Here is a 233466-nt window from a genome sequence, read left to right on the forward strand (position 1 = left end):
TCACTTAAAAGAAAATACATGGTTAAACCACTGATAACCAAATAAAGCTAAATTATCAAATGCTAGTTAAACCTTGTTGATTCAGACTTGAATGTGTAGGAGAATTTAATCAGGACACATCCAAACACATATACCATATACCAGACACATATACCATTATCTAGTAAACATTCTATAAAACACCTTTTTATATAGTCAATTTATATGTATTTTCAGCAAAATCTTCTTAGTGAGAAATTTCTCCCCCCTCTGCTGTGTTTAGATAAGCGGCTGGTCCTTGCCTGTCTGAATTTACGACGGTGGGGGAAGGAGTTCTTTCTGCACCCCACAGAATTTGAGCCTGCAATGTTGAAAATGGAATCCCAAGCTTAGAACATTTCTCTTAATTTCATTAATCTTATTTCTAAGTGATTGCAGAAATAACTAGGCACAAACCCCTAAATTGGTACAACATTTGGTGAATTAACAATTTCCAAGGCATTAATTAAGTTTTGACACTCTCTTAAGTCCGCAGTCCCGTCCTAGTGATGGTGTTGCAAATGTTCCAAATGTTTACATTAACTCCGAGGTTTATGACTTGGAGGAATGTAAACAGAATTTTACCCTAAACTCGCATTTAGGGCTCTCGAGCGAGGCTGAGTGAAGAAATAGTCAGTAAATGTCATTTTGAAATTTAAGGTTGTTTGAAAAAGATTACTCCAAGGTTTTTTTAGAGTGTTCTTCTGGGGTGATTGTAAAGTTAGAACATTCCTTTTAGACCATAAGATGGGGGTAGTGTGTGTGTGTGTCCAAGCCATGAAGAAATCCTCTGGTTAATCCACTACAATGTAATCCATGACCACTAGTTAAGGTATTTAGGTTATATTCGCCTCAATCACCTGTTAAAATTGTGCAGACAAGCACATTTCATACAGCTTTCAGTGTATTTAATATACTATTAATTTAGGCGTTGATGCACATTGGTATATTAATTAACATACAGGATAACAAACACCTTTCGTCTCCATTAAACTTAACTATTTTTCAGAAAACCCTGAAAGCAGAATTATGCCAAAGAATTTGCTTAGGTTGTACAATTTTTAATAAAGGGATTATTGTGCTGGATATTTTACTAAATACAGAAGATTGTATAATCTGTGTAGCTGCATATAAACAGAGATTACTGGTCTTTATAAAGTAAATCCACAGCTAAGCAGTGAATTTACATATAACTTACATATACATATAACTTACCACCACATGCTTTTGCAGGTTTGATGTGGAAGTTTTGAAAGATGACAGTTCTGTCCTGTGGGGCAGCCACTTGCCTCGTTATTCCACACGCGAGCAATTTTTTTTATTTTTTTTATTCAGACAATTGTTTTTTTTCCCAGCATTTTATTTTTACTCAGTAACGGCGAGTTTTCCAATGTAGCAAAGTAAATTACTTGTGTCAAAATGTTCTTGAAAAAAGTAAAAGTAAAATTACCTATTTTAAAAATGTACTTTAAAAATGTACTTAAAAATTTACAAATTACTCATAAAATCTACTTAATTACAGTAACGTGAGTAAATGTAATTTGTTGCTTTCCACCTCTGGGCATAATCATAGTTTAATATCTAACAACCCAGAAAACAACTGCATGTTTCTTAGATACAGGGGTTGGACAATGAAACTGAAACACCTGTCATTTTAGTGTGGGAGGTTTCATGGCTAAATTGGAGCAGCCTGGTGGTCAATCTTCATTAATTGTACATTGAAGCAGTAAGAGCAGAGTGTGAAGGTTCAATTAGCAGGGTAAGAGCACAGTTTTGCTTAAAATATTGCAATGCACACAACATTATGGGTGAAATACCAGAGTTCAAAAGAGGACAAATTGTTGGTGCACGTCTTGCTGGCCCATCTGTGACCAAGACAGCAAGTCTTTGTGATGTATCAAGAGCCATGGTATCCAGGGTAATGTCAGCATGCCACCAAGAAGGACAAACCACATCCAACAGGATTAACTGTGGAAGCTGTAAGAGGAAGCTGTCTGAAAGGGATGTTCGGGTGCTAACCCGGATTGTATCCAAAAAACAAAGCTGCCCAAATCACGGCAGAATTCAATGTGCACCTCAACTCTCCTGTTTCCACCAGAACTGTCCGTCGAGACAATAAATTATTGTGGTCTAAAACCAGGTGTTTCAGTTTCATTGTCCAACCCCTGTATGTAGCACAATTCAAAAGGGAAATTAACAGGCTTTCCAATGGTGTAAGATTTATTGCCAAGAAGCATTTATACAACTAAGAAATAATCTACCAAACACAAATTTCCATACTTTTTGTGCTATGTTTATATGGATAAGATTAGGGTAATAATTAAAAAATAGGGATTTGTGAAACTTGTAATGGGAACATAATGTAAACTTTCTGGTTTGGCAAATAAATCAAACTAAACTGTTCTGAACTGAAGCCAGTCAAGAACAGGCATGAGTACCAGATCAGATCAGGTTATGTAACTGCCAGTTCCATTATAAAGGAACATACATAAACTACGAAAACAGGTACCAATGCATAAACCTCTATGTGTCTGCCCTTGCTCTGGTGTCAATCCCTTCTTGCAGAGGACCTTCCATTCTGTAATACACTGGCTCGTCATATGTGGAAGAAGCAGCATGCCTTTTGAAACATCTGTGGAACATGTACGTCAATCCAGCCAGTAGAAACATGACTGCAACTGCCCCAGCCACCGACACAGCACCGTATGGCACATACAGGGTTTCAGCTTCACCTGCAGCAAAATCAAAGAAAATAGCCTTAAGATTACTGTAGAACACTAAAGTACACTTGTGTTACGTTAATGTATTCAAGTCTGAGGATTCATCCAGAAAAGAAAATTACTGTTAAGACATGCACTTTGTTTTTGTTTTGTTTGTGCTCAAAGGTTGTTCCAAAGTGAACAATCCTTCATATACAGCTGAGAAATGCAGCCAACATTCAGCATGATTTGAAGGATGCAACACGTTTATTCATGGCTGCCCTTGGTTACCTAAAACTCACTATGCTTATCCAACATGAGGGGAAAAAATTAATAAAAACAGTGTAAAATTATGAGAATCGAAAGCGGAGAACTGTTTTAAATGTTTTGCAATAATTAAAAAAATATTTCTATTTCTGAAAATGAACACAATCAAAAGTTTCACATCCCAGGAAAGGAACACCATTGCAGTAAATATTAATAGACTGATTAGCAATAGGCGTTTATTATCTATGTGTTCTCCCTAAGTCTCTGCCCTATTCTTCAGTGCTTCCACCTATGTCATTTGTTACTCTGCCCCCCTCGTTACCTTCCCCAGGTGTTTCCTGTTTCTGTGTTCCAGGTGTCTGTTCTTCTACATTTTACACGTCTGTTTGATTGCTCCTTATTTGTTTCCTGTCATAGTTTATTCCATGTTCTCTTGTTAATATTTTTCTGTTTATTTATCCTGTTTTGTGTTTAGTTTTTGGTTTCTTGTTTATTAAAATAACTTGCGTCTACATCCACTCTCTGCCTCCTTCCTGCTGCAACCCTGACACAGAGGCCACTTTTTAATTCCTTAATTATATATATATATTTTTATTATTTTACTTAGCAGCATATTGTGTAGAAATATTATAAAACGTTATAAAAACCCAAAACTTACACGACTTAACATATATAAGAACATATATAATCACTTCTTATGAACAAATAAAAAATATTTTGTTAAATGTAGTAATAGTATTTTCTCTTCGAAGAGCTGGAATTTAAACACCCATAATTAATAGAGTAAGAAGTATGGCTGCTTTCTGTGATTGGCTGTGCAGTATTAAGCTGAGCTGGTTGGCTCATTAGTAGTCAACATTATTTTAAAAGGTTTCAGCTGATCTATTGCAACAATTACTGCTGTTTTTCTCTTCTCCTCCTTTCAGGTATAAAAGGAGCAGCAGAAAAGAAGGAGAAGTAAAGGAGGAATATGAATGAACTAAGCCAATCACAATACTTAATTTCAGTTCACCCTAATCCTACCCAGCCAATCACAGCTGCTGCAAGTGGCCATCCTGTTAATTGTGTTAATTGTGGATGATTAAACTCCTGCTTATTGCAGAGAAAATACTACGTGTGCCAAAATTTCATGAAATAAAAAAGCCTTGTGTGTAATAATAATAATAATTATCTTTTTAATTTGTTAATTATATATGTTCTACTGTCATGGAAGTGTTGGGATTTTATGAAGCTGTATTATTTCTACACAATGTATCACAAAAAAAGAATTTATAAATAATTACTTATGAAAAAAAGGTCTGTTAGTGTGCTCTCTGAGCTGCCAACAGTGTGCTTTTGAAGGGATACAAGACTAAGGATACATTCAAATCTTTAAAAAAAGCTTTTTGGTAAGATACTCTGGTGTATCATCTATTGAAAGATAATTGGAGGGGAATTTTAACCCTCCTGTTATGTTATGGGTCAAATTGACCTGTTTTAAAGTTTAAAGATCTATTAAAAAAGGGTATTTTTTTATTTAGAAATTTCTTCTTTGCCTTAATTAGTAAACATAATAAACATACAATATGAAAATGGTTCATCTTACATATTTGCAACCACCCCCTGCAAATCAAAATCAAAAACAAAAATGCAATGTTACATTTTAATGCTATGTAAAGCTATAGTGTTTTATATGTTGTTTTAGTAGTAATAAAGTAGTGAAATAAAGTAATAAAATAGTGAAACATAAAAAAAAGTTTAAACGTACTTTTTCATGAAAAAAGGAGTGATTGTCCTTATTGAACAATTACCTGTTAGAGGTAAGGAACACTATTGCACTAAATATTAATAGACTGATTAGCAATGGAGTTAGTAATGAAATATTCACACTGCTTGTTAGGATTTTTTTTTGGTCTCAGGCATCTTTTAGATAATTAAACATTAAACACCACAGCTGTTCCTGACAAATTAACATAACAGGAGGGTTGAGTAGCTTCTTTCGTTGTGCCATAATCATGTGACTATAGCCACTTGATACTTGAGGGTGCCGTTTTATGCTTTGCCATTTTGTTTCATGCCCTGAAGAAGGCCAAGATGGCCGCAACACGTTGGTCTCAATGTTTTTAAATTTACTTGCCATGACACATTAAAGGCTTTTTAATCATTCTCCCCCAGCATAGTGCCTTTGACTTAAACTTTTTTCATGCTTCAATTTTTGTCCGTCTTCAAAAGAGCACCTGTTGGAAAGATTCACAATTCTAATACTCCTAGTAGCTGAAGAGTAACTGTTTATTTTACCTTGGGTGTATCAACAAATATCTTTCAATTATGATTACTTATCTTAGTATCTATAATTACATAATCATTGTGTGAAACCTTGTATTTTATATGCATTAACCAATACTCACATTGTATTTGATCATTTTTATTACTCACAGTGTATTTTATACGCATTTATATAGAAGATTAACCAATAACCACAATATATATTCTTCACACATATAGTAAAACATTGTTTGATCAGGCATGTGGGCATGTGACTAACACATCTATTATATGACAAATTAACCCACATGATACATAAGGCATTTACTAACACATAGGATCTATTGTATGACGGACTAACCACGCGTTACTAACACATTAACATATAACATATGAAATCTATTCTGTGACTTGCGTAGCTCATGCTTGAAGCATTTCGTTCACTGCATGTCTCTGACTAACGGCCGTCAATCATCAGGTAGTGCACTCTGTACGAACTGAATTGATACAAAGGAAACTTCGGGACGAACAGTGCGGCCTTTCTCTCTCTGTGCGTGCAAAGTTCTTCACCTACCAAAGCGGGAGGAGGACGCGCGCACATAGGGAGGACGGCGCTGTCTAATTACTGAAACAATATCACACTGTCTGACTGGACCCAGTCAATTCTTAAAACAATACCACACTGTCCGGCTGGATACAGTCAAGACCAAACACTAGTGGTCCGGTCAGACCTGTGAAACTTGAGTACTAACACGTGAGATTACGCATGCTAACATGAGATGATTTTAGCAACGCCTCATCAGCAGGTTTCACGTCATTTGGGGTATAAACATGGAGTCAGATCAGAGGGGGGTCAGAACTTATACTGGGACGGCTGTTAGACGGTCTTTCATGTGTGGGTTCTCCTGAATATTCAGCACTTTGTAATAAATACTTGGTTTGCTTTCAACTTCACTCCACCTGTCTGCGACTCTCTATCAAACGAACACGTAGGGGAGTTGTACCCCGGATGAGGGGTGGGTGTGGACCCATCTTTCATTTTCTTTTCTACAACATAGCGCTTCAGCCTATCTTTTTCTTTGTGCTTGTTAATGATCTTGGGAGAAGGAAGAGCAATAACTATAGTAATGAGGGACGTGGGGGCTCCAATACCAGTGTTGGGAAACACTGCCCAAAGTTAGAGGGTGGGTACCACCTGATGTATTATGATTATTGACAAAGAAAGGGTTAAGTAGTTTGCTTCTTGTTAATTTATAGTGTCGCTAGCTGTATTGTGACTCTGAGAAGATGAGTGTGATTGTGTTTCTTTTTTTGTTTTTTGTTTGTTAATAAAGCTCTTATCTTCTCTTTCTGATTTTGTCCAGTGGCAGGTTTCATGATTAATAAGGTCTCTGACTGAAGTATGAAGCTATGTGGTGTGAGGTGAGGTGGTTGGGTGAAGGTGAAGCGCTCTGCTTTAAAAGGCACTTCAAAAGCCAAAAAGCCAAAAGCACTTCACTTACACAAGGGGTAAGTGTAATAAGATTTGCGTGGACTTCCTACTAAAATGTTTCGTATGCTCAGACCTGAAAATTTCCGTACGCACAAAAAAAAATCTGGATTTATCAAACAGTGCGTAGGCAGAATTCCAAGTACTTTCTCTTAGTACATCACAATCAACTTGAAATCAAGCGCAAGTGCACGAAAACATCACACCTGCCATGACTCCTCCCTTAATTACGCAGACTATAATGTTATAATAATGATGATGATGATTATTATTATTATTATTATTATTAATATTATTATTAATATTATATACGTGTAGCGTATAATTACCCATTTTCAAATTGTATTATTCTAAGATGGATAATAAACGCTTTCATTTAAATGCTTTAAATGAGTTGCTTACCAAGAAGCCACACGTCACGCACATTTTCTTATCCTCTTATGCTCTTACACTTATAAGCCAGTCATCATAATGGGCCAAAAAACATAATGGTCAAGTAAAATGCGCTCTCAATGAATTAGGCCATTAGCAATATTTTCCAATAATGCCAACGCTGCATCTCCAACAACTCCAGCGCAAACCTTTATTCATGTTTATATAATCTAGGCTAAGTGGAAACATGTTGAATGATTATTTCTGTGAGCCAATGAAATTATCTGATTAATTTACTTTATTTTACCCAATAATGCTTAACTACTATGTGTTCATAAAGGATGTCTTAATAGTTGTAATTTCAATGCATCGCCTCTAAGTGTCGCCAAATGACAAAAACACAATACATACGCACAAAAAAGCCGTACGCCTGAAACAAAAGTGCCGTGGGGGCGTCAAGTCAAATTTAGTACATCTGACCGTGAGCGTGAAATATGGCGTACGCAATGTATTTGTGCGTACACACCTTTAGTACATGAGGCCCCAGATCTCTGTGACTCGGCAGTAGAAACAATTTAGCGACAACCTGAAAACAACTTAATTAAAACTGGTGAAATGCTAAATCAAACGATACGCATACTTTAGAACGTGGAACCATAAAGCGTACTATGAGGTCAAAATGCATGCCTGTTACACAGAATGCGAACATGTTGGCAGGTCTGCATTGCCATCTACATTTACTCCTCATTGTTATTACCTGTATGTACTGTTTCTGTTGGTGGAGCTGTGGGTAGAACGGTGGGTAGGACTGTAGGAGGAAAATGAAGATGTTTAGTCAGGTATAAACCAAAAACCTCAAAAAATTTTGTTAGCTGAAATGTGTAAAACACTGCACCAATTTGAAATGTACCTTTTTCTGTTTTACAAATGAACTCAGTGTCAGTGTCACAATCTGTTTTTCTCCATTTAGACTCCATGATTGTGACGCATGGAGTGTTCCTGTGCCTGAACCATTCATATTCACTAGACATCCAGTTGGTGTAATCCATCACACTTTTGTCCAGCCACAGCCAGTGCCCTATGCAATTCAAACACAAAACCTTTATTTTTTTAAACACTTTGAAATACCCCTCATGTTATTTATGTTTATTATATATATACAGTGGTATTACATGTATGTAGCTGTTTGTTTACCATATTTTTTGCACTATAAGGCGCACTGGATTATAAGATTAAAACTGTTTATTTGTCTACAGTAAGCTTAGATTTCCAGATTTCCACTAAGGCTAGGCAGACAGAGCTACACTGAGGAACCCTGAGTGTCCCAATAACCCAGGGTGACATCAGCTAGCGGTTTGTCACACATAGCTCATTTAAACATAGTAAACGGGAAGGCTGGGGAGTCTTGATATACTCACCTCTGAACAGCGAAAGAGTTAACTTGTGCTTAGCGGGTAATGCTAATGCTACTCCAGCAGTGGTAGCCGGGGGTTAGCAGCAAGCTACAGTCTGACATACTGGCCTCTGAACGGTGAAAGAGCTAACTGGTGCTTAGAGCGGTTAGCTGGTAATGTTATTGCTGCTTCAGCAGTGCTAGCCGGGATTAGCAATAGGCTACAGTCTGATATACTTGCTTCTGAACGGCGAAAGAGCTAACTAGCACTCAGCACAGTTAGTGGCTAATGCTAATGCTGCTCCAGTAGTGCTAGCTGGAGAACTAAACTGAAACTCTGTACAAACTGTAAAACGCTGCACTTCAACAGAGTGTTTTTTCTGCTCCTTACAACCTGACTGGTAAAATTCATACATAAGGTGCAATAAAAAAAGGCACACTGTGGATTTTTGGGATTTTTGGGATTGTAAGTGCAGCTTATAGTGCGACAAATACAATACTTGCAACTACACTAATAACACACAAAGACTTTAGTGCAGGCTGAGAACAAAGTAAACATGAATTTAATATCTTCCTTTTGCAGCGGCCATCCTATTAAAATTTTACCTGTTGCACAGAAGTTTTGAAAAAAAAAAAAAACACTAAGGTGGAATTTGTCCCTAAAACATATTTGTCTGTGTATTCAATGACCTCTTTGTCATGCCACAGAATCTTGATAGGATTCCAAAGTTTGGGACTCTTGAGGACTCTTAACATTGTCACTGCAAAACCTTTTTTTGTCGATTAACTGTTCTTTGGGTCATCATTTCCCTGCATCACCCGATGTTTTTTCAGCTTGAGGACATGAACTACTGCCATGACATTCTCCTGGAAATGTTTGGCTGTCCAATTTTTACTACTTGTTCCCTCAAGGATTTTAAAGAAGTCTCAAACCATGATACTCCCTCCACCATGCTTCACAGATGGTAACGCTTTGAATTGCTGGTGTTGGTGTGCAATTTTGTTTTTCCTCCATTCAAGAGGTGGACTGATGTATACCCAGGTCTTTAGAAATATCTTGAAGCTTTTAAGATCTCTATCATGTCTACAACTATGAACATCATGTCTTCTAAGGTATACTGAAAGATTTTTTTGGCATCAAAGCATGGTTAATACTAACCAATTTTATTTAATAGGCAAGTCACTCATAACTCACTCATTCAAACTGAAACAACTTTTGGCTCTTGAAGAATTAGTTAACACACATCTATTTATATTTCCACTGTGTTATTAGTTTGTGTCTCTGTAAAGATGCTGTCAGTAAATTACTGTGCAATGAAGTTAGGCTACTGGTGTTCAGTGGTGTTCAAGGGAAAAATCACCTGCATGGGTCTTGAAAAGGCCGATCCAGTAACTGTTGTACCTGTCACCAAACAACCTGATGCACCTTTCTATGAACGTTGACTCCATGGTGTCCAAAATGCTAACAAGATTAGCTCCTGCAGTTAAAAAGAAAATTTGACTGTAATCAACACTGTTAATCACACATTTATATACATCAAAATATAATGTACATCGGCAGTGGGAAAGAATTGCTTCGGGCTGCATGTCATCATACATTTATGTTTAATGGTTTGGGCCCCTAAAAATGACTTAATATGCCAAAAGCCATCAAACAAACATCACCTATCAAATTATAAGTGATGTGTAAGGACATTCTTTAACCATCTACCAGTTTCTGACACTGCCTGGGAGAACGCAATTTTCCTTTTCTCCATGCAGAATTCTTTCAGGTGTGTGATGTTTTCTGTTAAGTGTTTGTATGGATGGTCTCAATGTTCTCAAGCACCCTCTGATACAATAAAGAATTCATGGTGGATCTATGATGGAGAGCTTCCCAGTCACGTCTGAAGCAAATCTATAGATGCTGTATGTATAAATGCTGTATCAACCTGTGATGATATTTTAGGATAGTCAGATACTTTTTCACACCTCTTTTAGTTTGCTCTCTGCCTGAACATGCTAGAATAGACTGATCTGGTCATGATGGAAGTTGTTTTTTACGTGTAAATGATTTAGAGAAAATTAAATGGCTGATTCAAATTGTTTTGAGATTCTTTTAAACCCCTTCCCAGACTCAACTGCATCAACATCTCCCGATCCACTTAACTTCAACACTTCAGCAATCCAGAGCTAAACTAAACTAAACTAATATCTGAGGTTTAAATAAGACTGCTTTAAAACCCTCTTCAATACTTTTGCTAACCTTTTCCTTACAAGAAAATTTCTGATTTTTTTTTTGTTTAATTTGTTTACATAAAATGCCTCAATCCGGGGGCTGTGGGTGGTGAAGCGGGCTAAGCACTGTCGCTATGATCAGGAGATCGCCGGTTCGAATCCTGTTTATTTAGCTTGCCATCGGCTAACGGAGCCCTGAGGGAGCACAATGGGCTTTGCTCTCTCCGGGTGGGTAGATGGGGCTCTCCCCCCACATCATTCCAAAGGGTTGATACCAATCGTCTCAAGGCGTTTGTGAGCTGATGTATCAGAACCAAGTTGCTGTGCTTTCCTCAGAGCGCGCTGTGATGCTGCTCGGTAATGCTGCATCAGCAGCTCTAAAAGAGGTAGTGGCTGACTTCATATGTATCGGAGGAGGCATGTGCTAGTCTACACTCTCCTGGTGTGTTGGGGCATCACTAGTAAAAATATATATATATAAACAACAAATAAAAAATACTTTTATTTTTAAACTGCAAAGGGGGACAGGACGACTGCACCGTACTGAAGGGAGGATGGACAGGGTCATGTTTCAGGAGATTTTGGCCATCAACCTCTTTCTTCATTAAGAGCATTGAAGTTCATGGCGTAAGACGTGGCTCCACAAGAACTAGCCAGTCTCCAGATCTGAACCCAATAGAAAGTATTTGGAAGGAGCTGAAACGGTTTGAATGCAAACAAAGGTTTCTGTAGCAAATATTAATTTCTGTTTTTTTTCTATTGTATCAAATGCTTTTTTCATGAAATAAAATGCATATTAATTATTTAAAAATCGGCAGTGTATCAAAGATTTCCGTTACTGCATTTGTTGTTTGTTTGTTGTATTTGTTGTCTGTGTAAAAGGAAAATCTGCGTGTTTCAAAATAACATCATTTAAAGTAGGCCTGTAAAACAGCTGCATACATCTGGATATTTCACTCCAACCAAAATAACATATTAATTATACATACATCAATGAACAACAATATAATATATTTAAACATATGATTAATGATGATAAAATTATGCCTAGTACAAGAGGCCAGTTGTTCATATTGAAAATATTGATTAACAATGTTTAAAAATGAGTAAATCAACCAATTAAGTAGGCGAAGAGCTCTGTTTTTAACAGGAACTATATGAGGTTTAAACATTTTTAAGTCACTGTTGGGATAAAGTGCTAATGGGGTCGGAGTCTAAGTGTATAATGTTTTGATTATCATTTAAAGGGTTTTTTTTATTAACTGGTTATTAATTGGATAAAAAAGGAAAAAAAATATGTTATAAGTATAATTTATATATTATAAATATTATCATTGTAACACACAACCTAACTTTATTAAAAATGTATGTTTAAATGAATAATTAACCCAAGATTTACATTCATTTTATTATTATCATTATTTAATAACACAACAGTGTATCTAATGTTAATATACACTTGCATGTGACTCCCAAACACTCAATTTATTATCAACAAATAATAGTTTTTTTTTTTACTCTTAATGTAACTGCCGCTGAACATTTAAAGAGGAACAGAAAATTTGCTAAAATCAAGAGAGATAAATAGATAAATTCACAAAATATAGACACATCTTGTTTAACTACTCTAGCAGGTTAAAGAAAAAAAATTAACAAACTTGCAGTGAACTTGGCTCCAGCATGCTTCCTCGTCAGGAGCTCATGCATTGAGCTGTGTTGGGCTGTCGGGCCTTGCGAGATCAGCTGTTCACATTTTGCAGCTAATGCATGAATGTAAAGTGCTCCCATACTTTTGACAACTTGGGTCTGCTAATGCTAACCAGGGTTTCCTTGAGTTTTGTTGAGTGGGGTGTGCGGCAGCCAACTATTTTAATAATTAAGTGTAATCAATTAAAAAAATATATATATTTTTTAAATAAATATATATACTTTAGAATAAGACAGGCAAAATAAGTGATTTAATTAATTCACTCACCTCTGGTTGTACAGATGCGAGAAGCAGCGCTCCATGACTCTTTTCTCTTCACAATTGCATAGCAATGCCCTTTATAAGGCAGCCATGTCATCTTTGGTTCATCTTCAGTGTCCTCGGGGCACACCCCTGAGTACTGAGCGGGTAGAGTTGGAGCAATTTCTGTGAAGAAGAGAAAACTGTTAAAAAGCATACAGCATTTAATAGCCAACCTTTCTCTGGACTACAAAAAATATTTGAAGCTGTTATTGGCATAATGTTGATGTAGAAACCTTTTAACTTGAAAACAAATGGATATGTATGCTTTGGTTATTTATTCTAAATATATATCGAAAAAGCAGTAAGAATGAATGAGAGTTATACTGCATAAAGCACCTTTGTAATACCCAGGGGAGCTTTACAATATCTGGGCATAAATACATACCTACATACGTACACTATGGCAATTTAGAGTAAGCGTTTCATGTGATAAAATGTGTAAAATGACTTATAAATGCAGGAACCCAAGTTCAGGGTTAAAGAGAAACAAAGGACAAACTAAAATAACAAAAAAGGCAATCTGAAGGGAAGAATGAGAGGAATAGAGTGTCACGTCCTGACCCTTTTATCTCCTCCATGTGCTCTGCTGTGTGTTCTTACTGTGTGTTTTCGCCCTTGTCTAGTGCCTTCACCTGTGTTTCATCTGTAGCTCTGCCCCCTTGTCACCTTTCCCCGGGTGTTCCCTGTTTCCTTTGTCAGTTCTTGTGTGTTTTACATCTGTAAGGTTGTAGGTCTTTCTTTATTTAGTGTCTGAGTGTATTCTATGTTTATTCTAGTTTCCTTGTCTGTTTAGTTTTACTGTTTTGTGTTTATTTTGGTTTATATCTGTTAATAAATGATCTTGCATTTGCGCCCCCTCTCCATGTCCTCTCCTTGTTGCTGCAAATCCTGACACAGAGGAACAATTTATGTAGGACAAGAAACTTAAATATCACTTTACAGGGAATTTGAACCCCCAAACTCTGGGTTAAAAGAGCAGCAAAGACTTAGAAATCACGAGAGCAAATGTATGTAATTTCACAGACAAGAAAGAGAAAACTTAGGCTAGTGAGGAGAACCAGTCAGCTCAAAATCACAGAGCAAAGTAAAATCTTAGACAGGATAGAGCTTCCCAAAACAAAGTAAAAGGTGGGTAGAGGGGACAAAGGAGGCATAAATGCCAACAATAACTACAGGCAAGTAGAAACTCAAAATATGTAGGAAAGAATTCCTTTTTACTTTCTATTATCTTTTTTTTTTCTTTAGAGTGTGGTGGTTCTACATCTCCATCTGGTGGCCTAGCAGGTTGGCCAGCAACAGCCTGGGCAAAATTTAAATACATTTTTTTTTTTTTTTTAAACAGATAAATGTGCTGGAACACAGAATCTTCTCACTATATTTACTTTCTTGCTCCCGCACCAGACAACTCTGGCCAATTAGAGGAAACGATGCGCTCACGTGGTTTATTGGTGCACATTTTGGTGCGTTTAGGTTTATACCTGTGTGAAACCAAACCAAACAGAGGGAGAAACGCTCCAAGTAAAATAACTCATCAACTGATCCGGACCATAGAAAACACCCTTTTATACTTAGAAAATTAAGTTCTAATTCAGAAATCCTTACAATCAAGCTAAGATGTTTACAATAAAGTAAAAAAGTGTCCTCTATGCAATTTATCATGAATTCTTTATTCCAGCACCCTCTGTTGGCTTTATCTCCCCTCAAACATACAAGTATATACTAGCATTTTAATTTACACCACTAATATAAATATAATAGCATATTACATTTCTTACATTAAATTTTTAATTTACATTTAAATATCATTTTCTAAATTTGCATCTTAGGAAGAACAAGTGTGATTAATTGCAGTTAATCACAGAAAATTAAAGGTATTCTGAAGAATTCTGAAGGTATTAGTATATAGTAGTTCTTGCCAAAGTAATCCCTTGCACATGTGGTTCTATCAGCTATTGTTGAATGATGGTTCTTGATGCAACGGTGTCTTATGACGACCTTACACCTGACGATTTCACAGACAAAATTTGCTTAAGTCGAACTGCAATCGAGTTGCGGTGGCATCACCTCCATCATTCAATGTAAGGTGGTTAGGACTGAAAGTTTTAGTCTGTCTGTTTTTTCAACCTGGCGTTTCGAAAAAATCCACTGTGTTTAATATTATCGTAAGTCTTGAGACTCGGCTCTTGCAAATGAACAATGTCAACAAATGATAGGAGAGCCACGGGAGGTAGCAAGGCAAGAATATTTTAACTGACTGTTTACAGTCGATTTGAAAAAGAACTCATTTTGCAGTTTATTAATTAAGCAATAATACACTTGAGGGTGTGCTATAACGTGCAATGTTGGCACTGCTGTGCTGCGGTCGTAGACACGGGGTTGCAGGCAGAGTTCTGATCAGCACAGCAGGGTCAATATTACATCTTATAGCACAAACCTCGAGTGTATTATTGCGATTATACCACAATTCCATTATCGCAGTTTATTGAAAGAGCTTGAATTGAAAAGGAGGATGAAAAATACGATCTGTTTGGTTATAAACACTCTACAAGTTAAAATAGTTGCGTTGCTGCTTTGCTCGTAGCTGCACTGTTGTAAGCACTGCATTGTTGCTAAGTTAGCGTGGTAGCCTCTACTTTTGGCCATTTCAGTCAAAATTGTGAAAATATAAGCTTAAAACATGAAATATCTACATATCTAAAACAACATCTAATATAAACATAAATAAAAAGTCAAAACAAATGTGAGAGAGTGTTTATTTATGCTGTCACATTCAATTCAATTTGATTTGGGGCTTTAAATCTATGGTTCTTGAGTGGATCTTGTTGTGTGTGAGTATAGCCACTAAAGCAAGTACTCACCTTCTGACTTTTTACACATGCTGTAGTAGGTCTTATTGCAGAGGGTAGTTTTCCATGCTCCATATACATCCACATAAACACAGGGATGCTGCCCTGGTTCATATCTGTCCCACTTCTCCATATTCAAGTGGAATTTATCAATCCACAGGAAGTACCCATCTGTCTGTTCAAAAAACATACGTTAACATTTTTTTTTTTACTTTTATATTCTATATTTTTGTTTGGTATGCTTTATGACAGTAACACCATCCTCTGTCCTACCTCCATACTGTTAAGACCAATCCATATGGGTTGTCTGAATTCATGTGTCTGCAGCTCAATGTAGGACTGGGTGAAGGCGTCCCGAATGCTGGCCAGGTTTGCCCCCACAGACTGACAGTGACTCTGAGCTTCTTCCCAGGTCATGTTGGTTTTGACGAGCATGTATGAAGAATTTCCAAGCTTGATAAAAGTTCTGGGCACGTCTGTGGGACTTGGAGTGAATGAACGATCTGAATACAGAGTTAAAGCATGAAAAGGATACGCAAAAGGCATTTTAACAGTATCAGACAAAACACCTTAAATTCAGTGGTTTTTCATTATTGTAACAGTTTCCTGCTTGATATATTTATTCTTGGGTCATTCAAACTATGAAAAAAAAAAACATATGGAAGCATTTAGTAAACAAAAAAGTGTTAAACAAACCAGAATATTTTTTATACAGTGTTTTAGATTCTTCAAAGTAGCACCTCTTCTTTAGATGCCAGCTTTTAACATCTTGGCTGGATTTTATCAGTCAGCTTTATGAGGTAGAGACAACTGGAATTCAGGCTTTCAGTTAACAGCTGTGCTGAACCTCTGAAGAGCTAATTACTTAAATTTCTTGCCTCTTAACCCTTAGAACCCTACGGGCGAATTTTACATCCAAAATCGCACCTTGTGTTCTCAGCCTAATTACTCAGGAATCCCTTGACACATAAACACAAACCTCTAAAAATATCCCAGTGCAGTAAAGTATCTGCAAGAAATCCATTGAGAAAACAAATAAAAAATAAGATATCCTTTAAAGTTCCTTGTTTTATTCTTCCGATATAATTCTATTTATTTGCTCAAAACACATAATCAGATGTATTTACATTCACTCTCAGGTCTCTGAGTAAGTCACATGACGTCATCATCACCACTGATTCCTCAAAGTGTTGAAAAAAAAACTTTCACCACAACAAAAAAATACATGCAATTTGCTTTTTCCCCAACCAATATTATTTACTTCTAGTGCTTCAAACTAATTTATATGATGATTCAAACCAAAATAACCAAATAATACAAGTAAATTTCTTTGGATTTCTTTTTGCGTCCAAAGAAAAAGTGTGAAACTACCTATACTCAAACTAAAGCTAGGTATGGTGTGCGCACTACTTTATATAGTTTTTATTTTACTTGCACATTTTTTTCTAAGTAGTTATTTTGCTACTTAGATTTTTTTTTTATTAAGACTAAAAAGTTTACATTTTTGTATATAGTTTTCCTTGTGTGTCCTAAATAAAAGTGTTTTTCTCATCATTTTGTGGAATAACTCTTTATTATAATATTTGTTGCTATTATAATCAGCTGAAAATACATATCTGGTATAGTAAATCAGTTCAAGTCAAGTCAAGTCAAGAGGCTTTTATTGTCATTACATCTGAGTACAGGTACACAGTGTAATGAAATTACGTTCCTCCGGAACCATGGTGCAACATAGAACAACAAGCAATAGACAACATAAAGTGCAGGAGTGACGACAGTGCAACATAAAATTATAAAATTATAACACTAAATAACAATAACTACAATAAATACAAAGGATGAGACAATTTAAAGACAGTGACAGGACAGTGCAGTACTGATATGGTATAATAAAGTGTATAGTGAGTATAAGGCGCAGAGATATGTGACATACTGTGACATATATAACATGTATAATCACAGCAGTTACTGAGGTAGGGTTTATAGTTTTTAAGAGTGGCAGCAAATATTGCTGAAGGGAATAAAGTCATGTCAGCCTCTGTGTGCTGACTGGGTGTGTGTGTGTGGGTGAAGTTCAGTTCTTTGTGTGTGTAAAGGGGGGGGTGTACAGTTTATTTTTTGTGTGAGTGTTTTGGGTGAGTGGTGAGTGGGGTGGGGTTCAGTTCTGTCTCTGTGCGTTGAGAAGTCTGACTGCCTGGTGGATGAAGCTGTTGCAGAGTCTAGTAGTGGAGGCTCGGATGCTCCTGTATCTTCTGCCGGACGGCATCAGAGCGAAGAGTCCGTGTGTGGGATGGGTGGGTTCATTCACAATGCTGGTGGCTTTGCTGATGCAGCGTGTGGTGTAGATCTCGGTGATTGAGGGAAGAGGGACTCTGATGATCTTCTCAGCTGTCCGCACTATCCGCTGTAGGGTCTTGCAGTCTGAGGTGTTGCAGTTCCCAAACCAGATGGTGATGCAGGTGCTCAGGATGCTTTCTACAGTCCCTCTGTAGAACATGGTGAGGATGGGAGGTGGGAGATGTGCTTTCCTCAGTCTCCGCAGGAAGTAGAGGCACTGCTGGGCTTTCTTGGTTATGGAGCTGGTGTTGAGGGACCAGGTGAGGTTCTCTGCAATGTGAACACCGAGGAACTTGGTGTTTTCCACAATTTCCACAGCAGAGCCGTTGATGTTCAGCGGGTGGTGGACACCTGGAGCTCTCCTGAAGTCAATAACCATCTCCTTGGTTTTATCCACGTTTAGAGATAGGTTGTTGGTTCTGCACCAGTCTGTCAGCCACTGCACCTCCTCTCTGTATGCTGACTCGTCGTTCTTGCTGATGAGGCCAACTACAGTTGTGTCATCAGCGAACTTGATGATGTGATTTGAGCTGTACTTTGCAGTACAGTCATGAGTCAGCAGAGTGAACAGCAGTGGGCTGAGCACACAGCCCTGGGGGGCGCGGGAAGGTTAGTATACACACAATCGAGCAGGTTAGCTCCACGGGTTGGAAAATCCACATGTTGGTGAAAGCTGGGCAGCAGAGCCTTCAGATTACTGTGATTGAAATCACCAGCAACAATAAACAGTCCGTCGGGGTGTGAGTTCTGTAGTTTGGAGATAACAGTGTACAGTTCTTGCAGAGCGTTAGCATTAGCACTGGGTGCTACGTACACTGCTATTATGTACACACTGCTAAGCTCTCTGGGAAGATAGAATGGCCTGGCTCTGACTACAGCAAACTCCACAAGCGGCGAGCAGTAGCTGGAGATCAGCGCAGCGTTGTTACACCATGCTGTGTTGATGTAAACACACACTCCACCTCCACGAACCTTGCCCGAGAGACCGGCGTCGCGGTCCGCGAGGTAGCATAGCATGCCGCTCACCTCAATGGCGGAGTCCGTTAACCACGTCTCCGTGAAAAAAAACACACAGCAGTCTCTGAACTCGCGCTGGGTTGTCTGCTGGACCCGGAGATAGTCGATCTTGTTCGGCAGGGAGCAAACGTTGGAAAGAAGGAGAGATGGAACCGCTGGCCGGCTGGAGTTAGCCATTAGCTTAGCGCGGACTCCGGCTCTCTTACCGCGCTTCCGGCTCCTCGCGCACCGCTTGTGGAGAGACCTCTTCCGGCAAGCAGGCTCAGGCCTAGCGCGCGTAGCTCCGCTCGTAGTCTGTAAGTTCAGTTTTTTGTTGATTTTGCAGGTCTAGCAGGGTCTGTCGGTCGTAGGTTGTTCCCATAGCGAACTTTTGCATGATTGCGAGTTCAGATCGGATTATTTACACAAAAAACAAACAAAAGCACCGTGTTTTGCTTCCGGAGTAGCCGCTGCGACTGCTCGCGTCGCCGACAGGAAATCAAATCAATTATTATTTGGAATATTGGCCATATTGGTCCTGATTAAACTACTGAAATGCATAGGCTGCTCTGAGTGTCAGGTTTTTACTAATCTACATGTATCCTAGAGGTGTGATTATTAAGAAAAATAAATCCGCCTGATGCTCTCCATGTATTTTGTTTAAATAATAAAGCATGTAATGAACATGAATCATCAATATTCTCACGCTTTTAACTAATTTACACTCTAGTCTAAACATTTTTGAAAAGATATCTTAGGTGTGAATATATTTAAAGTCTAAACATTCAAAAATAAATAAAAAAAAAACAACAATTTTGACCAAAACTTGGCCAGTTCCAGTAAAATATAACAATTCTGCTTCCTTTTACATTTTAAATGATTATATTTTTGAGCAGCCGTATGACTTCACGAGTAAAAGAGCTCAGAGCATGTGACTGTCTGATATAATAACTGTGTTATAAGACCTGAAAGAGGAACTGACTAAAACACACCAAAACAGCCTAGGGTTCAAATGGTGGATGTGTTTGAGAGCATCAGTTGTGTTGTGAAGAGGTAGAGTTGGTATACAGTGGATAGTCCTATTTGAGTAACATTTAAAAACTACTCAACTAAAGCCCTATCTGGACGGGATACGTTTCTCAGGGGGGTCCTGGGGTAATTTTTTCTTTTATGGGGGTCCTCTGTGATTTTATGCCCATCTGGAAAGACCATGTAAGTGTTTTCCTCATTTGTCCTCTAAGAAAATTACAGGTTAAATTACCTACTGTGTTTCGCTTAACTCCAGTAATTTTAGTTCTGTTTTTCATCACCTCGCGTTTACTAAAATAGCCCAATAAAATTTGTCCACTTAAGCCACATAAACACAACAGTGGAAAGAGTGGAAAAGGAGGAGCTACTGAACGCAATGTCATGTGACTGAGAAAGCCTAAAAACTCACTGGTCCTCCTGTTTTTCAATTGCAGTCCTGATGCAAGAGTTTTATCACTGAGTAGAAATGTAAAATATTTTTCACAGACGCCCCCCTAAGAAACTAATCACACCCGAATAGGGCTTAAAGGACCACTATGTAAAAAATTTTCAGTAGTAAATTATAAAATGATCAGGATGTATCATCAGATATTAAGGAAACATGTTGAGTAAAAGTACTGGCAGCTCTTGTCAGCATGGCTTCAGCAGTAGGTTCCTATTTTAAGTGTGTAGTCCGTCCCGGGTTTTGTGTTTGTTTTGTCCTCTGACTGCTCCTGCTGCTAGTTTCCCAACACTAACTCCGCCCACCGAGGTTGCCAGCACTACAGCAGCGCAGCACAGCAAAGGAGCTAGCAGGGCTGGTTCAGTTAAACCTCAGCTGCTACACAGCTTAAAAAGCCTCAGCATGTCTCAAAAAAGCTCAGTGACCAAAGAAAGAATATAACAAGAGTGAATACTGGCAGTGAGTTTGAACTGTGGTGACTTAGAGCTCAAAAAGACTCCAATACTGACCCAGAGCTGCTACTTTTCTCCTGAACAGGTAAGCTAACTGGCTAGCTACCGCGGAGCTCGCGCGCGAGCTTTAGCTCTCCCTCGTGTAACATACAGTCAATATAACTCTAGATATGGGTTTTAGAAGAGTTTAGAATTGCTGTATTTCTCTTCTCCTCTCGCTCGTACGCTCCGCCTCTCCTACTAGCCTTAACATTCATTCAGCCTGCTGAATTTTGCAACCCAAATAAGTTTCGTGACTGGGGAGGGGTGGCGGGGCAGACTACTCTCTGTGGTGTTTTGAAATTGGACTGCTGTAGCCATTTCACACACTCGCTCTCAGGTCCTACATAATGCACCTTTAAGTCAAGAAAAAAGAATCCTCAAGTGCAGTCACAAAGACCATTAAAAATGTCATCAGGACCACCCCAGCAAAGGAAGACCAACAGTCTCAGAACCTCAGGCAAGAGCCTACTTTACAGCCTACTTTAATAGCCTGCTTTACAGACTATTTTGGTTTGTTTAACACTTGTAACTTTACTACATGATTCCTTATCCGTTTCTTCATAATCTGAATGATTTTAGTATTCATTAACATTGTAGGGAAAAAATGAACGAGAAGGTGTTTCCAAACTTTTAAATGTTACAGTAAATGAATTTGAAAAAGCTGACATTTTAAATAAAAAAATACCAATTGTTTACACTTACCAACAACACGACTGCAAATGTAACCACTGGTTTCGTTGCAACTTTTTGTCAACCATTTTCCTAGCTGAGCTCTTGCAGCCCCTCCCAGTACTCCACAGTATTGACCCTAAAAGAAAGAAAAACAATCTTCTCATAGCTATGATAACATAAAAATCATGAATATGCTCAAAAGGGAAACCATCTTTTTTTTGTTTAGGGAAAAAAAAAATATTAATGCATAAAAAAATGTTACCTTAAAGCCATACCTAAGCGTCCACATATCGTATTGCCTCTGTAATATTATAAAATAAAAGGACAATATAACAAATTAGTAGCCATAATAATACAAATATCACATAATAATATAGTATAATAGTATAATATTGTGTGAATGTAGTGCAGACTGGTTATAAAGGGTGTGTACGTCAATTGGTAACACTTTACTAATACTTAACAAATTATTACTTAACACTAGTTAAGGCAATATTAAGCATTACAACATTTTTTAAACTAATGTCTCAATTCGTAATTAATTAAACAGATTAACAACATAAAAATTTAGTAATGTTTTAGTAATGTGTGGATTGATAATTATTTGAGACATTACTTAACTTGAAGAATTTCCCCTTGGGGATCAATATCTATCTATCTATCTATCTATCTATCTATCTATCTATCTATCTATCTATCTATCTATCTATCTATCTATCTATCTATCTATCTATCTATCTATCTATCTATCTATCTATCTATCTATCTATCTATCTATCTATCTATCTATCTATCTATCTATCTATCTAACCATTTAATATTTTTTTTATTATTGTCATAAGTGCTGTTGTATGTGACCCATCAATTTGTTGAAGCACATGTTCTGTATAAATATATAGACGTGACAAACTGGACCTGTTTGTCAAACTGGACCAAACACTGTTGTCTCTCAATTGGAAATAAAATGTGGAATGACCATAATAGAGCCAAAAATGTGCCAGATGAAAAAAAAAAATACATCACAGTCTTAACTGATTTAATCGATGCCACTAAAGTTTACATATAAAAATAACCCACTAGCAAAGGGCCTTTTAATAACTACATCAATGACAAAATGTGAGTTTAGATGAACCCATTTATAGTTTAAAGTTGTAAAACCACATCTGTAATAATCATTGTATTTTTCATCTAACCCCTCTGTATTCTTTTTCCGTTTCTTCTTGTGCCCAGTCGCTGAACAAAACAGAACTTCCATCTGTCCATTTAAGTCTGTTTTGTACGAAAGAATTCAAGCCGTTCCATAAATCTGGGATGTTTGGGTCATCCATCTTGGAGGTTAAGAAAGCTGTAAAAAAAGAGAGTGTAGTGTAATGCTGGAATCTACTTCTTTTCTAAAGACGCATAAAAACTTATTTCTGGAATATATTAAATTATTAGCAACAGTCAGACTATTGTTATAAATTCCATCTTTTTTTACAAGCAATTTCCGAGCAACATTAATGACAACATAACTTATTCCCAAAATAAAAGCCACCTTAGTCTCTTAAATTTCAAATTAGTTTTCAGTAGTTCTTTCTTGATCCAGCAGTTAACATACATTTACTACATTACATACATAATGACCTATGAGCTTTGTAAATGTCTAGAATTAATTGGGACATATTATGCAAAACTCCCTTTTTGCACGCTTTTGTATTTCCACTGGGCTCTCGACTGCCCAGTTAAACATCCATTTATCTGTTTCTATCACAGTTAAACTAGAACTAGCTTGTTCATGTTTTGCTATTTAACACAAGCTAACACTAGTGTTAAATGCTCAGTATAAACATAGTGAGTGGCCAGCAACAGCTTAAAATTGCATAAAATTGACAGAGCCCTTAAATGGCTCATTCTGAAGGGCACTGAAACCAGCAAGAATAGAGTTGAGAGTGATTTTATGAACATGTTTTGTGTAGCCTATTCTTCATTAACTTATGTAAAAAGGTATTATATGCTCCCTTTAAATGCTAGATATAACTGGTCATGATATAACATTTCTGCTTTCCTTATTATTCTCTTTTATTCTCTTTTTATCACACTGCAAACTGTAACAGATCATGAGTGGATAATGCTTCTTTCCCTCCCTCTGTGCTCTGTTCTTATACCGCATTCCAAGCAATTAGAAATACATTTCCGTCAAAATACTACAACATTATTCTCCCGTAATATTGCAGCTTTAATCTTATAATATTATGACTTAAATCTCATAAATTAGGACTTTATTCTCAAAGTGAACTGTTTTTATTTTTTTTTTAATCTCATGACTTTGTTCTCGAAGTGAACTGTTTTAATTTTTTTAAGAGTGGCCCAAATAAAAACATTTTACTTTTAAAATAAAGCTATAATATTGCGAGACTATAGTCATAGTATTACAAAATTAAAACAGTCACAGTATTTTGAGGGAAATGTAGTTCTAACTGCTTAGACTGTAGTTTAAGAACGGAGCATGGATGAAAGAAAAGGAGCATTTTCCACACATGACCTGTTACAGGGCTGCTGTGATTACCACCAGTTATCTATTGTAACAGTTAGATAATACCAGTGATGGTATAGTTACTTTGAAAAGTTTTTTTAATAAAAATAAAAGACAATTTCTCTTGAATTAACTTAACATAAATATTTTTATAAAAAATAAATTAGGGTCTTTCTTGATTTCTCTTAACATAAATACTTGTTTTTATAAAAAAATATAAAAATAAGGAAAGTCTTTCTTGACCTGACATATTTAACACTGTAAAACTGAATATTGAACCTGTTGTTCTCTGCAGGGCAGCAAGGAGTGGTTTTATAAAACAAAACCGTGTATATGGTCTAGGCCAGGGATCACATATATGCGGACTGCGATCCGGGTCCGGACCCAAACCAATAAACTACTGAGAAGGATTTAATTTTGACAGTGTTCATTTAAAGCACCGGAACTTTTCTTGTCTTTACGCTATACACGCTATGCGGCACAATAAACTCACAGACCAATCACGTGTGGTGTAAAATCTTCAATCCTCGGCCAATCAGATCTGTGCAGACCGCTGCCCTGGCTAGTGAATTGGGACGCGGCCGGGAAAAAAAGCCTTTATAAGGAGATAGGGAGCCCGAGAACTGGCGGAAAAGCGATAATGGGCGTAAACTATAGCACGCCGAGCGCGAGAGAGAGACAGGGGAGTGCGGTGAGTAAACCAATGGTTGTACCTCATTAACAGAAGCGAGGCGCTTGTGATTGTGAGGGGGGCGGAGGTGGGATGGGGAAACGAGTGCGGTGGCTGTGTGTGTGTGAGTGTGTGAGGTGGAGAGAGAGAGTAATGCACAGTGACTTGGATAAGTAACTTTAATCTGATTTCTGGATTGGAAATAGAAACGCGTTAGATTCCTCGTTGCTGAAAAAAAGGGTCAGGGTACTAAGTAACACATTAGTGACATCACCGGATAATACAGTGTCCAGATTTTGCTGTGGTGGCATTGTTACCAGTAGCCTGAAGGCTTTACCATCACTGAATTCATCTCACCTTGCTGGAGTCTTTTATTAATGGATGCTAGATTTCCTCCAATACTTTTGCAGTATGATCTGGCTTCAGTCCAGGTTTTCAGATCCAGTCCTATCTTGTAACACTGTGAGAAAACAAAAAGACGTTACATATGTACACAGGTATCTGACAAACCAAAGAGTAGAACTTAAAGAGATGTAACAGTACATATATTCTGTACAATTTACCATGGTAAGGGGGGCAGGGGCAGCTGCAACTAAAGATCAGTTATGCAGAATGCCAGTTTTCCCTCCCTAATACCAAAGCTCTTTTACTCTTTTTGGGAGATTTTGGCTCAAGCTTTGTTTAACTATAGCCTATATTAACCCTCCTACTATCCTCACATTTATTATTACCCCTTATTCTCTGAATCAATATTATCCCAGCAATTTAAAACAAAATGTTATTATTTTATTACATTTAAATGAACTTGTTAGCAAAGCTTATTTGCCAGTTCTGTATTTGATAAATTATCAGCAATTCTCACATTATTATAATGTTATATTAGTATTCTGTAAGTTATATTATAAGTATTGTGTTGTTAGATCAGGCCTAAAGTAAAGGGACATTTAGATAAAGATTATACAACTGAATGTTATAGTGACCTTAACATTATTATCACCCACATGTCTGTAAAAAAATATATGTCTTATGTTTTATGCATATAAAACAACCTTAATAAAACAATCATTGAAATTAAAATAATTTTAAATTTTAAAATGTATCATCTTCATCAAATTAAGAAAAGAAAATAAATATGAATCACAAAACAAATGTCAACCATTTTATTAAGATTTTGAACATTGACCCCAAAGATAGTAGGAGGGTTAAACTAATTATAACTCAACAGTAAACATAAGAGCTGCTTCTTAGGCTAATTAAAAAAATATGTAAAAAATGTAATAAAAGTTTACATTTCACAGCTTAATGCAGTAATAACTATCTCAGGGAGGAAAATATAACTTGAACATGGAGCATTTTGTTTCACATGTTTCACAACTCTCTGATAGGAAACCCAGGGCCCTATTTTACAGCTTGCACAAGGCATGCTGTAAGGTTTATTGCTATCTTACACCCTCCAAAAAGTCTATTTTCACACCTTTTGCCTGCGCCATTTAAATACCGTCAGAGCTTACGAATATATCTACGGTGACAGGTGTGGTGAACTGGAAATGAGGTGTGTTCAGGTAAATTTCTGCTCTATTGCTATCTTGCCATTGGAAAACACAGGTGAGCCATTTACTGAAAAGGCCAGTTTCCTCTGCTGAATTGCGTGGAAACGCTGCACCATTAAAAATAATCTGCCAACTCTGTTTTATAGGGGTTTTCAAACCAGCACTATTTGTTCCGGTTAAAACTGCAATGCAGTTCCCCATGCTACATTCACTACTCACAGCCGCACGTTTATTACGTGTACATCTGAACTGCACCTCCAAATGCTGTGTTTAAAAAAAACACAGAAGCAAATTATCAACATTCTGCGTAAAGCAGCTTCACACTGCACAGATATACACGCTGGAACACAGCCGTATATTTACTTTCTTTCTCACAAGCCAGACAGTTCTGACCAATCAGAGTCCACAGCTAGTTTGCGAGGTTTATTGGTAAACATTTTGGTGTGTTTAGATTTGTGCCTGTGTGAAACCAAACCAACCAGAGGGAAAAAAACGCTCCAAGTAAACCAACTCATCAACTGATCCGGAACATAGAAACCAACTACAGGTAAGAAAACGCCCCTAAAGGGAATGGCAAGTGACACACTGATTGGTTCATTTCACTTTATGGTTAATTTCCCTTTACACACTTATGATTCATTAAAAGAATTAGTACACGCCTTTTGCGTGTTTTGAGCTGCACAAGGTATACTTATCCCATCGTTATGATAGCAAAGACACATTGAAATGCTCTAAATCAAGGTGTGCTGATTGCAGTTGACATCTCTAAAAGAGGGCACACTATCATTTTTGTACTTTTTGTATCGTGATGAGAACCAAACAGTTACTTTTGGGTCCCATTACATCCCCAGTAGAACATAATGATACATAAAACTGTCCATTCCATTTACTGCAACTCACAGAAATGTAGTATTTTTTAAGTTTTAAAGAATGTACTATAAGTGATCAAGTGCTTAAAGTAAAACCTCTTTCACCTTTTCCTGAAATTGCATCCAGTCAGGAGCACAGCCTCCTGTGGGGGGATCAGTGGGGACAGCAGTGGCATTAGACGGGATAGATCCACTGCGCTCACAGACAAGCCCTTCAGGATCACCACAGTTCTGAGTTTGCCAAAGCCCTGAAAAAAGAAACAGTAAACTGTGATTTTTCAATTAATCAGATATTTCATTAATCAGTTTGATTTTTCACAGATTATATTGGTAGAAGTTAGTCAGGAAGGGGGAGAACTACGGCTCTGCTAATATTATCCAAAGATCGCTAGTTCAAATCCTGTGTCATGCTGCTTACCATCAGCAGCCGGAGTCAGAGCGAGCACAATTGGTCTTGCTCTTTCTGGTGGGCAGATGTTGCTCTCTCTTTCCACATCACTGCTAGTGTGATGTCGGTCAGCACAGACTTCTGCTAGCTGATGTATTGAAATCTAAAGCATGCTGGCAACCCAGTTATGCTACATCAGTGTCAGTTGGAAAAGAGGCGGAGTCTGTCTTGACCTGTGCCAGAAGAGGCAAATGATAGCCCTCATCCTCCTAGTGTTGGGGCATTAGTAGTGATAGTTTACATGTAGAAATGAAACCCCAAGTGTCACATGTTAGCGTGGGTCTGTCCTGTGTTTTTCCTCTTTTGGTTCAATGTGCTTCTGCCCTCTGTTTTCCTGTCTTGTGTTCCCAGCCATGTGCTTATTTTGAGCAAATGCCATTGTTTTGTTGTTGCTCTGTCTCCACCCTAACCCTTAGACAAGACACTTTGTGTCTTGTTTGTAACCCTGCCCCCTCATTATTCTGGCCCAGGTGTTTCTCACTCTCCATGTGTATTTAAGCCCCTCTGTTTCAGTGTTCCTCGCGGAGTCTTTTGTGTGCTACCTTGCTGTGGTTTTTGTCAGGTTGGTTTTTGAGTCTAGTATTACTGTTTTCTTAGTTTTGATTATTCTTTGATCTCATCTTTGTTGTGTTTGCTTTCTGTTTTATTTGCTAGAGTTTACTGTTTAATATTTATTAAAGTTAATATCCGCACTAACGTCCATCCTCTCCACGTCCCTGCGTGACACCAATACAGTGGCTCATTTTGTGTTGTGTTTAAACCCCGCCCACTAGATGGCAGTGTTAAGATCCCATTGTTATTATTGCACACAGGGTAATCTTTTATTTTATTTAGAATTCATAAACATGATAGTTTTTTTTTTGTATTTAAACAACTGCAGTATATTAAATTGTCAGGTTTTTGCCAATACATATACAGCTGAGGACTTTATTTTCTAAATAAGTTTCTCTGATTTTGCTATTTATAGGTATATGTTTGACTAAAATGAACCTTGTTGTTTTATTCTATAAAATACAGATTCCCTAATTCCAAATAAATTAGAGCATTTATTTGCAGAAAATGAGAAATGGCTAAATTAACAAAAATAGATGCAGACCTTACAGACATCAAACAATGCAAAGAAAACAAGTTCATATTCATAAAGCTTTTGAGTTCAAAAATCAATATTTGGTGGAATAACGCTGTTTTTTAATTACAATTTTCATGCATCTTGGCATGTTCTCCTCCACCAGTCTTACATACTGCTTTTGGATAACTTTATGCCTTTACTCCTGGTGCAAAATTTCAAGCAGTTCAGCTTGGTTTGATGGCTTCTGATCATCCATCTTCATCTTGTTTCTATTCCAGAGTTTTTTTATTTGATAAAATCTAAGAAACTTTATGAAATTAATTATTATATAAAAACAGTGATATTACAATTAGATATTCAGTATAGCGAGGGGAGTTTCCATGTAAGACACAATTATAACAGAACATATGCTTTTAAAAAAGTGTGACCTCATAATCGTCTATAATCTAAGGCAAAATTACAAGTAGTAAATAGAAATTGTAAATAATATAATAATATAATTTCCAACTCCAATAAATGTCATATATACATACAATATTCTATAAATACATTCTTTGGCAGTTTCAATTGTTTAAGTTTATCCTCCGTAGTGATTACATACCTTGAAATCTGGTCATTTTTACACAGTGTTCATCACTGTTCAAAAAGGCTGGCTGGTTTTGTAGCCAAGCTTGGTATACCACTGGTGTTCCATCCAACCACCTTTAACAAAAAAAACAACAAAAAAAAAAACAATTACACAACTTAACTTCTTTCTGTAAACATTTGAACAGTGTGCTTCAAAATCTGGAGATTTTAATTATGTTTTAAACTTACGAAACAGACTTGTCCAGATCAACATGCATACCAATATAAAACGCATTCTTTCTTTCTTTAACCTGTTAACACACAAGCGATAGTCTGTTCCATTTGATCACAGTATAAACTGCAGTCTTTTTTACTGTAATGACTGAAAACATTTTACCAGCAACCTTACCAGATGCCACAGAAACACCCTCTCCTCGTCATCATTAATGACCACAAGATCACCATGTATGCCCTTACAGATCCTCCGTCCTTCTTCCATTGAGAAAGATTTCTCAGAGAAATAGTACTGATTGTCCTTGAATATGATCCAGTCATCTTCTGTTTTATTATAAGCTGAGAAAGCAAATAAAGTCATTTATTTACACAAAACAGGAACAATTTTGGGATCTGTGGATTGCTCATTAGTTTGGTGACTTACATTTACGTGTGATGTCTACCTCCTTTGGTATCTCACCTAGAGGAAATAAAAGCCAGACTGAAGGTTGGTCTAGTGTGATTAATTTCAAGTGCTAACCTCAAACCAGGTTCCATACAACAATTCCAAAATGGCATTTTATAGATTTTCAACACAATTATTATACAGCACTGGAAAAAATAGGAGACCACTTAAAAATGATGAGTTTCTTTAATTTAACCAAATTAAAAACCTCTGGAATATAATCAAGAGGAAGATGGATGATCACAAGCCATCAAACCAAACTGAACTGCTTGATTTTTTTCACCAGGAGTGGCATTAACTTGTCCAAAAGCAGTGTGTAAGACTGGTGGAGGAGAACTGAAAGCTCCGCGTAGGTTCTAGCGGGAAACTCGAAATCACGCCACTTTTCTCAGCCAATCACCAACTCCCACCTGTCCTTAAAAGACCTCCCTCATACCTGTTCTCCCCTGCTTGCAGACGCTGACATACGTTTTCGGGCGCCGGTCGTTGCCGCGTGGCTTCATGGTGTTTCTGCCATTTGTCATTACCTTGCTCTCAGTTTGCCGTTTTCGCCCGTCTGCGTGGCTGCTCGTTCGTAGTTGGCTAGATTTCCTGCTCGTAGGATCCATGTTGGTTTGTATTGCTCTCTGTTCTGTCGCCGGCGTTTCGGTTGGATCCTCGCTGTGTTTGCTGTTGGCGGTCTGGGTTCCTGTTTTGCTGGATCACGTGACCGTGTCGCGCTTGCCTTCGAGGCTTGCTGCTCTGATGCTTTGTCTCGGCTCGCAGCCGTGTGCTGAATCGTGCTGGTTGTTTCGGCTCAGTGTCGATTCTGTGGCGTTCTGGTCTAGTGCTGAGGCTTTTCTCGGCGGTGTTCGGATAGTTTCTTGGTGTTTCTGCGTTTTCCACGGCTCTGTCCGGTGCCTGTGGCTGAGTTTGTACGATTCGCTCGAGAAGTCTGGGCTGGATGGCTGTTTTTTAAACCCGCTCCTGCTGGCACCCGATAGTTTTAGCCCCGCGCCCGCCCTCCTTTTTTTACGTTTCTGCCGCTCCGCACGCCTGCTTGTGTTGCTTACGTTTAGTGCTCGAAATTAACTTGGGTTTTTTATTGAACCGGCAATGTGGCGCTGATAGCCTGCTCCCTTCCTACTGTCCACACACACACGCCCACGCCTCAGCGGAGCTGACCCTTCAGGCACTGCTTGCAAGGTGTTTCGTTCATGCAGCACCACAACCTAATTTGATCGATGATTAATAACCTTAGTGTACTTGGTTAATCCTCGTTCGTTGTGATCTCATTCTCGCGACGCTCCTATGGTTCGTTTATCGGTCTTGGGCTTTGCTGTTGCTGAATGTTATTGATGTGTCGTTCGCACTCGATCCGGCTCAGGAGCCGACTCTTCGAAGTCACCAATTGGACCCGGCTCTATTATGGGTGCCGTTTTCTCCATTTTATGTACCTTCGTATTTTACACTAGAAGCACTGTATTTGATATTTGTATTGTGGCGCTTTTTTGTTATGGAGCTGCTTTAATACTTTTTCGTATTGGGTGATTGTATTGACTGTTTCATTTGTTAAGTTATTTTGTCGAAGTGGCGCTATTTTGTAAATTTCATAATTGGTTGTAATACGTTTTTTATTATAAAGCATTGTTATGCAGCTGTTTTGCTCGTCGCAAGTGCCTATTGCGCTGCTTCTTATCTCGGACCGTACCCGTTCAATTGCTTTTCTGTACTCGCTTCCGCGCTGCTTATTGTCTCGGGCCGTGCCCGCTCTAATGCTTTAATGACTCGCTGTCCGCGTTGTTTACCTCGGGCCGTGCCCGCTCTAATGCTTTGCTGTACTCGCAGCCCGCGTTGTTTCTTATCTCGGGCCGTGCCCGCTCTAATGGTTTACTGTACTCGCAGTCCGTGTTTATTATCTCGGGCCGTGCCCGCTCTAATGGTTTACTGTACTCACAGTCCGCGTTGTTTATTATCTCGGGCCGTGCCCGCTCTAATGGTTTACTGTACTCGCAGTCCGCGTGGTTTATTATCTCGGGCCGTGCCCGCTCTAATGCTTTGCTGGCTCGCAGTTCGCGTTGTTTATTGTCTCGGGCCGTGCTCGCTCTAATGCTTTACTGTACTCGCTGTCCGCGTTGTTGTCTCAGGCCGTGCCCGCTCCGCTGCTTGATTGGACTCGTGTCCGATGCTGCTTGTATAAGAAACACTCGGATGTACAGTACTGCACAGGTTCTCGATTACGTGATTCGTGGACTGCACTGACTTCTTACCTGGTCTAATTCTGGTGATTTGCTGCCTTTTATTGGGTTAATTTTGTGTTGCCTGTGCTATGTTTTGTTTCGTGATTGGCATGTACCTTTCTTGCAGAATTTCTTCTTTTACGATGCCGTGTTTTAACGTATTAATCAACGCCGTGGGCAGCGGTTGCTATTGCCTTAGAACTTTTTTAGTGGCCGAAGTTTTGCGCATTTACCGATCACGGGTTGCTTCGACGTACTGCTGTGCAAATTACGTACCTCAATGTTAAGTATCCGATCCGGTTTGTCGTTGCTTTATGTCTTATGGTTTGTGCTGATGTTACTTTCCCTGGTCCTTTGGTTTTGGGGGTGTTCTCCAAGGACAGTCTGTCCTTGGTTCTGCATTTGGTGCTTCCCGACATTTGTTTTGACATTAATTTCGCTTCCTGTTATATTTGCTTTGTTCGCATCATGACTTACAAGGTGTCTAATAACAATCATCAGTAAAATGTTATAGCAGTCAATGATAATGGAAAGTCTTTTAATTCTCGGGCCGTGCCCGCCCTAATACCCACTGGACTCGTAGTCCGCGCTGCTGCGATCGCGGGCCGTGCCCGCTCTATTAACCCTGGACTCGTAGTCCGCGCTGCTGCGATCGCGGGCCGTGCCCGCTCTATTAACCCTGGACTCGTAGTCCGCGCTGCTGCGATCGCGGGCCGTGCCCGCTCTATTAACCCTGGACTCGTAGTCCGCGCTGCTGCGATCGCGGGCCGTGCCCGCTCTATTAACCCTGGACTCGTAGTCCGCGCTGCTGCGATCGCGGGCCGTGCCCGCTCTATTAACCTGGACTCGTAGTCCGCGCTGCTGCGATCGCGGGCCGTGCCCGCTCTATTAACCTGGACTCGTAGTCCGCGCTGCTGCGATCGCGGGCCGTGCCCGCTCTAATAACCACTGGACTCGTAGTCCGCGCTGCTGCGATCGCGGGCCGTGCCCGCTCTAATAACCACTGGACTCGTAGTCCGCGCTGCTGCAGTCGCGAGCCGTGCTCGCTCTTATACCCTCACCCATCTTGTTCGGGATACCTGATGTCTGAGTAAGTAATTTACGTACATATATATCTATTTATTTATATATCTATTTAATATATCTATAAACAACTGGAGGCGGTTGTAAGATTTTATACAGACGTCAAATGAATATACTGTTATAACGTACTGCCACGACAGCTCGCGCTCGCTCAAATATCCTACTCCTTATGCTCCTAGATATCAACACAGGCCGTGCCCGTTCCTATGCTCATTAGACTCCTAATCTGAGTTTTTTCTGCACAGCGGGCCGTGCCCGCCCTTATAGCCTTTGGACTCGTAGTCCGCGTTTTGCTGCACAGCGGGCCGTGCCCGCTCTTATTCCCTTTGGACTCGTAGTCCGCGTTTTGCTACGACGGCGTCCAAAAGTTGTGCCCCTCAAAGGCTTAATGTATTGTTAGTCCGCAGTGTTTTCTCATGCTGATCACGTCAACGTTACGCTTATCATACGCTTCTAAAATAGCCTCAAGCAGTGTATACAAGTACTTTGTATACAACGAACCTAATAAATGTATGCTATCAAAACATGAGCGCAACTACTGTAATGCACACGTACTCAGCAAATAACACTTTAATCTTGAACACCTTATTCAAGCTTGTTTATAACTGTTTTCCTTCCAGAATACGTGAACCAGGTAAAGGATCCTCCTGTGGGTAATTATATCTTTTATATTTTTGGGGATAGGCTCCGCCCCCGCCGTACAAGTACGGCAGGATCTGCGAGGTTCCAGACGCTGCGGACCTGGGCTTCGACGGGGCTTTCGCCAAAGACTCTATATACACTATTCACTATTACTAATTGTCATACGTGTTTATTGGGATTAAATCTTTCTTGCTGCACTTTGTTTCTAGAGTTTTCCTGTTAGAACATGTCAAGATGCATGAAAACTGTGATTAAAAACCAGATATGGATTTCTGATCTCTTAAAACTTTGAGTATGAATGTGATTTATTTGCATTACTTGAGGTATGAAAGCTCTGCATCTTTTTTGCTATTTCGGCCATTTCTCATTTTCTGCAAATACATGCTCTAATTTACAATATTTTTATTTGGAATTTGGGAGAAATGTTGTTCATAGTTTATAGAACAAAACAAAAATGTTCATTTTACTGAAACATATATCTATAAATAGCAAAATCAAAGAAACTGATTCAGAAACTGAAGTGGGCTCTTAATTTTTTTTCCACAGTTTTTGTTACAGAACACTAGTGAACAACTTATGTAGACCCAAAGCATGTAGGGGGAAAGATCTAACATTTGAAAGGTGCTGTGGTCAGATGAGGCCAAAGTTGAACCTTTTGGTTTAAATGCAAATTGCATTGAAACTGGGAAGGAGATGCGCAAGACAATTACCATAAACATCAAGCCAGAGCTACAGTAGAATTGTTTAGATCAAAGAATATTAATGTGTTAGAATGGCCCAATCAAAGTCCTGACCTAAATACTACAGAGCTTCTGTGACATGACCATTACTGTTCAGAGATGCTCTCCATACAACCTGACTGAGCTTGAGCCATTTTGCAAAGAAGAATGAGCAAAAATCTCAATCTTGCCTCTCAAAGTTGGTAGAGACATACCCCAAAAGACATGCAGCTGTAATTGCAGCTTAAAAATGTTGCTTCACTTCACAATTTTGTGCTATTTTGTGTTGGTTTATCACTCAAATGAACCCTGGCAAGCTTTTTAACACAAAGATATTTGCATATTTAGCTTATTTTACCTTTTTGAATCTCACAAAACCAGTCCATCCTTTCATCACAACTTATGTCATTCCATTCTTCAGGCATACTCATCCAAGACTTATCTTGGAGCTTCACACAATTTTCAACATTATTTAAATTGTTTGGTTCTCCATTGCTCCAGTTTTCATAGGAGGACTGAAAAAATGGGGGAAACACAGAATGAAATAGAGATGAATTTAGTCCCTGCATTTCTCAGATTAGCCTCTTTCCTCCACTTTATATGTGACCGCTAAAGAGGGTTTAAACCATACTCACAGAGGAACCATCACTCCATTCGTAACCAGCAGAGGGGTCCTGGATGCTGTAGCCAATCCACGCTGGGGTTAACCTGTGAATATAAAATGAAAGTAAATTCCTTTATCATGGCCTGCCAAAAATGAAAAATGTGTCCACACCTGTTTAAATGTCTGTTTTATTTTTCTGGATTAAGTCTAGTTTGGAGAGTTTTTTATTAAAAATAGCCTACATCTGGTCTTAATCCCTGGATGAGAAACTGACCCTTAAAGTTAAAATGACTCCCAACGTGAAGTTAAAGTACCGATCCGCATCCATAAAACTAAGGGCCCTATCGTACACCCCGCGGAAGGCGTGTAGCGTGGCGCGTTGCCATCGTACACCCCGTCAACAGTCCCTTTTTACGCCTTGCGCAGGCGTCCTTAAAATAGCAATGATTAGCATTTTTGGCGTGTTTGTATCTTGGCGACGAAAAAAACAGATTGCGCGATTGATCCTGTGAAAGGACGTCGAAATTCACCTGTCAGTGGCGCAGCCAAAACTGAATCGCGATCTGATCACCCTGCACCTTGCGCTCAAAAAAACCCCCACACAATCACTTCTTTACCACAGTAAAAAAAAAAAAAAAACTTACCCAGAGCCTTCAGCAATTAACTATAAAAATAAAATATACTTAACAATCTGCTATTTATTTCTGTAAGTTAAAAGGATTTATATTTCTGTTCGGTACACAGACTTAATATATCAGATATATGTATACTTATTAATATAATTTCAACAGATGCTTATTCTCACTCAAATGCTGGAGTTTTTGAAATGGAAAATTAAAAGGGAAAAGCACTTTGACTGAACATAAATTTATTTAATTTCACTTTGCTATTATTTAACTGAAATTCACTTTTATATCTGAAAACATAAAGCGCATTGTCATCCTGGCGTCTGAGGCTGCCCGTCAATTATATAAAACTTAAAACATTTGAAATACACAGAAATATAAAGCTATATGTTGGCATTCGTTTCTTTTTACCAGGGCAAATGTATTAAATTATTAAATATATTAATTTAGCTAGATAAAATCTTGTCCAGCGCTCTGAAATGTCAGGCACGCAAAGCAAAGCTTGCAGCTCGCATGGCATTGCGCGCAGAATAACCTGTCTTCTAAAAAAAAAGCGTTGTAATAAATAAGGAAAATGCAATGAACTCACTATTAAAGCCACATATTTACTGATAAGTAATTAAGAGAAATCAGGCAAAATGTGCCGCGTCTCTCTCTCTCTCTCTCTCTCTCTCTCTCTCTCTCTCTCTCTCTCTCTCTCTCACTCTCTCTCTCTCTCTCTCTCTCTCTCTCTCTCTTTCTCTCTTTCGCAGCGCGGAGCTGAATTCAGCGCGAAGTAATATAAAACTCAGTTCAGTTAAATAAAAATAAGTAAGGACCTGTAAGTTAATCAAATATGATCAAATATAAAGGATAGGTTGAGGTTTTAATGAGCTGTTTCAATTAATTGAAACAGAAACTAACTGAAACTGAAACTTTTATTATTCTGCACACTATCAGAAAGCCCGTGATTGTTTTAAATTCGTTTTTTTAATGAGTTTATATTTTATATTATTCATTTTAATTATTTTTAATATTTAATTAACCAAATTATTAAATATATATATATATATATATATATATATATATATATATATATATATATATATATATAAACACAAACACACACACACACATATATATATATATATATATATATATATATATATATATATATATATATATATATATATATTATTTTTTTTTCCCTATGATTCCAATGTTCTGAGTTTATTTGTATAAATTGGATAATCTCTTATCATTCTTATCATTTTACTTTAATTTCACTGCTATTATTATTTTCTGCATAAGATATTTTTTTTTACTTTTTATGTCAATTTTTATGATCTTTTTAAAATGTCCTATTTTTCCTTTTTTACATATATATTATATTCGTCTATAGTAAATGTCAGTTTTTATTTCTATTTTTTTTATATATTTTTAATCCCTTTTAAACTGTAAATGAGGGTCCCCGCCAGTGTAAATAATCGATTGCTTGATTAATATTTAGTGTTGCAAACCCAGTTTTTACATAAACAATACACAGAATAAAGAGTAAAATAAATGTACTCTTCTCTAAACTGCTGGTGTATCTTCACAGCCTGATGCGCAGTTTCCTATGCTCTCTTAAAATAGGAACGAACAGAAGTCAGCGCGCACCTGTCACTTAAAGGTAATCACTACAGACACACTGATTGGTTTATTTCACATTACGCCCAAAACACACCCATGAATAATTAAGGGAGTTGGAGCTGTGCAAGGCGTTTTTTTCGCGCCCTTACCATACCAAGACAGAGGACACGCCCCTAAATCCAACTGCGCAAAGCGCAATTAACTAGTGCGCTATAGATCGTTAAAATAGGGCCCTAAATGGTATAAAACCAGCTTAGGTCTCTGATACGATGGAGAAATACATGCTTATTAGACTTGTCAGATCTGGAACAATAGAGGCAGATCTGTGAACAATATCTAGATCCAGACCTAAACATGGTGAGGCAGTTTTCAGTCATTATGCTGCAGTCAGCTGGAATAAACTTCCAGAATCTGTGAGATGTTCTGCTCAGACCGAAAACACTTCTAAGAACAAGCTGAAAACATATTTAAACATATTAACTATTTATACTTTTATTACTGGACTGTTTATTTTTCTTTGTTTTAAATGTTTAATCATTTTAATTTAAGTCTCACACTCCATGTGCATTATTGATTTTTATTTTATCTTTCTTTTGTTCTTAGTTTTCATTACTTTTTATTCATTATTTTTTTCTTGTAACTTTCTCTCTGTTAAGCACATTGATTTGCTTTTGTGTATAAAAGGTGCTATACAAATGAACTTTTTAAATTATTTTTAGCCAAAGGTTTGTAAGGATTGCAGCAAGACCCTCAGTTTGAATTTATCCTGCTTTAAAAAAAAACATTTTTCTTTCTTTTCTTTTTTTACAGATGGTGAGATATTTCACTCTAGAATTTGCTGTTTTTTATTTTTAATTATTTCTCGCATTGCCCCTTGCTAAGCATGATCAAGCCACCAAAGCACAGGAGAAACTGAAATTTCCCTAAACCTGTGGAGCAATTTTCATATAAAATAATATATAATCATTTTGCCCTTTGTTCATGGCAGTTATGAAGTCTTCATTCCAGTCACACTCCAGGGAATTATTATTCTAATAATTTTATGAGTAAAAAAAAAAGAAGATGAGAATTTGATTTATGTTTGTAAATCTGTCAAGGGTCTAGCAGCTAAAAACAGTCAGGGTGAAGCAGGAAGAAACATATAGTTTGTAATGTCAAGACTAAAATACAGTAATATTTATAAATCTTCAACAACACAATCAGGAACGCTGATATATTATGTAAGATATTTTTGGTATTGTATGTGTATTTTTTGTGCATTTTATAAATAATATATATTGTTGTATTTGTGAGGAGCACCAGTACAGGATCACTGCTTTAAATAAAAGACTGTTGTAGTCTAATCTCAGTCAACACTTACATTCTAGTGTATGCTTGCAGGTCGGAGGCACTGTGGATACTTAGCAGATCCCCTCCAAGTTCCCGACAAAAATCCAGAGCCTCAGACCATGACTTTTTCTGGTCCTCGTTTACCTTGAACAACTTCAAAAAATAGAATTAAACAAAAGCCAGTAATGAAGGATGAATCTCACTTAGATAGTCCATTGCAAAAAAAGATGTATTTGTTAAAGCACTTTTGGTAAAAGTAAGCTTTTGTGCCTGCACTCTTCTGATGTGTTTTCATATTTACTTACTAAAACCACAGACCCACATCTGCACAATATCTGCCTCTTATTACTGATCAGGTGGCACTATCTTACACCCTGCACAAGGTGTGTTGTGATGCTCATTGCTATCTTACAACCTGTCAACAGTCTTTTTTCAAACCTTCCACCTGCATTGTACATTTCTGGCATATCGCTATTTTTTCAACAGAAAACACAGGTGAGCCACTGACTAAATACAACCTAGACCAACGTCAACAGTCAGATGTTCATTGCTGTCTTGGTAGTGAGCTATTAACAATTGTTGCTTGTTGGACACACAGCAGTGCACAAACTCATAGCGTGTGCCTGTTGGCATCTATGCAAACATTTACATCAACAATGAACAGAATACAAATAAAAAAAAACATTGTTCTGCATAAACACAAAACATGTCATTGTCATATTACTTTTATTAGTGTTTGCTAATTCATTAGGGAAATTAAATGACCTGCTTGCGCACTGTCACAGCAGGTCAGTTTTCTGTGCTGAGAAGCATTGGATACATCTAGTTGGTCAGAGTGCACCTGGCTCTAAAGCGAATGGCAAGTGACATGCTGATTGGTTTATTTTACATTACACCCAAAACACACCCATAGTTAATTAAGATAATTAGTACATGGCATTTGCTTGTTTCAAGACATGTATCCTTTTCCCATCGTTATGATAGCAAAGACTCACTGACACACCCTAAATCAAACTGTGTGGCCCCCAAATGTATCATCACTGTTATTATTTATTATTTTTCTCTTCATACCTTGAAACAAAGATTCCTATTTGTAACTGGATACCAGTTGCTGCTGCAGGTGGGAGCAGGAGTGGTTGGGGGCTCTGGAGTCGTCAGCACTCCCTCAGCCTTTTGCTTGCAGATGTATTTTTCTGCATTTGTGCAGTTCAGCACATCCCATAATCCAGCAGTAATTCCTGTGGTCATGGCAACACATCCCTGTTTTCCTCCTGAAGGTACAGGATATATTAGCACTGATAAAAACTGCCAGTATGATTAGATTTAGCATTTAGCATTTTTGACATCCCTAATCTGCATAATTGATGCTGTGCTAATGTGCTAGTGGGTAAAAGTCAGAATGTCAGGTGTGGTGAAAGAGAGCAAGAAGAGGATGAGGAGAGCGGACGCAAATGCGAGAACATTTATTAACAAAAATAAACAAAGACAAAAATGAACAAACACAGAACTGAAATAAAAGTGAAAACAAAATTGAAAACAAGAAACACAGAGTACATGGGAACACAGACGCAACCTAAACAGACGCACAAGAACTGACAACGAGAACGGAAATACACAGAATATAAATACACACAGACAAGGACAGGAAACAGGAAACACCTGGGGCTAGGGGGCGGAGCTACAAAATGAACACAGGTGACAACAGTAATGGTAAAGTCACGGACAAAGACTGGGGTGGAGCTACAAATGAACACAGACATAGCATGAGAAACAGGTAAACAAAAACAGAAACACAGGCACAGATGAGAAACACAGAGAAACAGGGCAATGACATGACACAGAAATAACAATAATTTAAAATGTTTGATGCAATTTTTGTTATCACCCACTTCTCTAACAAACAACACTAGCAGGTTAGTCTTCTTGTCAGAAGTGTCAAGTAATGAAGTACAAATAATTTTTTACCTTACTTATCTATATTTTACTGGAAATACTTCTATTTTATTTAAGCTTGTTTAATTCCGGTGTTGTGCTGAATTTAGCACCCCCCTCGCTTGGCCTTAACTTTACTTAGAAACATGCGCTAAAAATGGAATTACCCAAGATGCTGTTCTAGGTCACCCAGAGGTTTTCATGGCAGAGGATATTGATTAGTGAAATGAGATATATTCAAGTTTATTTGATCAAAATAAGAATTATCTCAGCGAATTATCTCAGCTTTTGGTTAAAGCGACACAGCACACACTCCCAAGAGGGGGTGCTTTTCCTGGCGGGGGTGCTGAATTTGGCACAACAACACACAACACCTCCTTCTTATCGTTAAAAAAAAAGGACAAAGAAAAACCCTATCTCCTTCCAGATAGCAGACGTGTGTAGTCTAGTATGAAGAGATTGGGATATATGCAGCTTAAACAGGTAATCTAGTGCATCCCAAATTTATCAACATTAACATTTTAATATAACATTATAGTCATTATGGCTTTTAGATAAATGTGTTTTGGGGAGGGGGGTGGTGCACTATAGGCTCCTGTAGCGCGGCCAAAGTTTTGTCATTAATGTTCCTGTAATTCTGCTGGTTTTCAGCCCAAAACTTCTTCTTTGTGAAATATTTAATAAAATAAAATTTTCTGAGATCACCTGATATGCACGATTCTACACAATGCACAATGCATTTCACTTCAAACCACTCTGACCTACATTCATTAAATCCTATACTACTACTATGGTCATTACCTGGCATTCCAACATTGAAATGTGTAAATGGAACCTTTGTGGAGTTAGTCCACTCAAAAGTGTGTTCATCCTTCATGTTGGACAGTCCGATCCAGAAGTGCGTCTCTGGTCGTGCTCCAGTTAGACTCACCAAGAATGCATTTTCAATCCTAAGAGGAACAGAAATAGAATTATAGAGCAATAATACATGAAGTGCCAATATTACACGTTTTTGCACGAACCTCAAGTGTATTATTGCGATTATACCACAGCGGCATTATCGCTGTTAATTGAACGATTTTTTGAGTTAAAGAGGACAAGAAAATATAATCTGTTTGGTTAAAATAGTTCCATTGCTGCTCTGTTTGTAGCTGCGTGGTTTGGTTTGTAAGTGCTGCATCGTTGTTAGGTTACCTGTATGTGGCGGAGTAATACATGGAAAGTTTTGGTTACAGTACATTATCGGCTGATAATGGCACTCATAGAATACCTCTCAGCCAATCACATTGCTGTGTTGCAACTAACTGTGGTTTACTCACAGTTATAGATTAGACAATTTAAATAAACTGAAATAATGACCTGTTTGGCCATATACATGTGCTTTCATATACATGATCTCATACTGAAGGACTAAAACTTGGACTTAACTTAGTCTGTGTAGTAGTCAGTGTACAGCTTGTACAAGAGTATAGCTTTACTGTCTTCTGAAAATAACTCAACGCACAGCCATTAATTTATAAGTTTCCAAAACAAGTGAGTACACCAATTGTGCCCAATTTTGCCCAAATGTGCTTTTTTTACAGTTACTTGACTAAAGGTGTGAATGTGGAGAAAGGCTGTTTAAATATTTGTGCTTTGAGTACAATTCTCTCAAACTGGCCACTGGATATTTAGCATGGCACCTCTTGGCAAAGAACTCTCAGAAAATGTGAGAAGCTTTTCTGCTTTGCAAAGATGACTAAAACACTAAAACTGAGCTACAGCTCAGTAATCAAGGTCATAGATCATACAGCTGTTTTCCAGAAAAGTTTCCTCTCAGAACAGACCTCGCCATGGATGCATAAAAAGTGCTACATAAGTTCTATGGGCACTGGGGACCTGGGGTTCATTGAGGGAAACATAAATTCACTCCATGATGTCAGTCAGTCAGGAGTAAAAGTGTATTCCAGTAGCAACCTGTAAAGCTCTAGTGGCCACCAGACAGTGCTTAATTTTAATAATGACCACTTTATGAGGTGCCAGCTTTTTTAACATTAAAGGCTGTGTGTTGAGTTATTTTCAGAGGAAAGTAAATCTATACTTCTATACAAGCTGAACACTGACTACTATAAGTTATATCCATGTTTCATTTCAATAGTATTCAAAAGTATTCCTGGAAATATATGCAATATTTGCAGGAATGTGAGGTAACTCATGGACTCAACGTCTTTGGTCAACCCTGGGGAGGCTTGTTCTGAGTGAAACCTGTCCTGGAAAATCACTGTATGACCTTGAACATTGTGCTCCAGCTCAATTTCAGGGTTTTAGTAATCTCTTTATACCTTAGGCTATCTTTGTTGAGCACAACAAATCTATTTCGCACATTTTTAGAGAGTTCTTTGCTACGAGGTGCCATGTGGAATTTTCAGTTTGAGAGAACTGTACTTGAACTTGAGAGAACTGTACCCAAAGTACCAAATTTCACATTTTAGGTCACAATTGAGCACAATATGAACATGTTCACTGTGAGGTATACCCACTTGTGTTGCCAGCTATTTTCAACATAAATGGTGTGCTGTGTGTTGAGTTATTTTCAGAAGAGTGTAAATCTATACCACAATAGAAGCTGTACACAGAGTACTCTAAATGACTCTAAATTTTAAATTCTATACGAAATTATATAATAGAGTATTTGCAGAAATGTTAGGGTTTTACTCACTTTTGAGAGACACTGTACATATAGGAATTTGCTAGGACCACTGAGTATTGCTGAGACAATGATATCAAACACTGATACAATAAAATTAATTTTGACCTGTTTGTAATGTCGGCCAAATAAGATCCAGTTGTCTCACACATTTTCTTGGCCTCCCCAAAAGTCTTTGTATTCGATCCCAGAAGATAGCAGTAGGAGCCATACCTGACCCAACCCTTAAAAAAATAAAAGGCACTGTAATGAAATCCTGCCTTTCAATTTGAGTTAACCTCCTAGGACCTGGTGTCTACATGTGTGGACATCACATTTTAGGTTGTCTAGACCACAACACTAAATTTTGCTCTACAAGGGCCTGGTGTCCTCTTATGAGGCCATTATGCTGTCACCTAGTGGTGGCAGAAGAGTTTAACACATTACAGTTTTGATTTTGTTCAGAAATGTAAATAGACTGTAAAGACAGTAAATGCTTGTTTTTTATTTTGTTATGCCATATTGCTCAAAGGAACACAAATGTTGTTTCTACTACTTTTGTTTTGCACTCAGGTAAATTTTTTTTGCTGTGTTCAGGCACAAAATAAATGTTTTGCACATCATTACTAATTGTGACTTCATTGTGTTCTATCAAAATATAACAAAATATAAAAGTCCTCATATGTGGACATAATTTTTCTCAGAAACTACATAATGTAAAAAGATGACTCTTTGTTTTTTAACACTAATTAGGAGCCAATTAGCACAAATAGTGAAGAGAAATTAAAAAATGCATGCCATGCAGGAGTTCGGGTCTTAGTTAAATCGAATTGTTTCTGATACTCAGTAAAGGCTGTGATGCAAAAAAGGACATCAGATGAAAACTTACAGGTTTGCAGCCTGGATTTGTAACAACAGTGTCATTAGCGAATGGTTTTTGGTGGGTTTTCTTCTTGCAGATGTATCCATACTGTTTTTGACAGGTTTGGTCGGCCCACTTTCCTTCCTAGTAAAAAAAATGACTTTATAATATGCATTAAGACCTTTACTATATCTATCTGATAATTGATTTTTTAATAACATCCATAAACAAGAGTATCAGCAGCTAAGAAACACAGAAAACTGACTGGACTGTGGAACACCATTGAACACCATTCTGTTACGTAAGTTTCCAGGCCCCCACACTGGCGAGTGTCACACTGAGTGATTGAAGAGAGCAAGAGTCATCCTTTCTACACAGAGAGGGCCAGACAGCTGAGGCATCATTAAGCATCAATATTGTGATGTCTAATATACCACCCCAATCCCAAAAAGTTGGGATGCTAAATGTAAACAAATGTAAATGAAACAGAATTTAATGATTTTTGAATCGTATAGACCCATATATAGACATTTTACCATTTCTTGAAAACCTGAAATCATTTAGAACTTAACAGCACCTAAAAGATTGGGACAGGGCCATGTCTATCACTGCATAGCATCCAGAGTACGGGACTAATTATTTACCTCTCCTCTCATTGAAACGCAATCCTCCTTAAAGGCTGCATTACTGCTCGGCTCGTTAACGTCCCACAGTGCAAACACAACACTGGAGCGGTCACTCCACTCAAACAGCATCGAAGTCTTGAGATCATTTAAACCCATCCACAGCTCATCTGTCTTTGCTTCCGTGGGTGAAGACAAAAAGAATAGGAGAAAAACAAACGAGATACAGTATTTGTTAATACTTATCCCCAGATTTCTATAATCAACAGTTACATCTTACAATGTCTGAGCTCTTGTCCTCCTTATTACTATTAGTAACTAAATGAAAAACAATGCTTGAATATATAATGGGGTGGAGTGCTACAGACAGGCAGCCCTCCGGCCTAAAGAGTTGTTAAACCCAGTTGCAGAACAGTAGATCTTAAAGCAGGTAGACCCCAGAAAAAGAGTTGGGTCTCTTTATAATTATTATTATAAATAATAATAATAATAATAATAATAATAATAATAATATAGTAATACAGGGGTTGAACAATGAAACTGAAACACCTGTCATTTTAGTGTGGGAGGTTTCATGGTTAAATTGGAGCAGCCTGGTGGCCAATCTTCATTAATTGCACATTGCACCAGTAAGAGCAGTATGTGAAGGTTCAATTATCAGGGTAAGAGCACAGTTTTGATCAAAATATTGCAATGCACACAACATTATGGGTGACATACCAAAGTTCAAAAGAGGACAGATTGTTGGTGCACGTCTTGCTGGCGCATCTGTGACCAAGACAGCAAGTCTTTGTGATGTATCAAGAGCCACGGTATCCAGGGTAATGTCAGCATACCACCAGGAAGGACAAACCACATCCAACAGGATTAACTGAGGACACAAGAGGAAGCTGTCTGAAAGGGATGTTCGGGTGCTAACCCGGATTGTATCCAAAAAACATAAAACCACGGCTGCCCAAATCACGGCAGAATTCAATGTGCACCTCAGCTCTCCTGTTTCCACCAGAACTGTCTGTCGAGACAATACATTATTGTGGTCTAAAACCAGGTGTTTCAGTTTCATTGTCCAACCCCTGTATATAGATAATTCTTATTATTGAACCCCAATCCACAGTGGGGATCAAACCCAGGCTGTCAGGGTTGCGGCCCAACGCTCTACCGCTCCACCAGCTATCAGATTGGGACACGGCCGCCCTAACCACCCTTAAAAGGAGCCGCCAAGAATGAAAAGAGAAACTAAAACGGACGGAGAAATAAAAACGGACAAAAAAACGAAAATCACGCCTAGCGTGAGCGAGGGAAAGATCTATATTATGCAAGCTATGTATGACTTCTATTTAAATTGAAATAATATAATATATTTACATAAATATGTGGCCAATAAATTATATATGTTTTATTTTTGACACATATGTCTGACCCATAATAATATCTTTAGTTACAAATATAAAAGAATTACCTCAATACATTATGGGCTAGAACACCACTCACTGCTGTATAGTATTTTGAATAAACTTTTATATATCAATTTAAAAAAAAAATTATATATATATATATATATATATATATATATATATATATAAAAGTTGATCAAAAAGGTACTGGGCACATTCCTCAGAGAGTCTGGTCCATGTTAACATGATAGCATCGAGCAGTTGCTGCAGATTTGTCCTATGCACATCCATGATGTGAATCTCCCGTTCCACCACATCCCAATGGTGCTCCATTGGATTGAGAGCTGGAGACTGTGGAGGACATTCCAGTACAGTACAGAACTCAATATCGTGTTCAAGGAACCAGTCTAAGATGATTCACACTTTATGACATGACACATTATCCTGCTGAAAGTAGCATCAGAAGATGGTACACTGTGGTCATAAAGGGATGGACATGGTCAGCAGCAACAATACTCAGGTTGGCTGTGGCATTCACACAATGCTTAATGGGTACTAATGAGCTCAAAGTGTGGCAGAAAAATATCCCCCACACCATTTCAGCACCTCCACTACCAGCCTGAACCGGTAATACAAGGCAGAATGGATCCAAACTTTCATGTTGTTGATGCCAAATTCTGACCCTACCATCTAAATGAATGTCGCAGCAGAAACTGAGACTCATCAGACCAGGTAATGTTTTTCCAATCTTCTATTGTCCAATTTTGGTGAGCCTACCCATTAGGTGTGGAGCTACTTTGAGCCTGGATAACATTGTTAAAAGCGATTTATCTGCAGGGGCAAAATATGCCCTGGTAAAACCCATTCTAGCCTGTTTTGACAAACTGCACAAAATTGTTGAACAAAGGTTATTACTCTTTATCATGTTTTACTACACCCAAAGTCAATTTCACACTAGGGTCAAACCTGATTTTCATCCCACTGATTGAAAAAAACACCTGACCTTTATTTCACCTTCAAACTAACTATAATCCTAGAGGTTCACATACATTTGCCACTTAAAAATATGTAGTATTTGATAACTTCACTCAATAAATAAATGAGGAAGTATAATATTTTGGTCTCATTTGTTTAACTGGGTTCTCTTAATCTACCTTTATCACTGACATCTAAAGATGTTTTGGCCGTATTTATGCAGAAATATAGAAAATTCTAAAGTGATCACAAACCTTTAAGCACCACTGTAGTTTATGTTGCACAATGTGGCATGTCAGTACAAGTATGGGCAAAGTTTACTGTTGAGTAATCACACTGGAACTCACTGTATCCCAGTTGTGAGATGGTGAAGCTTTGTTCTTCTACATTAAGGATGCTCAGCAGATCTCCACCTTCACGCCGACAGGCATCTCTCGCCTCCAGCCATGTTCTCTTTGTGCGACTGAGTAAGTAGCAGTGTCCTGAGTAAGGGATCCACGGACTGTAGCAAGAACCTGTGTGCACAACTGAACAGCAGTGGACACCAAACATCATTTAAAATCACAGTTAAAGCATTTACGGCTTGTCAGGCGCAAGGAAAAAGTTAAAAAAGATAAACTGATTACCTGGTGGAACAGTGGGAGTAATGAGGCCTCTTTGGCAGATATATCCATGCTTCTCAGAGCAAACAGCAGTGGACCATTCAGAGCCATAAAGTTGACTTAGCACTCCACAGCTGTGGTCTGGTAAAGAAGACGGTTGTCCTTTTCCCAGAAAAACACACACCCGATCAAAGTGTAAATAAATTAATTTATAAAAAATATTATATTAAATTATTTTATTGCGTACTGCAGATATAAAACTCACCACTCATCCATTTCAGATAACGTAAAGGTTGTTCATTGACCCACCGCCATCCTCCTGATGATTCTAAACTGTTCAGCCCTGTCCACAAGACTGGACCTGTTGTCTTAATCAGCCCTAATTAAATACAAAAAAATAACTAAATTTGAAACAATTATGATTTGTCTTGGTTTATGGTTAAAGGTCCAGATTTTGCACAGTTATAAGGTGTATTTACCATCAGAGTTGAGAAGGATTCCGGTACACATTACCTGTTAAACTTCTAGGGCCCTATCGTACACCCTGCGCAAGACGTGTAGCGTGGCGCGTTGCCATCGTACACCCCGCCAACAGTCTATTTTTACACCTTTCGCACGCTTTTCCTTAAAATAGCGTTGGACTTTTGGAATATATTAACGCCGATGGGCGTGGTGGTCTGGAAATGACGTGTGTTCAGGTAAATTTCTGGCATATTTCTAGCTTGGCGGTGGAAAAAAGCATTGCGCGACTGATCCGGTGAAACCACGTCTGAATTCAACAGTCAGTGGTGCAGCCAAGATCACAATCACCACAAGCACTGCACTCCACATTCACTATACCATCACTTCTTTACCACCTTTACCTTTAGCAAAAAACACCTCCCCCAGAGCCTTCAGCACTCAACTGTAAAAATGAAATATATTTAAAAATGTGCACAGTAACTAAGTTATTATTGGTTGTATTTATTTCTGACATTTATAAGGATTTATATTTATGTTCAGTACACAGACTTAATAACTGTAACTTAATATAGCAGAAACAGGCATGATAATTTTAACAGATGTTTGGGATGTGATGGAGAAGGTGGTCACACTCTACCATTATCAATGCTGCAAGATCTTGGTGAACATTTTATGCAACACTGGATTAAAATAAATCTTGTGACATTGCAGAAGCTTATCAAAACAATGCCAGAATGAATGTGTGATGCAATCAAAGATAAAGGTGGTCCAATCAAATATTAGAGTGTGTGACCTTTTTTTTGGCCAGGTGGTGTATAATGGTGCATGAGGGCCCAATGTACCTGATATAAAGGTCTGCTGATGAGGCTCTGTGATGCTCACTAGGTCTCCCCCCTGCTGCTGGCAGCTCTTCCTGGCCTGATACCAGGTCAGTGCAGAATCTTCATTCACCTGATAATAAACATTTGTCAGAGGGTTCCTCTTCCAGAACTCATTCACTGAAAAAAAAAAAAATGAAAATAACCAGTGATTGATCACTAGTAGATCCAGATACAGTAAGTACTGTTTGTTAGACACTATCCGTTAAATAAATTAAAGGCAGTGTGTGTCAAATATTAATTATATAATAATATAATAATACAGAATAAATTACGTACCTCTTGGAGATGGGCAATAACCCCAGAGCTGGTTCGGATCAAATTCACTTTCAACTGCACACCACGGAAGACTGGTGAAATTAGTTGTGCAGTCTGAGTACCATTTATTATTGAAGAGGAATGGAAAGTTGCAGGGGCGTCCAAGGGCATTTCCTTTAATAGTGTAGATTGCTGTAATAGCAGAGAGAAAATATTATAGATATTAGCCATGCACTATTAAAGGGTTCTTTAGTAAAGGAATTTGCTGTATATAGAGATGAGATGCAATGAAAAGACCATTTTTTCAAAATAGAAACATTTATCTGAAGGCTAAACACTTTAAGTGTTTTTTTTTGAACACTTAACATAAAACAAATCCCAGGAGAACAATACTTTTGCCTCGGTAGTGCTCTAACCATAAAGTTACCTCAAGTGTGCGACTCTTATCATAAATTTACCTCAGTAGTGCTACTCCAATCATACATTTACCTCAGCAGCACAATTCTAGTCATACATTTACCTTAGTAGTGCTTTTCCAAAATGAAATTTACCTCAGCAGTGCCACTCTAACCATAAATGTACCTCAGCAGTGCCACTCTAATCACGAATTTACCTCAGCAGTGCCGCTCTAATTATGAATTTACCTCAGCAGTGCCACTCTAATCATGAATTTATCACCGCAGTACCACGCTAATCATGAATTTACCTCAGCAGTGCCACTCTAATCATGAATTTATCTTAGCAGTGGCACTCTAACCATGAATTTATCACAGCAATACCACGCTAATCATGAATTTACATCAGTAGTGCGACACTACTCATGCATTTACCTTAGCAGTGCCACACTAATCATAAATTTACCTCAGCAGTGCCACACTAATCATTAATTTATCTCAGCAGTGCCACTCTAATCATGACACAACTAGTAAAGGAACATTGAATCAATGTTGATTCAGTGATAATTCCTGATGGTAATTCAAGGTTGAATAAATGCAATTTTGCTATCTGGGGAATTTACCTCAGCAGCCCAATTCTAATAATACATTTACCTTAGTAATGCTATTCTAATCAGAAATTTACCTCAGCTGTGCTACTCTAGTCAGAAATGTACATCAGCAGCTCAATGTTAGTCATACATTTTCCTTAGTAAGGCTGTTCTAACAAGAAATTTACCCTAGCAATTCTACTGTAATTATTAATTTACCAAAGCAGTTCAAGTTTAGTCATAAACTGACCTTAGTAGTCCTACTTTAATCAGTAATTTACCCCAGCAGTGCAACTCTAATTATTAATTGACATAAACTGTCCACTTTTAGTCATACATTGACCTCAGTAGTGCTATTCTAATCAGACATTTACCTAAGCATTGATATTTAAGTTACATGTAAGATGGTAAATGTGCACAGAGAATGGCAGCCAGCCTTTAAGTAACTGCTGCTAAAAATAAATAATAATATATACTATATGATGATATATTCTAAATTATACATTGTTCAAAATAAACATATTCTGATTAACAAAATTGTTTGCCATATTTGACATGTATAACCATACCTGAATTTCATATACAAGTATATCTTGTAACATTAAAGTGGGAATTTACAATTGTCATGAGTCAAAATCCCTTTTTGCTAAGTGTGCACTTTCATTTCTCACACTGAGCTGAATCAATTCCCAGTTTCCAAAGTGTTGAACTGCTTGGCTGATTTATTGGCAGGGTTCAAAAACACGAGCAGGCAGAGAAAAAAGAGAAGAGTGAGCAGGGTATGGAAAAGCAAAAAACAGGGCAAGCAAAGCAATCAATTGTCTAGGGCCCCAAGCTGGCCTGAGGCCCCCTGACAATGACTGATTATAAATTGAACGCAATATCAAAAAGGGTGTGCGCCCCTTTAAATTATTTGATGGTCAGTGCAGGAAAGTACAACACTGTTATCATAATCCCCCTTAAGGCAGCCCCTCCCACTAGTTGCTGACAGTAGCCAGCCAGCCAGGTTAGTGATTCCTGCAGCCAGCAAAATATGAAACTTTAGCAATCAGGAAGAGTAGTTATCCATCAAGATGCCAGAAAAGAAAGAATAGAAAGGAATAGGATGAAATAAAAGCAAAAGAGCAGTAAGTGATCATTTACATTGGACAAATTAGGCCTGTGTGTCTTGTAAAAATTGAGCAATTTAGCAGCAGATAGGCAAGCAACACAATATATGAGTAATGTTTCTGTTAGAATGCTAGTAATGAACTACAACAGTTGTAATATGTTATATTAGCAGGATAAAGAAAACGCACTGTTCAATATATTTAATGACATTGCAAATGTCTTGGGGCCCCCAAATATCTTGAAACGACCCTGCCTGTATCTGTGACTGGTCTGACAAAGTTATTAGTATGGAATGAATTTTGTGCCAAAAGTTTTATGTAAAAAATAAAATCTGCAATCAAAATGTTAATGTTCAAAATGTTCAAAATGCAATCAAAATGTTAGGTTCCAGCGCACAACAGCGGCAGCAGATACTTTTTCCAGTTAAATTTTATACAAGCGTTATGTTTAAAGTTATATTTATTATTTAAGCAAGTGTTTCACTCCATTAAAAAGCTCAGATTAGCGAGGTGAGCTAAATATTCATGCACAAAGTATGATAGTTACCTAGTTAGTGTGGAGTTAGCTAGTTACCTAGTCACTGAGCTAGTAAGTTAGCTTCTCAGTGAGTTAGTGTGTTAATTAATTACCTAGTCAGTGAGCTAGTGTGTTAATTAGTTACCTAGTCAGTAAACTAGTGAGTTAGCCATTCAGTGAACTAGTGAGTTAGCTAGTCAGTGAGCTAGTGCGTTAATTATTTACCTAGTCAGTGAACTAGTGAGTTAGCTAGTCAGTGAGCTAGTGCGTTAATTAGTTACCTAGTCAGTGAACTAGTGAGTTAGCTAGTCAGTTAGCTAGTGCGTTAATTAGTTACCTAGTCAGTGAACTAGTAAGTTAGCTAGTCAGTGAGCTAGTGTGTTAATTAGTTACCTAGTCAGTGAACTAGTGAGTTAGCTAGTCAGTGAGCTAGTGCGTTAATTAGTTACCTAGTCAGCGAGCTAGTAAGTTAGCTAGTTAGTGAGCTAGTGCATTAATTAGTTACCTAGTCAGTGAGCTATTAAGTTAGCTAATTAGTGAGCTCTTGTGTTAATTAGTTACCTAGACAGTGAGCTAGTAAGTTAGCTAGTTAGTGAGCTAGTGTGTTAATTAATTACCTAGTCAGTAAACTAGTGAGTTAGCCATTCAGTGAACTAGTGAGTTACCTAGTCAGTGAACTAGTAAGTTAGCTAGTTAGTGAGCTAGTGTGTTAATTAGTTACCTAGTCAGTGAGTTAGTGAGTTTGCCATTCAGTGAACTAGTAAGTTAGCTAGTTATTGAGCTAGTGAGTTAGTTAGTTAATTTATCTATTCAGTGAACTAGTGAGTTACCTAGTTAGTAAGCTAGTGCATTAGTTAGTTACCTAGTCAGTGAACTAGTGCGTTACCTAGTCAGTAAGCTAGTGAGTTAGCTAGTTACCTACTTTGCACATGAATAATTAGCACACCTTGTTAACGTGAGCTTTTCAATGGAGTGAAACAATTGCTTAAATAATAAATATAACATTAAACATAATGTTTGTGTAAAATTTAACTGGAAAAAGTATCTGCTGCCGCTGTTGTGCGCTGGAACCTGTTCTCGCTCCGTGTTTGGAAGAACGCTTGAAACTTGCGGGGTGGGCGTGGTCAGTTTCAGACGAGGGTTCAGGGAACCTGTCAGTCCAAAACCAGCTGACCAATGGAGATTCAAGGAGAACGCCTTCTTCTAAGCCCCGCCCACCCATGAAAACTGTGCCAAAACTCAGAAACAAAAAACTGAAGCAGACGCAAACCAGAGATTCCAGAGCCAAAATTCTTTAACAGAAAAATCCAAAAAAAACCACAGTAATTTCACAAAAAAATAAAAGTAATGATTGACAAAATGCAAACTAAATAATTTAAAAATAACTAAAAAGGATAATATAGTAACCAAGTATATTTAATATATATATATATTTGCTATAGATTTCTTCTTTTGATTTTGCAACATTTTTCCTTTTGATTTTTTTTATGCAGATTTATTTTTTTTATTTAAAATGTTTGGCACAAAATTTACTACATATATTAGCCCAATCATTTTAGGCCATCACTTCACCACATGATACTTAAATTAGCATAAATGAAAAAAAAAAATGCAATTCAATTTGTCACTTTTTCACAGTGTCTTCAGCTGTATAGCTGTCAAACTGCAGCTACAAAAATGTCCTCCTATAGGAAATGAATGCAGAGTGACACTCTAGACCTGTACATTTAACCAAAAAAGAGAGAAAATGCATTCCAGGGAAAACATCTAGACAAGGCAGGTTTGTTTTCCGTAGGCTCCAACAGAGGCGATTTTTAAAAACCCTATTTATTTCTGTCATTAATAACCTCAGCTTGAATTTCTCAGACCTTGATGGAGAAAGTGTGAACTACTGTGCATTCAAGCCCCTTTGGTAACACTTTACTTGGATGGTCCATTGTAGATGTTTTACAGATGCTCAACTGACATCCAACTAACATTCAACCGAATGTCTATTAAATTCAACTTAACCCTAATTTGAATGTAAAAAAAAATCACAATAGAACCTAAACCCACACCTAATCCTAAGCATAACCACCACCATTACTCCACCCTAAAGCTTAAACCCTAAGCCTAACCTCAACCATTACTCAACCCTAAAACCTTACCCTACACCTAATCCTACACCTTAGCCTAACCTCAGCCATTACTCAACCCTAACCCCACACCTAATCGTAAACCATACCTGTCAAGTTTTAGATTTAAAAATAATGGATATTTTCCTCTGTCCGCTTAAAGCCGTCCCACCAGCCCAACGAAGGTTCAGTATCCCTTACATTTTAAGATCTAAAATCTAAAATAACCACATGTGAACCACTTACACACTACAATTAGATTATCAGAATCTGAAATGTTGTGGACATTCCTACATATGTCATTCTTTTAATACAGCCAAATTAAAAATCCTTTTCTAGATATTAAAAAAAGTTAAGATTTCATGTCTTTTTTGCCATAAATGCACTCTTTTATATTATATATTTTTTTATTTATTTAATAGATTTAAAATTGAACAAAAGGTGCACAAATTCTGCAAAATGAATGTAGGTGACCTAAAAATAGTATTATGAGCTTTTACTAAAAGGACATGGACCACATATATTCCATCAGTAAAAATTAGTCCTAAGTTGCCTGCACAATTAATCATTTTTAATTAATACTTCTTTCTTTTGATCACTCAACCCCTGATCAGTTAATTTCGGTCCTCTTCACATTTCTAGTTAAACTGAGTCACAAGCTGTAATATTATTTTATTTTAAAAGGTTTAATCTGAAGAAAAATCGCTGAATATCCAGATATGTTTTAACATCAGCAGCTCCGACTAGCTGCCTGAACTCACAGCGACTAGGGGCTTCACCACACTGACTCTCCTTTGCAAGCTGATTGGCTGTTTCTCATGAAAGGCGGGACTTTCTCCTTGAACCGGCTCCACGATTGGTTAAGAGACACAGCGCGGTCAGTGCCCTGTCTCCTCAATAATATATATTTTTTAATCTTAATATAATACGGGAAATTTACGGGAAAATACTAATACGGGAGGACTGCGGGAAAGAGGAGTAAAATACGGTAGTTTCCCGGCCAAAACGGGAGATTTGACAGGTATGTCGTAAACCCAAGCCTAACCTCAACCCTTTTCCAACTCTAAAACCTAACAATACACCTAACTGAAAGCCAAACCTCAACCATTACGCAACCCTAAAACCTAACCCTACACCTAACCCTCAGCATAATTTCAACCCTAAAACCTAACCCTACACTTAACCTTCAGCATAATCTCAACCCTAAAACCTAATCCAACACCTAACCCTCAGCATAATCTCAACCCTAAAACCTAATCCTACACCTAACCCTCAGCATAATCTCAACCCTAAAACCTAATCCTACACTTAACCTTCAGCATAATCTCAACCCTAAAACCTAATCCTACGCCTAACCCTCAGCATAATCTCAAACCTAAAACCTAATCCTACACTTAACCTTCAGCATAATCTCAACCCTAAAACCTAATCCTACACCTAACCCTCAGCATAACCTCAACCCTAAAACCTAATCCTACGCCTAACCCTCAGCATAATCTCAACTCTAAAACCTAATCCTACGCCTAACCCTCAGCATAATCTCAACCCTAAAACCTAATCCTAAGAATAACCTCAACCATTACTTAACCCTAAAACCTAATCCTAAGAATAACCTCAACCATTACTTAACCCTAAAATCCAACCCTATTCCAAACCTTTATCTAAAACTTCTTACCTTCAGGTTACAAATGGACAGATAATCATTTACTTTCACCTTAAAGTTCAGTAGAATCGAATAGACATGCAGTTGTTAGTTGAAAATCAGTTGAGCATTTATGAGGCATCTATGATGGACCATCCCAATAAAGTGGTACCTGCCATTATTACATCAAGACAATTACCTTCATACGGCTGAGAACAAACGGTGCCCATTTTTGGAAGATTTTTCCATCTCCCCTCGGTTCCTGGAGATCTTGTCATTGTAAATATAAAAGTATCTGGTCTAAGAGACAAGTAAATATTCTCATTCTTCAGGCCGAACCTAAAGAAGCCTTTGCACTCCCACTTCTGAAGGTCATTGTTGGCCTCACAGGTATACCACTTCAGATCACTGCCCTCACTCTTGCTCTCAGCACCGAGGCATTTATTTAGGCCAACGTTAAAGATGCGGTTCTCTGTAGTCCAGCGGAACTGTAGTCTCGGGCTCTCGCCACACGGAATCAGCCTTCGTGGGTTGTCTCCCAGACATCTGGACCGATATGGATTGTAGATCATAAAGGACATTTCACCTGTGCAAAGAAAGTTAGCCTGTATTATCAGTAGTATGGGATTTTCACGCCTGATAACCATCTTAGAGAATGTCCCGGTATAATGATATTTCCCAATTACTCTTATTACTAAACTACTGAACTTTACTTTTATTCATGCTTTTTTAATGTACATTTAATTAGAACATTCCTAAAAATGGCTTAAAATGTTACTCATATGACCTATGTCCAAATAAACAGATACAGTACATTGTGTCCACACAATGTGTCTCTCCTGTCTGTCTCTGTGTTTTTCCTGCCCTCCTGTTTGTTTATATTCCTTTCCTAAGCACATGGCCCTCCCTGTGTTCTCCTTGTCTCCCCCATGTCTTCAATGCTTCCACCTGTGGTCATTTATAGCCTCATCCCCTAATTACTAGCCCCCTGGTGTTTCCTGTTTCCTCCATGTGTATTTAAGCCCCTGTTTTTTCAGTGTTAGTTGTTGTTCTTGTAGGTTTTCACGTTGGTTAGGTTGCTTTTCTTTGTCTCAGGTTATTTCTTGTTTTGTTAGTTAGTCCTGTTTGTTTGTTCATTCTGTTTTTGTGTTAATAGCGTCCTCTCCTGACAAAAAGCTATGAGCGCTACAGAGTATGACTTGCTGCTTCACTGAACAGCAAAGCAAATGATGATAGAGTACACATAGGCCTACTCCTTGTCTTTATATCTCTGTAAAATGTGCTTTTTTGTAACACTGTCAGGACTTTACTATACAGTTTATACCTGCTGCAGCAATTCAAATACTCAGACAAAATATAATATTTGTAGTTCGTTTTTGTGTTGTTAAATTAAACGACTAAATTCAATTAAATGACTAAGCAAACAACAGATCACTGTTGCCTTTTCAATTGATGTGTTGTAATTGCTTATCAATGATTTTTGACATAATCAATAATAATTAATAATCGAATTTATAAATTATTTTTAAACCCTTAAAATAGTTTAATTTTTTTAAGTGGTACCGTGAAGTGGAACAAAAATGATATATGGTTTTTAAAAAAAAGTGTGAAGTGCAAAAGTATTCAGCCTCATTTACTCTAAAACCCCTAAATCCATTGTTAAAAGATCCATATGAATTGCTGTGCATGTTTCACATTGTATAAATGAAGTAATTGTAATTAGGTAATATTGTATGCAGAAATTAAATGAAGGTTGCAAAAGAAAGGATTTCTTCAGCAAAAATAAATTAAGTAAAGTTTACTAAAAGAATGAGATGAAGTTACTTAAATTTACATGAAATTTTTAAGTAAATTTTACGCATCATTTTTTTCAGTGCTGAACACACCATCCTCACTGTAAAACATGGTGGTGGCAGCATCATGCTATAGATTTTTTTTTTTTTAGCAAGGACAGAGAAGCTGGTCAGAGTTGACCAGAAGTGGCTCATGGGCTGCCACTCTCTAAGGACACAGGTAAGTAATAGGTTGACTTGCATAAGTGAATGTTAAAAGTGTAAAGTGTCTTTGAATGTCTTTTTGGAGCTGACTGGAAAGTGAAGCACACCATATCACAATGACCCATTTGAACTCAAGAATAAATGGGTGGCTTGTTATTTAAACTGTTATTTGTTGGCTCAGCTGTACTAGGAGCAAGAGAAACAACTCAGTTGGGGCATGGGGTTCTCCCAAACCAGAGTTGACAACCAATGTTGTAAATTGTCGATGTCCAATGAAAAACAAGTATCTCCAAAACAGCAACATTGCAGGAGAAAGAAAAACCTTATAAACTTTCAGTGGAAGTCAATGTAAAAAGAGTTTATTTCAGACCATTTTTAATTATTTCTATTAGTCCATTAATCAAGAAATTTTGGCACAGTGTAACAGGGAAAGTTTGTCTTTTCAAATTATGCAATAAACTCATTTCATTGGACAGTGATGTAATAATCTTAAGAAAAGGGTAACATACCTTTTTTTTGAGCAATGCATTGTAAAATCGTCAAAAGAAGCACAAATATAACCAGCATGTTCTTCATTTCCACGTTCCGTAACTTCCTCCACCCATTCAGGAGAGAATCCCTGAGTTGAGCTCTAACACTGCATCTGGCTTAATTTGAGAATTCCTGGGAAAGAGTTCTATTGAGCTGTGTTTAACAAAAGTGTAGTTATTTATCTAACCCTACGTTGGTAAGTTTGGTAAAAAAAAAGCAGCATTAGATTAGAGAAAAGTCCTCAGTATTGTAGCTCAAACAGCGACCCACAGCATCGGCAGCTAGTGTATTCTGAGCTGTGGCCCTGACTGGGTGTAGCAGCGTATGCTGGATTTTCAACTGGCTACTTCCTTCCTTATCAAAGCAATCACAATGTACTTCAGCTGTGTGTGTGTGTGTGTGTGTAAAGGTTGTAGAAAAAATCATAATTTAATTTAGCATGACCCCTTAATTGCAACTGAATTCAAATTGCATTTGAAGTGAGGTTGCAAAAAGGAAGCAGAATCACAATTAAAATTTGAATTGTAAGTAGTAGAACTAGAATTCAAATTAAAAAAAAAAAAATCATAATACATAGTTAGGTGTATTTAATACCAAAGCTTTAGCATATTTTACACATTATTACAACATGAATATCATACAGGTGATAAGGAGCTGAAATGAGCTTTTATTAGCTTTTATTTTATTTCATTTTTCCACCCCACCTTAAATGCTCCACCTTAAATGAGAAAGTTAGCTAGCTAGCTACTGAGACAAACTTCTTGTGATTTTCATGCTTGTTATAAAGAAAATGACAATAACACATCGAAAATACACATTAAACTACGGTAATATAGTGGTAATAAAGTGGTTATTGTAATTTTAACAAGGAAAGTACTCAAATTTACAGGTTTCGTGGTCTCTTGTGCTACCATATTGCCTTCTTTTTTGAGTGTGTTTTACATATGATTACAACGATAATTTCATACAGAGATTATGGGCCACACATTAACATTTTACCAAATCTTTATTTTATTTAACTACTTTGCAATGAAGATATTAATAATTATTCAGCTTTAAGGCAATGTATGCTTAATGTTAGTGTCTGTCCTTCCATTTGGAAGAAAAATGTATGTTAAAAGTATTACATTCTCACTGATATGGGATTAGAAGAATGAATTTCTGGGAATTGCAATAAATTTAATTAATCTTCCAGTAATTCCACTTGAACATATTCTAGGGTGGATTTAATTCAAATTCATTAATTGAAATGAATTCTGAAATTATGAATTTTGCAGCCCTTGTTTCTGCTGGTGTGTAACACATGTAGCGGCATCAGCATTAAAGATGAATAAGGAAAATTCATATAGCAGCAAGAAGAAAATAATAATTTTCATCTTCAACCTTTAATTTTAAGCACCGTAAATAAATATTAGTAGTAAAAGGCAGATTGTGGCTTTAAAAAGCGTTTTCTCCCTTCTCTATTTCAGGTAGGGCCAATCTCAAATGGGTGTGCCAAACCCATTTTTAATATTATAATCAACAGAGCATTCTCTAAACATTACTGGATTAAAAAAAATCATAATTCTGTGTTACTGGAATCTGAACAGCAAAATACCAAGGTGTGATATGAATAGCTTTTGATAAACTAATCTGACACCAATCTTTGCATATAAATTTATAATATACAAACATATCATGGCTGACCATTTGTGTCACTTTTTAGTTAACCACAAAAGTTATATGTTGGACTTGCATGTATTTCACTGGAGAGTGACAATATAAACTAGTAACTAAAAATCCATTCAGTGTTGCATACTTAAGCAATAGAACAGTTTCTCAACTGGGGGGGCGCTGACCACCGGCGGGCCGCGAAGCACCCTCTAGGGGTCCGCAGGCTCATCCTCAGAGGGAAAAAGTAATCTATAGTGAATGCTTTAAATCAGGGGTCTCAAACTCGTGGCCCGAACAAAAGACGCACCCTCTCCCCGTCCACCAGCACAGTGCATCCTATTCATTTAAATAGAGAGAGCCGCTGCATGAGCGCAGCCCCGCCCTCCGACAAAAAGTTCAGAGCTGCGACTTAACACACACATAGGAGCCTCACACACAGAACAGCTGCCTTTCAACCACGGAGGAGAAGCTGAAAACGGATTTATAGAACTATAGATCACAGTGAGGTTGATAAAAAATCTTAAACTTATGATTGACTGCACCTGTTGCTTGATTTAAATAAAAATAAAAAAACGTCACAGATACGTCCACACACATGGCGAGCGTTCTGTCGAGTTGTGCTACCCTTATGTGTATATTCAAAATACAAAAGAAGCACAATATTAGAGCATTTTTCCAGTAAGAAGTTCATGTACTATATTTGGAAAGCCTAAATCCCAGTTTAGGGTAAAGTTATGGTAGCAAGAGTTTATTATACTCTGGTCTTTTTTTTTAAGATATTTTATTATTATTATTATTATTATTATTATTATTATTATTATTATTATTATTATTATTATTAGGGGGGTCTTGACGCTTTCAAGTTGTAAACAGGTGGGCCGTAAGGTAGAAAAGCTTGAGAACCCCTGCTGTAGATCATCACAGCCGTGATGTTAATCGTGATAACACCCAACCTCGAGTGTTCTATTGCTTTTATACAACAGTTTTTTTTTATACAAAATGAATAAAAAATAAATAAATCAAAGAACTTCAAGAAATTCATAATGAATATGCTTTAAAACGGACTGTGCCTTTTGCCAAAAACTAGTTCCACAACAAGTTCACTGTAACAGAACTGTAACAAAAAAACAGTGTATGGTTTATACAGAATAGCACCACAAAAGTTAGCTTGAAATCAAAATTGGGAAAAAGCAAAGAGCAGTGAAAGTCTCCTTTCCTGCTCTGTAGAGTCGTCTTCATGTGAGAGCTGGGCGTTTGCGAGCATTTCTGCCTGTGTGCTGGGTGGTGTTGGTTAGCTAGCGTGCAGGCTAGCTGCGCCTGAGGGCTGTGGTTCAGTTAGCGTAGCTTGCTTTTGCATTAGCTAAGCTTAGCTTAGCCTAGCGTGCCTGGTTACCGTTCCGGCAATCAGACTGCGGCTTTCCACAAAAGACGAGCCAGCACAGCAGGCTGCGGGCGAGTGCTAGCATGTGCTAAGCTAATGCTGCTGCTCAAAACTGTCCTGTGTGTATATGCCGTTCCTTGAAGAACAGCTTGAGAATAGTTGGCTATATAGCATTCTATTTTATTTCACAGCAAGTCAGAACTGCTGATCATGTTGGTTTAGTTAAGGATCTTAAATATGCTCACAGTGCAATTTGGCGTTTCACTTCCCTTTAAACTTTACCTCAAAAGCTTAAACACATCACCTGCTGGAAACACTTCCTTTATCTTACAACATCCTATTTGTTCATTTTAGCTCTGTAGCTAAAAGACAAGCTTTGTGCCCCCCTTGTAAAAACCCAGCTAACAAAGAAGGTTATTGCTGTTTGAAAGATTTTGAGTTAAAGAGGTTTAAAATCCATTGCTGCTCTGTTTGGAGCTGCGCTGTTACCTGTATGTGGCGGAGTAATACATGGAGAGCTTTGGTTACAGTGCATTACCGGCTGATAATGGCACTCATGTAACGCCTCTCAGCCAATTACATGCAGAGTTGGACCTAACTGTTATATAATGATGTATGTCAAAGGTACTGAGATGTTTATTTGCCTTCATATGTGACTCTGTATCTTGAACAGACTCCCTTCATTTATTTCAGTGTCAGTGCTCTCAATATTATATAGAGAAGTTGCAGTTTCAGTTTCCTCATTTCTGCTGCAGACGTTCCCACACTTTGTTATGCAATTCTGATTACACTTCATTTTTAACCAGTGTATTTAAACTAGGGCTGCCAATGTTAAAGCGATAACGTGATTAATTTAGAATCAGAAAGCATTATTATTTTTTTTATTGCTTCACTTGCTTATTTATTAGTTCATACATGAAATAATGTAACACCAAAGCACATTTATGTCATAACTTACAGAAATAAAATCAATAAAAGAAAGAATCTTGGTCAAGCGGTCTCCATGTTACAGCACTGCACACACTCTGGTTCTCTCCGCTCTCAGTGTAGCTACACATGTGCTCGCGCATGTACACATTACTGAAAACTGGTCGTTACATATTTTCCCAAGGCCATTTAAATGGTCATCCCCCCTGTTGTGATCATGTGTGCAATACCAAACACTTCCTGTGATTTGTATACTCAGCAGTGTTTTACAAAAAGTAAAACAAAAAAAAAAGTGTAATTTATCATGTATTCTTTATTCCAGCACCCACATTACATTTATCTCCCCTTAATTGACACCACTAATATAAATTCCATTTTACATTTCTTTTAATCACATTTAAATATACACTATACAATCCTGCGTCTTAAGAACAAGTGCGATTAATCAAGTAATAATAAATGCGAGGGTGTGCTATAACGTGTAATACTGGCACTGCTGTGCTGCGTTCATATGCGCGAGGCCGCAGGCATAATGGTGTTCCATTATCGCTGTTTATTAAAAGTTGAGTTAAAGAGGACAAAAAAGTACAATTTGTTTAGTTATAATAGTTATAGTTTATTTGTGAGACTGCGTCTTTGCCTGCGCCACCTATTGGAGACGTGGCGTTTCTTAACTGTGTCTATAGGATCCAGCACTGCCCAGTGGTGTTTAATGACATCGCATTTGGTTTGTATTTGGATTGCAAGTGCTGTATCGTTGCTAGGTTAGCTGTATGTGGCGGAGTAATACATGGAGATCTTTGGTTGCAGTGCATCTCAGCCAATCACATTGCAAGATCGGAACTAACTGTGGTATAATCACAGTTAATCATAGAATATTGTCATGATTAATCAAATTAAATATTTAAATCGATTGACATTAAGACCCTTTAAGTGGTAATAACTGTGTTGGTGTCTTAACATTTTCTCACAGGAAAATGAAATTAATGAAGTTCAAACGTTTATATGTGTAAATATATTTTTTTTAACGTTAATATGAAATGTATTTTTTTCACGACTGTACATATAAATTGGTTGAGTGTAAGTGTGACATGTTAAGCAGAGAGAAACGTTGTTTGTCGTTGTGTTTAGTGTGACTGAGATGTTTAGTCACAGCTGTGCTATTGTCATATCTTCTTTGCCACCTGTATGGTGTGTTTAATTCTTGTTTGTCTGTGAGGTAACAGTCAGGAAGCCTTTGCTGTTGTTGGAGATAAGGATTGAAGTGGCATCTGTGAATTTAATCATGACATGACTATTTTTCAAAAAGACATGACAGGCTCTCTCAGATTCGAGTCTCTTTGGCCTGGTAATGTGAATACAGCATTACTCTTATTTAACTTAGTTTTTGCAGTTTTACTTACTTTATATTTTACACTATATGAAACCATTTTATTGATGCAAGAAACATTTTGTTCATGTTGGTTACCTAGAAATTTGGATTTAAAAATATGTCTTTTTTGACATTTTACAGATATTGCAAAAGACAGAGATTGTTAAACTGATTTTGTGGCATGTGTGTTAGAAACTGGTGCAGGTTACCATTGCAGAAAAAAAAGTTATAATTTTCTATTATGTTTAAGGACTAATATCCTAAAAATGAAGCTGGTCATGATGGTTGTAAAATTAGCTCTTGACCAGCATAAGGGATGTTTTTATCTGTTGCCTTTCGTTTAGTTTGAACTACAAATTTATTCAACTTGACCAAAGTTGAACAACCAGTATGACCAAAGCTTAACCATGCTGGTTGACCAGCAAAACAGGAGGCATCATACATTATGCTGGTAAAAACCTAGTTCACATGATCAAATAAATCACTATTATTATAAACCGGCTCTCTTGCTCCAGGCTCTGAACGAGAGCACTGAACCCGGGCAGACAGCGCCGGAGAGTAGGTTGTTTGGATGTTAGCATAGCCAGTTGGCTAACTTTCCTGCTGTCCTTTTTTCTCCGCCCTCCTCCGGCTCTTGTAGGTAGGCGGTCCGTCACAAGCCCTGGAGATATCAGCCAGTAGCATTTGCTGAGGGAGGCGACCCTGACTCCGCCCCCAAACTGATAAAAAAAACACCCCTTTCAAAACTCAAGGGCAAAAGACTCGCTCAAACAGAAACAAAAGCCGCAGGTAATTTGCATGGCAGGCGAGGAGAACTGTGAATTTGAGAGGAAAATAAACACCAGAGAGAAGAAAAATGAAGCTCGAGAGCGATATTCTGTTCAGCACGCACACATTTCCCTTTTTTTTTTGCTCGTTAGTTTCATATTTGTGCTCACAATAAGTTCATTTACACACGAAAAATGTTCAAACACGCTGGTTAATTTTTTTCACCTGGTATTTTTGCGCCCCCAACTTTTGACATTGATGTGATGCCATAGCCATGTGTGTGGTCTGGCTGACTTTTGCAGGCTAATTCTGTGGTCAGTAGTTAACCAACAGGAGAATGGGTAATCTTCCTTGCTATAATACTGTTTTGTACATCAAAAAAAGTGTAAATGTTTTGAACAGATTTGAGACATTTGTAAGTACACAAAACATATCAGGCTTAAATAAAGATCAAATACAAACAATTAAGAAAAGTACCCTCATTTTATTCATCATTGAAGAACATCAACACAAACAGAAATACTATTACACTGTAATACTACTAACATTCAAACTGAATGGGAAACTGAATTAGGCTTTATCAGATATACATAATACAGTGCTGGAAAAAATAATTAAGAGACCACTTCAGTTTCTGAATCAGTTTCTCTGATTTTGCTATTTATAGGTAGATGTTTGAGTAAAATGAACATTGTTTTTTTTTATAAACTACTATAAACTACGAACAACATTTCTCCCAAATTCCAAAAAAAAAAAAAAATTGTCATTTAGAGCATTTATTCGCAGAAAATTAGAAATTACTAAAATAATAAAAAAGATGCAGAGCTTTCAGACCTCAAAGAAAATGCAAAGAAAACAAGTTTAAATTCATAAAGTTTTAAGAGTTCAGAAATCAATATTTGGTGAAATAACACTGGTTTTTCATCACAGTTTTAATGCTTCTTGCCATATTCTCCTCCACCAGTCTTACACACTGCTTTTGGATAACTTTACGCCACTCCTGGTGCAAAAATTCAAGCAGCTTTTATTAGCTTGGTTTGATGCCTTGTGATCATCCATGACCATCCATGGTTTTTGGTGTTTTCTCTAACAACAATGGTGTCTAACGTTTGGACCATTTGTGGTAGATATAAGACATTCCAGCCAGCACAAACAGCACTACGATCACCAGGACGACCGATACACCAGTGAATGGCCCATGGAGTTTATCTTCACCTGTAGAAAAATGAAGAGAAATTTGAGTCTAGTACTGATACAGTATGCTGCAATATTACTGGTATGCCATTGAAAATATTCAAGATGTAAAATGTTGTACTCAATATGTTTAGACCTTAGATATAAACCATCTGACAATGATTTAAGATAAACCCACAAATGCAACTCTGCAAAATAAAAGCCCAATGTTGTCCATCCCCAGAAGACTTCCCTCCTCTCTGAGGCATCTGGGATGGAGCATCACACAGTGAACATGTGTAAGAGTGTAAATAAATTTCACCTGCTGTTGTGCAAATGAAACAGCCAACAGGTAGAAATGAGAGGCAATTAGCAAGAAACCCTCTATACAGGTGTGGTTCTGCAGGTGGTAACCACAGACAGTTCTGGCTGATGTTTTGGTCACTTTTGCATTTTGTCAGTTCTCTCATCATAGAGGTAGCATGAGGCGGCACAGACCTCCATGTGCTCACAGAGGTACTCTGACTGCCATTAAGTACTGAGATGAGATCCTCAGATCCACTGTAAGACCATATGCTTGTGCAGTTTGCCCTGGGTTCCTCCTGATGCAGGACAAGGCTAGACGTCATGTGGCTGAAGTGTGTCAGCAGTTCCTGCATAATGAAGGCATTGATGATATGGACTGACCCGGTCCCCAGAACTGAATCTAATCCAGCACTAATCTGGGACATCATGTCTCGCTCCATCTAGCAACACCACACTACACTACAGACTGCCCAGGTGTGACTGATGCTTTAATCCAGGTCTGGGAGGAGATTCCTCAGGAGAACATCCGCCACCTCATCGGAAGCATGACCAGGTGTTGTGGGAGGTCACAGAGGCACGTGGAGCCACACACACTACTGATCCTCATTTTAACTTGTCTTGAGGAATTTCCACTGAAATTGGATCAGCCTGTTGTTTGATTTTCCACTTTGATTTTGAGTATGATTTCAAATCCAGACCTCCCTGGTATAATAATTTTGATTTACAGTGATCATTTTTATGATATTTTGTTCTCATTGCATTCCAATATATAATAAATAAAGATCTCAAATTGAATATTTTACACATTGAGATCTAGGATGTGTTATTTTAGTGTTCCCTTTATTTTTTTGAGCAGTGTATATTCAGGGGTTGGACAATGAAACTGAAACACCTGGTTTTAGACCACAATAATTTATTGTGGTGACGGACAGTTCTGGTGGAAACAGGAGAGTTGAGGTGCACATTGAATTCTGCCGTGATTTCGGCAGCTGTGGTTTTATCTTTTTTTGATACAATCCGGGTTAGCACCCAAACATCCCTTTCAGACAGCTTCCTCTTGCGTCCACAGTTAATCCTGTTAGATATGCTTGGTCCTTCTTAGTGGTTACCCCAGATACCGTGGCTCTTGATACATCACAAAGACTTGCTGTCTTGGTCACAGATGCGCCAGCAAGACGTGCACCAACAATTTGTCCTCTTTTGAACTCTGCTCTTACTGGCGCAATGTGCAATTAATGAATATTGGCCACCATATATGTGTGTGTGTGTGTGTGTGTTTGTGTGTTTATTACCTGTGCTTGCCATTTTTGTTGGCGGCACAACAACTGCAGGGAAAGGAAAAGAAACATTTTTATAAGACCTGAACAATGTTTATTAAAGTCTTAAATAACTTATTGTAGAGAATAGTAGATGTGCTGATAAAATCCAAACATCCAACTTTTAAGGTCAATTAAATGCAGCAAAACTTTTAGATCTACGTCTTCGTCCAGTATACTTAAAGTCAAGTCACATCCCTGAAACAATTGCAGCTGTTCTCTACACTGTGTAAACCCATCATGACCGTTGATGTCAGTAATGCGTTACTCTAATCTATTTTGTGAAGTGCACCAGTCCCTCCTGCAGCAAAAAAAAAAAAAAAACACAACATGATGCTGCCATCCCCATGTTTCACAGTTGGGATGATATTCTTAGGCTTGCAGGCCTCTGATGGTCATTATGGTCAAACAGAAACTAAAAAAGTTTAGTTTCGTCAGACCACAGGACAAGTCTCCAGAAATTAAGGTCTTTGATTCCTGTGTACATTTGCAATCATTAATCTGGCTTTTTTTATCTTTCTTTTAGAGTAACGGCTGTTGATATGTACATTTCTGCTGGACATTCCCAACTTGTCTATACTTGCGTATAATTGTTTGTAAAGATGTACGAGGCACCTTCAGGCATCTGGAAATTGCACCCAAGAATGAAGCAGACTTGTGCAAATCCACAATTCTCTTCCTGATATTTTGGCTAATTTATTTAGTCCTGCCTATGATGTTACACAAAGAAGCAGTATGTTTTAGGTGTGCCTTAAAATATGTCTACAGGTGTGTCTCTGATTAACTCAGAAGATTTCAAAATGTGACATCATCATATGGGCTGTCTCAAATTGCTTAAAAATCATAGTAATCTTAGTAATCTTGGCTTTGCATAAAGTAATAAAAATTGACATTTGGCAAATATAAATAATTCTAGTAATCCTAATTAACCTGAAATGGGAAAAGTTTATTTTGATTTTATGTCAGACAGTGAGAAAAACATGCTTATATGTATATGTATGCCATCACTGATCATGACACACCAACCAACACATCAGCTGTTCTATACTGAACTGATTTAAAACATACCTTTTGGTATTTTGCAGATGAATGGTGAATGATCTTCACAGTGACGTTTACCCCACTCTAGAGACCTTGCTGACACCACTGCACAGTCAAGACTTGCCTCCATTTCTTGCACATCACGAAACTCATAAGATGCAGTGTATTGACGAATATTATAGTATTCCACCACACTCTGGTCCACCCACAGCCAGTGACCTGTTCAGTTCATACACAAAAACATACACCCATCATTTGGACAGACTACAGATCTGTGTATATAAAGCTTTACTGATCAGGCATATCACCAACAACCACTTCTAAAACTTTTTAAACTTACTATTAAAAGATTTAATTAAATGAGATGTTTATAAATTTATAAATGTTCATTAAATTTATGTTGCATATGGTGAGATACAACGTAAGCCAAAAAATTTGTCCCTGTCCAAAAAAAGCTTTGCCAGTTTATTCTATGAATCCGAAATGGAATAGATATTGAAAAATGAAATTGGAAAATGAATCAAAGTTTAGGGAAGAAATGACACCAAAAATAGTGAAGCGTCAGAATGCTGACTGAAACAAACAAAAAAAAAAAACAGACTGTATTTCCTTGGTCTCAGGCAGCATATCTCAGCCTCCCTCAGTCTAAACTTCAGCCTGTTCTGGCCAAGCCGTAGGGCCCTATCGTACACCCTGCGCAAGGCACGTGGCGAGGCGTGTTGCTATCTTACACCCCATCAACAGTCTATTTTCACGCCTTGCGCACGCGTCCTTTTATTTCACTTTGCTATTATTTAATTGAAATTCACTTTTGTACTTTTTATATTTGAAAAACATCAAAACACATTGCTACCACGCTCTCGCGTCCGCGCTGGCCATCTTTTCAAAAACTTCAAAAAATGTGAAATACACAGATCTATAAAGCTATATGTTAGCGTTCGTTTCTTATCACCAGGTCACATTTTTAATAAAAACTGTCGGATCAAGTGTAGTTCAAACAGCAAAGCAATGGTATGAAACACCCTATTACCACCATCTTTACTGTTATTTAACCCAGAGAAAATCAGGCAAAATGTGCTTTCTCTCTTTCGCAGCGCGGAGCTGAATTCAGAGTGAGGCTATGAATGAATATATATATATATATATATATATATATATATATATATATATATATATATATATATATATATATATATATATAAATATAATCGGTTTAGTAAAAATACACTTAAAATGATTAAGGACCTGTAAAAAAATTTAATCAAATATTGTCAAATACAAAGGAATGTTTGAGGTTTTGGTGAGCTGTTTCCACGATTTGAAACTGAAACTAATGTAAGTTATTCTGCGCACCATCAGAAAGTTTGATGAGTTCATCTTTTTTATAATTTAAATATTTAACCTTTTTCATTATTATTTTATTCTTTTTTATTATTTTGATTTCCATGTTCCTAGCTTATTATTACTAATTTCATTATTTCTCATTATTTTACCTTAATTTTACTACTTTTATTATTTTTTTCTGCATTTAATATTTTATAAATTCTTCACTTTTTATGTGTCAGTTTTTAAACAGTGTCCAATGTGTCTACTGTATTAGACACTACTACATAGCTTATGCCAACCTGTAGATGTATTCACATATTGTCACATTAGAACCACAAACTTTAATGTATTTTATTTATATTTTAAGTAATAGACCAACACACAGAAGCACATAATTGTGAAGTGGAACAAATGTGATACATGGTATCACATTTTTTATCAAATTATTATTGTTTTAAATGTGATGTGTGTTTACTCTGAACCCCCTAAATAAAATCCAGTGCAGTCAATTGCCTTCAGAAGTCACTGAATAAGTTAATAGAGTCCAGCTGAGTGTAATGTAGTCTCAGTATAAATACAGCTGTTCCTTGAAGGCCATAATAGATTGTTAGAGAACACTAGAGAACAAACCGCATCATGAAGACCAATGAACTCACCAGACAGGTCAGAGATAAAGTTGTGGAGACATTTATAGCAGGGTTGGGTTATAAAAGGTGCACTGTTCAATCCAGCATCAAAAAATGGAAAAATAATTCTATAACTTCAAACCTACCAAAAAATGGCTGTCTACCCAAACTACCCAAGAGGCCCATGGTCACTCTGGAGGAGCTGCCGAAATCCACAGCTCAGGGGGGAGAATTTGTCTACAGCACAACTAGAAGTCGTGCACTCCTGGTCAAAGTTAATGAGAAGAAGCAATAGACTTGAGACTGGGAAGGAGATTCACCTTCCAACAAGACAATGACCCTAAACATACAGCCAGTGGAATGGTTTATATCATCAAAGAAAATTCAAGTTACAATGGCCTTGTCAAAGTCCTCACCTAAATCCCATTAAGCATCTGTAGCATTACATGAAAATTGCTGAAAATGGGCAAACATCTCAGTCTTAAGATGCGCAAAGCTGGTAGAGATATGCCTCAAAAGTCATGCAGCTGTAATTACAGCAACAGGGATCTTGATATGGGGGGAGGGGTCATTTTCCTTCAACTTTACAATTTTGTGCTACTTTGTGTTGGTCTATCATTTTAAATCTTGATAAAATACAGTTTGTGGTTGTATGATGGCAAAATGTGAAAACGTTCAAGGGGTATGAATATCAGTGGAGCTGATAAAATGGATTGATGGAGAGTGTAGAAAAAAGGAGGTGGTATTATTGTTATGGCTGATCAAGGTTTGTATTAATATTTTATAACCTATTTTTGTCATTTTACCTGCATGGTTCTTGAAAATGCCTATCCAGTAATCGCTGTAATCATTAGCAAACAACCTAAGGTAGTTTTGTAGAAACTTGGCCTCCATTGGATCCAAGATGCTAACAAGATTAGCTCCTGTGAAAAAGAAAGAAATGTGAATTAAATGTTTTATTATGTTTCAATCTTATTGTAACATAAACCAACGTAAACTAGTGCAGTATAAAAAAACTGTGAAATGAATTAAAGTGTAAAAGTCTATATAACTTACAGTTTCATTTTCCATTGCACTTCTGTATTGCAGCGTAGGCATGCACTATATTATGTAACTATTTTTTTTTGCCTCAAAAATTTTTTTTAATAAAAGATAGTTGCACGCACCTCTTGCCATACACATTCGTGAGGCTTTGGTCCACTGCACTGACCTCTTTACAAATGCATAGCAGTGTCCTTTATAAGGCAACCATGTCATCTTCGGTTCATCTTCAGCTGGCTCAGGACACAAACCTAGGTACTGAGCTGGTGGAGCTGGAGGAATTTCTGTGAAGAAGGTGAAGTTGCTAAAACAGACTGGTTGCTATAGAACTAGGCCCTCAGAAGCTACGTTGGGTAGTGCACCTCTTGGTGAGAGACTGCTAACAACTACTGTATTGCTAACATACCTCTATAACACACCTGAAGGCAATTTGCCATTCCCACATACCCATTTCCACACACCGGGTTGGCAGGTATAGACAACAGCACGTAAGCGAACAGTGTGCTGCAGTCATGAAAACAGGCAAGCTGGCTATTTTTCTGCTTAACAGGTAATCACTGAACTTCAGTAAGTTTTGCTGACCAAAGCTGAGTAATTTACCACCACCTCTAGCCTAGTACACTCGGAAATTTTGGACACTGAAATGTATGTAGCCTGTAGCCATTTCACACACACTGAAAAAAATTATGAGTAAAATTTACTTTAAAAAAGGTTTGCAAACTTTATGCATTTGCTTTTTTTTTTTTTACATTTAAGTAACTTCAACTCGGTTTCAAGACTTAAATGTTACATAGAGTAAATAGGTGAACTGAACTTCAGTCAATCCTTTCTTTTAGTAAACTTTACTTAATTTCCGCATACAATATTACCTAAATACAATTACTTCATTTATACAATATTAATGAAATAGTTTATGATACATAATATATTATAATTCCTAAAATTTTAATATTTTTAGTTAAAACACACATTCAAATACTTACATAATCTCAAAGATTTATTTTGTAAACAGACCAAGTCTCACTGTCTCAACACATGGATGGCATGTAATACATTCTTTTTAAAAATAATGTATTACATGCCATCCATGTGTTGAGAGAGTGTAATATGTGTTTTACATAATATATTATAATTCCTGAAATTTAAATATTTTTAGTTATCATAATATATTGTATAAATGAAGTAATTGTATTTAGGTAATATTGTTTGCAGACATTAAGTAAAGTTTACTAAAAGAAAGGATTGACTGAGGTTCAGTTCACTTATTTACTCTAACATTTAAGTCCTGAAACCGAGTTAAAGTTACTTAAATCTATCTGAAATTAAATTTTCTTAAAAAAAGCAAGTGCAGAAAGTTGCGAAACTTTTTTAAAGTAAATTTTACTCATCACTTTTTTCAGTGCACTTGCCCTCATCTATTACTGATTGTTCGTTTAAGCTGAATAAAAAAATAATAATTCTAATTCCAAATTAATTGTTGCCACGTGTATTTTTTTTTAAATGTTTTTCTCACCTGTTGACTTCTTACACAGGCTGTATAAGGTTTGGTTGCACTGGGCAGTTTTCCACATTCCACCTACATTCACATAAACACAGGGATAGTCCAGCGTTGGTTCATTAGAATCCCACCTCTCCATATTCAAATGCCACTTATCAATCCACTGGAAAGATCCATGTGTCTGTTAAAACGAAAGCAAGCAGGCATATTTTTTTTAAACATAACACAAAAACATTAACTGTGACAGTTAATTATTAACAGTTCTAAAATTGCATTAGCTTGGTCATATCTCTTGAAGATATGCTGTTAGGGTTAAAGTGTTTTTTTAGGGCTGTCAACTTTAAAGCGTTGACGCACGCTGTTAATTTGGAGTCAGTAACGCGCTACTTTATTTAAGACAAGTTAATTAAGCACCAAGTTTGACCCCCACTTCCACCATACTCTGCCCCGCCCCTGCCCCACACACCCATCTGTTTTCTGGCTGAATGATTGAACTGCGCTTTGAACTTCCAGCTCAGACCCGGTCAGAGAGCTTTATTTCTCTCTCTCTCTCTCTCTGTCTGACACACACACACACACACACACACATACAAAAAACACATACACACACAGAATTGGCTTTCCTGCCCTCCGATTTTTATACTGAGCAAATTAAGTTAGAATTCAGAAATTCTCACAACCAAGCAGAGACATTTACAAGCCAATTTATCATGCATTCTTTATTCCAGCACTCAACGTTACTTTTATCTCCCCTTAAACATACAAGTATATACTATTATTTTAATTGACACCACTAATATAAAGCAATTGCATTTTACATTTCTTACATTCATTCTTTTATTTACATTTAAATATCTACTATAAAAATTCACGTCTAAAGAAAAACAAATGCGATTAATCGCAGTTAACCATAGAATTTTGTTGTGATTAATCAGATAAAATTTTTTCATCGATTCACACCACTACTTTTTTATTATTATTATTATTTACATCTTAAAAGCATTTCTCTTACCCAGTGCCTTAACACAAACTGTGGTTTAGCTGTCCTAGGTCAAGGTCAAGATGGAACATATTAGTATTTTGCTTAGAGTTGGTTGTATAAATTGTGTTGCTGCTGTCTGAGTTGCATGGGACTTTGGGGAGCTTCAGGGGTTCATTGATGTCATTAATGTTATGGTTGATTCCCTCCTCCTATCTAATGTTTTTTTAAGAGGCATGCATTCGGGTGATTTTTTATTCGATGTTAGTGATAGAGAGGAACTTATTTTATTGGTGTAATTTAGCTGATGTTAGTGTCTGTGTGTTTAAATCAGGCGCTCACATGTCCCAGGAATGGGTGGACCAAAGACCAAAGATTCCAGCAGCATTTTTCTTTGTAAGGACATTTCCTGTTATAGATTTTCCTGATTTTCACATATGTTTTCTGCTTTTTTTATAGTCTCCATAGTATGTTTTGTTTATTTTATGTTTTTATGTTGTATGTTGTAAAATTAAAGAAGGGTTCAAAAACGTGTCCTACAGTGTATACCCAACGTTAGTAAATTTTAGAATTAGTGTTCTAGGGTTAAGTCAAGTCAACCAGAACCATGAAGCGATGTAAGCATGTTCAGGCACGGATTGTTTAAACGCAGTGTGAGTACAGGCCAGCAGGGGAGTGGGAAGGGAGCAGCACAATTCAACCAAATCCTGCTTCGTGTGAGTACAACCTAAGAGAGAACAACCTTTGGTGGGTAGAAGTGCTGCAACCATCAGTCAACATAATCAACAACATCAGATTTAAGTCGATTTAAGTCAGTAATTGCTGGGGATCAGTATTAATTTTGTTATGAAATCTATGACAAAAAATATTCATTGACTTTTTCTTTTACTATATTACAATATCTTCGGGAAGTTGTGATGCTTTATAAACTAGACTATTGTAATGTGTTACTGAATTTAGTTGAGTTTTAATGGAAAGGAAATACATGCTAGTGTAGCTCCATATTCCACACCTTCAACAGTTTGAACAGCTGTGTCAGGCTCTGTCAGTCTTGTCATGTGTTTATTTGCATTTTAAAAAAGTAATGCATTAATGTAAATGTAAAGTTTCCAGATTAACTGCATGTTAATGTTGTCAACCTTAATTTATATATTGCTTACACTGTTGTATTTACAATTCGTAATTTGTAGTGTTTTTAATGCTAAACATAATAATGAATGAAGCAAAGGGCACCAATCAAAATCTTGCCTAGAGCACCACATTGGTCAGGGCCGGTGGTGCATCGAATTCTGTGCCATTCGAGCTGTGTGAGTGTAGGGGAGCTAATACAGGGCAAATTGGTTAAAATCAAACAAATTGGTTAAAATGCAACCAAATGTTGGTGTAGCTTACATAATCTAATAAACTGAGAAACAGCGGCCCTTTACAGACACAATTTGATGGTCAAAAAATTCAATGTAACACAGTCTCTGTGCAAGAGGCTCCAGAAAGTATTGTTAGTTCTTGTTTTTTTAATTCCTTCTACACATTCTTTCCCATATTTCATACCTCCATACTGTTAAGACCGATCCACAGTGGTTGTCCAACTTTATAAGTCTGCAGTTCAATGTAGGACTGGGTGAAGGCGTCCCGAATGCTGGCAAGCTTTGCTCCCTCAGCCTCACAGTAACTCTGCGCTTCTGCCCAGGTCATATTTGTTTGGACTATCTTATAAAAAGAATTCCCAAGCTTGATGTAAGTGTTCGACACTTCTGTTGGACTTTCAGCTTGAAGAGACTGGTCTGAATAGAGCAAAAAATAAAGAATTGTGTGTTAAAACCTAAAAATCTAAAATCTAAAATCTAAAATCTAATCTGTGCATTGGTCAGAAGAAAGAATTAAAATGCTTCCAACATCATAGTTGTCTTACCAATATTACGACTGCAAATATAACCACTGGTATAATTGCAGTCTTTTGTCACCCACTTTCCCAGCTCCTCTCTTTGTCCTCCTCCCATTGCTCCACAGGTATGAGGCTAAAAGAAATATAAAACATATATGGCTGAAAATCTCAGAAGTTTAAAATATTAAAAACATGCATGCTTTAGTAAAAAAATGTTTTACCTTAGAATGTACTATATATGATCTGCCCCAAATGTGATCCCACTATAAGAAACAACAGGATAATTTTTTTTTTTTAGTTTTGGGTAAATTAATTGACACAACAAAATAAAAATTTTAATTAAAAAAATAAAATACCTTATATAGCTGCAAAACTTGATATGTTAATCATAGTGGTCTGATTAGTTAATTGCCACTAAGGGGCGTAAAGTTGCTTCCACCATTATCCAATAAAAATGCTCTCAGGGGCAACTTTTGGGTAGTGTACAGTGCTTTTGCAAAAGTATTCATACCCTAGAATGTATTTTTCACATTTAAATCACCTTACAACCGCAAACTTAAATGTATTTTACTGAGATCTTTAATGACCAACACAAAGTTGTGAATTGTGAATACATTTTTTTACATTTAGAGCCACTTTTCACTGCAATTACAGCTGCAAGTCTTTGGGGGTTTGTCTCTACCAGCTTTGTGCAACTAGAGACCGAGATTTTTACCCAATTCTTCTTTGCAAAACAGCTTAAGCTCCGTCAGGTTGCATGCAGAGCTTCTGGAAACAATACTGTTCATGTCTCTCCACAGAAACTCAGTGAGATTTAGTTCAGGACTTTGACATTTTAACATATGAATATTCTTGAATCTAAATAATTCTACTGTAGCTCTGGCTGTATGTTTAGGGTCATTGTCTTGCTGGAAGGTGAATCTCCTTCCCAGTCTCAAGTCTTTTGTAGCCTCCAACAGGTTTTCTTCTTTCAGGATTGCCCTGTATTATTTAGCTTCATCCATTTAGCTCTTCTGTCCCTGCTGAAGAAAAGCATCCCCACATCTGCTGATGCTGCTACCACCATGTTTTACAGTAGGGATGGTGTGTTCAGGTTAATGAGCAGTATTACATTTCTGTCATACATAGCATTTTGCATTTAGGCCAAACTTTGGTCTTATTTGACCACAGCACCTTCTTCCACTTGTTTATTGTGTCTCTTACATGGCTTGTGGCAAATTCCCAAATTTCCTTCAACAGTGGTTTTCTTCTTGCTTCCACCTCTTGGCTGCTTCTCTGACCAGTGCTTTCATTGCTTGATCTGTCAGTTTGAGTGGACGGCCATGTATTGCTAGGTTTGATGGGTTGAATGATGGATTGAACAGTGCTCCTTGGGATGCTCAAAGCTTGGGATATGTTTTTATAACCTAACCCTGCTAAACAAATTTCTCCACAACTTTATCTCTGACCTGTCTGATGAGTTCCTTATACACAGCTGGACTCTATTACCTAGTTAAGTGACTTCTGAAGGCAATCGATTGCACTGGAGTTCAGTTTGAATACTTTTGCATGTCACTTTTCAGATTTTTATTTGATTGACATTTTGAAAACCCTGTATCATTTTCTTTCCACTTCACAATTATAAGCTACTTTGTGTTTTTTTTTTCTATCCCTCAAAATCTCAATAAAATACATTAAATTTGAACAATTAAAGGGCTATAAATACTTTTGTTGTTCTGGGTATATACAAAATAGGAACTACCTGTGGTTCTATAGTGTTTAAGAGGTTAATTCATTTCATGCATCTCACCTGAACATCGTTGTCCGCTCCCTTGGCCCAGTCTGTGTAAAGAAAGTCACTTCCGTCTGTCCATCTAAGTCGTAGGTTTCCCAAATTATTTAAGCCATGCCATAAATCTGGGATGTTTGCATTATCCATCTTTGAGGTTAAGAACACTAAAAAAGCAAACAAAGACGTGGCTTGTTATACAATTAAAGCAGTAGACATTGGTGCATCCACATAATATTGTATTTATCGCACTATAAGGCGCAGTTACAATCCTTTAATTTTCCCAAAAATTGTCAGTGTTTCTTATGCATGAATTTTACCAGTCAGGTTGTAAGGAGCAGTAAAGCCACTCTGCTGAAGTACAGATTATTATATTATTATTATACAGATAATTCTCAGGACCGAGACTTGAGCAGTGTTAGCATTATCCGCTAACCGTGCTAAGCTCAATCTCTTTTGCCGTTCAGAGGTGAGTATTATCGGCCTGTACCCTGCTCCTAAGCGCAAATAACACTGCTGGAGCAGCATTAGCATTACCCACTAATCCCGCTAGCTCTTTCGCTGTTCAGAGTTGAGTATTATTGACCTGTAGTCTGCTCATTTAGCGTGTTTAAACAAGCTACGTGGTAAAACCGCTAGCTAATATCATTCTGGCTTACCGGAACACTCAGGGTTCCTCAGTGTAGTACTGAAGGGAGGCATTAGCTGCAAACCGCACCTAGTCTTAGTGGACATCTGTAAATCTAAGCTTACTGTTAATAAACAAAAGTGCTTTACTCACCCAAATAAACAGTTTTCAGGAGATAAATCTGTGTAGATTAACATCCAGCACTAGTATCACTTTAAAAAAGATTTTTTTTTTTTTTAAGAATTACAGTTAACTTAGCTTAGCTAAGCTTAGCTTAGCTTTACAAGCCTCGCCACCCAGAGGCGAGACCTGCTGAATTAGAAGGAAAACATGGCGACAGCCCTGTTCCTCAAAAGTTTCGCCTTATGGTGCGAATGATCAGTGTTGGGCACGTTACTTTGAAAAAGTAATTAGTTATAGTTACTAGTTACTTCTCCAAAAAAGTAACTGAGTTACTAACTAAGTTACTCCACTATAAAAGTAACTAGTTACCAGTAAAAGTAACTATTGCGTTACTTTTGTGTTACTCGCCCCTGTAACCTCCACCCCCCGGCCCCCACCTTCTCAGAGCGTGTTCCATAAGCCAAATGAATAGAGTGCACGACAGCAAAGACAAGTACCTGCATAGAGGTTTTTTGTTCGGGGACATAATGTGCACTCGACGTGCACATTTTTACCTTTGACCTCAGTGAGTTTAATATAGTGTCGGTATTTCCATGTGGAAAAGGCTGTTTTGCTACTGGAGTCCTCCTCACTCGCCATCTCTCGCTATTCACTGTAAACATCTCTTCCTCCCCTCCCTTGTGATTCTCACACACACAATGCACACACACACACTTGCGCCTTTGTCTGTATGCGCAAAGTAAAAATAAAAGTTAATTGAGCGGCTAAAGTAAAGTGCAGTAACGGGGTGTTGGAAATGGTAACGGCGTTATAGTAACAGTCAGAGTAATTAGTTAGATTACTCCTTACTGAAAAAAAGTAACGGAATTAGAAACACTGTTTATTTCAATGCCGTTATTCCCATCACTGCGAATGATACAGAAAGTAGATCTCCAAAATGCAGATCTCCTAATTTACAAACACTGAACTGGTTCTGACCTTGCTGAAGTCTGTCGGTAATGGATGCTAGATTTCCTCCAAGACTTTTGCAGTATGATCTGGCTTCCGTCCAGGTTTTCAGGTCCAGTCCTATCTTGTAACACTGTAAGCATATAAGCAAACAAATAGCTCTAAATACAGACAATTGTCAAAGCCAATGGTCAATCTCTGTAACAATTAAATATTAGGGACACAAGGTGAAGAACATGGTGAGCAAATTGGTTTATTTCCTGACTCTGATTAGGAAGTTTGTGTAATCACAGAGGCTAAACAATATTATGTTACTAAAAATATAAGGGCTTCACCTTTTTTTGAAATTTCACCCATCCTGAAGGACACCCACCAGTGGGGGGCTCAGTAGGGGCAGCAGTGGCACTGGCTGATACAGATCCCCTTCGTTTACAGATAAAGTTCTCATTGTCACCACAGTTCACATTTGCCCAACGCCCTGGAGAAAGCAGCAGTCAGTTACATAGATAACAGCATTTCCACAACTTTCATTTGTAATTACATTAATTAACAAATAAAAATAATAAAGTTATGTTCGATTACAGGTGTGGTTCCACGATTGTCCTAAATAAAGTTTCTTAGAAGCTACTTTTGGGTAGTGTATCTCTTGGTATAAGACCACCGACACCTAGACATGCCTGTACTACACACTTAAAGATATTTTGCTCAGGGTGCGAGTGGTCCAGCGGTCTAAAGCGCTGCCACTATGAGCAGGAGGTCGCAGGTTCGAACCCCCGCTCATGCAGCCTTGCCATCAAGCTGCCGGCGCTTAGAGGGAACACAATTGGCCCTGCTCCCTCTGGGTGGGTAGATGGCACTCTCTCCCTAAATCACTCCTATGGTGATGTCTTTAGCACAGGGCGTCTGTGAGCTGATGTATCAGAACCGAGTGCGCTGGCTGCTCGGCAATGCTGCATCAGCAGCAGCTCGAAAAGAAGCGGTGGCTGGCTTCACATGTATCAGAGGAAGCATTTAGTGTTAGTCTTCACCCTCCTGGTGTGTTGGGGCATTACTAGTGATAGGGGGAGTCCTAATGAGTGGGTTGGGTAGTTGGCCGTGTAAATTGGGAAGAAAAATTGGAAATAAAATTATGAAAAAAATATATACATTTTGCTCCGACAGATAGACCTTAAGAGAGCATTTCCCCAACTTTCTTTTATTATTACGTTAATTTACAAATAAAAATAATAAAGTTATGTCTGATTACATATTTTGTGAGCTTCAAAAGTATGTGAACCTTTGCTTTTAGTATTTAATGTGACAGATGTCCTGATATGGTACTTTAAATTTCTCTGATATAATTCAGGATTCATTGTTGCATCAATTAAGGCAAGCTATTTTGGTCTAGATGCAGAAAGACAGGCCCAAAATATTGATACTTCCACCACTAGTTTCACACTAATGTTGTTCAGTGTTCTCCTGAGGGTGGATGGTGATGTACTTTAACATTAGACAAAGTGAAAGTGGCCTTCACTTGCTTAGAAGTTACCCTTATTATTACACACCTTGCAGTTGGAGTGATCTATGTTGATCGATCACTCCTAGGGAGGGTTACAATGGTCTTTTATTTCTTCCATTTGTACATAATCTGTCTGACTGCGGATTGGTGGACTCTTTAGAGATTGTATTTCGAAGTCCTCAGAAATCTCCTTTTTTGGTACCATGATAAACATGATACTCTATGAAGAGCAGACATATATTTCTGATATATTTCTGTTCTTTAAATAAAACTCTAATTTCACCCTCAAACTAACTGCTAATCCATGAGGTTCACATACTTTTACCACTTACAAATATACAATACTGGATCATATTCCTCAATAAAAAAAATGGCTAATTATAATGTTTATTCCATAGTTTGTCTTTTTTCCAGTTTGTGTAATGTTCTCTATTACTGTATTTAGTATGTAATTACATTAGAATTAATCTCTTTAAGTTAGAACTAACTTACCTTGCCTGAAATTCATTTTTACACAGTGTTCGTCATCGCTCACAAAAGCTGGTTGGTTTTGTTGCCAAGCCTGGAAAACCACTGGTGATCCATCCATCCATCTAGCGAAGGAACAGGGATATAAAACAACATTCCTTGTATTATTATGCTTAAGATGCTTCTGGATGATAGAACAGAAACAGTTTGACATTTTTAAAACTTACGAAAGCGACTTGTCCAGATCAATTCTCAGTCCGATGAAAAAATCAACAAACTTTTGTTTAATCTGTAGTGAATATACAACACAACAAAAACAAGGTGAAGGGCAGTGGCCAAAGACCATACAACATTTACTAATCCATGTCAATTATGAGTTAAACCTGTATAAGACCCTGCTGGGTAGATATTAAACATTTATTAAAAGAAATATAAATAGAGATCCATGTCTGTTTGGCAAAATTATTGCTCACTGTTATTTCCCAGCTGCTATGAAATTAAAGATTTGTGAGGGAAAGAAGGCCCTACTTAGTATGGGTATAATGTTCACAATTACATGCCTTGTGGGTAATCAAATCAAATCAAGTAAATGAGGCAATGGATATTATCGATCATCCACATCAAAGATCAGACCAAGAGCATGGGGTGTAATAGTCCACAAGGTCACAAAAGACATGGTAACTGCAAATAATAATGGTAAAAGCAAAAAAGGTTCAACCCTGCTAAATACCAATTAAACAGCCTTACCAGTTGCCATAAAAATACTCTCTCCTCTTCATCGTTGATGGCTACAAGATCACCATGTCTGTGCTTACAGAAGCTCCGTGCTTTCGCCATGGGGACATCAAAACCTTCATCAATGTAATACTGATTGTCCTTGAATATGATCCAGCCGTCATCTGTTTTATTATAAGCTGTAAATGAGAGAACAAAATCAGTTAACATTAAAATCAATGTGAATAGAATCCTCCTAGTTAATAGTCAATCTGTACATTATTAAATGGTTAGTTCAGTGCAGGGATATTAATCAAATTAATTTGAATAATGGAAGTACTGTTTCTATTTTAAGCAACACTAGTTACTATACTAGTAGAATGAACAGGGGAGTCACCCTGTTTTATTTTCTTCTAAATTCAGCTGAAGCATTAGCGGCTAGCGCTTACAGGCTAATGTCACCTGACAGAGCTACACTGAGGAACTGTGAGTGTTCATTCTGGTAAACCAGGGTGATATTAGCTAGCGTTTTTTCTCACGTAGTTTGTTTTAACACGGTAAACACACAGACTACAGTCCAATATACTCACCTCTGAACAGCAAAAGACCTAGCGCTGTGGTTAGCGGCTGATGCTAATGCTTGTCCAGCAGTGCTAGCTGGGGTCAGCAGCAGGCTACAGGCCGATAATACCCACCTCTGGACGGCCAAAGAGCTAGCACTAGCGCCCGTAGCAGGTACCAATGCTGGAGAACTAAACTAAAACTCCTGTATAAAGCTGTATTTCAGTGGAGTGGCTTTACTGATTCTTACAACCTGACTGGTAGAATTCACACATAAGGTGCTCCAGATTATAAGGTGCACCGACAATTTTTGGGGAAATTAAAGGATTTAGGTTGTGCCATATACTGCAAAAAATACGGTAACTTAGCTTTAAAGGTCTCGCCACACAGCATTAAATTATTAGCTATAAAAATAGTGACCTAAAAAGAGACACCAGGATTAAAACAATGGATACACAGCTTTCTGTGGATACATAATGAATTATTTGTATGCCAAAGTCATACTTGCATGCCCAAAGTAGTGCCCTCTAGAGGAGGAGGACACAAAGAGCCCACCATGATCCTGCTACCATGTCACCAACTTATTCCACATCAAAAACAATTAAAAAAATAGTTCCATTTGTTAGCATTAGCTTCCATTTGTTTACATAGTCACCAGCTAAGTGAACACCGTCTATATGACACACATTGCTCCATATTAGACTGCTGTGAAGTAGGAGAAAGAAGCTGGTTAGCATTAGCTTTGCTAGAATGATTGCATTCTATTCACTGCTGGACATTTGATCCTAATGAATCTCCACTTGCAAAACATAAAATTGAAAAACATGGTTTTAGATCTGAAGCTAATGGCTACTGCTGTTATGTGACTAAAGAGAGAGTTCTCCTTTAAAGTTTGCCTTGGGCCCTGAGAATAATTGGAACTGGGTTCACTGACTTACTTTTACTTGTATGGGTCACTTCCTTTGGTGTCACACCTAGAGGAAGACAGAAGACCAATGCAAAACTGATGTCACATTTAAATAGATTAACTGGTTGAACTGTATTCAGTTTATATATATATATATATATATATATATATATATATATATATATCTGTATAAGAATTGTTAGACTTTAATTATTAGAATTATTTAACTTTGTTGGATACACTATGTTTATGTCCACTGAAAAAGTGTACAGAATATTTTTTTAAGAAAATGGGATTAAAGTGTGTAAGACTAAGACTTTGACAGTTATAGAAGTTATGGACAAAAAGATACATAACAATGAAATAAAAGGAAATACATTTAAATCAATACCTTTGATAGATAAGGTTTATACAATAATGGATGAGCAATTAAAAGCTTCTGAAAACTGATGAACAAAATGAACAAAAAGTAAAAAAAAAGAACTAGAACATAATTATATAACTTTTTTTTTTTTTTTTTTTTTTACACATATTTCCTATGTCCAGTGATAAATCATTTTGCAATATTTCTGACATTCAAGTTTATTTATTGGGTACCACATTAAAATAAAGCTCCTTAATAAAGGGTTTATAAACTCCCTCTATGAGGGAGTTTATTAATGGTTAATAATTGTACATACTTTATAAAAAGAGTTGTACATACTTTATAAACCATTAATAAGTAATTATAACACATAAAACATGTCCTACTTTGTTTTTGTGGGGTTTTTTTTCAATCAGTCAGAATTATTATCTCAAATAAAATAGTATATACTGACAGTTTAGTTATTTAATGTTCTTCTATGTTAATATACACCACATTCAATCCAAGATTTATCTGGGTACTTAAAGTTAATAACAGAAATATTAATGCTGATGAAACAGACAAAGTAAGAAAAGCATTCAGAAAGATAATGTAAAATTACTATTTGGCAAACAACAGGCCACTGTTGTCCTTTTTATGTGTGTTGTAATGCTAATAATGGTTTATAGAGTATTTATAACCTAATTAATAACATTTATAAACTCCTTTATAAACCCTTTATAAAGGAGCCTTATTTTAAAGTGGTACCATTTATTGTTTGTTTATTTTCTTTTTTGTTGTACTATTTTCTTGGACTAAATTTACCATATTTTTTTTTTTTTTGCTCTTTTTTACCAATATTTACCAAGATTTTACCGATAATTAGTAATATATATTTTCTTGTTTTACCTTTTCGTATCTCACAATACCAGTGTTTTCGGTCCTCACAGTGCACATCATTCCATCGTTCTTTTTTCAGCCAGGTATAAAAAGTGAGTATAACACATTTTTCCATTGAGTATTCATTGTTTGGTTCCCCTTTATCCCAGCTTTCGTAGGATGACTGAAAAGGAAGAAACCAACGCTGAATTTAGTCACTGCTTATAAACCATCTTACCTATGAAGAATCGTTTTGGCAGAGATTATTATGAGTTTAAATGAGACTTACAGAGGAACCATCACTCCATGTAAAACCAACAGAGGGGTCCTGGATACTGTAGCCAATCCATGCATCCAATGGATAACTGCAAACATAACATACTGCATTTGTACAAAACATATTAGCATTTAAGTGTTTTCTTTTCCTTTAATCATCTAAAGTTTGCCATAATCTGTGCCATCTTCACTATAATACAGTACTATTAATACCAAGGAGGATTGCTAATACAATACAGGCATTCTCCAAAACTTGTGCTAACCAGATACCCATCTTTCAAACTGTTGTCTTAACAGTGGCAGAACAGGGAGGCTCTGTAGGTCATTATTAAAATACCATGCCTTTTGGATCTCAAGACTTTCAAAAACTGTATGATTTTTTTTATTCTTTTGACTATTCAGCATATTTACACAAATTTAAACTGCAATGGCTAGCAAAAGTATTACAACCATCTTACAACCACAAATTCAATGTATTTTACTAAGCTTTTGAGTGATAGACCAACACAGTCTCAGTATAAATACAGCTGTTCTGTGAAGGCCTCAGTGGTTTGATAGAGAACACTAGTGAACAAACAGCATCATAAAGACCAAGAAACTCACCAGACAGGCCAGAGATAAAGTTGTGGAGAAGCTTAAAGCAGGGTCAGGTTATAAAAACATATACCAAGCTTTAAGCATCCCAAAGAGCACTGTAATATCCATCATCCAAAAATGGAAAAAAAGTATTCTACAACTGCAAACCTATCGAGACATGGCTGTGCACCCAAACTGAAAATTCGAGCAAGGAAAGCACTGATCAGAGAAGCAGGCAAGAGGCCCATGGTCACTCTGGAGGAGCTGCAGAAATCCACAACTCAGGTGGGAAAATCTGTTCACATTAGAACTATAAGTCGTCCACTCCACAAATCTGGCCTTCATAGAAGCGTGGCAAGACGTGACCCAGCAAACATGTGGAAGAAGGTGTTGTGGTCAGATCAGACCAAAGCTGAACCTTTGGTCTAAATGCAAAGCACTATGTGTGGCAGAAAAGTAACACTGCTCATTACCCAGAACGCACCATCCCCACTGTGAAACATGGTGGTGGCAGCATCAAGCTGTAGCGATGCTTTTCTTCAAAAAGGACAGGGATGTTGGTCAGAGATGATGAAAAGATAAATGGAGCTAAATACAGGGAAATCCTGGAAGAAAACCAGTTGGAGGCTGCGAAAGACTTGAGACTGGAAAGGAGATTTTTACCTTCTAGCAAGACAATGACCCTAAACATACAGCCAGAGCTACAGTTAAATTGTTTAGACTGCTGTTCACTGTTGCTCTTCATGCAACCTGTCTGAGCTTAATCTATTTTACAAAGAAGAATGAGTCTCTAGATGCATAATGTTGGTAGAAACATACCACAAATGGTGACTTTACTAAGTATTGATATAGGGGGACTGAATATTTTTGCATGTCACACTTGACTGTAAATGTTGTGTAAATATGTTTATTATATATTTTTTATTTATTCTCTTTGTATATATCTTATTCTTTATGCTATTTCACATCTTTACTTTAGCTTTATATTTTATATATTGTATTTATCTTTTAAACAATTACTGTTTTGTGTAACCGGTCAGTTTTCAAAGCAGTGTACTGACTGGTGTACTGTGTATGACTGTGTATGTAACATACTTTGAATAATTGTGGTATTTTATATCCGTAAATACTGAAGTTACAGTAACTACTTTTATTTATTTATTTATTTTTTGCAAAAGAAGAGATTTAAATATTAAAACAGCAAAGCAAACATTCCTGGGAAAATTAAACTGACTACACAGTAATGTAATTAGGAAGTGACAGTGGAAATGACCAGACCAGTTTGACTCCAGTGGAGGGTGAATTTAATGAGAAAGAGATTTGCTCCAGGCAAAAGATTCAAGAAGATCAAGATACTGCACTGACTGTGATGATGTATGTCTATGTTCTGTTATTTGTTCTAAATGGTAAAAATGGTAGAAATGTATGACAGGATCTTTATTCACCACATTACTGTAAAAAAAACAAATAAAAAATGTAAAGAACTGGAACAAACCAGTCAATTAATATCCATCTATTCAGACAGAGCTGTTCTATCATTAGAGGTGTAATTTCGATATTGTATTGTGATATTTTGTTTTGTCGTACTGTATCATTTTCTAAAACACTGTATTATTTTTTTTATTAATACTTTATAACAAAAGAGTGCTGTCCTACATGGGCTCATTTTGTGTTGTATTTAAAACTCTGTGATGCTTATTGTATTGCCACATACCACCTACCCAACATGTTACAAATCTTATTGGGTGTCATTTAATTTCAAACTTATTTTTAGTAATAGGGATGCAACTAATGATTATTTTGGTAGTTGACTAATCTGACGATTATTTTTTTTGATTAGTCGATTAGTCAACGATTATTTCTGCCACCTCTAAAAACGATAGAAACAACAGAATTAGTGATTTAATATGTAATCTGTTGTGTTTTGGCACTTTTGTTCTCAGCACTTTGTGTAATGTGGTACTGTTACAAATTAACAAAATAACAAATTAGTCGACAATGAAACATGTAGTCAACAAATTTAAATAATCAACATTGTCGATTATATTGACTAATCGTTGCAGCCCTATTTAGTATACTGGTGTCTCATTCAACAGATCTTTTTGAAAAAAAAAGATGTGTGAAGTGTCTAAACCCTACTTCATGTTACTTATGGCTGATATAGTCTAGTACATTCTTACAAATAATATACTCATAAAAATAACAGTACTTTAATTTTTAGTGCTGACGGTGTCAGTCTGTCTGCTCTGGACTCTGAACTACTCAAAGACTCCAATTTCCAGCATGCACTCACATTGAACTTCCCTGATTCTGCAGATCACGTGGCGCTACAGTGTTCCCACTCCACCGGTTACTGATTGTTTCCACCTGACCTGTCTACTATAAATACTCCACAGTTTGCTCTGTTCCCTGCTGAATACTGAATCTAGTTATCTAGCTCTTCTACAACATGTTTCCTTTGCTACTACAGTACTAGAGGTGATTTGTTTGCATGTATGAATATTAATGAGAAAGAGCCCAAATCCTGTCTTTCTTCAGAGACCTCTAATTAAGTGAAATAAAGCAGGACTAAATAGAAACACCAGAGCACTTTTTTCACAAAAAAGAGTTAACATGGAATTCACTCATACTAGAGACCACAACTAGACATTTTAAAATGAATGAGAAAATGATGGAATGAGACCTTTAATAAACCGTGTGTTCGGTATCTGCGTCGTTGTTCTCATTTATTCAATGAAAATGAAGCCAAAATCTTCCTCCATGTTGGCGATTCTGAAACCTGAGTCTGCGCAGTAGAGACCAGAGGAGGGAGAAAGACTGTGGAGAGACAGCCTACTCATTTAAATAACCCCGCCCCTGAGGGCTGCCTCCACAGAGCTATACACAGTCTATGGTCCCACCCATACAGTCATTGGTCCCACCCCGGCTAGGTGTAACCCAGCCCTTTTACAATAACCACACCTTTTTTAAATAGAGCTGAATAACGTTTTAAAAAACGAATTCTGTGGGATATAAAAATTTGACAATATAAGCAGAGGTTACACTAGCTGTTGCATTTAAATAATGGAGGTAGTGTAAGGGCTTCGGAGGGCGCGCCAGGGCAGCGCCGAGGGTTGATTTGGCTAATTACCAACACCTGCTTTGAACACCTTATAAGCAGCGCCAATCAGCCACTCGGCGCTGAATCTTTGAAGCTCGTGAGAGCGAATCTATGCCGGTTTTCCGAGCGAGCCCCGGCTCTTTATCTCTATCCCTTTTTCCTTTCGAGTTTGGTGTAGCTGTGTAGAGCAGTGAGCTCCACTGCCGCCATCTCCCTGTCTCTAGTCTGGTGGAGCAGAGCGGTGTGCTCTTTTCTGCCGCCCCTCTCGAGTCTGTGTGTGTGTGTGTGTTTCTCACCGCGAGGCACGCGGTTTGTTTACCTTCCCTCTCCCGCGCTGTTCCTCCCCTCTCTGGTGGAGCAGCGTTTAATCCATAAGCACCTCAGTTCAGTTTTGTTTTCTTTGGAAGCTCTTTTGTTTAGTTACTCCTTCACCTCGTTTTATAAGAGGTAGCCGCACTTCCTCGGCGATCCTGGTTTACGTTTTCTCCCCCTCTCTTTCACTCACGCTCGGCGTGAGGTTTGTTTTCCACCCGTTTTCACTCTCCGCCCGTTTTCATTGCTCCGCCCCTTTCGGCGGGGGCTTTTTAAAGGGCGATTAAAGCGGCCGCATCCCAATCCGCTCGCTGGTGCAGTGGTTAGAGCACTGGGCTGCGACTGCGACAGCCTGGGTTCGATCCCCGTGGAGCGGGGTTTAATAAGGACTTATATACATATAATATTATTATATAATATTATATATCCTATTAATATATATATATTAACGATTATATATTATTATTATTATTATTATTATTATTATTATTTCCCTTTTTTTCTTGGGTTTAATTGCTTTGAGATCCACTGCTCTGCACTTGGATTCTACAACCTTCTGGGCTGGAGAGCTACCGCTCGCCACCCATTACAGGTAGAATTACAGTATATTGGAAAAAACGTGATTGAAAGTTGTCTGTTTTGCCATTGAAACCTATGGGAATGGGTTGGGTTACACAGCTTTCTGCAACCGAACAGCAGGGGGCGCCCGACCTGTAGTGGCTTCACTTTTGATAGTCAATGCTCTGTCCAGCTATACACAGTCTATGGTCTGTTGTGTATCTGGGCTGCGTAATGGTGATAAAAAGATGAACGAACCTCAACTAAAGGGAATTTCAAATATTTAAAAGTTTTAATAAAATGACTGGAATATTTATTGATTTATTTATTTTGCATGTATTGTTGTTTAGGCTGTTTATATCCATATAGTCATATTTAATTAACTGTTATATACAAATATTGCATGTAAGTTATACACGTTGTTAAAAGCAGTTAAACTAATCAGTACACTGCTAGTTGCCCTTATTCCATCTTCTTATCTTTATTTGTCTTATCCTGCCCATTTAACATTTACCTGCCCATTTCTTATTTCAATTTCAACATTTTTGGAGTAAAACAACTAAGAGTAAAGTAAAAACTTGGTCTTACTATGTTCGATGTTCTGTTTTAATGTCGTTAGCACTGTGAAGACTGAGAAGGTCACCCCCAAGTTCCCGACAGAAGTCTAGTGCCTCAGACCACGTCTTTTGCTGGGAGTGTTCCACCTCATACACCTCAAACGAAATGACAAATAAATCTTCGTAAACAGTTATAAAATGCGCCAGACAGAGTATTAAAAACCTAAGCTTGTTTCCCAAAAAAATAATTAAAAAAGAAAAACTATCACAAAAAATATCACATGGCAATGAAACAAAGAGTGATACATTTAAAGGGGTATGAATACATTCCGTACCCACTGTAATTAGATTTTATTTTGATATAATAAAATACATTTATTTTAATTTATTTTTAAAAAAATATGTGGAATTTTCTTTTAAGGAGATGGTAGTATGTCTTCTGTTTGCTCTTTATCAATAACAGGCAGTATTTTAGTATAAAATAAGGTGTGTTTAAACTACATGTCCCAATATTTGTGGGACATTCCAGGATTTTGGTACATGTCCTGTCCCACCACTTAAATTTCAAATGTACATATCCAAAATATCTAAATGACTATTTTTTGTGAGAAATGTCTTTGTTATAAGACAAACTGTAAAATATGGTGGAAAAATAAGCTCCTTAGATATTATTCAAAAGAGTGAATACCTTTGGACCACCTCAAAAAATGTCCGTTTTCTCTTGTCCCACACATTGGGTGACCAACTCCTTTGGCAAATTTAACAATTAAAATAAGCTCTAAATAAATGACTTAATCTTGTATATTGTTGATATGCATCTCCTTTACTTATGAAAACAACTTCTTTGGTCTACATTGTATTGCATGTTACAGTTTTTATGCTATTATGCGTGCATGCGCGCAACCCTGTTACCATAAGGAATTTTACCTGCAGAGAAAGAGTTAAAAATATTTGTCTACTGCCACAAAGGAAGTAACATCACAAGGACATTTTCTGCCCACATGGCAAGACCAAGAGTAAGTGCTCTAACAATTTTCAAGTTTTTTTTTTCAAAATATGTTTGTCCAAGTTGTGTGTGTCACTCAGTGAACGCAACCCTGTTACTCATATTTTAAGACTAATAATGAGTAGAGTCAAAATTTACTTTATATACTTATATAACCATGTTTGTCCTTGATCTTGTATACATAGCTAAATTTTACAGTTAGCATCTGTTCCTGGCTTAAACCACAACTTAGCCTAGATTTGCAACCCTGTTACTCGCAACCCTGTTACTGTAAATTACCAAATATATTGCATAATCTAATTAAAAAAACTGCTTTGATACCTGAGCTTGACAAATCAAACTTTTTGATAGTCTATTACCTGTATTTAATAAATATATGACTGAAAATGATCAAATTGAAGATCAAATTTTCAGAAGTGACCACCCCTGAAATGTACCAAAATCCTGGAAAGTCCCTTATATTTAAAGATTCTACAGCAGGATTTTGAAGTAACAGGTAGCTGATAATTACAGTACGAACTTTTGCATTCACATGAAATATCTCTCAGTGTAAACACCTCACCACACTACCACACACTCCTCTCTTTTCCACATTGTCATCATTAAGATTCCTCATACCTTGAAGCAGAAGTCTCTGTTTGTGAGAGGATTCCAGCCCGGACTGCAGCTGACAGCAGGAGTGGTTGCGGGGGGAAGGGTTGTGATCACTCGCTCAGCTTTCTGTTTACAGATGTATTTCTCTGCATTGGTGCAGCTCAACACATCCCATAATCCAGCAAGTACTCCAGTGGTCATGCCAACACAGCCTTGTTTCCCTCCTGCAGGTTCATATGTATAGTTTTAAAACATTGACAGTCATTTATGCTCATAATCAGAATACTGTGCCTTCTGGCCCTCAAAACTTTCTAAATCTTATTTACCAGCTTAAATCACTTTTATTTTTCACATTTGATAGAAACATGGTTGAAACTCTAAAAAAATATATAATTTGATCAAGTTTTGTTTAAAAAAAATATTTTTGACACTCAAAAAATATTTAAATTCTTGTGATATTTTACCACTACAGGGTGAACAGCTTAAGCTACACCTCTAAAGCTTAAGCTAAAGTACTTTAGAGACAATATGATGAACACAAGGTGAAAACATGCAGCAAGTGTATTTAGTCCCTTAATGATGAAACAGTGAAAGGTTATGATGTCACCGATATCAAAGGTTATTTTAATTTGATATTTGGACGTTGTTTATCCCAGGATGACAGGGTGGTCCGGCAGTTCTTGTTTTATAGCTTGATATTTTCATAAAAATAGCGAAATTAATTATTACGTTTTCACAAATATTTTCAAAACTACGAAAATTTAATTTAAAAAAATTGAGTTGCTTTTAAAGGATCATTTAAATTAACCAGGCAGCACGGCTGACAAACCACTGGGCTAAAATGTACAAACTGCTGCTACTGTATAAAATGTACAAAAGGTTCTTTAAAAGTACACTTTTTTTAGTGAATCAGTTTGTTACATACTGTTTTAGTTGATTCAATAAAAAAAAAAATAATTAAAAGGTGAATAAAAGTTCTCTTGGCTGCTCTTGTGGTCTGCAGGGGGAAAACCATGCTTGTAAGTTCAGGAGCCCTCGGCCCGGGCCCACAGACCCACAAATGTCTCGGGAATGGTTTTATAATGACGGAACAGCAAGGAACAGAAAAAGAGCTCTCCAAAGAGGGAGGAGTCGCACACACGTGAACCTCTGGCAAACCTCTGAATGGGATGATTTCTCTCTTTGTGTGCATATTTGTTCTTTTACTGTGGTAGTAATTGTTTGTAAAGGTTTTTTTTCGACTGTTTATGGATGTGATCTGTTGCTAGATAGCTAAGTGACTAGTGGAGATGTTTTTAGCTATTTAGCTCACTGGCTAAACAATGTTGTTACGATAATAGCTAGATAACTGCCTTTTATTGCCTGCTATTTGGCAAACTTGCTTCATAAATAAAGGTCAGTCCAAGTAAGTGCATTTACTTCACTTTTTTTTTTTATATAATTTTATTTCAGGTTTTTCCCTATTTTCTCCCAATTTTGGTCATCCAATTGTCCCATCCCCAACATCGGTGGCACCTGCGACCCTATAGGAGGATGCGGACGAGCACACGCCTCCTCCGACACGTGTGAAGTCAATCACCCCATTTTTCGAGCTGCTGCTGATGAATCATTGTCTGAGCAGCCAGCGTGCTCGGAGGAAAGCACAGCCGCTAGGTTCCGATTCATCCACTCACAGACGCCTCGTGCCGCCCAGCGCCACCTTAAGTGTGATGGGGAGAGAGCGCCATCTACCCACCCGGAGGGAGCAGGGCTAATTTTGCTCCATCCAAATGGCGGCAGCTTGATGGCAAAGCTGCATGAGCGGGGAATCGAACCCGCGACCTCCCATTCGTAGTGGCAGCGCATTAGACCGCTGGACCACTCGGCACCCTGAAGTGCCTGGATACTGTAAATTGCCCAGATAATTGAATACTTTAAATTGATCTGGTAAATTGGATACTCTAAAATTGATCTGGTGTGTGTGTGTAAAGTGTGTGGTATGTATGTAGGTTTGTGTGTGTGTAAATGTATGTATGACTGTGTGTCCAGATATAGTTTTGCAATCTGTCCTGGGTAAATGCTGTAGTGCTCGATGCAGTCCTCCAGGTGGACGGTTGTTTAAGGTTGAGAGTACGCTGTGCGCTATTGGCTGCCGCTTCTCACCGGTTTGTGGATAAGTGTGATGTGTGATGTGCTCGTGTGTAAAACGTGTAAAATTTTAAAGCTTCCTTGGGTTTCTAGAAAGGCACTATATAAGTTCATTCATGAACTCCATTCATTCATTAATTTTTTCACCATTCAGAGGCGAGTATATCAGACTGTAGTCTGCATGTTTACAGTCTTAAAACAAACTACATGGAATAAATTGCTAGCTAATGTCGCCCTGGATTACCACAACACTCAGGGTTCCTCAGTGTAGCTCTGTCAGGTGGCACGAGCTAATAACCGCAGCTAGTGCTAGCAGCTTGTGGAAATCTGGAAATCTAAGCTTAATATAAATGAATGGAAGTGCTTTACTTAACCAAATAAACATATTTTAGGTAAGAAATCTGTGTAGATTAACATCCAGTGCTTGTTTGACTAAAAGAAAATGTTTTTTTTTTTTAAGAATTATAGTTTTGTTTACCTAACTTAGCTTAGCTTTACAGGTCTCACCACCCAGATGTGAGACCTGCTGAATTATAAGGAAAACATCCTGTTCAAACCCCTGTTCCTTACTAGTGTTGCATAATGGACCTTATCATCCGGTAAGCCTTATGTATGAAAATAGCACAGGAAATAGACATTTATTGATAGTGCATAAATAAAATTATTTTATATTTAGTCATTACCTGGCATCCCATGATTGAAGTGAGTGAATGGAACTTTCATGTTGTTAGTCCACTCAAATGTGCTTTGATCCTCTTGGTTGGACAGTCCAATCCAGAAGTGCTTCTCTGGCTGTGCCCCAATTAAACTGACTAGAAATGCATTTTCAACGCTGAGAGGGAAGGAAACAGAGTGAAGCAAATAAAGAATTACCTAATAAGTCTATGTCTAAATATTTTTATTTTATTCAAATATTTTAATTTTGAATCATTTAAAAATTTAAATTATGAAAGCTGTTAAGAAATGCATAATATGTATTATATATATTTTTTGTACTACCTCAATAAATTGAGAACGTTTACTGGGATCTATTGAAACTGGTTATTCAGCCAGTGTTTTATTCTGTTTGTATTTTAGCCTCTAATCCCACCTATTGCCCATTACCCAGTGCTATTTCAACACTCTAGGTTGCCAGGTGTGTAACAAAACATCAGGCAAACAGTGTGTTGCAGCAATGAAAGTGAGCAAGTGAATTTTATCAGCAGATAGAGCATTAACCAGATGCTTCCAAACCTAAAAATCTTGGTCAAAGAGAGAAACCACAAGTAGTTATATCTTTGCAGTGAGTTTGACAGATGGAAACAGCTTGGAGCCCAGAAGGACTACAAGACGAATGCTAAGGTGACTAGTTTTCTTTAGAGCAGGTGAGAACTAAACTAAGGGTGCTTTCAAACCTGCCTCGTTTGGTCTGTACTTTCGGACTTTTTAGTTTGGTCCGAACCAAAGTAGCAGGTGTGAAAGGGGGCGCGAACCACGGTCCGGACCAAAGAACCAGAATTTGGTCCGACCAAGAGAGGTGGTCTCGGTCCGGATCTTCTGAACAATGGTCCGGTTCGCCTGCAGTGTGAAAGCGCTTTTCTGGATGGTTCGAACTTTCAAACCAATTACAGGAAACTAAGCAGGCGTTCCTCAGCAATGGCAGCAGAAGAAGAAAAATAACCATCTACTACTGACTGCAGCCTGCGAGAAGGCGGAGTTAGACGTCCAGCACGTCCAGTCCCACCCACTCTGTCCACGCCACACCTTATCAGTCTCGCAAGCTTGTAGTGTACACGGTCCGTGTACATTTTGACAGTTTGATTCTTGAACTGAATAGAGAGCTGAAGAAATGAAAAAACGGCTCGTTTTTTAAGCAGCCCTTTTACCATGACCACACCTTTTGTGAATAGAGCTGAATAACATTTTAAAAAGCAAATTCTGTGGAGATATAACATTTTTACAATATACACAGAGGTTACACTAGCTGCTGCATTTAAATAATGGAGGTAGAATTACAGTATATTAGAAAAAAACGTGATTGAAAATTGTCAGTTTTGCCATTGAAACCTATGGGGATGGGTGGGGTTACACAGCTTTCTGAAACCGAACAGCAGGGGGCGCCCGACCTGTGGTGGCTTCACTTTTGAGAGACGATGCTCTGTCCAGCTATACACAGTCTATGGTTTTCTCCTTTGGGTCTACAAAACAAACTTACGGCTCATTATTTTGATTGCGAAATATGGGCGGGCTTTAATCGCGCCTCCTACCACATTGGTTAGTCTGAGAGATCACGTGTTCGTAGCCGCTACGTTCAGATATAATAAAAGTCCCGAATTGTCAGGTGTCAGTAATTATGACCGCAGGAATATTATCAGTGTCTAGATTTGCGTGCAAAGACTTTCTCCAGTCTGACTGAATTAATTCCGATTACAGAATCTGACTAAAGTGTTTGTACACGCTACTCATCTGAGGAAAAACTATATTTATATGTAACAGAAATGTACGCTGTAAAAGTAATAGAGCCCAAAATGATACACGTGTAGAGTACTACTGAATTTTCTCTGTGCCTTGAATTCATTATATTATTACATTCATACAATTAAATGTAATATGGTCAAACCATTGTTCATCTTCTGTACTACACACTCATGAACTAGGTACCAGTCTCACAATGCATGAAAAAAAAACCTTTGGATGAAATTTATGGTGGAAGTAAGTCTGCTAAAAAATCCAGCTCTTTACCTGACAATAAATATTTTACATTGAGAGGTTATAGCTTATAATCAGTGTTGGGCACGTTACTTTGAAAACGTAATTAGTTATAGTTACTCGTTACTTCTCCAAAAAAGTAACTGAGTTACTAACGGAGTTACTCCACTATAAAAGTAATTAGTTACCAGTAAAAGTAACTATCGCGTTACTTTTTATTATTCGCCCGTCAAAAAAAGGAAATCAATTATGCATTTACTATTATTATTAGAAAAATAACAAAAAATAACAAACGAAAATAAACCCAAAATGTTGACAAAAATATAATCTAACGAATTTCAAAAAAATAAAACGAAATTCTCCACACAACCAAAGAAAATTACTAAAACTTGTAATACTGAAAAAAGCGGAAAAACGCGTCTGGGGATGAAATTTAACAAACCAAGCCACACTCAAAAGAAATATGTATATATAAAACAAAATAATGGACAAAAACAACAATTTAATGCCCGTTAAAATGGTATTAATATAACAGCTTCACCAAAAGAGAATAGAGCTTAGATCGTGCCCAAAAAATCCGACCCAGCCGGAGCCCGTGCACATTCTGCCCAAGCCCGAACCATAAACTGTCATTATGAGCCTGACCCGATCCGCCCCATAAACTGTCTGTTTTCGGGCTGATTGAATGAGCGAAATATAATCAGAATTATGTTAATTAACACTGTAACATAGAAGCATAGAACTATTATTTAATTTAAATGATTTTTAAGAACAGCTACACACAATGCTGCAAGTCAAACGCGGAGGCGTTCACGTGCGCCCAGAGCTACGTGATTACAGTTTTCATTTTTATTATAGTTTAATTTTATTTTGTTTTTATTTTTTCTGTTCATTTTAGGGTGGGCTTGCTAGCGCGAGCGTTTTACACAAGAACTAACGGACCACGAGTGCCGCGCGCTCGGCACAACAACTCCCGCTGTACAACTCCGCTGTACAACAGCGCTTATAAATAAATTAAACACAAAAATGAGGGTATTCTATCAGTAATTTCAGTTCGTTTTAGTTAGTTTTATAAACACAAAATACAGTTCGAGATAGTTATGTTTTTCCTTTTAATTACCGTTTTTATTAGATTCAGTTAACACAAATGTTTTTCACTTTCAATTTTCGCTATTTCGTTCGCTTTAGTGAACAATAATAATTGGTTACTTAGCAACATTGTGATTATCACACCAGAGCTTTATATAAAATAAAAATAGGAGCCTGATTTCGGGTCGGTCCTCAGGTCAGGTGGGATTCGGGCAGAGAATCTAAGCTCTAAAATAGAAAGCAGCAGCACCACAAAAACCGGAGCAGCTAAAAAGAGCTTAACGTCCTTAATTCGGAACTTGGCCTGTCCACGGCAATCACTGAATTGATTAGAGCACGCAAATCGTCACAATTGTGCCTCACTTCACCACGCCAAACCACAGGCACAGCGGCCAGAAGCTCAAGTTCACCGGACAGAGGAGGGGTTAACCAGGGCAAAGCGAAATAAAAAAAAAAAGTTCATAGAGCTGCTAAAGTAACGTGCAGTATCGGGGTGTCGGAAATGGTAACGGCGTTATAGTTACAGTCATAGTAATTAGTTAGATTACTCGTTACTGAAAAAAAGTAACGGCGTTAGTAACGCCGTTAGTTTTAACGCCGTTACTCCCAACACTGCTTATAATTATAGTTATTGTTTTTTTCCATAAACAATTGTTTATAATTTATTATATTATTATTTATTATGTTGCGGCTATATCAATCGGACAATAAAAAAAAACATGGAATTTAGGTTAAAAAGGTGACATATGCTATTATTTGCTGTCTGTCCTTCAAGAGAAAAGTGCAGTGTCATTTCCTCCTTTGCCTCAATGGTGATATCATAAAAGCCAATTTTTAATTTTATAGGGGGTAAATTGAATGGTGTGACCGCACAGCCGGCCCAATGCATACTCAAATTATGCGGAGTCTTAGGGGCCCTAACGCCACCAGGGGGCACGCCAAGAGCACCAAGACACCATGATAAAAAAATACATGTTTTAAAATAACGTAGACATAATAATAAAAGACATAATGTTATGAGAATAAAGTCGTAATATTACGAGACTAAAGTCGTAGTATTTTAAGGGAAATGTAGTTCTAACTGCGTGGGTTGCAGTCTAAGAGCGGAGCACTGAAAGGCGCATTTTCCACTAATTATCTGTTACAGGGCTAATCGCCATTTATCTATTGTTTGTTATCAGAGGCGTGCACACATAGACATCAGGTCTAAAGCACCACCAACTCTGCCCTTTATTAACCAAAGTGCCCTTTTGAAACTTCGTTTTTTTTTTTGTTTAAATATTATTATTATTATTATTATTAAGATTTTACTGAAGCCGTGTTGAAATGATCTTTTGAAAACCTGTGCGATTAAAAACGAGTGGAAACAGAATGCCCTGAAATCAGCTCACACACTACACCTCTCTCTTCCTCTGTCACGTGACCCCGCGCGGTCGCGCAAGCATAGGCCAATCACGGAGCCGGTTCAGGAAGAAAGTCCCGCCTCCTAATAGAAACAGCCAATCAGCTCGCTGGTTTTGCGGAGCGGGGAGGAGAGTGTGGAAGCCCCCCTTCACTGTGGAGGATTTGTAAAGTTTTCTTTTTTAGATTCAGCAGCCGGGTGCAGCGAGCTGACGTTAAAACACATCTGGATATACAGCGATTTTTCTAAAAGGTAACGGAGCTTGCCATGTAAACTCTTATGAGATTATTTCTGATAGCTGGTTAAAAATAAACTACTCAAAACCCACAGGTCAAACCCTCTGTGAGCTTGTGATAGTCATTGTGACTTGTAGACTAGGATTACTCTAAATTATAATGAAGGAAAATTATTTTAGCTAGCTTAACTAGTTAGCTAGAAGCTGGATGTAGTGAATAGACAGAATTTAGTACAGTACTTCATGTAGGTAGTTTAAAGCAGTTTCTTAACCCATCCATATGACCAGCCAATAAATTCTAATTTTTTGAGTTTACCTGTTAAAATCCCTTAGCCCCTTAGATTTACTAATGGAATATATCTGGTCTATATCTGTTATATTCTTTTAAACATTAGGTGATACCTCATCATTTTTTTTTTTCATATATTTATATATAGTTCAGACATTGCACGCATATTTTTTTTATCAACAGTAAATGTAAAGTGGAGTAACATGTACATGTTTAGGTTGTAAAGTGACCTTTACTTGGATGTAACTAGTAATAAACAGAAGTACAAAAAATGGTTTATTTGTGATTAAAGGTAATTCCACAAATGTTGTTTTAAGAGACTATAAGATGGGCTTATTCAAATAAGCAGATTACATTATATTATATTATATTACATTATAGATGTGTCCTACGTCCTTGCTCGCAAGGCACACTAGATGCGCTGCAGCAGCAGTTCAGTTCAGCGAGTCTTCAGCACAGCACGCACGCCAACAGATAGGCTTCTTCTCCCCCGTGTCCCACCAGCCAGGTAACATACACATCAAGTAAAATCCTACCGTTTGCCCTCTAAACCCAACCTGAAATCAGTAATATGTCTCATACAGCACCAAACTACTATGTATTTTATCAGTTGGTGGTGTGACATTTTTCCATTGACAACTCACGTTTAGAGAATGTTACAAATAAAAGACAAATTTCATTCAACATGTGTGTGTAATTTTTTTTATAATGAAGTGTTCCACGTGCGCTAAAAAGTGCCCCCCGAGCACTTGCCCCCCCAAAATGTCTGTGCACGCCACTGTTTGTTATTAACATTTATAACCTGCAGATTATTAATGTAGTGTTACAGTTAGATAATACAGTGTCCAGATTTTCCCAATGTGTTTATTAATTTTTCAATAACTATTTAATAATATAGGGCTAACATGTATTAATTAAATAAACATAATTCATATAAAAAATATTCCTAATATTTCCCAGCAGATAGTATACCTTACAAAGCACTTGCTATAACTTTACACCCAACCATGAAATACTTTTAGACACTCAGTCAGCCTCCAAGGAAATGCGCCCTGTTTTAAACCTGGTTACATAATTAAATGAACACATAATTCAGAAAATATAGCTTCAACACATTTTATGTCTTTTATATGAGGCCTGTGACATGTTTCTTAAGCAGGACACTGTGATGTGACAATATGCAGATCTTCAGTCTATTTTATCAGATATAGAAACAGCTGTATGTTATACATCAAATGCAATTTTGTGTTTCTGTCAAATGTTTATTTCCTTTATTCATGACTGAAATTTCTGTATTTCTGTTTCTTTGGTCACAAAAACCCAACTAAAAGGCATGAGCAGCAGCGCACGCTCTCCCCACACGGGAGGCTTCTCCCGGCAGGGGTGCTGAAGGCTCGGCTATGCCACCATGGGAAAATCTGGACAATGTATTATCTAACTGTAACACTACATTAATAATCTGCAGGTTATAAATGTCAATAACAAATAATAGATAAATGGCGATTAGCCCTGTAACAGATAATTATCGGAAAATACGACTTTCAGTGCTCCGCTCTTAAACTGCAACCACGCAGTTAGAACTACATTTCCCTTAAAATACTACGACTTTATTCTCGTAATATTACGACTTTATTCTCATAACATTATGCATTTATACACGATTTATTCTCGTAATATTACTCTTTACTCTTGTAATATTATGTCTTTATTCTCGAAGTGAACTGTTTTTTTTTTTGTATGGCTCTAAAACGCCGTCATACCGTTTCATTTGTATTATTCAACGTTATTTTAAAACATGTATTTTTATCATGGTGTCTTGGTGCTCTTGGCGTGCCCCCTGGTGGCGTTAGGGCCCCTAAGCCTCCGCATAATTTGAGTATGCATTGGGCCGGCTGTGCGGTCACACCATTCAATTTACCCCCTATAAAATAAAAAATTGGCTTTTATGATATCACCATTGAGGCAAAGGAGGAAATGACACTGCACTTTTCTCTTGTGGAGACAGACAGCAAATAATAGCATATGTCACCTTTTTAACCTAAATTCCATGTTTTTTTATTGTCCGATTGATATAGCTGCAACATAATAAATAATAATATAATAAATTATAAACAATTGTTTATGGAAAAAAAAACAATAACTATAATTATAAACTATAACCTCTCAATGTAAAATATTTATTGTCAGGTAAAGAGCTGGATTTTTTAGCAGACTTACTTCCACCATAAATTTCATCCAAAGGTTTTTTTTTCATGCATTGTGGGACTGGTACCTAGTTCATGAGTGTGTAGTACAGAAGATGAACAATGGTTTGACCATATTACATTAAAATGTATGAATGTAATAATATAATGAATTTAAACAAAATATCCAGGTACAGAGAAAAATCAGTAGTACTCTACACGTGTATCATTTTGGGCTCTATTACTTTTACAGCGTAAATTTCTGTTACATATAAATATAGTTTTTCCTCAGATGAGTAGCGTGTACAAACACTTTAGTCAGATTCTGTAATCGGAATTAATTCAGTCAGACTGGAGAAAGTCTTTGCACGCAAATCTAGACACTGATAATATTCCTGCGGTCATAATTATTGACACCTGACAATTCGGGACTTTTATTATATCTGAACATAGCGGCTGCGAACACTGATCTCTCAGATTAACCAATGTGTTAGGAGGTGTGATTAAAGCCGCCCATATTTTGCAATCAAAATAATGAGCCGTAAGTTTGTTTTGTAGACCCAAAGGAGAAAACCAACATTCGGACTGAATTCCCGTTTCTGTTTTTGTGTTCAAACCAAAAAACGAAAAAACGAGCCGTTTTTTCATATCTTCAGCTCTCTATTCAGTTCAAGAATTAAACTGTCAAAATGTACACGGACCGTATACACAGTATTTAAGCTGGACGACACGGCACATTATATTCAAGGTCCACTAACTGCCCTGTACATTGTTTACTTCCGTTCAGAGGTGGAGCTAAGACATGATGCTGACAAAGTGGGCGGGACTGGGTGGCATGAGGCTAACAAAGTGGGCGGAGCTGGATGCACTGGACGTCCAACTCCGCCTTCTTGCAAGCTGCAGTCAGTACCCTCTCAAAATAACCGGAAAAGCAGGAAAATTGGGCCGTGGATACAGCTGCTTCAGGACGAGCACGTTCGTTTGGCGAATTTGAACTAACCTACGGTACTGTGCCTGAAGTTGCTGCTGCTGGTATTAAAAACACAATAGCAGCGCTACTAATTGTCAACACGCCAACTTCAGACGCATGTCCGTCTAAAACCAATCAGCGTCAAGTTAAGGAAAACGCATGGATACGTAAGTGATGATGAAAGGATGTAGGAGTATTACACAAAGGTGTGCTCCCTAAACTGCAGTGTGAAAACAAAAATAAGCGGACCAAATATATACAATGTAGCAAACACATGAACCTTGGTTCGGACCACGGTCCGGACTTTCAGGTGTGAAAGCACCCTAAGCCTAAGTTATGGTTAGATCATCCTGTAACAATAACAGTGGAAGAACAGAGAGACACTGCTGTTTACAACCTGACAAGATCCAACAAGAGTGACAAGAAGTACATAACCTAAACCAAGAGATTCTATACTGACTTAATCTGGCAACCTCTATGTGAGGAGGGAATGAAGCTATTTAGCATGTTTGCTGTCATTTAGTACATATTGTTCCTTTATGAGGACCATATATTTTTAGCAACAATGCCACATCATACAGTATATTTTTCCTTTTCTACAGGCCAATTTTCAGTAGAATACTGAAACCATTGTCCCCTGGTACCAATGTCTCAGGTAGGGAGCACCTGGATTTATATAGGTACAGTATATAGGTAACAAACATAGATCTGAACAATATTAATACATTATGTGACCAAAATCATGATATCTGTTTTTCATTAAAAGCAATTCTGACCTGTTTGTAACATCTGCCAAATAAGATCCAGCATTTTCACACATCTGTTTGGCTTCTTCAAAGGTTTGCCTCCCTGATCCAGTTAGATAGCAGTAGTTGCCGTACCTGACCCAACCCTAAAACAGTGAAAAGAAAAATTATATCCAACATAATACAGTGATACTTTTGCACTAATGCCATTTTTACTTTTATATTTATTCTTCAGGTCCAGTCAATAACCCAAAATGCTACAAAATTCAGTGTAAAATTTTGCAGTAAACTTTGCCAGGGCCTTTAAGTAAATATTAGTATAGTGTAAAAATAGTTTGAATAAAAAAGGAAAAAAATCACATATTGTTTTTTGAAAAAGAGCGGGGATTTTTTTGCAGTGAAGAAGATACTTAGAGGTCTGACAGGTGAAGTTCAGTAATGAATAATAAAAATGTGAAATAAAAATAATAAAAGAAATAATAAAGATGAGAAAATAAAAAATCTACTTGTCTGGGCCGTACAGCACTGCTATTGAACAACTAAAAACAGGGGAAAACGTTTGACCTGCATATACAAATATCTGTATTTTATAAGGTACCAGTAACTGCAAATACATAATATAACATATAGGGCACAAACTAATGTGAGCTAAAATGTAACAAAACAATTTATATAATTAAACATTTATAAATGAAAAGTGCTTAGAAAGATGGCTGAATTATTTTCAACCCTGTGACCTCCATAATGTTTGTTAATAAAAGACACATATGTCCTTAATATTCTTCCTTTTTGCACAATATAAAAAATAATCAAATCATGAAAGACATTCCAGATTTTAATTTAAAGACATCCAACTTTTACCATGTTAAATGGTGCTGTGTCTATTGTTGACGGCTAAATTTAAGACATTCCTTAAAACACCCATACGTCTGCTCTTACCATTTTATAGAGGAAAATCCAACACCAGAACATCCTATTTTCCCTTGTGAAACGGAAGTATACTTAAGAGCATTAAAAATATGTTAAAATTAGGTAAATAATAATAAAAGTACATTTTTCTTTATGAAAATACACATACAATATACTTTCTCTGTATGTGTTTATTTATTATTGTATTTTTAAGCCATGCTTTAAATTATGCGTTGTGTTGATAGAATATATATATATATATATATATATATATATATATATATATATATATATATATATATATATATATATATAGTGGCATAATATACTGCTTAAAGTGCACTTTAGTGTAGTTTTTCTCCAGCATCATTAAGGTGAACACAATATGTGCATCAATACGCAAAATAGTACATTTACAACATACTTAAAGTGTATTAAAAGGTTTTTAAAAACCACATACTTAAATCTACTTATGTTCACAGAAGTGAACACAAAAGGCATTAAAAAGCACAATTTAATGCTTTATTGATGTATTTAAATATAGCTTAATTACAACTGGAATATACTTAAGTTGCCATAAGTTAGAACATTTAGTATGTATTTAAGTATGTTTTATTTTAACATATTTTAATTTTTTAAAAATATGTACTTTTTCATGTTAAGTATATTTAAAAACTATATAATTAATACACTTTTCTTTTACGAGGGTTATAGGAGTCCAAATTCTGGACTCTGGTCTATATACAACCAAATTTTTGCATTGTTTTCTAATGTTGCCATCCTATTACTCCTATTACATCATATTACTACATTAATATATTTTGAAATTAAACATTTTTAATACTATGGAAGGAGTTTTTCAAGACATAATTGGAGACATTTCATAACATATAGACCACGATTGGAGCTGAAAACTTACTTTACATTTTTATATGTAGCAGAGATACAAGCAGGTTGCTTGTATAAAAATATAAACTTTATTAAACATTGTAAAACATACTAAAAAACAAATTGTACTAAATTGATTCTTCCTCTACACTAATACTCTCATGTTGTAGTGTCTCACAATATTACGTTAAATAAACACTTACAGGCTTGCAGACAGGGTTTGTGATGTAAGTGTCTGATTCTGACTGGGCCTTTTTCTTACAGATGTATCCATACTTGTTCTGACAGATTTGGTCGGCCCACTTTCCCTCCTGTTAAAGAAAAGAGATGGGTTAGGTGGATTATTGAATTGGACTGAATTTCACATCGTAATTTATGGATTCATTTTACTGGATTGGTGTTTGTAAAATGCTGGAGATAAACAACTGACCTCTCCTCTCATCATCACACAGTCTTCTTTAATGGCCACATTGTTGCTCGGCTCATTCACGTCCCATAAGACATACGGCACCCTAGAGTGATCACTCCACTCAAACAGCATATTCGTCTTCAGGTCATTAAAACCAATCCACAGCTCATCTGTCTTCGCTGGGTATGTTGGACAAAAAAGACAGTGGATTAAATCATGTCTGAGACTCACAACCACATATTAGAATTGATTTTTAGGCTACTGTTCTTTTTTTCACACTAGATTATAAGGCGCACTATCAACGAAAGTTCATTTTCTGGTATATTGTTATATATAAGCCTCACCACTGGGTGAAGGTGGAGAAGTACTTAACTAAGGTAAACTATGGTTAGTTAAGTTAAGTAAACAAAACTGTAATCATAAAAAAAAAATCATTTTCTTTTAGGGTCAAACAAGTACTGGATGCTAATCTACAAAGACTTATCTCCTGAAAACTGTTTATTTAGGTGAGTACAGCGCTTCTATTTATTTTTAGTAAGCTTAGATTCCAGATTTCCACTATGGCTGGGTGCACTAGCATTAGCATCAGCAGCTAATCACTACCCATGATAGATACGGGTAGTGGCTAATGCCACCCAACAGCAGGGTTCCAACACTGAGGAACCCTAAGTGTTCCAGTAGGCCAGGGTGATATTAGCTAGCGGTTCGTCCCAAGTAGCTTGTTTTATCACAGCTTAAGACACAGGCTACAGTCCGATATACCTTCCTCCGAATGGCAAAAGAGCTAGCACTTAGCGTGGTTAGCGGCTTATGCTGCTCCAGCAGTGCTAGTCGGGGTTAGCAGCAGGTTACAGGATGATATACTCGCCTCTGAATGGCAAAAGCGCTTAGCTCAGTTAGAGGTTAATGCTAATACTGCTCCAGCCCCGGTGCTGGAGAACTAAACTGAAACTCCTGTATAACTCTGTACTTTAGCGAAGTGGCTTTACTGCTCCTTACAACCTGACGGGTAAAATTCATACATAATGTGCACCGGATTATAAGGCCCAAGGACGATTTTTGGGAAAATTAAAGGATTTTAAGTGTGACCTATAGTGCGAAAAATACAAAAAATATATTTTTAGACTAAACAATAATCATTCCAGATTATTTTTTGTGGTGTGGGGTGTGTATATTTCACATTTGGGTCAATATTAGTATAACATGCATTTTGTGTGCCTTTAGTATAGTTGTTTACATTTCATACAATCAGTGTGACAATACATATTTTTTTAAGATGAACACCTTATTATAGAAAAATATTAATCTGCACTTTAAAGCACCTTTTTGTACATTTGTACGTTTTGATGTGTTTTTTCTTTAAAACATAAACTTTACAAAAAAATAATAAATAAGACAAAATTGAATGAAAAATAGGCATCACCTTTGAAACTAACCCATTTGGACCTTCACCCATCTTAATGAAAGGGACAAGAGTTAAGTGCATACAACTACACTCCCACTACACTAATTTCCTATACCTTATAGTGATGGGAAAACTGTCCACATCAAATTACTTCTATATTTACATTCACTTACATTTTATACAGTGTCCCAGCTTTTTTGGAATTGGGGTGGTACATGAAAATGTACAGTGCTGTAAAAAAGACTTCTTTTAAAGCTTTGAGACTCCAGGAAACCACAGTGAGAGCTATTATTCACAAATGTAGAAAACATAGAACATTAGTTAACCTTCCCTGGAGTGACAAGCCTACCAAAATTACTCCGAAAGGGCATGAACAACTCAGCCAGGAAGTCACAAATAAACCCAGAACAACATCTAACTTGCCTCAGTCAAGCTCGGCATTCTTCATTCAGTAATAAGAAGGAGCAAAAAATGATATCAGATGACTGGGTTCTTTCTTTTTAGACAAAATTATGACCTGACTCTCCCTTGAAAGCAGTAATGGTTACAAATCCACTAAATTGATTTTCAATACAGATCAATCTTCATTGAAATGATCTGATATTGATTCATATAAATCCAAGATCGATCTTTAACCTGGTTAACCTGGTGTTTCTATAAACAGATTTAAGACAACAGAAATACGCTTCAAACACTTTCTGAATCAAAAATCTGACCTTTCCACTGCATCCAATTCTGAGACTTCTGAGAAGTCTTGTCAACCAAATTCTGTCATTTCAGGAAAGGTCATTAAAACTTACCGTATCCCAGTTGTGTGATGGTGAAGCTTTGTTCTTCTATATTGAGAATGCTCAGCAGATCTCCACCTTCACGCCGACAGGAATCTCTCGCCTCTAGCCATGTTCTTTTTGTGCGACTGAGTAAGTAGCAGTGTCCTGAGTAGGAGATCCACGGACTGTGGCAAGAACCTGTGTGAACAACTGGACCAAACATAAATAAATTAGCTATATGTAAAGGATTAGTCATCAGAAAATCCAGTTTAGTCATGTGTTTAAGGGCAACACAAAGGTTCGTGTTGTTAAGAATTAACAAAGTTTTGGGATATGAACCACGCCTCAAGTTCCCTAGCTCCTCCCCCTGGTCCTATATATATACCTCCCAGGTGCTCCTCACCTACGTGACTTTCGACCTCGCACGTGACTTTCGACCTCGCACGACAGCACCTGCTGATCTTGCCGCCCTGGGCCTTGATCTGGTTGCCTCGGATTTCGAGCTGTTCTATGACCGCTCATCCTCTGCCGCTCTCATCTCACTCCAGGCTGCGCTCCGTGGTCTCCTCGACTCGGCTCGCCTGATACCCGGCCCAGCACGTTACCTGCCCGACTCGTCTCGCTGATTCCACGCCTCAGACGCTGATTCCACGCCTCAGCACCGGCGCTAGCTAAAGCTACGAGTCAGTTCCCGGTTCGGAGCATCGGATCTTTTGATTCAGCGCAAGCTAAAGCTACTCGACCCAGCGAGTCGGTTCCCGGTTCGGAGCTCCGGATCTTTCGATTCAGCGCAAGCTAAAGCTACTCGACCCAGCGAGTCGGTTCCCGGTTCGGAGCACCGGATCTTTCGATTCAGCGCAAGCTAAAGCTACTCGACCCAGCGAGTCGGTTCCCGGTTCGGAGCACCGGACCTTTGATTCAGCGCAAACTATACTACTCGATCCAGCGAGTCGGTTCCCGGCCAGCACGTAACCTGCCTGACTTGCTGATTCTACGCCTCAGCACCAGCGCCAGCTATACTGCTCGACACAGCGAATCAGTTCCCAGACAGCGCGACCACCCTCCCTCCCTGCCGGTGAGGCCGATCTAATATCTCGAATTAATACATGGTTCCCTCAGTTTGATCTATTGTTCTTGATTTACTCCATTGTTCCCTCTATTTATATCGGTTTCCTCTATTTTATTATTTACTCTATTCATTGTTCCCTTAATTCATTCAATGTTCCCTATAATTAATTCACTGTTCCTTCGTTCAATCAATTTATTGTTCCCTCTATTAATTGTTCTCTCTAGCATTCCGTCGAACTGTTTGCCTGTTCAGCATTATGTATTTTTCCTCTATGTAATTTACTGTTCCCTCTATTTATTTAATTGTTCCCTCAATCCATTTCACCATTCCCTAGATCTATTTCACTGTTAGATTTAAGTTATTGTTCCCTCTTTTTATTCATCGCTCCCTCGATTTATTAATCATTTCCTCGTTTTATTAATCATTCCCTTGATCAGTTTCACTGCTAGATTTAAGTTATTGTTCCTTCAATGTATTAATCGTTCCCTCGATTTATTCATCGCTCCCTCGATTTATTAATCGTTCCCTCGATCTGTTTCACCGCTAGATTTAAGTTATTGTTCCCTCTTCATTGTCCCCTCGATTTATTGATCATTCCTCGAGCTATTTCACTGCTAGTTTTATTTATTGTTCCCACATTTATTCATCGTTCCCTCGATTTATTTATCATTCCCTCGATCCATTTCACTGTTAGATTTGATTTCTGGTTTCCTCTATTTTATATATCGTTCCCTCAATTTATTACTCATTCCCTCTATCTATTTCACCGCTGGATTTAATTTATTGTTCCCTCTTCATCGTCCCCTCGATTTATTAATCTTTCCCTCGATCCATTTCCCTGCTAGTTTAATTTAGTGTTCCCTCTATTTATTCACCGTTCCCTTAAATTTATTAATCATTCCCTTGATCTATTTTACAGTTTGATTCAATTTGTTTCCTCTATTTAATTAATCATTTCACTATATTCATTGTTCCCTCGATCCATTTCACCTTTTCCTTTGATCTATTTCACTGTTCCTTCGTTCCGTTCCCCTGTTTCCCTCGTTCCCCTGTTTCCCTCGTTCCCCTGTTTCCCTCGTTCCCCTTGTTCCCTCGTTCCCCTTGTTCCCTAGTTCCCTCGTTCCCCTCTTCCCTAGTTCCCTCGTTACGTTCCCCTGTTCCCTAGTTCCCCTGTTCCCTCGTTCCCCTTGTTCCCTCGTTCCCCTTGTTCCCTAGTTCCCTCGTTCCCCTCTTCCATAGTTCCCCCGTTCCCGAGTTCCCCCGTTCCCGAGTTCCCCCGTTCCCGAGTTCCCCCCGTTCCCGAGTCCCCCCGTTCCCGAGTCCCCCCCCGTTCCCGAGTCCCCCCCGTTCCTGAGTTCCCCCGTTCCCGAGTTCCCCTGTTCCCTCGATCCGTTCCCCTGTTCCCTCGATCCGTTCCCCTGTTCCCTTGATCCATTTCGCGACGGCTCCTTTCTAATTCCTCGATTCTGTTGTTTCCTCAGTTCTTTTTCAGTTCCCTCAATCCCTGCAAGCGAGGCGGACCCCTGCACCCGGCCATACTAATGCGCTGAATTCTTCAGTCGTCACTTCTCTCTGCCTGCTGGTTGAAGTCCCTCTAGTGTTCTTCGCCCGGGCGCCCCTGTCTGCTGTGATGACCTTCGGTCCTGCCTGTTGCTCTTTTGGGGACTAAGCTGGACTCTCTCTACTTCAGGCTTCTCTTCTTTGATTTCAGAACAATCCTGTCTTCCAAGCTGCATGCGACATCATGCAGGACCCATCATCAGTTGCAGGCCCATTATTGGTTCCCACGTAATGAACTGTGGAAGTGTGGAAATCCAGGGAACTAACTCTTCAAACAAAGATCAGACTGTTTAACTCTGTCAAATCAGTACTGCTGTACGGAGCAGAAATTTGAAGGACAACAGTGCCAACAATGAAGAGAGTGCAGACATTCATTAATTCATGTCTGCACAATATTCTCCAGATCCACTGGCCAAACATCATCAGCAATCAGGATCTGTGGTAGAAACAAACCAACTTCCTACAAGAAGAAGAGTTCCAGAAAAGGTGTTGGAGATGGATCGGACTCACTCTTCGGAAGCCTGCCTCCAACATCACTAAGCAAGCTCTGACCTGGAACCCAGGGAGAAAGAAGTAGAGGAGGCCCAGAAACATGTCGCGTAGGGATCTGGATGCGGACTTAAGCGGATGTGGTACACCTGGAGTCTAGTAGGACAAAGGCCCAGGATCGGGATGCCTGGCGAAATCTTGTTGGGGGCCTATGCCCCAGAAGGGGCGAACGGATCTGACAATGTAAAGAACAGACTTCAGGCCAAAAAGGGACAATCAGTCCACCTTAAACTTCATGAGATCAACCCCTATTCTCAGCCGATTGGCCTTCAACCCAGTTGAGAGCAAGTGTCATACCCTAGACGTTGATTTAGATTTTCATGGTTGTCACATTCCCTTGTCAAGAGAAGATAACTCACCCGGCCACAAACCTGTCGAACTCCCCATTCAGTCAAACATTATACTGGTTTTCAAATCGTATCACGAGGACGATGCTAACTCTGCATGCCATCTACTATTAAGACTTTCACTCAAACCACCCGAAACGCCGTTCAAGATCTTATGAAGTTCTGCTGAAGACCCCAGACTCTCACTTTCGCTTACCTCACTTTCAGTTCAGATTCGGCTGCCGGTCCTCACACTTCGTCTTTTTTGGGGGGATTTGGCTTGAGAACTGTCCCAAGCTGTTCTGAACTGTACCCCAAGTATCATCATCACAGTTCCCCTCCCCACATGGTGTAGGCGGGGTTCATTATAGCAAAGTGTTGTTAAGAATTAACAAAGTTTTGGGATATGAACCACGCCTCAAGTTCCCTAGCTCCTCCCCCTGGTCCTATATATATACCTCCCAGGTGCTCCTCACCTACGTGACTTTCGACCTCGCACCCGCCTCCACCCCATCACCACCCTCATCTTAATCTCTTACCTAACTGCGGGGGGGATTTGGCTTGAGAACCGTCCCAAGCTGTTCTGAACTGTACCCCAAGTATCATCATCACAGTTCCCCTCCCCGCATGGTGTAGGCAGGGTTCATTATAGCAAATTAATCATAAATACGAGTTACTAGATGTATTTTATTATTAGCATGATATCAGGCACTAGAAATATTTTCCTTTACTTAAAGCCGATGTCTGTAAGTTTTGGGATTCAGGGCCCTCTTTGGTGAGAATGGGTAATTGCACAGAGCATGCGGAAGAATAATTTTAAGCTGGGCGGGTGTGATGCGGTCTCCTTTCAGAGCGGATGAATCTGAGTTTTCCCTTCTGAAGTCTCCATTGCTCCACCAGCAGCTCACGTTCAGTAAAACTGAGCCAGATCCTCTTTTAGAGGCTTTATGTGTGACGTAAGTACGTAAAGACGCGTGACGTGGTCAGAAGAACTCCTGCGAAAAAAGCGACCCGACATCCCAGTTTTTAGAACTAATATATTAGGCTTAGCAGGGGTGGTCGTTGCAGCACACTAATTCCATTAACACAATACTTTATCCCTTCTCCACTCAGAAATGCTTCTGCTTTCAGTTTAGAAACAAAATAATACAGACTGCCACTTTAAATGTGTCTCACACAGAAACAAAAAGTTTGTAGGATCCTAAAATGTCCTAGGATTATGAAACTAATATTAAGAAAAGAAGATGTTCTATAAAGATAATACACCTTGTGGAACCTTACCTGGTGGAACAGTGGGGGTAATGAGGCCTCTTTGGCAGATATATCCATGCCTCTCAGAGCAAACAGCAGTGGACCATCCAGAGTCATGAGACTGATCTAGCACTCCACAGCTGTAGCCTGGTAGAGAAGATGGTTGTCCTTTTCCCAGGAAAACACAGACAACATTTTTCACAAACACAAACATTTTTCAGCAGGGCCTAAAGGAGGCCAAAAGGAAATAGTGAGATAGAGGAGGAAAGGAGGGGAAGAAGGGAATGAGGTTAGAAGTTAGTTTGTTAGAGGTGTTAGGAGAGTAAGTGCTTTTTGAAGATCTCTGTCTTTAGAAGTTTCTTAAAAAGTAGGTAGGGATGTTCCTGCTAGGGTAGAGGGAACTGTAATTCTTAAAAAAAAAAAAACATTTACGTTTATTTACAGTAAGCTTAGATTTCCAGATTTCCACTAAGGCTGGGTGCAGCAGCAATAGCATTAGTGGCTGACAGCGCTACACTGAGGAACCCTGAGTATTATGGTAAAGCCAGTGCAATATTAGCTAGCGGCTCATCCCATGTAGCTTGATTTAACACGGTAATTGTGCAGGCTACAGTCCAATATACTTACCTCTGAATAGCAAAAGCAGAATGAGTAAAGAATAGACAGTTGGTTTTGTGTTGACTAACTATTTTGCTGTAATCACTTACACATAAATAAAATGATAAAATTACTTACCACTGAGCCATTTCAGATAGTGTAACGGCTGGCCATTGACCCAGCGCCATCCACTTAAAGCATCTAAACTGTTCAGCCCTGTCCACAAGACTGGACCTGTGCTGTCAGTCAGCCCTAGTTTAAAAAAAAACAAAACATTTTTAATGATTCATCAGAAGCACTCCATCACAGATTTAATATGTTATTTGTAAAGTATAAACAAACATTCTTTACATGGAAAATAATATGGAATAAAGTATGCATTCAGTACGTCAGTACATATTCAAACGTCAAAGTGTTTTTCTTTGACCGGTAGTGTACATTTGGATTAAAATATTATCCAACTATATGTACATGAGTTTATATATTACTATATTTTTCAGAGCAACAATGACTTTATAGTTATCTGTGGAATTCTACATCTTCTATGTCTTAATTGTATTTTTATTTATTGTATTTTTGCCACTGTATGGGAGCTAGCACAAGGTTTTCACTCGCCTGTCCACCTATGTTACTGTGAACAATTTAATTGTGAACAATTTATTTAATCTGTTCTGATCTGATATCAGCCTGAACACAACACAAACACGATTAAAACAAGAATAAATGAGTGAATTAGATTCTTGTACAATTACAGTTGGTGCTTCAAACTCCAATCTGTTCAAGGCTGAAAACTTTCAGCAGCTAACTGTGTAGGTGGAGAAGCCCCAGAAAAATTCAATTCATTTTACCGGCAGGTTTTTTAACCAAGGTATCTACACATGGGACACTGGAAACAAGAAGGCCCCATATGCATATACAGCTCTGGAAAAACAAAAAAGAGATCCCTTTAGTTTTTAAATCAGTTTCTCTGATTTTGCTATTTATAGGTATATGTTTGAGTAAAAAGAACATTGGTGTTTATTTTATAAACTACGGACAACATTTCTCCCAAATTCCAAATAAAAATATTGTCATTTAGAGCATTTATTCGCAGAAAATGAGAAATGACTGAAATAACAAAAAAGATGCAGAGCTTTCAGACCTCAAATAATGCAAAGAAAACAAGTTCATATTCATAAAGTTTTAAGAGTTCAGAAATCTATATGTAGTGGATTAACCCTGTTTTTTAATCACAGATTGTATGCATCTTGGCATGTTCTCCTCCACCAGTCTTTCACACTGCTTTATGTCACTCCTGATGCAGAAATTCAAACCAAGCAGTTCAGCTTGGTTTGATGGTTGTAATCATCCATCTTCCTCTTGATCATATTCCAGAAGTTTTCAATTTGGTAAAATCAAAGAAATTCATTATTTTAAGTGGTCTCTTATTTTTTCCAGAGCTGTAAAAATGTGATAAGAAAAACATCTGATGCGTTCTATCTCAGGAGACATAAAAGAGAAGTACCTGATATGAAGGTCTGCTCGTGGGGTTCAGTGATGCTCAGCAGATCTCCCCCCTGCTGCTGACAGCTCTTCCTGGCCTGATACCAGGTCAGCGCAGTACCTTCGTTTACCTGATAATAGACGTCTGTCAGAGGGCTCTTCCTCCAGAGCTCATTCACTGCAATCAGGAAATCTCTAGTCAGACTCAGTGACAATCAGAAGGTCCTTAAACAGTAGTTTATGTGTTAATAGGTGATAAAATCATTTTTAAAATTCCAGCTAGTATGTATTAATGTGTTAGAAAAGATTCACAGAACATGTACCTATTAGCTGAGTTGGGCAGTAACCCCAGAGCTGATTCGGTTCATATTCACTTTCAACTGCACACCATGGAAGGTTGGGTGAACGGCCTTCAGTTGTGCAGTTTGTGTACCATTTATCATTGTAAAGGAAAGGGAAATGGCAGGGGCGCCCAAGAGCATTTCCTTTAAGTGTGTACAGTTCTGAAATACAAAAAAAAAGATGTTTAGGCCCAATCCTATTTCACACCTTGGTCATACCACTTACCCCTACCCCTTGTTTCTGAGTGTAACCCTTCCTCTTTTCCTCTTGAAACAGAGTTACAAGGGGAAGGGGTGAAATCCTCCACCCTAAGAAATGGGACAAACGTTAGCACCGGCTACATAATCAGGAGCTATAAAGTTCAGTAACCTAGTTGCTAACTAGCTAATTTTAGGGTTTTGTATCGTGCAGAAATTAATTTATGTTATCCAATCCTTAATTCCTCTGTAAAGGGAAGCTGAAATTAGCTTTGATTAGCTTTTATTTTACTTTATTTTTCCGTTCTGCCTTAAATGCTGCAGCCCCTGCTGTCTGTTGCACCATTTAAGGTGGAACGGGAAAGTTAGACAAAAGTGAGACAAACCACTAGTGATATGCTTGTTATGAAACTTTTGGCCATAAAACATTAAAACTACACATTAAAATATGGTAATATAGTGTTTTTGTCACTTTTAACAGGGAAAATATTCTTACTTCTCTTTTTTTCCAGTGATTCTTATACTCCTTTGTTTGAAGTGTGCATCTGGAAAATCTCTGTTTGAAGGGCTAACAAGCCCTATCTCTTCCCCCCGTACCCCTCCAGCCTAACAAGAATCAGGACACCCCTACCCCTAGTAACCTAGTAACTACTAGATATCTAACATGTTAATGTAAGTTTAATATTTGTAATCAAAAGGACTGTGCAGTTTGTGCCACCAGCACTGTCACATTATTCCAGCTTCCAATAACTCATACCTTCATACAGATGTGAACAGATGCTGTCCGTCATCCCATGAAGTGTCCACTTGCCCTTCTCTCCGGGTACACTGGACACTATTGGTGAATTAGAATAGTCCTGAATAGATAAGTACAGAGACTCGTTCTTCAATCCAAACAGTGAGTTGTTCTCACACTCCCACTTCTGAAGGTCACTGTCGGCATCACATTGGTACCACTGCAGTTTACTACCCTCAGTCTTGTTCTCTGTGCCGAGGCATTTCTTCTCAGCAACATTGAAGATGCGGTTCTCTGAAGTCCATCTGAACTGTTGTCCTGGGTTCTGAGGGTCACACACCTCTAGTACTTGCAGATTGTTCCCCAGGCATCTGTTCTCATGAGCATTATAGATTAAGAGCACTATAAAACACAAAATTCAACATTGTTCTCTTTAGGTGATTTTTAAGTCAGCTGAACAAAAAATATTGAATTGTATTAAATTATAGCAAACTAGTTGCCTCAACATCTACTAAATCATTTGCATTTGCAAAATTTACAAATTGTAGTTGAGGTCAAGCCAACGGCTCTACTCTACTGCACATGCTCAGATTGACCTTTTAGTTGAACGGGGTCTACGTATCAATTCAGCAGTGGTTTTTCACCTGATGTTGGTCATCATATTTGCATATTAAGCGTGTCCCCCCACCTCTCACACACCATCAGTGTGTAATCATTCCCCACAGAGTGCCTTCTCACGGAATTTGTGTATGTATTATACTCTATTAACAGCCTGGCCTCAGCATTAAAGGCTATATGCTGGCTGAGTCCAGCTGGTAACATTTGCATTATTGGCAATCTCATATGATTGACAATAAGGCAGGTACGAAATAGACTAAATAAATCCCAAATCCCCAGTTGCTATGTTAAATTAACCACCAAAATATAGTGTTGCACCCACTAGATTATTAAATTAATGTACACCTTTTCATTGACACAACTGAATTTTTTTAGTTGATCCTAAAGGATAGTCAGCAAAACGTATACAATTCACATTTCGTAAAACTAAATCAGGCCAACTAAAAACACAAATTACGTGTTTAAGTTGGTGAGAGGTAATATTTGAAGTTTCAATACATATAAAAAATTTAAACTCGAAAAATCTAGTGCAGTTGTAACGTCAGACAGAGCGGGGCGACGCTTGCCGAGTAAAATGAACAGACTAGACTGGTTTATTTACAGGCTGATAACCAGATATTACAGATACAGAAGCCAAGCAAACAATAATCTCACCGAAGACTGAAGCCGTAGTCGTGTAAACAGACCGTGTTCGAAACCAAAAGACAGTCCAAACAAACGTCAAATCCAAAAGGGGCAAAACAAGAGACATAAACCGATAAACCAGAAAGTAGGGTCGTAACGAAAAGACACTAGAAGAACACATGAGAAACGCTTAGTATGCAACCAAAGTCGACAATACCTCGCGAAGATAGTTTACATAACGCAGACTTAAATACAAAATACATGATGAGCATAACCCGGAACTTCCTCAGAACACAGGTGAATCTGAGCGTCGGAGCGTAACGTGATTGGGCGAAGGAGAGTGACTGACGGTGACGTCATAAATCATGGGATTCTGGGAAATCCAGAGTCCAGAGGTGTGGGAAGAGATTCAGGCGGCGTGACAGCAGTAAAATGCTTTGAAATTTTGAGTTTTCTCAACTTTTTTATTGTTACAGTGAGGGAAGCTCCATCTATACAAAGATAAAAAGAAAGCAAATCTCCACCAGTCAAAACCAAACTAAATATAATTACAGTATGTAAAGTTAACCCATGTGTTACATGTTAACTGAGATGAAGATAATAATTAGTGACAGTGCTAATGTGGTGCTAATCTCACTGCATGCCAGGTTAAATAAACAGAAGCGGGGTCTTACCCGGCTGAGCGGAACAGTGGAGCGTCTGAAATAACAGCAGAAAAACTGCAGCAATCATGTTCTTCATCATCATCATCATCATCTTCCAGAGCAGCTGCAGAGCTTCCAGAGAACTACAGCTCAGCAGCCTGAGACCAACTTCAGCTCCAGCTCCTGAGAGGAGGGTCCACTCCTCACAACATCCTGTCACATGACCTACAGCAACTGCTAGATATACACACTCCATTCCTCTCACTAGTCTCCCCTTTTTTCCCTTTGTCCTGTTTTCACTGTCTATCTTTCTCCACTTGTAACTTTCTTTTTTCTTTCTCCTTTTTCTCATCATTTAATTGTCTCCTTTCTCTCTTTTCTTTCCCCTTGTGTTTTCTTTTCCCCTGTTCTCGTATGTCATCTCTCCTTTTTCTTACTTTTCTGTTTTTTTTCTTCAGACAAAGAAACCTGAAAATAAACACGGAATCTGAATCTCTGAATCATTTTCACAACTGTAGTTCATTTTCTCTGATGAGTTGAGGAGATTATGTTTATTTGGAGCGTTGTCCTCATTGGATTGGTTTGTTTTCACCAGTGGTGTGCAGTGAGGCCCTTCTAACCCTTCAGAGAAGGGGTGACAATAAATGCATGTAAATAATTACTTAATTTTTAAGCAGGAAATATATGTCATAGCTATTGTAAGTGTAAGAATTTATTTTATAAATTAAGTAAAATAAAAAAACAGCAATTCATTTAAAGCGTTAGTGTTTTTTTTAGTTGCTACAGGACTTTTATCTGACTGACAGCGGTTTTAACCAATCAAAGCTTTTTAAAATAGCTTCTGCCCCCACGTGACTGCGTGACCCTTCTCCTGATTTTGAGAAGGGTGTAGTAATGAATCTATTAGCAAAGTCACAGGACAATCTAACCAATCAGATTCATGATTTGCACTCCGGGGGCGGGGCCATGGCTGTCTAACCCCTTCTCAGTAGAGGTGGGCGATACCGGGAATTTTGGTATCGATCCAATACCAAGTAAATGCAAAGCCAGTATTGCTGATATCGATACTGATACCGATACTTCTTAATATTTAAGCTTTATACATGCAAATGATCCAAAAATCCAGGATATAATTTTGCCAAACATTGTAAGTGATAGCAAAATACTTTATCACAATCAACATTTTTTGTTTAGAAACAATGGAACAGTAACAAAACAAAGTTTGCCTTAACATTAGGAAAATATATGTCTTTAAAAAAAGTAAAATAAAAATTCTACCCTGACTAGACATATTTTCTAATTCTAGACATCTTTTCTAAAAAAAAAAAAGAATTGTCTTTCTTTCAGTGCAGTTCTTTCAGTTTTTTTCTTAAATTAACAGAGTGTAAAAAAATATCACTCAACACAAATCTCCTGAGGTAGATTCGTGTCAACTCATTGGAGAGCGCTGAGTGGGCGGGACCAGGCTGAGCCACGTGACGCAAGAGACCAGAGAGTAGACTGTGGTGAATCTCGTGCGAAGCAGTCAGTGCGTGCGGCAGAGAAAAAAGCTTGAATATCAATATTTTTACACGAGTATTGCTCAATACCAATACCAGCGTTGGTATCGATATTATCGATATTTGGATCGATCCGCCCACCTCTACTTCTCAACGCTGTGGTGAAGGTTTTACACGTTGTTTATTCATAAACTGAGCTCATGCTGGATTAGTTCAATAGTTAGCTAACTATCATGGCATTGCTGCTGCTAATGAGACAGCAATTGTGTCACATCATATTAAAAAGCCTTTTTAAAGGCTGCCCTTCAATGTGAAACTAATTCACAATAAAAGGCTGCCTGACTGGTGAGTTTTTGTGTGTACTTAATGTTTTGGCTGCCCTGGTGTACTGTAGACATACAAATGAGTGATCCTTGTTGAACGCCTGTACTTGTAGGAAAAATGAAGCATTTATCGTTGGGTCTATTGTATACTTTTATAGTTTGTAGCTGTTGTATTTGTGGGCTGTTGATGTGTATTAAGTTAACATAACTAAGTCAAGACAGAGTTATTGTAGTTATTGTCATATTTAGCTATATTGGTGGTGGTTGCAGAAGGGATACCCACTATATTCACTGCATGCCACTGGTTTTCACACTGGCACAATCCTAAACACACCAAAATACACACTAATAAACCACACAAAGGCCCTATCCGGACGGGATTAATTTCTCTGGGGGTCCTGGGGTCATTTTCTCTTTTATGGGTGGGGTCCTCTGTGATTTTATTTCCACCTGGAATGTCCATGTATGTATTTTTCTCAGATGTCCTCTGTACACTTACACTTTGGGCACGCTTTTCTATGGAGAACCATGTAAAACAACAGTGAGTGGAAATGGAGGAGCTACTGAACGTGATGTCACATGACCGAGAAATCTAAAAACTCACTGGTCCTCCTGTTTTTTCAATTGAGGTCCGGATGCAGGAGTTTTATCACTGAGTTGTGAAAATATGAAAGTGTGAAATATTTTTCACAGACGGGCTAAACACATGTCTTCTTTAATTGGTCAGAGCTGTCTGGCACAGGAGCTAGAAAGTAAATAAAGCAAGAAGGTTCTGTGTTTCATACCAGCGTGTATATTTTTGCATTGTAAAGCTGATTTATACTGAGCCCCTGAAGGGACATGGTGTATTTTTTTACGTAAAAAAAGTGGTGAACACCAGATACTAAGGGGTGAGCACCAGATATAGGGTTGCCACCTTTTAGAAATTAAAATAAGGGACGCCCACTAAATAAACAGATAATTACAAATATATGTATATATACATATATTTATTATTTCAATGTACATTTTTGGAGATAAAGAACAAATCACTTTGCATATTGGTTTAATACAGGATGCAACATTTAATTGTCAAATAAAGGGTGTTCTGTATTTTACAGGACGGGTGGCAACCCTAACCAGATACTAAGTGGTGAGCACCAGATACTAAGGGGTGAGCACCACATACTACAGTACAGGCCAAAATCTTTCTTTTTCAATGCGTTTTCATGACTATTTACATTGTAGATTCTCACTGAAGGCATCTAAACTATGAATGAACACATGTGGAGTCTTATGTACTTAACCAAAAAAAATACCTAAAAAGAACATGTTTTATATTCTAGTTTCTTTAAAATAGCCACCCTTTGCTCTCGTTACTGCTTTGCACACTCTTGGCATTGTCTCAATGAGCTTCAAGAGGTGGTCACCTGAAAATTTTCCAAAGTTTTCCAACAGTCTTGAAGGAGTTCCCAGAGGTGTCTAGCACTTGTTGCCCCTTTGCCTTCACTCTGCAGTCCAGCTCACCCCAAACCATCTATTGGGTTCAGGTCCGGTTACTGTTGTAATGGAAATGTATTGATTACTTGGTGCAAATACGGCAAAGGGATTATTTTACTGTGACCAGTCTCATTCTTATTATTGAATAATTAACACTTAACCTTAACTGAGGATAGTGAGGCCTGCAGTTCTTTGAATGTTGTTTGGGTTCTTTTGTGACCTCCTGGGTGAGTTGTTCATGCCCTTTTGGGATCATTTTGGTCAGGGAAGGTTCACCAGTGTGCCATGTTTTGATTTAGTGATTTAAGTAATTCTTGATCCTACAGGTCTGACAGTAATCAGGCTTGGTTGTGGCTTGTGAAAATCAGCTTTTGAAAAATGTGATTAATCACAGTTAATTTATAGGGAGGCAAACACTTTTTCACACAGGGCTAGATTGACTTTTTTTTCCTTAATAAATGAAATCTTAATTCAAAAAGTGCTTTTTATACTTATATTTATATTTACTTATTTGTTTCAGGTTATATTTTTCTGATATTAAAGTTTGTTTGATCATCTGAAAAATGAATGTATGACAAAAATGCAAAAACAAGGGAAATACTTTTTTATGTCACTGTATAAATTATATAACGATAAAAACTGGGGTTCTGTCTTTACTTAAGTTTCACTCTGCCATTTTTCCCCCAGTTAGTCATCACCAGTTCCAGTAATATAAACACCCTGCAGAGACAGAACATTACGTAACTGTCAGGTCAGTCCAGTCAGGGGGAGTATATGTTGCACAAGGGCTGGCACAGAGAAGAGAATTCAAATTACTTTGTGACAGCAGACCATATGTTTTGATTTAGTGAAGAGGGAGAAGCATGACAAAAGCATGGCAAAAAAGGTACACAGATGATTCATGTGTTCTCTAGCTAAAGTCCACAGGACCAGTGGGTGGTTTTTTAAGAAAATAATTCTATTTCTTCTAGAACTTAGGAACAGTGATCTTTAGGATGTAATGAAAGTTAAATTAAATATCAAATATTGCATTTTATTATAACTCCATTCTGCCCCTCACATTTTTTTTTATGTGTAAAATATTTTATTATATCTTTTCATGAAACAACACTGAAGATATAACGTTTTAATACAAAGTAGTCAGTGTACAGCTTGTATAACAGTGTAAATTTTCTGTGCCCTCAAAATAACTCAACATACAATTATTAAAAACACTGGCAACAAAATCAGTACACCAGTACTGATTTACAACAGTAAAAATGGCAAATTTGTGCCCAAAGTGTCAATATTTTGTGTGACCACTATTATTATCTAGCACTGCCTTAATTCTCTTGGGTATGGAATTCACCAGAACTGTTTCCAACACTAAGTCCATGTTGGAATTCAGCTCCCCAATGCCAGAAGCACTAATGCAGCCCCAGACCATGATGCTACCACCACCATGCTTGACTGTAAGCAAGGGACAGTTGTCTAAGTACTCCTCACAAGGACATTGTCCTAATACCCCACACATGCTGGACACTATTAGAGCCAAACAAGTTTTTTGGGATCTCATCAGACCACAGGACATGAAATTCCAGAACCCCATGCTCTTGGACTGCTTGTCCTCAGCAAACTTGTTGCAGGCTTTTTTGTGCATCAGCTTTAGAAGAAGCTTGCTTCTAGGACAGTCCTATGCAGAAAGAGTGGATGCAGTTTGTGGCGTATTGTTTGAGCACTGCAGGCTGACTTAATACTTTTTTTAAGCTGTGCACCAAAGATGGCAGCACTCAAGACACAATAGTGTAATTAAAAAAAAAATTCAAATTACTTATAAAAAGATTACATAAGATAATTAATCCTAAAATAAGTAACAATGCTTAGTAGGAGAACAATCCTCATTAGATCAAAAAAATAAGATTTATTGTCTTGAAATTAGATAATTTCACTTTCCAAGATTTAGTTTTTTGCAGTAAAGTTTGTTAGCTACATGCCGGCCTGTCATACAAGTGGTCGCTCCTTAAAGAGAGCAAGACAACAAGAAGATTTTAGTGTGTCCTGCACATAAATGGACTTTTGAGTCTTTCTCTGCATTCCAGCATCAACCTTTGACTCTTTTATTTCAGGGCTAATAAGCTCCAGCTGAGTTTCTTGGATTAAATGGGGAGCTCAGTGTGAGACTTAAAGTACAAGTTGTACAAATTGTTAATGTCACTAGAAAAAAACTGATAACTGCACCAGTACATTCTGCATACTGTACCATCATTGGTTGTGTCAAACAAAAATATTATTCCTTCAAAAAGGCAATATTTTTACATAATTTTACATTCTATTTGTCTGTTCGTGACATAATAAAAAACTCAAACACAATAGGCCAAAAAGTAACAACATACTGTAAGACAAAGCAAAGCAAAATCTGATGGTACTTCTTTACTCTGTAAAACTATAAAATTTGAATTGATTAAACTATAGAAATTCCCCAACTTGTAATTAGGTACACAAATACTGCTCCAGAAATGTGTGACATAATAATGGTTTGCATCACAACATTATGAGAATGTTTTTTTTTTCCCCCCACATAATGTTTCTCACATATTCCCAGATAGATGATTACAGCTTCAACATTACCATAAAAATATTAAATAAAAATGTTTTAAGAATATTCAGAAAATGTTCCAAGAATGTTAAATGCATCATCCAGGAAACGCTCTACTAACTGAAAATTGTTAGCTTAGTCTCTATTACCATATGGATTATGAAATTTTTGATAGAAGAAAAAGAGCAACTAATACATTCAGTTGGTGTCCAGTTTTTTTTTTTTTTTCTGGCACTGCCTACTGCATTATTACATACTCTATCCTACACCAATACTACATATTGCACCAGCATATATTGTATATAGCAATAGTACAATAGTATGTACTGCACTGATCTGTATTACTAAAAATTGCATTTCTGTTTTCTGTCCAAAAATATATATTTTTTAATTTAGTGCTTGGAATAGAAATGTGCAGAGTTTAATACTGAAAGGGTTCTAAAGCCATGAACAATAAATGTAAACATATAGCACTCCTTTAAACAATACACTGCCTGACCAAAAAAAAAAAAAAAAAACACGCCTTTATCTTTGATTGCGGCCCTCATTCGCTGTGGCATTGTTTCAATAAGTTTCTGCAATGTCACAAGATTTATTTTAATCCAGTGTTGCTTTAATTTTTACCAAGATCTTGCAGCAGCATTGATGATGGTAGAGTCTGATCACTGCACAAAGTCTTCTCCATCCAGCACATCACAAAGATTCTCAATGAGGTTAAGGTCTGGACTCTGTGGTGAACTATCAATCCATGTGTGAAAATGATGATCTCATGCTCCCTGAATCACTCTTTCACAATTCCAGCCCCATGAATCCTGATATTGTCATCTTGGAATATGGCCGTGTTCATCAGCGAAGAAAAAATCCATTGATGGAATAACCTGGTCTATATTCAGTATATTCAGGTAGTCAGCTGACCTAATTCTTTCAGCACATAATGTTGCTGAACCTAGACCTGCAGACCAACTGCAGCATTAACCAACCCCACATCATTTACTTACTTAACTCCAGGTGGTGACTTTTTTTTGGTCAGGCAGTGTATAAAAACAGTTACTAAACTAAAGTAAAATTACTTTTCTTTTTTTTTTTTTTTTACAAAAATATAGCTCAATGTCTTAAACACACGTCTATATGAAACATCCAAAAGAACACATAGGTAGTTCAATTATCTCAAAACATATAAATCTATTCACAATGCTGGGGCTTCTTCATTAATCTCCATTTGAGTAACTAATGCTTTAGTGTCTTTATTCTCTGTAAGAAGAGCCTCGCCGGTGTCCTCCGCTGGACTCTCACACGTGGAAACCTGTTTTCTGGAGGTTCTGTAGAAGCCATAAGATAGTCCAGCCAAAACGCACAGCCCCACAATCAGCACAGCCACGGAAACCCCACTGAATGACCTGTGAGCCACACCTGTGACTGCACGTGCTGCAGCACCCAAAAACATAGGAACATAGCACTGATGAAGTTCAATACAACATTTTTATGTCACAACAAGTTAAAATATGTTAGCTGGTTTCACCATTTATATGTATGGTGAAATATGTATATACACACTACTTGTGTATGGCCAAGCTGCCATTATTATTTTTTAAATAAAGCCACTCTCTAAATTTATATGTAATTTTTCCAAAGAAAAGACATTTTAATAGTTACAGAGTTCTCTGTGTTTATGTGCTTTTTCTAGCTATTATGATGAAAGTCTAAATGTTCTGTGTGTTGTGTAAAACACTACTTTACTACAGACAACATTTTTTTAATTAATTCCCAAAGCTCAGTTTATTTTATTGCTACTTGCAAGCTGTAACCTGTTAATCAATGATTAATTACTTGTTAAAAATAACCTTCTCTTTTTTAAACAACATACATTTTTTTTTATTTGTTTTACAATATACTAATACAGTTGCAAGAAAAAGTATATTCTTCAAAAAAAATTCTGAACTTCACCTAATAGACAACAATAGACAAACACACAACAATAGACAAACACAGTCAGCTTAAACTAATACCACACAAACAATCATATGTTTGAATGGCTTTATTGAACACAACATGTTAACATTCAAGGTAAGGGGGGGGGGGGAACATATGCCAACCCCTAGGCTAATGACTTTTCTAAGAGCTAATTGGAGCCAGGATGTGATGAGATTGGATGTGTTGGTTAAAGCGGCCCTACCCTATAAAACCAGTTTTGAGTTTCCTGTTCTTAAGAAGCATTGCTTAATGTGAATCATGCTTCGCACAAAAGAGCTCTCAGAAGACCTACATTCAAGAATTGTTGACTTACATGAAGCTGGAAAGGGTTACAAAAGTATCTCTAAAAGCCTTGATGTTCATGTGTCTACAGTAAGACAGACAGTCTACAAATGGAGAAAGTTCAGCACTGTTGCTACTCTCCCTAGGCGTGGTCGTCCTGTAAAGGTGACTGCAAGAGCACAGCACAGAATGATCAATGAGGTGAGGAAGAATCCTAGAGTGTCAGCTGAAGACTTACAGAAATCTCTGACACATGCTAACATTTTTGTTGACAAATCTACAATAAGAAAAACATTAAACAAGAATCAAGATCATGGGAAGACACCACGGAGGAAGCCACTGCTGCCCAAAAAAAAAACACTGCTGCACGTTTGAAGTTTACAAAAGAGCACCTTTATGTTGCACAGCACTACTGGCTAAATATACAGTGGAGTTGTTTGAAAGGAATATACAACGCTATGTGTGGAGAAAAAGAAAACGCACAGCACGCCATTATCAAAACCTCATCCCAACTGTGAAACATGGTGGAGGGGGCATCATGGTTTGGGGCTGCTTCGCTGCCTCAGGGCCTGGACGGATTGCCATCTTTAACAGAAAAATTAATTTCCAAGTTTACCAAGACATTTTGCAGGAAAACTTAAGACCATCTGTCCAACTGAAGCTCAACAGAGGATGGATGATGCAACAGGACAGTGACCCAAAACCTTCTGGAGAGTCCTGATCTCAACCTAAATCAGATGCTGTGGCATCATGACCTCAAGAGAGCGATTCACACCAGATATCCCAAGAGTATTCAGCTGAACTGAAACAGTTTTGTGAAGAGAAATGCTCCAAAATTCCTCCTGACTGTTGTGCAGGTCTGATCTGTAAACATTTGGTTGAGGTTTTTGCTGCCAAAGGAGGATTTAAATCCAAAGGTTTACATACTTTTTTCCACAAACTGTGTATGTCTATTGTTGCGAACACATTTCATGACCAATTTATGCAGAAATCCAAATAATTCCAAAGGGTTCACATACTTTTTCCTGCAACTGTATGTGTTTTTTTTTTTTACAATACTTTGTACAACTTTTTTCTCTCCCTAGAGTTCCTGGCAGTTTACTGCATTTGGTACTGATTTTGTACCATTTTCTGTTATTGGACCTTAAGAGATTAAATGGCTTAAAGGTAAAAAAATATATATACTAATTAAATGCACAGTTTGCTGTAAATAATCACAATTAACCTTTGAATAATGGGTATTTAAACATAAAATTAAATTTGAAATTTTAACTTTGAAGACAGATTGTCTTTCATGACCTATGTTCAAATACCAATTGAATTATAAAAAAGTTTATATTACCTGTTGGAGTTGGTTCTGTGGTCGGCTTTATAACTGAAATGACAAAAATGAAGTAGAACTGATTAGTTTAATACATAAACAGCAAGTGTAAAACAGGGTTCTTGCTCCTTTTTAAAAGTCAAATTTAATGCTTTTTAGGACATTTTTAAGACCTCAATAAATATAATTTAAGACCCAAAAATACAGTCATAACTTCTTAAGTAGAAAATAATTTACTGAAAATTATTAGTATTGAAAATTAAAACTTAACCTTTCCCATTTGCTATCAATTTTGTACCATGTTGTACATGGTGTTATCTAACTGATGTTATCTATCTCACCGCTGATGTTAGCTAGCTTTATGCTAACCTTTGTCTACCCAGTTGTTAGCTAGCTCGCCGCTGATATTAGCTAGCTCTACGCTAACCTTAGTTCTCTGCCCAGTAATATAAGCTAGCTCGCCGCTGATGTTAGCTCCGCTAACCTTAGTTCTCTCACCAGTAACGTTAGCTAACCTGCTGCTGATGTTAGCATGATAGCTCACTCACCGCTAATGTTAACTCCACTAACCTTAGTTCTCTCCCTGTTAACGTTAGCTAGTTCTCCTCTAATGTTGGTTAGCTCTACACTAACCTTAGTTCTCTCCTCAGTAACGTTAGCTAGCTCACCGCTAATGTTAGCTAGCTCTCTACTAACCTTAATTATCAAGATTTAAATTTAAGACATTTTTAAGTACCTGCGGGAACCCTGTAAAAGCACAGGCAAGAGGTTTGATAATCTAGGTCTTTAAGGTTTTAGTGCTCTGAACAAATTTTACACTGCCAACAAGATTCTAAAATAATTAATAAAATAATCTTATTTAAAGGAGTATTTGCAAGAACAGAGCTGAAGCATACCTTTGGCTTTTTTGCAGATGAAGGGTATGTGCGTGTATCTACAACGCCTCTTTTCCCACTGTCCAGTAGCAGTTGAAATCACTGCACAGTCGCTTCCATCTGACCAACCGATATCATAGGATTCATAATGATCACCTGAAAATTCCTCTGCATTTTCATCCCAGTTCAAATAATCCACCACACTCTCGTCATGCCAAAGCCAGTGTATTGTGCAGGTCAAACACAAAATGAGTACGTAATGATGCTTTTTACCTTTAATCATGTTTTTCACTTAGATATTTTTGCCAGTAAATAAGGGTGCAGGATTCTAAGGTTCAGTAGAATCACACAAAATGTAGAATTACCTTTTTTGTTCTTGAACAAGCCAATCCAGAAAAGGCTGTAGTCATCCCCAAAGATTTTGAGGCTGTTCGCTATGAATGCAGACTCCTTTGGATCTACAATGCTAAGAATATCAGCTCCTGGTGCATGAAAAAAACAAAATCCATAATTTTTGTTAGAAATCAAAGCAAAGTTAGCCTACATGGTGTAATCCATGAATATTAGACATATGCCTTGAGTTCAAGTCAATACTTGGTCAAAAAAAAGAAAAAAGTAAAAGCCACATCTCTATGATCATGCTATTTTTTGTTTTCTTCTCTATGGGACCCAAGTGGTATGTTAGCACAAAGTTAACAACATTGCACTTGTTAAAACAAACATTTTTGTCCTTTCTGCTCAAAAAACACAAAAGACATGCAACATCTGTTCCAAACTGTGTAATGGACATTGATTGACAGCTGGCAGTTGATTTCATTTACAGCTAAAATTACTAGAGTGAAATTGCTAAAAGCTGGCAACCTACCATGCACATCTATTTTTATCTTTCAACATGCTAAATCCTCTCAGTGTTGCAGAGGGTGTTAAAGCAGGGGTACCACTAAAATATGCAGGGCCGGGCATCTCCAGGATTTTCAGGATTGAAACATGATTGGTTGGTTCTTCCATAAGTTTTAATTTGTGTTGTTGTAAAACCTTTACACTACACCTTTATTTCTAATAGTAAAATCCTAACTCTTATGACCTCTAATTTGCAACATAACCATTAAAACTGCTTGTTTAGCAGTCTCAGCCTAGAGACCAAAAATAGAATTCTGATTAAGCATTTAGAAAAAAAATAATATTTTGTAAATCAATTAATTAAATAAAATGAAACAAAAATTACGACTGTGTTATTTTTAAATCCCCAGAACTCAGGTCTTACTCTTCAAATGAGAATTCAGGTGTAAAATGGACTTGGGTTGTAGTAAAACATTATAACAAGAACAATCTTTTGTCAAATTGCCCACCACCGATTACTCCCAGCAGGCTGATGGTACGAAAAAGTTTAGCAGAGCTCAACTTTATTTAAATGAATCAGCCGGCTCGTCAAAACAACTCTCAAATGATCTAAAAACAAAGATTGTTCAACATAGTTGTTCAGAGGAAGGATACAAAAGGTTGTCTCAGAGATTTAACCTGTCAGTTTTCACTGTGAGGAACATAGTAAGGAAATGGAAGACCACAGGGACAGTTCTTGTTAAGCCCAGAAGTGGCAGGCCAAGAAAAATATCAGAAAGGCAGAGAAGAAGAATGGTGAGAACAGTCAAGAACAATCCACAGACCACCTCCAAAGAGCTGCAGCATCATCTTGCTGCAGATGGTGTCACTGTGCATCGCTCAACAATAGAGCGCACTTTGCACAAGAAGAAGCTGTATGGGAGAGTGATGCGAAAGAAGCCATTTCTGCAAGCACGCCACAAACAGAGTCACCTGAGGTATGCAAAAGCACACTGACTCTGTTTGTGGTGTGCTTGCAGAAATGGCTTCTTTCAATTTTGTGCTTCAGTAAGTCAGTAAAAAGTAGTTGAATCAATAAAATGATAAGGGTGCCCATACTTTTGCACCGGTCAAATATTGGTTTAGTGCATATTGCACATTTTCTGTTAGTACAATAAACCTCATTTCAATTCTGAAATATTACTGTGTCCATCAGTTATTAGATATATCAAACTGAAATGGCTGTTGCAAACACCCAAATATTTAGAACTAAAAATGATTAAGATTAATAGGGGTGCCCAAACTTTTTCATATGACTGTAGGTTTACAGCACTATAGATTATAGTGATTGAAAAGGAAAAATACTAGAGACACGCCCCCAGCAGACAGCGAGACACAGGCTAGTTTCTAGCGGCTTTTAAACCATGACAGCTGTAGATATGTACGTTTATCATGACAGAGCTAGAAAGAAAACAATGAAAGCTGACCAGCAATAGCTAACCTTACTGCTAGCTGCCTTCCATCACTTGATATTTGGGGGGGGTAGAGGAACAGTAGCGTGTAAGAAAACCCACCAAGGGTTGCATAGTGTGCCACTCAATTCTGAAGAAAAAGTTATGGAATCACCCCGTAAATTTTCATTCCCAAAACCAACCCTTATATTAAATTAGATCTGCCCATTATCAAACTCTTAAAAGATGGTAAATCATCACGCAATATTGCAAAAGATGTTGGTTGTTCACAGTCAGCTGTGTCTAAAATCTGGACCAAATACAAATAACATGGGAAGGTAGTTAAAGGCATACATACTGGTAGACAAAGGAAGACATCAAAGTGTCAAGATAGAAAACTTAAAGCAATATGTCTCAAAAAAGACAAGGCTCCAACCTGCAAAGCTGATCTGGCAACAACAATCAGAGAAAGTTGGAGTTAGATTGATGAAGAGTTCTGTTTGTCACTCATTAAATCCATGCCTCAGGGACTGCAAGCTTTTATAAAAGCCAGTGTGTTCTTTTGTTTGTTTGTTTTTCACGATTCCATCATTTGTTCCGCAGAATTGAGTGGTTCCATATTTTTTTCCCTCTGCTTGGTCTCAATAATTAACCGTTACTGATTGACAATTTTTTCTTGATTTCTTGTAGTGTTTCTTAAAGCCAGAAAGTTGCCATCTGAAATGACTTTAGTTTTGGGTCATGTCTGTGATCTGTTTTTGTTGTCCAAAATTAAACAACTGAATGAACATCCTCCGAGGACGGTGATTCCATAATTTTTGCCAGGGGTTGTATTTTTTGTGTTTGCTCATTGCACGAATGGGTTTCAGTTGTACTCACAGTATTTTTCATTGTCATACTGTATGTTGATGTTATAACATGTGGCTAAAATGAGTCAGATCAACCCCTTAAGTGGTATAAGACATGAATAAATCAAGCTCACCTGTTGACTGTTTACACACATTGTAGTAAACCTGATCGCACACTGCAGTTTTCCATGTTCCATCTACATCCACATAAGCACAGGAATGGTCTTTCTTGGGTTCATAAAAATCTCCTAAACTTATGATTGACTACATCTGTTGCTCCATTTGTATTCAAAAACGTTACGGCATGCCCATGCGGAAAACCGAGAGATCTGGCACGGTGACATGCGTTAAAGAAAAGTGCTAGTGGACACGTTCTGTTATAATGCTAGTGATAGGGGCATAGCTTTTCAAATACAGAGAAATTGCTATTTTTACACCACTAATAAGCTCAAAGTAGCTCCACACTTTATTGATGGGATTCTGAGGGCCATAATAGGTCCCACTTTATAATAAGTGTCACTAAGTACTATTTAGTTACACGGTAACAAACCATGTAACTACAGTGTAACTACTGATGAAATACACATTGTTACAGATTAACTACAGAGGTACAGGTTATGTAAATACATGTGTATTAAGGTTCATTTTGACTTGTGTAAGTACACATGTGTACTAGAGGGAAAGTACTTACACAAGTAATAGAGCAAGTTACTCATGTGTAACAATGTGTGTGTACTTACACATGCACATACTGGTACTCTTTCCAAGCTGTCTGGCACATTTTTTAAATATATTTTCTTGTTTTCTACCATAAACATAGCATTGGTCAAACTTCACATGTGATTTTAAGTATAGTTAAACATTACATTAAATATTAAAAGAAGGAGCATTTAATGATTTAATTTAGAAGATGGAAACCTGTAGGTTTTTGTGCTGAATGATCGGAAATAAGTGGAGTCTTTAGGTGAGCTAACAAAGTAAGGTAATGTGCTGGATGTCAATGAGCACTTTCCTCCTGAGGTGATGATATGCTGACATCCTTTTCTTCCCATAATCAAATCTAAATAATGATGTTTAGCTGTTGGATAAGTTAATACTCAACTTATCACACACATTGTTACACATATGTAAGTAGAGTTGCACGGTGTACCGAAGGTTCGATTCTTTTTCGATACTACGTCATCACAAACGATTCGGTTCTTTAGCGTTCGATGCTTTCGATACTGTATATAGCCCAGTCACTAGCTTCAAATGAGTCAAATTAGTAGGCGCGATTTGATTCAGTTCATAAGAAAACTGATTCACACCGCAGCAGTCGGTGTGGCAGGATTCAGATAAACTTAGTGTTCTGAACAAATGAATCGATTCACGCGCAAGCCAGCAGAGCAGCAGCGAGTGTAGAATGGCGACGGCTAAAATAACAGATGTCTCTCGTCCGCGACTTGTGGACAAAACGGGCGTGAGGAGTGAAGTGTGGGAAAATAGTCTGAGATGTAGGCATCTGTTTTTTATTGATATTTTTATTTTTAAATAAAATAACGAAAACTGAAAGTGAAACTAAACTACTTTATTAGCGCTGTTTTCACTCCCGCAGTTGTACAGCGGGGGGTGTTGTGCCGATTCTGTCCGCGAAGCGGGAGTCGGATTCAGTAGCGGATTCGGCACAAGGGCGGCGGCACCTCGCGCTCCGCGGTGTTAGTTGTAAGCGCTCGCGCTAGCCGCAAAATATGACAGAAAACACTGAGGGAGCTGCAGAATTATGTATGGGACTAGAATATGAGCACGAGGAGATCAAAGAGAACCTTTACCTGTGAGTAGCTCACATCAGAACATGCAAATCTCTCTCTCTCTCACTCTCGCTCTCTCACTCTTTCTCTGTGTCTCTCTCGCACGTGAACGCCTCCGCGTTTGACCTGCAGCAGTGTGTTTAGCTGTTCTTAAAAATCATTTTAATTAAATAATAGTTCTATGCTTCTATGTTACAGTGTTATTTAACATAATTCTGATCATATTTCGCTCATTTAGCAGACAAGCACCCTGATCTCTACAAAGAGCTGAGAAGTCGACAGGTTAGTGGAGTTAGTCAAGATACACTCTGTCTGTAGCTTTACTAAGATTTACTAGCGACTGCTAGTAAATCACGTTAACACGGAGAGGAGTGTGCAGGAGTTTTGTTTTGGACCCGTGGTTTTCTCTATTTCTCCATTATCCCATTGGCTGTGAAACATGAACTCAAGATGTTCACGTTTTCGCGTTTCCATCGCAAATCTGTGGTCAGGCACGTAGCCTGCTTGCTCGTTACACTGAACATGGGCTTATTAAAAACGGTAAACGTTGATTAATAAAACGGAGCAGTGAGTGTTAAAATGAACATAACATTGTAATGTTCTTCTGTCTCTTTATTTTCCTTATTCAGAACTTAACTTCTGCCCGCCCGTCAGGTTCACATAGTCAGGCTACCATTACCTCTGGTTTTAGTTTTAGTTTTTAGGAAGTGTTTAGATAATTATGTTATAGTTAAGGTTATAATAACGAAACTTGTTTTTTGTACAAATGTTTCATTTTAGAATAAAAACGTTTGCACCGATTGTTCAGTGTTCAATCCAGTTCAGTCAAAAATAAACATTTTATGTTCAGATATTTTTATTGTTTTTTTTTCTTCCAAGTATCGTTTTGGTATCGAGAATCGTGATACTACAGTTGGTATCGGTATCGAAGTCAAAATTTTGGTATCGTGACAACCCTATATGTAAGTACACTTGCTCTATTACTTGTGTAAGTACACTCATGCTGGTACACATCTGTACTTACACAAGTCAAAATTAACCTTAATACACATGTGTAATTACATAACCTGTACCTCTGTAGTTAATCTGTAACAATGTGTTCTTCATCAGAAGTTGCATTGTAGTTACATGGATTGTTACCGTGTAACTACATAGTACTTAGGGACACTTATTATAAAGTGGGACCCCCTAATATTTAAAACAAGGATCTGAGAAGTGAACAGATACAGTGAATGTCGTCTTTAATGTCAGGGCCCTCAGAATTCTACCAGTGTAGTAAGCTTAAGCTTTCTTTGCATGGAAAATGCTATGCCGCTATCGCTACCATAGTAAACCTAATGGAAGCATCAGCTAAAAGAGCTGTATTTTAGAATGCTGGTGATAAACAGAGTTGACATATACGACAAATGACAAATGTACTCATTATAATGTTTCACTACATCCAAAGTCCATTTCACACCAGATTTCACCTTTAAACTTAGATGGACTTCAGGGTTCCCCACTGATACTTAGCACTCACCTTTTGTCATACACGTTCGAGAAGCTGTGTACCATGATTCACTCCCATATACAAATGCGTAACAGTGCCCCCTATAGGGCATCCAGATCATCCTTGGTTTATCTTCTTTTTCCTGGGGGCAAACGCCCGGGAACTGAACAGGTAGAGTCGGGACAACACCTGTGAAGATCACATTGCCACACACAGTAAAATACTGTTAAAGATCATTCATAGCAATCAGGTAAGTGATCTGGACAAGAGAATTTCTTAAATGCTTTAAATAAAAAAAAACCCAAAAGATTAGCATGTGAAATACATTGTGATGTTATTGCAGGGCATTGTAACACTGCAGAAGCAGTTTATCACTTTTATTGTGTTTTATTGTGTCAAGTGAGACAGTTTTCTGTCTGGAAAATATAGCTTATTTGACATGATTATTAAGAATGGGTCTACACTGGGCATATAAACACATTTAAAATTTGTTTTGTTCATAAAACTGGTGGTGCTTGCTGTGGGTGCTACAACAATTTATGCCAGGGGTCAGCAATTAAGTTTGGCCGGGGGCCAGATATCTTCCAAGGCATTATGTGCGGGCCACAAAAAAAAAAACAGTTTTGGAAAATGAAGTGTAATGGGATGGAGTGCTAAAGACTAGTAGCTCTCCAGCCCAGAGGGTTGTTGAACCCAATTGTAGAACAGTTGATCTCAAAGCAGGTGAACCCAAGAATAAAGGTATAAATAAATAAACACAGCACTTCTCACACGGGATCAAACCCGTGTCGTCAGGGTCGCGGCCCAATACACTACCGCTGCCCCGGCTAGTGAATTGGGACACGGCTGGGAAAGAAAAAAAAATGCCCTTATAAGAAGATAGGGAGCCCAACAGGCAGGGGAGGAGACAGGGGAGGATTGAAAACAAAAGCTCACAAGAGAAGCTTTTCTTATATAAATATTTTTTTCATTATCGTTCATTATAGTTTAAACAACCTCACGGGCCAGATGTTTCATGCTTATTGCCTATTGCCGACTCCGGCTCTACAACCCCCTCCCACCTTCTGCCCCCAGCATACACTGAATCAAAATCATGAACCCCCACTTTAACAACACAGTACTGAAACTTCAATCAACCTAGTACTCAAACCTTTCAAAAACTGACATGCACTCACACATCACATATGTTGCATAAATGACTCAGACTACACCCTCGCTCGGCCTCAACACCCCCCTCTGCAACTGGATCCTGGACTTTCTGACGGGGAGACCCTAGTCAGTCCGGTTCGGGGGCAGCACCTCCAGCACCATCACACTGAACACTGGGGCCCCCCAGGGCAGTGTCCTGAGTCCTCTGCTGTTCACCCTGCTGACTCATGACTGTGCTGCAAAACACAGTTCTAACAGCTTTATCAAGTTCGCCGATGATACAACCGTGCTGGGTCTCATCACCAAAGGCGACGAGTCAGCATACAGAGAGGAGGTGCAGCGGCTAACAGACTGGTGTACAGTCAACAACCTTCACCTGAATGTGGACAAGACAAAGGAAATGGTTGTTGACTTCAGGAGAGCACAACACACCCACTCTCCACTCAACATCGACGGGTCCTCTGTGGAGATTGTTAAGAGCACCAAGTTCCTTCACACGAACTGTTCTCCCTCCTGCCTTCGGGAAGAAGGTACCGCAGCATCCGATCCAGCACGACCAGATTCTGCAACAGCTTTTACCCCCAAGCCATCAGACTCTTTAACTGCAGAGACTGAACTGATGGTTTTTCTGTATCTGTCACTCTTACCCCACTTACCCCAGAAAATGGAAAGCACTAAAAAACCCTACTACCTCACTGGACTCTATTGCACACTGTGTAATAGAGGTAACTACTACCTCACTGGTCTTTTTTGCACACTGCATAATTTGCACACTGTCTTAATATTTATTATTCTTTGTCTGTATTGTGTTGTATTGTCTGTCTGCACTTTTGTTCTGTCGACACTGTGTTTATGTGCACCATGGTCCCTGGAGGAACGTTGTTTCGTTTCACTTTGTACTCTGTATATAGCTGAAATGACAATAAAAACCACTTCGACTTTGACTTTTGACTTTGACTAAAGTGGTTTGAGGGATTGGAAATGTGTCGGTTTTGAATGCATCAAAGCTCACCTGTTGACTGTTTACACACACTGTAGTAAATCTGATCGCACATTGCCGTTTTCCATGTTCCATCTATATCCACATAAACACAGGGGTGGTCTTTCTTGGGTTCATTAGGGGCCCACCTCTCCAGGTTTAACTTCCAGTTATCAATCCACAGGAAGTACCCATATGTCTGTTCAAAAACAGAAAAATGAAAATATGACAAGCAGCGCTCAATTTGGATGTTTAGGGGTGTAGTCTCTTAGGGGTGTACTCCTTTTGTTGATGGTGGTTTAGACATTAATTGCTGTATATTAAGTTATTTTGAGGGATGAATAAATTTACACTGTTATATAAGCTGCACACAGACTACTTTTCACCGTCTCAAAGTGTCATTTTGTCAATGTTGTCCCATGAAAAGATATACTAAAATATCTGCAGAAATGTGAGGGGTGTACTCTCTTTTTTAGTACACTGTATGTGTGTACTGATGGGTGCGGTGTTCTGGAACTAAGTAGTGTTCATGTAAATTTTAGGCGTATTGCTATCTTGGCAAACGAGATCACAGGTGCACCACTGACTAATTAGAACCCTGACAACAGTCAACTATCAGACTTCCATTCCTTTCCATTCCTTGGCAATGGACAGCCACACTGTATGTGCTCAACAAACACAACACACGTGGACTTGCTGCATGGTGCAAACCCAACTTTTAAATCAATGATAAACAGAATACTGAATAAAATAACATTGGAGTTCCCATAAATTATCTGCCCCCATGCCTTCACAAGCAGATCAGTTTCCTCTGCTGAGAAGCACAGAAATGCTGCACTGTTAAAATTTAAAATTTAAATCTCTTTTAAAGGTAATGGCAAGTAAAACACTGATTTGTTTATTTCACATTACACCTAAAATACACCCAAAATTAATTAAGAAAATCAGTACATGCCTTGGAGTGTTTTAAGTCGCCATTATGATACCAAAGACACACCAACATGCCCTAAATCAAGCTGCGAGAACAACAAAATAGGGCCATAAGTCTTTTTGTCTACACTTGTTGCACTGTTTCATACCTCCATAAGGTTCAGGCCAATCCACAGGGGATGTTTGAAGTTGTGCGCCTGCACAGTCATGTAGGACTGAGTGATAGCATCCCGAATGCTGGCCAGGTTTCCCCCCAAAGACCGACAGTGACTCTGCGCATCTTTCCAGGTCAGATTTGTTTGGATTAAAATGTAAGATGAATTTCCATGGTGGAAAGTTTTAGGCATCTCTTTAGGACTTGAGGTGATTTGTTGATCTGGAAATTAAGAATAAAAAGCTATAAGAAAGTTTAAAAAAAAAAATTTAAAATCCATTACAACTTCAGGCACATTTATTAATATACAGAATTGTGCAGAAGCGTTAATGTCCTGGAATAAATAACTAGGATTGACTAATTATTAATTAATATGAATTTCCAAATAACTTAATCTCTGCATCTTTTACGTAATTTTTTTATCCTATGACAAAGAGAGTGTGGATATTATGGTTGGCAGGCCATAATAGTCTTTATTTAGAGTTATCTTCAACTAGAGTTAACAGAGTAAGGTTAGATGTAATGAAAATATAACTAAATTGAATACAAGATGTGAAGGTCCTTCTTTTACCATATACATTTTCTAGTTCTAGACTACAGTACAGGCCAAAAGTTTGGACACACTTTCTCATTCAATGTGTTTTCTTTTTCATTTTCATGACTATTTACATTGTAGATTCTTACTGAAGGCATCCAAACTATGAATGAACACATGTGAAGTTATGTATTTAACTCAAAAGAAAACACATTAAATGAGGTTTGTCCAAACTTTTGGCCTATACTGTATGTCTGTTTTTACCATGTTCTCCTTCACCAGTCTTACACACTATTACAAAACCATTCAATAAAAACGTTATCACAAAAAAGAAATCGATTATTATACTCACCTATAGCGGCACTGCAAATATAACCATTTTTGCTGTTGCAGTCTTTTTTAACCCACTGTCCCATATCAGGATTTGAACCACCTTCCATAGCAACACAAGACCCACCCTGAAATATAAAGAAACTGAGATTTCATGTGCAGCCATAATGGTGGCCTGTGTAATAAGGTAATAATCATGCCTTATTCAAAAGAAATGTTTTACCAATAAAACATTTTCAACAAACGAGAAAAAGTAAACAAAAAAAAAAAAGTATTTTAGTTATACCGTATTGCCTTTTCTCCAGGTTGTGTAAAGAACAGGACTTCCATTGGTCCATCTAAAGCCTTTGTCCGCCAAATTATTGAAGCCAAGCCATAAATCTGGGCCTCCGTCATCCATCATCAGGGTCAAGAATGCTGCCAAAAGCAAAACATGACTGATTCAATAATGAATTACATTTACATTACATGATTACATTTGATCACGCACTTAGTCAACATCAGCTCTCACTATATATACATATTTCACTGTATCTTTAAATTCTGAAACTGCTACACAGCTAATTTTCCAGTTTGCCAAATCAACACCACGATTGTCACGTTCTCATCCTGTTCTGTATCTTTCCTGGTCTATCTCTGTGTTTCTATCTTTTCCAGTGCCATGTCTCCGCCCCTGTCTTCAGTGCTCCCACCTATATTAATTTGTAACTTTGCCCCCTCGTTATCTGTCCACAGGTCGTATGCTAATTTACGCTACTGTTACGCTGCACTGTCATACACACTTTAATTCCCCAAGAACTGGGAACTTTAAGAACTTTACCAGCCTTAAGCTAGATACAACATTGCACTACTGTTATACGGGTTCTATTTATATTGTCACTTGATCTTAATCACCATTAATATTGCACTATTATCTTCTGTCTCACAAATGTCTATTGTGTTTTTGTTGTATTGTACATATAGTGTCTCCCACTCATTTAGATTATATTTTTATTTCTTTTTATTTCTATTTATATATCTATTTCACCCCCACCACTACTGCACCTTGTTCTGTCTCATGTATGTCTGTGTCCCTGCTGCTGTATTGTACACATAGTGTCTCCCCTTTTTCTTTATTTTTCTTTATTATCCATTATCTGTACTTGCTGTAAAATTGGGAAGGAGAGTAACGTAATTTCAATTCTATGTATGTCCTGTACATATGCAGCATTGACAATAAAACTACTTGACTTGACTTGACTAATTAAAATTTGCAGGAGGAATAGACAAGTCATGAAAATCATGGAAATTTATTGGTTAAAAAGTGTATGAACCTTGACTTGGTATTGTGATTAATTTGTGTAAAAAAGGTAAACAAAAAAGTTTCCAGATTAACCATATGCATTAATGTGTTAATGGTAAAAGCACTTGTTTATATAGTGCTATAGTATAGACGTACTATAGTATACTATAGTAAAGACGTACTAATTCTCTTTAATTAATTATGGGTGTGATTTGTGCGTAATGTGAAGTAAACCAATCAGCATGTCACAGACAGGTGCACTTTGACTTTGGTAAATTGGTATTTTAATGGCGCAGCACTTCTGCACTTCTCAGCAGAGAAAACTGCCCCTTTTGTTCACGCTGTGAAGGAGTGCGTCATTTACGGGAACAGCAATATTATTTTTTTTTATTGTGTTTATTGTTGATGTAAAAGTTGGGTTTGTGCACAGCTGCGTGTCATGTGTGTAAGAAATAGGTATAGATGTCTGACGATTGAATGTAGTCAGGGTTCAAATAGGTCAGTGGTGCACCTGTGTTTTCCACCGCCAAAATAGCAATACACCAGATATTTACCTGAACACACCTCACTTCCAGACCACCACGCGCATCGGCGTAGATATATACGTAAACTCTGTCGATATTTTAACAACGCATGGGCAAGACGTGGAAAAAGGACTGTTGGCAGGGTGTAACGTATCAATGAGCATTACAACACACCTTGCACAGGGTGTAAGATAGGGTCCTGATGCTGCATTTACAATGCTCCATTGCGTCACTGAACACGAATGGTCACATGTGGGTGTTACGAGGGCATTTCCTGCATCATCCAATTAAATCGTTTTTTAATAAATGGGAAATGGTTTTATTCTAGCTTTATTTTCTATAAACTAATAAATATAAATGTACAGTATATTTATAAATGTAAATGTTCAGTTCAGCTTCATAACACTGTCTAGTGAACAGCAAATAGGCTAACAAAAGCAAACTTTTCCAATTAAATTATATATTAATATTTTTGAAACCCACCAGAGACCCCAACAATCACTGCAGCCTTTCTCCACGCTGTATTATTATGCTCAGAGTCCCTGTAAATCAGCAGGGATTTAACATAAAGGACAGGGAAGCCTGAAACCACAACGATTAGCTTTTCTTCTATGCTTCTCTGAAATGGCAAACACTTGGTCTCTGATTGGACAGATGCATCACATTGGATGGATTAATTTACATAAAGTTCACCTTGGCTCAACTTTTCATTACATCGCATTCTCCGGACTCAATTCGCCGGACCCATGATGCACCACAACACTGGTGCACTGATTTATCCCATTAAATTGAAAATGAATGGGATAAATTGTTGTGTGTTGATGTGACTGAGCATTGTAAATTCAAGCAGGCATTCATGAAGGGTCACAATTTGTCACATGGTTGTATATTATATCTGCTGGGTCTGACCTTGCTGAAGACTGTTAGTAATGGATGCTAAATCTCCTCCAAGACTCCTACAGTATGATCTTGCTTCATCCCAGGTTTTCAGATCCAGGCCTATCTTGAAACACTGTAAGCAAATAAGAACATTACAACATTGTTTTATTCTATAAACTACGGACAACATTTCTCCCAAATTCCAAATAAAAATATTGTCATTTAGAGCTTTTACTTGCAGGAAATGAGAAACGACTGAATTAATAAAAAAGACGCAGAGCTTTCAGACCTTAAATAATGCAAAGAAAACAAGTTCATATTCATAAAGCCTTAAGAGTTCAGAAATCAATATTTGGTGGAATAACCCTGGCTTTCAATCACAGTTTTCATGCATCTTGGCATGTTCTCCTCCACCAGTCTTACACACTGCTTTTGGATAACTTTATGCCTTTACTCCTGCTGCAAAAATTCAATCAGTTCAGCTTGGTTTGATGGCTTGTGATCATCCATCTTCCTCTTGATTATATTCCAGAGGTTTTCAAATTGGTAAATTAAAGGAAATTCATCATTTTTAAGTTTCATTTTTAAATTTTTAAATTCATTATTTTTTTTTCAGAGCTGTATACTGTATACTTACATATTACATTCAGTTTATGTTCACATATCTTACAATCACACACATACCATATGGTATAACCATTATGTTACTAAGAAAGTAGTAAAAGTAGTAAAAGTGCTCAATTTAAAACCACTTTTACCTGTTTCTGTAGTTTATGCCAGTTGTCAGCACAGCCTCCTGTAGGGGGGTCAGTGGGTGCAGCAGTGGCATGGGCCGGGACAGCTTCACTTCGTTTACAGATAAACTTTATTTTTAGACCACAGTTCACACTTTCCCAAAGTCCTGGAGAAAGCAGCAGGATTGTAGCTGTTATAACCCAACCTCCGAACATCTGTACAAGCAGTTTCATACACTACTCTGCTTTTACTCAATGCAAGTAGAATGTGCAATTGCCTAAAGCTCTGTTACAGCTACATTAGTTTTTAGAGGTGTAATGATAAGACTAATTAAAGAAATCAAGCAGATCTCAACCCCATAGAAAACCTTTGGAGGGAGTTTAAGTATGTGTTGCCCGCCGACAGCCCCAGAAACATCACTGCTCTAGAGGAGATCTGCATGGAGGAATGGGCCAACATACCAGCAATGTTTGATAACCTTGTAAATACTTACAGAAAGCGTTCGACCTCTGTCATTGCCAACAAAGGATATATAACAAAGTATTGAAATAAACTTTTGTTTTTTGACCAAATACTTATTTTCCACCTTTATTTGCAAAACAATTCTTTCAAAATCAGACAATGTGATTTTCAGATTTTTTTTCTCATTTTGTCTCTAATAGTTGAGGTCTACCTATGATGTCAATTACAGGCCTCTTTCATCTTTTTAAGTGGGAGAATCTGCACAATTGGTGACTGACTAAATACTTTTTTCCCTATTGTATAAAATGACAAAGGTGCATGGTTCTGTTATTGTTTCCTTACCATGAGGCCAACTCATCGCAACACATTGCTCCTCGCTGTAGAGAAAGGTTGGCTCGTTTTCTGCCCATGCCTGGAATACCACTGGTGATCCATCCATCCACCTGTAGAAAGAACATGTGTTCAATGTTGCTGTTCTGTTCTGTAAAAAAAAACAAATTAGCATGTGCTGCCTGTATACATCAGAGTTTATACAGAGTTTTACAGTGGTGTAAAAAAAAAGTACATTTTTTGCATGTTTATCACTCTTAAAAGTTTCAGATCATCAAACAAATGTAAATATTAGCAGTCAAAGACAATTCAAGTAAACACAAAATGTATTTTTTAATGCAATCATGACAATATCCATAGAAATAAAGAGAAAGAAAGTAAATGTGATCCATCGGTCTGGAAAAGGTTATAAAGCCATTTCTATTTTCTTTTTTTTCACATTTTCTCCCCAATTTATATGGTAAATTACCCAACCCACTCATTAGGACCCCCTATCACTAGTGAAGCCCCAACACCAAGAGGGTAAAGTCAGCCACTGCCTCTTTTCAAACTGCTGCTGATGTAGCATTGCTGAGTAGCATCACACCGCACTCAGAAGAAAGCGCAGCGACTCTATTCTGATACATCAGCTCACAGATGCCCTGTGCTGATCGACATCACCCTTTGAAGAGATGTGGGGAAAGAGCGTCATCTAGCCACCCAAAGAGAGCAAAGCCACTCTCTCTGGGCTCTGGTAGCTGATGGCAAGCTGCATGAACAGGATTTAAACTGGCGATCTCCTGATCATAGCGGCAGCGCTTTAGACTGCTGGACCACTCAGAGCCCCAATAAAGTTTTGGGACAGTGTGAACCATTATCCACAAGTGGTGAAAACATGGAACAGTGGTAAACCTTTTCAGGAGTGGCAAGGTGACCAGAATTACTGCAACAGCTCAGCGTCAACTCATCCAAGAGGTCACAAAAGACCTTATAACAACATCCAAAGAACTGCAGGCCTCACTTGCCTCAGCTAAGGTCAGTATTCATGACTCAACCAATGACTTGTATGGCAGAGTGCCGAAGTCAAAAACATCTTGATGATCCCCAAAAGACTTTTGGGGAAAATACTCTGTGGACTGACGAGACAAAAGTTGAACTCTTTGGAAGGTGTGTGTCCCACACATCTGGCGTAAAAGTAACACCGCATTTCAGAAAAAGAGCATCATACATACAGTAATACATGGTGGTGGTAGAGTGATGGTCTGGGGCTGTTTTGCAGCTTCAGGGTCTGGAAGACTTGCTATAATAAATGGAACCATGAATTTCACAAAAAGTCTCTCACAAAAAGTCCTGAGATGAATGTCTGCAAACGCTAGACTGCAGTTGTTGCTGCTAAGTGTGTCCCAACCAGCTATTAGAATTAGAGGGCAAACCTTTTTTTTTAACACACGGTCATGTAGGTTTGGATTTTCTTTTCCCTTAAAAATAAAAAGTTTTATTTAAAAACTACATTTTGGGTTTACTTGTGTTGTCTTTCAATACACAACTTTGACTCTAAGGCTCTGAAACATTTAAGAGTGACAACTATGTAAAAAAAAAAAAAAAAAGAAATCATGAAGGGACCAAACTCTTGTTCACTCCACTGTGTATCTTATAACTTACGAATAACTTACGAAATAGACTTGTCCAGATCAACAATCATCCCAATGTAGGAATAAGGTCGTTTGTCTTTACTCTGTAACACAACATAAGCAATTTCATAACATACTTACAACACAATTTGCTACTCATCAGTTTAATATTTGGTGTATCTGAATAATCAGACTCATGTCTAGTATATGTAGAAAAAGCAATAAATAATAAATAAATAAATAAAAAGAATAAATACTGTCTTGCTGTAGGTTCCAAATTGTGCTTGTTTTATGCTTTGCTGAATAAAGGCCAGTAAAATCCACTTGTTTCTATACTATGTCATGAAAAAGGTTTACCTACAAAAGATTTACTTTATTGATGACCTTACCTGATGCCACAGGAACAGTCTCTCACTTTCATCATTAATGACCACAAGATCAGCATGTCTGTGTTTACAGAAGCTCCGTGCTTCCACCATAGGGACAGATTCATCGTTATAGAAATAATACTGATTTCCGTTGAAAATAATCCAGCCATCTTCAGTTGTATTATACACTGTAAAAACAGAGAAAGTTATTAAGGAGTGGAACAAAAAGTATACTTTTATATATATAAAAAAATGAATTTTAGACTTGTCTCTTTTGTTCTCTGTAAGAGTTTAGACATATAGCTCTGGAAAAAATTAAGAGACCACTACTAGTCTCTGAATCGGTTTCTCTGATGTTGCTATTTATAGGTATATGTTTGAGTAAAATTAACTGAATTGTTGTTTTATTCTATAAACTGCAGACAACATTATTGTCATTTAGAACATTTATTTTTAGAAAATGAGAAATGGCTGAAATAACAAAACATATGCAGAACTTTTAGAATAATGCATAGAAAATAAGTTCATGTTCAGAAATCAATATTTGGTGGAATAACCCTGGTTTTTAATCACAGTTTTCATGCATCTTGGCATGTTCTCCTCCACCAGTCTTGCACACTGCTTTTGGATAACTTTATACTTTTACTCTTGGTGCAAAAATTCAAGAGGTTTAGTTTGGTTTGGGGGCTTGTGATCATCCATCTTCCTCTTGATTATATTCCAGAGGTTTTCAATTTAGTAAAATCAAAGAAACTCATTACAATTTTTAAGCGGGCTCTTAATTTTTTTTCCGGAGCTGTATACTCTAATGTATGCCAACTAATAAAAATTAACTGTATTGAATTACGGTGTTCCAACCACTTCTATGGACAACAGACTGCTTCTACAAACATCAGAGTATGGACTCCCAGGAGCTTAGTTCCAGTGAAAGGAACCAAGAGATTTTGCTCAATTTCATGCTCCCAATTTCATGCTCTTGTGGAAAAAAGTTTGGGGTTGGCGCCTTCCTGTTCCAAAATAACTGCATTCCATTGCAAAAAGCAAGGTTTATAAAGACATGGATGAACAAGTTTGGTGTGGAGGATCTTGATTTGCCTGCACAGAGTCCTGACCTCACCCTGATAAACCACCTTTAGGATGAGTGGAGATTGTGAGCCTCTCGTCACACATCATTGTTTAACTTCACAAATGCACTTAATGAAGAATGGTCAAAACACAAAAACCGAAACACACCCCTACACCTTGTTGAAAGCCTTCCCAGAAGAGGTAAAGCTGTTATAGCTGCAAAGAGTGAACCAACATCGTATTAACTTAACGCAGGGTGTGATTAAGAATGGGATAAAACTTAAGTTCATATGCATGCAAAGGCAGACGAGCGAATACCTTTGGCAAGATAGTGTGGTTTCATTTTATTTGGTTGGCAATAAAAAAAGTTTCTAGTTTTCTAGTTTTTTGAAATTTGGAACAAAGGTCTAATATGAATGTAATAAAAAATAGAATTAAGCTCTAAGGCAGAATATGAACGCAAAAGCTAAAAGAAAAAAGCAAACTTTAGGATGGATGGATGGATGGATAGATGGATGGATATGCTGGCTGAAGGCATCCAGGAGCTTGGCTCAGGATACAAACCTACTTACCTAAAAATGAGAAATTCTTTTTACTTTTTACTGTATTTATATTTATCTGTTTAAATCATATGTGGTCCTTTTTCAGGTAAAAACACTCGTATTGCTGAGATAAATGAATAGGTGTAATTTGCTTAGGTGCCTAAAACTTTTGCACAGTACTGTAGATCGATAGATCTTATCAAATCATATTTTTTCTTAACTCATTAAGATGCTTCACTGACTAACATAGGGAAAATAGCATCTCTACCATTGCTACTTCAGCCTTAGTGTAACTGCACTATGTAACTTTGGTGCAATGGACAGATATAACTCTATGTAATCCGACTCATATTTACACACAGTTCTGTAATATTACTCTACCTACTGAGTCCATGCTTTTTCCACTTTGAGTGCTGGTAATGTATATCTCAGCTTGTAAAATGTATTTGTGGCACAAAGCTCGAAGCACTCTGTGTCTTTCCTGCAGTGAATTACACTGAAGAAACCAAATTTTACTGGTTAGAAAACTTACCTTTACTTGTGATGTTTACTTCCTTTGGAGTCACACCTAGAAGAGGACAGAATGTGTAAGATGTGTTAGACATTTTAGCAACCTTATTTTAAAGTATAATCTATAAGGCATTTTTATTAAATCTTTTAAACTGACATTATTAATAATAAGGTTATAAAATGATTCACTATATTTTAAATCAAAACTAGCACATAATTTTTGGTCATTTTTACTAAAAATCTTAAAACAGACATAGTCAACAATAATTAAAAGTGTGAGTTTCACTATATGCCTTTACCCTTCAAAGATGTTTCTATAGTAAGTAAAATGATTCTGTTTCTATTGTAAGATGAATAAGAGTAAGAACTGACGGTAGCACTTTAAAATAAGACTACCTTTATAAAGGGTTTATTAATGGTTTACAATTAGTTTATTAATAGTTACTAATTAGGTTGTACATGCCTCAAAAATAATTAATAATCAGTTATAACACATACGTAGAAAGAGCAACAATGACCAATAGTGAACCCACAGCCATCTATATTATTGCCCTTTCTACGTATGTGTTATAACTGATTATTAATTATTTTAACCTTATTGTAACCTTAATAAACTAATTGTAAACCATTTATAAACCATTTATAAAGGTAGTCTTATTTTAAATTGGTACCGAATTTACTTTACTACCACAACTGACTACTGACATAAAACAAATTCTGTAGTAGGTTGTAGCTCATTGTGTAGTTCATCTTTAGTTTTTTAAACTTAATGTATGTAAACCCACGTCAGTGTCATTGCAATGCTGAGACCCTTCACTCAAACAATACCTGCTGTGGGTGATGGAGGCGATTCTATATTTGGAAGTGTGCACAAAGCAGCATTAGCGACAAACTAGCGGTATTAGCGACACCAGCTACCAGGCTTGGAGCATCTAGCTAGCAGCATTAGCGACACCTGTTACCAGACTTGAAGCATCAGGCTAGCAGCATTAGCGATGCCTGTTACCAGGCTTGGAGCGCTGGCTTATGGGCTTGTAGCATAAGGCTAATGGCAATAGGGGGCGCGGGGCTCTTGTGAATGTTTATTTTATTTTAAAAGGACCATTTAAGAAAAAGTGTTACCGGAACAATTAATCAACACTTATGTGACCCTTCTGTTATATTCATTTGTCAGGAACAGCTATGGTATTTAATGTTTATTTATCCAAAAGATGTCTAAAACCCCCAAAGAATCAGAAAAAGAAGTAAATATATCATTACTAACTGGTAATGGTGTTTCTTACCTCTAACAGGTAATGCTTCAATTAGGATAATTCACTCGTTTTTCATAAAAAAAAATCCTGTTCAAACTTTTTAAATGTTTCAGTACTTTCTTACTTTTGAAAGACCAACATATAAACACACAAACGTTTTACATAACTTAATTGCAATTTTGTTTTAGTTTTTGTTCATTGCAGTGGGTTATATGTTGATTACACTAATTAAAGGTGCATTATGTAAGACCTGAGAGCGAGTGGGTGAAATGGCTACTGCAGTCCAATTTCAAAACACCACAGAACGTAGTCTGCTCTGCCCACCCCTCCCCAGCCATGAAGTTACTCGGGTCGCCAAATTCAGCAGGCTGAATCTACACAATCTACATAAAGTTAAGACTAGGAGAGGCAGAAAACTTAGATTTCAAGAGAGAGGAGAAATACAGCAATTCTAAACTCTTCTATCACCCGTGCTCGTCGAGTGAACCCCGCGCTCGGCAAGTGAGCCCCGCGCTCGGTGAGGCTATTCCCCGCGCTCGGCGTGAGAACCCTGTGCTCGGCGAGGCTATGCCCCACACTCGGCGAGGCTATGCCCCGCGCTCGGCGAGTGAGCCCCCTGTTGGCAAGTGAGCCCCACGCTCGGTGAGGCTATGCCCCGCGCTGGGCAAGTGAGCCCCCAGCTCGGTGAGGCTATGCCCCGCGCTCGGCGAGTGAGCCCCATCCTCGGCAAGTGAGCCCCCTCCCTCGGCGAGGCTATGCCCCGTGCTGGGCAAGTGAGCCCCCAGCTCGACGAGTGAACCCCACACTGGGCAAGTGAGCCCCACACTGGGCAAGGCTATGCCCCGCGCTTGGCGAGTGAGCTGGCCGAGGATATGCCCCGCGTTTGGCGAGTGAGCCCCGCTCTGGGCAAGGCTATGCCCCCCGCTTGGCGAGTAAGCCCCCTGCTCGGCGAGCGAGCCCCGCGCTCGGCGAAATGATATTTTATCATTTACCACTAAAAATTTGTTACATAGTGATCTTTTAAGGCAAGCGGAAGAAAAAAAATCATATTTTCCTAGATCTTCAAATTTTAAAATGGGTCAATTTGACCTGTAACATAACTGGAGGGTTAAGATGATAAGAATATTATGCTCTGTACCTTTTTGAATCTCACAAAGCCAGTCCAGTCTGTCTCCACACTGCATGTCTCTCCACTCTCCAGTCTCAGAGTTGCGCCAGTATTCATAAGTAACTGCAGCACATTTTTCCATATTGTTTAAATTGTCTGGTTGCCCTTCCTGCCAGCTTTGATAGGAGGACTGAAAAAGAAGAAATGAGCTGGATTTAGACTCTGTACTGCTCACACAGACCCACTGATGATTCAACAGTGTAGAGCTAATTAACCCAACTTACAGAGGAACCGTCACTCCAGGTAAAACCAACTGAGGGGTCCTGGATGCTGTAGCCAATCCATGCTGTTGATGAACTGTTAAAAAAGTGAATGCATGCTTTAAACTTTTATCTGAATCCCTGATGAGAAAAAGTGATCTGAATAAACGAGGCAGAAAGTAGGCATATTCCCTGCCTGGGAAACTTCCCTTTGTGAGTATTACATCTTTACATTATAAGTGTTGATTTAACGTCACATTAAATGTACTTTTATGCAATTTAATCGTACTATTGAAATTCTTCAAAATATGAAGGGCCATGGATGCTCAGCAGATCACCCCCAACTTCCTTGCAGTAGTCCAAAGCCTCAAACCACGTCTTCTTCGCTTCTGTTACTGGATTAAAAATCTTCAACAAAGAGAACCAGGAATAAGTGGGAGTAAGGGCAAATCCATTAGTTGTTTAGTCATAATACTTTACTTACACTTCAATTTTACACTTTTAATCTTCTACAAATATTTTAATCTTATACATATTTTGGCTGTTATTCAGGATTTACTGTCTATTAATGGATCAGAAATACCTTAAAACAAAGGTCTCTGTCTGGTAGTGGATTCCAGCCCACACTGCACTTTGGAGTGGGAGTGGTTGGGGGGGTTGTAGTTGTGATCACCCCTTCAGCTTTCTGCTTACAGATGTACTTCTCTACGTTAGTGCAGCTCAACACATCCCATAATCCAGCGAGTATTCCTGTGGTCATGCCAACACAACCATGTTTTCCCCCTGTATTTGTAAGAAAGCAGCATAAAAGTTGAGTTGTAATTTTTTTTTTTTGCAATAAATTAATTGAATTCTTCAGTATTCAATATATGTTCAATTAACTTATTTTTAATCATCATACATATTGTTGTTTCGTTTCTTACTTTTTTAATAAAAACTCTATTTGTATCACTACCCCTCTAATGCACAACATGGTTCAAAAAGGATCCGTATTCATTTTCTATGTAACTTTATGTATGACGGGTGTTTCTACGATCTTTGGAATAAATTAATCATTAATCATTTTCTCTTCCAAGAATGCAGTAAATAACTTGTTTTTGTTTATAACAAATCTTCATTTTTATTCATTTCTTACTTTATGAAAAAGCACAGCTTATTTATTAAACCTACATCAAGTTTACACACGTCAGACACAACTGAAACTGACCATTTTACAGCTTAGAACAGCACAGCTCCCGTCATATAGCTAACTCAGTATTGTTTTAACATAGTTCTAACCTTTACTTTAGAGAATATTAAATGACACTAGTGAAAGATAACTGTACATATATATATATATATATATATATATATATATATATATATATATATATATATATATATATATATATATATATATATATATTATTTTCAGGTTACTTTGAGTGAGTATATTACCTGTCAGAAAGTTACAAGTAATTATTATTAGCAAGCTAGATATTCGTTAACATCTATTTAGTTAGCTAAATCCACTGCAGACAGCTAACTATTGTAGTTAGCTTTGTTAAAATTAAATCTGTAAACAATGTACTTAGCTAAGCAGTTAGAACCAACGAAAGTTAGCTACATACAGTATATTTAGATAACTAAAATAGAATATGCCAACAGCTAATATCTAGTGTGTGTGTGTGTGTGTGTGTGTGTGTGTGTGTGTGTGTGTGTGTGTGTGATAAAATGACAATACTAAATACTAAATAAGCATTTGGGCCCACTCACTGCTCAAGTAGCTACTTGAAACAAATTATTATAGGATTAAAAGTTACTTAATTTTATATCATAATTCCATATAGTAATATAATAGTAGTATTATTACTCATATAAAAACTATTTTTGTACTATTTAAAGTATTATGGTGAAAATGAAATGAATAATCAATGGTAATCCAAAACAAGATATTAAAGAATCCTAAATAAATAGATTTCAAAAGATAGAACAACAACAAACTCAGTGAGTATGAAATAAAATGGGAAATGTATGCCATGAATGCAATGAATGTGCATTAGAGGGGGTGTGCATATGTTTCGCATTAAAGGGTTAAAAGACATCGCTTCATAAAAAAAAACACCTTTTATATTAATGGGTTTTGTTATCTTACCTGGCATTCCAGCATTAAAGTGTGTGAACAAAACTTTGTTGCTATTGGTCCATTCAAAAACATGCACATCCTCTTGGTTGGACAGACCGATCCAGAAGTGTCCTGATTGTGCTCCAGTCAGACTGACCAGAAAGGCATTTTCAATCCTGAAAGAAATAGAAAAACAAACCAAACCAAATCTGGATGACTTCTGCTTAAGAAGAAACACAATATAGCATGATGAGGGACTTTTTTTCATAATTAAGAAAACACTACAAGAAACACCCAATACCACTGTGTACAAATGTGATTGCACATTTTATTTCATTAACTGGATTGTGCTCGAGTTTTGAAAAGCACAAACAGCTGCCGCAGGTAATTTGCATGGTGCGCGAGGAGAACTGTGAATTGAAGGGGGAAAAAAACGCCTGAGAGGAGAAAAATTAATCCAGAGATCGATATTTTGTTTGCTCCCTAGTTTCACATTTGTGCTTAAGAGAAGTTAATTTACACACACAAAATGTTAAAACACGCTGGTGAATTTTTTTCACCTGTTATTTTTGAGCCCCTGACTTTTAACATTGATGTGACGCCATACTCTAGGCTCTGCTGTTCTTGAGCAAATTTGAAGGCCACATGACATTTGGAGGTCTGTAATCATTGTTGTCAACCTCCGCACACTATGCTTCTCAGCATCCATCATTTTACGTGATCTACCACTTTGTGGCTGAGTTGCTGTATTTACCAGTTGCATCCACTTTGTCATACCGTATTTTTCTTACTTTAAGGCGCAGCGTATTATAAGGTAAATTTTATGCGACACTAGTAAGGAACAGTGGTTCCTTCTTATTCAGCAAAGCTAAGCTAAGTAATCAAAACTGTTATTCTAAAAAAAAATACAAATGGGCATTGAATATTAATCTACACAGATTTCTTTCCTAAAAAGTACCGTGCTTCTGTTTATTTACAGTAAGCTTATATTTCTAGATTTCCACTAAAGCTGGGGCATTAGCAATAGCATTAGCGGGCTAATGCTGCCTAAGAGCGCTACACAGCAGGCTACAGGCTAATAATACCAACCCATTAGGTCAGGGGTGTCCAAACTTTTTTTGTTGGGGGCCAGAAGGAGTAATATATTTTAAGTCACGGGCCACAGACTTAAACAAATAATGAAATATACCACTTTAAATAATACGTTTTTCCTGATTATATCATTTACACACCATTTTACTTGACTTACTATCTTTATCTTTGACAGTCTTGTGTAAACTAAGATTTTTCAAATTGATGTTTAATTTCATGATGTCTCTTAATATTAAACTCCTTAATTACGGCAACTTATAGACCCTTTGTCCCGTTTTTCTGTGCTAGAAATGCGCACTCTCTCCGCTTTTAGACTCTTTGGCCCGTTTTTCTGCGCTAGAAATGCGCACCCTCTCCGCTTTTAGACTCTTTGGCCCGTTTTTCTGAACTAGAAATGCGCCTTCTCTCCGCTTTTAGACTCTTTGGCCCGTTTTTCTGAACTAGAAATGCGCATTCTCTCCGCTTTTAGACTCTCTGGCCTGTTTTTCTGCGCTAGAAATGCGCACCCTCTCCGCTTTTAGACTCTTTGGCCCGTTTTTCTGAAATAGAAATGCGCCTTCTCTCCGCTTTTAGACTCTCTGGCCTGTTCTTCTGCGCTAGAAATGCGCACCCTCTTCATTTTTAGACTCTTTGCCCCGTTTTTCTGCGCTAGAAATGCGCATTCTCTCCGCTTTTAGACTCTTTGCCCCGTTTTTCTGCGCTAAAAATGCGCACCCTCTCCGCTTTTAGACTCTTTGGACGTTTTTCTGCGCTAGAAATGAGCATTCTCTCCCCTTTTAGACTCTTTGGCCCATTTCTGGCACCTAGCGTTCAAACTTTGAATCTCACATTATAAAAACCTGCTTAACAGCGGAAAATTCAAGGATTTTAAGTGCACCTTATAGTGCGTAAATTTAGTAATGAGAAAATTTCACAACTGGACTTATTCCTCATGTGCTGCATCCAATCACAGTCCCATGATGAAATTCACTGAGCTCCTGAGAGCAAGCAATTCTTTCACTAATGTTTATAGAAGCAGTCTGCATGCGTAGATGCTTGGTTTTACACAACTGTGGCCATGAAAGTGATTAGAACCTGAATTCAATTACACTTTTGTTAATATAGTATCTATTTAAAACCATCTCTCATATATTGTACAGGCATGTGAAGTAATTTATTACCCGAGCACCTGAAACAAACTGATCATAAAAGCCAGTGAATCCACAGGACTAAGACCCAGCAGAAGTTGTGAAAAAGTGTGGTCAAGCTATCTGCCCAACCAAATTATGAGTATTAACTCCAACAGCAACTGACCTGTTTGTAATGTCTGCTAAATAAGATCCAGTTTTCTCACACATCTCTTTGGCTTCTTCAAAGGTTTTAGTGTCTGATTCAGCACGATAGCAGTAGGAATCAAACCTGATCCAACCCTTAAATAGCCAGAAAAAAGACAAGACAGCTATTAGAGGAACCGACATGCATAAAACTATACAACTGCCAATGCTTTTAAGTGCAGAAAAAAAGGTTTGACAGATTTACACACTGCATAATTTAAGCCCAGTTTTTCAGTCGTCAACAGTTTTTGGTTGAAATCGAGGATCTCTTAGCACTTCCTCAGTCATGTAGTGTGGACTACAGAAAGACAGTAGTCTGAGCAACAAACACATTTAGAAAATACTCACAGGTCTGCAGCCTGGATGTGTAATAACAGTGTCGTTAGTGGATGGATCTGTGTGTTTTTTCTTTTTGCAGATAAAGCCATACTTATTCTGACAGATTTGATCTGCCCACGTTCCCTCCTAGAATAGAAAGGCAAACATATCTTAAGTATATTTAACATTTAACATTTAATAGATTTTCTGTATAGCAACTGAAAAGAAGAAAAGATGATGATGATGCAAAAGAAAGCAAGAAGAAACAGAATAGCTTTTTAGAGTACAGGGAGACCAGTAATTAGGGAATTACAGGGTTACAATGGAATTGTTTAAAACCAAACATATTCATGTGTTAGAATGGCCCAGTCAAAATCGAGAACTTTTGGCGTGATCTAAAAAACTGCTGTTCACAGACGCTCTCCATCTAATCGGAGTTTGAGCTGTTTTGCAAAGAAGAATGGGCAAAAATTTCAGTCACTAGATGTGCAAAGCTGGTGGAGACAAACCCTAAAAGACTTGCAGCTGAAACTGCAGCAAAAGGTTGTTCCAAAAAAAAAATTGACTCAGGGGGGCTAAATAAATTTAGCACGCCGCACTTTTCAATTTTTTTATTTGTAAAAAAAAATTGTATCATGCATCATTTTCTTTCCACTTCACATGTATCCCACTTTGTTTTGGTCTTTCACAAAATATATTCATGTTTGTGGTTGTAATGTGACAAAATATGGAAAAGTCCAAGGGGTATGAATACTTTTGCAGGCCACTGTTGAAGTGAGGAAAAGGGGCCATATGCAGTAAATAACTTACTACTTGATCCCTTGCTGTAAGTTTGTATGTTTGCCCACTCACAAAATTGAGCTCTTTGGCATTAACTCAACTCGCCATGTTTGGAGGAAGACAAATGCTGACTATGACCCAAAAAACTTCATCCCCACTGTCAAGCATGAAGATGAGAACATTACATTTGGGGGGTGTTCTCTGCTAAGGGAAAGGACTACTAAGAACACTGCATCAATGGGAGAATGGATGGAGACATGTATCGTAAAATCCTAAGTAACAACCTTTTTCCTTTCGCCAGAACACAAAAAATTGGTCGTGGCTGGGTCTTCCAGCATGACAATGACCCAAAACATACAGCCAAGGCAACAAAAGCGTGTCTCCAAAAGAAGCACATTAAGGTCATGGAGTGACCTAGCCAGTCTCCAAACCTTAATCCCATAGAAAACTTATGATGGGAGCTGGAGCTCTAAATTGCCATGCGACAGCCTCAAAATCTTAATGATTTAGAGTTTTGCCACCAAGTATTAAGTCTTGTTTGCCACAGGGATTAAATATTTCTCTCTGTAAAATACAAATAAATGTATATAATTTATATAATGTGATTTTGTAGATTTTATTATTTATTATCTTTCTGTCACTGTTAAAATTAACCTGTCCTTAATATGATAGACTGTTCGAGTCTTTGTCGTTAAGCAAACTTACAAAATCAGCAGTGGATCAAATAATGATTTAATTCACTATAGATATGAGAATTGTTAACAGTAACTATAAATAAACATCAAGTTGGCAGTTGTGAAGAATAGAGGGCCAAGAACAAAACCCTGAGGAGTACCCTGATCAACAGGAGCAGGTTTTTGAATAAGAGCAAGGGGCTCTTATTATATAAAATCTCTAAGTATATAAAAATCTAGGGCTGAGCCCAGTTGATTATAGTTTACTTTAATTTTTGTTCACAAAAACAAAATATTGAAATAACTATAAACTATTACAAGTCCAATGCTGGCCAGTATACTGGTTCATCCAGTTCATTAAAATATGTTCAGTTACCATCAGCTGCCGGCGCTCAGAGGGAGCAAAATTGGACTTGCTCCCTCCGGGTGGGTAGATGGCGCTCTCTCCCCACATCACTAAAGTGTGATGTCCGCAGCACAGGGCGTCTGTGAGCTAATGTTTTGGAACAGAGTCACTGTGCTTTCCTCTGAGTGCGCTGTGATGCTACTTGGCAATGCTGCATCAGCAGCAGTTCAAAAAGAAGAGGTGGTATCGGAGGAAGAATGTGTTAGTCTTTTCCCTCCTGGTGTGTTGGGGCATCACTAGTGATAGGGGAAGTCCTAATAAGTGGTTTGGGTAACTGGCCTTGTAAAGTGTGGAGACAATGGGGAAGATTAGAAATGAAATTAAAAATAAAGAAATAAATGAAAGAAAATATGGTCAGGGCTGTAGCTCCGGAGGCCCAGTTTAGTCAACGTCCCTGGACTTCTCATTTTGGAGATATGATATATAATGATCAGGTAAGTGTTTTGTTACCTCTCCTCTCATTAATACACAGTTTTCCTTTGGGTCAGCCTTGTGACTCGGCTCATTCACGTCCCACAAAGCAAACCGAACGTTAGAGTCGTCACTCCACTGAAACAGCATCGAAGTATGAAGGTCATTTAACCCGATCCACAGCTCATCTGTCTTTGCTGAGAAGATTGGAAGAAATGACAGACTATTATTACAGACATGAGAGCAACTTCTTAATACAGTATCACAGTAACACAGTGTTCATTATTTGTTGCGAACACTTGAAGTAGTTACATAACATTTTTCCAGCTAATCAACTAAAAAAAGTAATTTTAGTAATGTAGAAAAAAAATAAATAAATAACTGCTTAAATTTTCTTAGCATTATTTAAGGTTTTAAAGCCCTGCATCTTTTTTATCATTTTGACCATTTCTTATTTTCTGCAAATAAATGAAAAAATAAATAAATCTAAATCTGCGATGAATTGGCCGCCTGTCCAGGGTGTGTACTGCCCAGTCCCATTTCACCCCTTACCCCTACCCCTCTGTTTTGCACATGTAAGAATTGTTTTAATTATTCAAGGGAGGATTTCACCCCTTTCCCTTGTAACTCTTTTTCAAGGGGATAGGTTACACACGAAAAGGAGGGGAAGGGGTAAGTGGTAGGGCCAAGGGGTGAAATGGGATTGAGCCTCAGTCTTAGATTCAGCAGTGAAGAGAGTCACATCACCAGGCTAAAGTGATTCAAATCAGATGTTTTGCTCAATATGGCTCAGATCTGATTTTTTTCATTGCAGTGTAAACGTTCCAAATCAGATTTAATCAAATCAGATTTGAGTCACTTTTATATGTGGTCCTAAATCGGATATGTATCTGATCCACGGACTTGCGACATGAATGTGAACGGTCAAACTGGAAGTCATGCATCTTCCTGCTTTTAGGCACGTACTACATGCTTCTCTCTGGTACCCACCTCAGCTGAGTACAGCAAAAGAAAACCACCTGACCTTTTTTCACCTCCTCGAACTGAGCATGAACTTCAGACCAGCTGTTTACTGTTTCTCCACTCCAGCAAAAGATGCTCCACATATGAGCTGCTAACAAACGCATCCATTTCCCTTTATAAAGCTACGAGTCGTCTCTCAAATATAATATTTTTTGTTGTTGGTGAAGAATGTTCACATTACACACAGACACAGCTCACTTCCATTTGTGTAATGTAAGTGTGTGAAACGTCAAGATAGTTAAATCTGATCTGAGCAAAAAAAAAAAAAAAACAGATTTGAGCAATGTGGCTTAATTTAATGTGAACGTAGCACTAAGAGGTCTGAAAGGTGAAGTGCAGTAATAAGTCATTGTTAAGAGGAGAAAATAAAAAGCAGCTTGTCTGGGTCTTATATCACTGCTATTGGACTACTACTTAAAAATAGAGGTGTTTAAAACTTTTGACAGGTAGTGTATGTGTAAACATTGGTGAAGCTAGCCAACAACATGTAACATACGGAGATTTGGAACTTCTAAAGTAGCACTGAAGGGAAAGATACGTATATTGTGCTGATTAGTTCTCCAGAATTGTATACAGTGCCTTTAATATCGGTTAAAAAGATGAATATTTTGTCAAATTTATTTTACAATGAAAAGCAAGTGGACTCACCATATCCCAGTTGTGAGATGGTGAAGCTTTGTTCTTCTACATTAAGGATGCTCAGCAGATCTCCACCTTCACGTCGACAGGCATCTTTCGCCTCCAGCCATGTTCTCTTTGTGCGACTGAGTAAGTAGCAGTGTCCTGAGTAAGGGATCCACGGACTGTAGCAAGAACCTGTGTGCACAACTGAACAGAAGTGGACACCAAACCTAGTTTAATACAAATAAAGATACATGAAAAAAATGTGTGTTATGAAGCTACCTGTACCTGGTGGAACAGTGGGAGTAGGGAGGCATCTTTGGCAGATATATCCATGCCTCTCAGAACAAACAGCAGTGGACCATCCAGAATCATGAGACTGATCTAGCACTCCACAGCTGTAGCCTGGTAGAGAAAACGGTTGTCCTTTTTTCCCAGGAAAACACACACAAAAATGATTGAATTAATCAATGAATTAAAAAGAGATACCAATGAGAAACAGATGAAATTCTCTGAAATTTCCATTTAAAAAAACTCACCGCTCATCCATTTCAGATAGCGAAAAGGTTGTCCACCGACCCAGTGCCATCCTCTTGAAGCATCTAAACTGTTCAGCCCCGTCCACAAGACTGGACCGGTCCTCTGAGTCAACCCTGTGTGTTTGTTTTTAAAGGTAAAAAAATGGCATTTAATTGAGAGTCCCTATTCAATGAAATATAGCTGACCTTTCCTGAACACTAAAGTCTTAACAGCATTTTTCACTGAGCTTTCCATCTGTGAGGAGGTCTGTATCACTATCTCTCAAAAGATAACAAGCCCACCTGATATGAAGGTCTGCTCGTGGGGCTCAGTGATGCTCAGCAGGTCTCCCCCCTGCTGCTGACAGCTCTTCCTGGCCTGATCCCAGGTCAGTGCAGAATCCTCATTCACCTGGTAATAAACGTCTGTCAGTGGGTTCTTCCTCCAGAGCTGCTGAACTGACCACAAAGACAAAGAAAGCATCAGCATTCTGTTAAGAGAACCCTTGTGAAAAAGAATTATACTTAAATTATGCTGAAATAGGTCTGTACTTAAAATATGTTATTTTGGAACCAATAATTTGTATTTTGTACTTAATTACTGCTTATTTGTAATTAAAATGATGATGAATTGATGAATTTGCACTAAATTCACATTGAGTATACTAGTCGTATGTTATTTTCGCCAGTATTTAACATAATTTAAGTATATTTGTGTGAGCTGTCCGACTGAACATTAAAAATCTATTAAAAATCTGATTAAAATATGGATTTAACATCACGTTCATTTTGAGGAGTGTATAAAAACTGAGGAAAACAAAAGCAATATATCTCATTGCTACAAGTTATTTTTAAAGTTCTTTTACCGACACTAAAGTAACTAAAGTAAACTTTTTTGTTATAAATTTAACACATAAAAGTTCATTATCACAGTTTTAATTTGTCAACACAAAATGTATTCTTTCGTAGCAAATTTGACTGAAGTAGAGTTTCATTGCAGAAATATCGACTCCTTTAGACTCATTTTGTCATGTCTGGTGCTGAAAGCATGTCTGAGTCTCCTATATCCAGCTCTATCTGCGATTCCCACAGTAACAACTACAATACCCAGGACGCACCACTCCATGACACAACACACACTCCCGATCACATGACACATCACATGACGCCACCAGGAAGCCCCGAGTACTGATTACCCTCAGTATTTAAGGACCATGCTCACGCTCACACCTTGTCGAGTATCCGTTTGGTAATTCTTACAATACAAAGCGTTTCTCTTGCCCTTGCCTTTATCCGTGTACGATCTTGTTTTTGTTTTCTACCGACGTTGATTTTTGCCTACTCCCTTGTGTTGGATATTCGTGTATGACCACTGTGTAGTATTGGTACTGACCCTGTTTCCGTTGACTACCCCTGTCTGCTCTATAACTTTTAATAAAGTTATTTTATTGTATCTGCACCTGTCTCACTCCTGTCTGGCCCTGACACGTTTAGTAAAAGTATAGTTTTATCATAAAAGTCACAGTTTCATAAAATTATACTAAGCATATATTTTTATATAAGTGCATCACCAGTATAAAATCAGCACAGCCAAATGAAGTATACTTTTTCAACGTAGACTGAATTACAGATTAAGTAGGTACAAATGTAAGTATAAGTAGAAAAAGTATACTTGAATTATTGTGCACTATTATTATATTCAAATACACAACTTTTTTACAAGGGAAGTTAGCTAAACCTTGAGAAACCGAAAGAACACTCTGTATATTAGGAAAGAGAATTACAGGACATTTTATGATGCGGTAATGATATCATGATACTGTGATTATGCAATACCCAATATATTGCTAGATATTTCTCTTCAATGCTTCACGTCATCACAGCCTACTGAAGAAGATACAAATACTCCTAAATAAGCAAATACCAGGAATTATAGATATCATTAGTGTTAGTTTTACAGAATTCCACAACCAGTTCAACATTAAACAACATTCTTTACCACAGGCTAACCGTGTTCATTTGATTAGCACCACCAGATGGAGCAACGAAGCAGTAACTTTAGTATATTGGTGGATGAGTTTTGGGAGTTTCTAGCATCTATGTTTCAATAAAAATATCCATATTTGAGGCCACATTGTTAAACTGATACACTACGATGAAAACGAGACAATACAGTATCACAATATCGATACATTGTCCCACACCTACTCTATATTGCAAGCTACCTTGATCTCCAAAATAATAACTTTTCATATGCAATAAATACTAATTAAAGAAGTATTATGTAAAATACAGTACCAGTCAAAAGTTTGGACACCTTCTCCTTCAATGTTTTTTTTTTCCTACATTCCTACAATTCTCTGTGAAGCATTAAGGTGCTCTTATCTGGGGTGCTTCTTTTAATTTGTGGTTTCCGAGGCTGGAAACTCATAAACTTATCCTGGGTCTTCTTTTCCTTGGGCAGTCCTGATGAACGCCAGTTTCATCATGATGTTTTTGATGATCTTTGTGATTGCACTTAAGGATACTGAAGTTAAATTTAAAGTTCTTTTAATTTTCTTTACATGAGTATGGATTAGAGCATTACTCAAATAGGGCTATTCACTGAATACCAACTCAACCCCTTCAGAACACGACTGATGCTCTCAAACTCATTTAAGTAATTAACTCTTGAGAAGTTCAGCACAGCTGTTAACTGAAAGCCATCCCAGGTGACTCTAAGTCTCAGTCATGACTTTAGTATTAATCTACAATGCAGAAATAAAAAAATAATGAACAAAACACTGAATTTTAGGTGTCTAAACTTTTGACTGGTACTGTATGGTATTCTAGTGGTTGTAGGCTCAGGGGTTTAGTCAGAAAGTGCAATTTGTGCTTTGTGCCACTTCTAATAGGACACACTTTAACATGCATTTCTGGACAAGCTGGAAGATTCAAAACTGGCATCTGAAAAAATCAAGTATACTGCAGCTTAAGAGTAATATTGCCAGATTTTATACAAATGTGACTAGTTGTCACACCTGACGCTGTCAGTCTGCCTGCTCTATTCCCTGTCACTCCTAAAGACTCCAACTCCCAGCATGCTCAGCCTATGGACTGCCGTGACTCAGCTGAGCATGCAATGCTGTCGCACTCTTCCTCACCAATGTACTGATTGGTTGATTACTTGATTACTCCCAGTTGTGCTCTTAGTATTTATAGCCCCCCAGTTCCCTCAGTTCCTTGCTGAGTATTATCTGGTTCTCAACTTCCTCGACTACACCTTTAGCCTTAGCCCTTCTGTTGTTTGTTTGTTTGCCAGTGTTGTTACCTACCTCCTGCCTGGCCTCCACTATAATACTGGTATGTCCTTCACATGCCTGGTTTATTGTTTATTTTGTGTACTTTGTAAATAAACCTCTTGATTTTATTCAGCGTGTGTCTCTGCATTCCCTGGTCCCGGTATTCATCTCACTAGTTTAATGTGACAGCAAACAAAATAAATCCATCTATACAGCAATTTAGCCCCACCAACTCACATTACATAGAACATTTCAGCTCAAACTTTGCTTGAACAAGACATGATAAAGAGCAGCCAATCAAAACTGAGGTCATTAACATATCAGAATTAAAATACCATACAAATGTACATAAAATAGGTTAGGAAAATGTTAACGCAAGAATATTTAAATATCTGCAGTCTGCAGCCAGTGCAATAAGCAGAAATCAGAAATGATTATAAATACAGTAAATATGAGGCCCTTTAATCATAAAAAAAACAACCTTATGTTATAAAACAGGACAGCACATACCTATTTCCTGATGTGGGCAGTAACCCCAGAGCTGATTCGGGTCATATTCACTTTCAATGGAACACCATGAAAGATTGAATGAACGATCGCCAGTAGTGCAGTTTGTGTACCAGGTGTTTTTATAAAGGAATGGGAAATGGCAGGGGCGTCCAAACGAGTTTCCTTTAAGTGTGTAGATTTCTGTGAAGTTAGAAAGGAAGGTTATCCATTAGAGGATGCAACACACTGTACTATACTAAGGGGAGGGTTTATTGCAGTTTCTTTTAGTGTCTAGATTTTTTTTCATTGTTTTATCATTATTTATGTATAATTTCATTGAACCTGTAAAGGTTACAAGGGACAACAATTGAATAAAAAGATTCATTGAGCTAGATATGCAGACATACAGACTGAATAAATCCTGCAGATTTTGTGGTAGGTTGCAGAACCTTAATAACACACAGTCTTGGCTTGTCTCTTCGCTCATGAAAAAAACATCATAATAATAATAATCGTAATCATAATCAGTGACCTGGGCTTCTTTGATCTTCTTTAAACCTAACCCTGCTTTAAACTTCTCCGCAACTTTATCTATGACCTGTCTGGTGAGTTCCTTGGTCTTCATGATGCTGTTTGTTCACTAGTGTTCTCTAACAAACCACTGAGGTCTTCACAGAACAGCTGTATTTATACTTAGACTAAATTACACACAGATGGACTCTGTTAACTTATTCATTGAATTCTGAAGGTAAGTGATTGACTGCACTGGATTTTATTTAGGGGGTTCGGAGTAAAGGGGGCTGAATACTTTTTAGATTTTTATTTTATAAACATTTTGAAAACAATGTATCATTTTCATTTCACCTCACAATTATGTGCTACTTTGTGTTGATTTTTCACTTAAAATCTGTATAAAATACATTTGAGATTGTGGTCATAAAGGGACAAAATGTGAAAAAGTTCAAGGGGTATGAATACTTTTCGCAAGCCACTGTATGCTTGTTTCTCTATTAACATTGCATGTTATTCTAAATCTCCAATAACAACCCATACAGATACAGTACCTTCATACGGACGAGAGCAAATGCTGTCCGTCGTTCCACGAAGAGTCCACTTGCCCTTCTCTCCTGGGTCTCTGGACAGTACTAGTGAATTAGATAAGTACAGAGTCTCGTTCTTCAATCCAAACAGTGAGTTGTTCTCACACTCCCACTTCTGAAGGTCACTGTTGGCATCACATTGATACCACTGCAGTTTACTGCCTTCACTCTTGTTCCCTGTGCCGAGGCATTTCTTCTCAGCAACATTGAAGATGCGGTTCGCTGAAGTCCAGCGGAACTGTTGTCTCGGGTTCCTGAGGTCACACACCTCTAGTACTTGCAGGTTGTTCCCCAGGCATCTGTTCTTATGAGCATTGTAGATCAACAAATTCCCATCTATGCAGAGACATGAGCATGCATTACTATAGAACACAGTAAATTCATTCTACATAAACCACAGTAAAGAACAAAGTACAACCAAATCATTTATTTAGCTGTTTTTCTATAATTCTCGCTGTGCTCTATCAAGCAAAAACTTGGGCTATGTTCAGACTGCAGGCTAATAGAATTTGGTTCTCAGATCTGTTGAGGTAAAATATCCACATTTTACCGTCAAGTGATCAGGTATCAACCCAACATATTTGCTTGGGATTCTGTGTTAACAAAGTTAGTGGGACCAAACTTTGGCTCTCTTCTTTGGATGTGTTCACACTGCCAACTCAATCTAATTTGTATCCAGGTCAATTTGTCTATAGTCTGTACAGCCAAAAACCACATGAAATCAGATTTTTTTGCAATTTCGTGCTGATTTGAGACTAATGATGAGACCAAAATGCAGCCACCATAGTTTGGAAGCAAAAAATGCTGGATATGACCTCAAAAACACTGTATATATAGGTTTGTTTCTGGCTATCCAGACTATCAACAATCAATCTGGAAGCACAGGTCCTACAATATCTGCCAGAAACTTCTGCTAATGTTCTACCAGTCTGTGGTAGCCAGCATCCTCTTTTATGCTATAGTGCAGGGGTGTTAAACTCATTTTCACTGAGGGCCACATCGGCATAATGGCTGTCCTCAAAGGGCCAGATGTAACTTACAAATATTACAAAATGTTATATAAAATAAATGTAACTACTCGTTAATGTTAAATAACTCTGAATGTATTACTTATGCAATGTGTCAGGTGCATGGAAAAAAATATGTTTGCTAGTTGCTTTGTTATAACCTAAATCCTTTTAATTTGTCATGTTATGAAATCCACAAACTCCATCAATCAAGGATCAAACTATTCAAGTAAATACAAAATAACATCAAACACAAGTTATAACTTTAATCAAAAGTCTGACATACTGAAAGAGGCTTAATTAGTATAATATCAAAAGTTCTGAGCTGCTAATAACATGTGTGACAGATGTAGCATTTCACCATTTTTTTTTACTGCAACAGCCTTGCATCAAACTAATGAGATGCTTTGATTACAATAAACATTTGTCTTCAAAATTATGGCAGTGTTTCCACATCAATGACTACACTGCCGTGTAGTGGCGGTAAGTCATAACTGCACAGGTGACACAATCGACACAATCAATTTTTATCTGACCTATTTATTTTTTAGACACTAAGACCTTTTAAGCTCTCGCAGGCCACATAAAAGGACGTGGCGGGCCACATGTGTGGATGTGGCCCATTTGCTCAATGGACAGACTGAGGAGACACTTTTTCATTCCTGCAACTACTACTGACTGCAGCCTGCGGGAAGGCGAAGTTGGACGTCCAGCGTGTCCAGTCCCACCCACTTTGTCAGCGCCATGCCTCGTCAGTCTCGCGAGCTTGTAGTGTACACATCCGAATAAATCAGAATAAAAAAACAACCCCTATCTGCATTGTACATGGTTTACTTCCATTCAGAGGCGGAGCTAAGAAATGAAACTGACCAAAGTGGGTGGGTCTGGACGGCATGACGCGGACAAAGTGGGCGGAGCTGGATGCGCTGGACGTCCAACTCCGCCTTCCCACAGGCTGCAGTCAGTACCCTCTCAACTCTGGTCACTCTATGGATACACCCCCATATCTACAGACACACCCTCAGAGATGCCCAATTACATTAATTTTATAGTTTTACCCTATTTTTCACTAGTAGTTTATTTACTGTCCACTGTTTACATCTCTACAATTTTGCACTGCTAAATTTAAATTATTATATAACTGTATATTTGCAATTTCTGTATGGCTGACATCAGTTATCCTCACAATATGCACATCAACTGGTGTTCATTGTTTACTGGGTTCAACTGCATTACCTCCATTCTCTATTACACACACTTATTTTATTGTATTTTTTCATGTATCATTATATCTTATCCTTCTTTTGTAACTTTTTGGCCTGGCAGTCTGAACATAGCCTTACACACACATGTTCCCTCTTCACTTCCAACAACTTAAGCTAAAATATATAAATAAAAAAGATAGGAGCAACATACCTGACTGAGCAAAGCAGTGAGAAACATGAAGAAAAATGACAACAACAGCCGTTTCTTTCATCATCCTGATAATCCCGAACACTGTCTGTCCTGACGAGAGCTACACCCACCCTCCCTCTGAATCTCACTCTGAACCGATCTCAGTGAGCAGCACTGAGGAGGAGGAGGGTCCCAGAAACATGAACCACAACTTCCTGTCACATGTATCTGACCTGGAACTGGGAGAACATAGTTTTCCCAGCATAGTTTGGGATTGTCTTTTAAAGCTCAATAACTAATGTGATGATGTGGTTTTTACATAGGCTGTCTGTGTAGGTCATGATTCTCTATGTTTGTGTGTGTACATTGACGTGAAAACGTTTTTGCTCCTTACTTTTTTCTGTTTTTGCTTTTTTGTCATACTAACATCTTTTAGATTAATAACCAAACTTTATATAATATATTTAAAATATTATTTTTTCTTCTAATATAATAGAAGACCACTGAATTAATTAAAATTAACCACATTTTTAGAGAGTTTAATTTCACTAACCACAACCAGGCCTGACTACTGCCAGACCTGTAAAATCAACAAATCATTTAAATACTAACTGTTATGTCATTTCTAAGGCTTTGGGACTCCGGTAAACCAGAGTGAGAGCTGTTATTCACAATTTGACATAACATGGAACACTCTTACACCCTCCCAGGAGTGACTGCCAAAAGGGCAGGGACTATTCATCCAGGAGGTCACAAAAGAACCCAGAACAGCATCTAAAGAACTGCAGGTCTTTCTTACCTTGGTTAAGATCACACAGCAAAAACACCAGTATTATATCAAACCTGTAAGTGTTAATTTGAACTCTTTTGTAGTGTTTATATAATTCTCACTGGGCTAGAGTTAATTCAACACAGCCAACAGTGTAATAAATGTAACTCAATGTCAGTGTTGATCTATTAAAAAATCCAGCTTCATAATCCAGTATTATAAACGAATATACTTTAAAATGGCGCCTGACAGAAAAGCTAAGTTAACTAGCTAACACAGTCAAAAGCTAGCTAGTTAGCTAGCCAAATTACATTTAAGGTGGAATGGGAAATTTGACAAACCAGTTTTAGTCTCACAGCTACATTTTATTTTTTTATTAAAACAATTCTAAAAAGAGTGGTTAACCACAATAATTAAAAAGCCAGCCTAATGTATTACAATTTAACATACTTTAAAATGGCGCCTGACAGAAATGACCCTAGTTAGAAAGATACCAGTTAGTATTTCCTATACAATGTATGTATAGTTATTGTGTAATCACTGTACACTTGTTAAAACATATTTTAACAACAGAATAGCCTATGAAACTAGTATTTATTCTATTGATTGTGTGGTGGAAATACCTGTGACGATTAATAAAGACAAATATTAAGTTCTGAGTCGTGTCAAATGAGTAACAAGTTTTATTAAAGCATAATATTGAGAGTACAATCAGTCATGAAAGCATCACGCTCTGAAGGTGCTCTGAGAGACCAACAGTTTCTCAGAGAGTGTTATCCATTCTCACTCTGCCTTATTATGAAAACAAAAACCATACATGGGCATAGGGCTTCCGCCTGCACCTGCATCCTTCAAAAAAACTCCCTTCTGTTCTCAGACAGAGTCTAATGTCAGCATAACCTCTTCTCACACAAAATGGTTATCAGACAAGGTTTCTCTGCTAGCCAGCACATACACAAAGTGTCATACTAACTCAAGAGCAAGTTTGCACATGAACTAATATGAGTGAATTACCACTGTGAATAATAAGTGTGAATAAGCACATCTAATGAAAGGAAACATGCATACAAATTATATAACATCTAGTGAAATTAATAATCATAAATGGTCACATCTAGTGAATGAACATGCATAAAATGATTACATTGGTCATAACAAGGGGGTTATAATGGTAACAAAATGGTGATAATGAAATTTCCCACGTCAATTGTATTACCTTAATGGCCTTTAAACCGCTCAAGAAAAGGGCTTCCACTTGTTCTGTCAGGCTGTGGAGGAGTGTGGGAGGAGACTAAACTAATTAAATTCTGAGAGAGAGATATTTTTTTACACACTCACATGCATTTACACTGCTCCATGCAACAACACAGGGTCACACTGCCCCCCTCCAACTGGTCGCATGTGGGCGTGACAAAGGCGTTCCCTGCGTCGTCCAATTAAATCGTTCTAATAAATTTAAACGCTTTTATACAAGCTATTATTATTTTCTGTAAATTAAAAAATATATAAATGTGTATTAATAAATATAAATGTTTGATTGAGCTTTATTACACTGTCTACTGAGCAGAATATAGGCAAAACAAAAGCAAACTTTTCCAATTAAATTATTTTAAAAACCCACTAGAGACCCCAACAATCTCTGCAGCCTTTCTCCTCGCAGTATTACTGTGATCAGAGTCCCTGTAAATCAGCAGGGTTTTAATATATGAGGCAGGAAAGCCTGAATCTCTTCCAGGCTTCTCTGGACACTTGAAAGCGGAACTAAAATGTTTTCATGCGCTGCGCTGAGGACGCGTTACAGGCCAACACCTGCTCTCTGATTGGACAGACGCATCGCGTTGGACGGATTCATTTGCATAAAGTTGAGCCGAGCTCAACTTTTCATCACATCGCATCCCCCGCTCTCGACGTATCGGACCCATGATGCACCGCGCGACTGCGTCTGACGGAGGCGGCGCTTCCCATTGAAAATGAATGGGATCCGTCGCTGTGCGTTGTCGCGTCAGAGCAGTGTAAATTCACCGTAAATGCACCATAAATGCACCGTAACCATCAACTCCCACTTCAGTCAGATTTTAACAGTACCAGTGCAGAGAACATGTAGAGCAACTCTGAAATCAACTCTACACCACTCTGAAGTAGGTAACTCTTGAAATTCAACAATATTGTTTTTGCTGTGCAGAGTTTACGATTCAATAATACGAAAGAAACTGGTCAAAAATGGCTTCATGGGAGAGTTCCAAGACAAAAAACACTTCTGACCAAAAAAGATCTCGCATTTGCTAAAAAAAACATCTTGATGATCCCAAGGACTTTGGGGAAAAAAAATCTGTGGACTGACGAGACAAAAGTAAAAAAAAATCCAGAAAGCATAAGTCACATACAGTATCACTAATCAGCCAATCAGACACTGTTTCAATGCACATCCTCTTCACAATACTGGTCTAGGGTGAATTTCCCAAAATGTTCTGAAGGCTAAGATGCTAGCTGTTTTACTTTTATTATATTAGATTATATTTTTCAGCACCTCAACTTTAAAAAATTAAACTCGACATTTCTAATTTACCAAATACATCCGTAGAATAAAAATCATCAACCAGATAAGACAACAGCAGCATGACAGAAAACAAACAACATCCCAGAGATATTCAGTTACACTGGTTCGTAACTTTCAAGAGCAAGAAGGCTTTTGGAAAACATGAGCAAAATAGTTGTTCTTAAAGTTTTTTTTTTTTGTAAATCACCTGTGACAGATTGTACTTGTAACTAATTATGTTTGCTCTAATTAAACTTATAAGTTGACTTTGTGACTTTGCAAAGTATTGCCAACTCTCCATAGTTATTCTTTTGGTTTCTCCTTGCTTGGTTGGTTTAATTTAATCTCCTGACCGTTTCAAACATGTTTTAATGGTTTTGCCCCTGTCTGTTATAATTGCCTTTGTTAATTAATAAACCTTCTGCGTATTCTTTTTATGCGCAAGCTTTTGACCAGCTTTTTGAACAATACAGATTTAAAGATTAATGCTGACATATTTGAATAATTAAGTCCCTAAAAAAATGGCCCTAATGGAAAATTTACTGGAAAATTTAGTGATATCCACAACAAGGACAAAAATGAAGAGCTAGACTGTAGAAAAACTAAAACATAAACTAAAAGCCAGGGGACGGGTGAGGCTGAACATTGTGTATATAACAGACACAGAACAAGGCACAGCCGAAACTGATAATGAAGAGGATGTGGAGGTTTCAATAAGATATCAGTTCAGTTTCCTCACAAGATGGCAGCGAGGAGCAAGAGAAACTAAACTGAAAGGAGATAAGTGGGTAGATACAAGTGAGGAACATGAGTAAAGCAGGAAAATAAACAGATAGGAGCGTGTCTGTAAAGGAAACCTGCCAATATTACTTGCTTTTCTAGCTGCCCCTGTCAAAGTGTGCTAGTTCTGCTCAGTGTGCATTTTTTTTATTATTATTAGTTGTTCAGTAAAATTGCCAAAAGTGGATGCATGTAACAATATAAAAAAATATATATATTAATATTAATATTAGAAAAATTAATTGCTCACATTTTACATTACTTCTGAGAAAATCTTCTTTTGACACTGGTAAATCCAGGCCCAGTATAGCTTTAACTATCTAATATTACTTAGCTTTTATTATTAATTTGACACACTCTTTTTATTATAGATTTAATATTTTTTCCCATATTATTTGTGTATTCATGTTTTGTTCATTTAATTGACATTTTCTTTATTAAATAAAAAAAAAAAATATATATATATATATACTGTATATATATATATATTTTTTTTAAGTATTTATTTATTCTGTTTTACTTCTAGATTTTGGAACATTACTGTGAATATTTGATTGCATTCTGCAACAAAATCTTTATTGAGAAACAATACATTTATCTTGATAACGAATAAATACCACTAGCAGTGATTTTTTATGCTTGATATAAAGGATTCATAGGTACATGAGGTGAAATGAAATTGTATTCTCACGAACAAGTTTACACCCAAAGAGCATTGTTAAAATATATAAATATAGATAAAATAAAATTGAATAAAATAAAATAAAATAAAATACATATCAAGATAAATACTCAAAATATTCTCACGATCAACTTGACTTGATATTTGCATTGTGTGTCTGTGAGTGCACACTAAGCACTAACAGAAAATGGAGAAGAGAACTATTTGAGGAACTGAGAACCAAAATTATGGACATCTCCAGAGATCTTGATGTTCCATCGTCAAGAAGTTTACAACTACAATGCAGGGTAGTCTAGAGGGTGGATAAGCAGCCCCAATCAAGTTCCAAAGGAATGCAAGCTGTCCTGCAGGCTCAGGGTGCATCAGTGTTAGCTCGAACTATTCGCTGACATTTGAAAGAAATTAACTGCTCTTGCAAGAGTCCCAGGAGGATCCTACTGCTGACACAGCTAGACTACAGTTTACCAAAATGTGAGTAAGCCAAAAGATGAGAGCAAGATTAGAGAGTTTTTGGTGCAGCACATCATTCTGCTGTTTACCAAAAAGGGAATGAGGCCTACAAAGAAAAAAACAGTACCTATAGTCAAATATTATGGGGGTTCAAAGATGCTTTGGGGTTGTTTTGCTTTTCCCTTGATTGTGTGCAAGGCATCATTAAATCTGAAGAAAAGCTTGGTTTACATCTTAAATTATGGGTCTTCCAGCAGGACAATGACCCTAAACATACTTCAGGAAGCATTCACCTAAAGATACAAAAACAATGTGCTGGACAGTTCTGAAGTGACCAGCAATCAGATCTAGATCTTAATCCCATTGAACACCTGTGGAGAGATTTCAAAATTGTTGTTGGTTCAAAAATTCCAGTTGAAAGGTGTATAAAGCTTGTTAATGGTTATATGATTTTCTTTTCCAAAGTGTGTGCAACGAAATATTAAGTTAAGGGTATCAAAGATTTTATCAGGCCCATTTTCAGAGTTTTATTCATTTTAGTTTTTGTGTTGTTTCAATATAAACAAAGAAAATAAACATGTGTAATTGCAATAATCTGGTAGAAATATTCAGGTGTGCTGTCACTTTTTGCCATGAGTATACAATATAACAAAATGTTGTTACATAATTATTTTATTAATGCTTTACATAACACATCCTCCCCCTCTTGTCTGTGCTGTGCAGGAATTGCAACAAAAATCACCAGTACTCTAAAGGAAACCACTAAAATCCAGTCAGCACAGCACTGATTGTGTAATGGGCTTGAAAAAAAAAGCTGCACAGCACTACAGCGCTCTGTAAGAGGAAATTATTGTCCTGTAATTTTTTTGCACACTCTAAATCTCTTTCAGATGTCCTTGGATAATCTTTTCCATTCACATATTCAGTAATCAACAGAGCTACTGGTCGATTTCTGATCCATGTTAGTTGGGGGTAAAAACTACTTTTTTATCAGTTCTCAGGCCTGGGTCATCTGGGTCTGGGGCCTCGTTTGTATTAATTCTGCCAAATTCCCAAAGAAATTAAACTGCACATTGTCACACTGAGATTGCAGTCAAACATCACTAGCTAGACTGTTAACCCTGGTGGTGGTAGTATAACAGGTTGTAACTGTTTTGCTGCCATTGGACCAAGACTCCTATCAAACTGCCATTTTTTGGGAATTTTTGTGGGAATTGTACAGAAGAATGTAATGCATCTGTCCAGGAACTAAAGCTCTACTCCAGGTGGGTCTTGCACCAAGACAATGACCCTAAATACAGTCAGTCTACAAAAGAATGGCTGAAAAGCTAAATAATTGTTAGATCTGACTTATTAGTCTGACCGTATTAAATGGAGATTTAAAGGAGATTTTTGTGTTAAAGTGTTTTTTAGAGATCCCTCATCTACATAAATCTACAAAAAATTATATAAATCTCTGCTGCACATTACTTAAAAGAAGTTTCACAAAAAATGTGTTACATCAGCTAAAAAAATGAAGCATGTGACAGGAAACTATGGTTTGTGAAGCAAGTGATATTCAGAAAGTTGACCAACAGGCAAAATTTTAAGTCTGGATTTGACTCTGCATTGTCCATTTCATGGACTGTCAAGATGTTTAAAGAAACTGCTGTTATTCTGCTTTTACATACATCTTTAATCTGCTCGGCTCAGTCAGGTATGCTGCTTTTATCTTGGCCTGGGTTGTCTTAACACAAAAAATGACTTTTTTTTTTACTTTTTAAAAGGTAGTCTGTAGCCTAACTGTTCATGCTGTCTTGCTTGGTTTGCTTTGGCTGTACTAAAACTGAGCTCATTAGTAGTTACAGTTGCAAGAAAAAGTATGTGAACCCTTTGGGATTATTTGTGTTTTTGCATAAATTGGTCATTAAATGTGTTCTGATCTTCATCTAAGTCACAACAATAGACAAACAAAGTCTGCTTAAACTAATACCACACAAAAAATATATATTTGCATGTTTTAATGTATATATTTGAATGTTAACATTCACAGTGAGGGGGGAAAAAGTATGTGAACCTTTGAATTTAATAACTGGTTGGCAGCAATAACCTCAACTAAACGTTTCCTGTAGTTGCAGATCAGACCTGAACAACAGTCAGGAGGAATTTTGGACCATTTCTCTTACCAAAACTGTTTCAGTTCAGCTGAATATTCTTGGAATATTTGGTGTGAATCGCTCTCTTGTTTTGGGTCGCTGTCCTGTTGCATCATGCATCCTCTGTTGAGCTTCAGTTGGTGGACAGATGATTTTAAATTTTTTCCTTGGTTAACTTGATGACAATACATCCAGACCCTGAAGCAGCAAAGCAGCCCCAAACCATGATGCCCCCTCCACCATGTTTCACAGTTGGGATGAGGTTTTGATGATGGTGTGCTGTGCCTTTTTTCCACACGTAGTGTTATGAGTTCCTTCCAAACAACTCAATTTTGGACAGCAGTGGCTTCCTTCATGGTGTTAACATATTAATGCAAACATATAATATTTTGTGTGTTATTAGTTTAAGCAGATTGTGTTTGTCTATTGTTGTGACTTAGATGAAGATCAGAACACATTAAATTACCAATTTATGCAGAAATCCAAGTAATCCCAAAGGGTTCACATACTTTTTCTTGCAACTGTGTAATCAAAGACAGTAATGACCAAAAATACTGATTTTAAGCTAAAAAAATGTGTAATTTGTGCAATACCTCTTCTTCTATCTATCTTTTTATTGGCTTAGACTACTTGGTTGTAATGAATGCTCATGTCTCTGCATAGATGGGAATTTGTTGATCTACAATGCTCATAAGAACAGATGCCTGGGGAACAACCTGCAAGAACTAGAGGTGTGTGACCTCAGGAACCCGAGACAACAGTTCCGCTGGACTTCAGCGAACCGCATCTTCAATGTTGCTGAGAAGAAATGCCTCGGCACAGAGAACATGACTGAGGGTAGTAAACTACAGTGGTACACCTGTGATGCCGACAGTGACCTTCAGAAGTGGGAGTGTGAGAACAACTCACTGTTTGGATTGAAGAACGAGACTCTGTACTTATCTATTCAGGATAATTCTAATTCACCAATAGTGTCTAGTGAACTAGGAGAGAAGAGCAAGTGGACACTTCATGGAACAACGGACAGCGTTTGCTCTCGTGCATATGAAGGTAAACGTATGAGTGTTTTAATGGTGGTCTAAATTAACAGCAAATTAACATGTTTGTAATATAATGTATATAGTTATTTAACCCTAATTGAGTATCATTACTCTTTGCCTTAATCTCTTAAATTCCTCAGAATCACAGGTGGCTTCTTAGTTACAAAGTAAACAAAATAAAACTTTTTCACTCCTGCTGACATTTTTCTCATTTACAGATTTATTCTGTCAAAAAACAGAGAAGTACTTTTAGAATAAAGTGTAAATTAACCATCAGAACTGTTCCTAATCGTAATTTACCTGTTAAAATAAAAACATTGATAGCACTTTTATTTTGAATGGTCCATTTTAAATAAAATGGTAACACTTTGCTTGGATGGTTCGTTTGATGGCCTCATTGATGCTCAACTGACATTCAACTAACATTAAACTGCATGTCTATTAAATGCAATTGAATTGAAAGGTGACAATAAATGATTCTCTATTATACCACAGTTAGTTCTGACCCTGCAATGTGATTGGCTGAGAGGTGCTCTATGAGTGCCATTATCAGCCGGTAATGCACTGTAACTGAAGCTCTCCATGTATTACTCCACCACATACAGGTAACCTAGCAACGATGCAGCGCTTACAAACCAAACAGTGCAGCTACAAACAGAGCAGCAAATGAACTATTTTAACTCACAGAGTTTTTATAATCAAATAGATGTATTTTCTCATCCTGTTTAACTCGAAATCTTTTAATAAACAGCGATAATGGAACTGTGGTATAGTTGCAATAATACACTCGAGGTTCGTGCTATAACGTGTAATATTGGCACTGTTGTGCTGATCTACAACTGCAGCACAGCAGTGCCAATATTACATATTATAACAGTCCCTCTCATGTATTATTGCTTAATTGAATGTAACCCAACTTCCAACTCTAACCCAAACTCTTTTCTTAACATTTTAGGATTGGGTTTAGGGTTAGATTTAAAGTTTAGGTTAAGGGAAGGGTTAGGGTTAAGTGTTGGGTTAGATTTTAGGCTTGATTAATGGTTAAGTTTAGCCATTGTAGGGTGTCTGTAGGATTGGGTTCCATTTTGAATGGTTTACATTCAACATAGGGTTAAGTTTCTTTTAATAGACATTCAGTGGAATGTTAGTTGAATGTCAGTTCAGCATCATCAAGGCCATAAAATGAACCATCCAAGATGTGTTACCAATAAAATAAACTCTCAGTAATTTATCAACAACAAATCAATGATATAGCAGAAACTTAAATTCAGAATTTTATCAAGAGACCTTTTTCCGAATACACTTAATAAATTAAATAGTTTTTACTTTATTTGTAGTGTCCAGGTTTATATCGGAGAACTCAACAACACTGATCATCTAACAGCTCTAATACACCCATTCTAAACATGTTTATTGGTTCTCAGGACACCCAGAATATGCACATGATTATGATTTTACCAAGACAGCTATTAATCAGACATTTTGGGTGGTGGGAATTGTCTGTCCAGGAACTAAAGCTCTTCTCAAGGTGGGTCTTGTACCAAGACAATGACCCTAAAACAGTCTGTCTAAAAATAATTGTTTTAGCAGAAGAAACATGCTATTTTGGAATGAAAAGCAAATGAATTGTTAGTTCTAAGTGTTTTTTGTTTGACTGGATTATTTTCTGTTCAGAACATCTTTAAGATATTTCCCTTAATTAAATTAGATGTTTCACTACAGCCACTGCACTGATTTGTTATCTATCTATCTAGAACATTAAAGAACACAAGATGACAAAACTATTACTAAATATCCATTCATTTTAGGATTTTCTAAATAAAAATCCCAAACAAAGCCCAAAGCATCATGTGAGCACTTCACATTTTTTTTTGCAGTTATAATCTGTATTTTAACCGTTACAACAATATTTTTTGTAAAATTACAGAAAATGTTCCTTTAAAAAAAAAAAAAAAACTTTCAATTTCACATTTTCAGTTAAAAGCTGTTAAAACACAGGTAATGTATGTATTTCACTAGGCATATTGCAAAAAACAATAATTTATTTATTTTAGTTTTTTTTTAAATATAGGAAATACTTTTTATAGTTTGTAGAGTGACATTTAGGGCGTAATACATTTGGGTGGTTAAGGGGTTTTACTTTAATATCCACTCTCTCTTTAATTGGACAGAAATCTACACTCTTAAAGGAAGAGCTTATGGACTCCCATGCCATTTTCCGTTTTTTTATAATAACACCTGGTACACAGACTGTACAACTGCTGGCCACTCCTCCAACCTATCATGGTGTTCAATTGAAAGAGATTATGAACCAAACCAGCTCTGGGGTTACTGCCCAACTCAACAAATAGGTAAGTGCAGTCTTATTTTATAACTTTATGCCTTAATGCTTAACTGATGCATTTTTTCTGTTTAAGGAACCAGTATGTATTATGTTTTCTGTATGAGATACTGATGGAAACATCTCGTGACAGCAGTATGTTTTTCTTTAAATTGATTGTTATGGAAAGACATCTTTAATGTTTAACCCCTGGTCAGTTAGTGTAAATATATAAGTTTAATTTTCTGATCTTTCAAGGCTAAATGCAAAAATGTCAAAAATTTGATGACTAATGAATAAAATCTCATTATTCAAATTCATTATTTAATGAATTAGAAGGCTGGTCTCGAATATTGGAGTTGATATAACTGCAGGTGCCATTACAAAGATGGTCTTCAAGTGAACTGACATGCCTTTAAATACTTTAGTTTAACATTTAGCTTAGACAGTTACAGTAGTTCACTCTTCATGGTGCATAGTTAAGAGCTTATTTTTGAGGCAGTCAGGGTATGGGAGGTAAATCCTGCCAAAAATAAAATTAAAATGAAAGCACTAAAATAAAAATGCAAATATAATTTTGACCTAGTGTAAAAAATATTATGACAAAATTAAAAATAAAATTAAATTACTTAATTTGCTATTTAATTTTAAACTTGAGTACAGGTAATTTGTGACAAAAAATAAAATTATAATTAAAAGTTTTTTTGCCATTTAATTTTCATTACTATACAGGTATTTCACAGTCGGATCTCTTATTAAAAAAGCTACTTGTGAAAAGAAAAACAAAAACTTTACTGCTGCTAGTGAACCACAGCCTCAGCAGCCCGCAGCCGTTTCCATGGCGTGAGACATTGTTCAAAGTACCGTAAGTCGTTTGTTAGTTAGTTTGCTAAGCTAGCTTGCACGGGAGATTCTGTAGTTGTACCCCCTCCTACTGTTAATTTATATGTATTTGCATGATGGTGAAAACAAAAAGAAAAGTTAGAAATGGAAAATAAATCACCAGCAGATAACGCTAATCTTTCTTTGCGTTTGCTTTTTATTTTGACACTTAAAGCACCGTACAAAAACTTAAATCACAAACTATGTTTTTTCTATTGATTTTTCCATTTTGTGTTTTCGTATTATTTCTGTCAGACATGCAGCCTATTGCAAGGAAATAAAGACAAACTTTACCATTGTATTTTGATTTAACTTATTAAGAAAAGCATAGTGAAGCTTTTATTTTTATTTTTGCAATTAGCTTTTGAAAAAGAAATGTCAAAAAGCCTTTTTCATTTTAATTTTATTTTTGTTACATATGAACCGTGCTCAAGTTAAAAATTAAATAGAAAATTAAGTGATTCAATTTCATTTCTAATTTTGTCATAATATTTTCACACATGTTTGGAAAAAGAAAGTTCAAAATGGTCTTTGCATTTTCATTTTATTGTTTTTATTTCACTTTTATTTTCGGTAGAATTTACTTCCAAAAGTCAGGGAAAACAAAATCCATTGATGGAATAACCTGGTCTATATTCAGTATATTCAAGTAGTCAGCTGACCTCATCCTTTGTGCACATAACGTTGCTGAACCTAAACCTGACCAACTGCAGCAAACCCAGATCATAGCCCCTAACATCACTCTAACAGGGTAAATCTGGAATCATCAGACCACACTGAATTCTTCCATTGATCCAGAGTCTATATCTAAATCTATTTTCTTCACAGAACACTAATACAATCTCTTTCTGGTCAGTTCAACAGTTCTGGAGGAAGAGCCCAGTGACAGACGTTTATTACCAGGTGAATGAAGATTCTGTGTTGACCTGGTATCAGGCCAGGAAGAGCTGTCAGCAGCAGGGGGGAGATCTGCTGAGCATCACTGAGCCCCATGAGCAGACCTTCATATCAGGTATTGTTCTTTTGAAATGATACATCATACTGTTTTTGTTTGCGATACATTATAATTATGTGTTTTTAGTGAAAAAAGCGCTCTAATCTCCCTAAGACTTGCTCCCCAATTACTCCACATTGTGGCGCTAATTAAATTAATAGGCTATATTGAATGTTCCTTTTGTGAAATTGACACTAATAAATACATAAACCTACCTGCACTATGGGCTAGAGGAGTATGGAACAGCAATAATTTGGGCTGGGCAATATTGTAAAAAAAAATCGTCAAATGTATGATTGATTTTTTCTGTTCCTATTTTACATAAATGAGTGTAATGTTAGACACCACCTTAACATTTGCTGTTTCTGTGGTTAGCAGTGTTTGTGTGCTCTGCTACTCATGGGCTGAAAGATGCAGTGTAAAAAGTGGTATTTTCTGTTTGAAGGGGATATTAAGTAGTAATAGGACAATACACTTTTTTCGGCTCCGATCCGATTCCAATATAAAACTGAAATAAAACTGCCGATACCAAGTATCAATACTTTTATTTTATTGTTATTACTATAATTAAGGTTACATAATGAAGCTGAAAAAGGCCACACAGCTCTTTGAAGAGTATACAAAAGTGCCTTAAATGTTAATAAATTCCAAAGTAATTTTTTGACACACTTTATATACAAACACTCAATAGTTTTCTTTCAAATTAAATATTTTATTTTTAATTACATATTACAAAAAAGTTAAATATTAAATATGTTAAATATTACCTACAGGGCTCTAAACTAATTTTTGCAATGGTTGTGCAGGAAACTTTTATTTTGACACGTAGCGTAGTAGATTAGCTGCAATGGTTAACGGCTAATCAGCGATGCTAACTGTGTTTCCGAGCTGAATTAATCACTGATCCAGCCTAGGAGTTCCATCTAGCGGTCGAACGCGGTACTGCAGCTTTCTGTGGGCAATCAATCTTGATTATTCCATTTTGAAAATTGCATTAAAACACAATTTTAATGAATTGCTCCTTCCACTACTTTTCGGATTAGTTGCAGAGTTGAGGATGAGGGTTGGTGATCATCATCCAACATCCTGATTAACCTTATTTATTCCAACAATAATTATTCCAACAAAATAGAATAAACCCTTCACTGTAAGTTTAGGTATGTTCATTTTTATTACTTAGGGTGGATTCCGATGGTAGGTCCAGTCTTGTGGACAGGACTGAACAGTTTAGATGCATCCAGTGGATGGCGATGGGCCAACGGACAACCTTTACGCTATCTGAAATGGATGAGTGGTGAGTGTTTTCTTTTTTGACAAAAGACAAATCATTTTAACTTAATTTGTTTTTCTTTAGAAAATGTCTGTTTTATCTGTGAATCAATGGGCCTGTTTACACCTGGAATGAACACGCGTTTTAGTGATCGAATCATATTAAGATTTTACTTGTCTGAATTAAAATGTCAGGTGTAAACTTAATCGAAGATGCAGTGTGAACAGGTTATGATAGGATCACTCAAACCACTTACAGAGGCAATCAGAGACGCATCTTGCCAAAATGTAATAAAAATTTAAACAGGATGAATTACCTGTGATCAGAGTCTGTCAGAAAATACAGTACCAATTGTGTCCAACCAAAAAAGGTTAAATTCAGAGGTTTTTCATTATTTTAAAAATGTTCTCTATTCTAGATTAATACTTAAGTCATTCAAACTATGAAGTAAAACATCTGTAGTTATTTAGTAAAGAAAAAAGGGTTAAACAAACCAGAATGTTTATATTTTAGATTAGTTTATATTGTAAAGTAGCACCTCTTGCTTAGATTACAGCTTTGAGGTAGAATCACCTGGAATGGCTTTCAGTAAACAGCTGTGCTGAACTCGTCAATAGTTAAGTATTTGAATTTCTTGTGTTTGAGAGCATCAGTTGTGCAGAGTTGCCAGGTTTGTGGTTTTCCTGCTAAATTTCAGTTGTGTGCAAAAATTAGGGGTGGCACAGGGTGTTTTTTTTAGGCTACTTTTAAAAATGACCCTATCCACAAAAAAAAAAAAAGTGCGTTTTGCCTTGGATGTTACGTCAACACAACGGGCAAATCTGTACAAGTCACGCTAAAATGAATCTTTGGATTATTGTTGATGAATTAATTCTTTTTTGCTAATTATGCTACTATTGAATGTCCTTGACTGGGATAAAAAATAAAACTTTTATATAATAACTATTAAAACACTGATGTTACAATAGTATTAACGATTTTATGATATATAACAATACTGATAATAAATCTCTTATAAACAAAATACTAAGTTGTTCACTTTTGTTTTGTACACTGTTGTTTTGCTGTTTGCTTCAAATGTCTGACAGATGTATATTTTGAGCTACTTAAATCTTTTGAAGGGCAGGATTTAGACTGAATTTGGGCTGGATATTTTGGTTGGACCTGGCAATCCTGCAGTTGTGCTGCGAAGAGGGAGAGTTGGTATACAGTGAATAGCCATGTTTGAGTAATATTCTAATCCATATTATAGCAAGAACTACTCAACTAATTAAAGAAAAAAATACTTTAAGAAATCACTCAATAAGTCAGTCAATCTGAAAAATTTCAAGTACTTTAAAAGTACCCTCAAGTGCAGTCGCAAAGACCATCAAAAACGTTAGGGCGAAACTGGCTCTCATCAGGACTGCCCCATGAAAGGATTACAAAGAGTTACCACTGTTGCACAGGATTAGTTACCACTGTTCCACAGGACTTTCAGAGTTATCAGCCTCTAGTGAAACACTAGATAAGACCATCTAAATGCTTCACAGAGTATTTTGGTTTGTTTGAAACGTTTAAGTTACTACATGATTCTGTATGTGTTCCGTCATAGTCTGGATGACTTCAGTATTCATTTAAAATGTAGCTTTACCTGTGCTTAAATGTATATGTGAGCAATAGTGGTTATTGTGGTTTAAATAGTATATATTGAAATTTTATACGAGAACTATTTATTGTTTCACAGCACTGTAGAACCAAACCATTACTCTAAACCAGGGGTCTCAAACTCATTTTTGCCGAGGGCCACATTGGCATATTGGCTGTCCTCTGAGGGCCAGATGTAACTTATAAATATAAGAAAATGTAACCAGATGTAATATAAAATGAATGTAATTACTCCTTAATGTTAAATAACTCTCAATATACTATTTATTCAATCAAATATTACAGTTGCATGGAAAAATGGTTGCTTGTTGCTCTATTAACATAAATCCTTTTAATTTATAAGTTATATTAACTTTGATCAAAACGTTTGATACTGAAATAAGGCTTAATAAATATAAAATCAAAAATTGTGAGCTGTGACAGATTTAGCATTTCCTCAGATTTAGCAGTTCCTCATCCAACCACTAGTCGGAGCTGCAGCTGCAGCACCACAAGCCCGCAGTCTTTGCTTAGTCAGAGCTACAGCCCAGCCACGGGCTACAGGACTCAGCTGAGCCTGTCTGGAGCGTTTTTAAAAATTTGTAAGTTCTTCTGTGTATGAAATAAAATAACCCCACTAACCGGATAATACAGCTCTCTACAGTTCATCTTTCAGCCCAAGCAGCTAACAGCAGCAGTTTAGAGCAGCGTCACGGAGTCACTGCTCGGATTACATTATAAACAGGTCAGTTAGCGCGCTGCTAACCTCAGGATGTTTATAACTACGGAGTTTAGTGGACACACCACGGCTGCAAGGTTAGACTGTTGAAGGCTACTGAAGACTACTAAAGCAGGCAACGCAGCGTAAGCAAAAAAAAAACAAAAACCACACACACACACACCAAAATACAAGTTAAGATAAAATATGAAAACGAACATAATAAAGCATAAATAATTAAATTGAATTGCGGGCCAGATGTATGTTTATTTTGTTAACCCGTGAGGGGCCGTATGAAACCGCGTTATAGTTACAGTCAGAGTAATTAGTTAGATTACTCGTTACTGAAAAAAGTAACGGCGTTAGTAACGCCGTTTATTTTAACGCCGTTACTCCCAACACTGGTATCTGGATCCAGTTTACACCTAAAATGTGTCCCCATTGTGAAAGCATGACATCCCAGTTTACCTTCCTGTGTAAAAAACACACCAACTCATACATCATGTTCCTTTTACTTTCTGTAAACAAATGGTTTCTCTAAAAAAATCCTTAATCTGGAGACTGTGGACAGTTTAGAGCAGGGGTCTCAAAGTAGCGGCCCGGCCCGCGGGCCGCTACTTTGAGACCCCTGCTCTAAACTGTCCACAGTCTCCAGATTAAGGATTTTTTCAGATTCAGATTCAGATCCAGATACCAGTGTTGGGAGTAACGGCGTTAAAATAAACGGCGTTACTAACGCCGTTACTTTTTTCAGTAACGAGTAATCTAACTAATTACTCTGACTGTAACTATAACGCCGTTACCATTTTCGACACTCCGTTACTGCACGTTACTTTAGCAGCTGAATGAACTTTTTTTAACTTTGCGCATACAGACAAAGAGCCCTATCATACACGCACAAGGCGTGTAGCGTGGCGCTTTGCCACCCGTCAACAGTCTATTTTTAGGCCTTGCACGCCCTTAAAAAAGCGTTGGACTTTGGAATATATTAACACCGATGGGCGTGGTGGCCTGGAAATGATGTGTGTTGAGGTAAATTTCTGGCGTGTTTTTATCTTGGTGGCGGAAAAAAGCTTAGCGCGATTGCTCACCCTGCGCTCCAAAATACTCCATACCATCACATCTTTACCACATAAAAATAAACCACACCCAGAGCCTTCAGCAATCAACTATGAAAAAATATATATACTTAAAAATCTGCACTGTAACTATAAATTATTATTAGTTATATTTATTTCTGTCAGTTATAAGGATTTATATTTATGTTTAGTACACAGACTAAATAACTGTAACTAGGCATTCTGCTGTTTAAAAATTTCAACAGATGCTTATTCTCACTCAAATGCTGGAGTTTTGAAATGGAAAATTAAAAGAGAAAATAACTTTGACTGAACATAAATTTATTTTAGTTAACTTTGCTATTATTTAACTGAATTTCACTTTTATATCTGAAAAACAAAGCACATTGTCAATCTGGCGCATGGTGCTGCCCGTCAATTATATAAAACTTAAAACATTTGAAATACACAGAAATATAACGCTATATGTTAGCATTCGTTTCTTATCACCAGGGCAAATTTATTAAAATATTAAATATATTAATTCATGAATTAAAATCTCGTCCAGCGCTCTGAAATGTCAGGCACGCAAAGTGGTGCTTGGCGCAGCGGCGCGGCATTGCGCGCAGAATAACCTCTGTCTTCTAAAAAAAGTTTTTATAAATAAGATCTGACAAGTATACTAAAATTAATGTTATTAAACTTACTAAAGCCAACAAATGTACTGTTAATTAATAAAGAGAAATCAGGCAAAATGCGCTGCGCCTCTCTCTCTCTCTTTCGCAGCGCGGAGCTGAATTCAGCGCGAGGCTATAAATAATTTACAACTCAGTTCAGTTAAATAAAAATAAGTAAGGACCTGTAAGTTAATCAAATATTGTCAAATATAAAGGATAGGTTGAGGTTTTGGTGAGCTGTTTTCATGATTTGAAACTGAAACTAACCGAAACCTTTATTATTCTGCGCAAAAAGCCTGTGATTGTTTTAAATGAGTTTTTTAATGGATTTAAATGAGTTTTTTTAACAGATTGTTGTTTTTGTCCATTCTTTTGTTTTGTTTATATATACATTTATTTCTTTGAGTGTGGTTTGGTTTGTTTAATTTTTATCCCCAGACGTGTATTTGTTTTTTCCGTTTTTTTTCAGTATTACATGTCTTAGTAATTTTCTTTGGTCCTGTGGAGTTTTTCGTTTCTTATTTTTTTTTATTCGTTAGACTATATTTTTGTCAACATTTTGGGTTTATTTTTGTTTGTTATTTTTCTAATAATAATAGTAATTACATCATTTATTTTCTTTATTTATTCTTTATTTATTTATTTTTACAGGGCGAAGTAACGCAATAGTTACTTTTACTGGTAACTAGTTACTTTTATAGTGGAGTAACTCCGGTAGTAACTCAGTTACTTTTTTGGAGAAGTAACTAGTAACTATAACTAATTACTTTTTCAAAGTAACGTGCCCAACACTGCCAGATACTATCCAGACACAAAATCCATAATAATGCCAGTTGTAAACAGACCTGATGAGCCAAGTCATTTTTATTGTATGTGTATGTTTTCTGGGAAAAGGACAACCATCTTCTCTACCAGGCCACAGCTGTGGAGTGCTAAGTCAGCTTTATGGCTCTGGATGGTCCACTGATGTTTGCTCTGAGAAGCATGGATATATCTGCCAAAGAGGCCTCCCTACCCCCACTGTTCCACCAGGTAATCAGTTTATCCTATAACGTTTTCCTACACAACTCTTGACATGCTGTTAATGTTTTAACTGTGATTTTAAATGGTGTTTATATCCACTGCTGTTTAGTTGTGAACACAGGTTCTTGCTACAGTCCGTGGATCCCTTACTCAGGACACTGCTACTTACTCAGTCGCACAAAGAGAACATGGCTGGAGGCGAGAGATGCCTGTCGACGTGAAGGTGGAGATCTGCTGAGCATTCTCAATGTAGAAGAACAAAGCTTCACCATCTCACAACTGGGATACGGTGAGTTCCAGTGAATGTGGTCTCCAATAATACTAGAATTTTTCTCTACAGTCCATTAATCCACTTTCTAATCTGGTTTTGTCATTACTGTTTAAATAAGGCACAATAATGAACTGTTCATAGATCTAATGGCATTTGGAATTTAATGGCATGAAACACGTTTTGCTAATTTGGCCATCAAAAACACTGGTGGTCATCATAACTGCTTGTTAGCTTGCTGTTGGTTTTGCTGTGATAAAGTTGATGAGTGTGTTCTGACTGAAAAACTGCTCTTTATTGGTCTCTCCTTTCCATTGTCACCACCATTCCCCACATTTGGATAGGGGTAATGACATTCATAGTTACTGTGCTTGTACTAAAAGCCCTAAAGTCTATTATATGGTCAAACTTTAACACTCAAAATGAGTTGATTAAACCAACAGGAAAGTTATTCCAAAAAGCAAAATTGTACAATTGTGCAATGTACAGTGATATGGAAAAGTTTGGGCACTCCTAATAATTTTCATGTTTTTCAATTTTAAATATTGGTACCACTTTAAAATAAGACTACCTTTATAAAGGGTTTATAAATGGTTTATAATTAGCTTAAAAATGGTTACCAGTTAGGTTGTAAATGCCTTAAAAATTAATAATCAGCTATAACATACATAGAAAGGGCACCAATTACCTGTTGTTTATAAACTTGGGAGTTAAATGGTTAAACCGATGTTAACCACTGGAGAATATGGAGATGGAGACAATGTAAGTTGAGTATCTGACAAGATCTGAAGTTTAACAATATAGATGGCTGTGGGTTCACTATTTGGCAAACAACAGGTCATTGTTGCCCTTTCTACGTATATCTTATAACTGATTATTAAGGATTTTTAAGGTATTTACAACCAATTTATTTAGTAACCATTAATAACTAATTGTAAACCATTTATAAACCCTTTAAAAAGGTAGTCTTATTTTAAAGTGGTACCAATATATCATATAGCAGATGAACACAGTGATATTTGAGAAGTGAAATGAAGTTTATAGGATTTACAGAAAGTGTGCAATAATTCTTTAAACTAAATTATACAGGTGCATAAATTTGGCCTCCCTTGACCTACATACACAAGTGAATCCAATCATGAGAAAGGGTTAGGTGGCCATTTGCAAGTTTTTCTCCTCTTTGCATCTTTGGCAACACAGTGTAGCCACTGTCGGTACTCGGGATCTTGTAAAAGTTGAGGGTCACATGGATTTCAGTCAGTATTAGCAGATTCTTGAGAACAATGTTCAAGAATCAGTGAGAAAGTTGAAGTTAAAGCGCCGGGGCTGGATACTTCAACAAGACAACGACCCTAAACACTAAACACTGCTCAAAATCTACTAAAGCGTTCATACAGAGGAACAAGTACAAAGTTCTGGAATGATCATCTCAGTCCCCAGACCTGAATATTATTGAATATTAATCTGTGGTGTGATTTAAAGCGAGCTGTTCATGATCGGAAACCATCAGACCTGACTGAACTGGAGATGGTTTGTAAAGATGAATAATCCAAAATACCAACAACCAGAAGCCAGACTCTCATTGAAAGCTATAGGAAGAGTTTAGAAGCTGTTATTACTGCTACAAAATATCACTGTAATTTTTCTATTGGATTCCTTTATTTTTGTACTTGCCAAATTTAGTTTAAAGAATTATTGCACACTTTCTGTAAATCCTATAAACTTTATTTCACTTCTCAAATATCACTGTGTTCGTCTGCTATATGATGTGTTTAACTGAAATTGCTGTTTTGAACAACCAATGATTTATTAAGGAAAATCATGAAAATGATTAGGGGTGCTTAAACTTTTTTATACCACTGTATGATGGAGGAATATTTGGAAGAATGCAGTCCTGCATCCAAACTTTAACTCTTGGCTGGAGACAATTGGAACCTTAACCACTGGGCCTACTAGTTGTTCTCTGATGTTTTTCTACCTGCCAATAACATTTGTTATACATTCTGTCATCATTAGTTTGTGTTGAGTTATTGATAATTTGTTTTACTTAAAATGTGCATCTGCTTGCCATCAGACTTGTAATTTACAAGAGTGCAGTTAATTATTTACAGTGATTGTGAGTTTGTATTATAGCAAGCAAGCAAAAGACCAATGTTGACAAGTATTTCATGTATGTATAACAATGTATGTATGATATCCACCACCAATCTACACAGCAAAGACAGATGAACTGTGGATCGGTTTTTATTACCTCAAGACTTCGATGCTGTTTGAATGGAGTGACCAATCCAATGTCCAGTTTACCTTGTGGGACGTGAATGAACCGAGCTATAATGCTGCCATTAAAGAAGACTGTGTGCTAATGAGAGGAGAGGTAACTATGTTATTATTGAGATACTATCATGCTTATTTAAACCTGTGTACTGCTCATTACTTTTAGCTACCACTTTATAAAGGTAAACGTTAAAGATAAATATATACAGTATGTGTGTGTATACAGCTCTGGAAAAAAAATAAGAGACCACTTAAAATAATTAGTTTCTTTGATTTTACCAAATTAAAAACCTCTGGAATATAATCAAGAGGAAGATGGATGATCACAAGCCATCAAACAAAGCTGAACTGCTTGAATTTTTGCACCAGGAGTGGCATAAAGTTATCCAAAAGCAGTGTGTAAGACTGGTGGAGAAAAACATGCCAAAATGCACGAAAACTGTGATTAAAAATCACGGTTAGTCCACCAAATATTGATTTCTGAACTCTTAAAGCTTTATGATTATAAACTTATTTTCTTTGCATTTTGTGAGGTCTGAAAGCTCTCTATCTGTTTTGTTATTATAATATATTTATTTAGAATTTGGGAGAAATGTTGTCCGTAGTTTGTAGAATAAAACAACAATGATAATTGTACTTAAACATATACCTATAAATAGCAAAATCAGAGAAACTGATTCAGAAACCAAAGTTGTCTCTTATTTTTTTCCATATATATATATATATATATATATATACCTTAAATGTTTTCTTTCTTTACTAGGAGGGCAAGTGGACTAATCAGATCTGTGATGACAGTTATGGATACATCTGTAAGAAAAAAGCAAATCCATCCTCTAGGGACGGTTTTGTCACAGGCCCAGGCTGCAAACCTGTAAGTATTTAACTTAAATTGTTTAATTGTTTTGTTGATGCTACTGGTATTTTATTGGATTTTTTTTTACTTTTATTCCTCTAAGATTTTTCTGAATTTTATGATGTTTGTCTACTGCAATAGTTACATGCATCCTCTCATTTCCTGTCTGTTTAAGGGTTGGGTCAGGTACGGCTATTACTGCTATCTAGCTGGATCAGAGACTAAGACCTTTGAAGAAGCCAAACAGATGTGTGAGAAAACTGGATCATATTTAGCAGACATTACAAACAGGTCAGAATGGGTTTCTTACTTAGAATGATATTGTATCATTGGCCCTTTATAGGCAGTGCTGCTATAGATTCATCCATTCAGGACTAAATCTTATCATTAGCATAAATCATCAGCATAATGGACAAAGGGGTCTGTTTCTCTTTAAGATATGAAAATGCATTCCTGGTCAGTCTAATTGGGGCAAGACCAGAGAAGCACTTCTGGATCGGTCTGTCTAATGCGAAGATTCGACACATTTTTCAGTGGACGAACACCAAGAAGGTTCCATTTACTCACTTCAACGCTGGATTGCCAGGTAGGTTTAAATAATAATGCACCAAGGAATACATAAATAAATCTGGCAACTGGGCTGGTCAAAGAAGAGTTGCAAACTGGCGGAGACAATTTTCGCAGATCTTTGCTGTGTGTTTGGGCGAGCATTATCCTGCTGAAAAATGCCATGATGGGCAATACATGTTGCTAGAATGTGTTGTGCAAAAAGAGCACTGATTTATCACTAGAGATGATAATGGTTCTAGTCTGTAGAGCAGTAATTAGTTGTGAAGGTCATCCTGCTTCTTTCATTCCAATGATCCACCCCCTCTCAAAATCTGTCAACTTGGCAACATGCTTTTGAAAGTTTTATACAGGCATGTCTATTAGTCAGCAATCTCTCAATAAACAATAAATTACCCACATGTAGCTTCGAGGGCTGTGCGATAATGCAAAATTTGGTATCCCTCCAATACCAAGTAAATACAAATACCAATAGTATTTACTACTACCATCTAATTTTGTGTCGGGAAGAGCAATATATCATGATTTATTAAGTGAATGAATCATCAATATGCAAATTTGAATGAAAACTTCAGTTTTCATGATTATTTAATTATTTTGTTTTCCTTTAATTAATCATGTTTATGAAGATACTAAAACACAATGCAAAGTTTTCAGGCAAATAAAAATACTTTTATTAAGTAACTCATAAATGTTTATAAAACAGTTTATAAAACTAAAATTTCTCTAATCTTCCTTTAACAGTTAACATAAAATATTAATATTGATTATTAATATTAATATTTCAGGTTTGAGGCATAGTTATATCTTTTTGTAGATAACATCTATTTTCAGTTCCAGTGATATTATTCATTTAGTTTTATTTCAACTGGCTGAATATATATTTCTTATGTGACTGTCTGAATAGTCTATTAATCAGTCTGTTAAATTACTATGATGACCAATTACACTGAAAAATAAATTTGGTTAATGCTGGTGATGACTAAATCTTACTGCTGAAAAACCTCTGCAAGGGACCACCTCTGCAGGGTTCCTGCAGGTCCTTAAAAGTCGAAAAATGTCTTAAACTAAAATCCCGGTAATTAAAGTCTTAAGTTATCTTAAATTTACCGTAACATTTCTGTAGGTATTACATTTTCAGACAGTGCATTTAATGCTGGTGGACAGGGCACATGATAACTTGTGTTACTGAAAATAGAACTAATGTAGTGCTAGATAATGTTAGTGGTGAGCTAGCTAACATACTAACATTAGCAGCGAGTTATCTAGCTACATTACCGGGGAGAGAACTAAGGTTAGTGGAAAGCTAGCTAACATAGTAACATTAGTGATGAGCTAGCTAACATAATAACATTAGTGGCAAGTTAGCTACGTTACCGGGGAGAGAACTAAGGTTAGCGGAGAGCTAGCTAACATAGTAATGTGAGCAGAGAGTTAGCAACGTTACTGGGGAGAGAACTAAGATTAGAGGAGAGCTAGCTAACATAATAACATTAGTGGCAAGTTAGCTACATTACTGGGGAGAGAACTAAGTTTAGCGGAGAGCTAGCTAACATAGTAATGTTAGCAGCGAGTTAGCTACGTTACTGGGGAGAGAACTAAGATTAGCGGAGAGCTAGCTAACATAATAACATTAGTGGCAAGTTAGCTACATTACTGGGGAGAGAACTAAGATTAGAGGAGAGCTAGCTAACATAGTAACGTTAGCAGCGAGTTAGCAATGTTACTGGGGAGATAACTAAGATTAGAGGAGAGCTAGCTAACAGTTATGTTAGCAGTGAGTTAGCAATGTTACTGGGGAGAGAACTAAGATTAGAGGAGAGCTAGCTAACATAGTAACGTTAGCAGTGAGTTAGCAATGTTACTGGGGAGAGAACTAAGATTAGAGGAGAGCTAGCTAACATAGTAACGTTAGCAGTGAGTTAGCAATGTTACTGGGGAGCTAACTAAAATTAGAGGAGAGCTAGCTAACATAGTAACGTTAGCAGCGAGTTAGCAATGTTACTGGGGAGCTAACTAAGATTAGAGGAGAGCTACATTTTTGGGTCTTAAATATATTAAAACATATTTATTGTGGTATAAAAAAGTTCTTAAAAAGCATTACATTTTACTTTAGAATAGGTGCAAGAACCCTGCTCTGTCTTGGTGCTGAGGGCGTGCTTTACCTCTCTTCCTCCTTCCGTTTTCTCTGCAGCTTAGAGTTCTGGTTGGGGTGTGTTTTCATGTGCTTACATAAATTTGTGGTGTTGCCAAAGTACCGAATTTGTTTCCTGCAAACATCGCAAGTTGCAGTGGTTTGGTTTTCAATCTCATCACACAAGTATCGATCAATACTAGTGCTGTAATAATAAATCGATCTGTATCTATGAACTATATGATGCATCGATTTGGCGTAACATCAATGCATGTGTTTTTCACGTGCGTTTAACCTCTTACTGCAGAAGCGCCCTCTAGCTGGCCCGCTGGCGGGCCCGTTCTGACTATGTAAAGTAGAATGCTTAAATGCATCAAATATACTAAACACACCGACTCATATTCTTTAGTACTACTTTAACTACCTGCATGCACATTTTCAGCCATCTACATCAAACCAGTCGCCAGAAATCTCCAACTGAAAACAGCCTGTTTTTTTTTACATTGTTTACATGAGGAACACGCCTCCCCAACAAAATAGCCTTATAAAATATTATTAGTATGTAAAATAACATCAGATTATATTATAGAAAATTCACTTACTATCACAGAATCCACAATACAGCCCTGAACCGCAGATAAAATATCCATAAAGTCCTTTATTCGCCTGCTCACTCCTCCTCACACACATGCGTTTAGTTTCAGCACAGCCGGAACATGATATTCTCAAGCTCCTAGCGACCACACAATGTAATGTTTTCACGTAAAGTTGTACGTGAATACAAAGCTAAGGATGTCCTCTTCTTTTGATCCAATGGCGTGAGCGCTGGATCACGTTGGTGTTCAGAGGTGTCCAATCAAATTAGGTCATAGCCTTTCTCCAGAAGGCTTCTCCTGGAGAGATTTTGAACACTTTGGAGACGCCTGGTGGACACCTAATATAATGCAGTGTAACTCTTAAATGCTTTGTGATATAAATTACACATTTTTTAATTTGTTTGTCAAGACCCTAGTGAATCAGGAAATGTAGAGAATGATTGACTATTCATCACCAACATCCATACACACATTGTAAACTCCAAATATAACGGGCGCTTTTTTTTTTTTTTTTTTTTTACATTTTCTTCTGCATTTGAGCACATCTCAAATGGAACCTAAATAATGGAAATTAAACTCTTAAAGTGAAATATTGTTTTGCCCCAACTGTCTGATTCAGTTTAAGCCCTGAATGGTCATTGTGCTATATGTAGTGCAAATCGCATAAAAATGAGCATAAAATTGGATCTGCAGTCAGAGGTTTAAACATTAATTGCATTGTTCCGCTCTGTGTTATTCTCCGCCTAAGCTGTAGGTGGCAGCACGCTGCTTTTTGCTGAGCACATGTTTGTGTTAAGAGTTACACAATGCAGGGGCCCTCAGCAAGTCGAATCGTATCGTATCGTATCTTGACATAATTTGAGGTATTGTACATTATCGTATCGTTGACTAAAATAATCGTATCATATCGTAATGAATCTTGTGATTTACACCCCTAATCAATACCCAATACCAATGTTAATATTGATACTATCAATATTTAAAATCGATCCGCCCACCCCTAGTAGCTTCTGTGGTACCATTTTCATAGAGCAGTGGGGAAGACACAAAAGCCCTCTTGTAGCAAGATTCAGTGCATAATCCGACCACACCTGTAATTATTTACATATCTGCTGAGACATAATGCAAGCTGAGTTTTGCAGCAAACTCGGGTGCATTATTTTATTGGCAGTAAGTATATTTTAATGAAGTAGCTACAGCACAGAAATGCTCATAGAAACACATGAAATGCATGCATGTTTTGCTCCTAATGTATCTCACAAATACAGGAAGAAGGCAAGGTTGTGTTGCCATGACCACTGGAATACTCGCTGGATTATGGGATGTGTTGAGCTGTACTAATGCAGAGAAATACATCTGCAAGCAGAAAGCTGAAGGTGTCATCACAACTCCAGCCCCTCCAACCACTCCTGCTTTCACCTGCAAGAAAGGCTGGAATCCCCTAGCAGATAGAGATATTTGTTTTAAGGTATTTTTGTAGATTTTTTTTTCTTGTATTAGAAAAGGTGCAAGATAATTTGGGTAATTCGGTTTACAGAATATTGAATCTTGTATACACTGTAGTGTTTAAATATTTTTAGAATAGAATAAAGAATTTTTACAATACACAATGATATCACAATATTTTGACATAGACGTAGAATAATTATGCTGGTAACGACAGATTGTTAAATGATGCTGTTCAAATACATCCCTATACTTAGTTATATATACTTACTGTGATTTTTTTTTAATCAAATGGTGCTGCTCTTTGTTAAAAAAAACAGGATTTATTACACTGTATGTAATGAAACATTTAGTTGGTCAATCAAATCAAATGTGTTTCTTATAGCGCATTTTACAACTGATGTTGTCGCAAAGCAGCTTTACAGTAATGTGGTAGCAGGATAGAAAATCAGACAAAACATTGAAAAACATCACAGAACCTCCAGTGAGCAACAGAAGCAAGGAAAATCTCCCTCTAAGCTGGAGGAGAAAGAAGCCTTGGGAGAAACCAAGGCTCACATGTACCGTGTTTTATCACATGTACTATTAAGGCTAAAACTGTAAATAAGACGGGACCCATCCTCCTTTGGTCAGACAAGTTTTAAACAGTGTTGTGCCAGTTCACAGCTTTTCTGAACTAGTTCAAGTTCAGTTTATACATGCTCAAAGTGAACAGTTCACGTTCAAAGTTCACAATTTAATTCGCGCCCCACGCTCTCCACATCGTTGCTCCTCTCTCTCGCCCTCGCGCTCCGCGCTCTCTGCGCCGTTGCTCCTCTCTCTCTCTCTCTCTCTCTCTCGCCCTCGCGCTCTGCGCTCCACGCTCTTCGCGTCGTTGCTCCTCTCTCTTTCTCTCTCTCTCGCTCTCTGTGTCGTTGCTCCTCTCCCTTGCCCTCGCGCTCCGCGCTCTCTGCGCCATTGCTCCTCTCTCTCTCTCTCTCTCTCTTGCCCTCGCGCTCTGCGCTCCACGCTCTCCGCGTCGTTGCTCCGCGCTCTCCGCATCATTGCTCCCAGCTTCAGTTTAACGTTCACGAACCCTGAAACGGCACCCTGAAACACTGGCATCCACCCACTCCACCATCCACAAACCTGAGTGATCGCCTGCAGTCTACAGGACAACAATATGTCAATGTGTTTTAAGCACCGACAACATGAATGTTGTTAAACCTGCTTTAGCAGGATTTTTCTCATTTGGTTATTTACATGTAACCTTACATTTATCACTTGCTCACAGCTGTTCCAGACAGAACCTAGTAAAAGGAAGACGTGGTCTGAGGCCCTGGACTTCTGCCGGGAACTTGGGGGGGATCTGCTCAGCATCCACAGTGCTGAATTTACAAATAGCCATTTACAGTAAGTAAAAAAAAATGTGAAATGAAACTCATCACAACCATATTCTTCTAATTAAACCACAACTTAGCTAAAAACACTATAGAAAATGTTCAGTGTACAGTTACAGACACATACTAAATTACTGTTATGCTATTCTATTATTATTATGTCAGTGGTCATAAAATGAAAATAATTTTGTTTATCAGAATAATTTTGAGGGTGATATATCATCCACAAAAAAGTCTTAAAAGTCATAAATAACTCTTAACTCTTACTACTAATTCCATTTTTTTTCTTTCTTGCTCTTTCTCTCTCTCAACACACACACACTCCACATTGCTGCTTCTGTTAAGCTCTCTGTTACACGTATCTTCAGCACATTTTATTTACTTCATTTAAAAAGCATTAAAAGATACTCTTTTTTGTTCTTATTAAACTTTAATTATATAAAAATAGTACAAAAGTCTTACTTAAATTGTCGTAAGTGTGCTTAACTGTAAAAAAAAAATGGAACTATTTTAAATATACTTAAGTGACATTTAAACAGACTACTTCATGTATGTAACTCCATATTTTAAATATGTTTACAGTAAAGTTATAGTACATTGTGTCCCTATTATACACCAGATATATTAATAATGTACTAAGAATTTATATTAAATATATTTACTATACAGTACAAATATGCTTCTTGTTCCTGTCTTTTGTAAGTATCACACTCCTAATATACTTTGTTGGGTATAAAAATATATTTTAATATACTGTACTACAATTTTTAGCGTGTTAAAAATGTACTTTTTACTAATTTTTTTATTTGACATTTAAATGTTACTTAACACTTTTTCCTATAGACTGTTTCAATGAGGAAAACAATAACAAAGCAACTGGGCATGTCTGTTCCTTCGACGCTTCCGGTGGCGCTATTTTCAAGTATACAGCTGTCAAAATGACGAGCAAAAGTCTCCCGAAAACAGAGCAAACATATGGTCAGAAGTTAGTAAAAAGTGATCAAACCTCTTTTCCTGATCCTTTTGATAAGGATTTAAGAAGGAAGTTTTTTCCTTGCCAGAGTTGTCATGTTATCAGCTGCATTAACTCAGTTTTGTTAGCCTCCCACAAAACAACCTGAGCCATGTAAAACGTTGACTGCAAGCTAGGGTTTTTTTGCTACCTAAACGTGGCACAGTAGGTTGCTGTCAGATTATTTAAGATCACTAAACGTCCTAAACTCGACAACATCGGATTTTAGAGAAGTTGATTGTGATCATGTCTTGTAATACTGTGAAGGCTACATTTCAAGCTCACATTCAGGGCACATTCGCTCTACTCCCACGGTATCTTCAAACTCCCCTGCTAGTCGGCTGAAGCCCGGTCGTGCGTTTTTTTTTCTAGTGAAGCTGCGTGTCCCCCGCTAAGCCCGCGCCCCTCACTTTTGCCCCTCGAGGTGTCTGAATCTGAATGATTGACTCTGAAAACTTTGTTTTAGGAAACTTCATTCATAATTACGAATTATAAATTAAATCTTGTTGAAATATAAAATCATATTTGCCCATATAATTTTTTCCCCTCCCTCGGAAGGGCAATATCAGCCAAGGACGGCAAAGGGGCAGTTGCCCAAGCACATTGGGCCATAGCGTCTGCACGTCACTGCTGAGATGTCATTACTGTATAATATAATTTAACATAATATACTATAGTATAATATAATATAATATAACCACGGAAATAATAAAGATTATTGATCATGCTGTTTTCTTCCTTAGAATTGGCATCTTCGATGTTTATGCGTTTTTTATGTTTGCAAGCAGAATCCATTTGTAACACAGAGGAGAAGGCGGGATGCAAATACAAGTCGGTTTTATTAGACATGACAAAAAAAAAAAAAAAAAACTGAGACAAGCAAATAAACCACTAAAAAACAGACTACAAAACAAATGACTAACCGGGTCTTAAACAAAGAAATGAAATTAACAAACAAAGAATAAAACAATCTAAAGAAATCAAACCAGAAACTAAACTTACAAAAAAAGGATAAAGGATAAAACAGAGAAATCAAACAACTAAGACAAAATACAAATACAGAGGTTGGATCTCACATAAAAACAGGGTCACACACAAAAAGCACGACAGAGAACAAAGGAGCACATGGAGTATTTATACACAGGCACACACAAGGGACACCTGTGGAATGAACACCTGGGCAGGGCTACAAATGAGACAGGAGGGATTACAGATGACAGGGCGGGGCTAAGGCAGAGACAGGACAATAACAAAACAATGCCATGTGCTACAGAAAAGCACATGGCTGGAAACACAGACAGGAAAACAGAGACAGACACAGGCTAAGGTGTGACACCATTAATAAATGTACTTTCAGAATAACAAGTGGGTCGGGGTCTTGTTAATTTACGAGCGAGTTCACGTAGTACTTTTTAGTAACATAAGGGTTTAGGAAACACTGATCAACCTCAAGAACGAGTAACCAAACATTTTTAGCTATACAAAGCTTTTGGGAAACCCACTCTAGCATTTTTGCCAGGCATACCACACTACACCATTATTTGTTTCTCCTTACGAAAAATGCATGCCTTATCACAGAATATTGTGCTTAATACATTTTTTATTGATTGAATCCACTTATTTTTGCACTTTTGCACTGAGAAATAGAGTACAGTAGAACACTTGCAAGAAATTATATCTCAGCAGAGCCATTCAGAATTCAAACTTTACAGATTAAATCAACACATGCTGAAATGTAGATGTTTCACATGAATTTTCTGATATTTGCAGAAAAAGTCAGGCATGGATTGGCTACAGTATCCAGGACCCCTCTGCTGGTTACACATGGAGTGACGGTTCCTCTGTGAGTTTATTTTCTCTGTGAGGGGGGGAGGGGGTTATGTGAGCAGTGACTAACTGCAACTTTGGTTTCCTCCCTTTCAGTCCTCCTATGAAAACTGGGACATTGGAGAACCAACCAATCTACACAATGCAGAGAAATGTGCTGTAGTGAGTTTTTTGCTTAGGACAGGAGTATGGATGGACAAGCAGTGTTCTGATAGACAAGACTGGTTTTGCGAGATCCGAAAAGGTGGAGTGAACTAAAGTCTTATCCTGTACTTTTATTATACACTTACTGACATTAAAATAACACTGGAGTCCAATTAGACTTAATTTATCTTAATGTAATAATTATACATGATGATTAAGGAACTGATAAGCAATGGTGATAAAAACTACTTAGAACACTGAAAAAAAAAACTTTACCATGAAATCTAGTTATTACAATCCTTAAGAGATAAAATGTTTGCTTTAAAATACAATCATAATACATTCGTAATAAATCCATAATATTTAAGTTGTATTCCTGGGTTTCGCTCAGTCCTGTTACTGTAACACATTACCCCATCTGAAAAAACTGGAACATTCTACAAGTTACATCTACAAAAGGAAGTGACACCAGCTGTTTTATTCTGAAGATCATGGGAAGACCAAAATTAAGTGTCCTCGTTAGTTTTTCTGTATATTTGGTCTTATTGTAACTGTGACTGAGGAGCTCAATCTCAATGCTCAATCCTGTTACCTAAATAAATTCTTAGATAATATTTAAGTATTCTGAAAATACACATTTTGTGAAAATCACTCGAATGTGCTCAATGTCCTCGTACTATTACTGCCAGTAACAGGAGTGAGTGCCAGTATCAAGAGTAAGTGCCAGTAACAGGAGTGAGTGCCATTAACATGAATGAGTGCCAGTAACAGGAGTGAGTGCCAGTAACAGGAGTAAGTGCCAGTAACAGGAATTAGTATCAGTAACAGGAGTGAGTGCCAGTAACAGGAGTGAGTGCCAGTAACAGGAGTAAGTGCCAGTAACAGGAGTGAGCGCCAGTAACAGAAGTGAGTTTCTGTAACAGGAGTTAGAACCAGTAACAGGAGTGAGTTCCAGTAACAGGACTAAGTGCCAGTAACAGGACTGAGTGCCAGTAACAGGACTGAGTACCAGAAACAGGAGAAAGTGCCAGTAAGAGGAAAAAGTGCCAGTAACAGGAGTGAGTTCCAGTAACAGGAATGAGTTGCAGTAACACGAGTGAGTGTCAGTAACTGGAATGAGTTGCAGTAACACGAGTGAGTGCCAGTAACAGTAGGGAGTACCAATAACAGGAGTGAGTTCCAGTAACAGGAGTGAGTACCAATAAAAGGAGTGAGTGCCAGTATCAGTAGTGAGTGCCAGTTACAGGAGGAAGTGCCAGAAACAGGAGAAAGTGCCAGTAACAGGAGTGAGTGCCAGTAACCGGTGTGAGTGCCAGTAACAGAAGTGAATGCAAGTAACAGGAGTGAATTCCAGTAACAAGTGTGTTTTCCAAGAACAGGGGTGAGTTCCAGTAACAGGAGTAAGTACAAGTAACAGGAATGAATACCAGTAAAAGGAGTGAGTGCCAGTAACAGGAGTGAGTTCCAAGAACTGGAATGAGTTGCAGTAACAGGAGTGAGTGCCAGTAACAGGAGTGAGTGCCAGTTATAGAAGAGAGTGCAAGTAACAGGAGAAAGTACCAATAACAGGAGTGAGTCCCAGTAACAAGAGTGGGTCCCAGTAACAGGAGTGAGTACCAGTAACAGGAGTGAGTTCCAGAAACAGGAGTGAGCACCAAAAACAGGAGTGAGTGCCAGTATCAAGAGTGAGTGCTAGTATCAGGAATGAGTGCCAGTTACAGGTCTGAGTGCCAGTAACAGGAGTGAGTACCAGTAACAGGAGTGAGTACCAGTTATAGAAGAGAGTGCAAGTAACAGGAGACAGTACCAGTAACAGGAGTGAGAGCCAGTAACAGAAGTGAGTTCCAGTAACAGGAGTTAGTATCAGTAACTGGAGTGAGTTGCAGTAACACGAGTGAGTGCCAGTAACAGGACTGAGTGACAGAAACAGGAGAAAGTGCCAGTAACAGGAATGAGTGCCAGAAACAGGAGAAAGTGCCAGTAACAGGAATGAGTGCCAGAAACAGGAGAAAGTGCCAGTAACAGGAATGAGTTGGAATAACACAAGTGAGTGCCAGTAACAGGACTGAGTGCCAGTAACAGGAGTAAGTACCAGTAACAAGAGTGAGTTTCAGTAACAGGAGTGAGTACCAGTAACAGGAGTGAGTTCCAGTTATAGGAGAGAGTGCCAGTAACAGGACTAAGTGCCAGCAACAAGAGTGAGTTTCAGTAACAGGAGTGAGTACTAGTAACAGGAGTGAGTACCGGTAACAGGAGTGAGTACCAGTAACAGGAGTGAGTTCCAGTAACAGGAATAAGTGCCAGTAACAGGACTGAGTTCCAGTAACAGGAATAAGTGCCAGTTACAGGAATAAGTGCCAGTTACAGGAGTTAGTGCCAGTAACAGTAGTGAGTGCCAGTTACAGCAGTTAGTTCCAGTAACAGGAATAAGTGCCAGTTTTCTCTTAATTATTCATGGTTGGGTATCAGATGGTATATTTATTGTCTTCTGGTTCCTGTTTCCCTGTAGGTGTGACTCCAAAGGAAGTAAACATCACAAGTAAAAGTGAGTTTTCTAAAACACAGATAATAATTGACTTTTAGATCAAATTGTTGTTGTGAGTATAAAATAAATGTTTTTTTTTCTCTGCTTTCCCAGCATATAATAAAACAGATGATGGATGGATCATATTCAAGGATCATCAGTATTACATCTATAATGGTCTTTATGTCCCTATGGTGGATGGACAGAGCTTCTGCAGGCAAAGACATGGTGATCTTGTGTCCATTAATGATGAGGAAGAGCGGGCGTTTCTGTGGCATCAGGTGAATTATTCATTTGATTGGCAATAACACATATGCCAGTTTCCCTACAAAAGGTTGGTGTTTAATCAAATTGCCGTTTTAAAGTTGGACTGCTGAATGTTCAACTGTGGAGACGTTAGATGAGGTTGAGATGGTTATCATCCAACATCCAGACCTCATTAACACTGCTGACTCCTGATAAATACAATAAAATCCTCACAGCAGTGCTTGAAAAAATCTTTATACTACTCTAGGCCATGCCTGGCATTAGGTTTAGGTTTTTTCTGTCCAATACAGTTCTATTCTATTGAATACAATCTGAAGGGTCTGTGTCAGCAATGGGTGCAACTTGGAGTAGCTGAACCCTATTTTATGAAAAGCTGAGTTCAATTGCACTAGTAAAAACCAGGCCAGATTATTGCCAGACCTGTAGAATCAAGAACTCACTGAAATAGAACCTGTCTGACAACATGAAGCAGAATAAAAGATCTCGAAAAGCAACACACTATATTAACATCTGTCAGTCGTTGGGACTCAATAGAACCACATTGAGAGCTATTATTCACAAATGGAGAAAACCTGGAACACTGGTGAACTCAGTGACAGGTCTACCAAAATGACTTTAAAAGGGCATGGACAACTCATTCTGGAGGTCCCGAAAGACCCCAGAACAACATCTAAAGAACTGCAGGTCTTATTTCTCTCAGTTAAGGTCAGTGCTAATGACTCAATAATAAGAAAGAGACTGGGTGGAAAATTATATCCTTGGAAGCTGACGAGACAAATTTGGAACTTTTTGGAAGGTGTGTATCCTGTAACATCTGGCGTAAAACTAACACATAACTTCAGAAAAACAACATCATACTGAAAGTCAAACATGGTGGTGGTAGTGTGATGGTCTGGGGCTGCTTTGCTGCTTTGAGACCTGGAGAACTCGCTGTAATTGATGGAATTATAAATTTTGCTCTCTACCAGAAAACACTAAGGGAGAATGTTTGTCCATCTGTTTGTGACCTCAAGCTCAGATGTACTTGGGTCTTGCAGCAGGACAATGATAAGATGCACACCAGTAAGTCCACCTTAAAATGGTTTTGGAGTGGCCTTGTCAAAGTCTGATTAAGATGCTGTGTTATGACCTTAAACAGGCGGTTGATGTTGGAAAACCCTCCAATGTGGCTAAATTAAAACAATTCTGCAAAGACAAGTGCACCAATATTCCTCATCAGAGATGTGAAACACTTCAGCTTTTGCTTATGCTTGATTGCAGTTGTTGCTGCCAAGGGTGGCACAACCAAGTAATTAGGTTTAGGGGCAAATACTTTTTAAATACAGCCAGGTTTGCTTTGTATTTACAGGATTTTTTTTCCTTAATAAATGGAATAATCATTTAAAAACTGCTTTTTTGTTCATTCAGGTTATCTTTATACATGGTCATATAGCTTATGTTGGAAAATAAATTCTTACAGAGTATTTTTGTACATTGCAGTCTCTGCAACAACGGGCAGATTTTTATATTGGGATGTACATTGACCTGGACATGTCTCTTTCGTAAGTATCCACATATACAGCAATTTAAAAGCATGCAATATGTGGAAATAGTTATGCATTAATTTCATGATCAGGTGGATGGATGGATCGCCAGTGGTGTTCCAGGCATGGGCAGAAAATCAGCCGGCCTTCCACTTAGGTGTGGAGAGCTGTGTACGAATGTCTTGGTCTCATGGTAAGTACATCATCAATTCTTATTCAGAAATAAACTGTATTAATGCCATTGTACGGTTAACCAGTTAACCAGTGGTCTGGAACCCTCCTACTTCAGAACAACCTTTCAGGAGGTTTTATCTCCCACTTAAATCTAATACACATCTTTCAGCCAATCAAGAATGTCTAAAGACAGTATTAGTTGGATCAGATGGGGACTGGGAATAAGACTGAACCCAAATTTTCCCCAAAAATTTCATGCACGACTGGATTCTCAAACAAGCTCAATTTGGCGGGAAAAACACTAACCTGGCAACTCTGTTGCTCACACCTGTTAGTAATCTAATCTGTGTGAATATACCTGTTTGTATGCGTTTGTACATTGCGAAGTATGGCCAGCTTTTTTTACTGCCCTATATTCACCATGTCTCCCTTTGGCTCTGCTCATGCTGTTTAAACAGATAAAAAAAATTAAAATTCATATCTGACATATTGGTATAATAGAATATAATTATAGAAACGAACATTTTTAAACAAACTCTGCTCCGGAAATTAGATTTTCTGCACTCTTCACCTAATTTCTTTTGTGCATTTTTGCTTTTGTGAGAACAAAAATGCGAGACCTGTGCACTGCGAAAGATACATCAGCTGCGTCCTCAAAATCGCTCTGAATTTAGCTGTGTTTCTTAACGAAAAAATCCTAAACGAAGGGTCCTTCACTTTGAATTAGCTTTCTATGACATGAAATTAAGAAATTAAGCCTATATCTGTTCACATGTCGACCCAAGCTTTGGAAGGAAGCATATGGGAAGGCAGCTCGCCAGAAGCAGGGTTAGAGACCACTGATGTATTTTCGTGTAGTTCTAGGTGCATTACACCAATGCATCTTTTACATGCAAACTAAAGTAGACTAGTGGATGAGGAGAACTGCATGTAAAAATGATTGAAATGCTGTAGCTGTGAGTAACAAGTATCTGTGTTCTGCAGGGCTTTGGGAAAGTGTGAACTGTGGTATTGTGGAGAAATCATTTATCTGTAAACGAAATGGATCTGTACCAGCTCATGCCACTGTTGCTCCCACTGAGCCCCCCATAGGAGGCTGCCCTCCGGACTGGGTGAAGTTTCAAGAAAAGGTGAAAGATTTTTACATTAAGCTTTAATTATGCTACATTCTTGGACAAGAATGAACATCCTGAAAGCTTCACAGGACAGTGTGTGTTGATGTATGACCTTATTTACAGAACATAGGAGTGCTGGGTTAATGCTTCAGATAAAACTAGCTCCCTTAAAATTTTATTTTTTCTTTTACATGTCTGTTCCAACAATTTTAACAATTCAAATTGTTAGTTCTGACGTTAAAACTAAATATTTTGTTCTAAAACAAAATATTTACATACAAATCTTTTACTTATTTAAGAATGCAGTAAATAAGTGAATGTTTTGTTCAGCAAAAATCTTAATCTTTATTTCTCACTTTATGAGAAAGTACTGTATTTTTCGCACTATAAGCCACACTATCAATAAACATCTATTTTCTGGTCTATTTTATATACAAGGTGCACTGGATTATAAGGCACATTATGCGGCACTAGTAAGGAACAGGGGTGTCACCATGTTTCCCTTCTAATTCAGCAGGTTTTGCCGCTGGGTGGCGAGACCTGTAAAGCTAAGCTAAGCTAAGTAAACAATACTGTTGTAGTCAAGACTGCTAGAGCTGAGTCCAAAACAAAACCAAGACCTGATTAAGATCTAAAAATAAAAACATTAAAGTATCTTCTCTATTTATCAAAATTATGCTTTATCTATATCTCGTCTAAAACCTAATCACCACAAGTCACCACATGAAGTCAACTGAATCAAATTCTAATCATTTTTATTATAAAATGTAAAAAGGTAAGGTAAGCTAGCTCGTCGCTAAGCTAGCTTGTTGCTAGCTTTAGTTCTCTCCCCGGTAACATAAGTGTGTTAGCTAACTTGTTGCTAAGGTTAGCTAGCTCATCGCTAAGGTAAGCTAGCTTGTTGCTAAAGGTAAGCTAGCTTGTCGTTAAGGTAAGCTAGCTCATCACTAGCTTTAGTTCTCTCCCCGTTAACATTGCTGTATTAGCTAGCTCATCACTCAGGTTAGATAGCTTCATGCTCAGGTTAGCTAGCTTGACGCTCAGGTTAGATAGCTTGACGCTCAGGTTACATAGCTTGACGCTCAGGTTAGATAGCTTGTTGCTAAGGTTGGCTAGCTCGTTGCTAGCTTTAGTTCTCTCCCCGGTAACATTAATTTGTTAGCTAGCTCGACGCTAAGGTAAGCTAGCTTGTTGCTAGCTTTAGTTCTCTCCCCGGTAACATTAGTCTGTTAGCTAGCTCAACGCTAAGGTAAGCTAGCTTGTTGCTAGCTTTAGTTCTCTCCCCGGTAACATTAGTGTGTTAGCTAACTTGTTGCTAAGGTAAGCTAGCTTGTTGCTAAAGGTAAGCTAGCTTGTCGTTAAGGTAAGCTAGCTCGTCGCTAGCTTTAGTTCTCTTCCCGGTAACATTAGTGTGTTAGCTAGCTTGTTGCTAAGGTTAGCTAGCGCGTCGTTATGGTTAGCTAGCTCGTTGCTAGCTTTAGTTCTCTTCCCCGTAACATTAGTGTGTTAGTTTGTTTGTTGCTAAGGTTAGTTAGCTTGTTGCTAAGGTAAGCTAGCTCATCGCTAGCTTTAGTTCTCTACCCGTTAACATTAGTGTGTTAGCTACCTTATTGCTAAGGTTAGCTGGCTCATCGCTGAGGTTAGATAGCTTGTTGCTAAGGTTAGCTGACTCATCACTTGTCACGAGCTTTAGTTCTCTTCCCGGCAGTGGCGCAAAAAGGGGGTATGCAGCGTATGTGACGCATAGGGGCGCTGCACTAGAGGGGACGCCAAATCAATGCCAAAAAACCATTTCTAGTCTGCATTTTCTGTAAAAGCTGTTTGTTCATGTATGATAATACACATCAAAAAACTGAAGCACAGCACTAATCAGGCCCCCATCCATCCACTCCTTCTCCTCTACCCTCCTGTCACTTCCTCCCAAACACAGGTGCGTGGGTGTTCAAGATGGAGGGGCAGAGAAAAAAACTCTCTGGTGCACAGAACAGAAAACGAAAGAGAGAGAGGTGGAACAGAGAGGTGTAGATGAGGGAGCAGGCCTCAGTTATAATTTGATATATTCATACAGATGAGAAAAAGAAGGTTACTATTGCTGAGTCTTTTGTGGGTTTCACTGCTGTGAAGGACACAAACGGGAAATGCCTCACAGACACACTGACAGGCGTGCTGGATAGGCTGGGGTTGGAGAGGGCTAATTGTAGGGGGCAAAGTTATGACAATGGCTCTAATATGAGGAGAATAAAGAAGGGTGTCCAAGCTTTAATACAACAGAGATGTCCAGCGGCTCTGTTTATTCCCTGCTGTAGCCACAGCCTGAACCTTTTGTTATGTGATGCAGCCTCATCCAATAGAGAGTGTCTAACCTTCTTTGGCACTCTTCAAAGATTTTCCACTATCTTTTCATCTTCTGTGAAGAAGTGGGATAGTCTGACTGAGTTTGTTGACATCACACTGAAGCCTCTGAGTGACACCCGTTGGGAAGCAAAGCTAAACTCTGACAAAGCTGTACGTTTCCAGTTGGGGGGGATTCTAGATGCTCTACAAAAGCTTGAAGAAGTGGCAGGAGACAGCAAAATTGTCTCAGAGGCAAAGTCGTTATCTCATGAGCTTGTTAGTATGGAATTCCTTGTGTGCCTCATAGTTTGGCATGACTTTTTATTAGAGATAAACTTTGCAAGCAAGGCGCTACAAGCAGCAGATGTGCCAATGGACACAGCCAATAGGTTAATTGAGTCTCTGAAAGAATTTTTGCTCATGTATAGAGAAGAGGGCTTTCAGAAGTCACTTGACATTGCATGCAGCATAGCCAGTGAAATGGATGCTTCTCCAGAATTCAAACAGAGATGTTTTAGGACGCAAAAAAGGTTCCCAGATGACAATTCATGCACTGGTCATCATTTGAAAAGGAACCCAAAAGGTACTTTAAGTGCATGGTTTTCAATGTCATTGTTGACACAACCCTGCAAGAGATGTCTGAGAGGTTTTCCAATCTTTCCAAGCTTGTGTCTGAGAAATTTAAATTCATCACTAAAATGAAACCACATGACAAAAGCTGAGCTGGAGGAATCAGTGACCACATATGCCATGACTACCTGTGATGTTTCAAGAGATATTATTCAAGAAATATACCCAGCAAGCCATCTACTGAAGTGTTACAATGCTCTAGAGAAGTTACATTTCCTCACAAAAGAGAAACTTGTTTTGGTGTTTCCAAATTTGACTGTAGCCCTTAGAGTATTCCTGACCATGCCTCTTACCATTAGATCTGCCAAGAGATCCTTTAGCAAGCTGAAGCTTATTAAAACATACCTTCGTTCAAGTATGAGCAATGATTGCTTGACCCAGTTAGCAGTGATCTCAGTTGAAAACAATGTGGCGCGGTCTATTTCATTTGTTACTATTCTTGACAAATGGGCAAGTGTAAAAGCACGAAAAGTAAGAATTTAGTTGAAACTCTTGTTAAAACTCTTACATAGAGTTCAGGATGTTGTTGAGATTTGCTGTTACATATTTTTACTACAGGCTGTTTTTTTTGTGATTTTTGAGATGATCACCTGCTGTAATATGTAACGAAATAACACAATAAAAAATTACAATTTATGTCCTGTATTTTATAAGTGCATAAATAAGTAAGACATGGCGCCAATGGAATGTTTGCATACACCTCAGAAAGTATGTAGTTGCACCCCTGCTCCCCGGTAACCTTAGTGTGTTAGCTAGCTTGTTGCTAAGGTTAGCTAGCTCGTCACTAAGGTCAGTGCTCTCCCCGATAACATTAGTATGTTAGTTAGTTCGCTGCTAACATTAGTTATCCCGCTAGTTTGTTCTTAGCTCTCCTTTTTTTCTAAATGTCTGGAAAAATTTGCTTTGGTTCCTGAGGTCTCTGTTATCGAAATGTGGCAGAATTTACCTGATAATATTTAATCAGGTTAAGGTTAGTTAGAAAAAAATCTAAACCGCTGTTAACACAATATAGATTTTTTTTTTGTGGTTCAAAAATAATCTAACTACAAAGTGTTTAGCCCCACTCACTAATATTGCTACTTGAAACACATAGTTTTTCAAGTAGCAATATTATAGTATTAAGTTACTTTATTTTATTTCACACTTGGATGAATTACTCATTTTTGACCCATTTGTGAAAATTCAATGTAGTAATATAAAAACATTTTTTGTTTTTAAAGTACTATAGTAAAAATTTAAATAAGAATATTCAATCATAAATTTCAAAAAGATACAAGAAAGAGAAACTCAATCAGCATAAAATAACCCGGGAAATGAATGTGGGTCCAATGTTTGACCAATGTTGTGCATTAGAGGGGGTGTGCATATGGTGCCCATTAAGGAGTTAAACTCATTTACTGTATGTTAAATCAGGATTTTAACTTTAAAATATTTTAGTTTTTTTATATATTACATCACAATAATACAAAAAAATGAATGGGCTGCTCAATTAATGTCGCTTATTACATTTTAAAGTTTGTATAAAATTTCAGAACAAGGTCTGAGCTCTTATGGGTTAAAAAGTTGCTATGAAATCTACAGGTTCTCATTGGAATTCACTTTTGTATGTAACAATGTTACGATGCAGTGTTTTAAGATAGGACTGGACCTGAAAACATGGAATGAAGCCAGATCATACTGTTGGACTATTGGAGGAAGCCTGGCCTCAGTTAAAAACAGACTCCATCAAGGTGAGGCACAATTCTGTGATCAGAAACATGCGAACAAAGACTTCACAGGCTTTCACAGCCTTCACTTTTGTAGCAGTTGAACATGCTGCTAACCTTAAGCAGCCAGAGTCAGAGAGAGCACATTGAGCCACGCTCTCTCTGGTTGAGTAAATTGAGTAGGTGGGTTAAATGGTTATTCTAAATTACAGAGAGAATTTGGTGAAAAAAAAAAAAAAAAAGAAAGCTAGCAAAATGTGTGATTAAGCACACTTGTTCTTCTTAAGATGCAAGTTTTTATAGTGGATATTTAATTATGAAAAATTTAAATTAATGTGAGAAACGTGAAATGCAAAAATATTTATATTATTTTAGTTACCACTCCAAATGATCCAGAGTGCAGCAGCACGTCTGGTCTTCAACCAGCCAAAATGGGCACATGTCACCCCGCTGCTCATTGAGCTCCATTGGCTACCAGTTGCTGCTCGCATCAAATTCAAAACTCTTACAATCGCCTACAAGGTGATGACAGAACAGCTCCTTCCTACCTGCATTCACTCCTGAAGGCTTACGCTACCTCCCAGCCGCTGGTCTCCTCCAATGAACGTCGCCTCGCTTTACCAAACATTCACACAAAGCAATCCAGACTGTTCTCATACAGAGTTCCCCAATGGTGGAACAAACTACCTTCCACTACCAGATCAGGTGTAACGGAGAGGAGGAGGCCGGATGCAAATGCAAGTTAGTTTTATTTTCCATTTAAACAAGAAAATAAACAAAAGAGCAAAACCCTATGAAATAGTATAAAGAAAAGGTAACTAAAACAAAACACTATGAACTATGAGGATATGAGAAAAAGACTTAAACAAACAAACAAAATAATCAAACAAATAAATAAACTAAAGAAAACAAACCAGAACACTGCAGACAAAAAGGCTCAAAGGCACAAAAACACAACTAAACAAGATTCTGACAGAGAAACAGGACTAGATCAAACAAAGCACGACACAGAACAAGGAGCACATGGGGTATTATATACAGGCAAACATAAGGGACACCTGTGGGAGCTAACAAGGGGGCGGGGTTACAAATGAGACAAGAGGTTACAGCACTAATGGCTAGGGCAGGGCTAGGGCGGAGACAAGGACAAAAACACAACAATAGCACATGGCTGGGACACATGACAGGAAAACAGAGGGGCAGGAGCACAATAGACCAGGAGAGGGAGACACAACGAGACAGACACGGGCTAAACTGTGACATTACCCCCCCTCAACGGCGCCACTACCAGAGGCGCCGAGAGAGAGGGAACAGAAAAACAAGACAAGGCTAGACAAGACCAGAGAAAGAACACAGGGGCAGGAACTGAGACAGGAGACTAGACAGGAGAAACATACTGGGACTGGAATGGAGACTGGGGAGGCGGAAAAAACAGAGACTGGACAGGGGACGAGAACTGAGACTGGACAGAGGGCTGTACATTGGGCAGGGATGCAGAAAGGGCAGGGGACATGAACAAAGACTGGACAGGGGACGGAGACTGGACGAAAGACTGGACAGGGGACGGAGACTGGACGAAAGACTGGACAGGGGACGGAGACTGGACGAAAGACTGGACAGGGGACGGAGACTGGACGAAAGACTGGACAGGGGACGGAGACTGGACAGGGGGCTGGACGTTAGACTGGGACAGAGACTGGACTGTGGAGGAGAACATAGACTGGGCTAGGGGCTTAGACTGGACAGAGGACTTGGGCTGGACAAACTGGGTCTGGACAAGACAGGGCGATGGAACCGGGACAAATACACTTAGTGGGACTGACACAAATACGGTGACAGGGATGGGAACAGAAAAACCACCGGGGACAGGAATGGGAACAAACACAGACACTGGGACCAGGACAGGGAGAGACATGGGAACAAACAAAACTTGGGGATGCCCAGGACTGGCTAAAGTCTGTGGGGTAGTTAGAGGGGCCAGCCTGGGCACAGTTCTTGGGCAGAGGTCCGGGGGCCTTGGGGCGGGCCTAGGAGCCCGTGACCTGGGAGCAGGCCTGGGGATAGGCCGGGGGGCATACAAAGTTCTGGGAGTGGGCACAGGGTCAGAGGCGGCCGGAGCCGCGGGCACAGGGTCAGAGGCGGCCGGAGCCGCGGGCACAGGGTCAGAGGCGGCCGGAGCCGCGGGCACAGGGTCAGAGGCGGCCGGAGCCGCGGGCACAGGGTCAGAGGCGGCCGGAGCCGCGGGCACAGGGTCAGAGGCGGCCGGAGCCGCGGGCACAGGGTCAGAGGCGGCCGGAGCCGCGGGCACAGGGTCAGAGGCGGCCGGAGCCGCGGGCACAGGGTCAGAGGCGGCCGGAGCCGCGGGCACAGGGTCAGGAGCAGTGGGTACCACGTGGGCGGCAGGCACTGCTGGTGCTGGAGCTGAGGCCGGAGCAGTGGGAGCTGCTGGAGCTGGAGCTGAGGCCGGAGCTGGAGCTGAGGCTGGAGCAGCAGAAGCTGCTGGAGCTTGAGCTGGAGCTGAGGCTGGAGCAGCGGAAGCTGCTGGTGCTTGAGCTGGAGCTGAGGCTGGAGCAGCGGAAGCTGCTGGTGCTTGAGCTGGAGCTGAGGCTGGAGCAGCGGAAGCTGCTGGTGCTTGAGCTGGAGCTGAGGCTGGAGCTGCGGAAGCTGCTGGTGCTTGAGCTGGAGCTGAGGCTGGAGCAGCGGAAGCTGCTGGTGCTTGAGCTGGAGCTGAGGCTGGAGCAGCGGAAGCTGCTGGTGCTTGAGCTGGAGCTGAGGCTGGAGCAGCGGAAGCTGCTGGTGCTTGAGCTGGAGCTGAGGCTGGAGCAGTGGGTGCTGCTGGTGCTTGAGCTGAGGCTGAGGCTGGAGCAGTGGGTGCTGCTGGTGCTTGAGCTGGAGCTGAGGCTGGAGCAGTGGGTGCTGCTGGTGCTTGAGTAGGAGCTGAGGCTGGAGCAGCGGAAGCTGCTGGTGCTTGAGCTGGAGCTGAGGCTGGAGCAGTGGGTGCTGCTGGTGCTTGAGCTGGAGCTGAGGCTGGGGCAGCGGATGCTGGATGTTTAGAAAACCTTAATTTCAGCAGTTCAAAAAAACCTTCCACAGTCTTTGCCTTTTCAGGTCTGCTTTCTAAAATAATGTCTCCCCATTGTAATGCTTTATCCCTCAACAAAGTTTTTATAAAAAGTACCTTTATAATGTCTGGAGGGATAGGGCATGTCATATGTTCCAGGTAAATGGAGCATTGCATAATGAAACCCTCACAGGTGCCATGTTCCCCATCATACTCACAGGGGATTGGCATCAAGGAGGGTAACAAAAACGGTTGACCAGCTCGTAGCTTGGAGATTAGGCTGTCCAAAAATTCCTGTTGCTCCTGCATAGCTAAAAACCGACTTGCTGCATCCTCGGTTGGTCGTGCTTTATGTAACGGAGAGGAGGAGGCCGGATGCAAATGCAAGTTAGTTTTATTTTCCATTTAAACAAGAAAATAAACAAAAGAGCAAAACCCTATGAAATAGTATAAAGAAAAGGTAACTAAAACAAAACACTATGAACTATGAGGATATGAGAAAAAGACTTAAACAAACAAACAAAATAATCAAACAAATAAATAAACTAAAGAAAACAAACCAGAACACTGCAGACAAAAAGGCTCAAAGGCACAAAAACACAACTAAACAAGATTCTGACAGAGAAACAGGACTAGATCAAACAAAGCACGACACAGAACAAGGAGCACATGGGGTATTATATACAGGCAAACATAAGGGACACCTGTGGGAGCTAACAAGGGGGCGGGGTTACAAATGAGACAAGAGGTTACAGCACTAATGGCTAGGGCAGGGCTAGGGCGGAGACAAGGACAAAAACACAACAATAGCACATGGCTGGGACACATGACAGGAAAACAGAGGGGCAGGAGCACAATAGACCAGGAGAGGGAGACACAACGAGACAGACACGGGCTAAACTGTGACATCAGGAGAATCTCTCGCTATCTTTAATAAACTCCTGAAGACAGAGCTCTTCAAAGAGCACTTACTCTCCTAACACCTCTAACACACTAACTACTTCTAACCTCATTTCCTTCTTCCCCTCCTTCACTTCTCTATCCCTTTATTTCCCTTCGACCTCCTTTAAGCCCTATCCAAAATTGTTTTATCTTAACTTCTATTACTTTTGTACTTGACTATTGTAAGTCGCTTTGGACAAAAGCGTCTGCCAAATGTAATGTAATGTAATGTAATGTGTTCATTTAAATACTTGTATATAGTTGTATGTTACAGAGGAGGTAAAGCCAAAGTAGGAAACTGACAACAAGAAAGCATGATAAATTGTACAGTTTACTTTATTTTAAACATCTCAGCTTGGTTGTAAGGATTTCTCTTACAACTTCTCTTAACTTAGGGTTAATTTGGGGTCAGAGGCGTTTACTGACTCCAAATTAACCGTGTGCATTAACGCTTTAATGTTGGCAGCCCTAGTCTTATCATCAATACCGTCTTAGACACAACTGGAACAAATGAGTAAAATAAATTAAAAATAGCCAAATCATTAGTAGATATTTGAGTAGCATGAATAATTTAATGAATGAATGAATTTATATTAAAAGCCAAAAGGATGGACCAATATCACTGCAGGATATTTCATAAAGAGTTTTTTTTTTTACCCTGCCAGTGTGTTTCTCCCTCCCCCGCCCTGCTCCTCCGTCTCCACCCTACAACCCCAACCAACCGCTGTTTTTCCTCTCTACAGAAAAAAAAAAAAAATTGAGCATGCTAATTCCCTGTTAAGAAAATAAAAAGTTTGAGTTTGTCCAGCTGGGGGGAAACTTTTCTTCTCTCAGCGTGTCTCTCCACAACCATGCAGTAACCAATCAGACTTTTTTCAGAATTTCCCAGCAGCAAATCAGCTCTGAAGGCAGACGCTGAAGATTTGAGTGCTAATTAAACAAAACTTTCTCAGCTGCCTCATCAGGGCCAGTGAACGCAAAACGGAGAAAAGGACATTTAAAGAGGCGCCGCAAGCTTATAAATCCGCTGTTTGGGTCTGTTTTGGCTTCAGCGTTGAGTATGATGAAGCAGATACAGCAGAGTGTGTGAGCGTTTGTTTGCATATTACTGCACTTTATTTAATTTGGCCTTTAATTTTGACTAATGGTAAGAATTAGTGTTTCTTTTTTATAATAAACTTTGTGATTTTAACTAATTTGTGTCTTTTTTCTATTTAATATTGGCTCTGCCAGTGTGAGTAGGAGCATCTTGTTGATTTGAAATAGAAAGGGCTAAAAATATACTTCATGTTGGAGCTAGATAATATTAATATATAAAAACCGAACCGAACCGTGTCCACACCGTACCGCTGCATCCCTAGAATACATATATATAGTTATAGTTATATATATATAGTTATATATAGTTATAGTTATATAATCGTAGCTTTATTTTCCTTTATATACAGTTTCAGAATCAGATTCCCTGATTTTGCTATTTATGCGTATATGTTTGAGTAAAATGTAACACGTTTTTTTTATTCTATTCATTAGTTCATTTAGAAGACTTATTTGCAGAAAATGAAAAATGGCTGAAATAACAAAAAAAAAATCAGAGCATCTCTTTTTCCTGCCATTTCAGCACAACAATAGCCAATTGGACATTTTAACTGTATGCAAAATAGCTTTCACTTTGTAGTGAAATACCATACTTTTAGATATTATTCTTTATATTTGTGAGTTTAAATATTTAAAAATATTTATTTCGTTAGATATTTTAAAGAAAAAAAAAACACATTCGAATATAAAACATGTCTATAATTTGTCCTTATATGAGCTTTGTGTTAAATAATTTTAGGCACAAAAACGTGTGAATTATCTTAATTAAAGTGTCAAGAGATTATCTGAGATGTATATACACCATATTTATACGTAGCCGTTATTTGAATACTTATCTGTTTTTAGTCTTCATAATAAACATCAGTCCATGCTTTCAGCATCCTGATTTGAAGCTGTTGTACAGAATCACTGAATATCTCTACTAAATGATTGTAAATTATCTAGGTGTGAATGGGTTTAAACTTTCATTGCTGAGAAGAAACGGATCCTTAACATACAATAATGATGTTGTTTAAATTATATATTTTTAATGAATTTGTCTTAATGTGAATTGTTTAACTGGTCATATTCTCTTTTTATTATTTTTCTTCTAGCCTTTTTGACCCTGATGATAACTGATGGAACACCAGATTTGTGGCTTGGCTTCAGTACTACACCGGGCAGAAGATGGGAGGCTCTATGGATTGATGGAAGTCCTTTCCGATACTCAGCCTGGGTCTCCTCCCACACTGTATGAACAATATGCTATTTTTTCACACGCTATATTAATATTATCTGGGAAATAATTATGCTGTATATCTCTTAGACTTATTCCCAACTCTAAAACCAAACCAGACATTTTTTTAATCTTATTTGAAAGGATTGCATTGGAAATGTGCTTCCTCTAAACATAGGACTACTTTAGGCAGATTGTACTCTCATGCACACACACACACATACACACACTGCTACTGCTACACTGCTACTGGCACCGTATTGCCTTTAGCAAAAATGCAGGTGGTGTAAAAAAGTGTTTTTTGCATGCTTGTCTCTCCTAAATGTATCAGATCTATCCATTCATCCACCCATTAACAATACCCGACTCGACCCAGCCCGAGCCCGTGCACGTTCTGCCCGAGCCCAACCCAACCCGAACCATAAACTGTCATTATGAGCCCGACCCGACCCGATCCACCCCATAAACTGGCTGTTTTCAGGCTCATTGAATGAGCGAAATATAACCAGTATTATGTTAATTAACACTGTAACATAGCATAAAACTATTATTTAATTTAAATGATTTTTAAGAACAGCTACACACAGTGCTGCAAGTCAAACGCGAAGGAGTTCACGTGCGCCCAGAGCTACGTGATTATAAGATTTTTCATTTTTCATTATAGTTTAATTTAATTTAGTTTTTCTTTATTCTCCTACAGTTCAGTAAGTTTTAATTTGTTTTTAGGGTGGGCTTGCTAGTTTTTATTAGTTTTCACACATCTTATCTGTCACGTCTTGGCCTCGTCTCGTGTCTCTGTGTGTCTTCCCCACGTGACCTGTGCTCCCCTGTGTCTCCCGTCTCAGTACTTTTCCAACTGTTTCTCATTTGTAGCTCCGCCCCTTCCCCAGGTGTTTCTAATTATAGTGTGTTTCCTGTTTCTTTAAATAGCCCTCCTCTGCCACTTTGTCTCCGTCGGTCTTTGCACCTTCACCTGTTGTTTGTCTCTCTCAGTGTTTAATAGCTTTTCTCAGTGTTTCCTTGTTCTCTCATAGCCTTAGTTCCTTGTTTCTTGTTTATTTCTTGTTTTCTCGTTTATAGTTATTTTTCTTGTTTATTTCTAGTTTCTTCCCTTGTATATATTCCCTGTTTATTTTATTATCTTTATCTCTTGTTGGCTTAGCTTATGTTCTTTTGTTTCACTGGTTTGTTTTGGTTTTTGGTTTTTGGTTTATCTTTGTTACATGTTTACTTGTTCCTCGTTGCCTTGTTTCTTTGTTATTTATTTAATAAATTATTTATTTATTTCACCCTTACCTGCACTTGTGTCCGCATTCCTCGTCACCCTGCCTGGGTATTCCTGACATTATCAGAGAAATCAATCTAAGAAACGAGAGAGAAAGAGAAAGAGAGAGAGAGAGAGAGAGATTTGTGTGTTATGGTGTATGAGCTACTCACAGGTAAAGGTTCTCACACACTGTATCTCCTGTTTCTCTTTCATCTGCCTCGTGCTCATATTGTAATCCCATATTGTAATCACATTGTAAACCCCAAGCACAAACGTCACGGACCACGAGGTGCCATGCGCCTCAGGTCCTCAGGTCAGGTCGGGTTCGGGCAGAGAATCTTAGCTCTCGGAGAACATGCTAACTCCACACAGAAAGACCCGGGTCACCCCAGCCGGGAATTGAATCCAGGCCACCTTGCTGTGAGGCGACAGCGCTACCCACTGCACCACCGTCCTGCCCATGTTTCAGATCATCAAGCAAATGAAAAAATATATAAGTCAAAAGCCCTATATTAACAGTTTCTCAGGGTGTCCTCAGGTTTTTTTTATGGGGGTCCTCTGTGATTCTGTGATGGCCTGCTTGGCAGAGTGCCAAGACAAAAAACACTGCTGAACAAAAAGAACATTTAAGGCTCATCTCAATTTTGCCCAAGACCTTTGGGGAAAATACTATGTGGACTTTTTCTGTGATTATCTGAGGAGCCATTACGTACAATAGTTGATCACCAGTTATAAGGCACACTAACATCTTAACGATGTGTGTATGACATCTTGTGATCACATGCACTTCATCTTGTAGTTTAATGAACATGCATTTTATTCCATTGCAGGGCTTTCAGGGGGCATTTTTCAGCAGGATAATGCTAGCACACACACATCAAGGTTTTTCCTGGAATGTCTCGACCAGATTACAACACTTCTCTGCCCAGTTGCCAGATTTATCCCCCATCAAGTATTTTTGAGAACATATTAAACCATCAAACTTAGCTTTTTGCTTTATCATTGTAATCAATTATTATATATATTATATTATATAATAAATTATTATTATATATATGTAATCATCATAACATCCACACACACATATATATTATATTATATTATATTATTTATTTATATATTTAAATATTCACATAATCTTAAATTGTAATACTTTTTTTTGAAGGCAGACAATTGTCTGGCAATGGCAGGATTCCAAAATCCTTTATTGGGAAAGTGGGTGCCAAAAAACTGCATGCACACCAGTGGTTATATCTGCAATCGTGCTACGAGTAAGTCTTTTAAATTATTAAAACATTCCATCTACTTTAAGATTATGATTGCATACTACACTGTTAACCCACAATTTGTTTGAACTCAAAGAAAATAAGGCTGTTTTACACAAAAATGTAAATATTTTAATAATGGTTGAACAATGAAACTGAAACACCTGTCATATTAGTGTGGGAGGTTTCATGGCTAAATTGGAGCAGCCTGGTGGCCAATCTTCATTAATTGCACATTATTGCACCAGTAAGAGCAGAGTGTGAAGGTTCAATTAGCAGTGTAAGAGCTCAGTTTTGCTCAAAATATTGCAAACAACATTATGGGTGACATACCAGAGTTCCAAAGAGCAAGCAAGACCTTGTGATGTATCAAGAGCCAAGGTATCCAGGGTAATGTCAGCATACCACCAAGAAGGACGAACCACATCCAACAGGATTAACTGTGGACGCTGTAAGAGGAAGCTGTCTAAAAGGGATGTTCGGGAACCACGGCTGCCCAAATCACGGCAGAATTCAATGTGCACACACAAAAAACATCAATTAAATTTAGGCATAATAACTAAGAGTTTTATAACTTAAAATTTAATTGTCTCAACTTATAAGCAAATCCAACTTTTCCAGATTTACACTCTAGACTTTTAACTCCAAGATCATTATAGAAAACAATATATCCAAAGGTTTGTGGACACTGTTGCTAATACATTCATTCAGCTGATACAGATACAGCTGACACAACACAGTGCTTGTCTAGCCTGTATAGAGAAGTACTGCCATGAACAGACAAGTATGAACCTGTTGGAACCATGCTATAATGCCATGTGTGGACTAGAAGCTGTGGAGCAGTGGAACTGTGTTCTCTGCTATGATGGTGTTCCATCCAATACTTCCATCCAATACCAAAATCTAACCAAAAGTCTTACCTACATAGTAGCAACAACTATGCGGACAAGAGCAGGATAAAGGCCTTTTTATTGCCTTTGATTTTAGAAGAAACACTGAATGAGCATGTGGCCCAATACTTTTGTTTATATACTGTGTTTTTGTTGCATGTTCAGATCACTCGATCATCCCTAGGCCCACAGAGGTGCCCAGAACTTTCATCAAGCTTGGAAATTCTTCTTACATGCTCGTCCAAACCAACATGACCTGGAAAGAAGCTCAGAGTCACTGTCAGTCTGTGGGAGCAAACCTGGCCAGCATTCGGGACGTCTTTGCCCAGTACCACATTGAGCTACAGGCAGACAAACTTAAACAACCCATATGGGTTGGGCTGAACAGCATGAAGGTACAACAGATTAATGTGGGGCTACATCCGTAAAACTCAGTGGTTACAGTACTAAGTCATGCTATATTAGCATTATGGTTAGATTCCACATTTTGTTCCTAAAGTCACTGTTGATCAGTGTTACGTTCACTTTTACTGTAGATTCCAAGAAATCATTCAACTAATTAATAGTTTTTTCAATCAATCAAACAATCCATCAATTAATCAAACTACTTTTTTATTCCAAGGTACAGGTACCCTAATTTTCAGTGTATCTGAAGAAAGATCTGCAAGCCAAAAACATTAAAGTGACAGTTAATATCTTTTGGAGATTTAGCGGCCTCTCTGGTGAGAATGTGTAATTCCACTAAGAACATGGAAAAGTACTTTTAAAATGTGCATTGCATTGTGGTCCTCTTCTAGAGCATTATCCAGGAATCTATCACACTCTTTTTTTAGCTTGCCAGCTCTCTTCAGTTCTAATTCTGCATTTTTTTCATTGAATAAATGAGCAGATAAAGCAGATAAGTTTGCTGTTCTGATATCTTTAAGATCACCGTAGCTTTTGTATCAGCGCCATTAGCAGCACCATTGTTGCTTAAATAACCAGCAACAAGGTTTAAGGATAACTATGTTAATTTAGCAGAAAGGGTAGAAGAAGCACATTAGTGGTATTTATTTTGTCCCCTATCCACTCATACTACTGCTTTCAAAAAAAAAAAAAAAAAAGCAGACACACAAACACGGAGTTATAAATGCTAACAACAGCAAAGGGCATTTTCACACAAGGCTACACCATAGACTTGCTAGAGGGATTTGAAAAGTTGTTTAATCTAAGGAGAAATTAGCTACCATATTTTTCACACTATAAAGCTCACATAAAACCTTTATTTTTCTAAAAATCGTCAATGTGCCTTTTTAATCCATATGTATGATTTTTATAAGTCAGGCTATAATGAGCAGTAAAGCCACTCCTCTGAAGTTATATCATCATACAGGCGTTCCAGTTAAGATCTCCAGCATCAGGGCTGGAGTAGCATTAGCATTAGCTGCTAACCGCTATTTTCCCCGTTCAGTGGTGAGTATTATCGGCCTGTAGCCTGCTGCTAACCCTGGCTAGCACTGCTGGAGCTGCATTAGCATTAGCCAGTTCATTAGCATTAGTTCAGAGGTGAGTACATCGGACTGTATTCGGCATGTTTACCGCGTTATAACAAGCTACGTGGGACGAACCGCTAACTGAGCTTACCTGAACACTCAGGGTTTCTCTGTGTATTTGGCCGCTAAACGCTAATGCACAAGCATTACTGCTGGTGAAATTCAGGAATATAAGCTTACTGTTAATAAATAGAAGTGCTTTACTCACCCAAATAATACGGTTTTGTTTACATAGCTGAGCTTTACTTAAAGCAGCACTAGGTAGGATTTTCTTGATTTTTGATCAAGCTTGAAACTCACTGCAGCGCTGCATTGAGGTGTAATAGGAGGAATAGCGGTGCTCTCGTGTCTGTGCCGGAGCTCCTCTGAGCTCAAACCAGACTCTGTAAGTTTTCCGAGACGGACGAGACCACGCGAGAGAACTGCGACCTGCTTTCCGGCCTTAAGTTCTAACAGTTCCACAAGGACTACTCGTTCATTCTTTACAAACTAACATACAAACACTCTGGCAGAAGCTGAAAAGAGACCGAATATGTCTGTGAAAGCCAGAAAACGAAAAGGGGAAACTAATCGGCCTAAAACATTTATTACACTGCAACTGTAGGGGGAGCCAGCGAGCACAAAATCTCAATCCTACCTAGTGGAGCTTTAATTTAGTTAGCTACCACCCACCACCACCCAGCAGCAAGACCTGCTGAATTAGCAATTCCTTATAGTGTCTCTTAAAATGCACCTTATAATCCAGTGCCTTTGACCTTAGTCCGAAAATATGGCAAGTTGAGGAGAGGATTCACATATGTGATAAGATGCATCGGACAAGTCTAAAAACATTTAAAAAAAATATAAAAATATTACACAGGCTTGATTTTATCAGATCATTAAGACGACACCTTACACCAAACGATGCAGTTGACGGGAGCATTGTACAACTCTATAGCTACCAAGATTTTTTCCAACACTGAAAATTTGTCTGCAGTGTTTAAATTGCTTGAAAAGTTGTTTGGTGTAAGTCTGTCATTAGACAGAGAGTTTATATATTAAGATAATAGATAAAAAATAGTTTGTGAGGTTACCTGCATATGAATAATGTGTCTAGGTAAATCTGCAACTTCATAAATCTATTCCATTGGGTATTACAAGATAAAGACTGGAAGAATAGAATAGTTATTGTAAGTGGTTGGAGTAGTTTTAATGGTACGAGTCAAGCACAACACTCTATACTCTATAAGTCCATTGACTCATTGAGTAACTTGATTCAAATGTAAGTGACATATAAGACATATGAGAAAAAATGTAAGACAAATATTCATATTTGTCTTTGTGAACAGATACATGGATACTACCTGTGGATTGATAACTGGCATCTAAGTATGGAGAGATGGGCCCCTAATGAACCAAAAAGTGACCACCCCTGTGTTTATGTGGACGTAGATGGAATGTGGAAAACTGCCCAGTGCAATCAAACCTACTACAGCTTGTGTAAGAATTCAACAGGTAAGTTAAGAGCTGTTTGAATGCAAAAAAGCTTATTTACTAATAATTTACTTACTTTAAGCATTTTACGACCTTTTCCAAGCAATATTCTTATTTTAAATTAAAAGATAAATTAGTTATTTTATATTTAGAGCAATGCATCCAAACTTTCCTCAAAACAAGGACATTTTTACTTGCTAAGATATCTTTATATAGAAATTGTTTTATTGCTTATTTTACATTAAACTTTAATGATTAACAAATTAATCATATAGTAACATTAAAACATTTCAAATTAACAGAACAATTTACTGCTTAATTGTATCATTTAAGATGTTTTTTGTCAGATTATCATTTTATTTGATACATTTTAATTCAAAATGTAATCAAATAAAAATCTAAAAAGTGTGACGTGCAAAAGTATTCAGCCCTCTTTTCTCTGAAACCCCTAAAGAAAACCCAATGCAATTTACCACAGTCTCTTAATTAGTTAAATAGAGTGCAGCTGTGTGTAAGTTAGTCTCAGTATAAATACAGCTGTTCTGTGAAGGCTTCAGTGGTTTGTTAGAGAACACTAGTGAGCAAACAGCATCATGAAGATCAAGGAACTCACCAGACAGGTCAGAGATACAGTTGTGGAGAAATTTAAAGCAGGGTTAGGTTATAAAAACATATCCCAAGCTTTAAGCATCTCAAAGGGCACTGTACAATCCAGCGTCCAAAAATAGAAAGTTAGAAGGTTCCAAAGCTTCCTATCTTTATCTTTGACAGTGTTGTGTAAACTAAGATTTTTCAAATTGATGTTTAATTTCATGATGTCTCTTAATATTAAACTCCTTAATTATGGCACTTTTAGACTCTTTGGCCCGTTTTTCTGCGCTAGAAATGTGCACCTGTTACAAAAGTGAGGGGATGGACGTAAGTGCAGAATAATTATTTTATTAATTAAAACAAACTAACAAAAACAAAATAAACCAAAGTTACACTGAATATAAACAGAAAACAAACACGGGTAAACGCAAGACAAAAATACAAGACTGAAATAACTAAAATAACAAAGATGAGATAAAAGTATAATCAAAACTAAGAAACCGGTAACTCTAGAAACAAAACCAACTTGACAGACACACAGCAAGGAATCACACAAACCTGATCACAGACAGCAAACGAACTAACAAAAGACTAGACAAAGATGGGTTGAAACAAAGGGGCTTATATACATGAGGAGGGAACAGGAAACTGGAAACACCTGAGGATCAATCAAGAGGGGGCGGGGTTACAAATCACTGATGACAGGGTGGGGCTAGGGCGGAGACAAGACCAAAACACAACAGAAGCACATGGCTGGGAAACATGACAGGTAAACAGAGGGGCAGGAGCACAAGAGACCAAATGAGGGAGAAACACAAGGCAGACATGGGCTAAACTGTGACATAACTCCCCCTCAATGGCGCCACTACCAGAGGCGCCGAGAGAGGGAACAGAGAACAAGACGACAGAACTAGGACGATGGAACTCATGACAAAACAGAAGACTGGACTATGAATGGAAACAAAGACTGGACAGGGGCTGAGACTGGACAGGGGACAAGGACTGGACAAAAGACTGGCCAGGGGGCTGAGACTGGACAGGGGACAAGGACTAGACAAAAGACTGGACAGGGGGCTGAGACTGGACAGGGGACAAGGACTGGACAAAAGACTGGACAGGGGGCTGAGACTGGACAGGGGACAAGGACTGGACAAAGGGCTGAGACTGGACAGAGGAGTGGACAGTAGACTGGACAGAGGGCTGGACACTACACAGGGACGGAGACTAGACAGGGGGCTGAGACTGGACAGGGGGTTGAAACATAGACTGGACAGTGGCCGAGAACTGGGACTGGACATGGGGCTTAACACTAAACAGGAATGCAGATGGGGTAGTGGACGGGAACGAGGTCTGGACAAGACTGGGCAGGGGAACTGGGACAAATACATTGACAGGGACAGACACGAACACAGTGACAGGGACGGGAACAGGAAAACCACCGGGGACAGGAACGGGAACAAACACAGACACGGGGACCAGGACAGGGAGAGACATGGGTACAAACACACACATAGACTGGAGCCCAGGACTGGTGAAGTTCAAAGTCTGCGGAACCAGCCTGGGCAGAGTTCGAGAGGCTGAAGCAGGAGACCTTGGAGCAGGTCTGGAAGCACACGACCTGGGGGTGTGCTTAGTTCTGGGAGCAGGCACAGGGGCGGCCGGAGCCGCGGGCCCTGGGTCAGAGGCGGCCGGAGCCACGGGCCCTGGGTCAGAGGCGGCCGGAGCCACGGGCCCTGGGTCAGAGGCGGCCGGAGCCACGGGCCCTGGGTCAGAGGCGGCCGGAGCCACGGGCCCTGGGTCAGAGGCGGCCGGAGCCGCGGGCACAGGGTCAGAGGCGGCCGGAGCCGCGGGCACAGGGTCAGAGGCGGCCGGAGCCGCGGGCACAGGGTCAGAGGCGGCCGGAGCCGCGGGCACAGGGTCAGAGGCGGCCGGAGCCGCGGGCACAGGGTCAGAGGCGGCCGGAGACGCGGGCACAGGGTCAGAGGCGGCCGGAGACGCGGGCACAGGGTCAGAGGCAGTGGGTACCACATGGGCGGCAGGCACTGCAGTCACAGGAGCAGGAGCGGCGGGCACCGCTGGCACTGGAGCTGAAACAGTGGGTACCACGTGGGCGGCAGGCACTACAGACACAGGAGCAGGAGCGGCGGGCGCCGCTGGCACTGGAGCTAAAGCAGTGGGTACCACATGAGCGGCAGGCACTGCAGACACAGGAGCAGGAGCGCTGGGTGCAGCTTGAGCAGGCGTGGCGGGTGCAGCTTGAGCAGGCGCGGCGGGTGCAGCTTGAGCAGGCGCGGCGGGTGCCGCGGGCAGCGCTGGAGCAGAGGCGGCAGGTACTGCTGGATCTGGGGAGGATAGACCACGCACTAGGGAAGCCTGGAACAGGTATTCATCCAGTTCCAGCAGTCTTTCAAAAGTCCAGTACTCCTCCCCCAAATCCTGCCCACCTCTGTGAATATATTCCGCTACGTCCATTTTGAATGGTCTAGTCTTATGTTACAGAAGTGAGGGGATGGACGTAAGTGCAGAATAATTATTTTATTTATTAAACAAACTAAAACAAACTAACAAAAACAAAATAAACCAAAGTTACACTGAATATAAACAGAAAACAAACACAGGTAAACACAAGACAAAAATACAAGACTGAAATAACTAAAATAACAAAGATGAGATAAAAGTATAATCAAAACTAAGAAACCGGTAACTCTAGAAACAAAACCAACTTGACAGACACACAGCAAGGAATCACACAAACCTGATCACAGACAGCAAACGAACTAACAAAAGACTAGACAAAGAAGGGTTGAAACAAAGGGGCTTATATACATGAGGAGGGAACAGGAAACTGGAAACACCTGAGGATCAATCAACAGGGGGCGGGGTTACAAATCACTGATGACAGGGTGGGGCTAGGGCGGAGACAGGACCAAAACACAACAGAAGCACATGGCTGGGAAACATGACAGGTAAACAGAGGGGCAGGAGCACAAGAGACCAAATGAGGGAGAAACACAAGGCAGACATGGGCTAAACTGTGACAGCACCCTCTCCGCTTTTAGACTCTTTGCCCCGTTTTTCTGCGCTAGAAATGCGCACCCTCTCCGCTCTTAGACTCTTTGGCTCGTTTTTCTGCGCTAGAAATGCGCACTCTCTCCGCTTTTAGACTCTTTAGCCCGTTTATCTGCGCTAGAAATGCGCACTCTCTCCACTTTTAAACTCTTTGCCCTGTCTTTCTGCACTAGAAATGCGCACCCTCTCCGCTTTTAGACTCTTTGCCCCGTTTTTCTGTGCTAGAAATGCGCACCCTCTCCGCTTTTGGACTCTTTGGCCCATTTCTGACACCTAGCGTTCAAACTTTGAATCTCACATTATAAAAACCTGCTTAACAGCAGGCCAACTTTCATTCTATTTCTAAAATACCTCGCGGGCCACTCCAAAAAAGGAAACGGCCGCAAATGGCTATTTTGCAAGTATGGGGCAAAAATCTCAGTCTCTAGATGTGTAAAACTGGTAGAGACATACCCCAAAATACTTTCAGCTGTAATTGCAGTAAAGGTGGCTCTTTGAAGTATTAATATATGTCACACTTCACACTTTTCAGATGTTTATTTCATTAAAAGTTTGAAAAACACGTATCATTTTCATTACACCTCATTATGTGCTACTTTGTGTTGGTCTATTACTTAAAATCTTAAAAAGGTTTGTGGTTGTAAGGTGAGAAAATATGAAAAAGTTTAAGGAGTTTAAGCCACTGTATTTTAAAAGAGCACACAGAAATATAATAAACTGAGTTTACAAAAAGAGCAACATAGGACTGATTTACTGTAAAAGTGTTACAACATGTATTTACAGATATGGCTCCACCTCCACCAACTCAGTACCCAGGTGTGTGCCCTAAACCGAGCATTGCTAATCCGAGAATGATATGGCTGCCGTATCGAGGCCACTGTTACGCATTCACATCCAGTGCAGAATCCTGGTTCACAGCGTCTAATCTCTGTAAGATAAGAGGTGAGTTATTGGAATACATTGTAGAAGCACTGCAATTCATGTGTTATTTATTAAAGGTCTCATTCTATCGTTTTTTCATTCATTTTAAAATTGTCTAGTTGTGGTCTCTAGTATGGATGAATGCCATGTATCTGAGCTGTTTTTTTTTCTGAAAAAAAAAGTGCTGCGGTGTTTCTGTATAGCCCTGCATTAGTTCACTGGATTAGTGGTCTCTGAAGAAAGAAAGTATTTCGTCGCTTGCTCATGAATATTCATTAGGGGTGTCACGATTTCGATATTTTATCGAAATCGATCGAAATTATGTCATGGTCTCGAGCATCGAAGTGAAAAAGATGATCGACGATCCCTCCCTCTAAGCTACGCAAGCACGCGTGTGCTACGCAAATAGCGCAGCACAACCGCGGACATTGTGACTGCTCAAAGAGCAGCACTTTCTCCAGAGAATGTGGACATTCTCATCTTCTTAAAGAAAAACTTGAAAATATAAAAATAACAGTTGTTTCGTCGAGCATCAAATATGTTAATAGTTTTGGTACCTTAAGGAGCATCTTTCTCTCAGATAAAGTTAATAATATATCTTTGTTAAAGAAAAAATAACTTGTCATTCTCAGGGACTGAAAAGTCGTAAAGTCTTATTTTTCATGTTTAACTGTTATAGTAGAATAGAGTTCAGTTTGTTAAAGCTCTAATTGTTCTATTATTTTGTACATGACTGTTCCTGTATTTTTTTATTATTTATTTTATGTTGCACAATTGCTGTTTTAATAGTGCACACTGCTGCTACCAAAAAAAGCCACTACATGGCATTACATATATATCTTAATTAAATTATTTAAATTTGACCATTAGTGCCTAATGTGGTGTATTACAGATCACTTGTATCACTTTGCATCACTTATATCAAGCCCACCTTTTGAAATAAAATATTGTAAATTTGATGAATCAAACCAATGACTGACCATAGACTTATGCAAAACTGGCATAGGAAAATCGAGAATCGAATCAAATCGAATCGTGACCCTAAAATCGGAAATAAAATCGAATCGAGGATTTAGAGAATCGTGACAGCCCTAATATTCATACATGCAAACATATCACCTCTGATTGGCTAACATCACTGCATCAGAGAACACTACCTGCCTTCCCCCACAGTGAATTTTACAGCTCTGAAACTCAAAGGACAAAATGTTTTCAGAGATACAGCCTTAGCTGTAAAAATATAGCACTGAGTGCTAGGTAAAGTTAACCCTTAAACTTTGCTTAACATCAGACTCTTAGCATCATAAGGGCCACTCTCCCCACAGCTGAGCAGCTCCTCCTGAAGCCCCAGAGTCCGCTCTATATCATAAAATCTGAAGCGAATGGCGCAGCTTTGATCGGTGTTCTGTCAAGTTGTGCTGCCTTGTCAAATTGTGCTTCCCTAATGTATTTTAATGGTCTTGGAAAAACACAGAATCAACCGGAGATCCGATGTAAACCTGCAGTTAATTACACAAGATAGCTAAAGTTAACTAGCTGGTGTAAACAAAGCTGTCAACTGTCCGGCTTCAGCTCTGTCTGTGGCCGGTCCCGAGCCGAGAACTGATTTTAGTGGAAGGAGACCTTTTAAAGACTAATTGTTATGCAATCTGTGCATAACTGTGTGTTTTTCTTTTAAATAAAAGTGTTGAAAATGCATTCAGTTTTTTTTTTTATTCAACCAGGAGGTGAACTCGTCAGCATTGTGGATTCAATGGAGGCCGAGTTCATAGCGAACAATGCCAGGTTACGGAAGGATAACTCCAACTATTTCTGGATAGGCCTTTACAAGACCCGCATAGGTAAATACTACAGTGAAACCATTTGCACCATTTGTACACCACTGTTAACATAGGTACCAGCTGTATTATTACATATTAATCAATAAAAAAGAAAGACATTAGGCCACCCTGTGATTTAACAGCTAGTTTTTCTCTTTAACTGATTTAAACTTAAATGGATGTGTCCAATAAATGTCTACGAAAAGTGTTTTTCATTTCTCCATGCAAAATTTTATCAGCTGTATGATGTTTAAGTTGTTTTTTGCAGTATTGCATTACTATAATGAAAGATAATAAAAAAAAGAATAATAAAAAAATGCTTCTCTGGTGAGCTTTTGTTTATATTCCTCCCCTGTCTCTCTGTCGCGCTCGGCGTGACTTTAGTTTCTGCCCATTCTCGTTTTTTCGCCCGTTCTTGGGCTCCCTATTCCATTATAAGGGCGTTTTTTTTCCCGACCATGTCCCAATTTACTAGCCAGGGCAGCAATTGTGTATTGGACCGCGATCCTGACAACTCGGGTTCGAAACATCATGAGGAGCGGAGTGTTTATTTATTTATTTTTTTCCTTACTTCTTGGGTTTACCCGCTTTGAATTCAACTGTTCTGCAATTGGGTTCAACGACCCTCTGGGCTGGAGAGCTACTAGTCTGTAGCGCTCAATTCCATTACACTTGATTTTCCAAAACATCCAAAACATTTTTTTTTTTACTTTTTTTTTTGTGGCCCACCATGTAATGGTTTGGAAAATATCTGGTCCGCGGCCAGACTTAATTGCAGACCCCTGCCTTACAGCATCTGGATATTATAAAGATCCAGGATTTGACTGAGCCGTAATTCCTTGGTTGATTTACTAGAATATTTTGGGTCAGTTATCATGTTGCATGGCCCACCCCCCTTCAAGTTTTTGCAAAGATCTCACATATATCCTTTAGCAACACCTGTTATAATACATTATAACAGATGTTGTACAGTAGTTTCTATGATGGAGAGCATTACAGGCCCTGCTGCAGCAAAAAAGCCCCAAACCATGATATTTCCACCTCCCTACATTGCAGTTTGAATGAGGTGCTTGTATTCAAATGCTAGGTTTGCTTGTTTGGTTTGTCTTCTGTTGTCTTCTGTAAGTGTATGTCAAGAATCCAAGCTTTATAAATACATAAAACATATGTAATTTATTCATTTAGCTTTTCAATCTGATGTAATTAATCATGATTAATTATTTGAGCTGTTTGGTTATTAGTTGCATATTTTGTGTCTGTCCTGCACAGGACACTGGATGTGGACAGACAACAGGGTTCTGGATTACGTTAACTGGAGTAAATCTGAAGAGGAACCTCCAGAACGTCACTCTGTATATAGATTTAGCCCAGAAAACGCAAAAAACTGTGCAGTGATTTCCTCCAGCACTGCAGAGTGGGAAAGGCGTGACTGTAAACGGGGTTTTCACGCTTATGTCTGCAAAACAGCCAAAGGTACTCTTTAAATAATTTTTGTTAAAAGGGTCTTTCTGCTAAAATCCATTTTTTCTTGTTCTTTGTGAAATGCTGTAGGTCTCTCTGAGCTGTATATGCATGCTGCATATGACACTGTTCTTCAGCCTCCCTTGTCTGCAGTAGTTATTAAAAGAACATCCTCAGAAATACGAGTTGATCAGAGAGATGTTAGGGTGTTGACGTCAACCAGTGACTTCATGGACTCACCTTCCTCGGCTCAGGACCGCCCATAGACAGAGCGAAACTTAGGCTACAGCATTAGGAGCTATAGCTAATGAGGAGCTAACAGCTCAGTTTACTCTGTTTATAGAGCTAGTTAGCATTAGTCTTCTTGTGTAAGTAAATATACGTTTAAATTGTATCTCAAGTTGATTCTGCGTTTTTCGAAACCTTATATAAACACTAGGGAGGGGGTTATTCGCACTGCTGTCTCTACTTGAACTCGCACCGCGGCATTGCTAACATTTCTCGGCCACGGGAGGCTTGAGTCTGATGTTAAGTGAAGTTTAAGGGTTAACTTTATCTAGAACTCAGTGCTGTATCTTTAACTAAGGCTGTATCTCTGAAAGCATTTTCTTCTTTGGGTTTTAGAGCTGTAAAATTGACTTTGGGAGGGATGGCAGGTAGGCGTTCTCTGCTGCAATGCTGTTAGCCAATCAGAGGCGATATATCTGCACCTATGAATATAAATGAGCAAGAGCCCAAATCCTGTCTTTCTCCAGAGACCACTAATTCAGTAAACTAAGTCAGAACTAAACAGCTACATTTTTTCACAAAAAAAAAACAACTCGTATGGTATTCATCCTTACTAGAGACCACAATGAGACCTTTAATGCTTGTTATTTGAAACAGAAACAATTTTATGTCAAATGATGTGTACAATTAGCATTTGTCTAAGGCTTGTTTTTTAGGTGAATATATAACATGCAGCAAAGCATTTGCAAACCATTACACTACCACCACCATGCTTCACAGATGATGTGATATTCTTTAAAAAGAAGTTTTAGATGTTTGCAAGCCATAACATGAACATATTGACCACAAACATCACATTAGATTAATCTCTGTCTATAAAACATGGTTCTTGGTAAGAAACGGTTTCTGCTGTGTTATTCTTGCCCATATTGCTATCGCAAAAGATACCAGAAATATATTGATATTATTTTAGGGCCATTTTGCCCACCAGTACTGTCTATATACAACTACAGTCCTCTAAAATCTGATTAAATATAGTGGGGGAAAAACAAACAAATACTTACTACAATAAAGTGTTTGTTCAAAAAATCCAAAAGTCACATAGAAAGCAATGTTTTTTTTTTATATTTAGTCTGACCAGTAATACTTGAATAATTTCTCTTTTATCTAGGACAAAAAAAATGTTACTTTTTGGATTTACAAGTGAATGCCAACTATAACTAAATTTTTATGTATATGGTTGTTTTTCTATGTTTTCAATTACTTTTTTCATAATAAAATTTAGGAATAAGCATTCCTGTTAGAAGAATTTATGTACTCAATAACAAAAGGCCTTTACAATATAATGCCATAATGAACAGTTTTGAGTTGATGATCTAGTTCTAATTCTAGTTTAGATAAATAAATCTGTTTAGAGCTCAAAACCTTAAGATTAAGATTTTTTTGTCTGTTTGTTCTTGTTGCCTAATTTATTATTCTCTGTTTTACTTATTATTACAGTTGTAATGCCGACAACAGAGCCGACAACTACAGGTAATAACTTGGCTATTGGAATATATATACTAATTTTCTGTTAGCATTCTTTTTCTGTTTTAAAAAATGTCTGATAAAAAGAGCAAAATTGCTGTTTAATAAAATACAACAGATAATCAATGGAAAAATAGGATTTAAGACCATTAATCTTTGCCCATACCCATTTCAAATCTCCCCTAAAATCATCATCCCCGCACCAAACTGCTTGTTCTAATTCAGTGTGAGTTCAAAAGCTCTAATCCACAGCCATATTGACCAGCACTCATCTATTTGTAGTTTTTTCATCCCTTGTTTCTCCAACTCTCTTCATTCATTTTGGTCTATGGCCAAGGCCAAGACTTTTAGTGACAATCACCAAACTTCATGTTTTCCTTCAGGGAAGGTCCCCAAGCTCTAATCCACAGCCATACTGACCAGCACTCATCTATTTGTTGTTTTTTTTCATCCCTCATTTCTCCAACTCACCTCTATTCGTTTTCGTCTACGACCAAGACCAAGAGTATAATTTTCATTACAACCACCAAACCTCTTGTTTTCATTAAGGAAAAAGACGGCAAATTGTCATTTTTTTCATCTGGTTCTATATTTCAGCTGCAGAACCATTTTGAGGTTCTTTTAAGAAATGCACTATTCTAGATTACTTTGGTTTTCACTCTTAGTGGTATATACAGTTGCAAGAAAACGTATGTGAACCCTTTGCAATTACTTAGATTTCTGCATAAATTGATCATTAAATGTGTTCTGATCTTCATCTATATCACAACAATAGACAAACACTTAAAATGCTTAACGTGCTTAAACTAATACCACACACAAAAAAAATTGTGTTTGCGTGATTTTATTGAACACAACATGTTAACATTCACAGTGAGGGGGAAAAAGTATGTGAACCCCTAGGCTTATGACTTTTCTAAGAGCTAATTGGAGCCAGGGTGTGATGAGATTGGGTGTGTTGGTTAAAGCTTCCCTGTAATATAAAAACACACAGCAGTTTTGAGTTAGTTGTTCTTAAGAAGCACCAAAGTGCTGACCTCAACCGAATTGGCTTCAGGTCAAGTCCCAATCACCCATTTTAACCCTTGTGTGGTGTTCGGGTCTGTGGGACCCGTTTTCATTTTTCATCAAATGATACTAAAAAATATTTTTTTAAAACTCAAACTCATTGGTATTGGCTCATTTTTTTGTTAGAAACATATATCAAAACACATTTTTGATAAACACACACTGTACACCAACCCTCCCCCCCTTTACATTTATATTACATACAGTATGTTTGGCCAAGGGCTAATAAACATTGCTTCATTTGTAAATTTGAAACGAAACAAATTTTCTACTCATATCTTGAGTTTAATTCATTTTCTTTTACATTTTATTAAAAAACTAATAAAAAAAAGAGTAGCACTTTTTAAAAGAAATGTAACATAAGAAAGGTAAAGGGCAAATATTAACCATGTAAGCTGTTTATATTGCTTGCAATTTAGGTGACGCAACATGTGTAAAGCATTTTAATGTAGAATTGCTTAATTTTGCAGAATTAAATACAAGTAACAAAGTAAACGAGTAACAAAAATATGAACACCACACAAGGGTTAAAAGGTCTGCAAATGACAAGTGCCACCACAGTTTTATCAGCAGTATTGCAATAAATGCTTTGTATTAAACTAAAACTATACATGCTGTGTTCTCTGAAGTTTTTACAGGTACTGTTGGAACTCGCAGGTCGTTCAGTGGTGCATCAGTGGTCGTACTGATTTTAGTGATGTTCGTTTTGGCTGGATTGGTTTATGGCTTCATCAGAACCTCCAGAAAACAGGCTTCCATGTCTGAGAACTCAATGCAGAGCACCAGAGCAGGTTTTGTTGTAGAGGATGAGGACACCATGGGACTGTTTAGTCAAACAGATGATAACGAGGAAGACCCTACTTTGTAATTTGCGAATATTTGGAATTATATTGTGTCTTTACATGTTTTCACGATTCTGCTTCATGATCTAATCCTTACATTTAATTGTTAAAAATGATCTGCTCGGCTTCAGTTGATTATTTTCCACATAATGGATCAGGTTTGAATGAACAAAATGATTTGAAGTTCATCAGTGATATTGCTAAATAAAATGGAATTTAAATACTGTTTAAAGTGGGCACTGCTTATTTTTATTCATTCATATTAAGACTTAAAAGTTAAAAAGGCATTTCAGAAACTTATAAGATTCTTAAAATTCTATAGTTAAGTAATACCATGCAAAACCCGTGATATTTAAGCTCTTTAAATATATTTACATGGTCTGATCAAAATGATGTTACAAATTTCTCAAGTTGTCTTTAGGGAAGAAAAGTGAATAAAAAAATGATCACAAATATATTAACCATCGCTGTAAAGTACTTTCTGTACATTATATACAGTTTTACATATAAGAAATGTGGGGAATATGTTGTTGCCATGTCTGCAGTGCTCTGCATGTGCAGTGGTGCTTAAAAGTTTGTGAACCCTTTTAGAATTTTCTATATTTCTACATAAATATATTCCAAAACATCATCAGATTAAATAAATAAAAAAGCCAGTTAAACAAATGAGACAAAATATTATACTTGGTCATGAATTTATTGAGAAAAGTGGTCCAATATTACATATATGTGAGGGGCAAAAATATTTCTATATCTAGGATTAGCAATTAGTTTGAAGGTGTAATTACAGTCAGGTGTTTTCAAGCAATATGATGAGAATCAGAAGCCCTAATTTATCTAAAGAACATAGATTTATCAAACCCTCCCCAGGAGTAGTTGACCAACAAAGATCACACTCCAAGAACAAGGCGTGTAATAGTTAGCGATGTAACAAAGGACCCCAGGGTAACTTCTAAGCAACTGAAGGCCTCTCTCATATTGGCTAATATTAAAATTAGTTAATAATAGTCCACCATCAGGAGAACACTGGACAATAATGGTGTGCATGGACATGCTGCTAATCTGCGGTTTGCTAAAGATCACATGTGTAACGCCAGGTAGAGAGGAGTGACGCGAGCCGAGTTAAAAGTACAAACATGTTTATTAGCAGGAAGGCTAACAGATACTGCTAACAGAAAAGCCAGGCAAACAATGATCTCACCGATAAAAGAAGACGTAGTCAAAAATACAGTCCGAGTTCGAAACCGAGAAACAGTCCAACCATACATCAAATCCAGAAAGGGCAAAACAAAAGATATAAACCTATTATCCGAAAACAGGGTTGTAACGAGAAGGCAAAAACAATACACAGGAAAACGCTTAGTATGCAACATGAGTCGACAATACCTCGCGGTGTTTCTTTACAAACGGCCGCCTTAAATACAGGAAGCTAGAGGGAAATGAACCGGAACTAACTCAGAACACAGGTGATTGGGTGAAGGTGAGCGTGTGTTGTTGACGTCGTTGTTCACGGGATTTTGGGAAATGGAGTCCAGTAGTGTGGAAGGAGAACACGGCTGCGTGACAACATGGACAAACCTGAGGCAAGGCTATTGTAAGAATAAGATATTTTTTTTTTTGATGGATAAGAACAGAAGTGCTATGTTTGGAGAACGAAAAACACAGCATTCTGTGAAACATGGTGGTAGTAGTATAATTTTTGATGGCTTGCCTTTTGTGATGGA

At 37.9% G+C, this 233466-nt stretch overlaps 4 protein-coding genes across 4 annotated transcripts; 1 reads left to right on the forward strand and 3 right to left on the reverse strand.

Moving 5' to 3' along the window:
* Positions 1-263: 263 nt before the first annotated feature.
* LOC103027534 (macrophage mannose receptor 1) lies at positions 264-58557 on the reverse strand. The gene is made up of 31 exons (XM_049482824.1): positions 58248-58557; positions 55941-56327; positions 49396-49566; positions 49081-49236; positions 48042-48155; positions 47801-47938; positions 47522-47701; positions 44827-44984; positions 44210-44326; positions 43450-43565; positions 41457-41605; positions 39795-39994; positions 38755-38876; positions 35189-35261; positions 34912-35068; positions 29870-29905; positions 29621-29784; positions 29461-29522; positions 29246-29346; positions 27233-27375; positions 25066-25168; positions 22720-22871; positions 21789-21827; positions 21557-21662; positions 15830-16059; positions 15569-15731; positions 12675-12833; positions 9844-9960; positions 8000-8167; positions 7847-7897; positions 264-2750 (listed from the first exon to the last, which is right to left on the reverse strand). The coding sequence occupies exons 1-31, from the start codon at positions 58312-58314 to the stop codon at positions 2542-2544; spliced, it is 4308 nt and encodes a 1435-aa protein (XP_049338781.1). The 5' UTR covers positions 58315-58557; the 3' UTR covers positions 264-2541.
* Positions 58558-64834: 6277 nt separating this feature from the next.
* LOC125803968 (macrophage mannose receptor 1-like) lies at positions 64835-117750 on the reverse strand. Its single transcript, XM_049482819.1, has 31 exons — positions 117510-117750; positions 115615-115995; positions 114642-114821; positions 114341-114496; positions 112975-113088; positions 112270-112407; positions 107515-107694; positions 105331-105488; positions 105104-105211; positions 103134-103249; positions 94185-94333; positions 91399-91598; positions 89806-89930; positions 84685-84760; positions 84426-84579; positions 83205-83240; positions 81739-81905; positions 81219-81280; positions 81016-81116; positions 79361-79503; positions 79056-79158; positions 77348-77493; positions 75780-75821; positions 75586-75691; positions 75225-75457; positions 72713-72878; positions 71325-71483; positions 70965-71081; positions 68234-68425; positions 67142-67174; positions 64835-65585 (listed from the first exon to the last, which is right to left on the reverse strand). The coding sequence occupies exons 1-31, from the start codon at positions 117733-117735 to the stop codon at positions 65473-65475; spliced, it is 4380 nt and encodes a 1459-aa protein (XP_049338776.1). The 5' UTR covers positions 117736-117750; the 3' UTR covers positions 64835-65472.
* Positions 117751-123588: 5838 nt separating this feature from the next.
* Positions 123589-165886, reverse strand: LOC103028579 (macrophage mannose receptor 1). Its single transcript, XM_049482826.1, has 30 exons — positions 165757-165886; positions 163298-163669; positions 162255-162434; positions 158767-158922; positions 158485-158598; positions 158234-158371; positions 157973-158152; positions 156341-156498; positions 154061-154177; positions 153693-153808; positions 151338-151483; positions 149787-149986; positions 149493-149611; positions 149228-149300; positions 148974-149133; positions 146605-146640; positions 144487-144653; positions 144140-144201; positions 142500-142600; positions 141719-141861; positions 140991-141093; positions 138562-138692; positions 138298-138403; positions 137406-137632; positions 136360-136525; positions 134229-134387; positions 128169-128286; positions 127826-128031; positions 126951-126983; positions 123589-124780 (listed from the first exon to the last, which is right to left on the reverse strand). Exons 1-30 carry the CDS (start codon positions 165818-165820, stop codon positions 124542-124544), a joined length of 4290 nt encoding a protein of 1429 aa, XP_049338783.1. The 5' UTR covers positions 165821-165886; the 3' UTR covers positions 123589-124541.
* Positions 165887-172528: 6642 nt separating this feature from the next.
* LOC103032996 (macrophage mannose receptor 1) lies at positions 172529-231968 on the forward strand. The gene is made up of 30 exons (XM_022678032.2): positions 172529-172648; positions 173751-174137; positions 176299-176478; positions 178186-178341; positions 179504-179617; positions 184567-184704; positions 184805-184984; positions 187180-187337; positions 188001-188111; positions 188269-188384; positions 188531-188679; positions 192659-192858; positions 194110-194228; positions 196998-197070; positions 197151-197298; positions 199708-199743; positions 199837-200003; positions 201469-201530; positions 201605-201705; positions 202671-202816; positions 207393-207495; positions 213667-213803; positions 216221-216326; positions 217376-217605; positions 220071-220236; positions 224659-224817; positions 226521-226637; positions 227886-228089; positions 229806-229838; positions 231530-231968. Exons 1-30 carry the CDS (start codon positions 172585-172587, stop codon positions 231766-231768), a joined length of 4299 nt encoding a protein of 1432 aa, XP_022533753.2. The 5' UTR covers positions 172529-172584; the 3' UTR covers positions 231769-231968.
* The last annotated feature ends 1498 nt before the right edge of the window (positions 231969-233466 follow it).

The sequence above is a fragment of the Astyanax mexicanus genome, chromosome 8 (assembly GCF_023375975.1).
Source record: "Astyanax mexicanus isolate ESR-SI-001 chromosome 8, AstMex3_surface, whole genome shotgun sequence".
In the NCBI taxonomy this organism is placed as follows: Eukaryota; Metazoa; Chordata; class Actinopteri; order Characiformes; family Acestrorhamphidae; genus Astyanax; species Astyanax mexicanus.

Excerpts from the sequence above, each read along its gene's own strand:
- LOC103027534 (XM_049482824.1), bottom strand. The coding sequence starts at position 58,314 with ATGAAGAACATGCTGGTTATATTTGTGCTTCTTTTGACGATTTTACAA. Across the intron at positions 29,906-34,911 it reads GTTTTGTGAGATTCAAAAAG|GTGAGATACCAAAGGAGGTA; the intron begins GTAAAATAAGCT and ends TATTTCCTCTAG. Across the intron at positions 21,828-22,719 it reads CGGAAAAAGAATACAGAGGG|AGGCAATACGATATGTGGAC; the intron begins GTTAGATGAAAA and ends ATAATATTACAG.
- LOC103028579 (XM_049482826.1), bottom strand. The coding sequence starts at position 165,820 with ATGATGAAAGAAACGGCTGTTGTTGTCATTTTTCTTCATGTTTCTCAC. Across the intron at positions 153,809-154,060 it reads CACATCCAGGCTGCAGACCT|GGTTGGATCAGGTTTGATTC; the intron begins GTGAGTATTTTC and ends TGGCTATTTAAG. Across the intron at positions 149,987-151,337 it reads CTTTAATGCTGGAATGCCAG|GGGGAAAACATGGTTGTGTT; the intron begins GTAAGATAACAA and ends TTACAAATACAG.
- LOC103032996 (XM_022678032.2), top strand. The coding sequence starts at position 172,585 with ATGTTTAAAGAAACTGCTGTTATTCTGCTTTTACATACATCTTTAATC. Across the intron at positions 179,618-184,566 it reads CTATCTGAAATGGATGAGTG|GACAACCATCTTCTCTACCA; the intron begins GTGAGTGTTTTC and ends TTCTGGGAAAAG. Across the intron at positions 192,859-194,109 it reads ATAGAGATATTTGTTTTAAG|CTGTTCCAGACAGAACCTAG; the intron begins GTATTTTTGTAG and ends ACTTGCTCACAG.
- LOC125803968 (XM_049482819.1), bottom strand. The coding sequence starts at position 117,735 with ATGGAGTGTGTATATCTAGCAGTTGCTGTAGGTCATGTGACAGGATGT. Across the intron at positions 105,489-107,514 it reads CATCACACAACTGGGATACG|CGAAGACAGATGAGCTGTGG; the intron begins GTAAGTTTTAAT and ends CAACATACCCAG. Across the intron at positions 94,334-103,133 it reads TTGGCAGATGTTACAAACAG|CGTTGAAAATGCATTTCTAG; the intron begins GTCAGAATTGCT and ends CTTCCCTCTCAG.